Source organism: Balaenoptera ricei, chromosome 15 (assembly GCF_028023285.1).
Source record: "Balaenoptera ricei isolate mBalRic1 chromosome 15, mBalRic1.hap2, whole genome shotgun sequence".
Taxonomy (NCBI): Eukaryota; Metazoa; Chordata; class Mammalia; order Artiodactyla; family Balaenopteridae; genus Balaenoptera; species Balaenoptera ricei.
In genome coordinates this window covers 57521782-57810139 of record NC_082653.1, presented here as the reverse complement: position 1 = coordinate 57810139, position 288358 = coordinate 57521782, and the positions used below count along the sequence as shown (strand labels likewise).

The window sequence follows — 288358 nt, the reverse complement described above, 5'->3', positions numbered from 1 at the left end:
ATTAAAAGGATCATACACCATGATCAAGTGGGGTTTATCCCAGGAATGCAAGGATTCTTCAATATACGCAAATCAATCAATGTGATACACCATATTAACAAACTGAAGGAGAAAAACCATATGATCATCTCAATAGATGCAGAGAAAGCTTTCGACAAAATTCAACACCCATTTATGATAAAAGCCCTGCAGAAAGTAGGCATAGAGGGAACTTTCCTCAACATAATAAAGGCCATATATGACAAACCCACAGCCAACATTGTCCTCAATGGTGAAAAACTGAAACCATTTCCACTAAGATCAGGAACAAGACAAGGTTGCCCACTCTCACCACTATTATTCAACATAGTTTTGGAAGTGTTAGCCACAGCAATCAGAGAAGACAAAGAAATAAAAGGAATCCAAATCGGAAAAGAAGAAGTAAAGCTGTCACTGTTTGCAGATGACATGATACTATACATAAAGAATCCTAAAGATGCTACCAGAAAACTCCTAGAGCTAATCAATGAATTTGGTAAAGTAGCAGGATACAAAATTAATGCACAGAAATCTCTTGCATTTCTATACACTAATGACGAAAAATCTGAAAGTGAAATTAAGAAAACACTCCCGTTTACCATTGTGACAAAAAGAATAAAATATCTAGGAATAAACCTACCTAAGGAAACAAAAGACCTGTATGCAGAAAATTATAAGACACTGATGAAAGAAATTAAAGATGATACAAATAGATGGAGAGATATACCATGTTCCTGGATTGGAAGAATCAACATTGTGAAAATGACTCTACTACCCAAAGCAATCTACAGATTCAATGCAATCCCTATCAAACTACCACTGGCATTTTTCACAGAACTAGAACAAAAAATTTCACAATTTGTATGGAAACACAAAAGACCCCGAATAGCCAAAGCAATCTTGAGAACGAAAAATGGAGCTGGGGGAATCAGGCTCCCTGACTTCAGACTATATTACAAAGCTTCAGTAATCAAGACAGTTTGGTACTGGCACAAAAACAGAAATATAGATCAATGGAACAGGATAGAAAGCCCAGAGATAAACCCACACACATATGGTCACCTTATCTTTGATAAAGGAGGCAAGCATATACAGTGGAGAAAAGACAGCCTCTTCAATAAGTGGTGCTGGGAAAATTGGACAGGTACATGTAAAAGTATGAAATTAGAACACTCCCTGACACCATGCACAAAAATAAACTCAAAATGGATTAAAGACCTAAGTGTAAGGGCAGACACTATCAAACTCTTAGAGGAAAACATAGGCAGAACACTCTATGACATACATCACAGCAAGATTCTTTTTGACCCAGCTCCCAGAGAAATGGAAATAAGAACACAAATAAACAAATGGGACCTAATGAAACTTAAAAGCTTTTGCACAGCAAAGGAAACCATAAACAAGACCAAAAGACAACCATCAGAATGGGAGAAAATATTTGCAAATGAAGCAACTGACAAAGGATTAATCTCCAAGATTTACAAGTAGCTCATGCAGCTCAATAACAAAAAAACGAACAACCCAATCCAAAAATGGGCAGAAGACCTAAATAGACATTTCTCCAAAGAAGATATACAGATGGCCTACAGACACATGAAAGAATGCTCAACATCATTAATCATTAGAGAAATGCAAATCAAAAGTACAATGAGATATCATCTCACACCAGTCAGAATGGCCATCATCAAAAAATCTAGAAACAATAAATGCTGGAGAGGGTGTGGAGGAAAGGGAACACTCTTGCACTGTTGGTGGGAATGTAAATTGATACAGCCACTATGGAGAACAGTATGGAGGTTCCTTAAAAAACTACAAATAGAACTACCATACGACCCAGCAATCCCACTACTGGGCATATACCCTGAGAAAACCATAGGTCAAAAAGTGTCATGTACCACAATGTTCATTGCAGCTCTATTTACAATAGCCAGGACATGGAAGCAACCTAAATGTCCATCGACAGATGAATGGATAAAGAAGATGTGGCACATATATACAATGGAATATTACTCAGCCATAAAAAGAAATGAAATGGAGGTATTTGTAATGAGGTGGATGGAGTTAGAGTCTGTCATACAGAGTGAAGTAAGTCAGAAAGAGAAAAACAAATACAGTATGCTAACACATATATACGGAATCTAAGGGGAAAAAAAAAGGCCATGAAGAACCTAGTGGCAAGACGGGAATAAAGACACAGACCTACTAGAGAATGGACTTGAGGATATGGGGAGGGGGTGGGGTGAGATGTGACAGGGTAAGAGAGTGTCATGGACATATATACACTACCAAATGTAAAATAGATAGCTAGTGGGAAGCAGCCGCATAGCACAGGGAGATCAGCTCGGTGCTTTGTGACCACCTAGAGGGGTGGGATGGGGAGGGTGGGAGGGAGGGAGATGCAAGAGGGAAGAGAAATGGGAACATATTGTATATGTATAACTGATTCACTTTGTTATAAAGCAGAAGCTAACACACCATTGTAAGGCAATTATACTTCAATAAACATGTTTAAAAAAAAAAAAAAGAAGAGGATGGTGATGATAAAGAAAAGAATGGTGCTGGTGATGATGGTGGTGTTGGTGTTGGTGGTGGTGGTGGTGCTGGTGCTGGTGGTGGCAGTGATGGTGAAGAAGACTTTGGTGGTAGAGATGATGGACTCAGAAGATATGGCCCATTGCTTTAAAGAACTTAAAATTTTTTAAAAAATTTATATTGGACAATAGTTGATTTACAATGTTGTGTTAGTTTCAGGTGCACAGCAAAGTGATTCAATTATACATACACATGTGTCTATTCTTTTTCAAATTCTTTCCCCATTTAGGTTATTACAGAATACTGAGCAGAGTTCCCTGTGCTATACAATAGGACCTTGTTGGTAATCTGTTAAAGAGCTTTTATTAAAAAAACCCCTGATCTGTCTTTTTCCTCTGTAGCCAGCCTAGAAAAATCAACTGAAGGTGGATTTTGGAGGAAGGGTGGTTGAAGCTGGAGGGAGAGGCTATTGAAGATTACCTGCAAACCTGACAGCCGTTGCCCGTCCTTCTTACTCCCCCAGTTTGCGGGAAGGCCGCCCTCCCTCCTCCACCCCACTCAGCCCTTCTCACTGTGCTGGGCACCTGGGCGCTGTGAGCAGAGGAGGCAGCGGTGGGAAGGGCGGCGGAGGGAAGACTCCTGGCGCACCGGGCGGGAAGTGGGAAGTTGAGTCGGTGGTGCGAGGAGAGGAGCTGGGCTTGGGGAGGAAAGGCAGAGGCAGGGCGTAGTGGGAACGGCTGGGGGTTCGTGGAGAGCGCGGGAGCGGGTAGGAGGGAGAAGGGTCTGGGGAAAAGTGAGGAGTGGGAGTGAGGGGCTGCGCTAGGGCTGGGAGTGTTGACTGAGGTGGCGTTTGGCTGGGATGGGGTCTGAGGGAGGAGCCGGGGCAGGTCCCAGGGCGCAGGTGAGGGGCTGAGGGGCGGAGCCAGGGTCGGAGGGAGGGATCGAGGTCCGGAGGCCGGCTTTCTGGCTCCGAACTCAGGGACGCGGGAGGCGGCGCGGGGGACTGCGGGCGGTGCGTGGGGTCCCGGGTCGGCGATGCGGGTGCACCTGGGCGCGCTGGCCGGCGCGGCGGCGCTGACCGGGGCGCTCAGCTTTGTGCTCCTGGCGGCCGCCATCGGCACGGACTTCTGGTACATCATTGACACGGAGCGGCCGGAGCGGAGCGGCCCGGGGGCACGGGACCCGGCAGAGGCCGCCAACCGCAGCCAGCTCGAACCTCTGAGCTCGCACTCCGGCCTCTGGCGGACCTGCCGGGGTAAGGATGTACCCGGCGACCCGGGGCGGTGGCCGCCACCGCCGCCCCTGAGCGGCGCCGGGCTCGCCCGGGACTTGTTGCTTGGAGCGCATCCGCCCCCCAAGCCCCGGGGCGCGAAACGCGGTATCTGAGGTCGGAGGGAAGGTGGGCAGGGCTTCTGGGGCTGCCATCGCCGTTCCGAGAGGCGCTCCGCCCAGCCTGCGGCTGCTCTGGCTCCGCGCCCGCCCTCCGGGGTGGGGCACCCAGAGCGGGCGTCGGGGCGAAGCCTCGGTCCGGGGTCCGAAGCCCGGGGCCCCCGCCCACCGAGTCCTCTGCCCCATGCAGTCCAGAGCCCGTGCGCGCCGCTGATGAACCCCTTCTGGCAGGAGAACGTGACCTTCAGCGACTCGAGCCGACAACTTCTCAGTGAGTCCGGGGAGGGTGGGATGGGGGAGGACCCGGGGCTGGACACCAGTTTGGGAGCTTTTGTCCAAACAGCAGGCGGGGTGGGGTGGGGGGCGGTGGCGCTGCGTTGGAGAGGGCGGTCGGGGCGGCCTCTGGCACCGGCGGGAGAGGGGAACGCGGTTAGGAGCAGGAGGCGGGGTCCACTCGCTCCACCTGTAACGTGTGGTTGAGGATTCATTCAACAAACGTTGGCTGAAGGCTTTCTGTGCGCCAGGCACCGTGCTGCTGCTGCCGAAGCCCCAGGCCAAGCGCTCAGGGGGCGCACAGACTAGCTGGTGAGACCGAGGTGGAAGTGCGCAGTTACATTTCAGAGTGACATGCAGCACGAGGCAGGGTGGCTGGGAGCCCGAAGAGACACCTAAGCCAGCCCGGGGAGCTGACTGGCACACCCCCTTGTCAGCCTTCTCTGCATCCTCGGTGTTGAGAACAAGCGCTTGGCAGTAGCAGGGATGCAGTAAATATTTGTTGTATGATTCAAGAGAGGCAACCAGGAGGCAGAGGACCGCTCCCTCTCGCCAGGGACCATGTGTCTGTTGTTCCTGGCTGATTTCCCAGTGCCTGGCACGGTGATTGGAACTCTGGAAAGGTGGGAGGATAGAATTTGAGAAAGCAAATGGGCTGAATAAACAGTGGAGGAAGGAGGGAAATCAGTCATAGTTCCATTCACTGAGGCTCGCAGCTGGCCAGACATGGAGCCGAACGCTTTCCAGCTGTGCCCTCATTTAATCTCCACAGCCTCCCTATGAAGTTGTTTGTCATCTCTGTCTTAATCTTTATTTTTCCAAAGAGGAAACTGAGGCCCAGAGAGGTACCACAGAAAGGACATGATGAGGAAATGAGGACTGAGTTCCATAGACCTTGAAAAGTATGTGCAGCTTTTGATAGACTTACTGAGTGAGGCTTGGGGATGTGACTCTTAGAATGAAGACAAGTCCCTAGCATGGCCCACAAGGGCTGCCAGGGTCCCTCTCCAACTCCACTCTCCCCTTTGCTCTTTCCTCTCTGGCTATGCTGGCCTTGGGCCAGTTCCTGGAGGGGTGCTAAGTTTCCTCCTGCCACAGGAACTTTGCACATGCCATTGCCTCCAATTGGAGTCTCCCTGCTCCCATCCTTCCAGCCTGACTTGGTCAGCTCCTACTCGTGCTACAGGTTGTGTGACATTTTTTAAGACCCTGAGCTCCATGAGGGCAGGGACCACGTCTTTCTTGCCACTGCTGGATTCCCTGTGTTTAGCACAGAGCCTGGTATAGAGTAGCCCATGAGCCAAGGTTTGCTGAGCAGGCATGAGAGTGAATGCAAACTCTATTATTTAGAGGTGGAACTCAATCCAAATTTGTTGAATGACTGAATGAGTATATGAATGAACCAGACTGTTTCTCTAAAGTCCAGTGGTGGGCTGGAAAATATTTAACAATTGGCTGTCTGTGGGAGGGGAGAGTCTTGATTTGTGGCATTTGCCCATCTCTGTGGTGTAAATATTCCCACTGTGGTCAGTTTCAGGCTGTCAACATGATGTCAACTGGCTCCTCATACTCCTGAAAACTTAACAGCTGACTCTGATATAATCCAGCTCCAGCACACCACTGCATGAAGTTCCATTGAAGGAGATATCCCCTAGATGCTTGGAATATGAGGGGGGTGGAGGAAAGGAAGTGGTCTCACGAACTCTGTCCTCAGCCCCAAGCTGCAGTAGGAGGAACTTTGGGTGTTCTTAGAGCATTTCAAGAATAACCAAGAATTCCTGTTCAAAAACTCCTGTGTTGGCTTAACAGGCTTCTGAATGTAGTGCTGTGGTCCACAGAGAAGGCTGGAGAAGGTAGCAAGGAGATGATGTATCAAGCTACTACAGCCTTAAAACAAAGTTGGTGTCTCTTTGGACTTTAAAATTGTTCCTGTGCAGCTTATTTTATTTATTTTTTATTTTTTATTATTTTTATTTTATTTATTTATTTTTGGCAGTGTCGGGTCTTCGTTGCTAAGCGTGGGCTTTCTCTAGTCGCAGCGAGTGGGGGCTACTCTTCGTTGTGGTGCGTGGACTTCTCATTGCGGTGGCTTCTCTTGTTGTGGAGCATGGGCTCTAGGCATGAGGGCTTCAGTAGGTGCGGCGTGCAGGCTCAGTAGTTGTGGCACACAGACTTAGTTGCTCCGCGGCATGTGGGATCTTCCTGGACCAGGGCTCAAACCCGTGTCCCCTGCATTGGCAGGCGGATTCTTAACCACTGCGCCACCAGGGAAGTCCCCCCAGCCTCTTTTAGATGCAATCACATCTATGGCCCTTTGCTGGGCTGAGTGCTGGCATTCAGCCTGCTTATCACATCAGTGAGTAAATTGGATGGCTAACCACAGTCACCACTGGTCTGGCCTCTTCATGAAACTTGATAATGAACCAACCCTGTGTTGTCCAGGGTTTTGAGAAACAGGCAAAACTCACATCCACAGTCTGTTCATCTGTTCCCTTGGCCCTAGGTCTAACCCCCTGCTTCACCACCAACTAGGCACGTGGCCTTGGGCAAATTCCTATACCTCTCTGAGCCTCAGTTCCCTCATGGGCAAAATGAAGATAACTGTCATGGCTCCTCATAAGGCTATTTCAAGGATGAAGTGGGAGAGTGTATTTAAAGAGCCTCATGCAGTGTCTGGCTCCTTTAAGTCTGCCGTAAGTGTTAGCTGCTCTTACTACCATTGTATCAACACAGAGAGGAGGCTGCCACTTCAGACCTCGTGCTCACTGCAAATCACCCCCAGAGAGAGCTTTTTCACAGAATCTCTTCATCCCCAGAAAGAGTTTTGAATGTTGCCCAAGTTCTTTTATTATATGAAGACGTTTCATTCCCTTTATGCAGAGCCCATAGAGGAGAGAGGCCAGGTGACAAACAGCGTGTTCTGTGAGTCAGCCTCCTGGACAAGTCCCCGTGGGGGTGTATGGGAAGAACCATTGGTTTTTCCTCCAAGAAAATCCAAGCAGGTAGCCTACTTCAGTACCCAATAAAAATCCACCTTGCTTGGATGTTTTATCTTCCTGATTAGCTCTGGGGATGTCATGGGTTTGGTTCCGTGGCTAGGGACTGGAATTGGTTTTGGTGGCGGGGGGGGTCTTCAAATTCAGCACAGTTTACATAAAACAGCCACAGTCTAGAACCAACCAGGCTAGCTGTATCAGCCAGGAGTCTTTTGATGGTAAGTGACGGAAACTCAAATCATACTAGTTGAAACAGAAAAGGAATTCCTGGTCCACGAAACTAAAAATCTCAAGCCCCCTGGGATCCAGAGCTAAACTTAATGTCTTCTTCTCCTCCCTGGGCTTTGCTTCTGTTTGGGTTCTGCTTTCAACTAAATCCTCTCCAGAATCATCAACCTAAGCAGAAGGAGACTGTTGCCCAGTCATTCTGCAAAACCACCAGGTAGGTCTCTCATTGGACTAAATTGCATTATGTGCCCAGGTCTGAGCCAGTCAGTGTGGCCGAAGGGAAGGAATGTGCTGATTGGCTGAGCTGAGTCATGTGCCTCTCCCAGCAGGATGTGGGGGGGCGGGGTCAGCCACATCATAGATAAGGGCCCTCCTTCTTCCCAGCTGTGTGACTGCTGGCCAGTCACCTGCTTCCATAAATGGGCTGTTTTATAAACAGCAAGGTCCTACTGTATAGCACAGGGAACTATATTCAATATCCTGTAGATGGAAAAGAATATGAAATATATATATATGTATGTATAACTGAGTCACTCTGCTGTATAGCAGTAATTAACACAACATTGTAATTCAACTATACTTCAATAAAATAATAAATTAAAAAAAAATGGGCTGTTTTGAGATCACGGATGGAAAGCATCCAGCGTAGGGTATCACCCAAAGCAGGAGGTCAGTTATTGTCTCCTCCTTCTGCTCTAAGTCATATTGTCTCCCTGAACCTCAGGCTTCTCATCTGTAAAATGGAGCTAATCATTGCAAATGTCCTTGCTTGCTTAGTGCTGGGGATAAAACATGATGAGACAGGTGGGGTCCTTGCCATATAGGTGTAGTGTCTAGTGCAGGAGACAGATAATAAACACGTGGACCAGTGAATAAATTAACATAAAATGGCTTCAAATAGTAGTAGGTGTAACAAAGGAAATAAAACAGGGGTGTGTAATAAAAGGAGGTGGGGACCACTTTCAGTGGAGTGGTTGAAGGGCTATAAAAATAACAGTCAATGCTTACAGAACAGGTGCTGTGTGCTAGACCCTGTCCTGAGGTCTTTACATGTTTCAACCCATTTAATCTTTACAACAGACCCATGAGGCAGGTACTGTTATTATACTCCTCACTTTTCAAATGAGGAAACCGAGGCACAGAGAGGTTAGGTAAGTTACCAAAGTTTGCACGGTAACTGGTTGATCTGGGATTTGAACCCAGGCAGTTTCTATTCTTTTAGAATGATGCTACACCGAGGGTAATTCCAGTATAACGTGAGTGTGCCAAGACCGGAGGCCACGGCAGACCAGGGGAAAAGTTCCTAGCCTGTTTCTTGGGTTCAGAGTTCTGCTATCCTCCACTGCCTACAGTAGGAACTCAACACGTGAGAACTAAGATTACCATGTAGAATTAATAAAACTAATAATGTTGACAGGTCATTTTTTCCATCAAGAGCAAATATGTACCCAGGTGCAAGAGATCTTTTCGACTCAGAAGTGCTTTGTTGCAAAGGAAAAGCAAACCCAGAAAAATGCCAAGACGTTCACGCCAAGGCTAACTGTGTGAATGATCCATTATTGCACTGTTCAAAGAATAGCTCGATGGGAAAAGCAGCCTTCCAGAGTGCTTGCGAGGTCAGGAAGCCCCGGGGTGGTTAGCGAAGTAACAGTCCTTCTCTTAAAGAGAGCAGAGAAGTATTATTCTCCAGAAACATCAGAAGCTCTGGAGAAAGAAGGAAGTCTCAGGAACCATTTCCCAAAGGGGAAAGTGTCACTATCTCTATTTTCAAACCTTGTCAATATGACTTGGAGACTCCAAGAAATGCTCAGAGATATTCAGTCCTATTATGCCTGGTAAGGAAGTGGATTTTTAAAATTTTTGTAAATTTTCGAGTCTATTGTCACTAGAACATAGCTTCCTTGAGGACGGGGCTGCATGTTAGTTATCTTCCTGATCTCCAACATTATTAGTATTATTAACTCTAGACGGTAATCTTAGCTCTCACATCTTGAGCTCCTACTGTAAACAGTGTAGTGGACTGAAAGGTATCACCCCCCAAAAGATGTGTCCACGTCCTAACCCTCAGTACCTGTGAATGGGACCTCATTTGGGAAAAGTATCTTCGCAGGTGTAATTGAGTTAAGGCTCTCGAGATGAGATCATTGTGGATTAACCTAAATCCTGTGACAAGTGTCCTCGTAAAAAAAGGAGAATCACAGAGGAGAGAAAAGAAGGTCATAAGAAGATGGAGGTGGACAGAGGGATGCTGTCCTGAGCCAAGGAACGCCAAGGATTGCCGGCAACTGCCAGAAGCTGGAAGAGGCAAGGAAGGATTCTCCCCTGGAGTCTCTGAAGGGAGCGCGGTCCTGCTGATACCTTGATTTGGGACTTAGGGCCTCCAGAACCGTGAGAGAATAAATGCCTCCTGCTATTAAGACACCTAGTTTGTAGTAATTTGTTATGTCAGCTCTAGGAAATTAAAACAACTATCTCATCTATAGAGGTGCACCCCCCTCACCGCCCACCCCGTTTTTCTGCATCATCACACTCATGTCCTTTGTGACACTCGGTCTGTAATTATCCCCTTTATTTCCTGCTAGGCTGTCTCCTGTACTGCACTGTGATCCCCATGAGGGCAGAGACCTTGTTCCCTGCAGCATCCCCAGGCTCTGTGGGGCCCATAGACACTTGTTTCTGAGTGAGATGTGACTGGAGGTGGGGACATTTCCAAGTAGAACAGAACTCAGAATCAATATTTATGTCCCCAGACAGCAGTCCTGAAAATCAGAAAATAAAAAAGACCAAGGCACATACCAAAAAAAACCAATATATACTAAACCAAATTTCAGCAGGAGATCTTACAAGTTTCCCAGGGGGTGTCCTGTTCTTGCCCAGACATTTAATTGAACATGTATGAGAACTCAGCAGCAGCGTTGTCTGGGGACCTCACACGTGGGACTGCTGGGCCAAACCAGCTCCGGGAAACACAGACATAGAGAATGGACTTGAGGACAGGGGGGAGGGGGAAGGGTAAGCTGGGATGAAGTGAGAGAGTGGCATGGGCATATATATACTACCAGATGTAAAATGGATGGCTAGTGGGAAGCAGCCGCATAGCACAGGGAGATCAGCTCGGTGCTTTTTGTCCACCTAGAGGAGTGGGATAGGGAGGGTGGGAGGGAGACGCAAGAGGGATGAGATATGGGGATATATGTATACGTATAGCCGATACACTTTGTTATAAAGTAGAAACTAACACACCATTGTAAAGCAATTATACTCCAATAAAGATGTTAAAAATAAATAAATAAATAAATAAATAAATAAAGTCATTGGGTCTCACCCGGGATGAGCTCATCTGGAGACCCTGGACTTCGTTACATCGGCAACGACTCTTGTCCCTAATGAGGTCACATTCACAGGTTCCTGCTGGATGTGAACTTGGGAGCCGCCTTTCAACCCACTACGCCCTCTGCTGTTCACTCTCAATATAGTGGCCAGAGCGACCTTTAGGAACTGAAGTTAAATTCTATGTTTCTTCCGCCCCAAACTGTCTGGTGGCCTCCATCTCATTCAGAGAGAAGTTCAAAATCTTCCCGATGGCTCAGGAGCCCCACGTGAGCTGCTGTTAACTCTGCCTTCCTCCTCCACTCCCTTCTCCTCCCTAACTCCCCGCTGCCCTCCCCGGCTTTCCCCAGCCTCAGCCCCAGCAGGCACACGCCCTCCCATCTAAGACTCCGCCCCCGCTCCTCTCTGCGGTCCCTCCCTTCTGGCCCTTCCTTTTGCACAGCTGCCTCCCTCGCCTCCTTCAGGTCTTTGCTCCAATGTCACTTCTTCAGTGGAGCCACTGCTCCGGACCCTCCTCTGCTTTATTCACGCCCCTCCCCAGGAGTTTGTCACCACCTCTCAACTTTGTCACTTATTTGTTCACTTGCTTGACTCCATACAGCCCGACGAGGGCAGGAGTCCTGGTGGATTTGCCGTTGAATCCGCTGTGCTGGGGACAGAGCCTGGCACAAAGCATGCACTCAGTACACATGTGCTGAGCGAATAAGCGAATGAACAAGAACGATACTTGCCTCGCAGAGTGTGTGAGAATTACTTGAGCTGATACTCATACAGCACAAAGTCTGGCATAGCTGAGCCTCGATAACTGTTGCTATTAATAATATTATTATCATCATTATTATTAGCAGCAGTGGTGTCGATTTTTTCCCCCAGCGTTTGGGTGCTGGCCCACAGGAGGTGCTCAGTGAATGTTTGTTGATTAACAGAAGGATGTTAGTAACCTGCTGTCCTCCTGTCTCCCCTAAGCCATGCATGGGACGTTTGCGATTCTGCTGCCTCTCAGCCTGATCCTGATGGTTTTTGGGGGGATGACAGGGTTTCTGAGCTTCCTCCTGCAAGCCTCCCTCCTCCTCCTGCTCACGGGGACCCTCTTCCTCTTTGGAGGTAGGTGCCCACCCTGCACGGGGCCCAGGTTCCAGAAGGGGCTGTGCACGATCCCCCAGAAGGGAAGGGTTGGGGGGGTCCCATCGCTTCTGGGGCTTGGTTCCCCCTCCTGTGATCTCCTAGCTGGAAGGGATCAGTAGTTTCCCACCCAGGGTCCCTGGGTCTGTGTTCCCAAGAGAGAACCATAGGGGTGAGAGCAGATTCTGAGAATTGCTTTCATTACTTCACAAAAGAAGCGTGTTGTGAGAGCGTCAGCGTTAGGGCCATGGGCTGGAGGGAGACCCTCACTCTGGCCACCCTCAGTCTTTCATGTGCACTTGCCATCCTGACAGGCGTTGCTTTGATTGATTAAAACCAAAATCACAGCTGGTTGTTTTATGGCCTCCCTGCTTCTGGTGCATTTGAAATGGACCTTAAAAAAGAACAAGAACAGGGTCTTCCCTCGTGGCACAGTGGTTAAGAATCCGCCTGCCAATGCAGGGGACACGGGTTCAAGCGCTGGTCCTGGAAGATCCCGCATGCCGTGGAGCAACTAAGCCCATGAGCCACAAATACTGAGCCTGCGCTCTAGAGCCCGTGCTCCGCAAGAGAAGCCACCGCAATGAGAAGCCTGCACACAGCAACTAAGAGTAGCCCCCGCTCGCCCCAACTAGAGAAAGCCTGCACACAGCAACAAACACCCGACACAGCCAAAAAATAAAATAAAATAAATTAAAAAAAAAAAAAAGAACAAGAACAGTAATGACACACACACTTAGAATCCATGGAGGGAAATAAAGAAAAGTAATGCCTGGAGGTGAGAATACGGTGAGGCTCCGATCCCCCCCACCCACCTGCTATTATTATTAATATTGGCATGAATAGTTTGTCCAGTGACTAATCCTCCAAACAGCACCTTCTAGGAGAACTCTCTTGATGGAGAAATTCTCTAATTTGCCACGAAACAGGCAACGAGCACTTGGCATGTGGCAGGTGCCAATGTGGAGCTGAGATGTTCATTTAAATTAATATAAGTTTAAAGAGCCATGTGGGGCCAGTGGCTATGGGACTGGACAGTGCATTCTCATAACGTATGGATGGAGCACTGCCGTGTGCAGGGTGCTGTTCTGGGTGCTGGGCATTCAGGATGGACCCTCTGGAGCTCACATTGGGGCAGACAGGCATTAGTTAAGTCGTTTCACAAACAAATTCTGACCTGGGCAGTGATGGAGGGCCATGTGATGTTGTGCAACCCCACGGTGGGTTTGACTGGCTCGGGGGGAGGTCCAAGAATTGCCAGGAGCTGAGATGCGGGGATAGGCAGGAGTTACCAGTGGCAGGAAGGGAGGGGAAGGGAGGAGGGAGCACGGGGCAGAGGGACCAGCAGTGGGAAGGAGGGGCAGTGCCCCGGGATGGGGGTCTGATCTGCTCTCCTTTGCAACCCCTTCAGCCTTGGTGACCCTCGCGGGCATCAGCGTCTACATCGCGTATTCAGCCGCCGCCTTCCGGGAGGCACTGTGTCTCCTGGAGGAGAAGGCCCTGCTGGACCAGGTGGACATCCGCTTCGGCTGGTCCCTGGCCCTGGGCTGGATCAGCTTCATCGCCGAGCTGCTCACCGGGGCGGCCTTGCTGGCAGCAGCCCGCGTGCTCAGCCTGAGACGGAGGCAGGACCAGGCCATCTGAGCCCCGATGCCTGGTCGTGGTGGGAGGGAGGGGCTTGGCCTGGGGGCCTCATGGACCCATCTCGGTGGGCTGCGGCTTCCTCTTCCTCAAAGGCCACCACCTGGGAGCCGCTGTGGACTGGGATCCAGCCCTGGCTGTCATCTCAGTGCTGCCTGGCACGGTGTGTGCTCTGTCCAGGCACATGTGTCTCGTGTGGGCTGGAGGAGGCTGAGTGCCAAGCCCATGAAAAAACAAAAGCACCCCCTTCATCATGTACAGAACTTACTGATTGCAACCTCCGTGAGTCTCCTCTGGCTTCACATCACCCTCACTCCTGCCCTTTGGATGGGTTTCTCTTCTTTGTTAAGGAAATGGAGGACCAGAGAGGTTAGGTAAGTGTTGCAAAAACACACAGCAAGCTAGAGGCATGTTCTCCTTTATCACAGCTTTTCTGAGCAGGTTCATGCCGGCTGGCTGTGACGTGGGTCCTGTGTGTGGGGGATGCTGCGTCTCAGACACCGGGCTTCACGCTCCCCGTGACCTGGAACCAGGCAGGAGGCACCGTGGGAAATCGGAAGGAAGACAGCAGAGATCTGGGCTTCGCAGCAACCAGGAGGTGGGCGTGTCCTCCCTGACCCCAGCCGGGCTCGTGCTCACCTGGTCTAGAGTCCTGAGCCTCAAGCAGAAAAGGCTCCGTTAATGCAATGATTCTCCGTGGTCAGCGAGTCGCTTTTGAAACGTAACAGAGTCATCCCAGAGATGAAAGCCCCTCTTGGACGTTCCGGTGGTCAGTGGTCCCATTCATGTGCCACTGCACAGATGCCAGGAGGTCCTCACGGGAGGAGAGGAAGGATCAGCAAGCCCACAGTCAGCAGGAAGGGCAAGAAGCAAACCTGTGATGCCCAAGAAGCACTCATCGGCAAGCTCACCGTGGAGCAGAGAATTACCCGCACTCACAGTTAGTGGGAAACAGTGATCCTCCAAACACAACGAGCACCTCCTGGACCATCGGCTTTGCATTTTGCCTTCACTCCAAACGCTAAATGTGAGCTCAGGACACCCCAAGCCTCTGATAGAAATAGTTTCCACATCAAAGTGTTGATGGAGCCCAGTTCTCAGGTGCAACATCCAAGGCCAGTGAGATTTAAACACGCTGGGAAACACATAACCAGTGGCATCTGCTAAGTCCTCCGACATCCCCTGAATAAGGCCTATGCATGGGGACCAGCAGATCTCAACCCTAACACCCCATTGCAGTCACCCGGGGAATTTAAAAAATGCCCAGGTGTCACCTCAGGCCATGAAATCACAGTCTCTGGGGTTGGGGGCCCAAGCACCATTAGCTTCCAAAACTGCTCCGGTTTTTCCCAAAGTACAGCCTGGGTTGAGGTAAGCACCAGGCTGGCTTAGAACTCGGACAGATGCCTGTGTGTAACTTTATAAAACACAGGTGGGATTTCCTGTGGTGATGGTCTCAGCTCCATAAGAGGCTGCATTTGGGGGAACAACAACAACAACAAAAACCTTAAGAAGGAGAGTGGCCTGGCGTTTGGTTCATACTAGCGCATCTCAAATTCCTGGAGATCTTATGAAAACGCAGCCTCTGATTCAGTAGGTTGGGTGCGGGGCTGGCGATCCTGCATCTCTAACCAGCTTTCATTGGGAGGATTTACACAGCGTAAACACACACGGTCTCCTTGAAAGCAGCAGGGATTGTGACTCACTTCTGCACTAGCATGGGAGGTCTGTACTGTCACAGGCTGGGTCCTGGTGACATATTGCAGCCCTTCTTCTGTGAAATAATGACACCCCATAGCAGTTGTGTGGCCAGAGGAAGATGTTTTCTTGGCGTGGCTACAGCGGGTCTGGGTGAGGGGTGCGTCTATCTCCTCAGCCCTGTTGGTATTGAGCCCTCTTCAGAGAAGGCTTGGCTCCTTTGGGGTGAAAATCACTCCAGTTTTGACACAGGGATTTTATCGTGTGGGGTGGAGGTTTGGTCTAGAATATGGAGTTGAAAGTTTCCCACGGAGTTGGTCAATTCATAGGGTGATCTTTGGGGACTAATCGTAACACTTCGTCCCTCCCGCAGAAAATTCCATCCCTCTTTTATCCTGATATTTCGGCCCATGGGGATGGGGGCCCCAAACTGGCTGCATGTCCAAACCCATCTGGCCAGAGTCTCTGAGTCAGTGGGTCTGGGTGGGGTCCCACAATTCACAGTTCTAACCAGTTCCCAGGTGACGGAGACGCTCCTGGTCTGGGATCACCCTTTGTATCACACTGACCTGGGAGTTTGTTAAGTGGCAGGGCTGGTTGTCACCTTCCTGCATATTAGAATCACGAGGGCATCTTAAAACCCCTGATGCCGGGGCCGAATCCCTGCTCTGATCATCTCTAGGGAGGGAGTCCAGGCACCGATAATTTTTAAGCCCTCTTCAGATGATTCCAACATCAGCTAAGGTTTAGAACCTGTTCCCGTAAGATGCTGAGTCATGAGATGTGGGGAGGGACTGGGGAGCCTCAGGTTTAAGAAACTGCCCGAGGGGCTTCCCTGGTGGTCCAGTGGTAAAGAATCTGCCTTCCAATGCAGGGACGCGGGTTCGATCCCTGGTCGGGGAACTAAGTTTCCACATGCCGTGGGGCAACTAATCCCACACGCCACAACTACTGAGCTCACGCGCCTCAACTAGAGAGCCTGCGTGCCGCAAATGATAGAGCCCATGTGCTCTGGAACCCACACACCAAAACTAGAGAGAGAAAACCAGCACGTCACAACTAGAGAGAAGCCTGCGAGCTGCAACGAAAGATCCCGTGTACCACAGCTAAGACTTGACGCAGCCAAAAAATAAATAAATAAATAAATAAAATAAATTCAAAAAAAAAAAGAAAAGAAAAGAAACTGCCCGGGCAGGGCTGATGGTTCAAGAGGTTTGGGGACCACTGGTGTGGACCATGAGAACACCATTATCAACCGCATGATGTCATCATCCTCACCGTGACCTCACCCCACCATGACACCCTTACTCTCACCATGACATCAGCCTCCTGACCATGACATCATTACCTTAACTATGACATCCTCCTCCTCATCATAACATGACCATCGCCATGATGTCATCATCCTCAGCATGGCATGACATCATCACAGCTGAAACCCACTGAGTCATCCCTTAGCTGCATTGCTCAACGAGCTCATCAATCAATCAGTCGTTCAACAAACCCCCGAGGACAGGCCATTTCATGCCAGGAACTAGGGGCAGTGACCCACCAGAGCAAGCCCTTGCTCTCTGAGCGGCCACACGGTTGAGGAGAGACAGGCAGGTGAAACGTATGGTTGTTGGTGATGACTGGAGATAAGCGAGGCAGGGTAAAGGTCAGGGAACTGAGGCACAGGCAGACTAAAGGAGAGAAAGGGTACAGCTAGGACTGAAATTCAGATCTGCCTGATTCCAAGATGACTTCCTTTCCACTTCTGCCGACCCTGTCTGCTCTTGGGTTCAGGATGTTGCTGCTGCTTCTCTTTCTCTCTAGTCCGGAGAAGCGCAGACTGAGTGGATGGCTCACAAAGCCCCATGGCACCGCGTGAACGTGGTTGCAAAACCAGTTTCTAGGCTGAGGAAAGAAAAAAATTTTCACAAAGTGAGAGCAACCGTGCTAGTGAGAGAGCGGTCTTTGCTGCCACCTGCTGGTCACATGGTGGAACTGAGGCTGGACTTGATAGTCCAATCAGTCCAGGGACATTTGTTTTCAGCCTCCTGAGTGCCCAGCAGTGGGTTAAATACTGCAGGGCGGGGTTTCTCAACTGGGGAGATTCGCCGCTCCCTCTCCACCTAGGGCTTTTGGGAATGTCTGGAGACATTTTTGGTTGTCATAACTGGGGACGAGTGCTACTGGCATCTAGTTGGAGGAGGCCAGGGGCGCTGCTCAACTTCCACAGTGCACAGGATGCTCCCACCACAAAGAATCGTCTAGTCCCACGTGTCAAAGTGCCGAAGGTGAAAAACCCTGCCAGGGGAACGAAGGGAATAATAACAAGAGAAAGCACGGGTGTTCTAAAGGAACTGACAACGCGGCTGAAAAGAATCTCATTCATTAAATAAATATTTACCAAACACCTGTTATGTGTCAAGAACCGTTCTGGGGGTCTGAGGACACGTCAATGGGGATGACTGACAAAATCCCTGCCGTTACATGGAAACAGATGGTACACGCATGAACCAATAGTACCCATGAGAAATTCACATAGTGAAGAAAACAGGGCCATGAGATGGAGGGTGGCTGGGAGGCGCTACTCTAGGAAGGAGAGTCAGGGAGGGCTTCTTGGGAGAGGTGGCATTGTGCTGAGACTCAAGTGAGGAACCTGCCAGGTGAGGAAACAGCGGACCAGGCAGGTGGCAGCAAGTGCAAAGTACCTGAGGTGGGAAACAAGCTTATGTGTTTGAGGGAAAGAAGGAAGGAGCATTGAGGGAGAGTGATAGGAGAAGTTAGAGGGGTGATGAGGAAGCAGAGGAGGTGGGCTGGAGAGTGCCCATGGTCCGTGGTAAGGAGGTGCTGATGATTAAGCTGGGTTTAGGATTGTATTCTATACTATTCTATTCTATTCTTCTATTCTATTCCATTCCTTTCCATCCCATCCCATCCCATCCCATCCCATCCCATCCTATCCCATCCCATCCAATTCCCATCCCATCCCATTCCATTCCTGCTTTGGGAGCAATGGGACACCTCCAGAGGTGGTGCAGAGATGCATCGGCTTTAAAACAGCGGTTCTCAACCCAGGCATCATTCAGGGGCTTTAAAATAAAATCAAACCTCTAACAACTGAACCTAAAGGAATCAAAACCTCAAAAGTGGGCCCAGGCACTGGTATTTTTAAAAAGTTCCCCAGGTGACTGTGCTGTGCAGGGGTGGGGTGAGAACAACTGCTGAAGCTCCTTTGGTCTGGTGAGTGGAGAGCAGATGGCAGGGAGGGGCTTCTCCCATCACCCAGGTGAGATGAAAGAGCTTGGACTGGGGGAGGCGTGGCTTGGATTCAGGGTGGGCTTTGGGGGTTCAGGGGAGGCAACTTTTGCTCATAAAAAGGTAAATAGATCAAGAAGAAGGGTAAGTATGTGCCTCCCCTTTGCAGTGGAAGCTCAGCCCAGACCTATGTCCTCAAGTCCAGACCTAGCTGGACGGCCCATGGAACTGTCCCACTCCCCCCTCGGAGAGGACCCTGCCTGGCAATGAAGGTTCATTCATTCACTCGTCTATTCATTCCCCTCATTTACTCACACACTCGTCCACCCTCCATCCATCCATCCGCGGATTTGTTCATCATTTATATATTCATGTACCCATTCACTCATCTCTTCATTTCTTCACTCACTTATACACTAATTCATTCATTTGTCATTCATTCATTCACTACTTCATACATTTGTCCATTAATGGATTCATTCGCTCATCCATCCATCCATCACCCATCCATCACTCATTCATTCATTCATGCCTTCACTCATTTATGCATTTATCACTCCATTCACTCATTCATTTAACAACTATTACTTACTGGATGTCTGATGTGCCAGGTGCTGTTTGGAGCACTGGGAATTTAGCCATGAACAAAAGCGACAAAAACCCCTGTCATCATGGAGCTGACATTCGTGTGTGTGTGTGTGTGTGACATACAGACAATAAACATTATGGGTAAAACATAAGGTAAGTCACCTGGGAAGAGGTTCTATAAAGAAGTGGAGGAGGGGCAGGGATGGGTGTGTGGGGAGTGTGACCTTGGCAGTGACCACAATGTCCCATGGAGCTGGTCCTCTGCTGAGCAGGATTGAAGAACCAGTAATTGATTAATCAATTCATGAGTGTTTTCTGAGCCCCTCTTGTAGGGTCTGGAAGGGGAGTCTCCCTGGAGGCTGGACACATGGGTTGAGTGAAGACCTGGCCTCGGTCTCCCCAAGCTGACCTCGGTGCCTTTTCCTGGAGATGAGCCTCAGAGCTGATAGGATCCTGCCTGCGGTGAGGGGAGGAGACTGGGGGAGACAGGAGCTCACAGAGCAGGCACTGTTGCCCCATTTTGCAGATGAGGAGCCTGAGGCCCCCAGGCGCCTCATCTGCAAAATGGGGGCTTGATGCTGCAGGTGAGACAACCAGGACCCAGACCCTGGCTTCAGGGCTTCAGGGCTTCAGGGCTTCAGTGTGGTCACTTGTTTCCCATCCTCTGACATCCTGGGCTGCTCCCTTGAGAGTCAGCGGCCTGGATTTCCTTTATAGCCAAAAAGGGAGCAACCCATGGCCTTTGCTTATCCCGTCAGTGAATTTCCGTTTGTCATTTCCCAGCACATGATACCCAAGGGCAGGGACACTGATAAGAGGCCTCTGTGAACACTGAGGAAGACGCACAACCTCTGCCAGTTCCAACAGCTGCCTGAGCTTTCCCAAATATTTACAGTTGGGTCCCCGCTGGAGCATCTGGAGGATGGGGGAAGGGAGAGAGACAGAGCAAGAGAGAAGGACAGAATAACAGATGGACCCACACCCACACACACACACACACACACACACACACACACACACACACGAGAGGCCCAGAGAAACATATCAACAACAGTAAACGAGATAAAGACAGAGGTGCAGACAGAGAGGAGTGGACTGAAGTCAGAGGAAGGCAGAGAGGAAGGAGCTGCGTCCAGAGAAAGAAGAGAAACAGGAAGAGACCCAGGGAGGTTCAGAAAAAGGCGGAAAGAAGGGCAGAGAATCTGAGAGAGGAACAGAGAGTGAAACGGACAACGAAAAACCAGAGACGCATATACCTGGAGAAAACCATAGTTCAGAAAGACACATGCACCCCAATGCTCCTAGCAGCACTATTCACAATAGCCAGGTCATGGAAGCAACTGAAATGTCCATCAACAGAGGAATGGGTAAAGAAGATGTGGTACATTTATTCCATGGAATACTACTCAGCCATAAAAAGGAACAATTGTGCCATTTGCAGAGACGTGGATGGACCAGAGTGAAGTAAGTCAGAAAGAGAAAAACAAATATCGTATAATATCACTTATATGTGGAATTGAGAAAAACGGTACAGACAAACTTATTTGCAAAGCAGAAATAGAGACACAGATGTAGAGAACAAACGTATGGATACCAAGGAGGGAGGGGGGTGGGATGAATTGGGAGAATGGATTGACATATATACACTACTATGCATAAAATAGATAACCAGTGAGAACCTACTGTATAGCACAGGGAACTCTACTCAGTGCTCTGTGGTGACCTAAATGGGAAGGAAATCCAAAAAAGTGGGGATATATGTATATGAATGACTAACTCACTTTGCTGTACAGCAGAAAGTAACACAACGTTGTAAAGCAACTATACGCCAATAAAAAAAAAACACAAGAAAAAAAAAAGAAAAACCAGAATGCAAAGGAATCAGGGTGCAGGAGAGACCCTCAGATCCAGGGGGTGGGTGACACAAAGGGGACTGTGGGCTTGTTCCGGGCTGGCAGGCAACGGGGGTCCGGGGGGGGGGCGTGTTGGGCAGCCCCCAGGGCACTGCAGACTCCCAGCCCTCCTTCCACCTACGACCCTGGAGCCCCTGCTTCCTCCCTGACCCCGGGGGGAGGGGGACGGTCACCTGGCTCTCGGGAGGTTCCCCATCTGGGATTTGAGGGCCTCTTGGGATACAGGGACTACAGTATGGGGGAGGGGGAAGAGGAAGAAAAAGTGACGGAAGAAGGAGAAAGACCGAGATGAGACGGCGCAGAGAAGCAAACAGCATTTATGATGCACCTACTACACACCAGGCGCTCCTCACCCGTGCCATGGGGTTGGATTCTTACAGCATCCCTAGGAGGCCAGCGCCACGGGCCCTGGGCCGAGGCTGGGAACACCCGCGGCTGCGCAGTCCTCCGCACAGAGTCAGGGTTCAAAGCCAGTGTCAGCCATGCCGAAATTCTGATCTTTGCACTGTGCGTTGCCACCTGATCTGATCTCTTCTATGATTCTCTTGGGTGGGGGCGTACATTTTATTCTGCATCTTGTTACAATCAGCCGTGGGTGCCGTGGGTCTTTTCAGAGGCTGCAGACAGAACCCGGCTTTGCAAGCACTTTGCCCTCTCCTTCCGCTCGGCCCGCCTGCAGGAGGAGCCGGGCAGGGTCAGGCCCCAGGAGGAAGGTGTTTCTCCAAGGTGTCTGGGAAGGGAAGATGCTCGTCCCAGTCTCTCACCATCACAGCTGCCCAAACCTCTGCCCTGGAGGATAGGAGACCCTTCTCCAGCAGGGGCTCCGAGACCCCCAGGATCACACCTTGGCCCAGCTGAGACTGGGGAGTGGTGCAAAATCGAGGCGGAGAGTCTGAGGAAGGCGGGGAACAGACGGATGCACCTCTTCCTGCTCAGTGTTGTGGCTTTGGGGACGTTCCTGTCTCCCTCTGGGCCTCAGTCTTCTTGTCTGTAAAATGGGCCCACGGATGGTCCTCCCCAAGCCCGTTTCATCCAATTAAATCCCACACATGTCTCCTGAGAGCCTTTCTGTGCCAAGTCCTCTGCCAGGTACCGGGGACGCACCAGTGAGCAAAAGTGATTGTCACCAGGTCCCATGAAATATCAGATGTGGATGTGATTTTTGGGTCTAGGAAGTCCCTCTTAGGGGAATGGTATCCCCTGTCCTGCAGGCTCTCTGGTGGCACAGCTATCCCACCACCCTCTCTCAAATGCAGGGGCCCAGCCCAGGGGACAAGAGACTCTGTAAGTGGGGCTGAGGCTGGCAGCGCAGGAAGTGTGGTTCAGGGAGAGGTAGGCGGGTGGGCTCAGGCAGCCGTGCTCCAGGGCACTCGCTCTTCTGCTTCCCAGACGTGTGCCTTGGGAAAGTTCCTTCTCCTGCTTGAGCCCCAGTTTCTCACCTACCTGCAGGTGTGAGCTTGTCACGGTAGGACTGACAGATGGAGAGGGAGGACATCACCTCACGGCTGCTCAGATGTCCCCGATTGTCCCCAGGAGGCGTCTCCCCTGTGCTCAGCCACGAGTGATCTGCTTTGGCCTCTTCTGGAAGCCTCCTGGGAACACCATTTAGGGTGGGCCACCCGGCACACATGCCTTTCTTACACCTGGGAGCACTTTAGAGTTTCCCAAGCTCCTGGCTCCTATCTGACCCTTGCTGCTGTCCTGCAGGGAGGGGGCGTCCACCATGGTTCCCACCGACGGACGCTCCTGCAGAGGCTCAGTGAGGCCAAGGATGCGTCCAAGGTCATGGGCCAGGACCAAGACCCAAACCCGGGGTTCTGATCACTGAGCCGAGCTGTGTGCTTCTGCCTCCTCATCCACCGTCCTTGGGGTCTGAGGACCTCCTGGTGGCACCTCTCGTGGTCATGGTGCTGGCGCTGCTGCACCTGAGGATTCCTGCCCTTTCATCAGCAACCGCAGGGCGGGGGGACCTCTCCCTGTTGGGAGGACATGGGGGTGCTCTCAGAACATCGGCATTTGTTCCATGTTCATTTCTATTTCCGCAGTTAGAAATGCTTAATTTAATGGAATACTCGGAGCCCCAGAGGAGGAACAAGGCTGTGATGACTAATAAAATATTTATGCGCTGGGAGGGCTGACTCCCCCATCTCCCCTGCCTCCTTGCTTCCTTGTGGGGTTTGCTCCCTCCTGCACCTCTCTGGGTTGTTGAGTCCTTGCCTGGAAGCAGCAGCCTCGGAGAGCCCGAGAGGTGAGCTGAGGCCTCACCTGTAATTCCCGGAACCAGCTGTTTGTTTTTCTCTTTGCCTGGGACTTGGTCCTGAATCTGCACCACGGAACCAGCTGGTGTCAGACCTGGATGGTCTGATATCCGCATCTGATCTTCACCTTTTACCCATGAGGCCGTTTGAGGTGAGGCGTGTGCTAAGGGCGCTGTACTTGCCTACCTAAAAATGGGCCTGCTGTGGGTTCAAGGGTATACTCCAAAAGATATATTGGAGTCGTGATTCCAGTACCTGTGACCTTAATTGGAAAGAGGATCTTTGGACCTCCCTGGTGGTCCAGTGGCTGAGACTCTGTGCTCCCAATGCGGGGGGCCTGGGTTCGATCCCTGGTCGGGGAACTTGATCCCACATGCCTGCCGCAACTAAGACCCGGTGCAGCTAAATAAATAAATATTAAAAAAAAAAAAGAAAGAGGGTCTTTGCAGATGTAATTAGTTAAATTAAGATGCGATCACACTGGGTTAGGGGGGACTCTAAACCCAGTGACAGGTGTCTTTATACGGAGGCCACTGGGAGACACAGACACACAGCGAGGAGGCCAGGGGAAGGCAGGCATAGAATGGAGTGACGCTGCCCTAAGCCAAGGAACATCCGGAGCCCCCAGAAATGAGAAGAGGCTGGAAGGATCCTACCCTGGAGTCTTCAGAGGGAGCATGGCCCTCCCGACATCTTGACCTTGGACTTCTGGCCTCCAGAACTTTGAGAGAATAAATTTCTGTTGTTTTTAGCTGCCCAGTTTGGGGTACTTTGTCATGGTGGTCCTGGGAGATTAATACAGGCACTGTAACAGGATTGTTTTAAACATCAGAATAATAACCACAGCTACACTATCAAGTGCTTACCACCTGCTGAGTACACTTTATCGTCTTCAGTCTTAAGATACCTGTGAGGCAGGTGCTGTTATTATCTCTTCCACAACGAGGAGACTGAGGCTTAGGGAGGGGAGATAATTGCCCAAGCTGCACCCCTGGTAAGAGGTGGGGGGGAATGGGTGGAGGCTGGTTGATCGGCATCTGTGCTCTTGAGCACCATCCCTGCCTGTCTCCTTTGTTGCTTCATAACAAGTCACCAGAAAAGCAGTGGCTAAAACCAGCAACGATCATTTTTTATCCTTTGTGGTCTTTGAGGGTCAAGAATTCAGAAAGCGCTCAGCCGCTGGTTCTGGTTTGGTCTCTCTCATGCAGGGGCTGGAATTGGAGCAACAGGGGGTACAGCCGAGCAGGCTGAGCACTCCTCTGTGTCTCCTCAAAGCCTTTCCATACATCCTGAGACAGGCTGGGACCCGGGACCTGGGACCCTTTGCTGCAGTGCTTGCACCTGCACAAAGGTCTCCTTGAGCAAGAAAATACAAAGAAACTGTAAGGGACTAAAAATAACTGCGTGCATGCGCAGTTGGGGCAAATTATGGACAACAAGATACAAAAAGACCAAAAAGCCTAACTGCCACTTCTGAAAAGCCAGGAGCAAAAACAGGGTGTTGGGAGCAAAAGCAGGCTACTGTGCATGCCCTCTGCACTCAACACCACCAAAGGGGTGGGCAAACTACCTAAGCCGCCCCTCTGACCTCACCCCTGGACCCACCCCTACCCTCACCCCATATGAAGAACTAGCTTGCCCCCCACGCCGGGGAGCGAGTGAGCAAGGGAACCTCTTACTTGTTCTCACTCCCCACTCTTGCTGCAGCAGGGGCCCCAGTAAAGCCTTGCCTGAATTTCTTGTCTGGCCTCTGATCAATGTCTGTTGATTAAGGAGGCCAAGAACCTGGGTTGGTAACAATCTCTCCACGTGGGCTAGATTGGGCTTCCTGACAACATGGCGGCAGCAGGGCAGTCAGAGGTTCGGGATCCAGTGCAGGTGCTCCAAGGAGCAAGGTGCCAGCTGCACTGCCTTTTGTAACTTAGCCTCAGAAGCCATATCCCCTCTGCCACCATCACCAGCCTGTCCTGATTCACGGGGAGGGAACACAGACCGCAGCCTCCCTGGGAAGAGTATCAGAGTCACGTGCTAAGAAGAGCCTGGGGTGTTGGAGGTAGCATTGGCGACATCTTCAGAAAACACCACCTGCCACCCTCTACAAGAGTAACCTGCTTTCTTAATCTCACTGCCTCACTGTTCCCACCTGCAAGGTCTCAGCCACCTGCCCCCACCCCCCTGCCCCCTGCTCCGGTCCCCAGCAAAGTCCAATGATCGAGTCCTTAGCAAGAAAGAAGCCTGGGGGGATAGGCAGGGGCCAGATGGTGGAAGCCGCAGAGAGGAGCCCAGAGGCCAATGGGGAGGTTTTTAAGAAATTGTGGTAAAATATATACAGAGTGAAATTTAAACATTTTTAAATGCACAATCCAGTGGCATTTAGCACCTTCACAATGTTATGCAAGCACCACCACCAAATTCAGTACTAAATGGGGATTTTTTCTGGAGGAGGTGACACTTTCTTGCTCTAGAAGGATCTCTCTGCCCATTGCTTGGGTGATGGGTTGGAGGGGGTGGCTGGTGCATCTTCAGGGATAAAGGCCAGCAAAGAGGCTGTTACTAGTGTAGAGGAGAGAACGTGGTGGCCCAAGCAGGGCGGAGGTGATGGGAGGGCAAGAAGAATTCTCAGCTGGCATTTAGGCGGTGGGGTTGCTGAATTTGGTGGGTGTGTGATGTGCACAGATGATGCCGGTTGCAGCTGGAATAGTAATGTGAGTGGAACCAGATTTCCAGAGGTGGAAAATGCTGGAAGGCAAGCCGAATGGAAGTATTGGGGGAGGGGTGCAGACAATGAGTTCCTTCTGGAGGATATTGAGTTTGAGACCCTGGGGGACAGCCAAGTGGACACGCCCAGGAGGCAGCTGGGAATACTTCTTGGCACAGAGAGTGGGATCAACTGGGACTTCCCAACCTCAGCCCTAGTGACGTCTGAGGCCAGGTCACTCTGCGTTGTAGGGGTCACCCTGTGCAGTGGATGGGTGCCCAATCTCTGACCGCGACCCAGTAGATGCCAAGTCCACCCCCTTCCCAGGCATGACTATCACAAATGTCTCCAGACATTGCCAGATGTCCCCTGGCGGGGGGGGGTGTGGCTGGGGAAGCTGGCCCCAGTTGAGAACCACTCGGGCTAATGCTTTGGAGAGTCTGTATCTAGATGGCAGTGTAAGCCTTTGGGATCCTTGAGATGCTCAGAGGGTCAGTGTGGTGTGAGAGAGGAGAGGCCTCTATGTGTCTGTGATGAACACAGGCCCCAGTGGGGCAAAACCAGTGGAGACCACAAGGCTTACTAAGAAGGAGGGACCAGCGGGGAGGAAGGACGGAGAGTCCCAGAAACGGGCAGATGGTGGTGACACCTGCTGCCTGCACCTCCCTCCGTGCACCCACCACGAGCATCAAGTTTCTGCTTGGACTTTGTGTCGAGGGAGGGCCTGCAGAGCGTGATGGGCAAATGGCTGAAGCTTCCCGTGCCTTCACTTCCTCAGCCATTAAGACAGGGCTCCTAGCGGTACCTGCCTGCGGGATAGTCTCGGAGATTACACGCGTCCACGCTGCACAGAGCTTAGAATGGGGCTTCTCATTTGTTAAGTGTAAACCAGGGTTGCTCTTCTCAGTATTCTGCTCATTTCCAGACCTCGGACCTTGCCTCACTCCATGGATTTAATTAACTCCATGGTTCATACTTTCAACAAATCTGTATGGGATACGTACTCTGCGCTACCCCTGGGGGTGGAGCAGTGAGCAGGGTGGAGGCAGACCCCGCCCCACACAAAGCCTGGTTTGGGGAGGGGCGAGGGAGGCAGATATTAATCAGGTGTCACACACGTAATTACCAACAGAGACATGTGAGGAAGGGCATGAAACTACGAAAAGCCAAGATGCAGGCACCCTCTCTGCCCAGCTCTGGAGCAGCTCTGCAGAAAACACCACCTCATCTGTTTGCGTGGCCCCAACGCTCCACCAAGGGAAAGATTCAGGAGTGGAAACCCTCTCCAGTGCATCTCTTATCATCCTGGAGGAAGGATTCCTGGGAAGCAGTCTTAGGACCTGCTATTTCTACTGAAAGGGGGTTCAGTCCCTTCAAGTTCAGCTTTGGATGGAAACACCAAGGACTCAAAATGTGGATAACAACGTAGAAAATCAGGGGCAGTGTTAAAGATGTTTCTTATGCTTCCTGGCTTTTCTGGAGAAAACCACCTGCTCGTACGGGTTGACTTTAATATTGATGGTGGGGGCAGGGGACACACATGCACACACCCTCCCTGAAGCATCTTCCTGGCAGGGCAGATGCCACCCAGTGGGATAGAAAGAACTCCTGGTTAGAGGCTAGGAGATTCGGACCCTGGTCCAGGCTCGACCTCCAAACCCATAGGATGACCTTGCGCTCAGGGAATTCCCCTCCTGGACGTTAACCTTTCAATCACTCCCGCACTGGAGTCCAGGTCTCGGGGTCAAGACCAGGGTGAGGAGAGCGAGGCTTGGCAGAGCTGCAGGGTCAGATACCGTCTTCATTTAAAGATGTTGATATTCTGTTCATCATGGGTATTTGGAGGATTACTTTTGATTTTAAAAAATGCAGTGCACTGCAGTGTTATCTATCCGGATGAGTGAGTCATTTGGGGCCGCCCTACATTTTGCACCCAGGGCCTTACCCTGGTTCTGATACACGTGGGCCTCCTGCTGGACCCACCCTTTATCTTGGGGGTATTTGGGTTGAAAATGTCCTTCCTATGTGCAGAACATCTTAGAGCTTCCAAAGCTTGTTCACTTCTGGGATCTCTTTCGAGCCTTTGAATGCCCCAGAAAACACCCAGGCTGCAGGTGTTGGTCACCCATTCACAGATAAAGAAACTGAGGTCCAGAGAAAGGAAATAGCTTGTTTAGGTTCACAAACCAAACTACCAAGTATGGGAACTAGGGTCAGATCCAAGTTCAGGGGGATTTTTCTGCTCCATTCCCTGGACAGCTGGACAGGTACAGTCTACTTTTTATTTATTTAATAAATTTATTTATTTTATTTATTTATTTTTGGCTGACTTGGGTCTTTGTTGCTGCGCGTGGGTTTTCTCTAGTTGCGAGGAGCGGGGGTTCTCTTCGTTGCGGTGCGCGGGCCTCTCATTGCAGTGGCTTCTCCCGTTGTGGAGCACGGGCTCCAGGTGCACAGGCTTCAGCAGTTGTGGCTCATGGGCTCTAGAGCGCAGGCTCAGTAGTTGTGGCGCACGGGCTCAGTTGCTTAGTAGCTTAGTTGCTAGGAGGCCTGGGAGCATCTCTTAACCTACAGTGGGTGGAGCCTGTAGATACTCCAGCTCCCTTGCCTTCAGGTGGGACAATCTTCAGTTTGTCTAACGACAGATGACATCACTGGAATGGCCAATGAGGCAACAGCAAAAAAGTGTTCTTGGGAGAGGAAGAAGATGAAACTAAGGTAGTAACTTTTAAATTTTATTTGCAAAGTGCTGTCCTGTTTGCTGATCCCTTTCCTGCCTTTATCTCATCAGATGCTTGGAGCACAACTGTAGCTACAGTACAGTCATTTCTGTCTCCAGGAGAGGTAAATCCTTGTTGGCAAATGGTGATGCAGCTACTTGAATCCCCACCTCCTGATTCTTTAAACTCCGTGGACTTTTTCATTCTCCTGAATGAGTTCTCTGGCCGCAGGTACCTGCAGTAGGGACTACCTCTTGCCAGATTTTTCTAGGACTCCAATTTCAAAGTATGAAATGATACGGATTAAATCACAGGTCATGGTTTGGAAAGCAGGATCGCTGAGCCAAAGCCCTGGGGTCAGCTTAGTGTTTCTTAGACCAGAGGGATGCAACAGCGGTGGTCGGAGGTCCTGCACTCCCCTGGCATTTTCATCGTGGCCTCTCAGCCCAGCAAAGGGCCTGCAACAAAGGAAATGATGAGAAGGCGGAAGAAAACCTGGTGGGAAGCAGGAAGCTCGGCCGGATTAGTGACTGACCAGAACTGAGTCATCAAAGGGCCTGGATGAAAGGATGGAGATCACTCAGGGAGCATGAAACACAGGCAGCTTAAGTGGTAAGAGGCCAAAAGTGAGGGATCAAAGACGCATTGGAATCACAGCACAGCCGCCTGAGAGCTGAGAGTTGCGTCAGCCTTGACTTGGGGGGCTGCAGGAATGGCAGGGGGGTTGTGCTGACCCAATGAGGATTCACCTTTAAGTTGGAGGCAGAAGTCTCGGGGTTGGAGAACTCGGGAGAACGCCTAGATAACGGCCATCGTCTTTAGTTGTTGTTGTTTTTACTTGGTATTTTGACATAATTATAGACTCACAGGAAATTGCAAAACTAGTACACAGAGTCCCGTGAACCCCAGTGGTGACACCCTATGTAACTGTAGTACAATGTTAATATCAGGAAATTGGTGCAATGCTAAGGTGAGGACAGACCTCATGTCTGTGTGTGTGTGTGTGTGTGTGTGTGTGCGTGCGTGTAGTTCTATGCAGTTTCCTCCTACATATAGATTCCTGTTTCCACCACTATAATTAAGATGCAGAACTTTACCATCACCCTAAACAGGACCCTCGTGCTACCTGCTTAGAATTGCACTCCCCACCCCTTCCACCCCGTGTCGGATCCCGTTTTCCATCGCCAGAGTTTTGTCATTTAGGGACTATGACGTGAGTGGAATCATAAAGTACATAACTTCTTCTTCTTTTTTTTTCTCTTGTATTCTGGATTCTAGCATTGCTGTTGAGTAGTTCAGAGTTGTTATTCTTTTTCTTTTTTAAATAAATTTATTTATTTATTCTGGGCTGTGTTGGGTCTTTGCTGCTGTGCGTGGGCTTTCCCTAGTTGTGGCGAGCAGGGGCTACCCTTTGTTGCGGTGCGTGGGCTTCTCATTGCAGTGGCTTCTATTGTTGCGGAGCATGGGCTTTAGGCACGTGGGCTCCAGTAGTTGTGGCACACGAGCTCAGTAGTTGTGGCTCACGGGCTCTAGAGCACAGGCTCAGTAGTTGTGGCGCATGGGCTTAGTTGCTCCGCGGCATGTGGGATCTTCCTGGACCAGGGCTTGAACCCGTGTCCCCTGCACTGGCAGGCAGATTCTTAACCATTGTGCCACCAGGGAATTCTCCAGTATGTAACTTCTTGAGATTGGCCCATCTTCTCTCAGCATAGTGCCTATGAGATGCACCCAGGGTGTGGCCTGCGTCCATAGCTCCGTCCTTTCTGTCCCTGAGTAGTTTTCCACAGCATTGATGTGGTACAGTTCACTGATCCAGTCAATCACTGAAGGACATGAGAGGGCTTTCCAGCTTTTGGCAATTGGGACCATTGTTTTCACTGAATGGCACATGGGCTTGAATGGGGAGGCTCCTCTCCAAAGCATCCCTAAAGATGCTTTTTTAAAAAAAATTTATTGAAGTAGAGTTGATTTACAATGTTGTGTTAATTTCTGCTGTACAGCAAAGTGACTCAGTTATACATATATATATATATATTCTTTTTCATATTCTTTTCCATTATGGTTTATCACAGGATATAGCCTAAGGATGTTAAATATGACTTAAGGGTGTTGATTTAAATGCCCCCGTAATGTCAGCTGGGCTATCCTTTACAACTTCTGCAAGAAGAATTTCTCTCATGCCTCAGAGACAAAAAGGCAAGGTTTTTCTTCAACCGTTAGTAGGTTTTTATCCAAGGAAACTGGGAATCTTGTCACTTATGGAGTTTCTCTCTTTGCTTTGGCCACCGGGAAGATGAGCTTGGGGGCCAACAAAAGAGTGAGGGAGCAGGAAGGTGGGAGAGATCAGTACCTTTGCTCAACTGTGGCCACCTTGAGTGTCAGAGCCGTGAACTGTCCATCTTTGTACCTCCCTATGCCAAGCACAAGGTAGGATGGAGAACAGCTGAGCCCAGGGATGCTGAGTCCAGCTTCTTCTCCTGTGGTTCCCTCCCCGGGGTGCAGGGAGCGCTCTCTCCCGTGGATCCAGCCAGGACTACAGGGCGATGAACAGGCCCTGAGCACGTGTGACTGTGGAGGATAGGAGGAAGGTGAGCCTTCAGAGCCCTGACAGGTAGAGTGACAAGAGGGGCCCAGACTTCAGATCTCACTGAATAGGAAAAAAATTTGGAGGACTAAGGTTTTTTCCTACCCATTTTTTATCTTGCCAAGTCAGCCCATCAATTAAACAACCCCCCAAACACACAGACACACACAAAACCACATACAAAAAGACAATCACTACCATTTCCCGTCACGACCATGTCTCCCTCACTAACACACACACACACACACACACACACACACACACACACATGCGTGCATGTATGCAATGCATGCACTGGAAGGGAAATATTTTGGAATCAGAGGTTGTACTTTAAACTGAATAGGTTTGGAGTGTCTTACTTTTCTCAGTTCACTCTCTTTGAGATCATGCATTTTGTTTGTTTGTTTCATAAATTTACTTACTTATTTATTTATTTTTGGCTGTGTTGGGTCTTCGTGGCTGCATTGTGGGCTTTCTCTAGCTGCGGTGAGCGGGGGCTACTCTTCGTTGCGGTGCACGGGCTCTAGGCGCGAGGGCTTCAGTAGTTGTGGCACACGGGCTCAGTAGTTGTGGCACATGGGCTTAGTTGCTCTGTGGCATGTGGGATCTTCCCGGACCAGGGCTCGAACCCGTGTTCCCTGCATTGGCAGGTGGATTCTTAACCACTGTGCCACCAGGGAAGCCCTGAGATCATGCGTTCTTAACGTGAGTGAAAATTGGCTCTTTTTTTAAAAAAATTAGGAGGTGCTTTATTTCTTTTAACACTAGTTCCTCCTGTATGTAAAATGTAAATATCACATTGTCATACCAATCAATTAATGTAAAGCTACCATCATCAATATATGTGTGTATATGCTTTGTACACGTATATACACGGTGAATCTTAGGTCACTTCCCTCTGGGCAGGGAAGAGAATAAAAGATGCGTATAAGATTTCACCCCTGTTGAGAAAATTGGCTCTTGGAGATGAAAATAATTCAAGTTTTTTTGGCTCTCCAAAGGACCATAGTCCATAAACGGATATACAGTGTATCTGTGCTATTAAAATTTCGTGGGTGGGGTGGCAATTAAGAAAAAAAAGTCTAAAAGACTCTTTGGGGAGGTGGTGATGAATAAAAGGTCATGAGGTGCTGCTGTAGATCTGCATGGGCCCAAGGGGCTTGCATGTGGAAATTGCTGACCTCCACTGCGGGACACTGTAAAGTGCCACCTGGAGCTCGAGATGCATGTGTCATAATTGTTGGTGTTTGTTGTGGGTCAGGCCACCAAGCCCTTCACTTGCACCGTTTTGCTCTGAGAGGCAGATGTTCACATTGCACCCGTTTTACAAACAGGGAAGTGGAGGGATGGAGAGGGTAAGGCACTTGTGCCGTCAGTTGCCCACCGTTGCTAAGCACCGAGGCTTGGATCAAACTCGGGGCGTCCGACTTAATTTATTGGAAGATCAGGGTTTTCTGGGGTTCTTGCTTGCAGCAGCTCCGAGGGTGTGGAATGTGCATTTCCCATCCTCATGAAATTTAAGAAGTCTGGCCAAATATTCTGTCCAGAGTCTCATTCCTGGGATGCCTATCACCTAGCCTGGAATCATTTCCATAGCCCCAGCAAGGCCAGATGTTGGAGGGCAAAAGAGCAAGCCACGGGCCCATCAAAGGAATGATGGGCCTCCCACACCCAGCAATTAAGAGGGGATTCTCAGCTGTGAATGTGCCTCCTGGCTTCCTGATGAAAATCTACTGTGCTAATTAAATAACCATGACCTTGGGAATTCCCCTGCAGTCCAATGGTTAGGACTCAGTGCCGTCACTTCCAGGGCCTGGGTTCAATCCCTGGTGTGGGAACTAAGATCCTGCACATCACGCATTGCGGCCAGGAGAAAAAATAAACAAACCATGACTGTGGCCTGGGACTGCACGCATCTTCACATGGAGGCCACACAAGACCCTGCCTGGGAAGACAATGACCCCATCCTCTGTGATCAGGAACGAAACCTTGGCTCTCCAAGGGCAATGGGAATTCACTTCAGGACCAGGAAAGGTGCATGGAGACAGGATCTGGTCTAGAGTTCTTGTTCAATCTCCTTAAAGAAACCCTGATTGACTCTTCCTGCCCTTCCTTATTCCTCATCCTATGCACTGCTGCTGGGATGATGATTTTAACGCACAGATCATACATGTCTCAGCTCAGAAATTCCTAGAAGGCTCCCACTTGCCTACAGCCATGGCTGCCATCACCAGGGCCGCATAGTCCTTCAACATAATTACGGAGAAGGGCCCGAGAGCACATACGCACAGCAACCATTGTATATAATATCCTAATGGGTCTTACATGTGTAAATCTTTTTATGAAATGCTTAGAGACCCCTCCCCAAGGTTCAGTTGGCTGGGGCTTTCCTCTGGTTCCTCCAGCTAACTGATGAAATAAACAAAGACCGACCAAACGAGCACAAGCAAAGGCTATTTATTCAGAGCTGGCCGAGACGCGAGTGATGGTGGCTGACTCCCTTGTGTTTCTGCAGAGGCTCAAAGGCAGGCAGAGGAGAGGAAAATCTTTGCAGGAGAAAAAGGGGGAGTCTTCAGATGTGCCCGGATTGGAGGCTGCTGGCGTGGGGAGTTGGGGATGAGCTACTTAGAAGTGGGGCATCTCATGTGGTTGGTTAGGGGTATATATGAGACATTCTCTGGTTAGTCCCATGCTGGCAGAATGGACAACAATTAGGGAAGCTGTCAGTTATTAATCAAGTCCTGACCATTTGGGGCCAATTTTGGCTTCCTGGACTGGTTGTTAAGAGATAATGGTCTAACTTCCTACAGTCTGACCTATGGAATATATGTAGCTATAGAGAGCAGGCTGGCTTCCTGGCCTGGTTAGTGTAGATAACCTTCCTGGGCTGGTTGCTGCAGATTGTGGGTTAGAAATCTATTTTAATATGCTCTGGCCATTGTCTGTTTGTGTATTCAGTTTCTCATAATGAATATATAAACATAGAGTGATCACACAAAAGGTTTGGCTCTTAATTGATGTGTTTACATATACTGACAGGTGACAGAAGTAATGCAAATTAGAGGCATTTATTTACTTAGTTTGAAATGAGTTAAGAATTCCTATAATTTTTAGGAATGTGTACCATCCATCGTAGACATCAAGCAGATGTAAAACTGTTATAGGGATTGTACGCATTGCCTGACATTTATTTCTTAACCTAATTATTTCATATTTGTTGAGCATTTGTTTATGACAGGGGTCCCCACCCCTGGGCCGTGGACCTACCGGTCTGTGGCCTGTTAGGACCGGGGCTGAGCAACAGGAGGTGAGGGGCAGGCGAGTGAGTGAAGCTTCACCTGCCCCTCCCCATCACTCGCATTACTGCCTGAACCATTCCCCCCACCCCCCGTCGGTGGAAAAATTGTCTTCCACGAAACCGGTCCCTGGTGCCAAAAAGGTTGGGGACCACTGGTTTATGAAATCAAAGGTTTGGAAATTTTAAGAGGGTAAAAATATGTAAGAAATCCATGAAACCATAGACAGACTGCTAATAAAGTAGAAGAGAGATAATGTAAATCAACGGTCCCTGGACCAGCCGCGTCAGTATCACCTGGGAATTTGTTAGAATGCCATCCTCAGGCCCCAGTCCACTGAATTAGGAACTCTGGGGTGGGGCCCAGCAATCTGTGTTTTAACCTCTGGGTGATGCTGATGAGCATGAAAGTTTGAGGACCACCAATTTAGACGAACGCATCAGAGTGTAACTTGACAACAACAGATTATCACTAAAGAATATTGAAGAAAGTGAAAAACAATTATAGAGAAGAGAAAAGGTGCAGAACGGGCCTAATTAAATAAAAGAGAGAAGCATCTGATAAAAACAGCCCATGAGTTGGTACCACAGTGGAAAGACATAATGCAGAGACTATAGTACTTCAGTGCTGAGCATCACAACGTAAGGTGCTGGGGAGAAGGGTAACCACGTGCAATAGACACAGTCACAGTTTATTTATAGCTACGAGGAGAACAGCTTATGTTTTGCTGGGTGCAGCTATTTTTCAAACGTCTATAGATTTGATTGGGCTGAACAAAGTACAAATTAATTTAAATGCATCACTGAACTTACCATAACTTTTGCTGTGATGTGTTTTCTCAGACAATAATTTGCACTGAAACTACTGCCATGAAATTTCTGAACACTGAAATGGGGTCCCCATATGCAAAACAGTTATTATAAACCAGTGGCCTGTAGGATAAAATCTAAACTTGGCAGCAAGGTCTGCCTCTGTGTGTTTCATGATCTAGCCTTCCTTGTCTTAACAGGCTGCTTATCTACCGACCTCCCACCCCCATTCCATATGTGGTCCTCCAACCATATCACTTCACTTTCTTGAAGCAAACTGATGTACTCCTATGTATCTGTTAAGACCCTACTCAACATTACTTTCTCTAGAAAACCTCTCCCCAACTTCCCCAGGAAGCCTCATGCTTTGCTTTCCCTACTCCTATGGCACCCAGGACAAACTTCCATCATGGCAGGTACCCGTACTGGGCTGTAATCACATCTGCTTCCCAGTAGACAATGAACTCCTTCAGTGAAGGGACCATGTGTTTTTCTTCTTTGGATGCATAGGGCTTAGCTTACTGCCTGTCTCACAGTTAATGCTTAACAGACATTTGCTATTTGGTTACTGCTTAGACAAATTATGCTTGTTATTTATCTAAAAGGTGTGCTTATCTGTTAAGTCAGACATAAAGCATGCATCAGAGGGTATTTCCTTTACTTATTCTTTGCAGCCCAACTATATGAAGATGTTTGCAATACCAATGACGAATAAAATGAGAAAATAGGGCCAGGATATTGGAAGTAGAAAAGAGTAACAATAATAAAATCACAGAGAGGAAAAGAGAAAATTAATCAGCAAAATCTAGACTAGCACCATTGTGATGATTAAGTATGGCATTTAACTTTGAGCTTCCTGGCAGTCTAGGCAAAAAGGGAAATAATGGGGGGGAGGGATAAATTAGGAGTATGGGATTAACAGATACACACCACTGTATATAAAATAGATAAACAACAAGGATTTACTGTGTAACACAGGGAACTCTGTTCAATATCTTGTAATGACCTATGGTGGAAAAGAATCTGAAAAAAAATTTATTTATAACTGAATCACTTTGCTGTACACCTGAAACTAACGCAATATTGTAAATCAACTATACTTCAATAAAAAAGGGAAATAATGGGTTATATAAGTTGGTTTTTTTTTCCACTGTTAAGACTTTGGCTTTTATTTGTGTTGGCTTTTTTTTTTTAACATCTTTATTGGAGTATGATTGCTTTACAATGGTGTGTTAGTTTCTGCTTTATAGCAAAGTGAATTAGCTATACATATACATATATCCCCATATCTCTTCCCTCTTGCGTCTCCCTTCCACCCTCCCTATCCCACCCCTCTAGGTGGTCACAAAGCACCGAGCTGATCTCTGGGTGCTATGCGGCTGCTTCCCACTAGCTATCTATTTTACATTTGGTAGTGTATATATGTCCATGCCACTCTCTCACTTCGTCCCAGCTTACCCTTCCCCCTCCCCGTGTCCTCAAGTTCATTCTCTATGTCTGTGTCTTTATTCCTGTCCTGCCCCTAGGTTCTTCAGAACCAATTTTTCTTTTTTTTTTTTTAGATTTCATATATATGTGTTAGCATATGGTATTTGTTTTTCTCTTTCTGACTTACTTCACTCTGTATGACAGACTCTAGGTCCATCCACCTCACTACAAATAACTCAATTTCATTTCCCATGCTAATCTTCTCTGTATCGTTCCAATTTTAGTATATGTGCTGCTGAAGTGAGCGCTATAAGTTGGTTTGAGCAATGCTTCAAAGTAGTTCATCATGAGACATGAGTGGTTTCTTGCCAGGAATTTACTGTATAGTTTCCTATACAATGGGCATCAACAGTGTGTGAGATTAGTAGTCATAAATAATTTATTCATTCATTCTTCCAATATTCTCTGAGGCATCTTCTATCCTAGGCACTGTAGATGCTGGGTTACAGAGTTGAATAAGATACATTCACTTTCCAGTCGAGGAGAGAGAGAAAGTGATTCATAGAACAGTGCGAGTGTGATAAGCTCTGGGTTAGAGGAGACAACTGGAGGCTTTGGGAACCCAAGGCGGAAATCTCAGCTGCCGGTGAGGAGGGAAGGCTTTCGGAAGGAGATGCTATCTGAGCTTTGAAGGATGAGTTGGGTTGGCCAGATGAAGAAGTGGGTGGGGAGGGTGTGGGGATGGATGTCCAGTGCAAATGTTTGGAGGAATGAAGGTGCAGTGTCCCCCCCTCCCCTCAAATTCATATGTTGAAATCCTGACCCCAATGTGGCGGTATGAGGAGGTGGGGCTTTGGGGGTAATTAGATCATGGAGGTGGAGCCTTTATGAATGGGATTAGTGCCTTTATAAGGACACCCCAGGAAGCTCTCTTACACTCCTTCTGCCATGTGAGCACACAACGAGAAGACAGCCATCTGCAGCCCAGAAGGGAACTCTCACGAGAACCCAACCGGGTTGGTGCCCTGGTCTTGTACATCCAGCCTCCAGAACGGTGAGAAATAAATTTCTGTTGTTTATAAGCCACCTATTCTATTGTACTTTGTTATAGCGGCTCAAATGGACTAAGAACGGTACATTGGAGAAATAAATTGCAAGTGATTTGGGAAGACTGGGGCATGTGGGGGAGGGGCAAGAGGTGAAATTGGCAAGGTAGCAAGCAAGTGCCTGACCATGAAGGCTCCTGAAGGACTCCAAAGAACCTGGGTCTTTGTGTTCTGTCGGGCAGGAAATGGGAGCTGTGAAAGCATTTTAAACAGGGAAGTGATGCAGTCTGTTACATGTTCAAAAGATGCAGACCCCTATGTTCACAGTAACATTATTTACAGTAGCCAAGATGTGGAAACAACCTAAATGTCCATTGACAGATGAATGGATAGAGAAGATGTGGTACATATATATACAACGGCGTATCGCTCAGCCATAAAAAAGAATGAAATAATGCTATTTGCAGCAACATGGATGGACCTAGAGATTATCATACTAAGTGAAGTAAGTCAGACAGAGAAAGACAAATACCATATGGTATCACTTATATGTGGAATCTAAAATAGGACACAAATGAACTTATCTACGAAACAGAAACAGTCTCACATAGAGAGAACAGACTTGTGGTTGCCAAGGGGGAGGGAGTAGGGGAGGGATGGATTGGGAGTTTGGGATTAGCAGATGCAAACTATTATATAAAGGATGGATAAAAAACAAGGTCCTACTGTACAGCACAGGGCAGTATATTCAATATCCTGTGTTAAACCAGAATGGAAAAGAACATGAAAAAGAATATGTATGTATATATATATATATATATATATATATATATATATATATATATATATATATATATATAACTGAATTACTTTGCTGTACAGCAGAAATTAACACAACATTGTAAATCAACTGTACTTCAAAAACATTAAAAAAAAAAGATGCAGAAATGCAGGAGGGCCCAGCTTTGCTCTGCAGTCAACCCGCACCAGCCCTAAATTCCTTTGCTCTGAGGCCAGGCGCTTTGAAAACACTGAAGCCCGAATTGACATCAATTATGCTGAAAGGGGGAAAAATTAATTAAAAGTTTTCGAAGGGCTCTATTCTGTCTTCTCTATTTTCATGTTATCAGCAACACTGCTTTTTCTTCTGGCTGGGAGTTATTACAGTATAACATTTTCATGTTGCTTGTAGGGTAATTATGTCAAATATATGGGAGATGATAAGCTGCAGTTTGTATTATTCTGTGATTAATCTCCATACATTCTGGCATTTCAATCTGGCCTCAGAAGACGAGGTTTGCTAAACTCCAGTGTAGAAGGAGGATGTGGGCAAGAGCCAGGAGGACCGGAGGGCTGACACCGAGGTGGTTCTGGCTGGAAATATCCCCGTTTCCCCGAAGCACCCACCCACCCCAGGCTTCGTGCTTCACGCTCCCACCAAGGCTTGTTCAGCCTGGTGCTTCTGAAAGCGTGGTCTTCAAACTGCCTTTGTTAGATTCACCTGGGATGCTTGTGTCCAAAGCACACTCCTGGTCCCCGCTCCCCCAACCCGTGGGATCAGCATTTATAAGATCCTGGCCCAGGAATCTGCATTTTCAACCACCCCACTACCTCCAAATTATTCTTGTATACTTAAAGTTTTCCAAGAACGAATCCAGATTACAGTGAATTGACTCAATTCTTTGTAAACCGCAAACCAGATTTGAAGGTTTCCTAAGATGGTGTTGAAGGAAGGAACCGACCTTGGGATTAAAAGCTAGCTTGGATGACCAGGGGAGACCCTAGCAGCTCCTTCTCCGGGTTTCTTAAAAAATATAGAATAGATGGAATTGGTTTGTGGCCAATCAAGGATAGGATAAAGCCTGTCTTGCAAGACTTCACAAGAGAGAAAACAAAATATCAGTAGAGATTCTGGATGAAAAGTTTGGGAATGGGCCCTAAAGTTGGAACAGAGTCTGGAGCAGGGGCACCCCGGTGGAGGGGGTGAGAGGGGGCCGACTTCCCATCCTCCTCGGACAAGGGATTCTCAGTTCCCAAGTGGAATCCTTCTGCTAAGTTAACGTTGGCAAACTCCAGTAACCCCTACACAGACAGGCAAGAAATACTGTGACCCATGTCGGATTCTCTTTGGTCTACGATTTATTGCTGGAGAGTATGAACTTTTCATTGAAACAGACTGCTGCTTCTCACTCACCTGTCACGTTTAAAATTTATATGTTAAAACATTAATAAAAGTGACAATTGTTTTTTGAAATGTCAAATATATTTCAGATGTGGGACTGGGGTAGAACGGGGTTTCCTGTTGTAGCAGAGGGAAGAATTGGTTCAAGAAAGCCATCTTCTGGTTACACTGAGAACTTTTCCCTCCCTGAAGCCCACGCTCAGCTTAATGGTCTCTGGTCTTTTAATGGACGTCATTGTTTACGTAAAAGTCCTTTCACGTTCTTTATCTTGAGTTGTTATCTAGTACGGCCTGGGACAGTCCTGGTTTATGCCTGCATTCTTGGCATTATTGATAATGATCGCTGTTCTTGTTTGGGTGACAAATTGTATGGCCTTCTGAGTCCAAGGCTGCAAGGGCTTTGGCACTAGACATAACTGGTTCAAGTTCTTGGTAACCACAGCACCTTTTTTTTTTAAAGCCTTTTTTTGAAAAAAATAAATAAATTTATTTATTTATTGGCTGCCCTGCGTCTTCATTGCTGCGCTCCGGCTTTCTCTAGTTGCTGTGAGCGGGGGCTTCTCTTCGTTGCAGTGCGCACGCTTATTGTGGTGGCTTCTCTTGTTGCGGAGCACAGTCTCTAGGCGCACAGGCTCAGTAGTTGTGGCTCGTGGGCTCTAGAGCGCAGGCTCAGTAGCTGTGGCACACGGGCTTAGTTGCTCCGCAGCATGTGGGAACTTCCCGGCCCAGAACCCATGTCCCCTGCACTGGCAGGCAGATTCTTAACCACTGTGCCACCAGGGAAGTCCCCCACAGCACCTTTCTTTAGCCTGTTTCCTCGTTGGTAGAGAGGAGATAATAGCAACATCACTTTTATGTTATTATTATGAGTTTAGATGAGATAATGTGACATGACTGGCATGGTGCTCGGCATACAGCAAGTGATTAATATATGATTGCTGCCATCATATTTGAGGTCATTAGACTCTGCAATGGCCTGGCCCATACTTAGCTCCTGGCCTCACCTCCCCCAACAATCCTCTTTGTATCTTCTCTCCAGCAACTTTGGACTTCTTTCAGTTCCTCGTGCATCCTCCAGCCACAGGGACCTTGCACCTGCTGCTCCCCTTTTCCACTTAAATAATCCTTAGTCATCCTTCAGATCTTGGTTTATACATCACTCGCAGGGAAGCCTTCCCTGACTCCTCCTGCAAGATCAAATCTCCCAATATCAGCTCCTGTGGCATCGTACACCTCTCTCCTGTAGCACTTGTCACTGTAGCACTTTTCCATTGATTTTGCTTATCCTTTGGTTCATGCCCATCTCTCTCGCCAGACTGTAAGCACCAAGGGGGCGGGAACTCTGTCCACCTTCGCTTGTCACTTGTTCCCAGTACCTAGTGCAATGCTGAGGCATTGTGAATGGTCAGTAAGAACTGGGTGAATATTATACAATGGAATATTACTCAGCCATAAAAAGGAATGAAACAACGCCATTTGCAGCAACATGGATGGACCTAGAGATTATCATACCAAGTGAAGTAATCCAGAAAGAAAGACAAATACCATATGATATCACTTATATGTGGAATCTAAAAAAAGGACACAAATGAATTTATATACAAAACAGAAATAGACCCACAGACATAGAAAACAAACTTACGGTTACCAAAGGGGAAAGGTGGGGGGAGGGATAAATGAAGAGTTTGGGATTAACAGATACACACTATTATATATAAAACAGATAACCGACAAGGTCCTACTGTATAGCACAGGGAACTATACTCAATATTTTGTAATAAACTATATGGGAAAAGAATCTTAAAAAACATATATATATATATAACCTAATCACTTTGCTGTACACCTGAAAGTAACACAACATTGTAAATCAACTATACTTCAATTAAAAACAAAATTGAGTGAATGAATGAATTGAATCTCACTGCTCTTGGCTCTTCCACTCCTGCTACTCCTAAGGGTCCCCTAACGTTGCATGAAATGGATGTCACTATAACAGGAACGATAGCTGAGATTTTTTAAAAGCCCCATTTGACTTGCACGATCTCCTTCAAGATTTATAGCAATCTGGTGAGTTCGATGCATTCATTATCACCCCCATTTTACCGACCAGGAGACTGAGGCTAAGGTAACAATACCCAGCAGGCGTGTGATGAGACTGGGATCTCTGCAGAGGTGATTGGACCCCAGGGCTCCCGCTTCCCACTGAGTATGTTCTCTTCCTCCTAGCGAGACGGAGAATCTGGAAGCAGAGTTCCAACATGAGATGTATTTACCCAGAACATCTGCCCAGGGCCCCCTGTGGATGCTTCGTCCCTGTAAGGGCTTCTTCGCTCTCCATCTCACAGACTTGGGGAAGCTCGGGCACTGGGCAGAGCTGCCCCACACCAAACTCACCCCATCCTCTTCTCCCAGCCGCCCACTCCTTGATTCCCTTCCCAGAGGAAACCGATTCCTGATTCTCGTGTGTTCCAGATCCTATCTCGGAATTCTGGATCATATCAGCCAGAAGGATCCTGAGCAAAATTGGCTCAGGGAGTCTCAAACTTTTGTTCACTCCCATATATTTGTTCACATAGTGACACCCAGATCGTGACAAAAACCTCCAAATTGAAAGAGAATGGAAGTAACTACAAAAAAAAACTCAACTCACAAATATGGTGTTTTAATAATCAACATATTTATCTATTCAGGCACTAAATTATTCGATAAATATTTATTGAGCCCTTCATTATATTCTAGGTACTTGGCTGGGAACTGGGGATACAGTGATGAAATATTTTTTAAAGTCAAATATATACAGTATAAATGATATAATTTAAATATAACACAAATTTCTCTATTATGTTAAAATGATATATATATTTTGCTACTTTTAAAATATTTATTTTGAATAATTATAGTCAACAACACGATCATCTTCTTTTGAAGATGGTAGAAGTTGATGAGGATTAACATGGAGAATAGGTAGAAATAGAAAAAAAGTTTAAAAATTAATTTATTTTTCTTTTCCATTATGGTTTATTACAGGATATTGAATGTAGTTCCCTGTGCTATACAGTAGGACCTTGTTGTTTACCCATCCTATATGTAATAGTTTGTATCTGCTAATCCCAAACTCCCAATCCATTAACCACCCCCCTACCCTCTGCCTTGGCATCCACAAGTCTGTTTACTATGTCTGTGAGTCTGTTTCTGTCTTGTAGATATGTTCATTTGTGTCATATAAAATGATATATTTTTATACATTGAGAGGTCAGTAAGAATTGGGTGGATTTTTAGCGGGCTACAAACGTTTAGTCTGTAGCATTCTGCCCCTGGCCCTCCCAAATTCATGTCTTTCTCATATGCAAAATACATTCATTACATCCCAACAGACCCCAAATCTTTTTTTTTTTTTTTTTTTAAATTTTATTTATTTATTTATTTATTTTTGGCTCTGTTGGGTCTTTGTTTCTGTGCGAGGGCTTTCTCTGGTTGCGGCAAGTGGGGGCCACTCTTCATCGCGGTGCGCGGGCCTCTCACTATCGTGGCCTCTCTTGTTGCGGAGCACACGCTCCAGATGCGCAGGCTCAGTAGTTGTGGCTCACGGGCCCAGTTGCTCCGCGGCACGTGGGATCTTCCCAGACCAGGGCTTGAACCGATGTCCCCTGCATTGGCAGGCAGATTCTCAACCACTGCGCCACCAGGGAAGCCCCAGACCCCAAATCTTAACTCATCCACAGTGAAGTATATAAAGCATAAAAACACAACACACACGTGTTTTGTCTGGGTTAATACAATCATACGGCCCAAAATTCCAAAGATAGAGTTGGGTCTGCAATGAGATGTCTCTCTCCAGCCTCACGCCCCTGCCCACTGGGGCTTCTCCTAGAAGCAACCAGCACCACCAGCTCTTTGGGTTCTCCAGAGCAAGTATGTTTATATATTCTTGCTACTCCACCTTACTTTTTCTTTCTTTCTTTTTTTTTTACACAAATGGGAGCAAAGTAAACACTGTTATAACCTTGCTTTTTACACTTAACAACCGATCTTGAAGATTGTTCCCTATCAGTACACAAAAAAGCTTGTTCTTTTTACAGCTACTTTTTGATAGCTGTGTGGATGTCAGTGGTGAATTATTAATAGTAAATCAGTACAATGGAAAACTTCTGCAGGGCTTTGCTGTAATGAATAGAAGTTCCTGGCATAGAATAGAACAGGGGGAAAAAAACCAGAATGTAGCTGAGCGCGTATATTATCGTGTTTATATAAAACAGAATACATATATATATATATATATATATATATATATATATATATATATGGATATCTATATAAATTGGGAAGAATGTTCATTAAAATATTAGAATCAGTGTTTTAGTCTATTTGGGTTGCTATATCAAAAATACCATAGACTGAGTGGCATATAAACAACAGAAATTTATTTCTCACAGTTCTGGAGGCTGGGAAGTCCAAGATCAAGGTGCCAGCAGATTTGGGGTCTGATGAGGGTCTGTTTCCCGGTTTATAGATGGCTGTTTTCTCTCTGTGTCTTCACATGGCAAAAGGGGTGAGGGAGTTCTCTGGGGTCTCTTTTATAAGAGAACTAATTGCATTCATGAAGGCCCCACCCTCATGACCTAATCACTTCCCAAGGCCCCGCCTCCTAATACCATCACCTTGGGGGTTAGGAGTTCACATATGAAGTTGGGGGGGCTACAAACATGAAGTTTATAGCATTCCACCCCTGGTCCCCCCAGTTCATGTTTTCTCACATGCAAAATGTATTCATTACATCCCAACAGCTCCCAAATCTTAACTCATTCCAGCATCAACTCTCAAGTCTAAAATCCAAAGTCTCATCTAAGTATCATCTAAATGAGAAATGAGTGAGACACCAGGTATGAGTCATCCTGAGGCAAATTACTCTGCAGCTGTGAACCATGTGAAACCCAACAAATGATGTGCTTCTAAAATACAATGCTGGGACAGGTGTAGGACCGACATTCCACTCCCAAAGGGAGAAATAGAAAACAAGAAAAAAAACAACAGGCCCCAAGGAAGTCCAAACTATGAGGCAAACTCCATGAGATCTTAAGGCTGGAGAATAACTCTCTTTGGCTCAATGCTCTGCTCTCCAGGCTTACTGTGGCCGAGATCCCACCCTCCAGATCCACTGCACTGCCTTTTACTATAGGCTGAGGATGGAAGACACAGACCAGGAATGGTGGTGGGCCCCAGAACCTCAGCTGTGAGCCCACTTCTTTCCTGGGGCTCATTTCCTTAGCTGGGTGCCCACCTGTCATAAGGTGAATGCCTTAGACATGCAGCAGATAAAAGGAAATGTGTCTGTACATAAAGAAGCAAGAATGGCTTTGTCAGAGGGACCTTCGAATCCACTCCCATTTGTTTTAGAGACTCAGTTGCAGACTTCATTACTTTAGCTGATTTTAGTAACAAATTAGTTGTGACTGTCCCCATCGCTAGCCGAGGTTCACCAGTGCTGAGATACCTCTGCCCAAATCAACCTGCCTATTTTACAGATGAGGATGTAGATTCCCTACACTGCTCCTGGGGTAGAAGACAAGCCTTGCTGAATTGAGTTAGGTTCAAATTAGTATATGAAGAGCTTTCAAAACAGGCAGTCCCTGGGGGAGAAAAATAATAAAATGGGTTCTTAGAGATGACAGAGTTGGGATCCAGGACCTATTCCCACCCCTTTATCCTTTTTTTTCCTGTTTTTGCTTTTCACTTTATATTGAGGACCAGGAGGACTTGAGCAGGGAAGGGACTTGTCCAAGATCAAACCAAAGAGGTGGGGCTAAAACCAGGGTATTATTATTCCTAGCTCGGGAACTTTCTACTGCACCATGCTCCATACACACCTAAGAAGCACATAAGAGATGGCAGGGCTGTCTACACTAGGAGCCTTCTGTAGCTTCACCTTGATTTGACTTGATGAGAATTCTGCAGGAACCACAATTTGCAGCTGATGTCTCCACGATGAAGGATTTGGTACCCTGCATTCATCACAGAACTCATAAGAGCAGTGCCGACAGTTTGGAAATCCTTTTTCCTTGACAAATGATATATTTCATTTATTTTCCATGATCATCTTGCATTATTTCAATATTATTAATACTCGGCAAATATGTTAAAAAAACTAATAAACTGGCAATTATGATTGTGCTACGGACCCCAAACTGCAGTTATTCATTACGTTTCAATTATTAACTTCACTTCAAATGTCTTTCAGCAAAGATTGCAAAAAGAAAAAAACAAAAAAGTACCGATGAAACTCGGTACCCTGGATCCTGGAAACCCATGTTTCACTCTGCCTTGACGTTGCTCTGATTTATCTTTTTTTTTTTTAATTTTAGAATTTTATTAATTTTTTTATACAGCAGGTTCTTATTAGTTATCCATTTTATACGTATTAGTGTGTATATGTCTGCTATCTCAGGGCTGGAAGACTCAAAACAATAACAAAGAATTTTCCTCTCTACTTAATAAACAATAACCATGCACACCTTATATTTATAGAGAGCTGTTTTTAAACCTTCCTAATGCCTTAGTATCTATAATTGTATTTTATTTGAAAACAGTGCTAATGAAGAGTGTGGGTCCAATGTGATCCCCAATATACTGATTGGGGACACTGAGGCATGGAGAGGCTCAGGGATTAGGCAGAGCAGACACCTGGATGGTGAGACTTCCTACTGCCTAGTTTCCCTCCAACAACATCTTAGCACCAGCCTCAATTCCAAGATGATTCCTGACCGGATGATGAAGTCAATCACTGAACATGATGAAGATAGTGATAATGATGGAAACAGCTCTTCATTGGACTTGCGCTCGGTCCTAAGTGTTGGGCATGCATTACCTTGTCTAATCTTCCCAAAAACTCCACAGGGAAGAGATAATCATCATCTCATTTTATGGGAAGGTTAGGAGATTTGCCCAAAGCCCCACAGCTGGTATGTGAGTAGTTCAGCCATAACAATGGTGGCCCAACCTACAATGGCGATGACGATGGTTACATGGATCCAATGAGATCATGTGCCAAGCACAGTACTCAACGTGTTGCATGCGCCATCTTGTTCAGTCCTCACCACCACCCCACGGAATAAATTTTCCTCTCACCCACATTTTATAAATAAGAGTCCCGAGACTTAGAGGAAACTAGAGTTTGTTCAAGGTCAATAACAACCACCACCTCGCTCACCTTGCCACCAGCTTCTCTTCCTCCAACATGCCCACCAAGGACTTATGCATATTATCCAAACTCCCCCAAAGGAAAATAGTGATGGTTGAACGTCTACCAACGTGGATGCCTTTGGAGAGACCCCCTTTCTAGAATTTGGTTCAAGATTCACCCTCAAAGCAGTCCTACCGTCTCTCACATTTTCCCAGTAGGGTAAGTGATAGCCATAAGGGATATGAGGAATTTCATTTTTTCAAAATAAGCAAATTGTATTAAATTTTAACGGTGATCATTATGGGCTGGTTTGTCTCTGGTGCTTAAGTGAGTCCTTCAGTCCCCTTTGAAGAGTTCCATTTGCACAGATTAATTGTCTGCAATTTTGTCCGGCACGTCCTCATCCCAGTCATCGGCACTGTGAAGCCTTGTCCCCATCTGGGCACAGCTCAGTGATATAGCACTTTGGCATTTAAAATATGCACAATAAATATTTTAGATTTGCTGACAAATGACTTGCTCTTATGACAAGGCTGCAGAGTTTGCAGAGATGGGAGGAGGAGGAGGAGGTTGAGTGGATTTTGGAATGAGAGCCACTTCAGGCTTCACAGAGAGGTACTGGGTACCAGGTGGTTTCAGTGGCTTTCCCAGCCAGATGCCAGTGCAGCAGGCATCACGCTGGCTTTCTGAAATGCTGGACCACGTCCTTCTCATGGATGGACACCACCCTCCCAGGCTGACTCTCTTCCAAGGTGCACAGAGTAGGTACTTCGTACCCCATTCATTCAACAATTCAGTTTTCCATGAAGCATCCAGTGGGATCTTTAGAGCTAAGGACCAGATAATGCCACTCACCTACCTAATACATTCCAGAGTTTCCTTTCACATTTAGAATAAATTCCTAACTCTTGACCAGGGGCCTGGAAGGCTCTGCATATTCCACTCCCACTGCTCTTCTGACCACCTTACCTACTCACCGTCCCTCACTCACAATACTCCCTCCCCTTGGGCCTTTGTTCATCTTCTCTGAACACACAGAGCATGTTTCTGCCTCAGGACCTTTGCTCTTGCTACTCCCTCTTCCCAGAATGCTCTGCTTCAACATCTTCCCATGGCTGCCTCCTTTTGGTCTAGATCTCAACTCATATGTTCCCTCCACTGTCAGAGAGGATGTGCCTGAGCACCTAATCTAATAGCCCATCTCCATCACTCTCCATCCCATAACCTTATTTTATCGGCTCTTATCACTATTTGAACTTGTTTGTTTTGTTTATTTATGTGTGCTTTACTTGTGTATTGTCTGTCTCTTCCACTCTAATGTAAGCCCCACAGAGGTAGAGACTTGATTTATGTTGTTCATCACTGTATCCTTACTGCCTAGGATGTGGACCATCACATCATCAGTGTTCAGAGCACATCTGTTGAATGAATGAGTGGTTATTTCTCAAGCACTGATGACGGCTGGGTGCTGGGAATACAGCATTGAATGACAGGCATGTGGTTCCTTTTAAGGGACCACCTTACATTCTAGTAAGGTCTTTTGTCTTTGACCTTCTAAGGCTTGGATAACCAGCTCTCAGGCAGACATATCAAGAAAGGAGTGACAAATGTCCAATTTTGGGCATGGTACTAGGGTCACATCTTGAAGTCCTAGAAGTTTCAGGGTTGGAAGAGTTTTTAGGAACCAAACCTCCCTATTTACAAGGTTCAGAGAGAGGGCATGAATTGCACAAATCCACACGGCAAGTTGGAGGTTTTGTTTTGAGAACTAAAACATAGAACTTCTGACTCTGGGAATTATATGTGTTCAATTTCATTGTCCTGACACTCAGGTCTTAGTTCTGAAAGGTTCTGGTTCAAACCAAGAGCCTACATATTGCTTCAAAAGATTTACCCTAGCACATTGCAATATAACCTATCAAACCAAGATAGGTGTGTTGGAGATCAACCCCAGATATATCCCTGGAGACCTGTTCTTAAGGGGACACTGGGCCAGGTAAGCATTCTCATTGGCTCTTCCATAAACAATCGATCCCTCCTTTCTTTCAACAATTCTCAGTGCCTATCTTGTACCAGGAAACAAAAATAGCTGGGCAGGCTATGAATCCAACTTCATCCTTCAGATAGATGAGGCAGGGTCCCTAAGTCACAGCAAAGATATTTGCCAAGAGATTGTTCCTAGTTTTAGTTTGCAGAGTATTCTATGGCCTTTTCCATTAAACATCTGATTGGACAATATTTCTTTTTTTAAAAAAATATTTATTTATTTATTTGGTTGTGTCGGATCTTAGTTGCGGCAGGTGGGCTCCTTAGTTGTGGTTCAAGGGCTCCTTAGTTGTGGCATGCAAACTCTTATTTGAGGCATGCATGTGGGATTTAGTTCCCAAACCAGGGATCGATCCCGGGCCCCCTGCATTGGGAGTGCAAAATCTTATCCACTGCACCACCAGGGAAGTCCCTGGACAATATTTCCGTGGGTAGCACAGACCATTCAACTAAATGTTACATCGATTATTTCCCTGGATTTTCCACCGGCCCTTTCCCTGGAAACTGTACGTCTTTTTCAGCAGGAATTGAAGTTTCAGGTGGGGTTCCTGCGACTGGGAAGTTGAAATAAACATGTGCTTGAGAGGCTCTTCTAGTTCTTTTTTCTTACTGTGCAGACTCCTTCAGTGCCCACTCCTTAAGGAAAACCCGCATGGCTGCCCCTGGTGATCGCTGTCAGAGCAGTTCCAAACTTGGCCCCAACAAGCAGTACTTGAGATCCCAGCTGAAACACTTATTTTCTCAGTGTCCTAAGGAGGGAGTTGGAATGGGATAAGTTATGTGTTGTGGTTTTAGGCATTAATGAATATGAGAAACTAAATTATTGAATTTTGCAATGCAAATTATATTTTGAACACAAATTCCTCATTTCTGAATGCTAAGGACTCATAAAGAACGTCAGTGGTTTATGAATTAGGCCATTAGCATGCAATTTGTGATTCAAACAGCACACCAGCACCGTGTAATAAGTAACTATATAAAGAGTAGTGTTGTCTACATTTTCAAAATATTTTGTTTGATGCCTTAGAAAGTTCTCAAAAGACTCCTGTGGCCCACCCTTCCATTCTTCCTTCCCTCTTTCCCTCTCTCCCTCCCTCCTTCCTCCATTCCTTCCTTCCTTCCTTCCCCCATTTTCTGCTTCTCTCTCTCCCTCCCATCCTCCCTCTCTTGTTTGACTCTATTCCCCTTCCTTCCTAACCTCTTACCTTTCTTCCCTCACTTCCTGTCTCCTTCCATCTCTTCCCCAACCCCCATCATTCTCCTTCCATTGGCTGACTACATCAACCATTATTCCTACCTTTCCCTTTCCTTTCCCAGATTGGATTGTGGGAGCTAAAAATGAATCTAGACGAATTCCCCTCGTTTTAGGGGTGAAAACTCTGAAACCCAGAGAGTGAATGGGTCTTATCCAAGGTGCTACATGGGCAGAGCCAGCTGGAGCCAGGTCTCTGACATCTAACACTCCCTCCTCCATAGACTCCTTCATTCTAAGGTGCAACTGACTCATCTCAGACACCTTCTTGAGAGTGTTTTCATGGAGGGAGAGAGATTAGGGCACTGGCTTCCAGGTGGAATTAGAGGGAGGGAAAGAGCTGAGGGCCCTGGAGAAGAAATAAGGATGTAACAGGGCAAAGGGAATGCAATTTCACCAAGTTCAGTGAATGCAAATTTCATCAACTCTAGAGTTTGTCTGTTGGGATGACCTGATCTCAAGGCAGGTAGGACCAGCAAGTGGAATTGGTGTGGAGTGAAGTTTCAGTTCAGTTGGAGGAATAAAGTGTTACAATTAGACAATCAGTCAAGGAATGAACTACCAGGTGAAGTGGTGAGCATGCCATCGCTTAGAGAAGTTCAAGTTGAATGCAGACACGAATTCATGGAAATCCAAGAGCCTAAAGTTCCTCTGGTTCTGTGGTGGTCAACCTTGGCTGCACCTCAGAATCACCTGGGAGAGCTTTTTTTAAAATTTTATTTATTTATTTATTTATTTATTTATTTATTTTTGGCAGTGTTGGGTCTTCGTTTCTGTGCGAGGGCTTCCTCTAGTTGTGGCAAGCGGGGGCCACTCTTCATCGCAGTGAGCAGGCCTCTCACTATCGCGGCCTCTCTTGTTGCCGAGCACAGGCTCCAGACATGCAGGCTCAGTAGTTGTGGCTCACGGGCCTAGTTGCTCCGCGGCATGTGGGATTTTCCCAGACCAGGGCTCGAACCTGTGTCCCCTGCATTGGCAGGCAGATTCTCAACCACTGCGCCACCAGGGAAGCCCCCGAGAGCTTTTAAACTTCTTCATGTCCAAGCCACAGGGTACATCGATTAAATCAGGATTTCCAAGGGTAGGATCTGGAGCATCAGTACTTCTCAAAACTCCCCCTTTACAAATTCTAATGTTCAGATAGGGTTCAGAACCTCTAGGATAGCCCAGAAGTTCTAAAATTTTAGTGTGCATGAGAATGACGGCAGAAGTTGATTATAAATGCTGGTTCCTGGGCTCCTCTTCCCAGACATTCTGATTCGGTTACTCCCCTGCCCATTGTCCAGCCACCACTTCTCTTCCAGTGACAGGGAGGAGCCACGTCCAGTGATGGGTTGATGTCCATGTGATAGGGTGTTACCCGAAAGCTGGGTTCACCTCTCGGTGGCTGTCGAGCAAAAAGACACAACCAAGCCAAAGATCGGAAGAAGAAAGGATTTATTACTGGCAGCAAGTAAGGAGAACACCAGGGATCTTTCCCAAAGCAGTGTCTCCCCATCAGCAAAATTGGGGAAGTTTTAAGCTAAGGTACATGCATATTCATGAAGGGGCTTGGGTGGATGTATATTCATGAAGGGGCTTGAGCAGAGGGGAATTTAGCATAGAACTGGGGCAAAGGTTGACAAGAGTCCAAGCTTTAGTTGACTGAAGTCACTAAAGGGTCAGAAAAGGTCAACATCATCAACCCTTAGTTTCTGACCAACCTGTAGTTACCATCCTCCACCCAGGTCGGGGCCTTAGTTCCGGCAGAAACGAAAGATATGTATCAGATTGTAATATATTTCCCTTGAGGACGAATTAGGACTCTGACTTTTGGGGGAACTATTGTTTCTTAATTGCTTTTCCTTTGTTCTTGAATCCTTCTGTTCCCTTAAGATCATTAATTACTGAGACCTGTTCAAGGGCAAGCAATGTAACCAGGCTCAGATCATAAAATGGCTTAGGCCAAAAATGGCTTCTCTTATGTCAAGAAAGCCACACCTGGTTCTCTTTCTCCCGGGGACCCCCCCTTACCCTGTTTGCTTACGAGAGCTCTCACTCGAGTCCCACCGTGGCTTTTGGGAGTCCTGCTCAGAATCAGTTTGGGACAGCAATACTCAACATTTAGCTCCAGGGATGTGGACATGATCGTCCCCTTGAATAAGAAGTTAGTGATATGAAAAAACAAAACAAAACAAAACAACCCTTCTGGGACTTCCCTGGTGGTCCAGTGGCTAAGACTCTGCACTCCCAATGCAGGGGGCCCGGGGTTCTTTCCCTGGTCAGGGAACTAGATCCCACATGCATGCCGCAACTAAAGATACCGTGTGCCGCAACTAAGACCCGATGCAGCCAAATAAATATTTAAAAAACCCAACGACAACCCTTCTTTCAAGTATAGCATTTCTTCTCTTCCCAGATTGAACGAGTCTTTGTCCTTGCTTCTCACCCTGGCCAGCTGCAGTCTCTTCCAGGTAGTGAAGATGCTGGAGAGGCTGCTCTTTCCCCCTATGTGTTCTCCAAAGTGCTCATCTGAGTGTCACTCCCAGCCCACCCTGCAGGTTCCCCTTAGCCTTCCAGAGATCCTTGCCGGGGAGACCGTCAAAGTCAATGATCTCTTGCTCAGTCCTAAGGAGCGAAGGGCATTTGAGTCTGCTGGGGATACTTGCAAGCAGCCATTTTCCAGGAAGTTGGCTAAAAAAGCACTTATTCAAAGGACCAGAGGCAACATAAACCACCCACACCCTCACGGATCCTCATTTGATGGCCGTGAACTTGATGTGGGAGGGTCTTCAGAGGCTCACACACCTCTCGCCCCCCTCGCTGGCTGCATATGTGATGGCCACAAGGCAAACAGCTCACCTTGGGTGATAAAATATTTAGAAGCTAACTTAGCACCCCCATGCTTTATCAAGAAGAAGGTTCATGCATTTTTAAATTATTTTGTAAATCACGTTGAAGGCTGACAATGCAGATTTACCACTTGGGCTGTGATTTAAATACCAGATTATCCCCTCATTATGTTAACAGAGAGAGGAGCAGCGAAGTCATTCCCCTCTGATCCGCGGAAAGCCTGTCCTGCTCCCTTTGACGGAAGCATCTTCCTCCGGCTCCGGCTTCCACGAGGCGCTCCCTGCGGTGCAAGAGGCAGGGAGGGGGGGAGGCGATGATTGGATGCTTTGGGAGAACTTGCTGGGTTTGGGGGAGCAGGTCAGAAGGGGCGGCAGGGCCTATTAACTAGAACAGCATGGGGTCGTCTGCAGAGGAGGGGAGACTCGGGAGTCAAGGCAGTTGCATCTTCTTTCATTACCTGAAATTCTGGATTCCTTCATGAGAGAAAGTGTGTGTGTGTACATGTGGGTGCATTTTGGGTGAGCAAATTCGTATCAGAAACTATCAGGAAACAAGTGGCTTGGCAGATATCATGGAGGTGATAGGGAGGGGAAGATAATAAGTTGCTAAAAAATAGCTCACAGACACTCCCCCCACCACCACCACCACCCCTTATAGGGCAGAGACAGGGTAATGTAGTGGATTCGGAGTCAGATCCTGCTTATTAGCTGTTTACAGCTGTGTGACTTTAGGCAAGTTCCTTAACCTCTCTGGGCGTAGTTTCCTTTTCCGTAAAGTGGGGCAAAAACAGTACCTCCCTTAATGGTCTCATGTGAGGATTAAAAGACAACACAAGAGAGGGAATTAATGCAGGCTTAGAGTAAACAGCTCAGTGTGGATTGGCTAAAACCAGAAAAATCTCATGATTGAAAAAAAAAAAATCTTACCACAGACCAGGCATCTTGTTTGGGATTAACAATACATTATCTCATTTTGTGCTCACAAGGAACCCACAGGGAAGTGTCTATTTCATGCCTATTTCACAGACGAGGGGACTGAGTCTTGGATAAAAATTGAGCCCCAAATCACACAGGCACTAACAGGCAGAGTTGAGATTTGAATTTGGGTCTCCCTGACATCCAAGCCAGGCGTTTCTGATTTCCTGTGCATCCTCACTTAGCAAGTACAGAATAGCCAATGACACAGTCTCCTCAGTAAGTCATTTGGTAAAAGGCCTCCACTCTATGCCTGGCACTGAGGATACACACAGAGAGAAGACATTTGCTGCTTTGGAGGACCACTTGGTTTCATGAGTTTGGAAGCTGCAAGGGCCTTTGAGATGAACAGCGAGTGATGACATTTATTAAGCACCATTTGTGTACCTGCTAGAGTTAAACACAGTACTGGCTTTTGTACTGTGCAAGTTGTTATCATGCAAGGTGAGCTAGTTCTGCCCCAGGGCCTTTGCACTTGCAAGAATGCTCTTTCCCATGATCTGGACACCCTGGCTCTATTTCATCTTTCAGATCCCACCCTCTCATGTCACCTCCTCCGAGAGGCCACCCTAGTGGAAGCGGTGCTCCTGTCTCGCCGCTCACTTGTGCGTCCCTCTTTCCTTCCCCACAGTTGGCACAATCTGTAATCATTGTGTTCAGTGATTTATCTCCTGCTTATTGTCTCTTGTCCTCCAGGAGAATGTAAATTACTCTTGTCTTTGCTCTGCTGTATCCACAGCCCTGGAGACGTCATCTGGCGCGAGGCAGGTGCTCAATAGATATTGTTGAATGGATTGAATGGATGAGTAAAGGACTCGATGAAGTTCTTTCATCTTCCTGAGCCCCGGTTTTCTCCTCTGTAGAATGAGGGCGGCCATCCCTGCATCACAAGGTTGATCTGGGGACCCTGATTGCTAAGATGTCATGCACGCTAAGGCACCCAAGATGGTGGGAGCATCACAGAGTCGATCTGGGGGTAGCTGCACCCCAAGGCCATGCATGCTAAGGCATCCGGGATGGTGAGAGCTCAGTAAACATTGCCACCTTCTCCTGTTCCCACCTCCACCCCGGCTTTGCCTTAGAAGAGGGAGAGGACAGACATTCTGTGTTCCTGCTTTGCTGGGGTAACCGGCAGACTGGGAAACATAAGCTGACATTGGAGGGCTGTGGTCCTTGGTGGTGGGGCGGATTCTGAGCACTTCACTCAAGCAGGGGTGGGAAGGGAAGAGCTCTGACTACAGTTTCTGGGCTGGGACCACCCTGATCTCTCTCAAGGGCACCAGCCTGTTTCTCCGAGCAAGCTTCTTCCCCAGACTTTTCCTACCCCTCAGAGACAGCCCCAACCTCCTCCCCTCCTGCCCTCCCAACTCCCCAACTTCCCTCTCCTTTTCCTCTATCCCAATTCTCCTCTCCCTTCAACTCAATGATTTCCTCCCTTCCTAAGGAAACTAACACATATTTACTGAGCCCTGAGGATGTGCCACATACTACGCTAAGCACCTTGCATGGATTATCTAGTTTTATCCTCCTAACAATCCCCAAATCATTCCTATATTACCTCCGGGGGAGTGAGGCCAAAAGAGGTGAGATGACCTGCCCTAAAGGCACAGCTGGTAAGCGGAAGAGCTGGGAACTGAACCCAGGCAGCTGGACTTCAGAATTCACGCTCTTAACCACCACACTTAGCATCTCTGACTCTTCCTAAGAGTTAAATCCAACTCCTAAGAGCCTAAGTCCAACCCTTTCTTTCCTCCATCTTTTCTTCCCTCTTCTTTTCCATTTTCCACTATTTTCCTTTATTTTTTTTGGATTGGGATATAATTCATATATCATCAAATTCACCCTTTTAAAGTGTACACTTCCGTGGTTTTTAGTACATTCACAAAGTTATGCAAGTATCATCACTATCTAATTCCAGAACATTTTCATCACCCCAGAGAGGAACCCATTTCCTCCTCCCACCAGCTCTGGCAACCACAATTCTACTTTCTGTGTCTACAGATTTGCCTATTCTGGACATTTCATACAAACAGAATTGTACAATATTTATCTTTTTGTGTCTGGCTTCTTTCACATAATGTCTTCATGTCCCAAGTTTGAAGTGTCGATGGGAGAATGTCTGTGGGTTAGTGGGAAACTAACTCAACTCACAACCATTAGCTTTTCTTGTATACCAGGGAATAGGGAGTGTCTCTTTGATGTGGCTGAACTGGAGGGTATGATGGAAGTCGGAGTGATGGGGAGGCTAGAAATGGAGGTTTCAGGGGATCCTGTGGTGGCTTCAAATGTATGTAGTGATCTGTCATTCATCATCCCAGTTCCCCCTTCTGCTTTTGGCTCCTGCTTGAAGGTGCCCAAATGTCCTTCTATAGGGAAGCCTTGATGGTTGGGGGAACACACCAGCTTTCTCAATGTTGCTCATGCCATTCTCTGGAGGACTAGCCTTTCTAAGAGGGGGTTCTGTTAGGTACCATTTTCCTGCACCTTTAAGTAGGTTTAAGTAGATCCAGGTTACACCGACCTCTTCTCTGCAGCCCTGTGACCATTCCTGGCTCCAGCATGACCTGGGAGGGCAACGCTGACTCTGTCTCAGGATTCCCATTTGAAGAGTAACGGTTGATTACCTACTACATGCCCATGCTGTGCTTTACACATGGTGTCTTGTGTACTCTTCAAAATGGCCCCGAGGGGACTTCCCTGGCAGTCCAGTGGTTAAAACTCCACGCTTCCACTGCAGGGGGCATGGGTTCAATCCCTGGTTAGTGAACTAAGATCCTGCATACTGTGCGGCACGGCCAAAAAAAAAAGTGGCCCCAAGATGTAAGCAACTTAAAGGTCCATTGACAAATGAATGGAAAAAGAAGATGTGGTATATACACACAAAGGAATATTACTCAGCCATAAAAAAGAATGAAACAGTGTCATTTGCAGCAACATGGATGGACCTAGAGATTATCATACTAAGTGAAATAAGTCAGACAGGAAAGACAAATATCACAATATCACTTATATGTGAGATCTAAAAAAATGATACAAACGAACTTATTTACAATACAGAAATAGACTCACAGACATAGAAAACAAACTTATGGTTGTCAAAGGGGAAAGGAGGGGAAGGGATAAATTTGGAATTTGGGATTAACAGATACACACTACCATATATAAAAGAGATAAACAACAGGGCCTACTGTATAGCACAGGGAACTACATTCAATAGCTTGCAATAACCCATAATGGAAAAGAATCTGAAGAAAAATATATGCATAACTGAACCACTTTGCTATACACCTGAAACATTATAATTCAACTATACTTCAATTAAAAAATAAACATAAAAAACAGCCCTGAGAGTTTAGCAGTTTTAAATCCTCATTTTACAGAGGAGGAAATCAAGGCACAGAGACACGAGGGAACCGACTCTAAGCTATTCAGCCAACAGGCAGCCGAGCTAGAATTCAAACCTGGGTCTGACTTCAAAGCCCAGACTCTTTTCCACTCACCACATAAGCAGCGTGGAAATCACTGGCCATATTGCTCAGCCCAGTTTGATTGCTTTTACCTTCTCCGAATTTTACTGTATTAAAGTTATTTGGTTTGCAAGCAATAGAAATGGACTCTGGCAAACTTAAGTTTAAAAAAGTGGGGCTTTATTGAGAAGGAACGAGGGTAGCAAAAGGAACCCCAGAAAGCAGTGGATAACCAAGAATCAATAAAGGCAAGAACCGGGAGTTTCCTGGTTGCCCAGTGGTTAGGACTTGGTGCTTTCACTGCCAGGGGCCCGGGTTCAATCCCTGGTTGGGGAATTAAGAAACTGCAAGCTGCATGGCATAACCAAAAAAAAAAAAAAAAAATGGCAACAGCCAGGTGTGCCCCATGTGACATAAGCTCAAGAGTCCATGATGCTTCTCTTTGGACTGACATGACTCAGGTTCAATGACATACAGCCCTTAAATCTTAGCCTTCCAAATGTCAAAGTCCCAGTAGGGAATCCAGTTTGCCCAGCTTTTCTCAGGTGCTCATGCCTGGGGTCATTCAGTTACGGCTGGGTTGGCAGAAGGGGAGGTCACAGACCTGCACCCCTTTCCAGAAGTTACATTATTGTGAGCCAGGAAAACATCCCTAGAGGTCTCAGTATGTTAATCTTGGAAGGTTTTGCCCTACTGCTGTTTTTCCTTCTCCATTCCCAGCGAAGTCCATCTTGCTTTGAGACAAATCAAAATATAAAACAAGAAAACAGGAGCTAGAAGAAAGGATTACATTGGGATGGCTTATCTTTTAGGGTACCTTGATCCTGCCTGCTCACAAACTTGGCTCGGAAGTGGATCCATAAGATAATAAAGGGGAAGAGAAGCAAGGAATAGAGTGTGAGAAGGGAGCGATGAAAAGGACAAAAATGTCAAAATTATAGTCTGCTCTGGAAGTATGACCCATGGTGTCGAGGGAGGAGAAACCACGGTGAGCTCATTTGGAGTGACCACATTCTCATCCTGATTGTCACAAAAAATGGATATCGGACCTATCAGAACAATTGCATTGTCTTGTTTTCATCAGTCACAACACAGTAAGCTAAACCCCCTTGTCAGTTTGTTAGATGGCAAAATCTGCGATCACCAAGGCAGAGCATCATTAGTGGAGAAGACAATTTCATCAAACAAAACTTTACAAATAATATATTGCTGTTCGTCATCAAGACACTTAATACAACAGAGGCTGCTCCCAAAGCTCCCATAATTAATTTCTGCTAATTTGCCCATTCTCTGGCTCTGTGAGGGTGCTGGTAATTTCATATTTTACACACCCACGGAGGTTACGGTAATGGATTCAGTTCTGGAAGGTGTTGTAATGACTTTGAATGAACTTGAAAGGTTTTGCATTTGTTTTCAGAGAGAGTGATTCAAACTCCACCACACGGGCACGATTTGTAAAGGTTGGACATGAAAACGACGGATTAGCTTTTCTTGGAGACAGCTACCTTCTCGTTATAACCTCCCTGCTCACGAGGCAGGCCGGGCTCGGCACTGAAACACTCAACTTCCTTTTTATCTGTATCTTGATGGTGGCAGAAATCATCTCTGAACATTTGAAGGAAAAAACGGCAATTATTGAAAAATCCTCCTAGACTGACTTGGCTTTCTGAATTCTATTTTTTTTAAACAAACACCCAAAAAGTAAGTTGGCAGAGATGAGAAGTAGACATTTTCTTCTTGACTTCGGCACTTCTGAAACCATCTATATATGTTCAGCTTTCTTTGGCTTCTGAGCTGCCTGTCTCCTTTAAGTTGGTCAGGCATGACCGTGGAAGGGATTGCAGGAAAAGAAGTCTTTAACCTTCTTGCAGTGGCACCAGGAGCATGGCTATTGAGATATAATTATTAGAGAGGGATTCCTGTGTGCCTGACATTGAGGTGAGTGTTTTGTACAAGGAGGGCATTTAATCTGATGAATCCCTTTAAGGCGACCCAACACTTTTTACAGATTACAAAATCGAGGCTCAGCAAGGTTAAGTAACATACTCAGATTTCCCCGTCTGTCTGGTTACAAGTCCTGTGAGCTTAACCCCTACCACCCTGCCATGCTACCATTGGTGTGCCGGTAACCTTTAACAACCAGCTTTCTGCAAAACCCAAACCCCAAAACCAAACCAAGCCACAGTGAAACTAAACTCTAATTTGTAGAGTTTGTCAATTACTGGGGTGTAAATACTCCCACCACGGCTGATCTCAGGCTACCAATGTGATGTCACGGAGTAACACAGAGTGACATGGTGGGTGATGGGTGTTGCCCCCCACCTAAGCATCTCCCGAAGCTGTTCACATGACCCACCATGGACTCTTTTCTGACGTGTCCCTAATCCTCCAGCTCAGACTGCTTTTGTTTGGAGCCCACTTTGCTCTCAGATGAACAGTTGGATACCACCACTTTGGTTCTGTCTTCTGATTTTCACGGTGATTCGTGATTCAGACTCACTTCCAGGGGAAACACCTTATTCATCTCTTGTCTGGCACCCCTGCTGGGATTACCTTCCTGCTGAAACTTGGATTTGCACGGAACCCATTTTTTCAGAAATATGTTAATGTCTAGGCCAGCCTCAGTGCATGAGGATGCAGGTGTTCTCTTGTGAGCGTGTGTGGGGACATTTTAGACCATTGGGTGTCTGGTTGGTTGAGAGGTGAGCTGCAAACCCACTCAAACATGTCCACGTCGGAGCCACCATGAATGGGTTGAGAAAGCACACTGGGCTCTTCAAGTGGGAGACAAACAGTTTGGAGGATCCGCCTGACTTCCAGGGTGGAGAAGCAGCCTTTCTCCAGACTCTACAGGAGCAGGGACTCCGGGAGAAATCTACGAGTTACTTGCTACACGTCAGTGAGGAGCGAGCCAGGGATGAGACTCCGTGCCAGGCTTCCCAGAGGGCAATTAGGCCACTTTGACAGCGTTCTCATCTTTGACTTGGAGGGGCCTCTAAGACTGCTCTCGGGAGAGGGTGGCACAGTTGGACTTAATAAGGAGGAAATGAGCCAACGGGAAAGAGGGAGCCCTGAATCTCAAAGGAGCCCCGTGAGCTTGGTGGGAGATGGATGGCGGCTGGGACTTGGGTGTGGGTGGTGCCTCGGGACACCCGGGGAGGATGGATAGGGCTGCGGAGAGGAGAGAGAACGCCAAGGAACAAACGGCTCTGGCTTTCTGGAGGGTGATGGCAAATCTCTTGTACCCATTGCTGGACGGAAGGCCATTGATGCAGCCGAAAGGAAAGATGCCCAAGGCTTATTGAACACCCTGCTGTAGGCTGTATACTTTACAGGTGGGGCTTTATTTTATCCTCATAAGAGCCCTTTCATGAGAGTGCAGCTGAGATCACTTGTCATTTTGAGCTGATGTCGTCCAGGGTCAATGCCAGGACTTGCTTCATCCCCCCTCATGGCCATCTCACTGGGAAGAAGGCAACATGTTTCTCCAAGCCCTCCCCTTCTTTGTTGGGCACTTCCTCTCTGTACTGGAGCTCTTGGCTTCTGAAGCCCCTGCTTCTTGAGTTCCTACTAAGCTTTAGAAGCTGGCTAAAGACTTTTCACCCACTGTTTCATTAACTCCTCACCACACAGAGGTAAAGCCACTTGTTCAAGGTTACATTGTGAGGGAGTGACAGAGCTGGGCTCCATCCCAGCCCCGACTGAGAGCCAAGATGTGCTCTTAACAGCTATGGTATCTTGCCTCCTGCCCTTCTGATGTCTGTAGGACCAACTTGGCATCCCAAGATCTGGGGTAGGAAACAGCATTCGTGCAAGAGAACAGCATGATGCTTTGAATGACAGCCTAGAAAGCTCTTCTTTTTCTTCTGGGGTCTTCACTGCCGACCCCAGAGAAGGTGTCTTCCCTTGCCATCTCAACACCTTTGCCCTTCAGCGAACATGTGACAAGTATCGGGAAAATAACCGACAGTTGTTAATTCTTCCATCCCAAACCCAGTTGGGAGTGAGTTAATTCCAGAGTTAGAAATGAGGCTTCAACTTCAAGTTTACATCCAGCAATGAGGTTTCAGGACAACTAGATTTTTGTCCTTTAAGGGAGAGGTTGTGTTGATGGAAAAAGGCTGTGTTGTGATGCTGTGGCCTTACTTCATCTCCATGCCCACTAGGTTAAAACCCATCAATCAGCTCTAAAATTTACTAAAAAGCATGAGATTGTCTACTTATAATGGGTTATTTTTATGGTATAGAAATTACACTTCGATTTTAAAACAAAAAAGAACTACAAAGGACAGCTTGGGATCATTTAAGGAAATTTTGATATGAACTTTCTATTAGTTAATATTATCATATCAGTGGTAAATTCCTTGTATTTTTGTGGGCAGATGTTCTTATTCCTGTTCATAGTATTTACAGGCGAAATGTGATGATTGCAACTTATTTTCAAATGGTTCAGTCAAAATAAAAAGAAATATAAATAGAAAAAAAACCCCATCAATTGAGGTAAGTTTATCTTTTACCTATTACTTAGTGGCTCTTGGTATTGAGTCGGTTACTCTATCCTGCTGGGCCTTGATTTTTTTCATCTGTGAAATGGGTCTGATAGAGAAGAGAGAGAACAATTCCTCTTTACCTGGGTTATTATAAACCTTGAATGAGAAAATGGAGGTGAGCAAGTCCAGGTTCAGCGTGGGGGCCATGATGTGGGAGGTGCGGTCAGATAAGCCAGGGGTTTGCAGCCCAGCTCTCTCATTTACTAACAAGGCAAACTTGGGAGAGCGTTTCAGCCTTTCTGAGCATCTGTTTGCTTATCTCTGAAACGGGGGGTGGTAATAGCTCTTGCCTCCTGGGGTAACACATGGGAAATGCCCAGTGCAGCGCCTGGTGCCCTGTAAACACAGAATGCCGTTAGCTATTGTTCTAACAGGGACCTTGTTAATCACCCATCAGGGGGCTTCAGTAGGAGCTGGGAGGCAATATGGAAGGTGCGGACAAGGACTTGGTAGGGGGCATGGCGCAGAGGAGAGAAACCTCACTGAGGACTCCAGGAAGAGTCTGGGGGTTCGTGTGGTTTGAGCTGGGCGTCGGGGCAAAGAAGGCATTTTAAGAGTGGCTCCATTGAAAGTAGAGGATGGAAGGAACATTGCAAGGAGAGGATGGAAGGGACAATACTTATGGGACATTCCGGAGACTTTTTTCTACACTTTCACATACATCATTTCCCTTAATCCTTGAACGATAGCAGTCAGGTAGCATCCTTATCTCTGTTTTACAGATTAGAAAACGGAGGTTCCGGTGAGTGAATTGGATCCAGCAGCAGGGTGGGGGGTCCCAGGTCTTTTAGGGCTTCTGGGAACACAGTGCTCTGTCTACTACACCCCTTAAGAGCCAACAGAGAAGCAAGCTGAAGGGGAAGACGGCTCTTGGGAGAAGAAACCAGGGAGGATGACGGAGCTCCCGGCAATGCTGGTGGCTCAGTCCTCCCCCCACCTCCACCTCCAGGGGACCCGAGGCAGCCCCAGGCCCCAGCGGAGTTTCTGATGACCAGGACACCCCCCTGCTTGGTTCATTCTGCCTCTCTGCATGCCCCAGCCCAGCAAGATACCAGTGGCCTCAGCCAATGTTCCCAAACAGCCCATTCCCAGAGACCCAGACAACAGCCCAATTATCTTGGGCCAATCGCAGGCCTGCTCGCTGCTTGGGGCCCACATCTAGAGGCGATTTCTCTCTTTCAGGAGAGTCGTCCAGGGACCGGAGAGCCGCTGTGAAGGTAATTCGGAAAGTTTGGCCACGGAAACCCGTCTCCTCCTCCTCCCCGTGGAAGGGAAGGGAGGGGCTGCGTCAGGATCAGAAGGGAGAGGGCAGAAAAGCAGGGGCCTGTGTGTACGGAGAACTCTGGACCACAGAGGTAGTTTTCATGTATTTTCGAAGCAGGCTGGAGGCGTATCTCTCTCCCCCTCCTCCAGCCATACTTCTCTCCTCACTCCCGCCTCTTTCCAGCAACTGGTGATTAATAGCAATTAAGGTATTAATTACGGCTCCTTCTCCATTCACTGCACCCAGGAACCATCCTCTCTTGTCCCTCCCTTTCCCCAAGTCCCGCTCATCAGCAGGGTCTGCTGGCTCTGCCTCCAATATACACTGGGTCAGATCATTTCCCTCCCTCTCTGCTGCTGCTTTGGTCCAAGCCACCCATCTCTTGCCCAAACCACCAGGGCAGTTTCTTAACTCTGGATGATCCATTAGAAATGCAAATCCGGTTACGTGGCATCATCCTGTTTCAACCCTCTGGTGACTTTTTTTTTTTAATTTATTTATTTTATTTATTCATTTTTGGCTGCGTTGGGTCTTGCATTGCTGTGCGTGGGCTTTCTCTAGTTGCGGTGAGCAGGGGCTACTCTTCGTTGCGGTGCACGGGCTTCACATTGCGGTGGCTTCTCTTGTTGCAGAGCATGGGCTCTAGGCATGCGGGCTTCAGTAGTTGTGGCTTGCGGGCTCTAGAGCGCAGGCTCAGTAGTTGTGGCTCACGGGCTTAGTTGCTCCGCGGCATGTGGGATCCTCCCGGACCAGGGCTCGAACCCGTGTCTGCTGCATTGGCAGGCAGATTCCCAACCACTGCGCCACCAGGGAAGCCCTGGTGACTTTTCTTTGCTTTTAAAATAAAAGCCAAAGTCCTCTCTGTGAGCTGACTCGTGCCTGCTTCTCTGAGGCAATATCTGCATCTCTCCCCTGGGCTCAACCCCTTCCAACCACCGTGGACTTCATCACCTTCCTCGCAAATGCTCTCTGTTCCCCTGTCTGGATGCCTTTCCTCCAGGTCATTGAGTGGCTGGCTCCTTCAGGTCTGAATATCATCTTTATTAAGAGGTCTTTCCTGACCACCCTTTTAAAGTATCAGCCCACCCCACTTCCCAGTGACCCACTCTCCCAGGCCCTCTTTGCTTTTCTTCATGGCATTTATCACCATCTTAAAGTATTTTGTTTATTTATTGCTTGCTGCCTTGTAAGCTGCATATTGCCACCAAAATGTGAGTCCCATGGGATTAGAGACCTTTCCTGTTTGTCCATTGCAATATATATCCCCATCACCAAGAAAATGTGCTTGAAAAACATTGGTGGAATGCATGAATGAATGCCAGGCATGAAGTCAAGTGATTTTTTTTTAATTGAAGTATAGTTGATTCACAATGTTCTAGGTATAAGCAAAGTGATTCAGTTTTACATATATATGTGTGTGTGTGTGTATATATATATATATTCTTTTCAGATTCTTTTCCATTATAGGTTATTACAAGATGTTGGATATAGTTCCCTGTGCTATATAGTAGGTCCCTGTTTATCTATTTTACATATAGTAGTGTGTATCTGTTAATCCCAACTCCTAATTTATCTCTCCCTCCCTTTCCCCTTGAGTAACCCTAAGTTTGTTTTCTACATCTGTGGATCTATTTCTGTTTTGTAAATAAGTTCATTTGTATCATTTTTTTAGATTCCACATATATGTGATATCATATGATATTTGTCTTTCTCTGTCTGACTTACTTCACTTAGTATAATAATCTCTAGGTCTATCCATGTTGCTGCAAATGGCATTATTTCATTCTTTTTTATGGCTGAGTAATATTCCATTGTATATATAGACCACATCTTCCATTCCTCTGTCGATGGGCATTTAGGTTGCTTCCATGTCTTGGCTACTGTAAACAGTGTTGCTCTTGGGGTGCATGTTAGAGTTTTCATCTTTTCCGGATATATGCCCAGGAGTGGGATTGCTGGATCATATGGTAACTCTATTTTTAGTTTTTTAAGGAACCACCATACTGTTCTCTGTAGTGGCCATACCAAATTACATTCCCACTGACAGTGCAGGAGGGTTTCCTTCAAGGGATTTTTAGATCATGTCTTACTACTATTTCCCCTACCATCTTTGAGTTAGGGTTTATTTTCTTGTCCATTTTACCAGCGAGGAAACTGGGAGATTGAATAGACAAATGGACAATGGCCAGACCATATATGGCAACAGAATGTCTTCTTATTTGGGTGGTCTTTCTTATTTCCACAAAACTGAGGCAGCTTTGAGGGACAGGTGACTTCTCATGGTCACACAGCTAAGGAACAACAGCAGTAGGATTTGGGTCTTGTGTGTTTGACTCCATAGACCCCCTTTCGTCCACTGCGCCACGCTTTATTTCAAAGAGATCTCTCCCTTTCTCTGCCCCTAAACTGGGGAACCAGTGGTATGGCCACGGAAGGGAGAGGATGGGGAAAGAGGGACAGGCAGAAGGGTGGGACCTCTGAGGGCAGCGGGAAGGAGAGTTCAGAGCAGAGGGTCCCGGGATGGTGGCAGGCAGATTGGCACAGGGAGCTCAGTTGTAGAAGTTCAGCCTCATTGCCCTCTTGCTTATCCATTTTACAAAAAGAGTGCTAAATGTCGAGAGTCCATCATTCGTCCTTAGATTGTTATTTGTCTAAAGATAAGTATGACTATGGAGAGAATGGTGGGAGAGGAGCAATTAGTATTCCCATCCATCTCAGTGAAAGATAATAATAATATTAATTAATAGTCATACCAGGGTGCAGCGGAAATTTTTAAAGTCTACAAGCGAGAGATCTTCAGGGGCATGTCTTTTCCTAAGTTCCTCTCTGACAGGTGCCCATTTGTTATGGGAACAAGCAGAGACTGTCTGCCTCTTCCATCACCAGTAGCCGGTTCCCAATTCCTCATCCTGTCATGCCAGGTGTGGGCAGGTTTCAGGGACAGGTTGTGGAGCCCCAGAAAGCTAGTGGGCAAAGACTGGGGGTGGGGATGGGGGTCACAGATGGAGTCATAGTCCCTGGGAGCAATGGGGTTACCCAGCTGGATTTGGGAATGGAGAGAGAGCCCTGAAAAGAGCATCTGGTAGGATTAGCATTAACCTTCACCTTCTTCTGATTATAGCAAGGTATCTTCCTTTGGGGAACTCCCCCTGCCTAGCTCCCAGCCTTTATGGTTGCATTAGGACTGTCCCAATATCCCCTTTCTAGCCCTAGGAATGAAATACGATCCAGGCAAGTGCAAGGTGATAGCTCATTGTGATCCTTACTTGACTCTCCCTATTGATTAGTGATGCTGAACGTCTTTTCATGTAACTGTTGGCCATTTGTATGTCTTCTTTGGAAAAATGTCTGTTCAGGTCCTTTACCCATTTTAAAATCAGGTTATTTGGTTTTTCTTTTGCTACTAAGTTGTATGAGTTTCTTATATATTTTGGATATTAACCCCTTATCAGATACATGGTCTGCAAGTATTTTCTCCCATTCTGTTAGGAGGCTGTCAGCAACAAGTTAAAAGGTTGACAAGGATTGGCAAGGATGTGGAGAAAAGGGAATCTTTGTCGCGGCTGGTGTGAATGTAAAGTGGTGCAGCCACTATGGAGAACAGTATGGAGGTCTTCAAAAAATTAAATATAGAACTACCGTATGATCCAGCAATCCCACTCTGGGTATATAGCCAAAGGAAACGAAATCAGTGTCTTGAAGAGGTATCTGCACTCCCATGTTCTTTGCAGCATATTCATAGCCAAGGTATGGAAACAACCTAAATGTCTGTTGATGGATGAATGGATAAAGAAAATGTGGTATTATGTATACAGTGAAACATTATTCAGTCATAATAAAGAGTCCTACCATTTGCAACAATATGGATGAACCTGGAGGACATTAGGTTAGGTGAACTAAGCCAGACACAGAAAGACAAATACTGCATGATCCCACTTACATGTGGAATCTAAAAAACTAGAACTCGTAGAGAACTCAGAGAGTATAATGGTGCTTACTAGAGGCTGGGGAATGGGAGAAAAGGGGAAATATTGACCAAAGGGTACAAACTCTCAGTTATACGATGAATACATTCTGGAAACCTAATGTACAATAATAATGTATTGTATACTTCAAATTTTTTAAAAAAGAAACGTGATCAAGACCTGGCATATTTCACTCCTTTGGTTGCCATGATTGGTTCAAAGACAAAAGCTTGAGTTTGTTGAATTAAGGGTTTTGGAGAGGCAGGCAATGAGCAATAAGAAAGGCCATGGTTAATTAGTGGCTTAGAGGCATTCTTCCTCTTTTCTGTCTCTTTGGACAGCCGCTTTATCAACTGCTATTAGTTAGCCTCTCAGATTACCAGTTTGGCTTTTCTAATTGATAGATTATTTAGTCTTCTATTTGTCTGGATTCCCAGGACACATTTGCATGGCACAGGGCTGGGATGGCTAAAACTCGGCAGATAGCAGTTGGATGAGTGATTGGAGGCTGGGTGTTGCCTCCTCTGCACTGTGCCTACAAATTAGGTACCTCTCATCATATGGAGGGTGGTACCTACTTGTGGTTTATCACGCACTGGTTAAAATAGCCCAGGTGTGACTAATGGAGTGGAAAGAGACAACACCTGGGAAAGTTTCTTAATTATGCTACTTGTTGAAAGGTAAGCTACCAAATGACAGTATCTATTAGCGATTGCAGAAAACTAAGAAATTGACTGGACAAGAAATAAAGATGGAGTGAAATGTAAAGAAATATTACACCCAGGTACATATCGCAGCCTACTCCTGTGTTTCTCAAAGTGTGGCCCGTGGACCACCTGCCTTAGAGAAACTGAACCAGAATCTCTGGAGTGGGGCCAGAATCTGCATTTGCTACAAACTCCCAGGTGAGCTGATGCACAAGAATGTTTGAGAACAGATGTCCTGGCTTTGCGGGGATGACAGGGACATGTTTCTCAAGGGTCATGCACATCTGGACTCGGTGTGACTCCACGTTAAGTTGAAAAGGTGGAGGAGAAAGACTGGGGCACAGTGAACCTGAGATCAAGGAAAACAGATGGTGGGCAGGCATGAAAAGAGATGACATTTGCCTCAAAGAAATCAAGTGAGTTTGAAAGAAGAAGGGTGGGTTTAGAGTAGGATTTGCAGGATATTGAAGTCACATAGAATGAAAGAGGGGCCCTGAAAGGAAGGAAAAGGTGGGGATGGATGAATGTCCTGGGCAAAAAGAAATACAACTACCATAGTCCCTTCCACAGGCCGGGGAACTGAGTTAGGGATGGTGATAAAAAAAAACCGCGGAGGACATCTTGGGAAAGTAACCTGTGGTAGGAGCATTGAAAATATGAAAAATAGGGGAACTAAAGCTGGAATTATGGATGGAAACAGTGAAGAACCTAAATATCATGCTGGTAATGCAAAGCCATTTACTTTTTAAAATATGAAACATAAAATTTATTTTTTAAGCCATTTGAAAGCATGCAGTTCGGTGGCATTTAAGTACATTCACATTACTGCACAACCATCACCACCATCCATTGCCAGAACTTTACATCTTCCCAAACTAAAACTCTGTACCCCCTAAACATTAACTCCCCATTCCCTCTCCCCCAGGCCCTGCAAACTACTTTCTGTCTCACTGAATTTGACTCTTCCATGTAATTCATGTAAGTGGGATCATACAGTATCTGTCCTTTCATGTCTGGCTTACTTTACCCAGCATAAAATTTTTAAGGTTCATCCATGTTGTAGCATGTGTCAGAATTTCCTTCCTTTTTAAGGCTGAATAATATTCCATTGTATGTGTAAACCACATTGTGTTTATCCATATCTGTTGATGGACATTTGGTTCATCATTTAGTGTTTCTGAACAAAAGACTGTTATGTCTGGGTGTTGATGGAGAAACATGGTTTGGGGGTTGAGGGGATGGGCAGGAGTTTAGAAGGGGGAGGCACTCTTTGTGGCCAGACAAGGAATGTGAGGTGTGGCTAACCAGGAAAGATAAATAAATTTAATGCTACTACCAAATGGTGGTGAGTGCATGCCTGCTGTGTTGATCAGGGGGTGAAGAACTCTGTGATGGATTAGCTATGTCTTCCATGCTCATGGCAGGAGGGGGAAGTGGCGGTCATGTATTTACATTCCTGGTCTAAATTGTTTGGCTAGTTTCATAGCCCCACTGGGTAAAATGCTAGCTTCTCTAGCCCTTTAACCAGAGCTGAGGGGCTGCTGGCAGTGTCTGAAGGGTCATTTCTGCTTCAGATTATAGCTCTGGTTTAAGAGGCTTGAGCAATTCAGCCTCTGCCCTTGGCAATATCTTGAACCAAAGGATCAATAGTGTTTTATTTTGTTTTCTCTTTCCTCTGCTGAGTCACCAGTGGCGAGAACGGGACAGACCTAGAATGTCTTGATCACAGGAATTTGTGATAGTCCTTCTTCCAGAAAAGAAACATCTGCTCGTTGACTCAAACTCCTATCAAAGTGAATTGTTAGGGATGTGATTTTGAAAGGCAGGGAATCTTCCATCTGTGCCTGTTACCTTGGGCTCGACACCTATTATGATTTACTCAACACTCTGTAACGGGCTCCCTGGGTTTTGCCTGCCCAGCATGACTTCCCTCTTCTTCAGGTAACTTCCCTGCCTCTTCCCCAGGAGAAGAGACCCACAGCCCATTTCCTGTGGCCTCAGTGGGGCTTTCAATCAAGGTGCCCTGTCCCACTTCCACCCCCGGCCACCAGGCAGGCCCATGACGAAGTCTGGCCAGCCAGAGCTTTCTCCATCCCTGGCTGCAGCGAGTGAGGCAGGGAGAGGACCAGGACCCAGGTGTGACCCTTGGGAGTTTATACCTGCACAGGGCAAAGGTAGGAATCTTCCTTCCAGATCAGAGGGTGACAAGTGTTTTCTGTAAAGATGCAGGTGGTCAGTATTTAGATTTATACCATCCCTGTTGCAAGTACTCAGTGCTGCTATTATAGTGAAAAAGTAGCCACAGACGATACAAAAATGGATGGGCATGGCTGTGTTCCAATAAAACTTTATTTACAAAAATAGGCCGGCTACTGGATTTGGCCCATTGCCAATTTCTGTTTTAATTTAAAACCATTGGAATTCAGGAATACAAGACCCACCTTGTGAAAAAGCCATCTTAAAGCCAATTCAGGGGAAAACAGAACTACAAGTCACAGAGAACAAACTCCAACAAGAGCCATTACTGACCCCTGGATCTAGCTATGCCTGAAGGTGGCTGTCCCTTGAATAGCCAGTAATGTAATCCAGTATTACCTTTTATTGCTTAAGGCAATTTGATATGGGTTTTTGTCATCAAGAGAGTCCTGACTCATATAAGACCCTGTCCAGCAGTCTGCTCTTTGAGCCCTAAAAGTGTAAAATTCCTGAGCTGGAAAGACTTTGGAATCAGGAAGAGGGAAGGGGTTCTTAAAATCTTAGTTTGGAGGCCTCCATGGAGGCTTACCCACTGCCAGAAGCAGGGAGGCTGATCCCATCCATCCACAGCCCACCCAAACCTCCACGTACTCTTTCAACCATCGATTGAACAACTTAATTTGACAGACCCTGTGCCCTGATCTAGAAGGAAGAGAAGAATGGACATTGATTGCCTTGTAAAATATATGCACAGTGTATGTACAACATATGTACCAGGGACATGTATATAGAACATTTCATGCCATCCTTGCAACAGCCTGAGAAATAGGATCATTATCCTTATTTTGCACTTAAAGAATCATCGGTACAACTCAGCAAGGTTAAGTGATTTGCCCAAAGTAACCAAGACAGTAAGTGAAGAAGTAAGGATGTAATCCCAACTCTGGGGGGTTCCAAATTCCAATATTTCCCCCCAATATCATTGCTGTCTTCCCTAACAAGAGACCAAGAATGGGGCTTTGTCCCTGTCACAGAAGCAGCATGTTTATAATAAGCCTGCATGTTACACAGATGAGGAATGGAATAAAGGAAAACCAATGGCATCTGTCACCCTGTTCACCAGGAGTGTTATAAGCAAACCCGGGCCCATGAGCTGTAAATACCAACGCCAGCTCTTCTTTCAAGTAAATTGGTGGTGTTGTATCAGAAAATTTCTCTTTGCAAAATGCTAACAATGCAGTGGTGCTTAAATTTATGTGTGTAAGATTATGACTAGATACATAAAACAGGAGGAAAGAATCTACAGCTGACAAGAGTTGGGTACACAATGATTATTTTCTTCTTTTCTCCCAACCTCTTTCCCAAACAGTCCTCTTCCTCTTTCCCAAACAGTGGAAGAGTGTCTTTATGGAGAAAGTTAACAATAAAACTGCTGACTGTAAGCTGGTCCATGGCACTCACATGGGGAGGTAGAGAAGCTGGTGATCTCTGCTATTCTGGGGAAGAATCAAAGACCATCACTGGGAACACTGCAGCATCCTTAAAAATAGTGACGGTCCTACGGAATCCATCAGCAGTTTGGATGTGTTTCCCTGTGCTTGGGGCTGACTCGGCCCTGGAGTTCTGGCTGCAGGGTATTGTGTGGGCAGAGCTGCGATGTGAGCCCAGGGTCTGGGGCTGATGGAGAGAGAAGAAAGGGAAGCCAGAGACAGTCAGGGTGCTCTCTTTTCTCTCTTGCTCTCCTTTGGCAGAAAATGGAAGAATGAGATGAAGATCAAAGACACATGCAAGGCAGAGGGAGACAGATGTGGAGTGACAAAGATGGGAGAAGAATTAAGGGGAGGAATAAAAAAAAAAAAAGAGAGAAAGATGAGAGAATTCAGGCCAGAGCCCCAAGGACAACTGAAAGAGGCACAGAAATGCCAAAGGAGAGAAACAGACACTCACATACAGAGATGCAGGTGCGCGGGCAAACACGTACACACATACATACAGCAGATGTACAGGGAGAAATGTGTATGAGCTTTTCTTGGTGACTTTAATTGTGACATTCAACTTGAGAAAAGAAGGCAAGCCAACTCCATTTTCGAGCCTTTTAAAACTTATCATGCATCCAGAACTTAAGCTGAATGGGAAGATGTTTGAACATTCATGGAAAGCCTGCCCACAGCCTGAAGATGTTCTTCAGGGAGCAGTGGGGTCTCATGGGCATTCTGTCCGCGGTCCAGAATCTTGATCCACTGTCCTGGCTGGCCAATCCTGCTCCCTTCCAACCGTGGCCCGAGAGCTCTAGATTCCCTTAAAGACAGACACCTGGTGACATAACACAAGTTTGTACCAACCCACTCATGGCCCCCTGACAGCTTGGTGTGTCCAGCAGCTCCTTCATGTCAGGACGCGCTGACACCCCACAGCTGCACCCTGGCATCCTGGCACTTCATGGCAGCCTCTGATGTGACCCTCACGCTTTCTTTGAACCAACATCCTGGTGGACAAACCATGGCCTGAGTTGACACTGTGACCACACAGTAGCCTGAGAGGATTCCCACAACGGGAGTGAGGATTGTTTCTTTGAGAGAAGAGGGTGTGGTCTTTGTGTGTGCATGAAATTTGCGTCACTCTTTTCCCATAAAGGGGATGCCATCTTGGAGATTTTTCCATATTTGTTCATAGGAATCGACATCATCGAGGGACAAGGTTTGACGGGAGGATAAGGAATTCTTCTTAAACCAAGCCCACTGCCATGCCCACTCAGGAAGAGTCCTGGATTCCTCGGTGAATGAAGCATCTTTGTGTGCAAGGTCACCTTGGTCAAATTCTCATCTTCAAGAGCATCCCTGGGTCCGTCAGGAGCCCAGCGGGGGAATGAACACTCATGGTATTGGTTTTCTCTCCACTGCTGCTTTGTGGAAGCACTATTTCATCTCACCTTGCCTTTCTCTTTCCTTGTCTTGCTTCCCCTCTGTTTCACACATCCAGACTCCCTCGCTTGCTCTCAAAATTAAAAGGGACTAGCAAATGGCTAGGCAACCCTGACATGCTCTGGTGGCATCAAACACTCTGATCGGTCTGGGGCTCCTTCTGCCAGGGGCAATCAGCCCTGGAAGTTTGGAACAGTTGTATAACAGGAAGTTTCAGCTCTCATCCTCTGTGGGCTGGGGTGCCAGTGAGGAGAATAACATCGAGTAGCATGTATCATCTTTAGATTCAGCAGAAAAAGAAAACACAGTAAAGATATTTCCATTTGTAGAAATAAAAAGAGATCAGTGAAGGGCCATGAACTGTTGAAGCATCTGAGCAGATCTGACAGGAAGATTTTATGTTGAGTTAATTGAGGGTAGAGATTAAGCGTGTTAGCTTTGGAGTCGGGTCCGAATCCTGGCTCCACAACATTGAGACTCCTACTTAAACTCTGAGACTTGTTTTCCCCATCTGTGAAATGGGATTCTCAGTCCCTACCCCAAAGTTTGCATGTAACCATTGATAGAAGAAAACCCTCCATGTTCCACATCGTCATTTTTGAAGCTCTAGCTTTGTGACCTTGGACAAGTTGCTCTAATATCTCTGTGCCTCAGTTTCCTTAAATGTAAAACGGGAGAACCACTGGTACCTACCTCATTAAGTTGTTTGAATTTACCATTGAAGCACTTAGATTAGTGCCCGCGTATACATAGTACAGGTCCAATAAATGTTAGATATGCCATTGAGGTTGTCATCAGGACTCTTGTTTGCAAACGACAGAAACCCTTTTTTTTTTTTTTACTTTTTGGCCACGCTGCGCGGCATGAGCGATCTTAGTTTCCTGACCAGGGATCGAAGCTGCGCCCCCTGCAGTGGAAGTGTGGAGTCTTCCCTGGACCACCAGGGAAGTCCTGAAACCCATCTTGACTGAACTGGAGGAGGGCAGAAGGTGGTGGTGGGTTATGGGCTTGAGTAATCAAACTATGGACAGGATGGGAATACAGCCATGGAGAGAGGGTTTCTTTCTCCTTCCAATTCTCAGCTTTCCCCTCTATGCCTGCCAACCATTTTCTTTCTTTTTTTTTCTTTCTGAGAATGGTTTTCACCTGCCATGTTACATTTTTGTAGCTTCTCCATCAGGGAGGGCAGAACTCTACCTCCAGCCCCAGGTAGAAATATCCTGGGGGAGAAGTGTGATTGGTTTGCCTATCATCTTGTTCCTGCCCCTTGCTTGGATCAATCACTGTGGCCAGGGTGGTAAGGTCCTGCCATTGGCTCAGCTTTAATCACATGACTGTTTGAGATCCTGTGATTGGCTCAGCTTTAATCACATGATGGTTCTTGGGGAGTGTATGTGTGGTTGGAATAAAAGGAGAAGTTATTTCCCTAAAGAAGGGAGGTGCCTCATAGAGAAGTATAGACTTCTGCCACGGTTTTTTTTTTTTCTTTTTTAAGATCCCTGCATATTTTCTGGCATAGAAGTAGGTCCTCAGCCATTGGCCTTAACCTCAAGGATCTTTATCTATAAGACGGGACTCTCATTATACCAGTAGTGAGGATTGAGTAATACATTTTAGAACTTAATAGTGCAGGCACATAGTAGGTGCTTCATAAATTCCTTTGCTCTTCTGATTTCCGTAGCCAGAGATGCAGGAAGACCACCACATAAATAATACAAAGCTTCCTGAGCAAAGCTACTGGAGAGGTGCCTCCCTCCAGGACCCCAGAAACTCTAAAGCAAATGTAACTCAAGAAACACCACTCTTACCACTTAGTAATTAGGCTGTGATTGTTGTTTATCTGTGTGCTGTACCGTAACTCCCTCTGCCTGAGGCTGGTGCTAGAGCTGGGAAAATACAATTTCCTCCAAACTAATTTAGTTCTAAGAGGAAAATGAAAGTTTAAAGCAGTTTAATGTTTCGGCAAAACCATAATGGCTGGGAAAGATTGGACGATGTGAACCAATAAGGCACCCTAATTCTGATGATAACTCAAGACTTAACTCTTCCCCACATCAAAATCCACCCCCATGCTGACACTACACACAGGCCAACACAGCACCGGCGGACAGTGGAACAACCATTCTTCTTTATTTGGATTTATTTAAAAAATAGACAGCTTCACTTTTGATTTTAGTGGAGGCCTAAGGACACAGCTGTTAATATCATTTATACAGCCCTGTGGTTAGACCCTATGAGATGCCCCTAGGATTTACTCATTTCCATTCCATTCACATGTTTTCCTTAGACCTGCGATTCGATTCTTAGGGTAAGAGTCCATCCTTGGGTTGAAGGCGTAAGGTAATTGTTGAAAAGGCCTGAGTTACAACATGAACTCTAAAATGTGAATGCTCTGAGAGCCTCAGTTTCTCATTTATAAAATAGAGAGAATGAGAAAGACTTGTAGGGTTGTTGTGAGAGTTAAATAGGATACTTTATATGTACCTGGCCAATGAGAGAGAGAGAGACAGAGAGAGAGAGAACCAAGAAAACGAGCATCCATTCATTTGCTACATTTGCTGAGTACCTACTCTGTGGCTGCCATCATTATGAGGGTCTAAGGATTCATAAAGCTGTAAGACATGGAGGGTAGGTCTTAGCACCCAGATGACCTTTTGTATTGTTTTTTGATAAGAGAGTTTTCAGGCTTTTTTTTTTTCCCCTGTGTTTTCCAAGTTTGTTTTTCATTAGTTAATTCCTCTGGTCTTTCCATCTGTCTCTCCCACACATGTGTGTGTGCTCTCTCTTACTCTTTTTTTTTTTTTTTTTTGGTTGTGGGTGTGTTTCAGTTTTTAAAACTTTTTTTGTGTGTTACTTTCTGCTGTACAGCAAAATGAATCAGGTATACGTATACATATGTCCCCTCTTTTTTGGATTTCCTTCCCATTTAGGTCACCACAGAGTATTGAGTAGAGTTCCCCGTGCTATACAGTAGGTTCTCATTAGTTATCTGTTTTATGCATAGTATCAATAGTGTATATATGTCAATCTCAATCTCCCAATTTATCCCATCCCCACTTTTCCCCTTGGTATCTGTACATTCGTTCTCTACATTTGTGTCTCTATTTCTGCTTTGTAAATAAGATTGTCTATACTAATTTTTTCAGATTCCACATACATGTGTTAATATATGATATTTGTTTTATTCTTTCTGATTTACTTCACTCTGTATGACAGTCTCTAGGTCCATCCATGTCTCTACAAATGACCCAATTTTGTTCCTTTTTATGGTTGAGTAATATTCCATTGAATATATGCATCACATCTTCTTTATCCATTCCTCTGTTTATGGACATTTAGGTTGCTTCCATGTCCTGGTTATTGTAAATAGTGCTGCAATGAACGTTGGGGTGCATGTGTCTTTTTGAATTATGGTTTTCTCTGGGTACATGCCCAGGAGTGGGATTGTTGGGTAATATGGTAGTTCTATTTTTAGTTTTTAAGGAATCTCCATACTGTTCTCCATAGTGGCTGTATCAATTTTTAAAAAGAATTGGATTCGCCATTGCCAGATGAACTTTGTAGCTTTGCCCCCTCCCATCTGACCTGATATACTATGTATTTCAGCCAATTAACATTTTAATTTTTAATCAAATTCCAGAAGAAACTTTTTCTCCTTTATGCATGTTATCCTGTCTGGCTTAGCTATATTTTCCCCCTTCTTTCACCTGGAAAACTACTATTCTCTCTAAGATCAAGTTCAAGTTCCATTTATTCTACAGTCGTCTACTATTGCCCAGACATAGTTCCTTGCTTCCTTCACTGTCCTGCTGTAGCACTGTGTTTATATCTCTGTGATAAACCATATTTTAGTTTTACAACCTCTCCTTACATGCAGCATGAGCCGGATATGTCTTCCTGGTGTCCAGGTGTTTGGTCCATGTCTGCTCAAGGAATGATTAGAGTATAGATGGGGAACACATGACATGCATGCCACAGCTTTCCATTCCCTGCTGATGACAGACATCACTAATCAATAGGCTCAGGTTCAGGGTTTGTCTCAATCTAGCGCTTCAGCAGACACTGTTAATCAGTTATGTTAACATGTGTAACATTGAACTAGGAGAAGAAGGATGAATTTTGGGAAGAGGGTTATAAGAGTATTGGAGGATGGGGCTTCCCTGGTGGCGCAGTGGTTGAGAGTCTGCCTGCCAATGCAGGGCACACGGGTTCGAGCCCCGGTCCGGGAAGATCCCACATGCTGCGGAGCGACTAGGCCCGTGAGCCACAATTACTGAGCCTGCGCGTCTGGAGCCTGTGCTCCGCAACAAGAGAGGCCGCGATAGTGAGAGGCCCGCGCGCTGTGATGAAGAGTGGCCCCCACTTGCCGCAACTGGAGAAGGCGCTCGCGCAGAAACAAAGACCCAACACAGCCATAAATAAATTAAATAAATAAATAAATAAATAATTAAAAAAAAAAAAAAAAGAGTATTGGAGGATGGTCAACTGGGTAGATTCCATTCCTTATCTGGCTCTATAAATACCTTTCATTAGAGGAGAGATGATCAAAAGCTAGGGAACATTTCCCCTTTTTATTCGGGTGCAGCTTGTGGGATCTTAGTTCCCCAACCAGGGATCAAACCTGGACCCATGGCAGTGAAAGTGCTGAGTCCTAACCACTGGACTGCCAGGGAATTCCTGGGAACATTTCTTTAGAGCATTTTCAGACTCTGTGCAGAGCTGGGTTTGGCCCGAGAATTGGAGAAATGTGATTTTCTGCCTCCTAGTGGAACAGAGCGACACTCTGTCCCCCTCCTCCTGAGCCCAGCAGGATTGCAAGCCACAGAGGCTGCTGGAGAGGGAATTCTCAGCATGGACATTGGGTAGAGGCTGCAGTGAAGTCTTCCTATGTGGGTTTGTGGGCAGTGGGTGCAGGCCAGTGCCATCTGCAAACGGAGAGAAGGAACAGCCATGCTCAACTTGGTCACTGCAGCTGATAGGCTGCTTTGTGGGCTGAGGTGGCACTACAGGAAATTCATAACTAGAGACCACTTTAAGTGGGGGTAGTTTCCAACAATCAGGCTGGAGGGACACATGTACCGTAACTTGTTCATTAAAAGGAAATGTGTTTGTCCTCAGGGAAAGGCAAATCGAAACCACAATGAGACACCACTTCACACCCACTAGGATGGCTGCAATAAGAATGACAGACAATAACAAGTGTTGGCAAGGATGTGGAGAAATTGGAAACTTCCTACGTTGCTGGTGGAAATGTGAACAGGTACAGTTGCTTTGGAAAACAGTCTGGCCGTTCCTCAAAAGGTTAAACAGAGAACTGCCACAGGATCCAGACATTCCACGTCTACAAATACACCCAAGGGAAATGAAAACACATGTTCACAAAAAAACTTGTACGGGAAAGTTCATGGCAGCATTATTCACAATAGCCCAAAGGTGGGAACAACCCAAATGTCCATTGATGAATGGATAAACAAAACGTGGTCTATAAATAGGATGGAGTATTATTCAGCCATAAAAAGGAATGAAGTACTGATATATGTCACAATATGGAGGAAGCTTGAATACATTATGCTAAATGCAAGTAGTCACAAGAGGCCACATATTTTATGATTCCATTTATAAGAGTCAAATTCATAGATCTAGAAAGTATGTTAGTGGTTGCCAGGGGTTGGGAGAAGGAGGGAATGGAGAATGACTACGGAAGGGTACAGGGTTTCTTTATGGGGTGATGCAAAATGTTCTGGAATTACATAACAATGATGGCAGCACAACTTTGTGAATGTACTAAAAACCATTGAATTGTAGACTTTGAAAGGGTCACTTTTATGGTATGTGAATTATACCTTAATTTTAAAAATTACAAAAGCAATAAATGTGAGATAATTTTGTGGTCCAAGAAGCTGTGGTGGCTCAATGACATATGGAAAGTCACAATTTCTAAGAGGATTCTTTTTTTTTTTTTTTAACATTTTTATTGGAGTATAATTGCTTTACAATGGTGTGTTAGTTTCTGCTTTATAACAAAGTGAATCAGCTATACCTATACATATATCCCCATATCTCCTCCCTCTTGCGTCTCCCTCCCACCCTCCCTATCTCATCCCTCTAGGTGGTCACAAAGCACTAAGCTGATCTCCCTGTGCTATGTGGCTGCTTCTAGGAGGATTCTTGACCCTTCCCATGACAACCTGGTGGAAGTGTGGACATACTCCAGTAAGTGTTCCTGGATCCCAATGTTCTTTCTTGTGAGTGTCTTTCCTCCTGATTCATGGCTTCCTGCCCAAATATCCTTCTATTCTATCAAGGCAGAGTGCAAACTGCTTCTACTGGGGATGCGAATATTGTCTGTATCGTCTTACTTGTTAAGAACTTATTATATATATTATATGTTTTATATATATATATATATATATACAGTGTGTGTGTGTCTGTGTATTTTACTAGGGCACTTGTACAATATTTTGCGTTATTAACAAATTACTTTGTTGGACTGTGAGATCCTCAAGGGCGGGCTATCTATTAAGATTCTTTTTGTTGCAAGGGATACAAAGCCAGTTTCACTCTCATTAGAGAAAAATCAAAACAAACAAAAAACCCTCTAAAGACTGAGCAAGTTTCAGATGTGGTTCCACCTAGGGCTCAGTTCTCTCTTTCCATATTTTGGCTCCCTTTTCTCAGTCCTTACTACGATTTATCCTCCATCCTTTCAGGTCAACTTCAGTGGTGAGTGAAAGTGTGGTCCTCTTTCCTGTGAGACCCAGCTCAGCTCCAAGGTTTAGTTCTGAAACCATCTTCATGGGCAAGAGGATGGGGTGCACTGAACAGCTGGGATTAGACCACACATCCATCCTTGTGCTAAGGGGGATTTAGATGGACCCCCACGGTTTAGGAACAGGAAAGTGGCTGGTTTTCAGAAGGAAACTGGGATGGTGTGGCCAAAAGAATGGGGGATCTATATAGAATGGCAAAAATTAACCAGTGTCCACCGTGGTTCATTTCTGGATCGCCAGTACTTAGAACAGGACAGGCACTGAGCAAACATCTATTGAATTAAAAAGAACCCCGAAATACTAGCTTCCAAATCACAATCTGTAGGAAATAATGAGCTGAACAGGGAAGACATGTGATGTTAAACCCTCAGCGTCTTTGTGGTTTATGTCTAAAAAGCGCATGCTCTGATTGCTATTTTGGATATTTCTTTTAAACTAGCGAAGGTGTTTCAGATACTCTGAAAGTCCAAATCAGTGGGTCCCAATCTTTTTGTTTAGTGACATAGCTATGGTTACTCTTTTAATATTCAATGGGAGCTATAGACTCTTTTTTTTAGAAAATTTTACAGTATACAATAATTCACCTGGGATTTTGGGAGTTCTTGGACCCCTAGGAGTCCAGGAATAATTACTGACATTGGATTTTGTATATTTCATGATTCCCTATTGTTTTCAAAATCTTTCCTCTTGTAACTACCCTGACTCAGGGCTAGAGGGCACTGTGTACCTAGAAACCACATCAGACACAGTGTGAAACCTCCTTAGATTTTCACACAAAAAGGCTTGTTCACTGCTCAGTTAACAAGTAAGTCCTTCCCTGCTCCCAGGAGGGAATGAAGTCAGCCCCCTGTGAAGAAAGGGAATGGGGAGAAAGGGAGAAGCACTGCCTAAATGTTTCCCTCATTTGTATGTTGATGAAATGTCGGCAGTCTCCCCAGAGTTCAAGTGCCTGGTTTGGACTGATTTCCCAGCAAGGATCCTGGTGTGTTGGGATGTGCAGCACATTGGGAGCATATGAGGTTCCAAGTCCCAGCCTTGCCTCTGGCTTCCTGTGGGATCTCTGGAAGGCCCTTCCCTTGTCTGTCCCTCCATGCTCTTATTTGCAAAATGAGGGGATTGGATTAGCTGCTCCCAGATAAGTACAGTATGTGATGCTTCTCAGGTTCAAATGTTTCAGGGGTGGTGGAGAGATGTGAGGAGAAAAAAAGTGCAGCCAAGGAAGGCTGTGGCTAGACTTGGAAATGAACATATCAGGAGATCCCGTGAGGATGGGGCAAAACAACAAATCCTGCAAGTGAATTTGGAGAGTTGAAGGAGAAGACCCCGCTACCATACTAAATGGTTGGTACATGAAAGCGGTCTGCTTATCCAAAAGGACAGTAGTGCAGAAGGCAGCCTCTGAGACAGCCCCAGTGTAATCCACTCACCCTAGTGATTTACTTCTAACCAACAGAATAAGGAACACATATAGGATGCCACTTTGGAGATTAGGTCACAAGACCATGATAAATTCCATCTTGGACACTCTCTTTCCCTCTAGCTTTCTGCTCTGATGAAGCCAGCTGCCATGTTGAGAGCTTCCCCAGAGAGAGGACCCATGGCAAGGAACTAAGGAAGGCTTCCGGCCAACCATCAGTGAGAAACTGAGGCCCCTAGTCCAGCAGCTCACATGGAACTGAGTCCTGCCAAGAATCACATGGATGAGCTTGAACTTGGAAGCGGGTCTTCCTCCATTTGACCCTGCAGATCAGACTACAGTCCTGGCTCACAGCTTGATTACAGACTCTGACAGACCTAAAGGCAGAGGCACCCAGCTGAGCCATGCCTGGATTCCTGACCTACAGAAACTGTGAGATAATAAATGTCTGTTGTCTTAAGATGCTAAGATTTGGGGGTAATTTGCTATCTAGCGATAGATAACTAATGCAAGTATTAAAGAAGTGATTTTCAAACTGTTCTCCTTCCTAGCAGTGCGACTTGGGGTAAGTCTTTTCACTTCTCTAAGCCTTGGTTTGTTCATCTGTAAATGGTACCTACATCAGAGGATTGCTATGAGGTCTAAATGAGATCACACATGAAAAGTGCTTGCACGGAGTTTGGCACATGGGCAATAAATGGTAGCTATAATCATCATCACCATCATCATCATCATCATCATCATCATCAAAGGAATCCAATAGTAGAGGGGTGGTAGTAGAAGCTAGTAGCTATTTCCTATTCTTTTTCTAGTAACAGACTACCATTATGAGCAAGGAACTGACCAATCAGAGAGCCCCATCCTCTGGCAACAATGATTGGCCCAAAGAGTAGGCGTTGAACTAAAAGGACCAATGAGGGTCATTTCCCGAGATTCACACAAAGTTTCTGGGAGAGAGAGCATGGGAGAAAGTTTCTGACATGGGGCAGAATTTCTAGAGGCTCAATCCTTAGAAATCCTCTAACCTTTCTCCAAAACAAAGGCTATCAGTAATTTCCGGGGAAGCTCTGTGATATTTATTTTATTTCCATTAGAGTTAAATTCCGGTGAGTAATGAAGCCTTAAAAAAAAGAAATCCCCAAAGAAATAAACACAACAACAGGAACGGAACCTGACAAAAACCCTCCTCCAAAGTCTATCTGCAAATAATCTCTCAAGGTTTAATTGGCCCTTTTAGGTAAAACCTCTCACTGTCGCAACAGAAATTGGTTCTTTTTACTTCAGAGAGTGCTCAGGGCTGATTACCTCTGAGGAATGAGACCTGAGGGCAGATCATACAGTGGGTCCTTTTATCTATCCCGGTCCGGGCTTCACCAGGGACGGGTGGGTAGGAAAATACTCATCTCCCGGATACCCTGGGAGTCTCCTAGAAACACTCCCGAATGTCAGGCACTGATTTTTTCCTCCTGGGTGGCCAGGATGGGTAATGGCAGGTTGCCAGGAAACACACTGATTTATAGAATAATCCAGCTATAAATTACCTCCTTGGAAATGAGAAAAAAACCTTATTTGTGAGCAATTTTTTTTGGAAGGGGTAAATCAGGAGTTTGATTTTTTTTTTTTTTTTTTTTTACTTTTTATGTTATATTGGAGTATAGCCGATTAACAATGTTGTGACATAAAAAAAATTAAAAAAATAAAAAAAATTAAAAAACCAAAAAAAAAAAACACAAAAAAACAATGTTGTGACAGTTTCAGGCGCACAGCAAGGCGATTCAGCCATACATACACATGTATCCATTCTCCCCCAGACTCCACTCCCATCCAGGCTGCCACATAACATTGAGCAGAGTTCCCTGTGCTACACAGTAGGTCCTTGTTGGTTATCCATTTTAAATACAGCAGTGTGTACATGTCGATTCCAAACTCCCTAACTATCCTTTCCCCCCACCTTCCCCCCCGGTAACCATAAGTTCGTTCTCTAAGTCTGTGAGTCTGTTTCTGTTTTGTAAATATATTTGTATCATTTTTTTTTAATAGATTCTGCATATAAGGGATATCATACGATATTTCTCTTTCTCTGTCTGACTTACTTCACTCAGTATGACAGAAGTTCAAGTTTTTACTAAAAAAAAAAAAAAAAAAACAAGCTCAGCTGCCATAAAGGAAAAAAGACACCAGAAACAAGGTTAAGGAGTTTGATTTTGGACGTGTTGAACTTGAGATACCTAAAAGACCTCTAAGTAGTGCTGTCAAGAGGCAGTTGGCTGGTTGAGTCTGTAGGTCAAGGGAGAGTCTAACCGGGATGTACACACTTAGATGTACACACCAGAGTGTGCAGGGCCTATGGAACCATGGCCCTGGGTGAGATCATGGAGGGAAGTAAAATTCTGCTCCTCCTGTCCTTGACATAGGCGCCTCTTTCCTTTGGCAGGTAAGCTGAGCAGGATCCTAGGATGCCCCATGGGGACTGATCAGTTTCTTTTTTTGGGGGGGGGGGGTTACCTAGGAAACAGTTCCAGTCTTCCAGCCATCATTGTGCTTCTGACTCTTGGAAGGGACTATGTCTCAATGTCAGGAGCTGTAGAGGAAAGGGATGAGGAAGGACTCATGGCTAGCTGTGATGGTCAATTTTATGTGTCATCTTGACTAGGGGACACCCAGAGAGATGGTAAAACAGTGTTCCTGGGTGTGTCTGTCTGGGGGGTGTCTCTGGAAGGGATGAGCATTTGATTCGGTAGACTGAGTAAAGAAGATATACTCTCACCAATTCAGGTAGGCATTGTCCAATCCACTGAGGGCCTGAATAGAGCAAACAGGTGGAGAAAGGCTGAATTATCTTCTCTCTTCTTGAGCTGGACACTCATCTTTTCCTGCCCTTGGACACTGGGGGTCCTGGCTGTTGGGCCTCCAGACTCCAGGACTTAGGCTAGTGGCCTCCCCCCTCCCCTAGTATCAGGCTTCTGGCTTTGGACTGGGTGTGATACCCATTGGCTCTCCCGGTTCTCAGGCCTTGAGACTTGGACTGAATTATACCATTGACTTTTCTGGATCTTCAGCTTCCACATAGCAGTGTGAGCCAATTCCCCGAACAAATTTCCTCTTCCATATCTCTCTCTATATCCTTTTGGTTCTGTTTCTCTGGAGAACCCTGACTGATACAGATTCTGGTACTGAAAGTGGTCCTAGAGGAACAGGATTTTAAGGATGAGTTTTTCTGAATTGGTTCTGGGTTTTCTGGAATGGGTTCTTTAATCTGATTAGATTTAAAGATGCTAATGGCTCTTTTTTTTTCCAGTAGTGAAGAAAGCGTGGATAGTCCATGGTGTGAAGTGCTGATAGAGACACACAATATCTGCACTGGCTGTGCCTAACCAACCACTTATAAGAAGTAAGGAACTAAGTAACTCTGTATGTGACTCTTTTGAATGTTTCTGGAAAACTAAGGAATATAATGACATTGGTTGGTTTCTCCTAATGTTGCTGGACGAAGTGGTGAGAGAAAAGGATGAGCTCAGGGATTCCAATTCCCAGCTCAAGCCCACATAAATGACGGGAGAACTTCTAGGTATGTCCTGAGGGAGAGCCTTATCTCCTGTAGCGGCAGGGCTGAAATTGCTGAAAATCAAATATAGGACCTAATCCTGTAATTGGCTGAATTATAAAGCCAGTTGAATTCCCAGCCTCCCAGGGTGTCTACTGTTAAAGTGAGGGAATTGATTGGAAAAGAATGGGATCTTATAAGTTGGGATGGGGACATGTGCGAAGACCCGGATGAGGTTGGGGACATTGAGCCTTAAATTCTGATGAAGTCCTTTTTGCCAGTGAAAGAGGTCTCCTCACCCCCTGTGGCAGCAGCCTCCCCACCTATAGGGGGAAGAACCTTTCCACGCACCACTGAAGGTGTTAACACTGCATTGCCTGGGAAAATGCTACTGACCTCCCCTGAGGCAGTTGCCATGCGGGACCATGCTGATTCTCCTCAGGACCTCCCCTTCCCCCCTCCTCTCTGGGCTTCTAGACCTATAACTAGTTGCAAATCCCAACAGGTCCCTAAAGGTAAGGTTTGCATTGTGACCCATGAAGAGGTATGTTACACTCCAAAAGAACAACTTGAGTTTTCTCACTTATACAAGCAGAAATCTGGGGAGGATGTGTAGGGACGGGGATTAAGGGTGTGGGAGAATGGTGGAGGGAAGATAAAGTTGGATCAGGTCAAACTGATTGATGGCCCAGGAAGCACAGATTCAGCATTGAGTGTTGTAGCTCAGAGAGTATGAAAAGACTCTTAACAGTTTGTTTGTTTGGTTGGAATGTGGATCAGATGATGAGTGAATTGGAAATGCCCCATCTCTTTTGGATCTAGAGGCTTAGGGAGATTGGAATGTTATAGGAGATTTGTCATTTAAGACCTACTCACCCACACTGAGAGGGCCCAGAGGACAGACTTTTTTTTTTTTTTAATTAATTCTTATTGGAGTATAGTTGCTTTACAATGTTGTGTTAATTTCTGCTGCACAGCAAAGTGAATCAGTTATACATATACATATACCCACTCTTTTTTAGATTCTATTCCTATACAGGTCATTACAGAGTAGTGAGTTGAGTTCCCTGTGCTATACAGTAGGTTCTCATTAGTTATCTCTTTTATACATAGTAGTTTATATATGTCAATCCCAATCTCCCAATTCATCCCACCCCCCCTTTCCCCCTTGGTATCCATACTTTTGTTCTCTACATCTGTGTCTCTATTTCTGCTTTGCAAATAAGTTCATCTGTACCATTTTTCTAGATTCCACATATAAGCGATACTATATGATATGTGTTGAGGACAGACCTTTTACCAATATTTAAAAAAATAAATTTGTGAGGGGAGCCCCAGTATCCTTGAAGAGCTTTGTGATGGCTCATCTCTGTGGTCCGGAGCTTAAGGAGGGAAACACAGCCACCCAGTTGGAAAACTTCAGTGCAGTGGGAGTAGTTGGATCTTGGTGTGTCAGGGGCCAAATGACAGCACTCAGCCACCAAAGACAAGGTGGGCAGGGTTAACCTCATGTACAGCAGGGTCAAATCAGAAATTAGGATGGTCCAACTCACATAGACTCATGGTGTTGGCCAGTTAATTGTGGTGTTCCTGGAAGTGAAATAGGCAGGAAGCCTACTAAATTCTTACTTGATCTGTATAAGCAGAAAAGTTCTAGGTCAAGTAAACACAAGTTGAACTCGAATCATAAAAACAGAGAATCACATTCCTTCCATCAATTCCTAGCCTTGAACAAGTTTACAGACCCAGAGCCCCTCAGATGAAGGGAAGGCCAAGTTCTCTCGGGGGAGGACCCAGTACACTGCTGAAAATTTATACTGTGAATCTTTCTCCCAGCCTGACCGCAAAAGACCTAAGGCCTTTTACCAGGGCTGCTGTGCACTGGGGAAAAAGAAACAAATCTTTTGGGGACCACTGGACCCTGGCTCTGAAATGACTTTGATTCCAGGAGAACCAGAATGTCACTGGGCCCTCCAGTCAGAGTAGGGGGCTATGAAGGTCACATGGTCAAGGAGTCTGTCCCACAGTGGGTCCAGTGGGTCCCCAGGCCCATCCTGTGGTTATCCCCAGTTCCAGAATGTGTAATTAGGATAGATGTATTTAGCAGCTGGCAGAACCCCACATTGTGCAGTGCGGGCTATAATGGTAGAAAGGCCCCCTGGGGTAAGTCACTTTGTCCTTGAACTTCAGTTTTCCATCTATACAATAATACACCAGACCAAGTGATTCCCATGGACCCATTTCACTGTGCAATTTGTTCTCTATCAATTCCGGCAGGTTAAAACCTGCATGTGCTTGAGCTACAGCCAAGTCCTAAAAAATTCTGGCAGGTACCATCTGGCTCCAATCTTCCGTAACTCTACAGAGGCTTCTAGAGCAACCCCCTACCCCGATTTCTCTCTATGCCCAGGAGGCAAGGGAGGTGCTGAATTCTGTCATCTCCACTCACCAACCTTTTATGGTGGATCACTAAGATGAATTTGTCATGAATTAGAGAGAGAAGGTGCTGTGTTCAGGCATTAATGGAATCCTGCATTAGCAATCTTGTAAATTCCACCGGAATATTTTATGTCAGGCAATAGAGTATAATTTGAGGGCTTCTGTGAGTGGGGGTTTGTTAAGAAAAGACTGATCCCTTTGGGAACAGATCTAGCTTTCTACATAGGTGTCCTGGGTCATGGAAGAAAGGCTGGCTTAGTCAACAAATAGTTAATGAACACCTACTATGTCCCACCCACTATCTTCATGACACCAAATGTCTCAGGCAAGGAAATCACTCTGGAGAAGGAGACTAAGTCCCCAGACACAATTTTGCCACTTGATAGCAGGGTGAATGTGGAGCAAAGTTCTTAAACTCAACAACCCTGTTTGCAAATCTGCAAAGTGGGCATAATGGTATCATCCCCCTCTTGGGGTTATGATGAGGTCTAGAGAAGACAGTGCTTGCCAAGAGGTTAACCCAGCTCTCAGTGCATAGAAAGCTCTTCAGAACTGGCTGTTATTATTACTTATTACCACGTGCCAGGCAGAATGTTCCATGCTTTGTTTATGCTGCTGCATCAAGTTTTTTTACGTCATCTCATGGCCATCTGATCCAGCTCCGATATCTGATATATGAGAAAACAGTCTTGCTCAAGGTCACACAATGTGTGATAGTTGGTCACAAAAATTAATGGATGCCAAACTCAGGTAGGCCCCTGGGGCTGCCTAGAAATTCTTTTTTATTTGCTTTGATATAGATGATCGCATTTACTCTGCATAGCAAAGTTAAGTGGTAGTGTTGCTATGATCTCCATGGTACCGATAAGGAAACGGAGGCATTACAAGACCACGTGGTCTTGCCTTCATCTCCATCATTCCGGGTCCTCTCAACAGCCCCATGGCAGGTGATATTTTCATTTTGCAGACTGAGAAGCGGAGGCTTGGAGAGATTAAGCCAATCTCTCAAGGAGAGTACAGGGTAGAGATGGGATTCAAAGTATAGCTCTGACTCTCAAACCCATGGTCTTCCCCCTAACAATGTAGCAAAGTGATTAAGAGCTACAGTTTTGGAATCAGATGCCCTGTGTTCTAATCTATTAAAAATGACAAACGCTAAAACTGTAGCATCCCTGCCCACCCTGCCCCCCACCCCTGCCCCGCCCTGCTTCCCATTCTGGGCTTTGTTTTTCTCCTGAAGGCTTATCACCTTCTTACAGGTTGCATATGGCATTGTTTATTTTGTTTATTGCCTTCATCCCCTCTACTAGAATATAAGCTCTGTGAATACAGGAATTCTTTTTTCCTGTTTTATCCATCGCTGTATCTCCACTCCTGGAATATGCTTGGACCAAGGTAGGCATATCCAAAATAATTCAGCCCATGAATAATCTCGGCTCCTCCTCTCTACCATTTAGTAGCTGCCAACTTGCTTCGGTAAGTTACTTATACCCTCCACACTTCAGTTTCCTCAACAGTAAAATTGAGAAAATGCAATACCCACCTCACACAAAGGATGTGAGGATCAATGGGATTAATGCATATAAAGGGCTTAAGACAGGGTCAGGAACACAGTAGGTGCTTGATAATTGCTTACTATTACATAATCCGTTGCACGCCAGCACTCTAATGACACCAGGTCTCCCTTAATGACATCTACTAGTCCATGTTTGTTTTACGTATATTATCAAATTGACTTCTTTAAATAACTACTATCCTCGCTTTACAGATGAGGAAATGGAGGGATTAAAGAGTGATGCCTTTTGCCATCATGTCCTTAATCAGCATCCAGGGAAGGCATCTTTATAGTATCGCCCAAAGTCAACCATTCCAGGTTTCCTTCTGTGGAAGCCGGCTAGCCGCACTGCCATGCTGGCATTTCAAGTTTCCATTCATTAAACTTAAACGCTTTACAGAATCAGTGTTGGTTTGCAGAATGCCTCAGTGACATCCTCCCTTAGTTAATGCCAGTCTTAATGTAAAGCCACAGTAACAAGACCACTGTATCTTGAGGTCCTGGGTGATACAATGCCCAGGACGATCTATTTATATCCAAAGTATTTAAAATAGTTTCCCTACTCCCACCCTACCAAAAAAAAAAAATCAATTTATACTAAATGTTGTTGCAAAATCAGATTTATCACCCAGGGGATTAAGAAAAACGAAGGGTCAATTTAATGACAGGATTTAGTTCATTATTTATCTTCTAGCATGTAAATTATAGATTGTCATAAATTTTTCATTCTTTGGGTACCCACTACCTAATTCCAGAAAAAGAATGCAGAAGCCTGTATTACAAAGAGCAAGTGTCCCCTCTCTGGGCACAGGGGCCATCTCCTCTGCCTTCTGACAGACGATAATCTGTCAGAATGAAAAATTAATGGCCGCTCCCTTAATTCATCATTGCCTGCCTCTGTTCTATTAATGCCTCCCCGCTTCCTCCCTCCCTCCTTCCTCCCTCTGCCTCCATCCACCCCCATGGCAGGAGTCCATTCACCAGCAGTGAATTGGAAGCAGAGAACTGGACTAGCCGTGGGAACAGAAAAAAAAAAAAAAAAAAAAATCAAGTCCATTGACCTCTGGACCCACAGTACATCTGTTCAAGTGGGAAAGGACTGGTTCTACTCTACCCATTAAATACAGCAGGACCCTGTGATGCAAATGCTGATGCAGCATGTGGGTACCACCAAGGGCATCTTGAACACTCTACCCCTTAACAAGACCTGTTGTGGGAATTGGGTGGGGCGGTTATGCTGTGTGGAATTTCAGTATCTTCAGATTCACTGTGCAAATGATGAATCTTGGAATTTGGTAGGGAAACTGAAAAGCCATTTGCTCCAACTCTCCTGTTTTACAGATCAAAAGACAGGGCTTCAGAAAGGAGATGGGTTTTGCTAAAGGTCATGCAACTAGTGAGATTGGCACCAGTGCAAATTATGGATGTCAAACTCAGCTGGGCTCTCAAGGCAAGGTATCGATCTGTTCATTTGTTGTAAATCATCTCTCTTCTAATTCCCTTAAAGACTCTTCCAAATCTCATTCAACTTCCCTAACTCTTCATAGAGATCACACCTCATCAGGATAACCATTTATGCCCTTTACCAAATATTTCTAGCTCTTCTCTTTGTGGATAGATGCTAGGGTTGCACGGCTCTACTCACCCTTGAGGTTAGGTTTGCTCATGTGGCTTGCTTCGGCCAATGAAATGTGAGTAGCAGCTTTAAGACCAGGTGTCGAATTAGCACATTCCCTTCTCACTGCTGTGGCAATGGTTTAGGTGTGGTAGAGTTCAGACCCCATCAGTCTGCGTCCTCAAGTGACCACGATGAGAGCACCCCCACTGACCCAGTCTCCACTGACCCAGCTCTCACCCAGTATGAGTGAGAGCTAAATTTTGTTGTCTCAAGCCTTTGAGGTTCTGGCTCATTTATTTTTCTTACAGCAATATTTAACTTATTCTGACTTTGAAATGCATGGAAAAAATTGAGGTCACCAGGTTCTCCCTTCCCCAGCTTCCTGCAGGTGTATTTACCCATCATCCTCTCCTTTCCTCCAGGCTGAGTAAATGAGGGATCTCTTCCATAAGATACATCATCTTCTCCTAGCTTCTCAGTTTCTCCCTGCCTTTTGTTTCTGCCTTGTCAATGTCTCCTTTCATTGGCTTCTCCTTGCCTGACCTTTTATCCACTCTCCTTTCTATTTTTCATCCAATATCTTTGAAAGTTGTCTACACTTTTTCTCTCCCATCTCACCTCTATTCCCTCTCAACCCATTGTAACTAGGCTTCTCCTCTCGGGGCTCCAGGGATGCTCTAGATGATGCTCAATGACATCTTGTTAGGTCCAGTTTGTTTACCGTGCTTGACCTTGTCCATGGGTCTGCTACTGTTGATTCTGTCTCCTCCTTGAAATACCAGGACCCTTGGCTTCTGTGACATCTAAGTCTCTCGGATCTTTGCATATCTCTTGGCCAGTTCCTTATTGAAGTATAGTTGATTTACAATGTTGTTAGTTTCAGGTGTACAGTAAAGTGATTCAGTTCTGTCTCTCTATCTATCTATCTATCTATCTATCTATCTATCCTTTTTCAGATTCTTTTCCATTATAGGTTATTACAAGATACTGAATATAGTTCCCTGTGCTATAAGTAGGTCCTTGTTGTTTATCTATTTTGTATATAATAGTGTGTATCTGTTACTCTCAAACTCCTAATTTATCCCTCCCCCCATTCTTTGGTAACCATAAGTTTGTCTTCTATGTCTATGAGTCTGTTTCTGTTTTGTAATTAAGTTCATTTATCTCATATTTTAGATTCCACATATAAGCGATATCTTATGGTATTTACCTTACTCTGTCTGACTTACTTCACTTAGTATGATCATCTCTAGGTTCATCCATATTGTTGCAAATGGCATTATTTCATTGTTTTTTAATGGCTGAGTTAGTATTCCATTGTATGTATATATACCACATCTTCTTTATCCATTTATCTGTCGATGGGCACTTAGGTTGCTTCCATGTCTTGGCTATTGTAAATAGCACTGCTATGAACATTGGGGTCCATGTATCTTTTCAAATTAGAGTTTTTGTCTTTTCCAGATATATGCCCAGGAGTGGGATTGCTGGATCATATGGTACTCTATTTTTAGTTTTTTAAGGAAGCTCTGTACTATTCTCTAAAGTGGCTGCACCAATTTACATTCCCACCAACAGTGTAGGAGGGTTCCATTTGGAGGAGACAGGGAACTGATGGGGAGGATGGTGGGGTTTGATATTGTGTATAGTGACAGTCACTCCCACCACTAGACTCTGACCCTCCCTTCCCTATAATATCCTTATCTCCTTCCTGCCTTCCATCTTAGTTCAAAGAACCTCAGGCAGCCAGCTGAGAGACAGTGTACCATAACACTCAAGAACATGGGCTTTGGAGATATGTGTGGTCTGGATTTATATTGAGTTCCCATCACGTACTAGCTGTGTGACTTTGGGAAAGTTACTTTACCTCTCTGTGTCACAATGGCCTCATCACAACAATAAGTTCTAGTCTCCATCATCTACAACATCAGTTGTCTTCCAGAACAAGTTTTCATCTCTTCATTTAAGGTTGTTCAACCCCTCAGGCAGCCTGGGTACCAATGTCCCCCTCCCCAGTTGTATCCGTCATCTGTGACCCTCCTTTCTGAATGCTGCCCCAATAGCATTGCCCTTCTTTTATACTTTAAAAAATAGCACAGACATATGGAAGCAGAGAAAGGGCATAGAATGTGGAATGTGAGTCTTGCCTCCGTGCCTAGCTGAATGACACTGGGCAGATCATGGAACCCAGCTGAAACTGTACCTGAGCCTCCCTTATTTTAAATCAAAATTCCAAATTAAAAATTAAATTTAAATTAGAAATCAATAATACCTTTCTTCTCAGGTTTTTCTAAGTATTAAGTGTAATAAGATGCATGTTTTGGGCTTCATCCATTTGTAGGTACCAAGTGAAATGACATTAAAATTAAAATTTGAGTTCGTGACTATGCAGACCTACCCTCCCCCAAGAAATTCATGAATCCTTATGGTATCCACGTGGGTCCAAATATCAGACTTGTTTTTTTCTCTCTGCCAGCCCACGTCAAGCGTGACAGGATGCTGCTCCTTCAAATGGCCCATGTTCTCAGTGATAGCTTTCCAGTGTCTGGGTTTCAGAAGGGCTGGCCCTCTGTCACTCCTCAAGACTGCTGAAACCAGAAATGCCCCTTCTGAATCCCGATGCGAAGGATCCGAGTTGTAAGTCTTGAAAGAAAAGTGAGAGGGAGGATACTCCTTTGTGCCGTGCCAAGATAGGTGGCCGCACAGTTTGTTGCTTGAGCTCCAAGTGTCACAAGGTTTGGTAATAAAACTTTTCCACACTCTTCCATGCCTCACTGGACCAGGAATTCATACATTGCTTCTGGCCCAAGAGTTCACTGAGAGGCCACACGGAGGATGGGGCTCTGCTCCCATCCCATCACTGGAGCTCAGGTGCTGTGGCACTAGAGCCCAGACACATCCAATGTTGGTGGATTGGGAATACCAGCACTATGCCGGAGACTTAGATGGTATCTCAGGAAACGTGACAACTGCTCGGTTGGGGTATCACACAACTAAGTTGCTTGAGACTCAAAAGTATTACCGCATTGAGCGATGCCCACGTTTCCAGTCGTTTTCTTTTTATTTATTTATTTTTTATTGGAGTATAGTTGCTTTACAGTATTGTGTTAGTTTCTACTGTACAGCAAAGTGAATCAGCTATACGTATACATATATCCCCTCTCTTTTGGATTTCCTTCCCATTTAGGTCACCACAGAACATTGAGAAGAGATCCCTGTGCTATACTGTAGCTTCTCATTAGTGATCTATATTATACATAGTATCAATAGTGTATATATGTCAGTCCCAATCTCTCAATTCATCCCACCCTCCCCTTTCCCCCTTGGTATTCATATGTTTGTTCTCTACGTCTGTGTCTCTATTTCTGCTTTGTATATAAGATCGTCTATACTAATCTTTTCAGATTCCACATATATGCATTAATATACAATATTTATTTTTCTTCTTGAAGCCACAGGAAGTGCCCATCTTCTCCCCCTCAGTAGCTAGAATTCTCCTTCCTTTTTTAAAAAAATTAATTAATTAATTTTATTTTTGGCTGCGCTGGATCTTCGTTGCTGTGCGCGGGCTTTCTCTAGTTGTGGCGAGTGGGGGCTACTCTTCGTTGTGGTGCACGGGCTTCTCACTGTGGTGGCTTCTCTTATGGAGCACGGGCTCTAGGGCGCACGGGCTTCAGTAGCTGTGGCACACAGGCTCAGTAGTTGTGGCACACAGGCTTAGTTGCTCTGCGGCATGTGGGATCTTCCCAGACCAGGGCTCAAACCCGTGTCCCCTGCATTGACAGGTGGATTCTCAACCACTGCGCCAGCAGCAAAGCCCAAGAATTCTCCTTCCTTTTGATGCTCATGCCTTGCAGTTGAATCTGACTTGCAATGCTAGCCTCTGCCTTCTCTTTAGAGTGTCTTCCCAGGAACCTCTGTTCCTTCCTCTAACATGACCCCTGGTGCACCCTCACTCATCAGATATGTCTGAAATATTCCCGAATCCCTCTGTTGTCTGGGACCCTCTTCCAACTGGCTCCTTATCTCTGGAGTTGCAAATGGGTGGGACTACCTTCCTCCTCCACCCACCAGAAGCACTCTGAAGCCCAGCTTTGCCCAGCTAAGACCAATTCTACAAAATTCAGTGCACCATGCGGGCACTCAGAGGTTAATTTCCTTTCCTCCTACCCTGTTCTAGCATGACCTTGAAGACAGAACATCAGGACTTGTGAACATTACGTTCTTTCTCTTTCCCATCCGTCTCACCAGTAATTTTTCCCCTCTCACTTGAATAAAACAACATCAAAAAATAGATTGGCTTGATTTCCCAGTAAATTGCCATTGCATAAGTGTCTGTTACTTTGCATGGCTGGAATATTCAGGGGGAATTAATGATATTGTTCAGTGGCTACTATGAAGATTTATGTGTGGATCCAGGGAGATTTGCATTCTTTCTTTCTATCTTACCCCCCTCCTCAAGTAATACTAAAGATTACAAAAGAGAAATAAACAGGGCAAGTTAATCTGAAATGAATCTTTAATCAGGTTTCACGTGTTTGAAACAAACGTCTCCTTTGTTTGAGCACTGCTGCAGAGGCAGGGCCCGGGGACACCATTTTGTAGATGGATCCACAAAGTCAAAGCCATTCTGACAGAAATCAAACAAGAAATAATTTCTCCCTGAAGGAATTCTGTTTTCACTTAATGACGGCTGGAGTGTTTCTGTCGTAATGGCATAACGGTGGTTTTTAATTACGAGTCTTCCTGTCCGGTTTAATGGCAAGACTTTTACTTATTTGGTATTTTCCCTGAGCTCAGAAGCTCATTTGTTGAGTGTGGGCTTGCCAAATGCAGAGTTTACCTCAAGGTGAAGAAGTGAATTAGCTGCTAAACGCTGACCCGTGCCCAAACTTCCGCTTTATGGAGGAGGAGGAGACGGACCTGGCCAGTGGGACTCCACAGGGTCACGTTGGAGCTGGAAATTTATTTCCCAAGACCATGGGAGAGGAACTAATCAAAGCAACAAGCCTAGCCAATGGGGTAAGAGCCCCAAGACCAAGAATCCAAAAATCAATATAAAACATCCACAAGGACCAGGGTTCAGGCCAGGCACCTAACCGTTTAAACAATTAAGGATGGGCTGGTGTCGTGCAGTGGAAAAAGCACTTGCCATCCTATCACTGGCACTGTTTTCCAGCTCTATGGAACACTGGGGTCATTTAACCTCCCTGAACTTCAGCCTCCAACGCCTAAGATGGAGACTTAAGGGAGAAACCTATTGCAGGAAAAAGTGAGTTGAAATCCACTCCTTGCCTCTTGCCCATCTGCAGAGTTACTTAAGCTCTCTGAGCGTCCTTCGCAACACGGAGAAAACACGGATGCAGAAGATATTAGGAATCATGTAATGTTCTCATATGAAATTTGAAGGAGCTCAAACTATTCAAACCCAGCTCTGTTCCGCATTTGCTGCTGGAGAGAAAGCTGACATTATCTTCGGGTGTCTTGGCTTTGCTATTTATTTATTTATTTATTTATTTATTTATTTATTTATTTAGTTGTACCGGGTCTTAGTAGCGGCAGGTGGGCTCCTTAGTTGTGGCATGCGAACTTTTAGTTGCAGCATGCATGTGGGATCTAGTTCCCTGACCAGGGATCGAACCTGAGCTCCCTGTATTGGGAGCAGGGGGTCCTATCCACTGCACCACCAGGGAAGTCCCTCTCTTGGCTTTGAATGGCTGAACATGTACAAAATGCCTTTCCTTTGTTTCTTGGCTGCCTAATGAATTGAGTTAGAGTATCTTAGTAACTAATAGGTCGCTAGACCTTGGGCCTGGCTGGTTACAGGTTTTACAGTAAGACTATAGGTGGGCAGGGTGAAGCATCTCTACGTTTTCCAGTTTGGTATACAAGATGTAGAACTCAGAACGATTCTGGCTTTACACATATATGTGGAATCTAGAAAAATGGTACTGATGAACCTATTTGCAGGGGAGGAATAGAGACGCAGATGTAGAGAAAGGATGTGTCGACTCAGGGTGGTGGGGGATGGGATGAATTGGGAGATTGGGATTGACATATATACACTACCATGTGTAAAACAGATAGCTAGTGGGAACCTGCTGTATAGTGCAGGGGGTTCAGCTCAGTGCTCTGTGATGACCTAGATGGGTGGGATGGGGGGTGGGGTGGGAGGGAGGTCCAAGAGGGAGGGGATATATGTATACATAAAGCTGATTCACTTTGTTGTACAGCAGAAACTATACTCCAATTTAAAAAAAATAAAGAATGAGGTAGGGCTTCCCAGGAAAGTAGGGGGAGGGATTAGCTGCCTTTTTTTCTTCTATACTGTTAAAGTTTCCTTTCTTCTCCCCACCGTGTAATTCTATGTGGATGTGGGTAGTTCCAGGGGAGGGTGGGAAAGGTTGTTGAATTAATTACAGTAGGAAATTACTGTAATTTTGGAGGTGGCAGAATCTTTGTGAAAACCACACTCTGCATCAAGCTTGGCTGAGAACGTTGCCTATCTTCAGTGCATTGGTCAGCTGGACAAAAACGGCACCTGAATTTCACTGCCAAGGCATCTCCGCCCTAATTTGCAGGCCCCTAGGACCACAGCAAAGGAGGGTGAGGAACTTGAAACAGTAACAGGTATTACCTTGATTTTGATCCATATAATAGATGCTCAATTAAGTATACATTGGATGAAAACAGAATCTATCAACCAGTGATGCTGTGGCTCTAGTAGGCATTCAATAAATAGTTATTGAACAACAAAGTTCTATAGCTTTGGATGACTTGATTAGCCTCTCCTGCATTTTATTTGCAATGTCTCCTCCATCTCACATTTTATGAATTTATAATCATTAACTAGAATTAATAACTTCCTATTTTATGAGTTTAGGTGCATTCACCTTAAATCTTTTCTGGAATGACGCACAGCAAAGGAAGAAAAAAAAAGAAAGGAGGAGGGACTTCCCTGGAGGTGCAGTGGTTAAGAATCCGCCTGCCAAGGCAGGGGACACGGGTTCAAGCCCTGGTCCAGGAAGATCCCACGTGCCGTGGAGCAACTAAGCCTGTGAGCCACAACTACTGAGCCTGCATGCCACAACTACTGAAGCCCGCGTGCCTAGAGCCTATGCTCCACAACAAGAGAAGCCACCATAATGAGAAGCCCATGCACCGCAACGAAGAATAGCCCCTGCTCGCTGCAATTAGAGAAAGCCCGCGTGCAGCAACGAAGATCCAACACAGCCAAAATAAAAAATAAGTAAAATAAATAAATTTAAAAAAAAAGAAAGGAGGAAAGAGTAAGTTTAAGTATTCTGCATACCACGGAGTGGTATTTAAGAAGAGAAGATTGGACTTGACCGTATGAATCATTCATTGGCTAAGATGCCAAAGAAATAATTGTAGCAGTGGAGACCTCATGCTCCGTGGCGTTGAATAGTCATATACTTGGGATTCAGGCTTTTTGATGTTCACCTTTCATCCTAGAGGCAGCGGTTCATACCTCTTTTGCAAGAGCCTCACTTTGGGAGATAGTTCAGGTACCAGGAGTATCAGGAATTTATATTTATTTCTGAATCAGACGAGAGCAACTCCCCCAAAATTCTTGAAGATTAAGAATTTAGTTCTGAACTTAGTGCTAAGAGTGTAATGATAGAATAACAAGTTTTAAGAGTCTAAAGGGTCCAAGGAAACATCGAATCAAACAGTCTCAATAAGTGGCTATCTAGTCTCCACTTAAATATCACCAGTGATGAGGAGCTCACTACCTTATGAAGAAGTCTCTTGTTATATAACTCTGAGGCTATGCTGTTGAAATTGATCTCCCTGTAACTTTCACCCTCCCTCCCCCCATAAGAAGTCTGACTCTCTTCTCCTTGGCATTCACATGTTTGAAATCATTGATGGTGCATCACTGAGTTTCCTCTTTTCCAGGAGAAGCACTCCCAGTTCCTCTAGCCGCTTCTCACATGGTCTGGGTATCAGTCACTCACACTTTAGTGTGAAAGTCACTACTTGAAGAGGATTTGCATTGAGAACTGGCCTGTTGCAGCATGCACATCTGATCCAGGCACAGCTGATTATGGTTAGGAATATGACCAAGTGTCAACAAACTTCCTTAGGGAAGACTTCCCTGCCTCTGACATTAGGTCAATTTTTCTTTTCATAATTTCTCTCTGTGCTGTATACTTTCCCTTGGAAGTACTTTGCAAAATCACAATCTTCTAATTAATCATTTGATTCTTTGCTTTCCTCTCCCATTACCCAAGGGCTCCATGAGGTTGACGCTGTCTCTGGTTTTGCTCTCCAATAAATCTCCTCTGCTCTGCACAGTGGCTGGCACACAGGTGCTCAAAAATACCTATTAAATGAATGAATCATCTGGACCTCAAGTGTCACTTTCTAGCAATTTTTGAGCTTGGATCTTAGATACACAGGAGGTAACTACCACCACCCCGCCCTCCACCACACTCCCCCCCAAATAACGAGGGTTAATTCTCTCCTTTAAATTAGGGGAGATGTTTCTCACCAGCCCAACTCTTACTTGTCTTGTAGGGACATTGTCCATCGTAGGGTATTTGTCAAAGCCCTTAAGATAAAAGAATTGGCTACATCTGATTTTGACTGCTTCTGTTCCCAGACGGCTGACCTTCCTGTGTGACCCTGAACAAGCGTCCTCATCTCTGGACCTCAGTTTCTCCATTTGTATTACCAAGCGACTGGAAGAGATGTTCTCGTAGGGACCTTCCTGTGTGCGTCCGTGGGCAGTGATTCTACCCATTCCGCACACTATAATTTTTCCTGCACTAGGCTGAACTCACAAAGCACCTTGTAAGGAGGTCCTTCAAAAGTTATGTGAACTCCACTTGGCTTCCGGAAAGCAGTGATAGAGTGAAATCAACAGAGTTCTGAGCCTTGGGGGACAGCCGTGCCGGAACAAAAAGATCCATCGTCTGGCGGCTGCTGTGGCCAGGCCAAGACTAGGCGACAGCAGAGACGCAGAGTCCTGTGTGAGATGGCAGGCCTGGTCTCCATGTAATCAGTAGGAGGAAGCAGCCAGGGGGCAGGTCTTGGGGTGGGAGGTGGGGAAGGGGTTAATCGGAGACTGGAGGCCTGCGTGCAGGTTGCTTGGGCCAGGGTGGTGGACAGGGGGATGCCCCTCGATTAGTGCTGGGCCTCTTGTTGATATCAACTCCCTTAGGTCTCGTAAGAGCCTTGGGAGTGTCAACTGGGAAAAAAAATGCACAACCTAAAAGTTGAGAATTACATTTTATTTGGCAGACAAAACTGAGGACTTAAACCCGAAAGCCAGCCTCTCAGATAGGTCTGAGGGCCCACTCGGAAGAGATAAGGGAGGCGCAGGGATATAGAGGGGTTTTGCAACAAAGGCCAGGTGGTCGGGACATCAAAAGATCACTGTTAATTAAAGAAAACCAGACATCTCAAGTTAATGAATCTAGCGCTTTTCTATGTATGGGAAGATGCAAGAGTCTGGGCTTACTGAAATCATTCCTTTGATATAAACCTTAAGTATCTAGGGCCACTATCCTGAATCCCCACGGGGTGCATATTTGGGGGCAGCTGGCCTGATGGCCGCAACATCCTTTGTTTACTGATATGGCAGGTGACATTTTTCATCCGCAGGAGGAAGGAATTCTTCATGGTAGATGAAGAAACTGAAATACATGGAGGTTAAAATATTTGCTGAACAGTGTTATTTAGAGTAGGTTGAGCTGGTATTACAAAGAGCGCCCCCCGACTTCAGAGGCTTAAAGAACAAGAGGGTTGAATTCTTGCTGCTGATTGAGTCCAAAGGGACTGTTCCAGGCAGATAGGTGGCTTGGATCGCACGGTTATTCGTGGTCTCAAATTCTTTGCACTTATTAGTGTCTGTGCCACCTCCTGGGGCCGTATTGTCATTCCCGGTAAGTAATAAATCATAAATACAGGAAGGTCACACATGCAAGGGTTTATGCAAGGTTGAAAGTTGCACGCACACACACACACACGCACACAGAGCATGCACATTTCCACTTTCACTCTTTCGGCGAGATCTTCCACCTCTTTTCCGAAGGGCTATCAAATGTAGTGTGTGAGTCCTGGGCGGTCACATCTCTGATACGACTCTATTGCTATTGCACAAGATGATGGGTTTTGGTGGACACCCAGGGCCCTCCTCCTTTTACATGACTCTTTTCCCAGTCTTTGAATGACCAGTCCCTTCCCATCCTTCAGTCACAGGTCACATGTCACCTCACAGAGCTGGCCCCTCTCTCTAGGCATGGCTTTCATCCGGAGTTTTCTGTCTTCAATCTCAGCCATGTAGGATTCATCAATGTGAACCAGGGGACTTTCTGAGATGGTTTCCTGGTTTGATTTCTTCCCTGGATTGCAGAGGCCATGGAAAGGAGAGAAAGTGTGCAGCCAACACTCTTGCTAATGTTGCTAAAGAAGAGAAAGCAAAGCAAGAGGCCGCTGGCGGGGAGCGGCACTGCAGCCATCGATTGGGTAATTGGAAGCCCTCCGGTGTGAGCCCTCATTAAGGCTGAGGGATATGGATCATTTTCTAATGACACCTCTTTGATCCCAGCGGCTCAGCGTGCAACCTGCCTCCACGGTTGGGCTGCACGTCAGGAGAGCCGGTGGGGTCTGCAGCCAGTCTGCCTGCCATATGCTGTTTCTTATAATTAGCAGGTGCTGGGGGTGTGGGCTGGGCACCCAGAGGGCAAGGTGGCTGCGTGTGCCAGGGAAGTTCTTGTGAGCCAGACCCAGAACTCAGGAAGAGAAAGAAGGTGGCTGGGCGGGGGCTGGGGGTGGGTGATGTACAGCCCCTGAGGCAGTGCAACGTGATGGCCAGGAGGGAGATCTCTGTCTCCAGATAGTTTTATTCCTGAATTTATGACTTACTGATGCAAATGGATGAATTTTCAATCCTGGAATTGTAGTCATTCCTGTAGGTCTGTGGTGGGAGATATTTTGGGGTAGTTCTTTTGATGTCTATATCACACCATGGAAAGAACCATAAAAATATTAGCTCTCCTCTGAGTAGTCAGTCTTTAATGGTATTGGTTATATTATATTTTTCCCAATTTTTTGGTTTACAGATTTTTCTTTTGGTGCAAGGTTTTCAAACAGTGAAATGCTTAAATTTGCCTAATGGCAAACCTTGATAAATGCATACACCTACATGTAACTCAAACCCTTATCACAATATAGCGTATTATCATCACCCCAGAGGGTTCCCTCAAGCCTCTTCCTGGTAGTTTCCCCCCTGGAGGCAAATACTGTTCTGATTTTTCTGTCCTCAATAGTTCTTTCTGTTCTAAGATTTCACAGGAATGGAATCATACACTGTATACTGTTTTGTCTATGATTACTTCACTCAGTGTAATGCTTTTAAGAGCCATCTGTGTTGCTGCATGTATAAGCAGGTTATTCCTTTTTCTTGCTGAGTAGTATTCCATTTGCATAGATCTACCACAGTTTGCTGATTAACATTCTCCTATTGAGAGACATCTGGTATGTTTCTAGTTATCAGCTATTACAAATAAAGCTGCTATGAAAAATTTTTTGCACAAGTCCTTTTGTGAATGTATGTTTTCTTGATCCTGCATAAGTATTTGGGGATGGAGTTGTTGGATCGTGGGGTCAATATATGTTTAGTTTTCTAAGAAACCACTAGACTTTTTTTCTCCCCACAGGAGTTGTAGAAGCAATGTATTTTTAAAGCCACATATAAGAGTTCCAGTTGCTCCACAATACCATTAAGATGTGGTGTTGTGAGTTTTTTGTTTGTTTTAAATTTAGCCATTCTGTGGGTGTGAAGTGGTATTTCATTTAGTTTAAATGTGTCTTCCCTGATGACATTTGATGTTGAGCACTTTTCCCATGCTTATTGGCCATTTGAATATATAGAGTGTTTTGAGAATTCCCTGGTGGTCCAGTGGTTAGGACTCCATGCTTTCACTGCCGAGGGCATGGGTTCAATCCCTGGTCGAGGAACTAAGATCCTGAAAGTCACACAGAGCGGCCAAAAAAAAAAAAAAGAAAAAGAAAGAATATATGGAGTGTTTTAAAAATTCATTGGCTCATTAAAAAAAATGTTTTGTTTTTTTTAAATTTTATTTTATTCTGGATAAGAGCATGGACTTGATTCAGTGAGATCAGGAGTCAATTCTGGCTCCTCCACTTATCTGTGTGGGCTTGGGAAAGTCACTTTAACTCTCTAGGGTATAATTTTCTCATCTGTAAATGGGGATAAGTAACTGAACACAATTAATAGGGCTGTTTGAGGAGAAGGGGACAATGCATTGAAAGCACAAGGCACAGTGTCTGGAACATTTCAGGAGATCAACACATGGGAGCTTGACTATTGCTCTTGTTTGTGGTCAAGGTGGCAAAGCCAGAGCTTGGAACTTTGCAAGGGTCTACTATATGTCTGTTGAACCAGAGCAAAGTTGAAACTACCTCCAGGACTCCTTCTAAAAGTCTTTCTGCTGATGCAATATCACAAATATGAAAAAAGATGTTGGAGGAGGTCATTGAGAAGATGTGGCCATGGGTTGACCCACAAACTGGACCCGGGCAATCAGAGGGTCCTCACCCCCTCCCCTGTCCTTGGAATTTACACTCCGCCCACTGTTCCCACAGTGGGAGCTCTTCCAATGATGCATCCTTGAGAGAGTGAGGTGTTGAGACCACCTGGACAGGATAGTGACTGAATCCCATTGAGGTCCCTCTATAAGCTGTTAAAATTCTGGTGGTCAGATGCTGAGATCTACTCGCTCTGCAGCCACCCAAGATAAGCCTCGGATGCAAGTTCCCTTGCTTATTGCCATCTACCAATCTGGAGTGCTCTGCCTCTCTTTGGTCTTTCCTTGCCCTCTTTTTACGGGGGCCAGCTTGCGTTGCAAATGAACAGATTTTAGAGGTTTCAAATATTTCCAGAGACCTGTTTCCATTTCATTTTCACCACCACCCTTTCAGGTAGGTGTTGTCACCCCCATTTTATAGCTTAGGAACCTGAGGCTCAGAGAAGTGAAATGTTTGACCAAGATCACACAGTGCCTCAGCGCTATAGCCAAGGTCTGTCCCCACGTGCTCAGATGTCTAATCCAGGCTCCTTCTACCATCTTGTCTTGTGTGGCTCTGGGCCAAGCCTCAGTCGCCCCATCTGCAATGTGAAGGAGCTCATGAAGGTAAATTCTGAGGTTCTGTCTGCCCTCTGGGTTGGTATATCTGGAAGACAATGGGTTTTATGATGTAGGGTATTCCTTAGGGCAGGCAAATCTTCATCCAAGGCAGGGGAGAAAGAGAAGTTCCCCAAATTCCTAAGGACCACATCTAGGCTAGGGCACAGTTTATAAAAAGACTTGTTTGGTTGAAAGTGGTGGGATTTGCCATTTACCCAGTGATTAATGTCTCCTAATCCATCCATCCATCCATCTATCCAACCATCCCTCCAGTATATTTTTTGCACACTACTAAGTACCAGGTCTGGTGCTGGGCACTGGGGGTTAAGACAATAAAAAAGAGAAATAAAGGGCCTGATGTCACGAAGCCTCCCTCCTAGTGAGGGAAGGAGTGGGTAGAACAGTGAGAGAAAGCTCCTTCCATAGGACTCTGGGGTTGCTGGCACCTTCCCCAAAGAAAGGTCAATTGATGAGAAAGTAGAAGTTAGAGCTGCCTCTAACTTGTGTGCTCAGGTGTGTTACATCATTTTGCACCTTTTTATTTATGTTTTTGACTCCTCTCAGTGGGCTCTATCACCTTACCTTCTGTCAGTGGGCCAGGCATTGGGGATTTAACAATGAAGAGAACATACGAGGTCCTGCCTTCCTGGAGCTTGTGGTCTTTGGGAAGGAAGAGCCATCCCTTGCTCAATCCATCTATTTGTAAATTACAACTGTGACAAGAGCTCTAAGAACGCATGGCAGGCACTGCCCCAGGAGGGTCTGGGAAGTCTTCCTGGAAGAGGCAGGCACATGTGAACTGAGCTTAGAGGGAATGATGCCTTCCCATGGGTTAACAGGGTGAGGAGAGGGAAGACCACTTGGGTGGAGGGAGCAGAATGAGCTTCCTTGGCCAGAGGGCTCATGGCATCTTCAAAGATCTTGGCATGTTCAGAGGTCATATTTGAGATCCCAGGTTACTCTCATGTCCAGAGTGGATGGCACACCTGGTTCTTAGTAGGCACCTAATGATTGCTTGCTGAACTGAATTGAACCCAGCCCTTCTCTTTCCTCCTGATGGGAAACATGAGAGCGCTAGGCAGTATTTTGAAGGAAGAGGTGGCCAAGTCCATGGAATCTTCTCTCATTCCATTTATACTACTTAAAAATACTGATCAGTGTCATTTATTGGCACCAACTCTGTGACAAAGATCATGTCAAATATTTGCCATACATTTCCAACCCTAGAGCAATGCTCCAAAGAGGACTGTGCTACCCCATTTTGCAAATTAGGAAGCTGAGATTCAAAGAGGTGAAATGATACATTCAGTGCAATAGGATGGGGTAGGGGCTATACCAGGATTCACGTGTACATGTCTTCAAAGCCCACGTTCTCCCCACCTGTCCCTTGCTGCCTGCACCTTGGCTGGAGGTGGGGGGTGGTCCCAGTTAATCTGCTCAAGTTAAATTTGGTTCAAATTGCTTCCTAATGAAAGCCATCCAGCTAGGATCTCAGCAAGATCCATTATGGAGTAACTGACTGCCAGAGATTGCCAATACAAGGTAATTAATATGGAGTAATGATGAGTGATAAGAGATGAAGATCTAAAGTGAACTATTAAACGACAATATCATTTTCTTGTCTTCTTCCTTTATGCACACTGACAGGAAGAGAGTTGACACGGTAATTTTATAAAACTCTCTGACACTTCCTGTTAACTCCCCTCCATTAGCTTAGTATGATAATTGGCAAGAACAGACACACAGGAATAGGAAACACACACTTGAAAGATGGAGAGGTGCCTCACAATGGGACGTAGTACCCTTGTGTCTCTTAGGGCTCTGGATTCCAAAGCAGAGCCTGAATGGTGCACTCAAAACGATGAGTATTTCCTTGGGCACATCTAGGAGTAGAGAATGTGCATGCTAGAATTGCAGAAGCAGAGGGAAAAGTGGACTTTCTACTCCAATCCTTTGTTTATATTCCGGTCCCATTTGGTACACATTTCTGCCTCTGCTCTGCTTGCCTAAATTTTACCCGTCCTTCAAAGCCCAGCTGACTCTCCCGTAGCCAGAATCCTCCATCACATTCTCTTGACTTTGAACATACACTTGGGGGCAGGACCCCAGACTTTACAGTTTGTCCATGACTACGGGTAATGTGTGCACAGTGGTCTGGAGTCTCTACTTCCCAGAGAACTCCTATAACCCAAACCCCTCACTTTTATCTACTTATTTATTTTTTTAAATTTTATTTTATTGAAGTATAGTTGACTTACAATGTTGTGTTAATTTCTGCTGTACAGCAAAGTGATTCAGTTATATATATATAACATATATACACACATTCTTTTTCATATTCTTTTCCATTATAGTTGATCACAGGATTCTTTTTCTTAATAAAAAAAAATTTTTTTTTGGCCCTGCCACCCACCGTGTGGCTTGTGGGATCTCAGTTCCCCGATGAGGGATTGAACCCAGGCCACGGCAGTGAAAGCCCAGAATCCTAACGACTGGACCACCAGAGAATTCCCCACAGGATACTGAATATAGTTCCCTGTGCTATACAGTAGGACCTTGTTGTTTATTCATTCAAAAATAATGGTTTGACTCCCATTTACCACTGCAATAAAAAGAATAAAATACCTAGGAATAAACCTACTTAAGGAGACAAAAGACCTGTATGCAGAAAACTATAAGACACTGATGAAAGAAATTAAAGATGATACAAACAGATGGAGAGATATACCATGTTCTTGGATTGGAAGAATCAACATTGTGAAAATGACTATACTACCCAAAGCAATATACAGATTCAATGCAATCCCTATCAAACTACCAATGGCATTTTTCACAGAACTAGAACAAAAAATTTCACAATTTGTCTGGAGACACAAAAGACCCCGAATAGCCAAAGCAATCTTGAGAAAGAAAAGCGGAGCTGGAGGAATCAGGCTTCTGGACTTCAGACTATACTACAAAGCTACAGTAATCAAGACAGTATGGTACTGGCACAAAAACAGAAATATACATCAATGGAATAGGATAGAAAGCCCAGAGATAAACCCACGCACATATGGTCACCTTATTTTTGATAAAGGAGGCAAGAATATACAATGGAGAAAAGACAGCCTCTTCAATAAGTGGTGCTGGGAAAACTGGACAGCTACATGTAAAAGAATGAAATTAGAACACTCCTCAACACCATACACAAAAATAAACTCAAAATGGATTAAAGTCCTAAATGTAAGGCCAGACACTATAAAACTCTCAGAGGAAAACATAGACAGAACACTCTATGACATAAATCACAGATCCTTTTTGACCCATCTCCTAGAGAAATGGAAATAAAAACAAAAATAAACAAATGGGACCTAATGAAACTTAAAAGCTTTTGCACAGCAAAGGAAACCATAAACAATATGAAAAGACAACCCTCAGAATGGGAGAAAATATTTGCAAATGAAGCAACTGACAAAGGATTAATCTCCAAAATTTACAAACAGCTCATGCAGCTCAATATCAAAAAAACAAACAACCCAATCCAAAAATGGGCAGAAGACCTAAATAGACATTTATCCAAAGAATATATACAGATTGCCCACAAACACATGAAAGGATGTTCAACATCACTAATCATTAGAGAAATGCAAATCAAAACTACAATGAGGTATCACCTTACACCAGTCAGAATGGCCATCATCAAAAATCTACAAACAATAAATGCTAGAGAGGGTGTAGAGAAAAGGGAACACTCTTGCACTGTTGGTGGGAATGTAAATTGATACAGCCACTATGGAGGTTCCTTAAAGAACTAAAAAGAGAACTACCATACAACCCAGCAATCCCACCACTGGGCATATGGTGGGATTATACCCTGAGAAAACCATAATTTAAAAAGAGTCATGTACCACAATGTTCATTGCAGCTCTATTTACAACAGCCAGGACATGGAAGAAATCTAAGTGTCCACTGACAGATGAATGGATAAAGAAGATGTGGCACATATATACAATGGAATATTACTCAGCCATAAAAAGAAACGAAATTGAGTTATTTGTAGTGAGGTGAATGGACCTACAGTCTGTCACACAGAGTGAAGTAAGTCAGAAAGAGAAAAACAAATACCGTATGCTAACACATATATATGGAATCTAAAAAAAAAAAAAAAAAAAAGAAAAAAAAGCGTTCTGAAGAACCTAGGGTCAGGACAGGAATAAAGACACAGACGTAGAGAATGGACTTGAGGACACAGGGAGGGGGAAGGGTAAGCTGGGACAAAGTGAGAGAATGGCATGGACATATATACACTACCAAATGTAAAATAGATAGCTAGTGGGAAGCAGCCGCATAGCACAGGGAGATCAGCTCGGTGCTCTGTGACCACCTAGAGGGGTGGGATAGGGAGGGTGGGAGGGAGATGCAAGAGGGAGGAGATATGGGGATATGTGTATATGTATGGCTGATTCACTTTGTTATAAAGCAGAAACTAACACACCATTGTAGAGCAATTATACTCCAATAAAGATATTAAAAAAAAAAAAATAACGGTTTGCATCTGCTAATCCCAAACTCCCAATCCATCCCCAAATTCCTTACTTTTCTATAGGGGAATTTGAGCCCAGAGAGGCCCCAGGGATTCCAACGAATGAAGCTGAAGTTTGTTGAGTCATTGGAATTTTTTCTTAGAACTTGATTTTAAAACCTTTGCCTGAGGTCCCCATATTGCCAATAGAAACAACTGCAGTATATGGGATGAATTGAATACTGTTGCCCCCCACCCTATTCATATGTTTAAGTCCTAACACCCCCAGTAACTCAGATGTGACTGTATTTGGAGATGGTGGTCTTTACAGATGGTGATTAAATTAAAATGAGGGCATTCAGATGGGCCCTCATCTAATCTGACTGGTGTCCTTACTTATAAGGAAATAAGAGGAAATTTGGACACAGACACAAACAGAGGGAAGACACAGGGAGAAGACAGCCACCTACAAGCCAAGGAGAGAGGCCCGGAACAAATCCTTCTTTCATGGCCTTCAGAAAGAACCAACCCTGCTGACACCTTGATCTCAGACATCCAGCATCCAGAACTGTGAGAAAATACATTTTTGTGGTTTAAGCCATGTAGTCTGTGGTACTTTGTTATAGCAGCCCTAGCAAACAAATACAATTAGCCAAATAAATAGTAATACTATTTCAATAAATATAAAGACTTCTGCTATTATTAATAGCATTATCTTTTGACAGCCGGCTCTATTATCACATGGGCTGCTGTATTATACATCTTAGCCCATTTATTCATAGTCTTTTCCTTTGATGGCAGCACAAGTTTCTCTGGTCCTAAATGTAGAATACTACTGTGACCAGCCAAAGTGGATGAATGACAAGAGGCAGATTAGATAAGTCACAGGGCGAGGCTGAGCCCCGGCATCTGTTTGGGGCAGAAGGAGAAGATAGGACAGAAGGACTATTTTTAATCAGGTGACTTGACATTTGATGAGATTGGATCCTAGCTTGGAGCACTGTGATTGTATTTCTGCCAAGCCCTGGAATGTATGGGTGAGTGAGACAGTCTTTCTGTGTTTTTCCAGGCGCCAGAACATCTCCAGGAAGCCCTGGAGGCTACTATATGCGTGACTGGATAGTTCCTTCCTTCACTCACTCATTCATTCATTCACCCATTTATTCATTGAAATAAACATTTAGAACAGCATTGTAGCGTCACTGAAAGAGCATGTCTTTGGATTAAAATCTTGGCTCTGCCATATGCTAGCCATGTGACCTTGGTGAAACCACTTAACCTCTCTGAGCCCTGATTGGGGTGAATTAAGGCAGCCTGCTCCCATCACTGCCAGTGACTCTGACCTGGGATTTTAGGGTAGGGCTGAGAAGGCAGAAACCCACAGGGCTTGCCAACTGCGAATCCCTGAATGATTTACTTGGTGGAAATAGATGTACTGTCAAAGTAGTAAAAATGTCCACAAAAATCTTATATAAATTAAACTCCCATCCATGTTGCAATATCTTTTTCTCCCTTCCTTCCTTCGTTCCTTCCTTTTTTCCTTCCTTCCTCCCTCCCTCCCTTCCTTCCTCCCTCCCTCCCCCCCCATCCCTCCCTTCCTCTCTTGACTTCTCTCTTTTTCTGCAACCAGGCTTTTTCCTTCACCATAACAATCTACTTCCTGTTGTGTGCTGAATTATGTCTTCTCCAAAAGCTATGTTGACGTCTAATCCCTCGTACCTGTGAACATGACCTCCTTTAGAAATGGGGTCTTTTTGGATGTAATTAAGATATAAATTAGGATGAAGTCAAGTTGGAGTAGGGTGGACCCTTAATCTGACATGACTGGTGTCCTTATAAGGAGAGGAGAAGAGACACAGAGACAGACACAGACAGGGAGGAGGATGCCATGTGACAACGGCGGCAGAGATGGGAGTTTTGCAGCTTCAAGCCAAGGAAGGCCAAGGACTGCCGGCAACCACTCGAAGCTAGAAAGAGAGCATGACCCTGCTGACACCTGGAGAGCAGACTTCTGGCTTCCAGAACTGTGAAAGGATACATTTCTGTTGTTTAAAGCCACATAGTTTGTGTTACTTTGTAACGGTAGCCTTAGGAAACTAACACATTCCCCTAAGGCAGCTTTTTACCCACACAATACTGATCCTGGCATCTGGGCTTGCGTGCCATCTTGGTACTGGGGTTGGTCCCTTACCTGCTTCACCACCAAAACCTAGAGAAGAAACTTCCAGTGGGCCACTGTGTTCCTGCCTTGCTCCGGGGCTGGAGGATATTAACAAATTGTAACAGGGAAGCGCCAAATCTGACTACATGCTGGATCTGTTTCATTTCCTTTAACCTTTGCTTTCTGCGGCTTTTGTTCACTAAAAGGATACTGTCTATACATAATGGCCTGCCTCGGGGAACCCCGCCCCTCTGCCTGAATGTTAAACCAAAGTGCCTTTGTTCAGGGAAGCATCCTGACTTTGTCCACCTGTGGATGGCTGCAAGAAAGAAGAAATTAACACATTCCTTCCCTGAGGCTGGCCATTCCAGGGGATATTTGCAGAACTTATGGCCTTTTTACTTTACTTCCTCATCTCCTCCCCCTCTCTGTGCTATAAAAGAAACTGGCATCCAAACCCTGGTAAGATGGTTATTTTGAGACTTTAGTCTGCAGGCCTATTGCTTGCCTAAACACCTCGTCTCTGATTCATTGTCCTGTCCTGCGTAGCCTAGAGCGAGCTTGGACTCGGTAACAAAACAAGGGAAAAGATGTTCAGAGCGACACTTTCCAATGAAGTGCTTGGGATTCATGAGTGACCTTCTTCAACCAAAGAGCTACCATAAGGAAAAGCCAGCCCAATGTTTCCTTATTTTTGTGTGGAACTGCTTGACCTAGGAGTGGAGGAAATTTACTCCTAAGCCTTCTGCCTCAAAAGCTCACAAAAATCCTCTTTCAGCGCCTCTCCTGGCTGTGGTTCCTCCTATCCAGAGCGCAGGTCTGATTCCAAACCGTTTGTGGGACGAGGCAAGGTCGTACCTTGTCTCGAGTCTTATTTATTAGCACATTACGACCACTAATCACAATTAGAAATAACGATGCCATCAAGATTATTCAAATCAGGGACAACCAATTTCAACTACCATTACTTGTAGATGGAATTATGGGTCTTGCTCTGTCTTCAGCACTTTTAAAGGACTCCTTTCATTCCATTATTCCTCCATCCCCCATCAGACTCTTGAATTATACCGGGAATTAACCTAATATGTAAAGTCACTTCTAAATGAACCCAGTTCTGCTCCTTTGGCTTTGCCTGTCCCTGTATCTCCCTTGGTAGCCTTCAAATGTCAAGGCAGGGCATTCTGGGTCCAACATCTGGTATTGTTCGTGTAAGCAACATTTTTTTCCCCAGGTAGATGTTTCTCGGGGTGAGTCAGTGCTTTGCTCATCTGGGTCATTAACATGGAAATCGCATTCTGCACTTGGTACTTCTAATATGTAGGATGTTTGGTCTTAAAGCATCCAGGGTTTTCCCATAGTATCAGATACAGAATGGTCCCCTGCCTCCCCCTTCTCTTTCTCTCTCTCCAGGTCTCTGGGGGTGTGTGTAGGGGTACCTCAAGGGAAACTTCTCTACAGAGGTGAAATTTTAGCTGAGACGGGCATCATGGAAAGAAAGCAGTTTGTAAGGAATTTGAAAACTGCATTGAAGACAGAAGGAGAAGCAGGGGTAAAATCCATGAGGTGAGAATGCACTTGCAATGTTTAGGAGCAGAAAGGAGGCTGGTGAGGCTCGGGCATGGCGAGAACGGGGAGGTGGGATGGGGGTGGTAGAAGACCCAGTCAGAGAGGCAGGAAGGGCAGATGGTGCAGGACTTTGCAGGCACAAGAAAAACTCTTGATATTGGTTCCTGGAATACAGAGCGCTGGAGGATTCCTTGTCTGAGACGGACACGCATGCGCGGGTCACCCTTCCTGCTGACGAGCACAGGTGAGGAGAAGTGTCCCCTGGGGAAGTGGAGGCGTATTCGGAGAAGGTCACTTTGACTTAACCATCAGTCACTTACCACGTCCGTTGGTGGACATCAGCAGTGACTTCATCTACTGTTCCCTTCTCGCCATACTCACCTCCACTGCCCTAGATCCGGTCCCTCGAACTGGGGCTGTCACACTGGCCTCTTACTGTCCCCCCATCTCCTTCAGCCTGTAACTAGAATCTATTCTTCATGCTTCCTGGAGAAATAGAAGTTCAGGCAGTAAGTGCCTCCCTACAGCTCTTCCGCCATTGACAACACAATGGAATCCACTCCGAGTTGGTATTTCAGATCCCCTGGGATCAGAACCTATCCACCTTCATAAATTCCTCCCTCCCTCTATACACATGCACTCTCCCCTCCCTTAGAAGGCATCGTGTGTAGCAGGAGCCCAACAAACATTTGTTGAATGAATGAATGAATGATGTCATCCGCAGGAGTAATGGATGTGGCTACGGGACAATCCCTCTGAGAATCTGTCCTTGTGGCTATTTTTAAGATGGAATCTCAGTAAGGAGAGGCCACCTCCCTCTGACTTTGCCCTCAATGATTCATTCTTCCATTTAAAAAAAATCAAATGGATTTTGAACACCTGCTATGCAGCAAGAGCTATGCTGGGCTGCAGGGACACAGCAAACAAGACAGATTTGGTGCCTGGCTTCACGCAACTTCAAACCCAGGGGCTTATTTTTGGGGATGGTTTCTATTCACAGTTGTATCACCAGTGTCTATCACAGTTTTTGGCATTCAGTAAACATGCTAAATAAAATAAAAAAGGAAACGGTTTCAGGACACACACACATCCAAGTGTGCTTATACAGAAAATGCAAATGGTCTTTCACCTAGAGAAGGAGTTAGGGTTTTCAAAGGAGAACAAGGCAGGTCCAGGGACACAGGTGTGGAAGCAGCAGGGCCACTGTGTTTAGACAGCTGGCTCTGCCCCCGTTCAAGTCCCATTTCTAGCATGATGTCATCTTTGACAGTCACTTTAATTTCTTTACACCTCCTTTTCTGCATCAGGAAAATGGGGATGGTAACAGAATTAGCCTCATTGGATTTGTGTGAGAATTCAAAGAGTTAATCAATCCAAAGCTTCCAGCATAGAGGGAGTCATTTGTTAAATGTTAGCTTAGGAGTAGAGGCTTAGAATGATATGTTGTGCTTGGGAATGGCAGAGTGGAGTGTGTGTGTGTGTGTGTGTGTGTGTGTGTGTGTGTGTGTTTATAATGGTAGTATTAGAGGGTGAGACTGGACAGTTGGCAGGGGTCAAGCTATCATGTTTTCCATGCCAGGGGGCTTGGTTGACCTTAATGGGGAACCACTGAGGATTACATATGGTGGAGTGACATGGTTATGTGTGTCCACATGAGAGAGGAGGACTGTCTTACCCTACACAGTGGCAATAGGGATTCTTTGAGAAGAAGGAAAGGGAGAAGAGAAGGAAGGAGGAAAAAAAGTCAGAAAGAAAAGACAAAGGAAACCAGTGGATGGGGAAGAGGAAGAGTAGAGGAAAGGCAAGAAAAATGGTGGAAGCAGCAGTTCGGTGCCAGGATCTAGGGCTGGCATCTAGATTATCCAGGCATCTCAGGGTGGGTACCAGGGCTAGAGGAGGGGGAAGGGGAGTTGTCATGGTGATTTACAGGTCTCCATCTCACTGCCTGGTTGAATGGGAAGAGTGAAGCCTCAGAGGTGCCCTCCCCCAGACCGCGCAGTCAGGATCTGTGGATGGGCTCCTGTCTTAAGGCGCACCTGAGGCTGCAGGCTGCCTGTGTTAACTACGAGGGGCCAAAGCTCAAGAGCAGCTCACCCTGGGGTGTGCTTTGTAGCCTCTGGACATCCAGCTGATCTTGCAGGAGGACGTCCCTGCATTGTCACGGCCAGGCTGATCAGCACAGCCCACATCACGTTTTCCTTCCGGCAGTAGATCCAAGGATATTTTTCTAGCTTTAATTTATTTTAAAGTAGCTTTATGAGCCTGTTAATAAAAAGAAAACTTGCTCCTTGCCTGACTGTCACTCAGCCTCGGCTTGTCTCCCCCTACCTGGGAAACTCATTAGAAACAATGCTGGCTTCTTTCTCCCCGCACATAAAAAGGTTTATAGATCTCCAGTTCTCTACAACTCAGCCCAAAGTAGCTCTCGCTTGACAGTCTTCAGAAATCAACGTTGTTCCCCCTTCAACCAAGCTGCCGGCCCTTGCAAGGTCAGCCTTCTCTCCAGGAAGGAGCCAAGTGTTTGAATCTCACTGACTGGGGCTGCCTGACCCCCAACCCCGCCAAGCTGGGATGTTTCTCCTTCAGACGACACCTCCAATTTGGAGAGGCTTTGAAACCATTCACAGCACTGACAAGAAGCTTACACTTGTCAAACAGACTGTTCCCCGCTGAGCTACAGCTAGGGGCTTGGATGTGAGAAAGGGGTCTGGGCTGTTGGTCTCCCCCCACCAACTCCCCATTTTCTTTCAGTGAAGGATTATGGGGAGGACGACTATTTTGTGTCCATGCTGCCTGTCTGGTGATGACCCCAGTGGCCATGACAAGTAGCCACGGGATAGGTCCCTCATCTGTGCAGTACGAATTGGCCTAAAGCTGAGGTTTTGCAGCCTTCATACTATTTGCATTTGGGACCAGAGCATTCTTTGCTGTGGGCGCCTGTCCTGTGCACTGTAGAATGTCTAGCTGCATCTCTGGCCTCCACCCACTAGATGGCAGTGGCACCCTCACCTCCAGTCATGACAACCAAAAGTGTCTCCAGAATTGCCGAAAGGCCTCAGCTGAGAACCACTGGTTTAAATTACACATTCTTGACGGGGGTGATATGGTGCACATCAGGGGACGAACTGGTCTTCGTGTGGTGAAATATCTTGTTCTTTTTATGCATAAAGTGCAGATATGCCTACGGTACATGCACAGATATACAGTATATCTGTGGTGTTAAAATTTCAGGGAGGGTGTTGGTTAGGGAAAAAAAAAAGTCTAAATAAGACTTTTTAGGGAGGTGATAATGAAAGAAAAAGATTGAGAGACACCAGTCTAAAGAAGATAAAAATTGAGGCAAGTGTAGGTTTATTTTCCCACCTCTCTAGGGAACTGAATTCTCCCTGTTGAGTATCTGCAATGTGCCAGGCTCTGTGCAGGGAATTTTGCATCTGTCCCCATATTAATGCTCTGAGGAAGGAGTTATCACCATCTCCACCCTAAGAGAGGCTAAGGAAGGTCTGCATCTAGCAAGTGGTGGAGGTAAGATTTGGATTTGGAGATGAGATCAACTGCAGAGTACATAGTCCTTGACTCTGAGTAGATGCTCCATAAACACTAATGCATTCATCTTCTTGGGTTTTCTCTTTTTTAGTATACCAACTGAATTGGCTATAATTTAAAAAAGAAGAGCAAGCAAAGTTATGATATGTTGGTTTAAATCTGTCTCTTTCTTCCATTCCCCCAGTATTTATTGAGCACCTACTATATTTTATGCTCCCTGCTGGGTGAATAAGACAAGAGGGTCCCTGCCTGTGTGATGCTTATAGTCTAGATCTGCTCTGTCCAATATGGTAGCCACTAGCCACATGTGGCTCTTGAGCATTTAAAATGTGGCTAATGTGACTGAGGCATGGAAGTTTTAACTTTACTTAATTTAAATTTTAATTTAAAAACCGATACACAATTCAGTTATTAAAAAACTTTCAAGGACTTCCCTGGTGGTGCAGTGGTTAATAATCCGCCTGCCAATGCAGGGTACACGGGTTCGAGCCCTGGTCTGGGAAGATTCCACATGCCATGGAGCAACTAAGCCCATGCACCACAACTACTGAGCCTGTGCTCTAGAGCCCATGAGCCACAACTACTGAAGCCCGCAAGCCACAACTACTGAAGTCCGTGCGCCTAGAGCCTGTGTTCTGCAACAAGAGAAGCCACTGCAATGAGAAGCCCGCGCACCACAACAAAGAGTAGCCCCTGCTCGCCGCAACTAGAGAAAGCCCGTGTGCAGCAACGAAGACCCAATGCAGCCAAATATAAAAAAAATAAAAAGCAAAACAAAACAAAACAAAAGTTGTAAGTGTGCTTGCAACATCCTGTGAATCTATCATTTCAATGGTAAAATTTATTAAATCTAAGTACAGACTGGTCATTTCCAGTGAAAATTTTGTGTCTACATTGAGAGGTTCTGTTAGTGTAAAATACACACTACATTTCCAAGACTTAGTAAAAAAGGTTGTACACTATTTCATTATTAATTTTTAAAATACTGACTACATGTTGAAATGATAATATTTTGCATATAGTGGGTAAAATAAAATATATTGATTTGAATTTCACCTATTTCTTTTCCACTTTTAAAATGTGGCTACGAGAAAGTTTGAAATTATACCTTTGACTCACTTTCTATTTCTATGTCATGACACTAGTCTAGGAAGTTATGGGTTCATTTCCCTCTTTACCACAATCTTCTTGCATTGACTTGGGCAAGCTACTTCTTCTCTATGCGCTCATTTCCACATCTGTGAAATATAGGCAATAATAAGAGCACAGGAACATTCTGTAAATTAAATAATGCATGTGAATGTCTCAGCATACTGATTGGCACAAAGCTGGAACTCAGCAAATGCTTGTTAAATGACCAAATTAGGCCACTGGTCTGATTGAAGGGGGCTGAATATTTTATCTCTTTTCAACGGAATAAACAGTTCATGTTTATCATAAAATATTTGAATAATACATAAGAGTACATGAACAAAGTAAAAATTACCTGGAGTCCCACTATCCCCTTTTATACAGACATGGTGCTTGTGAGCCCAGACTCTGGGGGCAAATTTCAGCTCTACCACTCAGTTGGCTTGCCCTAGTGATTACTTAGTTCTTTGTTCCTCAGTTTTCCCATCTGTAGAGTGGGGATAATAACAGAACACATATCAGGTAGTTGTCAGGGATTCGATGAGTTAATATATATAAAACACTTAAAATCATGCCTGGCACATAATAAGCATTATGTAAATAAGTATCAAATCTTAAAAAAATACATGTGTGCTCTCCCTGCCACCGCATGCCCACCCCAATGTTAGCTAATATTAGGATCGGTTGTGGATCCTTCATACTTTTTTTTCCTGGCCCATAAATCATGTATGGTTGTTGGTAATTGCTTATTTTATAAAAATGTGTTCATGTTATCTACTCCTTTCTAGAACATGACTTTTTTTACTTACAATACTTAGATTGTGGAATCTGCTCTGCCCAGTAACTGGGTGTCAACAAATGACTTCATAATAATTCCATGGCAGAGATGTAAATGCTTTTATATAACCCTTCCCCTATTCATGGCCATTTTCTTTGTTTCCTGGAAATTTCTGAGCATTAAAATGGTATGTCGGAAAAGCAGGGGAGAGGCCAACCTGATTAATTATACTTCCAAACGTGAGTAAGCTTTGGGGCTGAGCTATGGATCCGATGCACATGGCAAGGCATTCATTTTGAGTTCAGTAGCAATCTGAAATCACCCAACAGTTAGATAATTGACCCAATTTAATTTTCCTATAGAAGGACCACTGCTGGTCTGTCTCTTGATCTATAGGGATGTCACCATGCATATTACAAACCAGTCAGCTAAGTATGAAGCTATTATTACTAATTAAAATCACTTCCCAGCAGAGCCCTCACCTCCTCTGCCTCGCTAGCCCACCTGCCCACATTACCCAGGATTCACCCCTTCAGGAACAGTTAATGTGAGCCAAAATCAATAGCTCAATTAACAATCAGGATTGGGGCTTCCAGGCAACAGAGATGAGGATCAATAACTTATGTTCAGTGAAATTAAAGGAAGTTGTTAAGTCAAGTGTTTAAAAGCAGCAGACACGGACGATGGGGATATCCATCAAAACCCGTTGGGTTCTTTCTCTGGAGAGATTGGGAAGTACATCTTTCTTCGGCCCATCTTCCACATGGATGAGCGCCTAATGAAGCAGGTACGTCCTCACAGATTCTTTTCTGAAATAAATTCCCAGGCCCTGGGGTGGCCATGAGCATCTGAGCTGACTCGAGGGAGACTCTTATCAAAGACAATACAGCAAAAGCAGAGATTCAGAAGCATCATTCAAGATCCTCTTCAGCATATTTTGGGAGCATGGAGGGAATGAAGTTTGCCTTCATCTTTGATTTTGTTCGACCTGCTCAGCATCATAAGCATTTAGTCATTCAACCAACATTTAATGAGCACTTACTCTGTTCCCCTAGGCTTGACTTTTTAACCTTTCATGAGTTGAGCCCTATGTACAGTTCACATATTACTACTTGGATGAGTTAGGGTAGGCTAGACTGAAGTAACAAATAGCCCCAGACATGTGATGGAACCACACAACGGAAGTCTGGGCCTGTTCTGTAATAGTCCTTGGTGGGTATTCAAGCTGAAGGGCAGCTCTTCTAGAAGTGGAGGCTGGAGCTGCTTCTACCTTGTAGCTCCTCTGTCCTTTAGGACCTAATGATCATCTTCATCCAGCTGATGGAAGGGGCAAGACAGCAGGGAGAAGTTACACATCACTTCTTAAAAGCCTGGGCTCAGAAGGGCATTCATTATTCCTGCTTCCATTACATGGCCTAGCCATCAATCACCATCCTATCTGCAAGAGAGGTTGGAAAATATGGTCTAGCTATTTCACCCAGGAAATGAAAAAGGGGAGAACAGATTTAGGGGATCAGCTAGCTGCGCCTGCCTCATTATCTTTACCTCCCATTGTGGGTATCTGTAATTTTACCTGCCTGTCATGTCTTCCCCTTTTTTTGGCACTAGAACGTTTCTGTCTTTGAGAGAACTCATTCCATCAGATGGAGTAGTCTACACCCGCTGGCATAAGGAGGTGAAAATGACCCAAATCAGGCCAATCACAGCCCCTCTTGGGAGATTTCTGTTGGATCTATCAACAAATGGCCACCTCTTTCCAGTGAAGTTACTATGAGTCTTGGGCTGTCTGATACATCATACCTGCAATTTGAGACTTGATTATATCATTGAGTCCGCCCCTCCTACCCGTCTCATTGTGGTTCCTCTTTTATGTCTTTAGTTGTAGAAGATCTTTTCTGGTAGGTTCCAGTCTTTTTCATCAATGATTGTTCTGCAGATTGTGATTTTGTTGTGCTCGTGAGAGGAGGTGAGCTTGGGGTCTTTCTATTCTGCCATCTTGGCCTCACTCCCTATACCTGCAAGTTTTTAAAAACTATTTATTTATTTATTTATTTGGTTGCACCGGGTCTTGGTTGCAGCAGGTGGGCTCTTTAGTTGTGGCTCGTGGGGTCCTTAGTTGCAGCACGTGGGGTCCTTAGTTGCAGCAGGTGGGCTTCTTAGTTGCAGCTCCAGGGGTCCTTAGTTGTGGCATGAGAACTCTTGTTGTGGCATGCATGTGGGATCTAGCTCCCTGACCAGGGATTGAACCCGGGCCCCCTGCACTGGGAGCATGGAGTCTTATCCACTGTGCCACCAGGGAAGTCCCCCATACCTGCAATTTGAATAACACCTGCCTAAGTCATAGAGAGACAGCATCCCATCATATCTTCTGGAAAGGGAGAGGGATCCCTGCGAAAACTGCTTGAGTCCTTGGATCCAATAGTTCCTGAAGCCAGTTATTTCTGGACTTTTCCAGAGAAAAATAATACAAATGTTCACAAAGTCCTTGGCCCGTATGGGCAGCCCACCTAACTGGAGACAGACTTGTTGGAGATGAGTTAAATAACAAATGGTAGGGCTGGAATCTGAACCCAGGCAATCTGTCTACAAGGCTCTTGCTCTTAACCATTGTGGATGAGTGCCCCTAAGAAAGCTGACCGGGGCACGTATACAGCAGAGTGATGAGGGTGGCGGGGAAGGAGGTGATGCTGGCTGTGATGTCCCCTACTTTATCATGAGCTCCTTGGATTTTATTATCTCAGCTTCCTTCACATTCTTCCCCAGTGCACCTAGTACATAATAGTCCCCTTTACCTAGGGTTATTGAGCAGATGTGCCAAAACCTCTGATAGAAAAAAGGGATGCACAGTGGTAGATGGAAAGATTAGAAAATGTGGGTGGTCTTCCTTGACTGCTGTTAGGTCAACTGCCTTGAAATCTTCAGATTCAAGAGGAATGGGAATGGTGGTCATTAAAATATGGTATATCTTGCTTCTGAAGGTAGCAATGATTATGATGGACATGCATGCCAAGGTTTCTACTGCAGCAGTCAGGATCCAGCCAAATGACACATCTTCTTCACACATCAGCCATTTGGGAAATGATGCATTTGATCTGTAGCCATGTGACTAAACACAATAGCAGCCTGCATTTATTAATGGATAAGCACTTCACATGTATTCTATTATTTAATCATAAAAAACCTTTCATGATAGGCCTTTCATGTATTATCCTTTTATAACTTTGTGATCAGTGCCTGGAGAAGTAGCTAGCATGTAATGGTACCTGCATTGACACAAAAATCCTGCACAAAAAAACTCCCCAAACTCAGCTTATACCAAAAAAAGGATTTAGTTCTCAGACATCTGGGGGTCAACTAGGAGTTGGCTAGGTGGCTCTGCTGATTTTTGCTGGGGATCAGCGCTGGGCATAGGCTGATCTAGGCTGGCTTTATTAATGTGACTCTGCTCCACGTGTCTCTCTTCCTCCAATAGGCTACCCTGGGTGTGTTCTCATGGTGATGCCAGAGGCATACGCCCATTTCAAGCCTCTGCATTGCATCTTGTTTGCTGACATCCAATTGACCAAAGCAAGTTGCATGGCTGAGCCCAGGGTCAAAGGCAAAGTGGGAAGACATTGCAAAATTACATAAAATGTCATTTTACCTCCGAGTGGGCCTATAGGAAGGGGCCATCGTTGCAACTGACCACAGTACCCAATAAATTTGTATTGTATAAATGAGCCAGTGGGTGACCAAGTCTCTGAAAAGTTAAGGGAAGAGCTGAGGGTTACACAGAGCTATGCTTTGAATGCAGGCGAGATGAATTCTCTGAGGGCATAATTTTGGTAGAGGTCTCCTAATCTATTACCTAAAGCTTTTCCCCTACCTATTAGCCAAGGCCTGGAGTTTCTTATCCAGGGACCAAAGCCATTTAGGTCCCAAACTAAAATCAGAGTGTCAAAACGAGAAGACACAGTAATGCCAACTAAGGTAACAGTAATTGGTTTGAAAGACTCAAATGAGTCCAGCTTTTTTTTCTTCCATTAAAAAAAAGTTAAAAAAAACATAAGCTACATATGTTCATTATATATAAGATGACAAGAGGGAAATGCACAGCAAGTAAAATGAAAATCATTTATAACCAATAGATAACAACTGGTAATACTTAAGTGTATTTGTCTTATTATTATTATTATTATTATTATTAGTAGTAGTAGTAGTAGTAACAAAATTGGGAGATGTCTTTGATGCAAAATTTTGGCTTAAACACATGCCATAAACATTTCTGTCCACCATTAAAATCCCATTGCAAACATTATTTCCAGTGGCTGCATAATACTCTCTTACACAGGTAACATCTGTGCAGGTAATTTATTTGACCAATCTTCAACTGAATATTTATGTTGTTTTCAGCTTTTCACTGTTATAAATAATGCTGGTATTAACCAGGTTTTACTCTCATATATCTTTTCCTTACAAAAGTGACAAATTGCTGTAAATAAAGTTTGAAAAAGGAACAAAAAATACCAACCACCCACCACCATCATAACGACTGCTAATATTTTTCTATATTTTCTTCTAGTTTTTTCTTCCACACATAATTTTAGGCTCACCTTTTCCTGACTATAAAAATAACATATGATGACTTTCTAAGAATTCGAAAGCATAGAAACAAAAAGGCAGGAACAGAAGGCATTCATAAGTCACTAGCTAGAAGCAATCACTACTAACTCCTTGCCTATTTTCTCACATTATTTTTACTGTTATAATTAGTGTTAATTATTATTTTACATGACTGAGACTGTGCTAGACCTGCCAATTCTTTTTTTTTTCTTATTTTGCTTAATACCATATCACGAGCATTTCTCCTTGTGATTAAAAGCTTTAAAAGATACTTTAAAAAGCATTAAATATTACAACATAATCTTTCAGTGATGGCACACTATCCTTTCAAATACATGTGTCACAATTAATTCAACATCCCCATGGTGGCAGACAACTTTAGCTATCACGTTTTGCTGCAAGAAGCATCTTTACATATACATTTTAAAATATATATACATTTTTTATATTCTTTTTTAAAAAATTAATTAATTTTTGGCTGCATTGGGTCTTTGTTGCTGGGCACGGGCTTTCTCTAGTTGAGGCAAGTGGGCTTCTCATTGCAGCGGCTTCTCTTGTTGCAGAGCACGGGCTATAGGCGCACGGGCTTCAGTAGTTGTGGCTCATGGGCTTAGTTGCTCCGTGGCATGTGGGGATCTTCCCGGACCAGGGCTCAAACCCGTGTCCCCTGCATTGGCAGGCGTATTCTTAACCACTGCGCTACCAGGGAAGTCCTATATTCTTTTCCATTATGGTTTATCACAGGATATTGAATATAGTTCCCTGTGCTATACAGTAGGACCTTCTTGTTGATCCATTCTCTATATAATAGTTTGCATCTGCTAATCTCAAACTCCCAATCCTTCCCTTCCCCACCCACCTCCCCCTTGGCAAACAGAAGTCTGTCCTCTATGTCCGTGAGTCTATTTCTGTTTCGCAGATAGGTTCACCTGTGTCATATTTTAAATTCCACATATAAATGATATTATATGATATTTGCCTTTCTCTGTCTGACTTACTTCACTTAGTATGATCATCTCTAGTTGCATCCATGTTGCTGCAGATAGCATTATTTTATTCTTTTTTTTAATGACTGAGTAGTGTTCCTTTGTGTACATATACCACATCTTCTTTACCCATTCATCTGTCGATAGACATTTAGGTTGTTTCCATGTCTTGGTTACTGTAAATAGTGCTGCTTTTACACATGCGTTTTGATCACATTTCTGGTGATTTCTTCAGGAAATCATGTGCTAGAAGTGGAGTTACTGCCCATGGACAGAAGTATATGAACACTTTATAGACTTCTCTTGCACATGTTTTTACACAGCAGACACAGCTAACACACAGGGCATGCCATGACTTATTCTGATTTTGTCTTATCCTGTTAGCATAAGATTTCCTCTAAATGTTGATTTCCTTGAAGGAAGGGACAAGCTTACATCCCAGTTTATATCCCCAGTCCAGTGACTTGTGCAAAAAGAGGCACACCTCTAAGTTTAGAGGTGGTGTAGATTAGTAGTGAGAGCACCAATTGTGAATCCAGGCAACCTGGGTTTGCATCCTGGATGCATCTCTTATGGGCAAGTTAATTAACCTCTCTTGCCCTTTAGTTTCCTTGTCTGTTAAAGGGGAACCAAGTTAGTACCAACCTCACAGAGTTGTTGGAAGGATTCAATACATCACTCCTAGCATGTGCTAAGCACACTGTGAGTCTAAGTCTCATTCACTCTTTTGAATTGGAGGGTGCTGTGCGTTGGTTAAGAACACGAGCCTTCAGAATTATGCAGCCCTCAAGTTTGTGCTGCTCTCTGCTATGAGATCTTCAAATGTCATTTTACCTCCGAGCCTTACTTTCTTCATTGGTAAAATATCTACCTTATGGTATGATTGGTATGTGAAGATGAACTAAGGTGATGTGAGTTAAGCATTCAGCATGCTGCCTGGCAGCTAGGAATACTTTAATAATTGGGAGCTGTAATAATTACTATAGAGGGAATACAGGCTTACAGTAACATGTTCTGACTCCGTTCTCAGTGATAGCCAGCATTAGGAATTTGATGTGTCCTTGTAGACATTTTTGTTTCATTTACAGTCATAAACACCTGTGTGTGTGGGTACAGTCACCACTGCTACTTTGATCTTTATTTTTCTTTTCTTTTCTTTTCTTTCTTTCCTTTTTTTTTTTTTTTTAACCCACTGATAGCTTAGAGCTTCTCCCTTTAATTTCTGTTCTGGAAGCAGGTCCTGGTAGTAAGATGAGAGGAGATGTCTTCATAGGCTCTTTTCACCTGCACTTTGGCAACACTGCCCCAGGCAAGAAAGGGTGTTTAGAAGCAGAAGGATGGAGAGATCACCCCGAGAGCACATGGCCTCTTTCGCCATCTGGTTAATTTGTGTGTGTTCTGCACTTCTGGCCAGAGAATTTGGGGGAGATTTGTTCTAACAGTTATTGAAAAGGAGGTATTTAAGTCTCTGAATGTAATTGTGGATTTGTCTATTTATCCTTGAAGTACTATCATGTTTTTTTCAAAAATTTTTATTTTATGTTGGCGCATAGTTGGTTAAAAATATTGTGTTAGTTTCAGGTGTATAGCAAAGTGATTCAGTTATACATATATTCATTCTTTTTCAAATTCTTTTCCCATTTAGGTTATTACACAATATTGAGCAGAGTTCCCTGTGCTATACAGTAGGTCCTTGTTGGTTACCTATTTTAAATATAGTACTCCGTACATGTCAATCTCAAACTGCCAATCTATCATGTTTTGCTTAACGTATTTTGAAACTCTGCTGTTAGGTGCATACACATTTAGGACTGTTGTGTCTTCTAGATGATTCGATGACTTTATCATTATGAAATGACTTTCTTTTTCTCTGGTCATGTTTTTTCTTCTACTATCTACTTTGTCTGATATTAATATAGCCACTCCAGCTTTCTCTGGACTAGTATTATCATGGTATATCTTCTTTTCCATCCATTTACTTTAAACCTATTGTGTTCTTTATACTAAAGTGCCTTTTTTTTTTTCTTTTTTTGTCAGCAGAATATAATTGGGTCTTGCTTTTTATCCAATCTGATAAACTCTGCCTTTTAATTGGTGATGTTCAGCCCATCTGAGTTTATGTGACTTTGGATACAATTAAGTTTGAGTATTTCACTTTGCTACTGTTTTCTATTTGTTGTATATGTTCTTCGTTCCCCTTTTCTCTTTTTCTTACTTCTTTTAGATAATTGAATTTTTATGATTTAATTTTATCTCCCTTGCTGATTGATTTGCTATGACTGTTTTGTTATTTTAGTGGCTATTTTAGGGTTTGTAGTGTATATGTTTAATTTATCACAGTCGCTCGTCAAGGGATATTATACTACTTCACATAGAGTATAGGGTTCTCTGGCATTTATGCTATATTTATCATATAATTTACTTATACATATATTCTAAACTTCAAAATACATGTTTGAGTTTGTTAAAAGTCAATTATCTTTCAAAAATATTTAAATAACAAGAGGAAATCTTATAGATTTACTTCTAGTAGTCTACATTTCTTCGAGTAGATCCATGTCTCTATCTGATGCCATTTTCCTTCTTTCTGAAGGGACTTCCTTTAACATTTCTTGGAGTGCAGCAATGCTGGAGATAAATTCTTTCAACTTAAAAAAAAAATGTCTGAAAACATTTGCCTTCATTTTGAAAAGTATTTTTGCTGGGTACAGAATTCTAACTTGACTTTTTTTTTTTTTTTTTTTCTTGCACTACCTTAAAAATGTTGCTCCACTGTCTTTTTGCTTGCATTGTGTCTGAAGATAAATCTTGCTGTCATTCTTATCTTTGTTTCTCTTTATGTAACATGTCATTTTGCTCTGGCTGCTTTGAAGATTTTTCTCTTTATCACTGGTTTTGAGCAATTTGGTTATGATGTATCTTGTGGTAGTTTATGTTCTTTTTCTTTCACTGTTTTGTACTTCAGTTTTGTTGAACTTTTCATTAATTTTTTTTACCTTGTGTACATTTCATTTTAGACGTTGTAGTTCTCATCTTTCAAAGTTCTGTTTGGGTCTTTTTTTTTAAGATTTTTGGTGTGGACCATTTTTAAAGTCTTTATTGAATTTGTTACAATATTGCTTCTGTTTTATGTTTTTGTTTTTTGGCCCTGAGGCATGTGGGATCTTAGCTCCCCAACCAGGGATTGAACCCACATCCCCTGCATTGGAAGGCAAAGTCTTAACCACTGGACAGCCAGGGAAGTCCCTGTTTGGGTATTTTACTGTATGTTTTTACTTAACCTTTGAACGTATAAAATACATTTATATGAACTATTTTAATGTATTTTGACTTCTAATTCTAACATCTGTGCCTGTTTTGGGTCAGTTTTGATTAATTTTTCTTCTCATGGGCTGTATTATTTTTCTTCTTTACATGCCTGGTAACCTTTGATAGGATGTCACACGTTGTTGGCTGTTGGATATATTTGTAGTCCTATAAATAATCCTTGAGCTTTTATCTGGAATATAGTTGTTATTTGGAAACAATTAGATTCTTTTGGGTCTTGCTTTTAAGATTTGTTAGGTGAGATGAGAGAAGTGCTTAGTCTAGGGCTAATTGTTCCCCACCTTTGAGGCAAGATCCTTCTGAGTACTCTGAATTATAAGGCTTTCAGTCTGGCTTATAGGAAGGGGCATTATTCCTAGCCTTTGTGAACACCTACTACTCTTCCTTTTAATCCATCAAATGGCTCTTTCTTTGTCCTAGGTAAGTTTCCTCATACATATGTACCAACCAGTACCCTGCTGAATACTACAGGAGGACCTTTTGCAGATCTTTAGGGCTCTCTCTCTGTGCAGGTCTTTACTCTCCAGTACTCTGTCGTGCAAATCCTAGCCGCTTTGGTCTCCCTGGAACTTAGCTCCTCAACTCAGGAAGTCCACTGGGCTACTCCTGGATTCCCCTTTCCTGCGCTGTGGCCTGGAGCATCCCTTAGGCTTCCTGGGAAGTCCTATGGTTCACTCATTTGTTTCCAGTCTTCCAGGGATCACTGTCCTTTGTTGCCTGATGTCCAGTGTCCTGAAAATCGTTTTATGTATTTGTTGTTGTCGTTGTGTTGTTGTTTGGGGGGAAATGTAAATCAGGTCCCTTTTACTTCATCTTGGCTGGAAGCAGATGTCCTCTACAGGCTAAATAATTTCCCAAGGCCACGCAGTTAATTTGTTTAACCACTTGGAATCAAATCTCTGTATACTATGTCATATTTCAGTTCTCATCCCACTGTTTTTGAAAATTTCTGCCAATGTGAGTTCTCTATGGTCTTTTTTGGCTCATATTTTTAGAGAACATGATCTATTTTTCCTACAAGAATTTTATTTTGAGATGAGGATATGTTCCATCCTGTTTTATAAGTATGCGACCATGCAAATAGCAAGGACAAAGTAAGATATCAATGTGGTAATTTTACCAGTCCCCATGATTTGAGAGGTCTCTAAAACACTTCAGAAAATTATGCTGCATTTTTAGCTGCCATATCATGTTACATGTTGCAGCATTCTTTTCATAATTGCATCTTTAAAATATATGCTTGATGAATAAACAGCTCCACCTCCCGCTTTCAATTATATTTACTGTATAGCATTTCCCAAGGGAACTATTAAAAACACACACACTCATTAAATCCAAGTATTTTCACAGAATAAAATTGGTATCTCCTTTCCCTGAGATTTTTTTACTTAGGGACAAGAGTCCTGCCAACAGCATGACAGAGGCAATAAAAGATTTTGCTGAACTATCTCACAGAGATAAAAATTTTCCTCTTTTAATTAATTTTCTCCTTAAACAGAGACTGACTTTGCCGAGTTTGAATTTAAATTTTTAAACATTTTCTGCTGAAGGGTTAATTGCCCACTTTCAAAGGCATCATCTTGGGATATTTCTGCAGGAAAATTTATAGCTTTAATGATTACTTAAATTGTTCTTTTCTTAATAAGAGCCTTAGACTGCTAACTTGTAAAGTGATCTTCATCTCTTGCAGTGGTTCTCAACTCTGTTTTCACATTAGAATCACCTGGGAGCATTTAAAAGCTGTCAGTGCCAAGAGCCCCTACTCAGACCAATTAAATCAGTATCTCTGGGCATAGAGCCTGGGCATCTGTATATTTTAAAACTCCCCTGGTGGTTTTAGTTTGCAGCCAGGATTGAAAACCACTGATGGAGTGAAAAAGCCTCACTTTAGAGATGAGAAAATGGAAGCTTAGAAGGGCTAGCTGGTTGACTAATGTTATACTGAGAAATTACACACTCAGTGTCCTGCATGCAAGGCACTGTGATAGTACTGCAAAGACATTTTCTTATTTAGTCCTTACAATGACCTAATGATTTCCCCCCACCCCCATTTTATAGTCAAGGGAATCAAGGTTCACAAGCTTATCCAAGATCATATTTTTGGAAACTTGGACACACATCTGTTTCCTGATCCTCAGTATAACGCTTTTCTCATTAAACCTCTCTGTGTATACTGTCACTCGAAGTTCTCTGTAATCCTGTTCAGAGAGCGGCATCTTGGGATTTCCTGCATTGGGTTCAGTTAGTGACACATCAATGGCTGGCGCTCTCACAGTGCCTGTTTATATCAGTTGTTTGATATGTTTGTTAAATAAACAAATAAATACATAAGCGCTGTTTATGCTCATCAGCCTTGTTGGTTTTAAATAAAAGAGAACTTAGATTCAACGGCCTTAAGCTAAAAAAGGGTATATTGGCTAACATCATTTTTAAGTCTAAGTATCCTGAATCTAGGCGCTCAAATCCTACAGTAAGGAGTCTTATTTATCCCCATTTCTTGTTTCGGTTTTCTTGTGTTTTTAGTTATGGGCTCAGGACTGATATTCATGGGCTCAGATTGGCTTGGTTTGAGTCACGTGCCTGCCCTTGAATCAGTCATTGTGTGGAAGGGAATGCAGTTGTCTCATTGGCTGGGTTTGAATCACCTGACTGAGTTGGCACCCAAGAGATGGCGGTGTTAGAGCTACCGAACCACGCAGACGCCAGATGAGGAGGAGAGGCTCCTTTCCAAGAAAGCAGGGGTTGGGATGCTGTCATCAAATTGATTCTAGAGAGGCCGGACAATAGTGCCTGAGACTTTGGACTAGGAGGGGCTGATTAAGCTTTGAAAACTATCTCTTGACAGGACTGGATGTCAGGGAAGGGACCAGCCATTAGTAAGCTCCCATCTTTTCCCGAACTGCCTGCCCAAGGCTTTGGAAATCCACCTCCCCAGGGGCTCACAGAAGCACTCCATCAGGTCTAGGATGCCATCACCTCAGTCCAGGCACCGCACCTTTCTGTGCCAAGACAGAGCTAAGGAGCCACAGGTAGGCATTCTTTTTTTAATAAAAAAAAATTTATTTTTGGCTGTGTTGGGTCTTCGCTGCTGCGCGCGGGCTTTCCCTAGTTGCGGCGAGCGGGGGCTACTGTTGGTTGCAGTGCTCGGGCTTCTCATTGCAGCGGCTTCTCTTCTTGGGGAGCACGGGCTCTAAGCGCGCGGGCTTCAGTAACTGTGGCTCACGGGCTCAGTAGTTGTGGCTCTTGGGCTCTAGAGCGCAGGCTCAGTAGTTGTGGTGCACGGGCTTAGTTGCTCCGCGGCATGTGAGATCTTCCCAGCAGGGCTCGAATCGTGTCCCCTGCATTGGCAGGAGGATTCCTAACCACTGCGCCACCAGGGGAGTCCTGGGAGACATTTTCTGATGGGGTTTCAAACATTATCAGAGCACGGTTTACTTACTCTGTGTGTGTGTGCGTGTGTGTGTAGGTCCCCATAAAACCAGAATTAGTTAAGGCGTTAAGGCCCCATCAAGTAAATGGAAATCAGTGAATCTTGTCCATCTCCCATGTGACCTACTGGGAATGCTGCTGATTCATGTGGATCTTTTGTTTTAATTATATATTTTTAAAATTATTATTATTATTATTATTATTTGGCTGCATCGGGTCTTAGTTGTGGCATGCCGAATCTTCATTGAGGCATGCGGGATCTTTAGCTGTGGCGCATGGGCTCCTCTCTAGTTGTGGCATGTGGGCTTTCTAGTTGTGGTAATGAGCGCAGGCTCTGTGGGCGTGTGGGCTCTGTAGTTTGCCCCACGCGGGCTCTCTAGTTGGGGTGCATGGGCTTAGTTGCCCCGTGGCATGTGGGAATCTTAGTTCCCCAACCAGGGATCAAACCCGCGTCCCCGGGCTTCCCTGGTGGCGCAGTGGTTGAGAGTCTGCCTGCCGATGCAGGGGACACGGGTTTGAGCCCTGGTCCGGGAAGATCCCACATGCCGCGGAGCAACTAAGCCCGTGCGCCACAACTACTGAGCCTGCGCGTCTGGAGCCTGTGCTCCGCAACGAGAGGCCGCGACAGTGAGAGGCCCGCACACTGCGATGAAGAGTGGCCCCTGCTCACCGCAACTGGAGAAAGCCCTCACACAGAAACGAAGAACCAGCACAGCCAAAAGTAAATAAATAAATAAATTAATTAATTAATTTAAAACAAAAAACAAACAAAAAAAAACCCGTGTCCCCTGCATTAGAAGGCGGATTCTTTACCACTGGACCACCAGGAAAGTCCCTGATTCATGTGGATCTTAAAACAAAGTAAGAGAGAGAGAAAAAGACAGAGAGACAGAGAGAGACACAGACAGAGACAGAGGGAGGTATTGGGGCTGACTTCTGAAGAATCATTAAGAACTTGGGAGTACCCAAGTGACACGATTACTCTGTACATTTGATGAATCACAGCAGCAGTAGCATTTATTGCTCCAGTGATGAAAGTTCACAGCTGCTAGAAATGTTTTTATGAGGCCCTGTTTAAAGAGAAATGAACAGTGTGGTGGCAATGCTGTTTCAAGTTGAAGCACCAGAAGTCTGGGCCTTCTAGATGCTGGGCTGGAACTGGAAGGGGCTCCAGCTCAGGAATCAGAACACGGTATTATGTGGAGACAGTGATGGAAAGCAGGTGAGGAAGCAAAAGGCACTGAGGATATTTAGCTACTGGTTATGGAGTGTTCCAGAAAGTGAGAAGAGTAAACGGCAAGACATTTAGGTAATCAGAAGACCAGGCATGTGAAAATGCTGATGGGGATGGATGAGGTTTACATACAAAAATGTTTAGCACAGTTACCACTAATAGCATGAAAAATGGAAATAACTCAATTATTTCTCAATTATATAATGGTAGAGGATTAAATCAGTTACGATTCATTCATTTATAGGCTATTATATAGCCATCACTAACAACACTGTGGAGAATTTGCAATAAAATGGGGGAATACTCTTGATCCATGAAAAATGAGCAGGGTACACAACAGAACATTGTCTCAATCACACTCTTGTTTCCATTTTATGGTCCCACCATTTTCTTCATTCTCATATACTTAATAGAAACATATTTTGTTTTTATGCTTCTGACGTCAATACATCTACATCATGGAAACTTGGAAAGTATCGAAAAGTATGAAAAAAAAAGGACCCACTATCAAGAGATAGTGATATCTCTTGCCAATGTTTTGGAGCATTTCCTTTAAGCTTTTTATTTTTTTTTCTTGTTTTCTCCCTGTATGTGTTACCCTAGATTTTTCATGTCTTCAGAATTTTTGGAAACACTCTTGCCTTTGCAATGAACATAGCTTGAATCTCTACTTCTTAATCTGGTGGCGGTCCAGGGCCTTATAAAGATATCTGGGGATTTAGTGAATTCACTCTATTTTCTCCCATTCTGTCTCCAGGGATCTATCACCCCAAAGGATACACTGGCCCCTTTCCGTGTATCTTCTCAAAAAGGCTGTGATGTGATAAAGGGCTGGGATAAGCTGGGGTTAATTACAAAATATGCTAAACATCACTCTTCTTGGAATTCATTGACAATTCTGTACCACTGGGAATTTCTTACTGTCATGCTCTTCTGTAAGTTCCTGGCTCCCACCATCCCAACTACTATCTTGATCAACTAGCATTCAATTAAATAATCCTATTAGTATATTCAGCGGTTTAATTCTCCTGTCATTTCATTTCATCTAGACATATATAAAGAGTCTTGAATTTCAAATTCAAAAATTACTATCCACCTGTACTCCCACCCTAAAGACAAATTAGTTCTTTAATATATATTTTTATGTACTCTAGAACAACCAAAATTTAGTTTTTGAAGTGACATATATGAATATATATATACACACATACTTGTATACACACAGGCACACATAAAATATATATCTATAAAATGCACACATATGTAAGATATATATAAAGAATATATGTGTATAAATGAATGTTAATGGTCAAGCACTATATATATTAATTTACAACTGATTTTTCACCTATTAGTTTTCACAAAATCTAGGATGCTATCAAATATAATAAATACCATTCCTTTATACACCACTAAGAAATTAAAAAAAAAAACCTTTGCCAAAAAAATTATGGCATGCCATTGATTATAAGACATATCCTGACTTCAACGATGTTGCCATGTGAAAACGTGTATCTAAGAATAAGTGAGACAGGCTATATATCAATCAAATGTTGCCACAATAAAATGACATAAAAAACTACCCCAAACTCAACTCAATAGCATACAATAATAAGGAATTTTTTATTGCTCGAGCATCTGCTGGTTTGCTTGGGTGTGGGAAAGAGTCTGCTCCATGTTTGCCCTTTTGAGGCCCTAGCTGAAGGGGCAATGGCAGATCACTGGAGTACAGAAGGGCGAGTCAACAAAATAAGCAGATTTTTCGCCTCTGTTTATATCATGTATTGCTAACATCCCATTAGCCAAAGCAAGTTACACGGCCAATTCCAAAGCCAAGGAGTGTGTGTGGGGATATATATTCCACCCACAATGTTAAGGATGTGTATATATGATCCACTACTGAGGAGTGAAGCATTGAGACCAATAATTTGATCAATAGGATATTTCAAAATCATTATGTCCTGTATCATGCCCCTTTGTATCATATACTTATTGGAACAAAGTAGGTCATACATACATACAAACATAAAGTGCAAGAAGAAATAAAAAGGAAGTAAACATACCCAGATGTTAACCATGGTTGTTACAGAGAGGGGGAATGAAAGATGGTTTTTGTTTTCTTCTTTGTCCTTTTGATTTCTCTAAGTTTCTATGATGAGTGGGTGTTACTTTTAAAAGTCAGACAATAGGGAATTCCTTGGTGGTAAAGCGGTTAGGACTCAGAGCTCTCACTGCGGGGGCCCTGGGTTTGATGCCTGGTCAGCGAAATAACATCCCGCAAGTTGCATAGTGCGGCCGAAAAAAAAAGTCAAAGTAAAAGTTAGACAATAAATCTACACCTACATAATTCTTTATTTCCTTTAAGGAAGTCCATGTAGGAAGGTAGTTGCAGAGAGACATAGGCAGTTATTTCAGAGGAAATTCAGAGGAACACATAGGTCTCTGGGGACGATGGCATCAGTATATACAATTAGGGTCCCCAATTTTAGAGAAATTGGGGGTATGAGGCAGATGATTAAGAATAAGAAGTTCTGATCCTGAAGAATGACAACAACATGGTTGTCAGAACTGGTTATCAGAACTGGGTCTGTGAAGCCAGGTCCACCCCTTAGAGACGGGCACCAAGAGATCAGAACAAGTGTGCCAGGAAGATGAACCCTATGTTAAGAGCATTGAGCCTGGATGTCTGACACCCTTCCTACCTCAGGTGAGAACTAGATCTGAAGATGAAGGTGAGGCTGAATTTAGAGGTGAAGCAAAGGAACTTTAGCTGTGAGCAGAGTTGGTAAGAGGATGCAGAACAGGACCTGACCGATGTCTGTTAACAAGGAGAGTGTGGTCCGACACTGAGGACCACCAGAACAGTGGTTCTTAAACTTTATTGTGTATCGGCATATACTCCAGTGATCTGGAGAGTGTGTGAAAACAGATTGCTGGGTCCCACTTCCAGAGATTCTGAGTTACTAGGTCTCAGATGTACAGAGAATGTACATTTCAAATAAGCACCAAGGGAGGGTTGCTGCTGCTGGTCCTGGGACCACATGTTGAGAACCACATGTTGAGAACCATGTTGAGTTGCTAAGGCAACTATTCTCAGCTTGCTTGCAATTTCTACCACCTGGAGAGCTTTTAAATATCCTGGTGCCTAGGCTGCACCCCAGACCAATTACGCCAGAATCTAGGGGTGGGACTCAGTCGTCAGTATTTTTTTTAAAAGCTCCCAAGGTGAATACATTGTGCAGCCAGGGTGGAAAACTGCTGCTCTGAGGAGAATTAATTTAGTCTGTTTAACTACTGAGTACGTTGGCAGCAGGTACTAAATTAGCTCTTCACCAACCACCACCCCTTTCTCTGTGGACCCAGGAGTTTGAAATTTTGCCTGTGGAAGTTTCTTGGAAGAGTGAAGCTTAAACTTGGACCTCAACCACCTTCCTGGATCCCAAGGAAAATAGACAAAACTCTTGACACTCGGTTAAGGAGAAACATGGTGAATCTTGACCTGGGTATGTCCTCCTTGGAGAGGGACAAAGGTCACAGTCAGATGCAGGTTGCTTTTGTTGTAAAGGAGTGTTGTGAAGATGCTGAGGTCTTAAACACCAGTGGCATGTACCTAGCAGGTGAAAGGACTCTGTCATCCTTCTGAGTCATCTCCTTAAGTCTTCAAAGTTGCTGTGGAAGGAGTCAAAACTGTGTCACACAAGATGCTTCTAGAGCTACAGCTGGAAGGAGGTGGAATTTGCCTGAAGTCCGTCTTCTTTATTTCTGATTTTGTTTCCATGACACTTTCTTTCTTCCAACCCAGGCAGCCACCAAGTTGCGTTCTCTGGAGTGGTGTTTTTGTTTTTTGTTTTTTAATCTAAGATAGCAGCCAGCTCTTTTCCAATGAGGCATTAGCTTAAAGCATACCTCCACCCATGCGAGAAGACTTACACCCTTTTACCCTATGTCTTAATAAAGTACACCCTGGAAATCAAAGAGTCTTAGTGTAAGGAATGACTCTCTAATGGTGAGATTACAGGCTTGGGGGCAGAAGAGGAGCTATCTTCAGAGACTTTGTGATGGGCTGAATTGTACCCCTTCAAATTCATATGTTGTAGTTTTAACCCCCCAGTACCTCGGAATGTGACTGTATTTGGAAATAGGTTCCTTATAAAATGAGGTCATATAGATGGGCCCTCATCCAATATGACTGGTGTCCTTATCAGAAGAGGAGATTTGGACACAGACACGTACAGAGGGAAGGTGATGTGAGGACACAGGGAGAAGCTGTCCATCTATAAGCCAAGGAAGACAGAAGAAACCAACCCTGCTGACACTTGGCTCTCAGGCTGCTATTCTAAAGAACTATGAGAAAGTAAATTTCCGTTGTTTAGCCACCCAATTTGTGGTACTTTGTTATGGCAGCCCTAGGAAACAAATACAGATCTGAATGGATGATTTGTTCAGGGGGGATTCAAATTGTTTTCCATAGGACTGAGCTAAACGAGTGGAAGTTAGAGGCAGATGGATTAGGCTCAAAATAAACATAATTGAACATTCTTGACTGGTCGCTGCTGACATGAATAATATCCCCCTTAGGCATTGTTTGTCTCCATTTATGAGTACGGGAGTTTTGTAAGTGGGAGAGTAAATATTTTTTTTGGTGGGAGGGAGCCATAGTGTGGGAAAGGAGAACTGAGAGGTTTGGAATGATGTTTGTTCTTCATGGAGTCCCTTGGGCTTGTTTTGAACCCCTATGGAAAGAAGCATTTAGATGCATAAGTTGAAAAAATAAGAAAGAGTTGATGTAACCTATTTTAAGTCCTACCTTGGCACAATTCCTGATACACAGAAACACTCAAAAATGTTATGTAACAGCTTGTTCACCGTTCCCTTCTCCTCCTAAATTTTTGTAGCAGACACATTTTGGTGGGTCTCACCTGTTGACAAAAGTCGCTCTTCCTCTGAAAACTTCCCATCTCCATCCAGAGAATCACAAGGGCAAATCCCAATAGCCTGGTGGTGGTGCTGTGTGATCTGAGCCCTCTGGCTATGGCTGATTGGACCAGGAGGGCTCACCTGATCCCGGCTGGGCCAATCATGGACTCTTCACATGGAATTTGGAGTTGGACTTAAAAAGGCTACAGTCTCTATCAAGCTGGTCTATAGAAACTCAGGGGCTGAGGTGTACCTATTATTATTGTCGTTGTTATCATCATTGTTGTTATTATTATTGTTTGTAATGTGTACTGTAGGTGTGCAGGGAAAGAATGTCTCTGAGGACTGTCTTTTCGACTTGTTTATGTTTTCCTTTGCTGTGCAAAAGCTTTTAAGTTTCACTAGGTCCCATTTGTTTATTTTTGTTTTCATTTCCATTTCTCTAGGAGGTGGGTCAAAAAAGATCTTGCTGTGATTTATGTCATGGAGTGTTCTGCCTATGTTTTCCTCTAAGAGTTTTATAGTGTCTGGCCTTACACTTAGGTCTTTAATCCATTTTGAGTTTATTTTTGTGTATGGTATTAGGGAGTGTTTTAATTTTATTCTTTCACATGTAGCTGTCCAGTTTTCTCAGCACCACTTATTGAAGTAAGTATTTACTTACTTCACTTATTGTATTTCTCCATTGTATATTCTTGCCTCCTTTATCAAAGATAAGGTCACCATATGTGTATGCGTTTATCTCTGGGGTTTCTATCCTGGTCCATTGATCTCTATTTCTGTCTTTGTGCCAGTACCGTACTGTCTTGATTACTGTAGATTTATAGTATAGTCTGAAGTCAGGGAGCCTGATTTCTCCAGCTCCATTTTTCTTTCTCCAGATTGCTTTGGCTATTTGAGGTCTTTTGTGTTTCCATACAAATTGTGAATTTTTTTGTTCTAGTTCTGTGAAAAATGCCATTGGTAGCTTGATAGCGATTGCACTGAATCTGTAGATTGCTTTGGTTAGTATAGTTATCTTCACAATGTTGATTCTTCCAATCCAAGAACATGGTATATCTCTCCATCTGTTTGTATCATCTTTAATTTCTTTCATCAGTGTCTTATAGTTTTCTTCATACAGGTCTGTCGTCTCCTTAGGTAGGTTTATTCCTAGGTATTTTATTCTTTATGTTGCAATAGTACATGGGAGTGTTTCCTTAATTTCTCTTTCAGATTTTTCATCATTAGTGTATAGGAATGCAAGAGATTTCTGTGCATTAATTTTGTATCCTGCTACTTTACCAAATTCATTGATTAGCTCTAGGAGTTTTCTGGTAGCATCTTTAGGATTCTCTATGTATAGTATCATGTCATCTGCAAACAGTGACAGCTTTACTTCTTCTTTTCCAATTTGTATTCCTTTTTCTTCTCTGATTGCTGTGGCTAAAACTTCCAAAATTATGTTGAATAATAATGGTGAGAGTGGGCAACCTTGTCTTGTTCCTGATCTTAGTGGAAAAGGTTTCAGTTTTTCACCATTGAGAACGATGTTGGCTGTGGGTTTGTCATATATGGCCTTTATTACGTTGAGATAAGTTCCCTCTATGCCTACTTTCTGGAGGGTTTTTATCATAAATGGGTGTTGAATTTTGTCAAAAGCTTTTTCTGCATCTATTGAGCTGATCATATGGTTTTTCTCCTTCAATTTGTTAATATGGTGTGTCACATTAATTGATTTGCGTATATTGAAGAATCCTTGCATTCCTGGGATAAACCCCACTTGATCATGGTGTATGATCCTTTTAATGTGCTGTTGGATTCTGTTTGCTAGTATTTTGTTGAGGATTTTTGCATCTATGTTCATCAGTGATATTGGCCTGTAGTTTTCTTTCTTTGTGACATCTTTGGTTTTGGTATCAGGGTGATGGTGGCCTCGTAGAATGAGTTTGGGAGTGTTTCTCCCTCTGCTATATTTTGCAAGAGTTTGAGAAGGATAGATGTTAGCGCTTCTCTAAATGTTTGATAGAATTCACCTGTGAAGCCATCTGGTCCTGGGCTTTTGTTTGTTGGAAGGTTTGTAATAACAGTTTCAATTTCAGTGCTTGTGATTGGTCTGTTTATATTTTCTATTTCTTCCTGGTTCAGTCTTGGAAGGTTGTGCTTTTCTAAGAATTTGTCCATTTCTTCCAGGTTGTCCATTTTATTGGCATAGAGTTGCTTGTAGTAATCTCTCATGATCCTTTGTGTTTCTGCAGTGTCAGTTGTTACTTCTCCTTTTTCATTTCTAATTCTGTTGATTTGAGTCTTCTCCCTTTTTTTCTTGATGAGTCTGGCTAATGGTTTATCAATTTTGTTTATCTTCTTAAAGAACCAGCTTTTAGTTTTATTGATCTTTGCTATCGTTTCCTTCATTTCTTTTTTCATTTATTTCTGATCTGATCTTTATGATTTCTTTCCTTCTGCTAACTTTGGGGTTTTTTTTGTTCTTCTTTCTCTAATTGCTTTAGGTGTAAGGTTAGGTTGTTTATTTGAGATTTTTCTTGTTTCTTGTGGTAGAATTTTAATGCTATAAACTTCCCTTTCGAACTGCTTTTGCTACATCCCATAGGTTTTGGGTCATCGTGTTTTCACTGTTATTTGTTTCTAGGTATTTTTGATTTCCTCTTTGATTTCTTCAGTAATCTCTTGGTTATTTAGTAGTGTATTGTTTAGCCTCCATGTGTTTGTATTTTTTACAGATTTTTTTCCTGTAACTGATATCTAGTCTCATAACGTTGTGGTCGGAAAAGATACTTGATATGATTTCAATTTTCTTAAATTTACCAAGGCTTGATTTGTAACCCAAGATATGATCTATCCTGGAGAATGTTCCAAGAGCACTTGAGAAGAAAGTGTAATCTGCTGTTTTTGGATGGAATGTCCTACAAATATCAATTAAGTCCATCTTGTTTAATGTATCAATTAAAGTTTGTGTTTCCTTATTTATTTTCACTTTGGATGATCTGTCCACTGTGAAAGTGGGGTGTTAAAGTTCCCTACTATTATTGTGTTACTGTCTATTTCCCCTTTTATGGCTGTTAGCATTTGCCTTATATATTGAGGTGCTCCTATGTTGGGTGCATAAATATTTACAATGGTTATATCTTCTTCTTGGATTGATCCCTTGATCATTATGTAGTGTCCTTCTTTGTCTCTTGTAATAGTCTTTATTTTAAAGTCTATTTTGTCTGATATGAGAATTGCTACTCCAGCTTTCTTTTGATTTCCATTTGCATGGAATATCTTTTTCCATCCCCTCACTTTCATTCTGTATGTGTCCCTAGGTCTGAAGTGGGTCTCTTGTAGACAGCATATATGTGGGTCTTGTTTTTGTATCCATTCAGCCAGCCTATGTCTTTTGGTTGGAGCATTTAATCCATTTACACTTAAGGTAATTATCAATATATATGTTCCTATTACCATTTTCTTAATTGTTTTGGGTTTGTTATTGTAGGTCTTTTCCTTCTGTTGTGTTTCCTGCCTAGAGAAGTTCCTTTAGCATTTGTTGTGAAGCTGGTTTGGTGGTGCTGAATTCTCTTAGCTTTTGCTTGTCTGTAAAGGTTTTAATTTCTCTGTCGAATCTGAATGAGATCCTTGCTGGGTAGAGTAATCTTGGTTGTAGGTTTTTCCCTTTCATCACTTTAAATATGTCCTGCCACTCCCTTCTGGCTTGCAGAGTTCCTGCTGAAAAGATCAGCTATTAACCTTATGAGGATTCCCTTGTATGTTAATTGTTGCTTTTCCCTTGCTGCTTTTAATATATTTTCTTTGAATTTAATTTTTGATAGTTTGATTAATATGTGTCTAGTGTGTTTCTCCTTGGTTTATCCTGCATGGGACTCTCTGCACTTCCTGGACTTGATTGACTATTTCCGTACCCGTATTAGGGAAGTTTTCAGCTATAATCTCTTCAAATATTTTCTCAGTCCCTTTTGTTTCTCTTCTTCTTCTGGGACCCCTATAATTCAAATGTTGGTGCGTTTAATGTTGTCCCAGAGTCTCTGAGATTGTCCTCAATTCTTTTCATTCTTTTTTCTTTATTCTGCTCTGTGGTAGTTATTTCTACTATTTTATCTTCCAAGTCACTTATCTGTTCTTCTGCCTCAGTTATTCTGCTATTGATTCCTTGTAGAGAATTTTTAATTTCATTTATTGTGTTGTTCATCATTGTTTGTTTGCTCTTTAGTTCTTCTAGGTCCTTGTCAAACGTTTCTTGTATTTTCTCCATTCTTTTTCCAAGGTTTTGGATCATCTTTACTATCATTACTCTGAATTCTTTTTCAGGTAGACTGCCTATTTCCTCTTCATTTGTTTGGTCTGGTGGGTTTTTACCTTGCTCCTTCATCTGCTGTGCATTTCTCTGTCTTCTCATTTTGCTTAACTTACTGTGTTTGGGGTCTCCTTTTCGCAGGCTGAAGGTTCATTGTTCCCGTTGTTTTTGGTGTCTGCTCCCAGTGGGTAAGGTTCGTTCAGTGGGTTGTGTATGCTTTCTGGTGGAGGGGACTGGTGCCTGTGTTCTGGTGGATGAGTCTGGATCTTGTCTTTCTGGTGGGCAGGACCATGTCTGGTGGTGTGTTTTGGGGTGTCTGTGACCTTATTATGATTTTAGGCAGCATCTCTGCTAATGGGTGGGGTTGTGTTCCTGTCTTGCCAGTTGTTTGGCATGAGGTGTCCAGCACTGTAGCTTGCTGGTCATTGAGTGGACCTGGATCTTAGCATTGAGATGGAGATCTCTGGGAGAGCTTTCGCTGTTTGATATTACATGGGGCTGGGAGGTCTCTGGTGGACCAATGTCCTGAACTCGGCTCTCCCACCTCAGGGGCTCAGGTCTGACACCCGGCCAGAGCATCAAGACCCTGTCAGCCACACAACTCAGAAGAAAAGGGAGAAAAAGAAAGAAAGAAAGAAAGAAAAAATAAAATAAAATAAAGTTATTAAAATAAAAAAATTATTAAAAATAAAAAAGTAATTAAAAAAAGAAAGAGAAAGAAAGAAGAGAGCAACCAAACCAAAAAACAAATCCACCAATGATAACAAGCGCTAAAAACTTTCCAAAAACAAAAAACAAAAATAGGACAGTCAGAACCCGAGGACAAATGGCAAAAGCATAGCTATACAGACAAAATCACAGAAAGAAGCACACACATACACTCACAAAAAGAGAAAAAAAAAAAATATATATATTAAAAAAAAAAGGAAGAGAGCAACCAAATCAATAAACAAATCTACCAGTGATAATAAGCTCTAAATACTAAACTAAGATAAACATAAAACCAGAAACAAATTAGATGCAGAAAGCAAACCCCAAGTCTACAGTTGCTCCCAAAGTCCACCTCCTCACTTTTGGGATGATTCATTGTCTATTCAGGTATTTCACAGATGCAGGGTACATCAAGTTGATTGTGGAGATTTAATCCGCTGCTCCTGAGGCTGCTGGGAGAGATTTCCCTTTCTCTTCTTTGTTCGCAAAGCTCCTGGGGTTCAGCTTTGGATTTGGCCCCGCCTCTGTGTGTAAGTCACCTGAGGGGGTCTGTTCTTCGCTCAGACAGGACGGGGTTAAAGGAGCAGCTGATTAGGGGTCTCTGGCTCACTCAGGCCAGGGCAGGGAGGGGTACATAATGGGGGGTGAGCCTGCGGCGGCAGAGGCTGGCGTGACTTTGCAACAGCCTGAGGTGCGCTGTGTGTTCTGCCAGGGAAGTTGTCCCTGGATCACAGGACCCTGGCAGTGGCGGGCTGCACAGGCTCCCGGGAGGGGCGGTGTGGAGAGTGACCTGTGCTTGCACACAGGCTTCTTGGTGGCTTCAGCATCAGCCTTAGCATTTCATGCCTGTCTCTGGGGTCCATGCTGATAGCCGCAGCTCCGCCCGTCTCTGGAGCTCGTTTAGGCAGTGCTCTGAATCCCCTCTCCTCGTACACCCCGAAACAATGGTCTCTTGCCTTTTAGGCAGTTCCAGGTTTTTTCCCGGACTCTCTCCTGGCTATCTGTGGTGCACTAACCCCCTTCAGGCTGTGTTCACACAGCCAACCCCAGTCCTTTCCCTGGGATCTGTCCTCCGAAACCCAAGCCTCAGCTCCCAGCCTCCACCCGTCCCGGCGGGTGAGCAGACAAGCCTCTCGGCCTGGTGAGTGCTGGTCGGCACTGATCCTCTGTGCGGGAATCTCTCCGCTTTGCCCTCTGCACCCCTGTTGCTGCTCTCTCCTCCGTGACTCCGAAGCTTCCCCCCGTCCACACCCCCGTCTTTGCCAGTGAAGGGTCTTCCTAGTGTGTGGAAACTTTTCCTTCTTCACAGCTCCATCCCAGAGGTGCAGGTCCCATCCCTATGCTTTTGTCTCTGTTTTTCCTTTTTTCTTTTGCCCTACCCAGGTATGTGGGGAGTTTCTTGCCTTTTGGGAAGTCTGAGGTCTTCTGCCAGCGTTCAGTAGGTGTTCTGTAGGAGTTGTTCCACATGTAGATGTAGTTTTGATGTATTTGTGGGGAGGAAGGTGATCTCCACGTCTTATTCCTCCGCCATCTTGAAGGCGCCTCCTCACTGGTGGATTTTCATTTCACAGCTTCTTCCTATGGCCTCACTAGATTCCTGCCCTTTGATCCTATAGCAGAACCCTGAGTACTTACAATACAATACATTCCCATTTGCCTGAAGTCCCTCCATCATGACTCTTTACTGAACTTTTGTAAAACTTTGCTTGATGGGTATGAAGACTATCATTTATTCATCTTCTTATCTGCACGATGAGGTAGACCAGATTACTGTTCTCTGCAACTTAAGAGCACTGACTTAGAATTCCTCTGTACCCTCCTGACCAGGCTGAGATGACCTCCACTCATTCCCAGAAGCGCTACCTTTGCTGCTTCCTCTACTGAAGACTGACCATAGTTTTGCAGAGTAGCTCAATAATCGCATGTATTCTTAGTAAAGAAACTGGGGAAACTGGGGGTCCCTTTTTAAATCTGGGGATTTGGGGTGCCCTTGCAGTCATGGACTCCGTTGCAATCCAGATTTAAACCAGAAGTCACTTGATTTGGCCTAAGAGGCTAATTAGGTTTGATTCATAATTTATTCCAATCTGTAAAGTTTAAATACCCAACTTGACCCCACAGCTGGATTCTCCTAAACTTTAATCCCTCCTGGTGGCCAATTAGCAATTTCTTTGTAGAAATACCTTGTGGGTGGCTGACTCACACATCATGAATCACACGATGTTAACTCGTCTGACTCTCGCTGTGTTTCCAAATCTCTAAAATAAGGCTATGATGTTATGGAACTAGAACTCCATGTATGAGTTAAGTTAGTTGAGGCCACAAAGAAGACACCCCAGGTTTGCCACCACAGATCATTCTTCCCCACTGTCTTGGTGCCAGGAGGGAGCATAGAGGATTGATGGATAGACCAGGTTGGTAGATTTTGTCTGTCCCATTTCAAAAGCTGAGGATTAACTGGACCCACAAGTTGGAACCTGACATGAGGCTTTATATCTCCTTGCCTGGGGAGGTGGTCATATATTTAAGCCTTCTGGCCAAGGAATCTTTCAAGGTCAATTATTCAGCTGCTCCCTGTTGCGCTGAATCAGCTATTCTTTCCCAAGAAGAGCAGATGGGCCAGGTGGATGGGTTTGTAAGAAAAGTGTGCTTGTAGCTGTGTATGTCTCTCTCAATTTGTTTATCTCTGTATCTCTTCTCATGTCTCTGTGTGTGTCTGTTTTCTTTTTTCTCTTTGTCTCTCTTTGTCTCTCCTGTGCCCATTTGGTGGGCTCATGAATATTCCTTGAGTGTGTCTGTGTCCATGTGTATGTCTCAGTGTGTGAGATTCTTTGTTTACCTGTGGTGATCACATCAAACTTGTGAAAATAAAACCCTTATCCAAAATGAGAACCTAGTACCCTCTCTACTCCTTTTTCAAGAAACACGGGACTTCCCTGGCGGTCCAGTGATTAAGACTCTGTGCTTCCACTGCAGTGGGGGTGGGTTCGGTCCCTGGTTGGGGAACTAAGATTCGATCCCTGGTTGGGGAACTAAGATGCTACGTGGTGCAGCCAAAAAAAAAAAAGAAACTCACATGGTTAGGGGATAGATAAATTAGGAGCTTGGGATCAACATATACACACTACTATATATATAAAATAGATAACCAACAAGGATCTACTGCATAGCACAGGGAATTTTACTCAATATTCTGTAATAACCTATAAGGGAAAAGAATCTGAAAAAAATGTGTAAGAATATACGTATGTATATACATACATACGTATATTCTTATACATATATACCTATACGTATAACTGAATCACTGTGCTGTACACCTGAAATTAACACGGCATTGTAAATAAATCAACTATACTTTGATAAAAAATAAAAATAAATAAATAAATAAATAATAAATAATAATAAAAAAAGAAAGAAACTCATTTGTTTTGCCACCTTCTTCATCTTTTTAAAGACTAAATAAAGTAGTTATTTCTTTGCTGGTGTAGGGATTTTGATAAAGATTTTAGATAATCACTTTCCCGGAAGTTCTTTTAGAAGAATGCTTTGAATCTTCCCATTCTAGGGTTTCCCTTACAGCCAGAGATAAAACACCTTGATCAAGCTTCCATAAAAACACACATCACATCAATTAACAGATATTGCCAGGGGCAGGCTCCTTGTTCAACATCTGCTATTTTATTACCAACAGCACCAGCAGAATATATTATAGAGAGCGTGTCCACGGGTTTCTGCTGGCCTCCAAGAGCGCACAGAGACTTCCACTCGGCCTGCTCACTTTTGTAATGAGCCACATTGACACTCCATGTTGAACCCATGGGTGGCACATTTTCCTCTCCCATTCTGGCAAAACCATAAAGACTAATGTTACTATGGTGGTGGTGGAGGCTTGATCTATATCTTCTAGGAGCTTGTTTTCACAAAAGGCATCAAGACCAAGAAATACTGATAATGAGTGGTATTGAAATGGAGCAGGACCTTATGGTCCTTGCCCCCCATGTCCTCCACCTGCCTGTGGAGAGGTTTAGCCTTAGGTTTTAGGTTTCTGTGGAAAAACTTTAGCCAAAGAATAAGTTTAATCAGAGAAGTGAGAAAATGCAGAAACAAAGGAAAACAGTCCAACAAGACTAAATAATAATAGTTTAGTCAGGAAGCAAAGTCAAGGACCTTTCAGTTGCTTCTCAAGGGCTATAGGTAATATTCTGAGCCGTATCCTGTGAGCTGTCTTACAGATACTGAAAACTCCACCAGGTGGAAGAAGTTAACTACATGATGACCAGGCTGTAGCCATGACATAAGCTGCCACAATTCCGAGAACTGGCCTCAAAGAAATGGAAACAAAACGACCCTGGAACTGAAGATTAATTGTACTTAAAACAATCAAGATGACGCTGATCAGACCACTGCATTACCAATTTCAAGATGACTGTCAGAGCTGACTGTGCTGTTTCTGCCTGGAGCCCCCTCCCTCCGCTTGTGCACCCCTGAAACTCCCCTTTAAAAGCTCTTGTTCACTGGTTGTCAGTGGAGGGCGGGGGAGTCAGCCTTTGGACGGAGTCCGCCCTGCCTCACAGGTTGCCAGCCTCTGAAATAAAGCTAACCTTCTTTTCCACCAACCTTGCCTTTTTTTTTTTTTTTTAATATTGGGACTGTAATGATTTTTTTTTTAAAATTTTATTTATTTATTTATTTTTGGCTGTGTTGGGTCTTCGTTTCTGTGCGAGGGCTTTCTCTTGTTGCGGCAAGTGGGGGCCACTCTTCATCGCGGTGCGCGGGCCTCTCGCTATCGCGGCCTCTCTTGTTGCGGAGCACAGGCTCCAGAAGCGCAGGCTCAGTAGTTGTGGCTCACGGGCCCAGTTGCTCCGCGGCATGTGGGATCTTCCCAGACCAGGGCTCGAACCCGTGTCCCCTGCATTGGCAGGTAGATTCTTAACCACTGCGCCACCAGGGAAGCCCCCAACCTTGCCTCTTTATTGGCTTTCGAGGGGCGAGCAGCCAGACCCCTGCTTTTGGTAACAGTAAGAGCTATATTTCTTGAGCATTTACTGAATGTCAGTCACTGAGTTAGGCTCTTTACATGCATCACCTCACTGAACATTAAACCAATCTTACAGGGAGGCATTATTATTCATTTTGAAGATGAGGAAGCTGGGCAAAGAAAGTTCATGTATGTTGCTCAAGGTCACATAGGTAGTGAGTGGCCACAGTGAACAGTGATAGTTCTTTGTTTCCATGCCCTCTTCTTTTGGAAATGAGCCTCGCCTTTGGACCTGAGGATTGGGCATGTGATGTAGGCCACACTCATCATCTTCTGGGCAATCTTGGCTGATTGCTGTGTACACTGGCCCAGTATGTCCAATGACAATCCATTTCTGGGATTAAGGTTCAGTTGCTGGGAGGAAGAAGGAGTCTTTTCCCTCTAGGACTGCTAAGCTGAATGCCAGTGGTTATTTTGCTCAGCATGTGGAGATGTTCTTTCTGCCTTAGGGAAAAAAGAGACCAACAGGCAAAGATGATCAGAGCAAACAAAGATGAGAAACAGATGGAGAGAGAATCAGAGTAGTATAGTGTTCAGTCCCCACTTCCTTTCCCAGGACTTCGTTTATGGAGTACTTCAGTCCACACTGAAGCCAACAAATCCCCTTTGTGGTTCAAGCATGCTTGAGGTGGGTTTGGTGGTTTAAAAATATCCACAAAGTGATACTCCTCCATTCAAGAGGTAGAGTTTAATTCTTTTTTTCCTTGCCTATGGAATGGATTTAGTGACTCACTTCTAACAGATACAGTAAAGTGGAAGTAATGGTGTACTTTGGAGACTGGGTCATAAAAGCACTGCAGCTTTCTCCTTGCTCTTCTCTTTCTTAGACCACTCACTTTAGGTCAAGGTTGCCATGTTGTGAGGACACTCAAGCAGCTCTGTGGAGAGGGCCACACACTAAGTAACTGAGGCCTCCAGCCAACAGCCATGGGCATGAGCCATCTTGGAAGTGTATCTTCCAGCCTTGAGATGAATGCAGCCCCCCATTGACACCCACACTGCAACCTCATGAGAGACCCTGATTTCTGACCCATAGAAACTGTGAAGTAATAAATGCTTGTTGTCCTGAACTGCTAAATTTCAGGGTAATTTGTTATGCAGCAGTAGATAACTAACGCAATGGGTTTCTGTTACTTAAAATAGACAAGTTGGAAGGGATTAAATGGATGCTTATTGTTTGTTTCATCCATATCCATTTCCCTTCCTGCCCACAGAGTTGTGACTTTCCCTTGGGTAAATTAGTATCTTGCCTGTTCTCAGTTGTGCACTTTGGGTGGGACTGACTCTAATGTTAGGGGTTGTCTGTGATTGGTTTAAGCAAGTGCATTCCATTTCCTGGCTACAGTGATTGGTTTCGGGATGGGAACCTCATCCCCAAAAAGCCAATGAGATGCAAGGAGATACTTTTTGAACTTTCAGGGGAAATTTTTATTCTCTTCTGGAGAAGCCTTCATAAAATTCTTGCTTTCCTTCCCTGGAAGATGTGGTATGAGGGTGTAAGCGTAGATGCTGCTATGGCCATTTTGCTGCCATGAGGCAGTGTCCAGTACAGGGTACTACAGCATCTGAGAGAGAAGAAAGACTGAGAGATACCAGGTCTTTAATGATATTGCTGGTCTCACTAGCACAAGCCTTACCTGAAGCCCTCCTGTAGATGTTTTAGTCACTTGAATCTATGAATTCTCTTTATTGCTTAATACACTTTAGCTTGGATTTTCTGTTCCATGAAACAAAAAAATTCATAACTGACACACAAACCCAGGTCTTTCTGAATTCAATGCTCATACCTAAACTGCCAAGAAGTATATAGTAACAGACTGAACGTGATCAATGAACTTCTGTTTAAACATTGTATTGACACAATCCTTTCTAATTTCATATTAGAAAATTGCTAGAAGACATAGAAAAATGGAAATTCACACAGCCCTGAAAACCAAAGCTGGGGCTTCCCTGGTAGTGCAGTGGTTAAGAATCCGCCTGCCAATGCAGGGGACATGGGTTTGAGCCCCGGTCTGGGAAGATCCCACATGCTGCAGAGCAACTAAGCCCGTGCACCACAACTACTGAGCCCACACACCACAACTACTTAAGCCTGTGCGCCTATAACCCATGCTCTGCAACAAGAGACGACACCGCAGTGAGAAGCCCACACACTGCAACAAAGAGTAGCCCCCGCTCGCCGCAACTAGAGAAAGCCCACGCACAGCAATGAAGACCCAACGCAGCCAAAAATAAATAAATAAATAATTTATATTAAAAAAAAAAAACCAACCAAGGCTGATACTGAAACTGTTGTCAAAACCTGCAAGAATATTCCACTAATGCTAAGACTTATGGAGCCAAATTGAGAACTATATAATTATGGGTGACACATATTTTGATATCTAGAACAGGACAAACTTGATATCTATATACAGTGAAGGAGAAATGATCTTTTCCTCCTACTTCACAGCCTAATGACTACATGACAATGGCTGATCTCTGCTTTGTGAATGCTGATTGTCATGACAGAACATTGTTGAAAAAGTTTTCTTTTTTTTAATCTTTTTATATTTTATGTTAAAGTAATTGGTTATTTTTGGTTATGCAATGGCTTAGAAAAAATAAATCTGTCTATTTCTTTTTTTTGATAAATTTATTTTATTTATTTATTTTTGGCTGCATTGGGTCTTCATTGCTGCATGCGGGCTTTCTCTAGCTGTGGTGAGCAGGGGCTACCCTTTGTTGTTGTGGTGTGCAGGCTTCTCATTGCAGTGGTTTCCCTTGTTGCAGAGCACGGGTTCTGGGCCGTGCAGGCTTCAGAAATTGTGGCATGTGGGCTCAGTAGCTGTGGCTCGCGGGCTCTAGAGCGCAGGCTCAGTAGTTGTGGTGCCCGGGCTTAGTTGCTCCGCGGCATGTGGGATCTTCCCGGACCAGGGTTCAAACCTGTGTCCCCTGCATTGGCAGGCGGATTCTTAACCACTGTGCCACCAGGAAGCCCTGTCTGTTTCTTTGAAACAATACTTCAAGATACACTCTAGCCAACTGGGAGAGTAATTAAAGCAGAAAATGCAAGACTGAGAATATTTCGGTATAAAAGAACTGGCAATAAAATTGATTATAAATGTTGATACACTTTTTGAAAGACAAGCGATGTATTGGAGAAAACAAAAAGAAGCATGATGGGAAAGAAAAGCATGCTAATAGTTTTCCTACACAGAGGAGGTCAACAAATACCATTTCATTCTAGTCTTTGATAAATAATATTAATGATAATAGTAATTTACAAATAAAAATTATTAAATCCTTATTGTGTTCTAGGTACTATGCTAAATATTTCACAAGAAAAATCTTATTTAAGAAATATATGTTGGGAATTCCCTGGTGGTCCAGTGGTTAGGACTCGGCACTTTCACTGCCAGGGCCCGGGTTTGATCCCTGGTCAGGGAACTAAGATCCCACAAGTCATGCAGTGCAGCCAAAAAAAAAACTGTTAAAGTATGTTTTAAACTAACTTAAATGTAATGCATCACATAATGAAGTCAAATAAATACTATGATAGACCCAACTTGACTGAGGGGCATATTTGAAAGAATGTATCTTTTTTTTAAATGAGAAGGTTAAATTTTATTAAGGTGTCAGTTATTTGAAAATTTATATTTAGGTTCTCAATATCCCAATCAAAATCCTATAGGGACTTTCAAAGATCTTTCAAAATCATTCTAAAGTCCATCTGGAAGAATTAATGGGTGAGATTATCTAAAGACATTTTGAAAGAAGAAAAATGATAATCCAATGACATTTTGAAAACAAAGGTACTTGCCTGACCAGGTCTTAAAATGTTTTATAAAACTGTAATAATTGAAACACGGTGGTATTGGTACAAGGAACAATCAATGGAATAAAAGAAATACTACCGACTAAAACCTGAGCATACGTATCATATAAAAATACAACAAAGAAAGCGTCATAAGCCAATGGGAAACAAGTATTTTCTCCTGTTAGGAGAAACAGTTGTTTAGGGAAAAAGAAGCAAGTTAGATCTTCACAATTATATTATGCTCCCAAATATATTCCAAATGAATTAAAGAGGTAAATGTGAAAAAAAAACCTTGTAAAAACTGAAAAAAATTAGAATCAAATGCAGATAAATATTAATCTCATTTTGAGATATGATTTTTCCAAGCATGAAACTCATAGAAGAAATTACAAGAAAAATACCAATAGATTCAATTTTAAAAATGGAGAACTTTGTATAAGTTCTGGGGATCTAATGTATAGCATGGTTAAAAAAAAATCTGAGAACTTTGTGCAACAAAGCACTTTGAGTCAAATTAAAGGGAAGGTGGCACACCCAACTTCGCTGATGTCACAGATTGTAAAAGTGGAATTTGGCTTGTGTACAGTTAAACAGGTCACCAGTTAGCTAGTTCAAGAGCCTTCTTACTGGTCCTCTGCCTCACTCTTATGGATCTCTTTTCTGAATCCGTTCTCCAAAACAGCTAAAACGATCTTTAAAAATGTTCGGAAGATCACAATACCCCCTCACTGAAATTCTCTCAAGCTTTCATCACATTTAGAATGAAATCCAAACTCCTTATCACAACCTACAAAGCTCTTGGTAATCTGACCTCCTGTCCCGATTTACAAAGTCAAGTTATACTTAGCTCTCCCTTTAACCACTTCCCATTGGGGAGGAGCAAGTTTAGAGAAAAGGTGAGGGAACTTTTAAATTTTATTCTACGTACTTGTATTTGTTAATATATTTTGTGATTGGAGATCTATTCAAATAACATGCACATTTAAAATAAAAGGAGAAAGACGAGGTGTTATTGAATTTTGTAGTTTCGCACCGATGAGACCAGTGGGGTGTATATGGATTCCATTAGTTTCACCCGCACCACCTGCATCAGAATTCCTGGGGGGAGGGGTGGGGGAGGGGAGTTCTGGATCTATGGAGGTTCTGGATCACATAAATCAGTCACTGGAGTAGGACCCTGGGAATCTGCAGGTCTGTCTATTAAATTTCTAGGATCACTGAAGATGCAGGGAAAGTGAGTTTTGCTTGCTTTGGCTTCCAGGAGCAAAACCAATTTCCACGCCATAGCACAGGTGGGATAAAAGCCCAGACTGGGGGAAATGAGAGCCTCGTCCAAGAGGAAGGGGAGCGGGATGACAGCAGTTCCCTTAGACGTGGATGCTTAAAACTGAAGGAGACTTGATGGGAGAAGGAAAGGCCTATTTTGCACCACCCTCTGGGCTCTGAGTGTAATTGTAATGGTCTGAGGGTCAGAGCTGGTTCTTTCGGTCTGCCTGGGTCTATACCCACTTCTGGACATCCTGGTGCAGCATGGTGGCCTTGGGTACCTGCTGCCTCGCACAAAGAAACAAATAAAATTGTTGTACAAATAACGATCCCTGCTCTACCCGTCTGACAGGGTTGTGGATTAACCCAAATGAGATAACACACCTGCTGGTGCTGTGTCAAATGCAAATAGGAGTAACTGCGATTCATGCATTCCTGGCTGGGTCTATGCAGCATGTCAGTCAAGTGGCTTAACCCAGGGTGGCAGAATGTCCCTTGTTTTAGCAGAGCCAGGTCCCTCGTTAGTGTTTTCTGGGGCTGACAGGGCTGCACTCATTCTTGGCTGTTGACCTGGGGGTCAGTCCTTTGTCACTCTGAGAGCTGCCGCCCTGGGGAGATGGAAACTCACTTCTTGGTGAAGCTTTGCAGAATTCCCTGAGTCAAACAGACCCTGCGTGCCACAGAACTGAGCAGCTAGTTGGGGGTGCGGCCCTCTGATGGCCATCCGTGGCTGCAGGCAGGAAGGGTGAACAAATGTCTGATTAAGGGGACGCCGGGTCGGAATCACTCCTGCTCTGTCTACATACGCTCTTGGAAACAGAACTTTATTCCAACACTGGCGTTTCTTCTGTAGCCTTGACAGAAGATGCCAATTCATCTGAATTTAGTCCATTTCGAGGGTTTTTTCAACAGCAACCATGTGAAGGAACGGGCTGACCTTTAATTTATAATCCCCATGTCATAGAGTTTAGCAGAGCTTAACCTACGTCGGTTGTAGTTCGAAATCATCTGCCTTGCTTTGGAAAAGGCAGGCTATGCTTTCAGTGTCAGTTTTAAAAAAAATAAAAAATAAAAAAAAGGAACCAAGTGGCATAATAGGCCTTTATTACAAAAGGCGGAGGTAGGCTAGCCAGAGAAGGGAAAACTGTCCAGAAAGAAGGAAACCTGGGATGTGGAAGAAGTTCTGGAAAACGAGCCAGAAGCTGATAAAGAAAAACGTTTGTGGCACTTGGTAACTTGAGACAGCACCAAGGTGATGTCAGGGGCCAGAAGCTGAAATGGAAAAGCTGATGAGAGGGGCCGAGAGGGCTCATCAAGAAGAGATTTGGTACAACGTTTTGCATTCAGTGTTAATTAAGATGCGTCCTGTCTTTTTGAGGGCTGCTCAGATGCTTGGCTCAGACGCCCCCTCTGGCATGAAGCCTCGTTCTCCTGGCGGCTGGGGGTGCTGCCTGGGGTGACCCTCAGCTGTCAGCCCTCTTTGAGGATCATCTCAGCTGAAAAAACCTGCCTCACCCAAGGTGACACCCTGTCCCTGGGACTCCCTCGTCCAGGCACAGATATTAAGGCCCGCTGCCCTCCCCTAGCTTGGGACACACCTGACGGGCATCCCAGTTCCAGAGTGGAGTTGCCTGAGGCCTTTGCTGGGCCCACATCACAGCTTCGAGTTTCCCTCTGTCCAGGTCCTGCTTCCTTCCCCACCTTTCAGAGGGTGTTGCTCCCCAGAGCACCCCCTGATACATGTACTTCCCACTGACCCCCGTCCTAGACTCTGCTGCTCAGGACCCCACCTGTGACAAGGGTCTACCTGGTACCTAGTTTCTACAAGTGGTGCTAAGAAAGATGCTGAGCTCTTGGTGAATGCATCCCACTGTAGATGGAAATCATAAGTGGTGTGGCAGGCATACTCATGATCCTGTCCATATGTTACCTTCCATGGCAAAGGGGAATTAAGGTTGGAGGAGAAATTAAGGTTTGCAAACCAACTGAACATAAAAGGGAGAGATGATACCGGGTTATCTGGGTGGGCCCAATGTCATCACAAATGTCCTTAAAGTCGGAAGAGAGAGGTAGAAGAGGAGTGTCAGAGGGTAGAAGAGGAGGATAGAAACAGGGTCAGAGAGATGCTACCCTGCTGGCTTTGGCCAGGAGGTGGCCACGAGCCAAGGGATGTGGGTAGCTTTGAGAAGCTGGGAAAAAAAGCAAGACAACAGATTTCTCTCTTAGAGCCTCCAGAGGGAATGTGGCCCTGCCAACACCTTGATTTTGGTGCATCGAGACCCATGCTGGACTTCTAACCTATAGGGATGTAAGATAATAAATTTATGTTGTTGTAAACCACTAAGTTTGTGGTAATTTGTCCCAACAGCGATAGAAAATTACTACAAGTGGTATGACACTTTTTGGAAAGGTAAAGGAGAGTATGCATCAAAAGTCATAAAAATAGTTCTAACTTTTTACCCCTCAGTTATGTACCCAAGTACAGCCTACACCTGACATTCATCATTAAGGAAATAATGGAAGAAAAAGCTACATGCTTGAGATGGATTATAGCATGATTTTGATATTCTAAATAAAATATTCTCTAGCCAAGTTTTGTTAATTATGAAAGCCAAGTTGAATCTGATGTTGTCAAGCATTTCAGAGCCAACAGGGTGGGGAGTCTTGTGGATGGGAACATGCTCTAGGACTCAAATTATACCATGAATACATCTGCACAGGTCTGGAGGTGATCCTGAAGGATAGCAAAGTGATGGAAAAAGACGAACTTTTTCCTCTTAAAACTTTCAGGACTCTCTGCCTCATCCTGAGGAGTTTTCATCAACTTTCTATCTTGTGGTTTCCTTCACTAGATCTGACTACTCCTGAAATAGGTCCTTATCTTTGAAAATGCAGGGTACGTTTTGGCCTTAGATCCACATGAATAATAACTGAAATGATGCATAGTTAACTACTTTGCACATCAATATCAATCTGCAATATTGATTGCTTAAATATTTCAGAACCAATGTTTTTATTTACGTATAGGTGTGTGTATGTACATATATATACTATAAATATGTATTAAAAATACAAATTATTAAGTCCTTCTTCTGAGTCTGGTGTCCAGCTCTTGAGAAGGCCAGCCAAGCTTCCACAAAGTGGAAAAGTTCTTTCCAAATTCACCCTCAAGGCATAGGAGCTGGAGTGTAATGAAGACTGGGAAGCAATAAGGGTAAATTAAATGAACAGGTTCTCCATGTGGGAGGAAAGAAATGTCTTCATGCCTGCTTCTAGTGCTGTAACCCAACTGTCTGATGGGATACCAAATATTTCCTCTTCTTTGATTTCATCCAGAAATATCTACTTTGGGGTCTCCTCCTTCCTCACCCCCCAGCATCTTAACTGATCAATGGATGCGAAAACTTGAGAACAGCTGCCTTACTGTTAAAATTATAGACTCTCAGTTTCCATCTCACAGAGATTTGGGCTCTGTAGGCCTGAGGCTGGGTGTAGGAATCTGAATATTTATCAGGCACCCCGGGAAATTCTGATTCAGCTAGTTTGTGGACCACACTTTATGAAACTCTGCCCTGCTGGAATCCCAAAACAATTTCATGTGCAGGATTCCTTTGTGAAAGCAGCTGATGAATTGACCTTCACCGTTAAGTAGGGAGTTGGAGACCCCCTCTTCGCTTCCTCTCTAGGGAGTCAGGTGAGTTAATCCATCCCATAAATAAAGCCTTGGTTGCAAGTCAAATATTTATTTCCTCTGTGGACTAGTAGAGAGCCTCTTTTCTATTAAGCCTCATCATGACATGCCTTGGAAAGGTGCCGATGGAAAGTGATTGCACTCGGGGAGATTTTTATTATGTGATTTCGACTAACAAAGGGAAGAGAAAAATCCAATTAAATTCCAGGAAGGAATGACAGAGAGTGATCGTAATGGAGCCATATTGTTCCAAGCAGGTTCCCCTGCCAGAGCGGAGACCCTGGGCAGAGCTAACTCATCTGCTGACCGTGGGGGATGGAGGGAAAGTGGCCAGGAAGGAGACCAGCCAGCGGGGATCGTGGCCACTCAGAGGAGGGAGTGACTGAGGTCGGAACGACACTGGCAAAGGGTCACCATGTTTCAAAAAAGACATGAGATTCAGAAACTTAAGTGTAAAAAATGATTTTAATATAATTTAGACTGTGGAGGTGCTGCATGTTCAGCCTGGAAAGACAAGGGCTAGGAATGGAGGAGTCTGAACTATTTAAACTTGAAAGAAGAAAATAAGTGATTTCTGAGCAAGGACGCAGGGATCTATGGGTGGGGGTGGATTTCTGACTTTTTTTTTTTTTTTTTTTTTGGCCGCACCATATAGCTTGTGGGATCTTTGTTCCCCAGCCAGGGATTAAACCTGGGCCCTCGGCAGTGAGAGCACAGAGTCCTAACCACTGGACTGCCAGAGAATTCCTGGGATTTCTGACTTATTAAGGAGAGTAACTGATAGTGAAGGTGATGATGGAGATGATGAAGCAAATGATGACAATAATTTACACCTGCGATAGTGCACTTGGCAATGGATGGGGATTTAGCTGGGGGCTCTGGATGCTGTAGGACACAAGGTGCTCCGTGTTCATGCCGTGGGAAGAAAGAGGCTCTCAGGACAACAGGCTGTAGGTAGGAGACCATTACTGGGGAGCGTATCTTGGCCCCTGGAAGGCTTCACGGGGTTGGAACGTCAGCACTGATGGAGTCTGGGCAGAGACTTGTGGTGCCAAGTAAGGATGAGTAAGGATGGGTCTTGGAGTTTCCAATAAGAAGAGTAGAAGTCAGGAGGCAACAGAGCCTATGGTGAGTGGTGCCTTTGGGGCTTTGGAGAGGATAGGAGTTGAACATATTTGCTTCCTAGAAACTGGGTCTGGGGAACTTCTGTGTGGTCATCAATGGTAGCCCTGGAAGATGAGGAGAACCTCAGGCCTGGTGATAGATGCCCTTGAATGTCCAGGCCTGGGGTCAACCCAAGTAACAGGTAGCGTCCCTCTAGTGCCTTCAAGTGCACACCCTTTATCTCATTGGTTTTGCATTTATAATAAAAAGCACATCTCTAATCAAAGCAGTAGATGCACATTGCAAAACAATCCAAATTATACACAAGGCTTATAATGAATGACAATGATCCTTCCCCCAACCCTTTCCATTGCTGAGTCTTTATCTTTGGAGCCAACCATTCCTTTGGCTGTTTGTCCTGGGTCCGGAGCATCGCTTGATGTTCAGAGATGCCAGTTGCTATGGCACTTATTTTATGGAGACACTGGACCCAACACAGGATCCATTGGACACGGGCTGTTCTCTCTGATGGGGGCAGAAAGAACAGGCCTTGGCAAAGGAAGGACCCTAAAATTACTATGAACTTCTGATTTCTGGGCTTAAAGTTTTTCTTGACTTTTTGAGACTCTAAGAACTGCCAGCAATTAGTATCATATTTTTCACAGGAGGGAGTTCAGGCCCAGAGGGATTGGATATAGTCCCCCGATCACTCTGGTAGATTATGGAGCCAGGATTTGAGCCCCAGAATCCTGACTTCTAAGCCCATTTTCATCCTTCTTTCACCACTCCTCCATTGACAAATGGAAAAAAAAGTCTGAGGAGTCAGGTGATGAACCCATGTTCATACAACTTGGGGGGGATGGAGCTCATTCTAGAACAGAGGTCTTCGGACTCCAAATTTGGGGTCCTTTCCAACAGGCTACTTCCCTCATCAGAGTCTGATTTCTGAACCACTTCCTTTGATCCAGAAGAACTTTAGAAGAATCCAAGGAAATTAAAGAATGGAGTCCAGGTCACTGGCCCCTCCCTGGTGTACTTAAGTAAGCTGTGGAGGAGGCCAGGCCATTTATTTTCAGGAATAGCCTAATGATCACCCAGCAAGTCTAGTTACAGATGTGGTCCATCAGGCCACCTGGATATACTAGTGCAAAAAGCTCAGAGTCCGTCTCAGGCTGATGGATTGCCCGAGTTATTAATACGGAAAAGGAGGGAGATTTACTTTCGGTAGTGGAATTAAGGTGCTTCAGTGCACCCTGGACTAGTTGTTTTAAAATAACAGGGGACTGAGTTTCTCTTGGAAAAAGACTTAATTTTTATTGAAAACCTACCACCTTCAAATGGCCGGGAAGTTGAAGAACTATAAAACTGTCAAACAGTCCCATTATTAAAAGCTTTATTTGACAAATCTTCCACTGCTGTGGTAACTCGTGCGTTTTCCCTCCTCTCGCAGAAGAAATAAAACCACTCACTTATGCAAACTGCTGACAAGGAATGGAAACAAATGGACTTCTAAACACAAGCAGAGACACCCCGGCCCCTTCCCGCAGCCTAATGGAAGTGCAAGCCATTCATAAATCCATGGCCGCTCGGACAGAATGGTGGTTCTGTAACTTCTCATCTGACTGCACTCAGGGCTGAGGAAAATGTCCTTGTTTCTGGAAGGCTCTGCATTAGTGGGAGGAATTAGAGGGCAGGAAGAAGTGCTTTACTAAGGCAGCCCTCCTAAAGCAACTCACATTTGTTATCCCATGGCTTCTGTGGATCAGGGGTCCAGGCACAACTGGGATGGGGCCTTTGCTTATGAACTCATGAGGCTGCAACCCAACCAGGGTTGAGTTCCCATCTGGAGGCTCAGCTGGGGAAGGGGTCATTTCCCCATCGGTGGTGTAGTTGGCAGCATTCAGTTCGTTGATATTGCAGCTTAAGTTTTTTTTTGTTTTGTTCTGTTTTGCTCTTTGCTGGCTGTTGTTCAGAGGCCACCCACCCTCAGCTCTTATCCCAAAGTTCCTTGCCACAGGAACTTCTCCAACATGGTCACTTAACGTCATCAAGCCAGAAAGAAGAGTCCCTAGTGAGCTGCTTTGCAAGATGCAGTCTTGCATGATGTAACATCATTACGGAAGGGATGGCCCATCACCGCTGCCATGTTCTATTGGTTAGAAGCAAGTCACAGTCTTGCCCATACTCAGGGAGAGGGGATTATGCAAGAGTGTGGATGCAAGAAGGTAGGAATCATGGGGGTCTCCTTGGAGTCTGTCCACCTTGCCTCCCTGACCCACCCCCATGGGCTGATCAAGTTGAGTATATTTCACCTGAGCTGCTGGGAGAGAAAGAAAGAAGGAAGAGACGGAGGGAGAGAGGCATATTTATGGGGTGCTTTGAACACATATGTAAGCAGTGGTCCTGTTTAGAATACTGTCCAAGAAGAAATGAAATTTTTTTCTTGGCCAGGTCTACTTCTGAGTTTATATACTAATGAATGAGATGAATGAGATGTCAGTTCTAGGTGTCCAAGCCAATCTGATAAGATTCCCTGAGTTTAGGGAAGCTACTCTTCACCTTTAAAACAGAGCAATTACCAATACGATTTCTACATAGTTTATGTGGTCTGGAAAATTGTGTCTACCAATCCATGTTTTTGGAATAGTCTTCTCGTTGGCAATCATTCTCTGCCTGCCCACTCTGCACGTGTTTGATCAGAAACTCTCATGAGCACTTAGAACATTGCAACTCCTAAATAAACGATCAGGGAATTAGCAGGGGTAGGTGTTTTTCTTTTTGGGTAAGTGACTGAGCAGATGAATTAGGAAGCAGATGAGGAGCAAAGGTGAAGACAGAGATGGAGGCAGAGGCACGACCAACCTTCTCACACACATTTGATAAAATTCAGGTTTCTCAGCCTCAGCTCCATTGACATTTGGGGCCAGATAATTATTTGTTGGGGGCGGGGATTAGAATGTTTAGCAGCATCTCTGGCCTCTACCCACTAGGTGCCATTAGCACACACCCCACAACCCTCTCCAGACGCTGCCAAACGTTCCTTGGGGAGGAGAGCAAAATCTCCCCCACTGGAGACACCCTGATATAATTCTAGCACAAAGTAAATGACACTGATTTTTTTTTAGGGGGCTTGAGTTGTTTTACCCGGACCAATATAGAGATGTTTAGGTTTTTACAAATGCTACATGTGTCTCATGGAATGCCCCCTCTTGTTGGGATTCAGTAGCTGGATAACGACATGGGTTTTGGAGTTTTGGACGTGAACTTTCTAGTTTTGAATCCTGGTTCTACCGCTTACAGGCTGTGTGACTGGGGGCAAATTTAAAAAATGGCCTCTGTTTCGGTCTCCTTATCTGCACAATGGAGATGATAAGTCCTCTAGCTGCTGTTGTGAGTATACATAATATACACAAAACCCCCAGTACAGGGGTCATGTGCAAAAAAAAAAAAAAGATGCACAATGTGTTAGTTATTCCTTAGAATGCCTTTAGAATATTTAGACATTTGGGCTATCTTTGGTTGGCTGTTTTCTTCCTTTGTTCCCTCTAGATTTAGGATCTCATTGGGATAAAACAATGGGAACAGAAGAGTCTTAATTGTGGGCTCAGCTACCTTGCTCAGGTGACAATGATTGGCAGGTACTGGGACACAGGGCAGGCCAGCTTTGATGAGGAGAGGAGGCGTGTTTGGGGGAAGTCACTGTGATATCCAGATACCCTCTATCGCTGGGGGTATTTTTCTGGGATTCCATTTCTAAGAATTCCCTCCTTTCTTTCTAGGAGATCTTGCTTTCTGTTGGATGCAAACTAATCTTTATGATCCCATTGATAGGAAGTATTTTCATGCATTGGCTCATAATGCGGTAGAGATGTATTATTGTAGTAAAATACACACAACATAAAATTTACTATATTAACCATTTTAAAATGTACAGTTTTGTGGCTTTAAGTGTGTTCATGTTGTCATGCAAACATCACCGCCATCCATCTGCAGAACTCTTTTCATCGTCTCAAACTGAAACTCTGTACCCATTAAACAGTAACTCCCATCCCCCATTCCCAGCTCCTGGCAACCACACTTCTACTTTCTGTCTCTGTGACTTAGACCGCTCTAAGGTGCCTCATATAAGTGGAATCATACAATAGTTGTCCTTTTGTGGTTGTCTTCTTTCACTTAGATTAACGTCCTCAAGGTTCATCCATGTTGTAGCATGTGTCAAAATTTCCTTCCTTTTTAACCTGAATGATACTCCATTGCATGTATAGACCACGTTTTATTTATCCATTCACCTGTCGATGGACACTTGGGTTAGCTCCACCTTTTGGCTACTGTGCATAATGCTGCTATGTTCATGGGCATACAAATGTTTGAGTCACTGCTTTCACTTCTTTTGGGTATATTGCCAGGAGTAGAATTGCTGGATTATATGGTAATTCTATGTTTAATTTTTTTGAGGAACCACCATGCCATTTTCAGCTGCATCATTTTACATTCCCACCAGCCAAGCACAAGGGTTCAAATTTCTCCATATCCTTGTGGTTTTGGTTTGCATTTCCCTAATGACTAGTGATACTGAACCTATTTTCATGTTTGCATTTATATTTTAACAAAGAATTTGGAAAACTTCCTACTGGAATTTCAGGCAGCTATAAGGAAGAGACAATTTGAGGCAGTGAGACCTCCCCACTTCCAAATACCCCTACGTCCAGATGTGCACATGATGCCTGTTTACTGCCTGCATGAGGTCGTTCCGATGCTCTGAAAACTCCCCAGTATATGCTCTGCTCATTTATCTTGGTTTTCAACTGATATCCCGCCTACAAAGTCTGCTGAGGAAAGCATGGCCAGCTGCCTTCTCTTTAATATTTAGAAATCTGCCTTAATAAATCCTGGCTCTTCCCGCATGTTGCTATCTGTATTCGTGGTCTCCAGTTTTCTGGGAATTCAGTGGGATGGTTTCTTATCTGTTAGCTTGTCACAAACAGGCGTGAGGACGATCAAATGTTCATCTATTCACATCTGGTGTTCTGTGGGGAACAGAGTTTAGACCCCTACCGTGTTTAACTGTATAAATAGTTTCTATCTATCATCTAAATCAGAACTGCTTACGTGCAGAGCAAACTGTAGCAGATAGAGATCCACACAGGATCCGTGTTAGGGAGAGGGCAGAGTATCCGCCCTCTTTGAACATGGGAACTCGTAGAATTCTCTCCATCGTTCTCTCTTACTCTTTCCATCCTGATTTCTAGTTGAAGTTTAGTTTTTCATCATTGCACTGTGCGATGCATATTTGTGTGTGTGCGCGTGCATCCCTGCAAACGTACACACGTGGGTCTGTGCATGTCTGCATCTTGTATTTCTCACTGTGTCTGTCTGTATTTGTGCTTTTGTATATTTGTGTCCTCCATCATCTCCTGCACATGTGTATGGATTTCTCTGTGGATGTGTTTTGCGTGGTGTTTTGGTGTCTGTATGTCTCACTGCATGTCTTTGTGTCTCTCTGTGCCTGCATATCTGTTTGTAACTGTGATAAGCTGTCTCTGGGGGTCTCTCTTGGTGTATGGGTTTTGCGTGTGTGTATCCATGTCACTTGAATCCTTTCTCTTTTTGCATCATCCCTGTTTGTCCGTGGATGGAAGCAGACCATTCGTTTTCAAGCTTGAGGAGGATGATGGGCTTGGACCATCATGGCATCAGGCAGCCATCCTTGTGATCCGTCTGAGGCTTGGCCTGCAGGGTCGCTCAGGACAGCTCCAACCCTCTGCTCTGTTCAGCCGTGTGCCAAAAACACACTAATGGGGCAGAATTAACCTGTTTTGAAATCAATGCCTCTTTTCTTTCTGCTGCTAACAAGGCCCACACACAGGTGCCTTCGCAAACACCTACACTAGTCCCCATAAAGGAAGGGGTTTGGAGGCGGTTGAAACAATCCATTCTTTTGCCAGCTCTGGGTGGCTCCCTGCCCTGAAATCTCCTTGTTTCCAGGAAAAACAGCACTATTCCTTCAGCTGCCCAAGTTCCTGTCTCTTTGTTAACCAGCTTGCCCTCTGCAGTTACCCTGGTTTTCCCCTTTGAGCCCCCTTGGAGGGTTTAATCTTCCCATTCTATTATGTTATCAAGGGTCAAGAGGATGGTGACATCATCATCATCATCACCATCATCACCACCATCACCACCACCATCATCATCACCAACATCATCACCACCACCGTCACCACCACCTTCACCACCATCATCATCACCAACATCATCACCACCACAGTCACCACCACCATCATCACCACCATCATCATCACCAACATCATCGCCATCATCATCAATCTCCACTTAGGTATAAGTGACACTGTATAGAGTACAAAGGTCTAGCATTTACCACCCATTACCTCCTTTAATCCCCAAGGTAAACCCATGACCCAAGTAAAAGAATTTCCATTTTCCCAGAAGCAAAACTGGTATTGATGGGGTGAGTCAGATATGATGCTCAGCCCTTTACATGAGTTAAACTACTTCACGTGGACCACAACCCCAGGAAGCAGTTATTGTTATTTTCTGCATTTGACAGACAGGAAAAAGGATACCAAGAGAGGTTAAGTAATTTGTCTGAGGTCACACAGCTAGCAAATGGTAGATCTAGGAAAAGAACCCAGACATGTTAGCTACAGAGCCCATGTTCTTAACCTCTTGGGAGTAGAGAGATTGCGATCTGGCTGAGCTCCTGGGTTGTAGCTGGTCTTCTCCCTTGACTTTCTTGGGACCCGTATCCCCGAGTATTGTCTCATAGCTTTGGGTAGTGCTTGGGCTGTTGGTCCAGCAAAGCACTTTCTTCCCGGATGCCTCCGTGTTCTTGCAGATTGGCTGTCGGTTTACCCATTCATTCTCCCTCTTCCTCTCTCTCTTCCTCTTCCTCTCTCCCCCACCCCCTCCCGAGGTCCAGGTCCAGAATTTCAGTGTCACCTTTGACGCCTCTTTTTCTAATATCTCCCATCTGGTACAGTATCGAATCCAGCCAGCTCTACCTTCAAGATACATCCAGAATCCAACAACTCCTCTCCACCCCACGGCCACCACCTTGCTGGACACTAACATCATCTCTCTTCTGGTTATAGCCTCCGAACTTGTCATCTTGGTTCTGGCGTTCCCCCTATTTTCCATTCTCCACACAGAAGCCAGAGTGACCACTGATGCTAAAGCATTAAGTCTGGTCACATCACTTCGCTCCTCCAAGCCCTCCGTGGCTCCCATTTCACCCAAAGTAAAAGCCCAACTCCCTCCTGCAGGACCCAAATGATCTGACCCACGGCACCTTTCTGACCTCGTTAGCCATGCCCACCCCGCCCCGCTCCGGAGCCACATGGATCTCACTCATCCGCAGACATGCCTGGAACACGATCCATCACACCGTGGTCCCAGCTCTTCCTGGATGGACTGCCTCCCCCTACACCCATCCGACTCTGTCTCCTCGCTTTCTTTACTCAACAGTAACTGGCCATCAAGTTTCAACCCCTCTTCACCAATGCATGGCCCACAACTTTGTTTTATTTTTTTCTCCTTACATGTATGACTGGCATATGTGATGACATATTTAATTTATTTATCTTGTTTATTTTCTATCTCCGTGCCAGCAGGGTTTAGGGATTGTTGTCTGTTGATTACTTCCATGTACTTGCACATAATAGGTACTTAGTTTAGATTGGCTGAATGACATATATATGGCAACACATGCATGTAACACAAAATTAAAAGGGTAGGGGAAGGTAATTTTTCTTTCCTACTACTGTCCTTTAGACATGCCTTTTCACTCCCTGAAAGCAACTGCTATGACTGATTATCCTGTATCCTGAATCTTTCCAGAGATATTCTATACAGAGAAACATGTATGTCTGTGTGTCTTTATCTCTGTCTCTCTCTCCACCCTTACCCTTATCCCTATCCCTGGCTCTATCGTCTCTACTTTGACCTCTACCTATGTATCTGTACCTGTCACAGCATCATATATAGACTGTTTTCATCCTTCTTTCTTAATATCTTGGCAATCCTTTCACATCAGGCCGTGAAGAATCGCTTTGATCTTTTTAATATCTGCCTATTATGTAACTGAGCACACATATATTCTTTTTTTTTTTTTAATTTCTTTATTTTAGGCTGCGTTGGGTCTTCATTGCTGCGTGTGGGCTTTCTCTAGTTGCGGCAAGTGGGGGCTACTCTTTGTTGCGGTGTGCGGGCTTCTCATTGCGGTGGCTTCTCTTGTTGTGGAGCACGGGCTCTAGGTGCGCGGGCTTCAGTAGTTGTGGCACGTGGGCTCAGTAGTTGTGGCACGTGGGCTCAGTAGTTGTGGCTCGCAGGCTTAGTTGCTCGGCGGCATGTGGGATCTTCCCGGACCCAGGACTCGAACCTGTGTCCCCTGCATTGGCAGGCAGATCCTTAACCTCTGCGCCACCAGGGAAGCCCACGCATATATTCTTTTACAGTCCCCTACTGACGGACTTTTGGGCAGTTCCCAGTATTTTGCTCTTGCAGACATGACTACAATGAATAACACAGTGCTTACATAATTTCTCACAAATGCGACTGTATCTTTGGGATGGATTCCTAGAAGTGAAATTGTGTTGGCTTATTTAAAAAAAAAAAATCAATGCTTGGCAAGCTCAGTTTTCTCGAGAGGGGCGTTCACGGTAATGCTGATCCAGAGGGTAGTGGTGCTACTGGGTTTCACAACGTCAGAAGTTAAAATGGACTCATTATAGAAATAATGCCATTTGCAGCGACATGGATGGACCTAGAGATGATCATACTAAGTGAAGTAAGTCAGAGACAGACAAATACCATATGATATCACTTATATGTGGAATCTAAAATATGACACAAATGAACGTATCTATGAAACAGAAACAGACTCGCAGACATAGAGAACAGACTTGTGGTTGCCAAGGGGGATGGGGAGTAAGGGCAGAATGGATTGGGAGTTTGGGATTAGCAGATGCAAACTATTATTTATAGGATGAATAAACAACAAGGTCCTACTGTATAGCACAGGGAACTATATTAAATATCCTGTAATAAACCATAATGGAAAAGAATATGAAAAGAATATGTATATACATGTATAACTGAATCACTTTGCTGTACAGCAGAAATGAACACAACATTGTAAATCAACTATAGTGCAATAAAATAAATTTTAAAAATCAACTCATTATATAGTTAATGGAGAATTCATGATGACTGCTAAGCTGGAAGCCCATCCCTAACCCCTTACCCCACTCTCCACCTTGAGAAGGTGCCAGGAGTCTCAGAGGCCACACATGGCAGACAGTTTCATAGGATGACTTTCCATTAACAGGAGCATTAGACCTAACTTTCTTTAAAAGCAGCCCTGAAGTCGGGGTTATCTTCTATACTATAAACATCTCTAATTTTGACTTTGTCTATGGTGTCAGAACTTATTTTTACTCCCCTTGTGCTGTTAGATTAGGGGGATAGGGTGTGGTGTGGTTAGTAGGGCTACTTCTCGCAGCAAGTCAGCCATGTTTAAGCTTTGAGTGAAGTTCTGGATGTTACAGTTTCCCTTTCTGTAAAATGGGGATCATAATATCTACCCTTCCTGGACTGTTCTGAGGATTTAATTAGCTCATGTAGTCATTTGCTAAAATATATTCATTAAATACCAACCATGCGTGAGGCTCAGGGAATGTAGACCTAAAAAGCAATTCACACAATTCCTTGACTCCCTGGACATTATCAGCACGTGTAGTGCTCTGCATTATGCCTGGTGTATATTAGAGGCTCTAGTGCGTGGGTGTTTCTGGCATTTATCCTCATCAGAGTGTAGAGAGAGACTCATTCTATTTGGGGGGATTGGAGCAGAGGGGGAGGTATGTGAATTTGCCTTAAAGGATGAGAACATGAGTTTTCAGTGAAGGGAAGGGAGTCGGGTGCTTGGACTTTCAAGGCAGAAGGGACAGTATGGGAAAAGGGATGGAGGAGGCAGAACACTGGGGCATTTGCAAACCTGAAGAATCTGGTCCAAATGAAGCATAGGGGGTAACCCTCCCATCCTGATGTCATGCTGTTCCCAGATCTCTAGGTTGCCCCCAACCATGATTAATGATGGATTCCATGCTCTCAGTCTGGTGTCTTACCTCCCAATGTGCAGTTTTTTCTTTGCTCCAACCTCAGCCTGAGCAGTTCTGATCCATTGCTCCCCATATGCCACTGAGCTTCGTTCTACATAACACCCCATGTATTTCCTCTTTCCCTTCATACTCTATGACCTGGTATTTCAGCGAAGTAACCCATGAAAGGCCAACTTTTGCTCATGTGTGTTCTTTGTCTGTTTCCTTATGGTTTTTAATCCTTCTCTTTTGATTTGATAAATGAGCCTTGGTTTCTCCCAACTTTCCTAAAGACCCAGGGTAAAAAAAACATCCTTGCCGGTAGCTATTGCAGTTGTGAGGGGAAAATGAGCCTCCTCTGTAGTCAATAAATCACTTTGTCACCTTAATCTTTTATTGATCTCAATAAAAGTTGTATTTTGTTTCTTAACAAAAATCCACCAGGGAAGACATCCCGTACAGGTGGGGGCACGATGAAAGTAGTGGTCAAGCCATCACCTCACATTGTTATTTATGGGAGAGCAATTGATTTGAGGGGGCCAAAGGTTGGTGGGGGGAAGAGACCGAGAAACCATTCTTGCAAGTGATGCATCATATTTTAAAAGACACACTTGACTCCAGGTAGCATATTCACAGACAAGACTCTGAAGCTGTATTTTATGCAGACTTTTTAAACAGGTCATAAACATCCCCCCATTTCTCCAGGTCAGGAAGGGAGCCGTTCTTTCTTGCTTGCAAGTGATGCATCTATGCGGTCAGTTAAATTTAGAATATGGCAATCACTGTACTCAGACATGGCTTGATCTCTAGGGGAGGATTATCAACACAGGTTACTCATGAAGGAATGAGTAACATTTCATCAAGGCTTGGAATCAAGCTTTCGTTAAAGCTTGGAATAAATATATTTCCCCCTCAGGGCAGAGGTAAAGACATACTAATAAAAAATGGTCTCCAATGTTAATGTTTGTGTCTTGCACATATATCACCCCAGGGTATGGGTAGAGGGAGGGTTTGGTGATTCAGGCGTGGGAAAAAAAAGAAGAAAAAAGGGCAGCACATACACACAATCCTTTTCTCTCTTGCCTACTTTTTCTTTAAGACTCGACTCAGTTGCCATCTCTATGAGGGCTTCATCCCTGGGACCTCGATATTTATTCTCCCCCAATATCCTGTGATTTCCTCTGTCATTGTGTTGTCACATTCTAGTGTATGGATCAAGCAAGGTCCCTGACTTCACGGAGTTTACATTCTCTGGTGGAAAATATACAACTAGAAAGCTTGGCACATATTAGGTGCTCAAAACATGGAAGTTCAAGTTTATCTTCATTCCCTTCATCTGTTAGATAGTTGTCACAGCATCTCTGACCACTCAAAAAAATTTTTTTTCTTGGTGTAGGAATTAAGGGCCCTTATCTCTTAAAGGAAAGATGTGAACCAAATGATCTCCAGAGAACAATTTTAACTCCTGGTATAATAATAGCTAACATTAACTGACTGCTTTCATGGTGCCAGGCTCCGTGGGATCTTATGAATAGTAGATGGCATTTATTGTGTGTTTACCATGCACTTTGCTAAGTGCTTTTTATGTGTTCATATTTTAATCTTCATAACAATCCTAGGATGTTAGTACTACTCTTATCCCTTTTTGCCAAAGAGGAAACCATCTACAGAGAGGTTAAGAAACACGTCTAATAGAGAACAGACTTGCGGTTGCCTAGGGGGAGCGGGGGAAGGGGATGGATGGATTGGGAGTTTGGGATTAGCAGGTGCAAACTATTATATACAGGATGGATAAACAACAAAGTGCTACTGTATAGCACAGGGAACTACATTCAATATCCTGTGATAAACTATAATGGAAAAGAATATGAAAAAGAATATATATTATATATGTATAACTGAATCACTTTGCTGTACAGCAGAAATGAACACAACATTGTAAATCAACTATAGTGCAATAAAATAAATTAAAAACAAACAAACAAACAAAAAGAAGCACGTCCAAAGTCCCCCAACTGGCAAGGGCAGGGTCAGGGTAGCAGCCCAGGTGACCTGGCTCAACAGTCCACGCTGCTCACCTTTGCTCTGTCCCTCTAAGATGTTATTATCCTAATTCTCCTAAAGGGAAAACTTGCATTATTAGTTCAACTACTCACCTCTCATCTTTAATATCCAAGCCAGGAAAATGGGATCTGTTCTGGCATCAATTTGACCAATCTAGGACATTGGATAGGAACATATATACATCTTCAAGCTTGATCTCCTTCGATCAAATGGGCCTTAGAGCCCATGAGCACTGGATGCATCTTTACAACTGGGTTTAATGTGGATGTTACTTGAGCACGTTTGACTGTGAAAAGGAAAGCTACTCCAGCGGGACCCATCCAAACATCAATTAAAGGGAAGATTCCACAAGCCCCCAAATACAATGCTCTCACTGAAGAGCATTATTTCCTCTTATCTTTTCTCTGATCTACAGGAAGTGGGATGGGATGTGTAAACAAATTAGCACATTTAGCCTGGGATATGCCAGTGAATAGGGAAATGGCTCTAGAAGATTTTTGGTTGTCTTTCCCCCCCACCCCCATCCACATGCAGTGATTTTTTTCCCACTTGCAGATTGTGGAAAGCCCAGGCCTGTGCACATTCAGAAAAATATAAAGCACTACATAAAACAAAGGGAACTGTTAGTAAAACAGATGCAGTGTTAATTGCACTTGTGAGAGCAGCATAAATAAAACAACACATGTACTAAAAAATCCTTTTATGATGCTCAGATTTTACAAAACTGGCTTTCCTGCAAAGGTAAAGAAAAAAATAACAGCAGAATGACTAGAATTACATCTTTTAAAAGATTATTCAGATTGATGCTAATGGGGTCAATGATTTTCAATGTCTTATTCATTTTTCTATGCATCAAATATTTACCAAAGGTCTGCTATATGCCAGCCTGGATGCTTGGTGCTTATGAGAATAAAGAAGAATATTGAGCCTTGTCCTCAAAGGGCTATGAGTTTAAATGCCCAAGTAAATATTTAGGGCAGCAGTTCTCATTGGGTGGGGGTGGGCAAAGGGAATTTGTCAATATCTGGAGACATTTTTGGCTGATACAACTGGGGAGAATGTGTTATCTAGTGGGTAGCGGCCTAGGTTGCTGCTAAACATCCTACAGTATACAGGACAGTTCACAGAACAAAAAGTTATTTGGCCCCAAATGCCAGTAGTGCTAAGGTTGAGAAGTCCTACTTCAGAATCTTAGTTAATGAGTTCTACCATAAAGGCACATGCAAAGGCACATATAGGAACACAGAATGAGAGCAACTAAATTGGCCTCTGGCATGGGGAAAGTTTTTATGAAGAATGTGGTATTACAGACATAGAAAACAAACTTATGGTTACCAAAGGGGAAAGGGGGAGGAGGGATAAATTGGGAGTTTGGGATTAACAGGTACACACTACTATATATAAAAGAGGGCTTCCCTGGTGGCACAGTGGTTAAGAATCTGCCTACCAATGCAGGGGACACGGGTTCGAGCCCTGGTCCGGGAAGATCCCACATGCCGTGGAGCAAATAAGCCCATGCACCACAACTACTGAGCCTGCACTCTAGAGCCCGAGAGCCACAACTGCTGAGCCCATGAGCCACAACTACTGAAGCCCATGTGCCTAGAGCCTGTGCTCTGCAACAAGAGAAGCCACTGCAAGGAGAAGCCCGTGCACTGCAACGAAGGGTAGCCCCTGCTTGCCACAACTAGAGAAAGCCCATGTACAGCAATGAAGACCCAACGCAGCCAAAAATAAATAAATAAATAAATTTTTAAAAATTTTAAAAAGATAAAAAAATATTAAAAAAAAGCTAATTGGCTGGGTTACAGGTATGTTTGTATTAAATTTTTTCTATATAATCTGAAATATTTATTGTCTGTGGCTGCTTTCACTACAGCAGCAGAGTCGAATTGTTGTGGCAGAGACCATATGGCTGGCAAAACCTAAAATATTTACTATATGGCCCTTGACGGAAAAAGTTTGTGGATGCCTGAGTTAGAAAATAGAGAATGATGTGATCACACTACAGAAATCACTATCACATCTCCCAGGTTTGGAAGATGACCTGGAAGTTTAGAAGTTGAGGTGGAAACTATTGGTATCCAAGTAAGATATTTATGAAGGAAATGTATCAGTCAGGATAAGCTAGGTTGTGCTGTGGTAACAAGCAAGCCCTCAAGTCTCCCTGGCTTTCAAGACTGGTTTCTCATTAAAAATGCACCCCCATCATAGGCTATCTGGGTTTCTTCTCCATCCCACCCTCATGCCAGGATCCAGGCTGAGAGAGAGGCTTCCTGGAACATCCCAGCTATTGCGGCAGACGGAAAAATGGACATTGTGAGTCACTTACTGGCTCTTAAAGGTTTTGCCTGAGGGACACACAATGCTTCCACTGATAATCCATTTGCCAAAGCAGGTCCTGTTACTCTTGGGTGCAACAGGACAAGAATATACAATCCTCCAGTAGGGATGGGCCCCAAAGGTAGTAGAATTAACAGAGATGTGGAGACTTAGCCTCTAGCCATTCCAGAGAGACTGTGTATTAGAAAGAGGAGGAGAGGGCAGGGTCTAGGGGACATCCAGTTTTCTCCCTTTAACGCTTTGGTGCCTGGTGATGACATTCACTGAGGATGGACAACCCAAGAGGAGAGGCTGGGAAGTAAGATGGTGAGTTCATTCAGGGCAAAGTGAATCTGGGGTGCCTGTGGGATATGAGGTGAGGGTGCCTCGTTAGGCAGCTGGGCAAGTAGCTGCCCAGCAAGAAACTGGAGATTGCCATCCATCCTACTCCCCCCTCGTGGTTGTAGAAAGGGATTCTCTTCCCCAATTAGATGACAAGGAAGGAATGTGCTTAGCACAGTGTCTGGCATAGAAAAAGGTGTCATTAATGACTTTAGCAATAATTCTTTTTCTTATGAAAAAAGTGGAACCATGGAAACAATGGGAACAGCCATTAATGATTTACAGGCACACCTTGTTTTATCGTACTTCTCAGATACTGCGTTTTTTTACATATTGAAGGTATGTGGCAACCCTGCCATGAACAAGTCTATTGACACCATTTTTTTCCAATGGCATTTGCTCATTTCATGTCTCTGTGTCATAGCTGGTATTTCTTGCAATATTTCCAGCTTTTAAAAATTTGTATTTGTGATCTGTGATCAGTGATCTTTGGTGTTACTACTGAAAATGACTACGACTTGCTGACGGCTCATATGGTGGTATTTTTTAGTGATAAGCTATTTTAAAATTGAGGTGTGTACATATGCTATTGCACACTTAATAGACTACACTATAGTGTAAATATATCTTTTATATGCACTGGGAAACCGACATATTCATGTGACTCAGTTTCTTGCAATAGTCGCTTTATTTCAGTGGTCTAGAACGGAACCCACAATATCTTTGACGTCTGCCGGTACCTTGACTAACTTTGGTTATTCTAGTAAAACCACTTGACTCTACACACATTTTTGTCGGTTTCCTCCTGACCTGGAGCTGATGTTACTAAGCACACGGTTTGCTCACATACATATTCATACTCAACTTACAGTCACTCCCGTGTTTGCATGGGACCACAGTGCTATTAACCTAGAGCAGATTTCTGAATCATGTGAATTCTGTTAGGATTTATATCTTTCCAATAAAGAAAACAGTGGGTCCACCATTACCACCACTGTGCTGGAGAACTCCAGAGCTTGGGGGATACTTCAGTGTTCAGGAACCATCTATACCTTGTGTTCCCCAACAGCTTAGGGAGAGAAACACAAAGCAGCCCAAATCCTAACACTGCTTGGTTACCCTGGGAAGGGCGGGGTTTCACCTCTGCTGGAAATAGCAGGCTTAGTGGAATGTTAGTTAAACTGAGCAAAATTAGTAAAAATTAGAGATGTAGATATACACACACACTCACACCTCAGTATTGGTTTTAGCTTTCTAAAGCTAGTCTAAAGCTAATTTCATTCATTCATTCATTCAACAAATACTTGAGTTCCCACTATATCCCAGGTCATTGATCCAAGATTTGGAGAAAAAGTGGTAATTGAGACAAATTCCCTGCTCTTACTTTCTGGAGAAGGAGACAGCTCTTAACAGGTAAACAAATAAAAACACCATATAATGTTAGGTTATGATAACTTTGAAGAAGAATAAAAAAGGGAGGGCAAAGTGTTCACATGATGTGGGAAGCAGTGTGCAGCTGTGTGTGGTGTCCAAGGGTCTCTGTGTAACTTTAAACAGGACGAGCAGGAAAGGTCTCGCTGACGAGGTACCACTTAGGCAGAAATCTGAATGCAGAAGGATTGAACCATGCTGCTATTTGGGGGAGAATTGCTCTAATCAGAGAAAAGAAAACGTGCAAAGGTCCTGGGGTAGGAAGTTACTTGGCATGTTCTGGGAAAAGCAGAGAGACCCGTGTCCCTGGGGCAGGCTGAGCTGAAGGGGAGTTGTGGGAGGTGAGCTCATGAAGGGTGCCAGGGAGCAGGTCAGGGGAAGGAGCCCCATTTGATGAAGGTCAGTGGGAAGTGATTGGAAGATGGAGAGCAGGGAAGGGCCATGATCTGATTCTCATTTCAGAAGGACCACCTGACTTGGCTGCTCTGTGGGGAGGAGATTTTAGGAGGCAAAAGTGGAAACAGAAAGGTCAGTGTTGTTTCTGTAATTGCCCAATGATGAGGATCATTGTGGAGGAAGTGAGAAGTACATTTGGAGACATATTCTGAAGTTAGAATAAAAATAATTTGCTGAGGGATGGTATGTGGAGTTTGGGACAATGAGAGGCATCGAAAATGACTCCACGATTTTTAGCCTGAGCAGCTAGGTGCTGTCATCTACAGAAATAAGGACCATTGAGGGAAGAGCAGACTTTGCTGGGTCAGGAGCTCTGCAGCCCTCCACGTAAGGAGGGCCATGTATCCAGGAATGACTCATATCCTTACAACACTTGACATTTTGCAAAAACAACTTCACGTCCACCTTACAAGCTGGGCAGGAGTGATGCTATTTGTTTCCATTTTGTGAATGAAAATAACCAAGGCTCAGAAAGAGTAAGCCAGCGAGTGTAGTAGACCAGACCATTTTGAAACGGGGGACAGAAAACCACTCCAGCTAACACAACCACAAAAGAAAAGGTATTGGCTCTTGCAAGAAAGGGATCTAAGGATGTAGTTGGCACTAGTATTGGCTAGGATTGATGGTGAGTTCTGTCCATTCCTCTGTTCATCTGTCTGTCCAAGATGGTACCTCCCAAGCCCAGATGCACGTTCTGAGCCCTCAGAACTCAGAAGACTCTGTGCATATATTCTTCCAGGCTGACCTCCCTTTCACTTGCTGAAAGACTCCTGCAATAATGTCACGGCAAGACCCATAAAGATGGAAGATTGAGTGTTCAGCAGGTTGGCTGACAGCCTTTAGTTTCAGTCTGATCTGGGAAAGGGGAATCCATCACAACCCTGTCACCTCACTGCCAGAAGAGATTGTCTTCTTTCTGCTCTGGAAAGATAAAGAACTGTCCCCCTCCCAGAGAAGCATTTTCCCTGAAGCTGATCACTGCCAGACCTTCTGGGACAGAAATCCCTTGGACTCAGCTCCAGCCTGAGCCAGGCTTACAGGGAGGGCACTGCTGTGCCGTGTTGTGACTGGAAGTGTTCTCAGCCAGATGCCTCGGTACTTGGAATTCTACCAGTCAAAAATGACTCCTGAGGTCTTCAACTGTTATAGTTTCCTCTGCCTACTCCTCTTGAAAGACAGAAATGCCCAAAACCTCATGCCTTGTTGTGATTTACATTCTTGTATCCATTCTTCTAAACACTGCCTCTTCTTTGGATCTCCATGATGCCACAACCAGTTCATTTTTTTTCCCTACCTCATTGGCTATTCGTTCTCAGGCTTCTTTGCTGATGTTCCCCCTCCCTAACTTCAAAATATTGGTGATCCTCAGGCAGCAGTCCTGGGTCTTCTTCTCAACTCTATCTGGGCTCCCCCTAGATGAGATGTCTTCTATTCCCTGTGGTAGAGACTACTGGCCGCCTACCTGACAGTCATCCCCCCTTCCTCTCGGTTAACAAAATTCCATTTGGTTTAAGTCTGGGCAGGCATAGGTTCAGAGAAAGTGGGCTTCCATCCCTAGCGGATGGTCCATGATGGAATCTAAGCCAACCACGGTAACCTCATTACCCTTCGCCAATGATTGGTTTAGGGATGAACATGTGACTCAATTCTGGCCAATGGGATCTTAAAGGAATCTGGGGATTCTGGGAGAGATGTTCCACTCCAATAAACAGAGAGCAGTACCCACACTCACACTCAATAATTTCAGGTATCCTGAACCTTTTCATGTCTCTGTACAGTTAAATACTTTCTTCCCCAGACCTTGAATGTTGCCCCTGATGTTCTCCAGCTGATGGAGAGCCCATACTTCAAGATCCTATGAAAATGTCACTTCTCTCTAGCCCCTCTTTTTTTTTTTTTTTTTTTTTTTAACATGCCCAGGCTTTCTCCTCTCTGTTCTTGCAATATCCCACACTTATCTGTATCATGAGACCTCTCAGGTTGCACTGTGATTGTGTCTTTCCTACTCAAGTTTGAGCTTTTCCAGGACAGAGGTGCCAGCTTACTTATTTTTGAAGCCTTCCCAGTGAATGGCACTCTCCCTGACATGCAGAAAATGTTCAATTAAAGTGTGATGAATGAAAGTGTGACCTGGTGCAGCAAGGAAGAATTGGCAAACGTGACAAGTCAAGGAACAGAACTAAGTGGAGGAATCTGGAGGTGACATGTAGCCTTATTTTCCTGTGGTTTGCAGGATGTCCAAACTCCTTATCATGACCTTCAGGGTCTTTCGTGTTCTCGCCCCTGATTACCGCTCTGCCTACAATTTCTTGCCACGATTCCACACTCATGCTGGAAGCTTGAAGTTTCGCAGATGCACGAGTTATATTCTTTCAGACAGCCATTTTTTTTTTTTTTTTTCTGCCTGCACCGCGGGACATGTGGGATCTTAGTTCCCTGACCAAGGATCCAACCCAGGCCCCCTGCGGTGAAAGCACGGAGTCCTAACCACTGGACCGCCTGGGAAGTCCCCAGACATGCCTTTTCACTTGCTATCACCTTGACTGCCATTTCTCCCCATCTTGTTCACCTTGTCAAACTCCTATTCATCTTTCAAAACCCTTTTCCAGTATCACCCTTCTAGGATGTCTTTGCAGACCACTCCTGAGCAGGCTTAATTACTCCCTGGGCTACCTCTGTGCTTTGAACATAATTTCAAGTGGGGCAGTTGGGTCTGTGTACTGCTCTTTTTGTGTCTGTCTCCTCTTTGGGACTATAGATTTTTCCAGTACTGGAGTCATGTTTTCTTCATATGTGGATGCCCAGGGCCTAGCTCAGATCCCAGTACGTCATGGGCTCCATAACAATTTACCCAGTTGAACCAAGTCCCTTGCTTCCTAATTCCACTGAGGCTACTTCCGATACATCAGTTCAGAGCCCGCCAGGCTCAAGTAAGTTTTAGTGGGCTTTCCAATGGGTAAATATAGTAGTAGTACTGCTATAGCATTTTGAGTACTTATTCTATGCCAGCATGGTTTCTAAGTTTGGCATATATTGTCTTATTTACCTACACGTTTACTCTGTGGGGTAGGTACTATAGGTGTCTATATTTTATAGACAAGGAACCAGAGGCCCAGAGAGGTTAAGTAACTTGCTCAAGGTCACAGAGCCAGTATTCAAACTCAGATACTCTGACCCTGAGCTGCGTACACTTTGGAAATTGATAGCCACCTGTTGTCAGTACTTTCTGCCATACTTCCTGCGGCCCCATTCCACATCTTTGCAGCAGAGCTTTTAAATTCAGAAGCCTGCTGGAATTACTCCTCCCTCCTCTGGCTGCAGAGAGCATGCCTTGTACATCTCTGAAAGCCTGTGGCATGGTGTTCAATCTTTTCCACACTCAGCCACTTCCAACCTTGACCTTAAAGCTATGAAGACGATCCTTCTGGGGCTGTTACTCAGAGGAAAATTGAAATGGTCCCTGTGGGGAGACTGCAGGATTTTAGTTCCAGCCTTCTAATTTCAGATCGGCCTAGAGAAAGGAACGATGCTAGAAGTCCGTTTCGCAAAATTAGGTGAGCTCCGTTCTTCGCCTCTCTTAAGAAATATGGGCGCTGCTCTAAAAATCTTTTTTTAAACTCCTCTCTGGTCCACATAACAGGAAATTTGTCTCTGCCATCGGCCAATACACCTCCAGCTTTTTACAGAATATTAAAGAAAGACTTCAAGTCAAGTTCAAACCTCTTTGCTTGGAGTTTCTTACATAACGCTGCAGCTCTGATACCTCAGGTCACAAAAGCTTTAAAAAGAAGGAGAAAAATAGAAAATCTCTCCAGGTCAGTGGCCCCCCAGGGATGATCTTTTCTTCTTAGAAATAATAGCCTGTTACTCTAAAAATCTTGAACAAGGCATTCCCTCTAAGGCCTGCACATTATAACTGGGACAGGGGATTAACACCTGCTCTCTGGATGCATCTAAAAGGAGCACGCAGCAACTTCTCTTGGAAGGTAAGGAACAGACCAAATGGGGGGAACTGGATGTAGCACAGAGCAGATCAGTCCTGGAGCCTGAAAAGACCAGGACCTGTGATGGCCAGTGGGCGGCGCTGCCCAGATACCTTTTCAGAACCGATGCTCTCATTCCTCCTGGGGCCGAGAGCGTTGGTGGCTGACATGGCCCAGCCAAGATGCTCTCCTGGAAATGCTTTTGGCCCCAGAAAGCTGTTATCACCCAAGGTCACTACCTCGTCCCAGGAGCAGCCCAAATGTATGAACTGGACAGAATAGGGATTAAAAGTCTGGCCTTTTTTTTTTTAATATATAGATATATATATATATATTTTTTTTAACTTTTGGATTTATTTATTTATTTATTTAGTTAGTTAGTTATTTTTGGCTGTGTTGGGTCTTCGTTTCTGTGCGAGGGCTTTCTCTAGTTGTGGCAAGTGGGGGCCACTCTTCATTGCGGTGCGCGGGCCTCTCACTATTGCGGCCTCTCTTGTTGCGGAGCACAAGCTCCAGATGCGCAGGCTCAGTAGTTGTGGCTCACGGGCCCAGTTGCTCCGCGGCATGTGGGATCTTCCCAGACCAGGGCTCGAACCCGTGTCCCCTGCATTGGCAGGCAGATTCTCAACCACTGTGCCACCAGGGAAGCCCAAGTCTGGCCTTTTTGCCTCAATTTGGGATGTCTCTGAAGGCCACCCCAGCTCCAGAGCTCCCCAGGGACCAGCTGAGGCCTTTGCATGAATGCATTGCCCCTCTCTCTCCACACCTCACTCTCCCGAAGGTGTTGATTGGCACCCCCAATAAAACTCCCGCCTGAGAATCTGAGAGTGTTTTCCGGGGAACGCATCCTAAGATAGACCTTCACGTACCAGTGTCTTTGAGAAAGATGCTTGAGAAGCATTTAGAAGGTCAGAAAGAACTTTAGAAGAAAGCATAGATTGACACCATTTTTGTAATATTTTAAAACACACGGAAGCATCCTTAACGCTTTTTGAAACGCTTTTTGAAAATGTATGAATAAATGTATGAGGACGGTAAATGCCAAATTTGGAAAAATATTTACCTTTGAGGCGGGGAGGTAGTTGAGAGAAAGAAAAATGGGGTCTAGAAGGGGCACATAGGGTTTTCAGCTTTACTGGTGAAATTTTATTTCATAGTCTGAGTCATAAGTGCGTGGATATTTATTTTGCTGTTCATTATGTTTTTTGGAGGTAAAAATATTTCATAATAAATATAAAACATGAGGCATTTTCAGAGAGGTACACCTGAAATCTGACTCTCTCACTTAAGAGCTGTGTGGCTATAGGCAAGTGATTTAACCTCTCTGAGTCCTCAGCTTCATTTGTAAGGAAAAGAAACCCACTTAAATTGGCTCTAATGACTCTATAAGAACTTGAAGATGAAACTTAAAGACCTACTGAAAGGAAGTCTTCCCTCTCTCCCAGGGCTTCAGGGTGTCCCCCTTTTCTGTTTCTTTCCATGTGTCTGTCTTATGCTCCTTGTCCTGAAGATGACTGTTCTCTGTTTCCTCATCAGCTGGCATACTTGTTTGCTTATATTCTCCATACTCTACATCATCTGGACCTTCCTGCTTCAAGTTCCAGCTTTGGGTGTCCTTCCAGTTTCTGAGGAGATGAATCTCCTTGGCCTCAGCCAAGGATGAGCTCTCTTTGCATTGAATACTTATCTGTAGTCTAATCAGCTGTGGCAGCTCTCACGGGTGGGGCTGGGGGGTAGTAGCGTTATTATAAAATACTCACTCTCCATCTCCTACAGTTCCTTCTTACTGAGTGTCTGTGGGGGGTTCTTATTTTCACTGCATTGATAGCAGCTTGGCCATGTCACTGGCTTCAGCTAATGATATGTGAATGAAGTAACATGAGGGACATCTCAGAGGAAGTTCTAAGTGCCTTCTGGAATCACTCTTTTCCCTCTGTCATGAGAGTAGTAATCTCCTAGACAGGGCTGCTCTTTCAGATGAGGAAGCGGAGCCACAGCTGGCCTTCCACCAACTTGTAACACGAGTGAGACATAAACCTTTGCTGTCAAAAGTCAGTGAGATTAGGGGTGTTTTGTTACTGCAGCATAACCTAGAGAAAGCTGACTAATACAAGGGTATCATGTACATATTAGAGTCTGTGATGGGGGCAGATTCTCAGGTGAGAGGACAAGGTAAAACAGGTAACCCCAAACATTTTCAATAAAGATGCTTACTGTTTCCTGGTAGAGTCTCTACATGGTTGAATTAAAATAATAAATAGAGTTTAAAGTGAGACTTGGCATTAGGAGACACTCTACAAATGTTGGTACCCTTTCTCCCTATGTCAGTGTCATATCAGTTATTCTTTACATCCAAGGTTGTATAGATTAAAGAGGTTGAGGTTCAAACTGCTAGGACTCAAATTCTGGCTTCATCCCTTACTCTCTGGCCAAGTAATTTAATTTCTTTGTGCTCCAGGTTTCTCATTTGTAAAACAAAGATAATAATGGTATCTCTCTGATAGGGTTATTGGGGGGAATACATGAGACGATTTATGTAATGTGCTTTGTTGATGCCTGGCACAAATAAAGCACTCTAAGGTGGAACCATTATTTTTATTTATTTATTTATTTATTTTATTTTTATTTTTATAAATTTATTTGTTTTATTTATTTATTTTTTGGCTGTGTTGGGTCTTAATTGCTGCATGTGGGCTTTCTCTAATTGAGGTGAACAGGGGCTACTCTTCGTTGCAGTGCACGGGCTTCTCATTGCAGTGGCTTCTCTTGTTGCAGAGCATGGGCTCTAGGCACGCAGGCTTCAGTAGTTGTGTTATGTGGGCTCAATAGTTGTGGCTTGCGGGCTCTAGAGCGCAGGCTCAGTAGTTGTGGTACATGAGCTTAGCTGCTCTGCGGCATGTGGGATCTTCCTGGACCAGGGCTTGAACCCGTGTGCCCTGCATTGGCAGGCGGATTCTTAACCACTGAGCCACCAGGGAAGCCCCATTATTTTTATTCTTATCAATAAACTTATGGATCAGAAACAAAATTCTTCGATAAAGAATTCACATGTTGATGAAATTTGGCCACTGCAGCCATGGTCCACCAGATCGACCAGGGACACATATTCTGGAAATGTCTCAGGCAAGCTACACACCCTCTAACTCAACCCAACACTCATTTAATTACTGCCCTCCACGTGCCAGATAGTAGGTGAGGCTCATTTCCCACTGTCCAATTTAAATGCCTACCAAGCAATGAGCCCTGTCTTTAATCCAGGTTGAGTTACCTATCATTCCTATTAGTTTGTAAAGAAAAGCCTCAAAGACTGGTTGGTAAAGATAGGGTATATCGTATATAAATCCCTTAGAACAGCTCCTTGCATGTAATAATCGCTATGTAAGTATGGCTATTGTTACTATAATTGTTATTATTACAATTGCTCTTATTATTACTACTCTCGTTATTACTATTACTGCTACTATTATTATTTTTGCTATTTTTACATTACTATTGTTATTACTCTATTGTTATTATTATGATTACTATTACATTATTATTAATATTATTATCTACTGAGGTCTTATGATCTGCTTTTTCCCTCTTTTTCCCCTGCTATTTGACACATTTCGTCTCCCAGGTGCGTGTTCTTGATTGCTTCTTTAGATCCTCTGGATTTAGGGCTCACTCTGTCTCATGAGCATTTGAGCTCCTATCTCCTGGTTGCCTCTGTGGTCTCCTTGTCACCTGATTTCTCCCTGTTCCCATGTCGACTGGCAGAACCATCCCTCCCTCACCAGAGTTTCTTGAACCGAGCTCTGGACTCTTCTAGAGGGGATGGAGGAAGGGAGGACACACTCAGACAAGATCAAATACCAATGAGCTCTCTTTCTTTGGAGGAGAGAGATGCTTCTCCTCAACACTGTCTTCCCCAAGGCAGGAGCACAAAAAGAAGGTTAATTTCCAGGCAGCTTTCTGAAGATGCTACCTCACCATCTTCCCTCCAAAATGTAATCTGGAGAAGGCATCACTGCAGTATTACAGTAACCTATATTGGTGGTAAACTTTCCCACCCTCCCAGGAGAGGACTGGTGAGCTATGAGACTCCCCCATACACATGGCTTTTTAGGACACCCTCCCCTTCCAAAAAAAAAAAAAAGGCAGCGACTTGTTTGGTACCACTCGGACTCCAAAGTAATACTCAGTTTACAATCCTCTCCCCTCCTCCAAAAGCGGGTTATTTGCCAGATCCCAAATGGTCCACGGTTGATGGATGGCGGGTGATTTCTACATCAGCACACCTTGGAGCCCCAGAGCTAACCCTCTGACAGCGTTAGCATAAAAGATTTACATTTATGTTACGAGGGCCACATAAGAATAATAATTTTAAGACACATTGCCTTGGCTGCTGGTGCACCCTGGGAAATCTAGCAGCGGCAGGCGCCGAGCCACACTGTAATTACAAAATGGCGGTGCAGCAGAGGGTTCCTGGAGACAAGCAGCTAGAGACCAAAGCCATCTGCATGCTTTGGTGGATTGAAATTACAGTCATGCATGAAGACATTACCTGAAAAACCCGGCACCATTTAAATGATTTACTCTTCACCCCTAGCAAGCTTTAATTTAAGGATAAAGTCGTTCAGAAAGCTAATCTGAAAGGGGAGGCATTATTTCATACAGTTAAGTTAATTTACAGTAGCTGATGGTTGTGGTTGCTTTTGGTATTATTATCTTCCTCCAAACAGCTGATCTGCCAGACAGAAGCAATATACTGTTTAACGCACTGTCTTAATTCAGCAGGCGAGCTATCTGTGATAAAGGTTTTGTTTATAAGTGATAATAGGAAAGTCCTTTTGAGGGCATGCTGATAACACTGATGAGAACTATTTTTTAAGGGGAAAATGCACAATTAAATAAATAAATGAATCAGCAAGCCCTGTACTCGCGGGTCTGTTTGTCTAGAACGGCTGTTCTGAGCGGTCATTTTCCATTAGCATGACCCTCTTCCCCTCCTTCATGAGTTTCCTGCCCTGTGGTCCTCTGCACATTTACCCCAAATTGTCCTCATGCCTGGCAACCACTTCTTCCCTATTGCCAAATGGATTTCTCTGCCGAACCTTCAAGAAAACCATATCTTGGGAGCCCAGTGAATTCAGCTGCCCAGCCAGCTACCTGGCTTCCAAGGAAAAAGTGAGCTTTGATATTTGTCTTTAATGGGGCTTTTTTTTTTTTTTTATCTTCAAAAGACCCAGAGCATGTTCACTTATGGATGTTGAGGTAGAAAAACATCAGGAAGTGGGTATTTGAAAGGGAGCTAACAGATTGCAGCATGAAATTGGAGATTTTGAAAGGGTTCGATAAAAACCAACTTGCCAAGGGGGAGGTGGGTGGGGAAGGGATGGAGTGGGAGTTTGGGATTAGCGGATGCAAACTATTATATATAGGATGGATCAACAAAACGGTCCTACTGTATAGCACAGGCAACTATACTCAATATCCTGTGATAAACCAGAATGGAAAAGAATATGAAAAAGAATATATATGTAACAATCACTGCTGTACAGCAGATATTAACACAGCATTGTAAATCAACTATACTTCAATAAAATAAATTTAAAAAAAAAAACAACTTGCCATTTGCTTGGTGAAACTAGGAAAGGGCAATCATCTTATATGTTGACTCAGGATGTTGAGGTGATTCAAGAGATCTATTAGCAGGAACATTGGTCTAATGGATTTGCCTTCATCTGCTTAGGAAGGTTTTATTTAAAGATAAACATTCTCTTATCACCTCATGAGTTTATCTCAGTAGGAAAGGCATAACTTTTGGCAAGGGACAGAGGAAATGCTACCCAAGCGATCTGGAATAATCATTTGCCAGTGGTCTAAGAAAGGAGTTTGTAAGGTAAGTATCTGTCAGAAAGGAAAAGCCACAGGGTCATAAAGGTGAAACGGGATGAGTTCAATCCACTTGCAGGTAGCTATTACGTCTTGAGTTCTTATTATGGACCAGGCATTGGGCTAGATGAATATTATTCCATTTCATCTCCAGTTTATAGAGGAATAATCCAGATTCAAGACTGTACATAACTTCAGTCAAAACAGAGAGCAGGTACATGCACCCCAATGTTCATTGCAGCACTATTTACAATAGCCAAGACATGGAAGCAACCTGAACGTCCACGAACAGATGAATGGATAAAGAAGATGTGGCACATATGCACAAAGGAATATTACTCAGCCACAAAAAAGAATGAAATAATGTCATTTACGGCAACATGAATGGATTTAGGGATTAGGGATTATTATACTAAGTGAAGTAAGTCAGACAGAGAAAGACAAACATCATATGCCACACATGTGGAATCTAAAAAAATGATACAAATGAACTTATTTACAAAACATAAATAGACCCACAGACATAGAAAACAAACTTATGGTTACCAAAGGAGAAAGCAGGGGGTGGGGAGGGATAAATTAAGAGTTTGGGATTAACAGATACACACTACTATATATAAAATAGATAAACAACAAGGACCTACTGGGTAGCACAGGGAACTATATTCAATATCTTGTAAAAAACTATAATGGAAAACAATCTGAAAAAGAATATATATATATATATATATACACACATATATTTATGTATAACGGAATCACTTTGCTTTACACCTGAAGCTAACACTTGTCAACCAACTATACTTCAATAGTAAAACAAAACAACACAGAGAACAGGATGAGTCACTTTATGTGTATATGACAGGTAGCTTTCAAATGTGGCCTCAATAATTCCCACCACCTGGTATTCATACTGTGTAGTCCTCTCCCCTTGTGTGTGGGCTGGACCTGATTACTTTCTTCTAATGAGTAGAACACAGAAAAAGTAATGGGTTGTCATTTCTATGATTAGGTTACAAAAGACTGAAGCTTCCTTCTTGCTCCTATTCCCTCCTATTGCCTTCTCAGTGTGCACGCTGATGAAGTGAGCTGCCATGTAGGAGAGACCCACTTGGCAGAGAACTAAGGGTGGCCTTCAGCCTGCAGCCAGTGAGGAGCTGAACTATGCCAACAACCACAGGAGTGGGCTTGGAAGTGGACCTTTCTCCAGTCGAGCCTTCAGATGACTGCAGCCCCAGCTGACACATCATGATTACAGCCTGTGAGGGACCCTGAAGCAGAGGCCCCAGCAAATCCACACCTGGATTCCTGACCCACAGAAGCTGTGCGATAATAAATGTTGTTGTTTAGAACCACTATATTGGGGGTCATTTATTATTCAGCAATAGACAACTTAAAAAAAAAAAACAAACGTGCATTTTCAAGAAGATGGCATCGTGCGATACAAGGAATTCGACAGACCTGGGTGAAAAAATCAGCATCTTGAGCAAATTGCTTCCCCTCACCTAGTCTTATCTGTAAAATGGGGCTGGCAAAACCTGGATGAACTCCTCAACTTCCCATTGTACTTCTCCCAATGAATCTACTTTATGATGTGTTAGAGAGTGATGCTGCCTTTTCTGAATGTTTTATACGGGAGCCAGAGGGGGTGTTGACATTGCACACATCACAAAACACAATTTATTCCCTATTTGATATTTCCCTTCATCCCAAAGTCCCTCTTCAGTGAGGTCATCAGGAGAGATGTTCTTCTTCAGTCCTTCCCTACAGAGTGATTACTTCTGCGCTCTGCTTTCCACCTGCTCCTGAAGCGTTAAATCCATCCCCCCCCCGCCACCAGCCAATCAAACATGGCATCTTCTCTGTCTCTTATTAGACCTGGTGCCAGGCCGTAGACACTTGTATCTAACCTATAGCAGGCTTATCAAATTACGTCAATAACGGTGACTCTCTCTCCATCCCTTCTGCTAAAAAAAAAAGACAATGTCTTCATAATTACCCAAATCACTGAGCAAGGGTCTGGCTCATATTAAGTATGCATAAATATCAATTCCCTTAACCCATATGTGAAGGCATGCAGTAGAAGGGAAAAAAAATTAAAAATAGAGATTAGAGAAGGCATCAGAAAGCAGTGGGGACCCCCTTCTCCAGGGATGGAGAAGGAAATTACTTGCTTTGCACATGAACGGTTGTCACTCAGTCCTGCATGATTTCTATCAGTGTGGGCTACAGGCTTTAAAATAAGATTTGGTTCCATTCCAAGCACCTCTCTTCAGCCTTCAGGGGAGGAAATGGATCCAGGGAAGAAAGGCTGATGGAAATTGCCCACACTGGACCCTGCTACATAAATTTTGAGACTGGTTAGTCCTCTAGTTACACACTCTTGGTCCAAGTACATGCTGGTTGATTTTGATTTCTGGCCTGATTACCTAAGCAGGGGAAGAAAGTATCTCCCAGGGCTTGGAGAAGTTAGCATGACCAAGCTTTTCCTGGGAAAAGTCTGTTCTCCTCTTGAACAGGGACACAGGTGCCTGACCCAATGCAATATCTTTTCCCAACCTGTTCTTCCAGCCAGGTGTCAACCAGCATATAGTCTGTACCAGGAAATGTGCTTTTAAAATCAACTGTCTCTGTGCCAGACTATAATCTCTGCGAGGACAGGCTCTCTGTTATATACACCATTGTTACCCCAGGGTCCAGTACTACTCCTGGCATATGGTGACCAGCCAGTTCTCCCAACCCCCAAGCACTTCTCTATAGTGACAGCTCAGAAATTCTTCAAAGGATGCATTTGGCTATCCCTGACTCCCCATCTCCCCTCCCCCGGCACTTCCCTATCATCTTCCTCCAAAAGTTTTGCAAGCTACATTCACCAGCACCCTGGCAGTCTCCCTGGTCTGAAAGGCTGTGATTGTCCCATCAGTTGAGTCCTATTAAATATGAGACCCCAATACATTCAGAAGCACCAGCCTCTGTTCCACACACCATGCCCATTTGACAAGAGTGAAGTGGATTAATTAACGTGGTGGGTCTATCTTCTACCCAGCTGTCTTGTGTTGCAATGGAGACCAAGAAAAATCCATTAGATTATACTGAGAGATAGCTGAAAGGAAGTTTAGATTAAATTTATCTCTCGAGGCAATTGTATTAGATAGATTAAGTTTCTGTTCATCTCTCCAAAGATCGTAGTAATAACCAGTGTCATGACTTTCAAATCCTTTGGATTGCAGAGGGTAATCAAACATGGTTGTCTTTTTATCCCCCTCTTTCACTTCTTAGTATTCTACAATCCTGCCTCGTTCATCTGTCAAAGGGATAGTATTAAGGGGATCAATGTTGACAAGTGATAGTACAAATTATGTAATGCTGATGACATTTCGCTGTCTCCTTTTGATCTGCAATTCCCACTCTCAATCACTCCTTATTCTAGAAAAGCATTGAAAGAGAAAGACAGCTATGGAAGCCATGGGCTCGAGTCCCTGAGCTCCAGGGGCAAAACGGGGTGAATTTGAAGTGCACAGAATTAGACACAGGGCCTGCGAAGATGGCCTGACTGACAGAAGGGGAAATTGAGGTCATCGTCTTACAGCATGCCTTTGGCAGCTGCCCCTTGGGACCATGCCACAGCCTTTGGTCGTGCTGTAGTCCCATGAAGTACTTGATGTGTCTGGCCCACGATGGCAATGGCTTTTCTATTCCGAGAATATACCCTTTGACTTCTCCTCCATGGGGATTCCACACTTCCTTTTGGGGAACTGATGGAGGATAATTTAAAAGGAATAACTGAGCTTGTTTTGTAAAAGGAGAAGTCTAGGATGACAGGTACAGACACAAGAAAGGCTGTCTTTCCTGGGGTGTAGGATGGGGTATTAAGTTTTGGGCCTGGTAACAAAAGATCAAATAAGAAGAAATAGGTTCAAAGTACAGCAGAAGAGACTTTTGTGGGGAAGGGGGGCATCCTCCATCCTCATAATGTTTACAGCCACGTGGAAGAATCTCTGTTAGTATAACATGCCTGGACTTTCTCCTCTCTCTCTCTCCATCCCCCTAAACACACCTAAAGAAATACAGCTCTTCACAAACATGAGCTCTGGTTTGACAGATGTGCCACTTCCTAGTTGTGATCTTAGATGGTTGCTCAAGCCTATGAATCATGGTTTTCTCATTTGCAAAATAAAACAATAGCACCCATCTTACAGAGATGCTATAGTAGTTAGGAGAATTCAGAAATCTTGAAGAAAACCTCTCTTGTGGAGTCAGATTTGGTATGGGTTTTACCTGATTCCCATGTTCTGACATATGTCATGTGACTATAAAATATTTTATGATTCTTTCAGCCAAATGGACTTTGCCTTCCTTCCTAAAATCCCAGAGTAATGGGTGAATGGGATGAGGTTTGATAGCTTTAGCCTGGTTTATTGCCTAACTTTTCCAGTAGATCTATTCATTCCACAAACATTTATTGGTCACGTAACTAGGTATTGGGTATTTTCCTAGGCACCAGGGACCTAATGGTAAACAATACCTATAGAGTCTTGATTGTCAGCAGTTTGTCAGTTCATTGATGGAATAGCCCTGGTTCACTCACGTTGGCATTTCATGACCTGTCATGGTATCTGCAACACGGTGGATACTCAAATAATGTTTCCTGAATAGATGAATAGGTGAATGCGTACAAACCACTCATCTCTCTAACCACTAAAACGAAGTTGCTGAGAGGCTGAGCCCTTACTGGCAAAGTTTTTCAAGACAAGAGAAAACCCGATCACTCAAGACCAGCAGTCAAGGCTAGGAGGAAGAAATAAGATTCAAGACCACATTTCACCATGAAGTATTCTTTAGAATGTAAAATAAAAACAAATAGAATTGTATTAATCTATTTTCCCCTACAGCCTGGAAAAGCCCTTATGTCAAAAATACCTGCCTCTAAATTATGCTTTGTCTTCCCATTATAAATTTTATTAACCACTCTTATTAGCAATCTTATTACAGTTGATCTGCACGTGAATAGAAACAATTTACAAATGATCAGGGTTGGATTAGAGAAACCGTAAACTCAATGCAAATTGTTACAAATTATTTACTGGCTTAGCACAAATCTGCATATAGATTGAGGAAGTCAATCAGAAAGGTACCTTCAGGTATTCTTCACAAGATATGATTGTGAAGATAGTTGCAGACTGGTACGCATCGCGCAGAATAGAAATGAAAATAAATAGACACATTTGTCAAATACACTTAGGTGTGGGTCTCCGCATTTAATCAGAACTTTGGAGCACTGGATATCGGGGAAAATTGAGAAAAGGTAATGGTGGGGGGGCGTTGAATGTGGGCTTACTCTAAGTATAAGGTCAAGAATCAGATCTAAAGGGATTTTGGAAAAACAAAAAGGAGAGACATTGATCCAACGCATCAGAGGCTGACAGAATATTTCTCACGTTGCATCTCATGAATCTTCCAGCAATTCTGTGCAGTAAGGAGGACCATGACTGCTGTTTCTCAGTTGAGGGAACTGAGGTTTCATAACGAGGCTAAGGTCACATATCCATCAGGACTTGAGTCTGCAACCTCCACCTCCACGTGGCAGGAGCCATCAATGGAAGCACTGCCTTTGTCCTTGGAACTGCCTTTTCAGGGTTGGGGTTTCTTGGGAATAGCTCTGAAGTCCTAACTCTCTGCAGCACCAGAAGATTTGAATTAATCTAGCTTGTCCCTTTGCTTCTCCTTTATGAGAAGGATGGTGTGAGGAGGTGGCATGATTTAATGCAAAGAACCAAGGGTTGGGCATTTGGAGGGGTAAGCTCTTCTACCCAACTTGCTATGTGACCTCGGACAGTCCTTTTATCCTTTCAATGACTTGGTTTTCTTGGGGGTAGGATTAGGTTTCTCTAAATTCTTGGAAATTTTACTAAATTTCAACCCAAGACCCAAAGACGTGAACGTTAGTATGTATTCTCTACAGCCTCATACCAGCCCTTGGTAAGGGGGAAATTGGGTAAAGTTGGAGTTCCTAGCTCTTATTCTCACCTTTTGGTGATGGATTACTTATTTCCTGTCTCTAATATTTCAGTTTTCCTCCTTCAGTCAAAAACCTGCCCTTTGGTTGTTTTCATTCCTAGTAACTCAACTCTCTCCCATGGGTATTTGGCTTGTAATGGAGATCAGAGTCTTTACCTACATGGTGAAACTCTTCATGGTGACATTTCAGATCTTTCCTTTCAATGGGAAACGTTTTTGAGGACTCGGGGACTTCTCAGAGCCCTGAAAATTCAGCTATATATTCTGAATTGATTCTTTTAGATTCCATGGTCAGCACTGTGGAGCTGCAGGGGTGAGGATGGAGATGAAGGCAGTACCATTTCACCTCTTCCATTGACGAAATTTTATCTCCCCCTTTGTTGCCGTTGCCCTGTGACAATGATGAGCGTTAAGAAACACTAAAGTGGGAGACGTTCTCCCCTTTCTACTTCCTTATCAGCTGGGGGACCCACATCACTTCATATGAAAAATGAGCATAATCATAACATTGATGGTCACAAGAGCCACAGTTAAAAACTGCTAACCATGGGCCAGCCATGAACTCCTAGCTTTACGTGCTTTATTTTATGGAATAAATAGCTCTATGATCTGTGATTCTATTATCACCCAATTTTGCAGACAAGGAAATAGGTGGGGATGATTCATTTAATTACCTACATCTAGGAAGTGGAAGAAATGGGACTCTATCTCAGTTCTGTCTCACACCAAAGTCTACATCCTTAACCAATAAACTACATTCATCTTAAGAGTTTGAAATACATGGTGGTGGACCAGATAACCTTTAGAGGTCATTCCCATCTCAAAGATATAACTGATAATTCTTGGAGTTAGACAATTCCTTTGAGAGATTCTGGTCCAACACCTTATGTTACAGATAAAGACGTGGGGCCATGAGACAGGGATTTTTTTACAAACACAATTTTTTTTTTTTTACAGGAATAACATTGGGAGCAATAGGGAAATGGGCATGCAGAATATCTTGACTCTTCTCTCATCCAGACCCTCCACACATAGTGAACTGTTTTGCCCTGCACAACTCCACTGGGTGCCATTTGCATTGATGGTTGGTGACATACTGTCTTTTCTTCAGTTCTCCTATGCTGTCATATGTGACTACGACGTTTTCTTATCTTCCTATAATTTTATTTCATAACCATTTCAAAGACAGAGGAGAGCTAGCACTCCTCTGTCTTTTCTTTTTTTCTTTTTCCTGAAAGAGAAGCTGAGAGCTTGCAGAAACTAGGGTTGCTGGCATCACTGACTTTGGAGGTTGCTAGCTAATCAATCAGAGCTGCACTGTGAATGCTTGGCATGGATTTTCTTTTTTCTTTGTGGGGTGTGTGCGTGTGTGTTTGTGTGTGTATGTGCGGGTGCCTTTGCACCAGCAAAGGACTCAGGAGCTGGATATAATTAAACAGCAGCAGTATACTGCGTTCAGCCTTGCTTTGTACCCAGATCTTCTCCCTCGCTCCATTTACAAATGCCCCTCTAGCTCTGTGCTCTGTATTCATTAAACATCCTTGCGCCTGGAATGTTGCAGAGCCTGCCGACTGGTCTCCCCAAGACGGCGATCCAGAGTCTGGGCCCCATAAGGAATTCCAGGCAGCGGTTAGCAATCTTCTAGGCCGCTCTGAGCTTATTCAGAATGAACTGAGCAAAGTCAATAGGACGTCTGCAGGGACTTCTGGTGGTGACACCGGTGGGCGAGACTTTGTTCCTCTCGGAACGCTCAAAGTCCTCAGGAGTTGAATTTGGATAAAACTGAAAGGTAAACTAATTATAGTGGGGCTGTTTGTGCTTTTGTGGTTCAGCTTATGTCAGCATTTCCAGGCTAAACTGAGTTCTTTGGGGATTTCAGACTCTGCTTTAAATATCTTTTTTTCCACCCTTATTACTATTCTTCTTGGTTCTGAATCTAGTTCCATTATAGGTTCTGATATTTAGAAAAATGGACTTTATCACTATTCTTTTGTGTGGCTCAGGTGCAAATTTGTTTCACACACACACACACTCATTAAAAAACAAACAAACACGGATGCCGTATTCACTGAAGATGGTTTCAGTTGTAAGTGACAGAAGCCCAAATCAAACTGGCTAAAAGGAAATGTATGGATTTGTGCAAGTGAGAAGTCCAAGGGTGAATCAGACTGTCTGATCCTGAAACTCAAATACGTTGTTGGCACTTTCTCTCTCTGACACTGTATTTCACAAATCTGCCTGTGTCAGCCTGACATCATTCTTCACAGGGGAAATCACTCCATGGTAGGCAAGATGGCTGCCAGCAGCCATGGAGTAGAAAGTGCCCTTCCTTCATAATCCCTGACAAAGATAATGATTGGCCTTGCCTAGGATCATGTGCCCAACCCTGAGCCAATCACAGTAGCTGTGGGAGGGATTAAGGATTGGCTGGCCTGTGTTATACACCGAGGGAGTGTGATTGGCAGTTCTGCCAGGACCACAGGAAGTGGAGAAATTAGGGCTCTGTTGCTTCCTGGTGGTATGACTGGGCAATGATCTTAACTTTTCTGGTTTTTAGTTTCTCCAAATGTAGAAGGGGTGGCATGCCATTCATCTTACAGGGACCATTAAGGATGAAATGAAATAATGATACATATAATAGCCACTTATAGGGGTGTCACTAACGGTAGACACTAGACACTTAATAAGCATTTTCTTGTTGAGCTAGTCATCCCTAGAGCATGTAACATGGGATGTAAATAAGAACGGTCCAGTGCTCATATATGTGTGTGCAAGATAAGCAGGTTTCTTTACTAGAGGACTACTCAGAGTCTTTAGCATGAATATCCAAAATCAATTGCCAAACCAATTTTAACCTGGATGGATCCACTTGGGATAATAGTGTTTTACATGACCCAGTTTTAGAAGCTTGTTTTCAGTATTGTAAAGTCTAAATTCTAACGAAAAGGAGCCCAGGGAGCTTTGTACTTGGCATCTTTCTTTGGTCCCTCCTCACTATTTGTACTGAATTTCTCTTTGACAGATATTTCACTGTAAGATATGAAACCTAGACTTAAAACCAGTTAATGTATTTATTGTGGGATGTGGTTGAGGTCATAAAACAGTGTTCCCGTCAGGACAAACTTCTCTCAGGCTTCAGTATCAGGGAAATGTGCACCTTACCCAAGCAGCTACATTTTAATTTTCTGAAAACTGTTTTCCTCTTTGCTTTGGCTGCCAGGAGGCTCAAAGTCAAATGAAAGCCCCACTTCGAGCAAGTGCACAGAACTTCGGCCATGCATTTTGTGTATAACTCTGTCCCTGACTGTATCTTTCTTTCCTACTCCTTCTATTATGTTTACTCTGATTTTTAAAAATTGTATTTATTTTGTTTTATTTCTCTAAGTGACTCAGATCTTTGTGGGGTTGGGTTGGGGCTAAATAAATAAATAAATGCAATAAATGCGGGTGGGATCTCAGGGGCCTTTTTCTGCAAAGATAATGTTGCCCGTGCTAATGCCCTTTCTCCTTCACTGCTAATGTCTTGGCTCTGCTTGGAGCCACTTGTTCAATTACAGCGCCAAGCTCCTGTTTTACAAGGCTTCCTTTGAGCACATCTAATCAGGAAGAGCTCCTCACTGCAGTCTTTTTGTTCACTGACTGGAACCTTGAATGCCTCCCTTTGCCTAATAAATAACCCAGGGGCTCAAACTTGGCCTTAGCCTTTATTTAGAAAATGGAACTGGCGAAGCTCTAAAGCATATTCAAAGCCAAGGCCTTTGGAAGGTCAGGCATCTCTCAGGCACTTTGGGAAGGTTGAATACTGCTCTGTCCCCACCCCCCACCCCCAGTTATTGGACAATTTATTTTTTCACTGAGCGCTCTGCTTGCTCCTATGTTGGCGCAGACAGCAGTGGATAAATATCCCCCCCCCCCCACCCGCCCCGGTGTAGGGATTACTCAGCGGCTCGTTATTTCCACTCCTGGGTGTGAACTCAAAAGGTAATGCCGGCAATGTGCAGGGTTGGGTTAAGTCTAAGGGACCATCTGTGAAGTCTTGATTACTTTCATTTTTCTGTTTTTTCTGCTTTGCATGTCAGATGACAACTGTCAAAGGGACCCGAAAGAGTGAGCGATATCCCTCAGAAAGAGGCCACAAACTGAAACAGGCCCCCTTGCTGGCTCCAGCCCTGAGTTCAGATCTTAGCTTCATTGTTATGCTCTGTGCGATCTTGGACAAATTAATCTTAAGTCTCTAAGTTTCAATTTCTGCATCTCTAAAGGGCCTCTCTTACAGTGTTGTGAAGTTAACTGAGATGTGCACCTTCTCCTCTCGCCCTCAGTGACCTGGTAACCTCTATCTGCTCTCTTGAACTCTTGGTTTAGGAGATGCTATTTCATGGGAAGTCTTCCTTGATCTTTCTGGCTGGGGCATATCAGCTTCTTACCAGTTCCCACCGTACTGAGTACCCTTCTTCCTGATACCTGTCACAATGGCAGTTGGACATTTGCTCATACAATTATTTAATGCCTGTCTCTCCCAGCAGCCTGGAGCCTCCATGAGGGCAGGCACTGGAGTGGCTTCTGTTCCCCACTGTATCCCTAGTGCTTGCCTCTGGGATGGGCACAAAAGAAGGGCTCAGTAAAGACTGTGCAGGGACTTCCCTGGCAGTCCAGTGGTTAAGACTCTGCACTTCCACTGCAGTGGGCATGGGTTCAATCCCTGGTTGGGGAACTAAGATCCCGCATGCTGCACGGTGCGGCCAAAAAGCAAGCAAACAAACAAACAAACACTGTGCAGTGAATGAATGAATGAAAGAAGATGGTGGGTTGAACCATCAATCAGGGTCTGCAGGAGGGAGAGAAAAGGATGCTAATTAGGGCATCTACCGACTACAAACCAGGCACAGTACTACATGCCTTACCCAGGCCAACACATGTAAAATCCAACACAACCCTATGAGGCAGGGATTGTGTTGTGTTCATGTCAGATCCCCAGAACCACACTGAACACAAACATAAGGACCAACGAATGTGTTCTGAATCCAAACATTAAATAAATAAGCAAACACATCTCTATGACACGTATGGAGCTGAAAAGTCTCCTACGAAAGAATTTCAGCATTGCTAGAATGGAGATTTGAGTGCTCCTGGCACCCCATTTCTTGGAGGTCCCAGGCTAAAAATCAACAGGTCCTAACTCAAAACGCTGCCACCCCACCGCTCGCCTAACCCCAGCTCATGTGAGATGCTGGAGGTGGTGTGCTCTTTACTTATTATACATGTCTGTGTATTGAGATAATTGGGTTGTATAATATGGCACACAGACTAATCTGAGAATGATTTCTGCTGAATAGAAATTACTTATTTTGATTCCTCGGGGGTTTGTTTTGTCAAAACTCATGTAGTATTTAGCAAAGTAATCATTGTTCAATTGCCGAGCACAGGAAGTGTAAAATTATCCTAATAAGAATGAAAAGAATGAAGGGAAGGAGTGTGGCTGACCTCGTCAACTTGATTAGTGATGGTGTTTCATCACATTCTCAAAGCCTAACCTCAGACGCTGCCTGCAAAGATCACCATGTACCTCTTTATCTCACCGGCCCTAATTAGATATGCAATTTGTCATATGGTTGTTCAACCAGAATAGAAACCAAAAAAAAAAAAAAAAAAGGAGAGAGAGAGAAGAAGAACGAGGCTATTACTGAAAAGTCTTAAGAAAACTGCTCAACAGCAACCAATACCCCAACTGGAAGGGGAATTTTGAAAGCAAGAAGACTGTGTTTTCCAAATATAGATACATGCTGTTTGACCTTGAATTAGTCACTTAACCTCCCTGAACACAGATTCCTTATCTGTCAGACAGGGTCAGTAATAATATGTACCGTATGGTAGCTTCTTTAAAAATTTTTTTTTAAATTTTAAAATGCTGTATTTTTTTAAAAGAGAAGTTTTATGTTGACAACAAAATTGAGGGAAACATTCAGCGATTTCCCATCTACCCCCTGCTCCCACACATGCAGAACATCCCTCATAATCAACACCCCCCCACCCCTGTCAGATGGTACATTTGTCACAACTGAAGAACCTACATTGACACACTGTTATCACCCAGCGTCCGTATTTTACATGAGGAGTCACTCTTGGTGTTGTACGTATGGACAAGTGTATAATGACATTCCATCATTATAGCATCATACAGAGCGTTTTCACTGCCCTGGAAATCCTCTGTGCTCCACCTATTTATCCCCCCTCCCTCCCAGCCCAACCCCTGGCAACTACTGATCTATGTTAGCTTCTTATAGCCAGGATCCTGTCTTGGTCGTCTGCCTCATTTCACAGGATTCTTGATCATTTGGCCCCTTCTTGCTTTGTGGGCAGCTTTGAAGTAAAATACATCCTTGTGGAGATCTTGAGGCTCCATTTTAAAAAAAGTCCATGGGGGGAAAATAATGAAGTTTTCCTTTGATATCTTCATGGGTAAATCAAAGTAGAATCACAGTTAACAAGAGTGCTTCATATAAACTCTCTCATTTCACACACGTGAAGTGATTCTGAGATGGGCTGAAGGGTCTTGCTCAAGGTCACACAAGGAGAAAGTGGGATTCAAACCTAAGATCTTCTATTTCTGTCTGTTGCCCTGACTGGCACTGATAATATGGAGCCCTTCTGATGCTTCAGATAAAGTGATTCTTCTGTGTGTTTAAGGAATTGTTGTCAAGAGCTCCGAAATGTGAGGCATCATGACAGAATAACCTACCTACATGGCAGGTGTAGGAATAGTTAAGAGGACAAACTCTGGAGTTTCAAAGCCTGCATTTGAATCTTGGCTCTCTTTAAGTGTCTGTTTGTGACGGGTGAAAGTAAAGTCTGCAAATTTTTTGCCACCCTTTCATTGAGACATGGGCTCTGTGTTCTCTTCCCCTGAATCTTGTAGGTTCAAATAATAAAGTACAGAGGAATGACTCATGTGACTTCCAAGGTGAGGTCATAAGAAGCCAAGTAGCTGCTGCCGGCTCACTCAGAGGCCACCATATTGTGCTTGGACCACTTGGAGAGGCCACGTATGGTTGCTGCAGTTGACAGCTCCCCGGAGTCGAGCCTTCAACTCATCCAGTCCAAGTGTCAGATGTGAGTGAAGATACCTCCAGTTATTTCCACACATGAGTCACCTCCCAGCCCCTCAAGTCTTCCCGGCTGAACCCCCCAACATGACGGAGCAGAGACAAACCATCTCTGTTGTGCTCCATCTAAATTCCTGTCTCATCGAATCTATGAGGATTACAAAATGGTGGTTGTATCACATCCTAAGATTTAGGGTTGTTTATTAGGCAGGAATAGTAACAAGAACCCCGTATGACTCTCCATATCCTCACGAGCATAATAAAGGTAATAATAATGTCTTTTTTATATGATAGTTGAGAACTGGATGTTAAAGAGCTTAACATCATAACTTACACATAGTAAGTGCTCAATAGGTGTTAAAAACAGTGGTACTTAATTAATTACTTAATTATTTTTGTGATGAAGGAAAGTGCAGTGTTTATTGCAGGGCACCAAGCAAGGAGTTCAGGACAGCTAGTGCTCAAAAAGCCCAAACTCTCCAATAGGTTTCAGGAGAGCATTTTAAAAAAAATATTTATTTATTTATTTAAATGAAGTATAGTTGCTTTACAATATTGTGTACAGGTGTACAGCAAACTGATTTAGTTATACATATTTCTCTCTTCTTTTTCAGATTCTTTTCCCTTATGTGTTATTACAAAATATTGACTATAGTTCCCTGTGCTATGCAGTAGGTCCTTGTTGGTTATCTATTTTATATATACTAGTGTGTATATGTTAATCCCAAACTCCTAATTTATCCCTCCCCCCACCTTTGGTAACCATAAGTTTGTTTTCTATGTCCGTGGGCCTATTTCTGTTTTGTATATAAATTCATTTGTATCATTTTTTTAAAAGATTCCACATATAAGTGATATCATATGATATTTGTCTTTCTCTGTCTGGCTTATTTCACTTAGTCTAATCATCTCTAGGTCCATCCTTGTTGCTGCAAATGGCATGATTTCATTCTTTTTTATGGCTGAGTAATATTCCATAACAACAATGTTATTATTAATGCTATTGTTATCATCATCTGTGCTGTGGGGAGATAATTTTTCAGGCCATTGAGGATGGGAGTTAGGAAGCCTGGGATGCGCTTGGCTGGGGTATCGTAACTGGGACGAGGAGGCAGATCGTGGGCAAAGAAGCAACACCAGCTGTCAGAGGCCTTTGTTGTCTTGCCTCTGCCTCCTAGGAAATCATGTGGCCTCCACAAATGCCCAGGGCAAGCAGAACCAGAGTATTCGCTATGACTTCAAAAGTTTCCCAAGGAGGCAACCTGGTCCATTCACAAACCATACCATCTTGAATGATCACTAACGTGGTACCAAGTGAGGGAATTTCATTTCTCTTAGTTTCACCCCAAACACCATGCTAACAAACTCCAGCAGGTTGGTCTGTGTATTCCCGGCAGCAGGAAGCTCAGCTGGGGATACTCACCAGCTATTCTCTCTCCCTCCGCAGACTTAGCCTCCTGACAGACTCTCCTTTTGCTTCTCAGCCTCAGCAGTGGGATTTAGGATTTTTTTTTTCCCATTCAGGCCAGCTGTCCCCTGGGGTGTCCAGCAATGCTGTGAGGTCTCATTATAAAGACCAGAACCTTCCATGTTTGTTTCAGGGTGTGTTTCTTGGCATCTCTTTGCAGTGGAGATTTTGGCCATCTTTGCAACTCACGGTATTTCACTAGGTTACATTACCTGCTTTTTCCTTGGTACACAGATGCTTTGATTATGGCCAGGCTGTGGCTGGACCAATGTTTCTCCTCCCAAACCAAATGCAGGCATGAGAATGAGATTCAACATGAAATCCTTCGAACTAAGCCTTGGCCACCTTCCCGTTACCAGCTTTCAATCCTGGGATCCATAACACTGTTTCCCATGCAGTTGTGCTTGGTCAACTTGCAGTCATTCTCACTTTTCTTCCTGTGGTGACAGAGTCTAAGATGTGATAAATGTTGGTCAGAAAAAAGTCAATCATCCTATTTATCTGTTACAAGGGTACCAAGGCACCTTTCTTTCAAGAGATAGAAGCAAAGAGCTTAAAGGTATTATTGCTCCCCAAGCCAACATTTCCTAAATGTGTCAGACACTGTTCTGAGCATGTTCCTTGGGTTCTCTTGTTGAATCCTCTCAATAATCTGTACTTTCAATGCCTATTTTAAAGATGGGGAAGCTGAGGCTTAGAGAGGAAAAGTAACTTGCCGAAGCTCGGATGTTGTGGCGTTAGGAATTGCACAAAGATAACCTAGCTGCAGAGATGAGAATTGTTTTCTACTTTACAATGCAGCCTCATGATCTCAGATACTTAAACCTGCTCTCACACCACGTCCCCCATGAAGGTGACTTCTGGTCTTGTAATGGTTGTCATTCATCTCTGCATTCCTTGAGCCTAATTCAAGGCCAGGCTGACAGAAAGCACTGGACAAGTGTTTGTTGAATGAATGGGTGACTATGGAGGGACCGCAAAATGATGTGACTGGCAGAAGGATTTCTGGCTGAAAACATGAGTTATTCACAGGGTCCAGGGCTTTCGAGGAGTCATCTTAGTTGCTGGTACAACCCCATTGGAACTGGAATAAGAAAATAAAAGATGAGAGGGTAGGGGATTACTGAAAGATATCAAAGCCTCTCAGCAAGAATCAGGAACCAGGACTGGAAAGGCAACAAAACTCCCTGGTCTCTTTTTTATGATTCTCTCTGTAGATATGATCAATTTTTCTCTCTCCACAGGGGAATTTTTTTTTTTTTTTTTTTTTTTTTTGCTTCTTTGCCCATCTCTGGGCAAAGGACAACCTCCAGAGTTCTCCTGTCTTAGTTCAAGTCCCGATTCCAAATTCAAATTCCTGGGAGAGAAAATCCAATTTCTCCAGATTTGTTGAGATATTCACCACTGGTCTGATTAACATTATCTGGGGGGTGAGGAGTGTGATGTCCAGTACGAGTTGGGTTGCCAGAAACCTTGTTCCTGAGGCTGAGGGGATAATTTAGGAGGGGGAAGATGTGCCCAACTCTGAAGACCCAAGGCTGTGCACCAGTTTCAAAGTGTATGTGACTTAGGATGGCTGAGTCGGAGAGTAAGGAAGTATTTTGCTCAAGTTAGCCTTTCTTTGCAATAGAAATGTACCAACACACCTTGGGAAATGTGGTACCCAAGAGAGGAGGTCCTTCAGAACGTGCCAAGATCAGCTGAGAAACTGGGAGATTTGGAGACCGTCTTTAAAATTAGTTTCTCACCCCAGGGATACATGGTGATGTGTGAACAGTTTTCAACAGTTACTCTTAGGGAACCCTCCGGGAGATAAAGTCTTTGATGGCAGGGACCATATTCATGACTGTAATCTCAGCCAACCCGCATGCGTGGAGTACAGTAGGTATGTATGCATATTAGACAAATAGGAATTTATTTGTGAGGCCCGACGGCATTTCAGGCTCCGATACCAGGCATATTTTAACTTAACCTTCATCAGACGGCCTTATGCTTCCTAGTTAGTATTTTCTTCCCACTTTATTGCTGAGGGATTGGAAGCTCAGAGAAGTCAAGCAACTTGACCAAGATCAGATGCTGTATGTTACAGGGTTTAAATCTCAGTTTATCTAAACATGTATCCCAGCCTCTTTTTGAAATGGAGCAGGACCCTATGGTCCTTCCCCCTCACCCCCATGTCCTCCGCCTGTCTTTTGTCTGTGGAAAAACTTTAGCCAAAGAATAAAGTTTAATCAGAGAGTGAGAAAATGCAGAAGCAAAGGAAAGCAGTCAAATAGGACAAAATAATAATGGTTTAGGCATTAAACAAAGTCAAGGACATTTAGTTCCTCCTCAAGGGCTATAGATAATATTCCGAGCCATATCCTTTGAGCTGTTTTACAGTTAACTGAAACCTCCACCAGGTGAAGAAGTTAATTACATGATGACCAGAATGTAGCCATGACATAAGCGGCCACAATTCCGAGAACTGGCCTCAAAGAAATGGGAACAAATTGACCCCGGAACCAAAGATTAACTGTACTTAAAACAATCAAGATGACGCTGATCAGACCACTGCAGGACCAGTTTCAAGATGACTGTCAGAGCTGACTGTGTTCTTTCTGCCTGTAGCCCCTCCCTCCGCCTGTGCACCCCTGAAACTCCCCTTTAAAAGCTCTTGCCCACCAATTGTCAAGGGGGAGTTGGTCTTTGGACATGAGTCCACACTCTCCCCCAGTTTCCTGCCTCCAAAGTAAAGCAAACTTTCCTTTCCACCAACTTTGCCTCTCGAATATTGGTTTTAGAGCGGCGAGTAGCCAGACTCCAGTTTCAGTAACATTTTCACTACTTCACAAAGTCTCTTTCATCCAAAACGAGTGTCTTGCAGGGAAAAAAAAAAAAAAAAAAGAAAGTAATTTATCTTCCATGAGAGCTGCTGGAGGAGGTGAGGGACCTCTAGGTACCTGAGCACCAAGCATATGGGAGGAGACGCTGATAGAGATCTGGTCTAATTAAGCTCAGCTCTAATCACTGGTGCTTTGGCTTTGGGAGTGAAAAGCCATGCATATATAAAAACTCAGGGTAAACAGGGTGGATGCCAGGGCTGGCTCGGTTGTCAGCAGAAAGTCTAAAAATGCAAGTTTAATTCTGATGAAGGTAAAACACCCAGAGGACAGAGAGAGCTGATCTGCAAACGATCAGTACTGTACCCGAGGAAGGAAGGATGGTAAGAAAGGATGCCAGAAACTGGATGGGAAGACAATGTGCTCATATTCAATGCCTAGATCCCAAGGAAAGCTGAACTGCAGTAGATGTGATGAGAATTAAAACCATGAGCCTGTGTCTTTGAAAGCATTTCCAAGGTGCTGGCGCTGCTATTCAGCTCTGATATTCCTTTTCTTGGAACTTTCCCCATCTCGTTAGAGCGTCTTAAGAGACACAAGAGTGGATTTGCCCTGGACCAGTTCCTGGAGAAGGACCCAATTCCTCAATGGGATTCAAAACGACTCTTTTAGAAGTTATTATCAAACCAATTCATCATCCAGGGAATCATCTTTATACAATTATTCTGATTGGCTGAGTAATTATTGCTAAAGTTACATGGTACAGGAATGATTATGGAAGTATTAGTATTATTTGATCGGTTTCTTATAAAACTGGTTGTTTGCATAAGTGCTATGTGTGGTATGCTGGGGACCCAGTTGCTTGAATGAGGTAGAGTATGTGGCTTTTGAGAGTCAGTCTCCATGTATAAAAAATCATAACAGTCATCTTTAGCTCAAAGGATTCTCGCAAGGATTCTATGGAGTAATGGATGTCATCAGCCAGCCCAATAAATGGCTCATGATGGTTCTCAAACTTACTGGGCTTCCCTCCAGATGCATTTATTTTATTTAGCCCTTACATAATGTTTACTAGGTGTCAGACACATTACAGATATTAACCCACTTACACCAAGCGGTTGGTATTAACCAAGATATTAACCACAGCTCATACCAACCCTTGGAAGTGTAACTGAGCAGGACCCTATGGGGCCTTCCCAGAACAGGACCCTCTGCTTCCCCCATGTCCTCTGCCTTTCTGGAAAGCCATTCTGCTCATGTGTAAGGCAGGCTGGATGTGCCAGGGAATTAACAGCCCCAGGAGCAGTCCTCACCCAATGTCTGATGGGAGTGGATATGTATATGTAACCCAGCTCCCCAACACTAAGGCATGCATTTTACACCTTTCTGCAAAGTTTTCCTGTGGGATTAAGCTTCAGTCGCCCACTGTGGAAATTGGGTTGTTAATGTACCTTTTATTGGTTGCTTTCCTTCCCCTGTATTATTTCTCCACTTTCAGTCCAGTGTTCCATGAACTTTCAGTAAAACAGCTTGCACTCAGATTACTGTCTCAGGGGTCTGCTTCTGGGGGAACTCAAACAAAGGCATGCTCCAATTCTGCCCCAACATTCAGTCTTGCTCTCCCAAGGATTCCTGAGTAAGGAAAGTACAGTACGTGCAAGAAGCAACAGCTAAATGGGAAAGAAAGTACTGCTTTTTAAATAGCTGGGTAAGCACCCCAAACCCCCTAGTGCATGACAATAAAATGTTAGGCGGGGAAGGTGGATTAAGCCTGGAGGAGGGTTCGTTGAAGTCCCCTGCTTGCTATATCCTGTCTAGATGTGCTGACAATGGGGGTGGAAAACCAGAGGGAGATCCACTCAAGTGTGCAGACCTCTAAGGCACAATAACTGCATCCAGCAGTGAACGTGGCGCAGCGGAAGTACAGGGCTCAGAGCAATCGAATGAGCAACTCATCGTCTCCTAGGGGAGCCAGCTGGGGGTGTCAGCAGAGGGTCTGAGATGTGGGGAGAAAGATGAATGTCTCCATTCCCTAGAGGGGCCAAGGACTTGAGGTGGGTCCTCACACCTGCTTGGGTTTGTCTTCTTCCTTTGTTCTTCTTCAGCGTCTTGTGGTCATTGATTTGCCCGGTGAGATGTTGAGCTCATTTCTCTAATGTCTTGCCCTTTTCTTCGGTGTAATTAGGAGGAGCTCAGTAGTAGTCTCAGGATTTATGCAGGTTGGTCTCTCTGCACACTCATCAGGTGTTGTGAGCATTTGTGGAGTTTTTTTTTTCATATTAATGTGTTGGTTCTGTATAAGTTATGAAAAAGCCACACAAACAGAAATGGTAAAGATTATGACAATAGCGACGATGACGACTGATAAACGGCAAGGACTTGCCTTTGTTGCCTGCTCGCTGTGTTCCAGGCACCAGGAGAAGGGCTTTGCGCGTAGCTCATGAACATTCACAGCAAGTCCATGAGGTCAGTCAGACTGTCTTCATTGTGTAGATGAGGAAGCTGATATCTTAAGAGGCTAAATAAGTTGCTTATTGTCACGAGGTTCATTGTACGAGCCTCCTGGAATGTTCAGGAATATGTCCAGGCCTTTTCTCGACCTGGACATAATCAAGATTATGGAGAATTCAGGTATAAGGTGCTTGATTATGGAGAATTCAGGTATAAGGGGCTGGCGGAAGAGCTGTATGCACGTGTGCGAAAAGTTGCCTTGTGATATTTTGCTTGAGATTTTTCATCACACCCTCCCCTAATGAGACAATTTATAAAGAAATGTCATTGCTCTGTTAGCTTCCCCACTATGATTTCCATGAAGACCAGGGTGGTCATCCACAGAATAGGGGGAATGTCACTTAATAGAATGGATGAATAAATGAAAGTGTCATTATTCTCTTATTTAATACAAATATGTCTTAAACTCGGAACTTCCTGAGGGTGCAAAGAACACCTCCATGAAAATGGTTCTGAAGAGCTAGTGCACAACGGGCCATTTTTCAGGATGAGTTGGGTAGGGCTGGGCAAAGGATGTGTTTAAGAGGACACTGCAGAGTCTTCGACCAATCTTTGCAAGGGCATCCCAGCTTTGTCTCTCTTCTTGCTCTGAAAAGAACTAACTCTAATACTTCCTTTCCCCTTTTATTGTTTATATAAACTTTAGGGGAAGAAGATCATGATACAAGCAGACCTCATTTTATTGCGCTCAGCTTTATTGCGATTTGCTGATATTGTGTTTCTTACAAGTTGAAGGTTTGTGGTAACCCTGCATCGAGCAAGTCTTTTGGCACCATTTTTCCAACAGCATTTGTCCACTTCATGTCTCTCTGCCACATTTTGGTAATTCATGCAATATTTCAAACTTTTTCATTATTAGTATATCTGTTATGGTGATCTGTGATCAGGGATCTTTGAAGTTACTATTGCAAAAAGATTATGACTCGAAGTCTCAGATGATGGTTAGCATTTTTAGCAATCAAGTATTTTAAATTAAGGTGTGTACAACGTTATTTTTAGACATAAGGCTATTGCACACATAATGGACTACAGTATAGTGTAAACATAACTTTTACATGCACTGTGAAACCAAAAATTCACGTGACTCACCTTCTTGCAATATCTACTTTATTGGGGTGGTCTGGAACTGAACCACCTCAATATCTCTAAGGTCTGTCTGTGTTTTCATTTCAAAAAAGTTACTGGAATTAGAGAAAGAAGAACAAAAAAACCCCAAAGTTAGCAGAAGGAAAGAAATCATAAAGATCAGATCAGAAATAAATGAAAAAGAAATGAAGGAAACAATAGCAAAGATCAATAAAACTAAAAGCTGGTTCTTTGAGAAGATAAACAAAATCGATAAAACATTAGCCAGACTCATCAAGAAAAAAAGGGAGAAGACTCAAATCAACAGAATTAGAAATGAAAAAGGAGAAGTAACCACTGACACTGCAGAAATACAAAGGATCATGAGAGATTACTACAAGGAACTCTATGCCAATAAAATGGACAACCTGGAAGAAATGGACAAATTCTTAGAAAAGCACAACCTTCCAAGACTGAACCAGGAAGAAATAGAAAATATAAACAGACCAATCACAAGCACTGAAATTGAAACTGTTATTACAAACCTTCCAACAAACAAAAGCCCAGGACCAGATGGCTTCACAGGTGAATTCTATCAAACATTAAGAGAAGCGCTAACACCTATCCTTCTCAAACTCTTGCAAAATATAGCAGAGGGAGGAACACTCCCAAACTTATTCTACGAGGCCACCATCACCCTGATACCAAAACCAGAAAAAGATGTCACAAAGAAAGAAAACTACAGGCCAGTATCACTGATGAATATAGATGCAAAAATCCTCAACAAAATACTAGCAAACAGAATCCAACAGCACATTAAAAGGATCATACACCATGATCAAGTGGGGTTTATCCCAGGAATGCAAGGATTCTTCAATATACGCAAGACAATCAATGTGACACACCATATTAACAAATTGAAGGAGAAAAACCATATGATCATCTCAATAGATGCAGGAAAAGCTTTTGACAAAATTCAACACCGATTTATGATAAAAACCCTCCAGAAAGTAGGCATAGAGGGAACTTACCTCAGCATAATAAAGGCCATATACGACAAACCCACAGGCAACATCGTTCTCAATGGTGAAAAACTGAAACCATTTCCTCTAAGATCAGGAATAAGACAAGGTTGTCCACTCTCACCACTATTACTCAAAACTATTATTCCAATAGTTTTGGAATTTTTTGCCACAGCAATCAGAGAAGAAAAAGAAATAAAAGGAATCCAAATTGGAAAAGAAGAAGTAAAGCTGTCACTGTTTGCAGATGACATGATACTATACATAGAGAATACTAAAGATGCTACCAGAAAACTACTAGAGCTAAACAATGAATTTGGTAAAGTAGCAGGATACAAAATTAATGCACAGAAATCTCTTCCATTCCTATAGACTAATGATGAAAAATATGAAAGAGAAATTAAGGAAACACTCCCATGTACTATTGCAACAAAAAGAATAAAGTACCTAGGAATAAACCTACTTAAGGAGACAAAAGACCTGTATGAAGAAAACTATGAGACACTGATGAAAGAAATTAAAGATGATACAAACAGATGGAGAGATATACCATGTTCTTGGATTGGAAGAATCAACATTGTGAAAATGACTATACTACCCAAAGCAATCTACAGATTCAATGCAATCCCTATCACACTACCAATGGCATTTTTCACAGAACCAGAGCAAAAAATTTCACAATTTGTATGGAAACACAAAAGCCCTGAATAGCCAAAGCAATCTTGAGAAAGAAAAACGGAGCTGGAGGAATCAGGCTTCCGGACTTCAGACTATACTACAAAGCTACAGTAATCAAGACAGTATGGTACTGGCACAAAAACAGAAATATACGTCAATGGAACAGGATAGAAAGCCCAGAGATAAGCCCACGCACATATGGTCACCTTATTTTTGATAAAGGAGGCAAGCATATACAGTGGAGAAAAGACAGCCTCTTCAATAAGTGGTGCTGGGAAAACTGGACAGCTACATGTAAAAGAATGAAATTAGAACACTCCCTAACACCATACACAAAAATAAACTCATTGTATATATGTGGCCCATATATACAATGGAATATTACTCAGCCATAAAAAGAAATGAAATTGAGTTATTTGTAGAGAGGTGGATGGACCTAGAGTCTGTCATACAGAGTGAAGTAAGTCAGAAAGAGAAAAACAAATACCGTATGCTAACACATATATATGGCATCTTAAAAAAAAAAAAAAAGGTTCTGAAGAACCTAGGGGCAGGACAGGAATAAAGACGCAGACGTAGAGAATGGACTTGCGTACACGGGGAGGGGGAAGGGTAAGCTGGGATGAAGTGAGAGAGTGGCATGGACATATATACACGACCAAATGTAAAATAGAGAGCTAGTGGGAAGCAGCCACATAGCACAGGGAGATCAGCTCGGTGTTTTGTGACCACCTAGAGGGGTGGGATAGGGAGGATGGGAGGGAGACGCAAGAGGGAGGAGATATGGGGATATATGTATATGTATAGCTGACTCACTTTGTTATAAAGCAGAAACTAACACACCATTGTAAAGCAACTATACTCCAATAAAGATGTAAAAAAAAAAGTTTCTGGGAAATACATATAAGAGGAAAGGACCTAAGTGATAGCTCTCCAAGCTTGGCATAACCAAATGCATTTTTGGTGCTTTTAAGGGCAAAGGATAGTTCTTTGCAGCCGTTGCTGCACTGGCACAGCTCGTTGCCCTGAGTTCTTTTTGGCCGTTTGCCTGCTGGAAATGTTGGAATTCGAGGAGGATTAGGGGCGGGTAGCAATTAAAATGAGCAAACCATCTGTGGAGGATCTGGGGCTGGAGTTGAGTTCTCCCATTTATCAACGTCTTCAGCAAGGAGCCCTAGTCTCCCCTCGTCACCCAGACAGCTCCCTGAGCCATTTCAGTCCCCACCACGGCGGCTGACTGAGCCCTGCATGCTGATTAAAAACCTGGTGAGTAATGTGGACAACACAGGTCTCTATTGCTTGGGTAGATCTAAGCCAGTTAATAACCTTCTTTAAAGTGAAAGCAAATCAAGTCCTATTTTAAACATTTTATTGACAAGCACAAAAAGGCTGCTGTCTGTGGTCCAGGTAAATTTATCACTCGGTTTTGTTACTTGTTTCTGACTCATGCAATGGACAAGAGCATTTAATTCATCCAAAGCCTCGCATTGTTACGAGACAAGGGAAAATGTCGGAGCAGGGAGAATGGAGTGAAAGGGAGACAACTTGGATTTCTCGAGTTCCTTTCATAGGACCAGGACTTGTCTGGGTACTTTCCTTACACTGACTCATCTGATGCTCAGATAGTCCTTCATGGTGGTATTATTTTTTTCCTGTTTTACAGTTGCGGACATTGAGGTATCAGGCATGAAATGCTTTGCTCCCAATCCTATGGCAGTGGGGGAGCCAGGATTCAAAGATTCATCTGGCATCTGCATTCACACTGCATCAGTCAGGGCCCTAAGACAAAACAGGTGACACGCAAAAGTTGGGGACGTCCTAGGAGACTTAGTTAAGGGACCACTTCCGTAAGTGAGAGTGAAGTTTAGGGAACCATAGGGATGGTGCTGTAGCCCAGAGCTAGGACTAGTAGAACGGTTACCACTCCTAAATCTGGAGGGCAAGGGAAGGGAGCAGTTACTGGAACCCTGGAAAACGTCATGCAGTGGAGGCTGTTTTGAGAGGAATAGTGATTTTCAGTCCAAGGACAGAGTTAGTGGAATGTGATTTTCCATGGAGAGCGCCAGGGAGGAAGGCCATTGGCTGACCCATCCAGAAGCCAGGGATCCCACTGATGTGGTCCATTTTGGGCAGCCTCCCAGTGCGGAAGGCAGGGTGCACAAGGGCCCAGCACATAGCCTCACTCTTCCGCTCCAGCAGATCCCCCAGAATATTTCTTTTTCCCAGAAGGTAATAGCCTTCAAGCCGTACCAGCAAAAATCCCCCTTCTAAAGAAAGCTGATAAATATCAAAGCATTTCTCTTTACATGCAATTGAAATAATCTCAGAGCACATTACTTAGATTTTGGCCATGACCTAGAACCTATAAGAGTCCATCTCAAGTAACATGTTATATTCATAAAGATATCCACCCAGCAGAGGGGAGGAAACACACAGGCTGACAGCTGCGTGGGTCGTTAAAACTCACCTCCTCTATTATTTAATATATCTCCAAATACCCTGGGGCAGGCAGGGGAGAGTTTCTATAAGCTGTCTACGTTACAAGTAGGCCTTCAGAAGAGGAAATAAATGCCATTCTTCCTCCTCAAAGGAGAGTCATCTTGCAGTATTAGGTCAGCTGTGTTGTGATCAGATGGCTTTGGGAGCTCTCTGCCACTAGTACAGGGGATTTGGGAAGAAAAAACCCGCAGAATTTCTCTGTCCTCCCCTACCACATTGCTGCTCCTCTTTCTACCACCGTTTCATATGACATATCCCAGGATAATGGCCTGACTCTTTGTTTCATGATTAGGAGCCTAGACTTCAAAGCACCAGTAACAGTGTTTTGCATCTAAAATCAGCATTTGGAGGATCTCCTGTGTGCCAGGCCCTCGGCTAAGTTTTGTAGATGCAGAAATGAACATGACATTGTCTGTGCATTGGCAGAGAGAATGGGCTAATGATGGAGAGAGACTTCCGTCAATTACAAATGAACAGGCTAGGGATGAGGTGTGATACAGTGCTCTGGAAATGTGGAGGAGGACGGAGCGATTGCCTTTGTCCTGGATGGTCAGGGAAGTTACATGGTTCAGGTGATACCGAGCTTTGGGGGAGGGATTCCTGAGGCAGAGATGGAGAAGGAATGTTGTAGACACAGGCAGAGGCAGAGATATGGCCTTAAAGATGTGTGAGGGAGCAACCAGTCAAGACACATCTGGAGCAAGGATGTGCGGAGTAGAATTCGAAATAGGAGCTGTGCCTCAAATGCTTATTAAGGTTGGATTTTGAATGGCATTGATGCTTTGCCAATGGTTATTGCCTTTGGGCAGCAGGGAATTATGCAAAGTTTTTAAGCAGGGAAGCGATAGAGTTAGATCTGTGTTTGAGAGCGATTGCTCTGGCATTATTGCTTAAGGTGGGTTGGAAGGGAAATATCTGAATGTGGGGAAATCAGTTAGGAGACGCTACATCAGGATGAAGTGGGCTGAGACTAGATTGTGAAAGGCCTTGAATGTCAGGGCAGGGATGTCAGACTCTATTTCTCTCTAGGAGGGACTTTTAAGCTGGAGCCCACTGACTGATTTCAAGGGGGTCCATGATATCATAGTTGACGTGTTGGAGACCCATTCAGATGTGCTTTACTGGGGCAGTGCATCCACCCAAAGCGAGTGTTGGGTGAAAGTATTAAAAGATACACGCAGTGCTGTGCCAGTAACTGGTAACAAGCAGGTTTCCAAGAGAAGAAATAAATCCCCTGATGTGTAGCTTTGGCCTATTTCTGTGGTGTAAATATTCCCACTGTAGCTGATTCCAAACTGCTAAGATGATGCCACCAAATGCAGCATTGGAATGAGATGCACCTAACTGAGTTCTGTGAGTGAGTGAGAGCTGGTTCCAGCACATCACTGGAGAGTTTATCCTTCTGTGGAGAATTGCCCTTGGCCAATGGATGCTGCCTTTTCTACAAATGCCATGAAAGAAAAAGACATATAGCCAATGACTGAATATAGGGGGATACAGAAGATCTCCCTCTTTGCTTCACAGTGGGACCATTCACTGGTCATAAACACACTCCAGAGCCCCTTGTGGGATCAGGCTGAACCTACACTTCAGTTGAACCCATTTCTTTGCTTAGATTCTTTCCCTGCCCCAGCCTGCTTCCTTCATTTCTTTTCAAGTTTGTCCCAAGAGCTCTCCATCCATATAAGTCACTTACACAAGGACTCCTCACCTCAGATTCTGCTTTTAGGGAGTCCAATCACAGACATCAACCCTAGGAGTTGCATGCAAAGTCTCTCATGCATTCTCACATGTGTGTCTATGTCTGGGAGAAAGTCAGTGGCTTTCATCAGATTCCCCAAGGAGTTCATGACCCAGAAAAGGTTTGAAATCTCTGCAGTAGGTGATAATGTACACTTTGCTTCTAGACCCCCAGTGAGCCCAACTTTCTGGAAGATTGAGGGAAGAGGGTTCTCATTAACAAGAACCACCCTGTAGAGGGTGGGCTTTGTCACTTGGAATCCCAGCCCAATCCCTAAGGTCTGAGTGTAGAGAGAGGGATGATGCTTGAATTCACGGAGACCCTTTTGAAGGGAGAGAGAAATCGCAGTTCCAGGCAAGGCAGAAGGTATTAAGCTGCCCTTTTAAATCTTAATCAAATGCAAGCAAAAGCATTTTCAAAAGCAGGAGTAATTGGTGGTCGAACAAAGCTTCTTTTTGAACCATGAATGTTTCCCCACACCTAGGGACTGTTGACAGCCTTGTTCCAGGCTTTTCTACCATAGCTACTTAAAGCTGCAGCATCCATTCTTCAGTGGTACCCAGCTGAGACATGAAACATAGTGTGAACCTGGGGCAGGTCCCTGGTGAATCTTTAGTTGTTCTCAGGATCAGTGGTGTCACAAGGTTGGCCAAGGAGGCTAGGAGGCGGGCTGCTTTGCACAAATACACACACACACACACACACACACACACCGTACAACTGTAGACACTCATGCTCTGCCTATGCCCACATCCTCACACCCAACTCCATCACAAACAACCCCTTCTCATCACACACCTACATCATCCACACACTCACCAGCCTCCTCTTCTACCCCCCTGACACACTCATCACAAGCTTAACACAGCTCTGTTCGTAGACTCACACAACCCACCACAAACACACATTCACCATTCACTCACATTACGCACTCACTTCTCTCAATGATTTCTCACCCCATCTTTGTCTCTCCTTCATGTTTCCCTCTCCCCCACTCTCCCACCCACTCTTCCCACACACCTACAGACCCCTCACACACTTTCTCCATACCCTCACCACGCCTAACACACACCATCACACCTCTTTCCAGAAGGACCCTTGCACAGAATCTTAACCCCAGTAAAAATTTCACTGTGAAAGAATTGCTCTCCTGGCTCCTCTAAATTCTTTTCTTCTCTCTTCTGGACACTCTTTGTAACTCAGAGGTATTCCTGACGGCCGTTTTGGGTATGCTGCACATCCTTTATTGGCTATCTTGACTGTTCAGTACGGCATATTGGGTAAAAGCACCAGGTTCAGCCAGCTGGGATCACCACCCTTTAAAGGCTGCCTCATGTTGCGTCACCTACCCCTTTCCAAACCTCAGTTTTCTGATCTGTGAAATGGAGACACCAAAAGTATCTGCCTCTTAGGATTGAAGATCAAGTGAGTAGGATAATGTAAAGCCCTTAAATCAGCTCTAGGTGTGTAATAAAAGGTGGATGAAAGTTAGCCCCTGATATTATTATTATTATTATTATTGAAGTATAGTTGATTTACAATGTTGTGTTAGTTTCAGGTGTACAGCAAAGTGATTTAATTATATTTATGTATACATATATACATATATATATATACACACATATATACATATATATATTCATTTTCAGATTCTTTTCCATTATAGATCATGACAAGATATTGAACATAGTTCCCTGTGCTATACAGTAGGTCCTTGTTGTTTATCTATTTTATATATAGTAGTATGTATCTGTTAATTCCAAACTCCTAATTTAACCCTCCCTCCCCCAGCTCCTGATATTATTAGGTGATGTCCAGCGCTTGAAAGCAGGTTTCCGTGAAAACTCCAAGCCCTGCAACAGGCCTGGGTTTGTGGATCTGACAAGGGAAGGCCTTATGTTTTCCATTTAGATCAGTCTCTGTGCAGTGGGTCCCTGGGAACCAAACATGGCGGTGTCCCAGCAGGGAGGTTGAAGTGAGTCTCTGCAGCAACAAATTAAGGCTTGGAGAAATTTGAGGAACTCTCATTTTTAAAGCTTGGGGTCAAACAAAGCACAAGTTGGTGCCAGATGATCTGGACATATAGGCCAGCCCTGCGATGAATTTTTGGCAAATGCACTTTGTACGTATTTGCACCCAAACGCCCTGGGTGAAGCTGAGTTTGGGATTGTGGGGGAAACGTTTTGGGTGTATGAGGGTGTGGGGAGTGGGGAGGAGTGACAAAGACTCTCTCCTTGACCAAACTAGTCAGGCTCCTCTGAATTCTCTTCTCAACGAGTCCTGACTTTCGGGCCTCTGTGTTCATCTCTGCATTGTCCAGTTTCAACAGGAATCCTGCTGAGTCAGTTGAGCCAGAATCCCCCATCCTCAATAACTGATCACTCTCGATACCCAATCAAATTCCTCACACCCCACCATCCCCCAGGTGATGTCTGATCACCCTGGCCTGCCTTCAGCAAGAATCCTGTTAGGTCGGTTTCGCCAGAATTCTCCCCACCCTGATATTTCCTCTTAGTAATTTTCCATTCAGTGATCCCCACCCTGCTCCTTGGCTATCAATTCCTATTTTTCCCTTGTTGTATTTGTAGTTGAGCCCAATCTCTGCAAAACCCCGTCTCGTGGTCCCTTCACCTATCACGATAGAGCCCATGAATGAAGTCTGCCCGCAGTTCTCTAACAAGTGTCGTGTATCAATCCTGTGGGAAGCTGGTCTCCTCCTTCTGGGGCAGGGAACACTCTGATCATCGCATTGTAAGGCAACCTGAGCCTCTGGGTGGAGGGGTGAGGTGGCTTTCATGATTCAACCTACTTGCTTTTCTTCACCAGTAATAGTAAGAGCTGCCTCCTTTTATTAAGTGCTGACTATGTTCTAGGGATTGTGCTAAACAAATGCTCAGTGAGGCCTCAGAGCCATGCTGGGAGGTGGACATGTCTCGTATTACTGTTGGGAGGACAGTGGTTCAGAGGTTAAGACGAGGTAAACTGCCTCTTCTTGGTAGGATGTTCGTATGTGACAAAGTGGGTTACCTGGGGCCATAAATGCTGAAGGAACTGGAGCTGAAGGGACTGATGGGCAAGAGGCAGAGGGTCAAAGGGGGCACACGTGGTGATGGCAAGTCACTTGCCATGTGCCTCTACAGGGATTAAATCATGAGCTGCTGCAGCTGCTGACCTTCAACACCCCCTGCAAGGAGTTCAGGGTGGAGATCAGGAATGAGGCACTCTGTGCTCTGGGAAAAACTGGCAGAGCAGGTCTTCAGATAGATATTTTCAGGAGAAGATTTTATGAGCCCAATTCTTGCATCTCCTCGTATCTAGGAAAGCACTAAAATCCTTTGTGGTGATGTCTGCTCCTCGTGACTAGCAGTAACCTTCCTGAGACCAGCAGCAACCTTCTGCAAAAACTACACGCTGATTGCATGTACTCCCCCTTCACCAAAATCGCATCTATACTGACCTTCCCCTGTATCTCTCTGGAGCAGTTTCTCAGAGCTATCGGAGATGCTACCTCCCGGGCTATAGTCCTCATTTTGCCCCAAATAAAACTTAACTCACAACTCTCACATTGTGCATTTTTTTCAAGTCATCAGTGACTTGGTTGCTAGACGTGTGGGGTCATCTCTCCTGACCCTTCACACCCCTCTCTTAGCACCGGGCTGACCTCCCCTTGCTCCCACGGATGGGTTTCTGGGAGGTGTGCTCTGTTACAGATCTTGTTCCTGCGCTGTCATTCTGCCTCTTTAAGAGCAATACAGAACAGCTTGGAGTGTCACCAGCTGTGTCAGTCCCAGCCCTCAGCCACCCCGTTTACACAGGGAGAGACGCTACAGTCAGTGCCTGGGGTCAGCGCTTAGAGCACATGCCTTCCACTCCCAGCCTTTCAGACACCTGCCTCTGCTCTCCTGCATCTCCAGACTCAGCTTCCAGCCCCTTTCTATCTTTCACCGGGAACATCGTTCAGCAGGCAGGACCAGAGCTTCAAACGTTTCAATCGCAGCTCTTATATTGCCCCCCTGTGACTCTGGACAAGTCCCCATCAACAATCTCGATCCTTAGTTTTTCGTCTGTAGAACGGAATAATCCTAATAAAAATAATAAATAATAACAACGTCTATGTGTCCTCGGGTTGTCTGAAGTGTGAAATGATCTTCATCTGCAAATGGCATTTTTATCATGATTTCACCCGACTTAGTGGCAGAAATATTAATGTAAAGGTCTTGACCCTGAAAGGATCGCTGCTCCATGGTCTCCCTTCTGACCGCCAGGCCGGGACTCTGAGGGCTGCCCAGCAAGGCTGCAGGAGAGAAGGAGCCAGTCCACTGGCCACGGAGGAGGCTGAGGCCCATGAGTTTAAGGGGGATTGTTCAAGACCTCCCAGAAAATTGGAGGGAAAGCTGGGGGTTCGGATCCAGGACCCCTCCTACCTAACGCAGGGGGTTTCCGGGAACATCGAACAACTGGGCTGTGATTATAATAAAAAAATAACAGTTGCAAACTGCAGCCTTCCCCCAACCCCATCGCCCCAACCTCATTTTTTGAACACACATTTTCTACATGTCAAGCACTATGTTAACGTTTGCATTGATCATCTCAATTAAGCATCATGGCTCTTGGGAGTAGCGACTGTGATTAACTCCATTCTGCTCAGAGAGGCTAAGAATTGGTCCAAGATTACAAGACTAGGAATTGATGGAGTAGGGAGGCAAACCAAGGTCATTTGCGTTCCAAGTCCATCTTATATGAAAAACTTGAGGTGACTTAGCTTCAGGGTATGGATGGACCTGACTTAATTGAAGGAGAAAGCTCCATGGGCCCCAGAGGCTTTCTTTAATCTTCTTCCCAGGACACTGGTTTCTCTCTCAGTGGCTTTGCTCGGGATAAATCTAGCCAGAGACCGGCAGGTCCCTGTGTGCTGACCTGGCCCACAGTCACTGCATTCTCTTTCCTGTCATGTACAGCTTGAGTGATAGACTCCCAAGCCTCCGGTATGATTCTCTCTGACACTCTTCTAAAACTGCCCCGAAAATAGTTCTCCTTCTTTGCCTCAGTTCTTCCTTTATTTAAACCCTTGAGCCGCCAAGTTTTAGTCTCTTTTCTTTTTTAGGTGGGTGGTGAGGATCTAATATTTCTTGTTTCCTTGTCTCCCCTGCCATCCTCCACTTCTTTTTATCACCTGATTCCTGTACTTCATGTGCACACAATGAACTTGATCCCTTTCAATCTATGACATACTATTAGAATCAGATTTTGCACTGATCTGATTTTATTTTATTATTCATCCCTTTATCATCCCCACCCTCCTCTTGTTCTCCCAACTCACAGGCACTCTCTATATTGTCTAATTGTATGACTTCCCACTATAGTGTTCCTATATTTATTTAGATATGTGTGCATCTTTGGATTTTGCTTTGGGTGGGTGTATTTGAAATTTTGCATAAATGGCATTGTGTTTTAATTCTCCTTTTCTGATTGGCTCAGTGTTATATTTGAGATCCATCCTTCTTCCCATGTGTAACTCTACATCATACTTCCGAATGCTTCATGGTATTTCACAATCCCTTACACCAGATTTATCTGTTTCCCTAGAGATGGACATCTAGGTTTCTTCCAGCCATGCTACCACAAGCAAAGCTGAATTGATTGTCCTCCTATGTGTTTCCTTATGGACCTCTGTGAGGACTTCTCCAGAATACGTATACAAGAGTTGGTTTGCTGGATCATAGGCAATAAAGACTAGTTACTCTAATACTGACAGTTTGGGGAACTGTAGGAATTTATACTGTCATTCGTGATACAGCGAGAGTTGCCATTTCCCCATATAGAATATCCTCCCCAGAGAGAATTTTTGCCCATCTGAAGGGTATAAAATGCCATCTCATTGTTGCTTTCACTTTTATTTCCCTACATACTGGAAGTTGTGGCCTCCTAGCATATGCATTCTTGTCAATTTCTTTTCTCCTTCTGTGATATTGACAATATCTTCTCCCAATCAGCCAGCTGTCATTGATGTCCTTCCTTGAAAACAGGTCTTAAATTTGTCATGGAGTAAAAAAATTCAGTAATAACCCCGCCCAAAATTTGTGCCTTTGAGGCTCCACCTAAGAAATCACTCTATCTCCTGAGGTCACAAAACTATTTACATTTTTCTTTTGTTTAAATAGGAAAGGCATAGCTTGAATGTATTTGGAGCTTGTTTTTGTGCATGGTATGCGGTCGTGATTCAACCTTCTCTATAAATAAATTTATTATATGCATAATAATTGCCAAATAGCCTAAATGCTTATAAAGTAATCCATTATCTTCCTCCACAGATTTGTGATTCTACTTTTATCATATGTCAAATTACTCTCTCTCTCTCTCTCTTCCTCTAGCTCTCTGTCATGTACTATATATTCTGTCCCACTGGCCTATTTGTTTTTGTGCCAGTACCATCTTGTTTATATTACTATGGTTTTTGTAAGATGTCATAATAACAGGTTGGGTGAGTCACCCTCTCTCCTCTCTCTTTTTTAACCTCCCAAATGTCCTTAGCTATTTTTGAAGTTTCATCCTTATATACACATTTTAAACCAGTTTGTCAAGTCTCTTACCAAGTCGTGTTGTGAGAAAGTCTGTCCCATGGGGTTGGTTGGGTGACTGAATGAGATAATGGATAAGAAGGGCTTTGCAAACTGCTAAAGAGTCTAGAAAAGTTGGTACCGTGTTGAGACAAGAACAGGGCTTTGGGGTCAGCCAGGTGTGAATTGAAGCCCCTTGGAACTTGGAAAAATCATCTAATTCCTCTGTTTCTCAGTGTCTCTATATGACTGAAGTTGATATTAACCAGCTCTCAGGCTTGTGTGTGGGGAGGGCAGTGATTATGAGAGGCACCATAGCCCAGTGCCTGGTCGGGCTGGGGGACTCAGCCGTGGGGATGGGACTATCATTAGGGATGCGGGAGGAAGAGGAGGATGCCGAGCCAGGCTTCGCGCAAAGGATCAGGGCTGCTGCTGACGTGGGACCGGCTGCCAGGTTAATGAGATCATTCATCAACATTATATTCAGGGCCATGATGGATTTACCCAGCTCCCCTGCCTGAATCTTCTGGGGGAAAGGACATTAATGGTGACATCTCTGAGCACAGGGATGTGTGTCAGGCTCCTGGAGTGGCGGTGGGGAGAGGACTTGCCTCTCTCCCCCAAACTCTTTCTGCTTCAACATCTTAAACTCAGCAATGCCTGATGGGACCTGCTGGGTTATTACTGATCTGCCCTACAATCAGCCAGCCATGGGAGGAGTTAAATGCTCAGACAATGCTAGCAGGCAAAAAGGTAGAGTGGAAAGGGCACCAGGTTTGGAAGCAGATGCAATTAGGTCTGAGCCTGAGCTCTCCCGCCTCGTGGCTGGCTGTGTGACCCTGGGCAAGTCATTTTGCCTAGTAATTGTACCTACCACGGAGGATGTTGAGAGGGTCATGTGATATGATGAATGCCAAAGGAATATGATAAATGATAATGTACCACAGAGATGTAAGGCACTGCAATCATTTCAAAAAAAAATAATCATGTGCTGCCTTTCGGGTGATCGTTTCCTTGCAGTTTTAACTGTAGCCCTGTCACTAACTGGCTGCTGTAATACTTGCCTGGAGAAAACTGTGGACTCCAACAACTGGCTTGGATAATATCATTTAATGACGCCCGCAAGTTGGCGTGTGTGTGTGTGTGTGTGTGTGTGTGTGTGTGTTTACTGGGGGGAAGGAGAATTGTAAGATGAGAGGTTATTAGGGATAAGAAAAATTCTAGCCAAAAGGGTTTAAGGGAAAATCAAATTAATTTGGACTTTTCATTTAAGTAGAAGTGCAGCTGATGATTGTGAATCTAGAATGGCCTTATGACTAACAACAATGATGACTAGCAAAAACAATAACAATAGCTCAATATGCTCCACATACTCAATTGATTAGTATCCATTGTTCCATTTACCTTTACATCACAAATCCCAATCTTACAGAAGAGGAAGCTGAGGCTTCCAAGGTTTAAGTGACACAGTGGGTAGGTTGTTGGAACTGGGAATCAAACCCGGGTCTGTCTGTCTCCAATACCCAGGCTCTTCATAACTTGGAATGGCCTGTCGGTTACACTGGGAGACTCATACGGGGTTCTTTTCTCTGTCAAGAACACAATGCGCCCACAATGTCACTTCTGAAAACAGCAATTTCTGGAACTGACACCTCAGTTTTTCAGATTGGGAGGCTGACACTTGAGATGAGGCATCAGGCTAGAGCATGTCACCCCCTCTCCCACCCCCGTCACCATCACAGTTGTAGAGGTGCTTGTTGCAGAAAAAGCAGCGAGTGAGGCAGCCAGCTAGAAAATCAGAAAAGAAAAACGTGGCTTCACTTGGCAGACAATTTGTATTTTCTTTGGTTCACCAGGGCCAGATTCCTTTCCTGGTAACTTTCCACTCAACTCTCATTGGAAGATAACCTCTTCTTAGGTCATTGGATCTTATGCAGAATCACCTCCCCGCCCCCAGTGGCTTCTCCTGCCATAGACTTTGACTACAGAATAGAGCAGGCTATTTTCACGTGACCAGGAATTTATTTTCCTATTATTAAAAATATTTCCATCATCACACCACCTTAAAAAATTGACTTGGGGCAAAAGAAAGAGATTGAAAATGATTCGCCAATCTTAACTGTCAGAAGGCATCTTGGCTTAGTATAAAGGTGAGGACTCCGGAACGAAGCAGACAGTCAAATCCACACCCTGCTACTCTCCAGCTGAGTAATCTCAGGGAAGCTTCTTTGTCCCTGTGAGAAGAGCTAATATATTGCCCACCTCTAGGGGGCACCATTCTCTCTGAATTCCTGGGAGTGCTTTCACTGAGAATATCCTGTTCATGGCTCCTCCTGGAGTTGGTGTAGCACAATTTCCCTGTCTCAGAACGTCACAGTCTTCATTTATAAAATGAGGATGATCCAATAATAGCTTCTTCATAAGGATTGTTTTCAGAATTAGGCGGGAAAATGACCACCAAGAGGCTAAGAGTGCTGGCACCATCGTAAGTGTTCAACAGGATTCATTCCCACCTGATTTTTCAGAACTGGGAGGACATGGAGATGAATAAGATACATAGAGCACCATCCAGTGCTTGGGAAATCAAGCATCAAGATAAATGATGATCTCAAAGTTTGTGAAACAACATGAAACAGGAAATTACAAAGTGATACTTGTCTAAATAATAGATAAATGACCTTGTGAAAAAGTATTATGACTTCCTAAGAGAGAGGTTGTCTTAGGTGAGGGTCCTCAGAAGCAGATTCTGAGATGAGGATTTATCTGCAGATGATACAGAAATGGTCCTGGCAGAAGGAGTGGGGGCAGCAGGGTAAGGTGGGGAGGACGACAACTAAGGGTGTGACTTCAGTGAAGCCGCAGCCTCGGCCTAATCCTGCAGAGAAGCTCTGGAATGTACATTGCATCTCTGAGTTTGCCTCTCATTGCAACAAGGAGCTTTCATACTGCTGCCCAGACCTCGGAGGGCTACATTCCTGGACGCTCCTGGATCTCTCTGCAGTTCTCCAAAAAGAGTCACAAGTGTCAGCCATTAAAAAGAAAGCACACAGAAGTTGGTGAGGGGATTATGTTCCAAAATCGCATCTCCCCAAAATGGCCACAGCAGTAGTTCCCATCCCTTAAACTCTTCAAGGATTCTACTGCTCCCCTTGAAGAGCTACAGGTAGTCTATTAACTCGAGGCAACAGTGACTGCCACGATGACTAGACAACAGCAGAAGCAATGCTATGTGACTTACGAGGCTGGGACACATGAAGTTAGAGAGCTCTCTCTTGGAACACTTGCCCTTAGAACCAGCCACAATGCTTTAAAGCAGCTCTGGCCACGTGGAGACATGTAGAGGGGACTCAAGTACTCCAGCCCTCAGCCCTGGTGAAGCTTCTGCTGACAGCCAGCCCTAGTTTGCCAACCATGTGAGTGAGACTTCTTGGAAGTGGATCTCCTGGTTGAGTCACCCGCCTGACGCTGCATGGAACCAGGGTGAGCCTCCCATGCCCAAGCTGCAGAATCAGGAGCAAAATAAATGATGGCTCTTGTCTTAAGCCACTAAGGTTTGGGGGTGACTTTTTTTTTGCAGCAGTAACTGGAACAGGGTGTAAGAAAATGGTAGAAGGAGTCCCAGAATCTGGGTGAAGCACTTACAGTGTCACAGATGCTTTTGGGGTCAGGTTAGGATTCTCTTTACCGTGCTGGTATGCCCATCTCCCAGATCCTGTGAGTGGCAGCTGTTGCCCTCTTTTGGAGAATTGCCTGGGGTCTGAGGGGAGTCACCTTTCCTTTCCCAGAGGTATCCTTTCCTCTGGGAAGACCACAGCCAGCAGCTGACTGACACTGATGGTGGTACTAAAAGGATGGTCCCTTGTCTCAAGGTGGAACCAACTTGGTGGTGCCATTGTGTTTCAAGGCTTCCCATGGGATCACACTGAATGTGGTCTCCTCACCCTTGTCTAGGTTTTTTCCCTGCCCTACCTCCCTTCCCCTTGTGAGTATTGCATTAATAAATCACTTGCATAAGAATCATCCTCCAACTCAGGCTGTGCTCCTAGGGAACCTGACTTAGTACAGACAGTTCCAGAGACATTTTCTACAGATACATTATTATAGGACTAACGTATAATAAAAAGTATAAGTTTTGTATACAATACAATGCAAGATGATGATGACGATCATTACTGTTGCTGTTGTAACCTGATAAGATGTTTTAGCAGAACTTTTATCAGTGTGTATTTCAAATACCCTGAAGGGGTATAGGATGAGGATGTCTTGATAGCTGAGAAAAGACAGGGATCTTTGTGTCCTAAGACTGGTCTGTGCAACACTGGATTTAGAGGCTTCTGGTTCAGCACGACGACTTGTGCATGACACCCACCCCAAGGCTCGTGGACAATGCACACACAATTAATGTGATTTCCGGTTCAGCACCACAACATGCAAAAAGCAGATGCCTCAATTAAAGGGCGACTGTTTCTAGTAAGTCTTGGTTGTAAGGTCTTATGCTATTTTTCACATCTCAAGCCCTTCTCCCTTGACACCATCAGGATATTAGAAAAATGCCAGGGCCTGCCAGGGGATTACTCTGTTTATTAAATTTAGCTTCCCAAACAGAGATGCACTGCACTTTGTATCACCCTGGAGAACTTGAGCATCAAGGCATTCTATTGGCTTGAAACCCAGCAATTTCACAAGACAATAAAACAATGTATGTTATTTTCATTTTTTTTTTCCTGTATACTTTATTTGCTAAGGGAAGTAAAACATAGTGCAATGACACACCATTATGTGATATGGAACCTCTCTGCTGAAATTAAATCTCACCATTACAGGGTGAATATCCAAATCCGTGGAGTTAGCACTTTCACTTTGTGCATGCTAGTGGCTGCAACTTGATGGGTTAGGTACTTCGTTCCACTAGTGTTTTGGTAGCCTTTGTTCTAGTCTGGAAGTTTGCAAACGAGGTGAGTGCAGAGCTTAATTCTCAGACAATCATAGGATGCAGAATTGGAGGAAACCTCGTGACAGTTCAGCTTAGTGATTTCCTTTTTAAAGGTTAGGAGACTGATGAGAAACAAAAATGTTTTGCCTACAGTTACGAGGTTAGTGAGTCAATAAGCCAAGTGTTCTGACTCCAAGTTCCATGGTTTTCCTGAAGGTCACACAGCCTTCTGCCACTCCTGTCCTTCATGTGCAAGTAGCTACACCACGAGGGCTGCTCTATTTTATTTATTGTCTGGTAACTATTGCAGCTGGACAAACGAGACCTTGTTCCATGTAGGCGCAAACTGGTTGGCTGTGTAAGTCCTAGGTGAGGTGAGGAGTTTGAACACCATAAACATATTTCCCTCAAATACTATAATATGTCCTGCCTTCATTGCCACTGCTATTCAATGCCAGACATGAAAGCTATGGAGAATTTGCTGAAGATGATATTCTAAGACATTGTAATAATACCATTCTAGCATGCTGACATAGGAATTCCTCATATTTGCAGAGAAAAATGTTCAAGAATTCAGGGTTTTCAAGAGTCTGCCCATCTTTAAAAAGCTGAGGCACGGACAATGGACTTTGTAGTTCAATAGTTAGTACTCAGGGTGGACTTGTATACCGGTCATAATGAGATCAAGCCTTTGCAGAGTCCCTTAATTTACATAAGGGCTGGGTCATAATAACAGTGGTTTATCCTATAGGCTTGGAAGTCTGACAGCTGGTGTTTGAATCTGTTCCCTATACTTGTTCTTGGGTAGGTTATTTAAACTCTTTAAGTTCCAGTTTCCTATATGAATATTGAGGATAATTTTAGCAATGCCTATAGCATGTGGTTATTTCGTGGATTAAATAAGATCGTTGATGCAAAGCCCTTTGGTACTGTACCTCACTTTTCAGCAGTACTCCATAGCATACTCACTTTGTAGATGAGAGAAGGTCACGAGGGCTTAGTAGGAGTCATGAGATGAGTCATGACTAGACCCCAAGGCCCCAGGTCTTCAGGCTAATCATCCATCCACTGTGGTACCCTGCCATCTTTCCCACCCCCAGGACCCTCTTAGCATTTATCAGCCAGACAGGTTGGGACATGTTGTATTTCATTGTTAAGACCTCCTCTTCATCAACTAGAGGTTTTCCCTTCCTCCTACACTCTTTTCTCCTTCCTTCTTACGTCAGCCCCATCTGTTGCTGAATCCATCACTGGGGTGACAGCGTTCTGATGATGTATTCACATAATACATTATCAAAGTGCCAGTCCTGATGGCCCCATGATGTATGAAGCTGGCGCTTGTCAATACCCTGCAGTTCCAACAGAACCATCCATCACAGCCGCGTCCTCTTCATGGGGGCACTACACGGAGACACCTTCCTAGGGAGATGAGGAACCAGGTGAATGTAACACCAGGGAGGCATCCAGAGATGGGCAGAATGCATACATTAATCCTGAACTGGAAAGGAGTGCGTTACGGGCTACCCTTGCTGAGCCTAGCGTTCATTCAAACGCATTCACCCAAATACGTCAAGCCAGGTGCTCTTCTGGACGTTGAGGATCAGATGATAATACTGACAACAATGCATGTTGCTTGAGCTCTTCTTATTCATCAGACACTGTGGTAAATGCTTTATAGATGTTATTGCGTTGCGTGCCCCCTGTAATCCCACTTACACGATGCCTCCATTTTCAGACAAGAAAATAAAGGCACAGAGACACTAAGCACCTAGACGTGGTGGTTCCAGCATTTGAACCTCAAATACTGACCTCAGAATCTATTCCCTTACCCATTAAGCCTAACAGGAGGGGCAGGCCCTCACATAAGGTAAGGGCTTGGTACTACGTGTGCAATATATGTACACTCTAATGCTCACAGCAACCTGCGAAAGTAGGTTTTATTAATGCCATTTTGCAGATGAGGACACTCAGAGGGGTCACACTGCTGGGAAATGGTAGAATTTGATCTTGCATTAGTCTGACTTCAAATCCACTCATTTAGATTGCAAGGCACAGTGGGTGGGCAGGAGTGAGGGGTCTAGACTCAGACCCGGCTTCAAACCCAACTCCACCACTATCCAGCTGTGTGACAGTGCAAAAAGTAATGAGCTCCTCTGGGATAATAAAATAGATTAAAATGTTAGAGGATTAGAATGCTGCCTGGCACATAGTAAGCACTCAAGTGAAGTTATTATGTTGCTACTACTACTACTACAATTCCTGCCACCATCACTGCTGTTAATACGACCGTTCCTGCTACTAGTATACAACACCACTTCCCTGCAGGCTGATTGGTTTGCTGATTGACTGATTGACTCAACATGAAAAATCAAGAGAAAGTGGTACAAGAGAAAAGAAAGGGTCTATGAACAGAAGAGAAAATGAAGGTTGGGTCATGGTTTCTCATCAGAAAATGAAGCTCTGTTGACCTCTCTCCATCTTGCTTAATGTGAACTGTGGATCTGATGGGACTTTGCAGGCAGACAGATTTACCATCACCAGGTTCTTTTAGCCCTAGTTGGCCAAAAAGAGCTTTCTCTTTGCCTGGGAGCCAGAATGATCAAATAACTTTCAAAATCAACAAATCAGAAATCATACTGTCTTTTCCATTGGTAACAAGTCCTGGCAGATAGAATGCTGAGATTTCAGTTGCTTTCTTTCCAGAGATACTAGATCACCTACAAGACAAAGTATGAATCTTTTCTCTTCAGTGATTAGGACTCTGCCAACCTTAGCACATGTCTGCCTATGTATTATGCGAGGTTACCCATGAGATGTAATTTAAGGTGCTTTCTTATGATCTACTTAAGGAACTGCCCTGGTTTCTAAACTTTCACCACTAAATATGCATCCTTTGTAGTCTTAAAGTTGCGTCATCTTTAAGAACCTTCTTGAAAATGTGTGTAACTCAACAAAGAAATTTTCTAGAAGACACAATTCTCAAGCTGCACTCATTTCTCTTAACTCAGTCTATCCTCACAACAATCCCATTTTGCAAATGAGAAAACTGATGAAGTGAAGTGAAGCGGGTTGCACCTATGTATTAGCCCAGACCATACTTGAACTTGGGTCTCTTCAGCTACAAAGACTTTTCCATTCTTCCACGTGGATTTGGAGAGAGGAACTCCTGGGAAGGGTGAGGCAGAAGATAAAGACTTATTGAGATTTTGAGATGGGAAAGAGCATAGGAATAAAAGTCTGATAGATTTGGATTTTAGACTCAGCCCTTACAAGCCCTATGACCTCAGTAAGGTCATTTAACTGTCAGGACTAAAATTCCTCCCTGTAGAGGGGCGTTTGGGGGAAAATGGATACAAGTATATGTATAGCTGAGTTGCTTTGCTGTGCACCTGAAACTATCACAACATTGTTAACCAGCTATACACGAATATAAAATAAAAAGTTAAAAAAAATAAAATTCCTCCCTGTAAAATAATGGTGACAATAATAATCAATTCATGGGATGGCTGGAGAGATTAAATGGTTTATTATGTGATGGTGTTGGTTCCACTCTTAACCCATAGGAGGCGATCACTAAATATTTCTTTTTCTTTTTCTTTTTTTTTAGAAAAAAACACATGACTTTATTATTCCCAGCACAAAGGGCAGGTCTTCGCAGAACGAGGGGGCAAGTTCTGACGGCCGGGAGGGGGCCCCTACTTGCATGCATGAGTGGGTTCCGCAAGACCACAATGACCGAGTCCCCCGCAGGCACATCTTAGAGATGTAGTGGTCCTTGTTGACTGGCTTGGACTTCTTCTTGCCCGTACCATTCTTGGGGACTTCGGTCCACAACTCTTTCACGTTCTCCAGCACCATGTTGCAGTGCCTGTCGAAGGCCTTCACGTGGCCCAGGAGCTTCTTGTGGCGGCAGTTGAGCACTTGGGTGTTGTTCTTGACCGACTGGGTGAGCACGGGGAGTGGCCGCGTGTGAAACTCCTCCCCCTCCCGCTTCGGCGGCTCCGCCGGGGTCATCGCACTCTTGGGCTTGTTGAGGAGGCACATGGTGGCAGTGGTGGTGGCCGCGCTCTCAAGTCACTACTGTCTCCTCTGCGTTGCTTCGTCCTCTTTTCACTTTTCACTGCCTGCTTCCCTGAATTCTAAAAGTACAAATTCTGAACTAGATCAATAATGTAGATCAGCCTCATGGCGTCCCAGAGAGTGACTCCCAGCACTGAGATACTTTGTCAAAGGATGCAATGCATGGCCTCTTTCTACCTGGAGCAAAGACAGAGTTGACACGCTGTTGTTGATTTCACCTTTCACTAAAGCCACGGAATCTGCCTGCCTTTGAACTGGTCATGGCTGAGAACCACACACCACCTTTAGAAGAGGTCTGGCCTCCAAGAAAATCTCAAATATCACAGGGCCACAGCTCGCGAGATGCCTCTTACCTGGGCAGGGTGGAATGATTTATACCTGATCTGTCAGAGGTCACCAAGCAGCTCAAAGCTAAACTGAAAGATTAAGAATTGATCCAGATGTAATAACAACCCTGACTAGACATCCAGGCTTCCACTGGCTGCCCTTAAGGCACTAGGCAGGCGGCCTCAGTTTGCAGAGGGTAGGGGATGTTCTGGAGCTGTCCTGGGGTGCACCCAGAATCTGAGGCTGAATCATGAATTCTTGTGTGATAAAGTTGTTTCTTTTGAGGCAAAGGAAGCTCTGAAGGGACTTGTAGTTGCTTCATTCATTTGTCTGAGCTTATACTGAGAATCACACGCCTCATCTTGTACTAGACTCACCGTCCCAGGCAGAATTCTGAATGTGAAGTCTATGGAATCTCGGTGGAGGGTGTTCAGTAACTCCCTTCCCACAAATCTAATGCAAAGTGCGGCATTCTTATTCACTGGCTCTGCTATCTGGTCACCTCGGTTCCCAAACCAGTTTGGCCTCAATTCCTTAACTTAGAAAATGAGGCTAATAGAAATATCTACCTCTGGACCTGAATAGGTACTTCTCCAAAGAAGATGTACAAATGGCCAAAAAGCATATGAAAAGATGTTCCATGTCACTGGTCATGTAAGGAAATGCAAATCGGGTGGGAAGGGATAAATAAAGAGTATAGGATTAACAGATACACACTACCATATATAAAATAGATAAGCAACAAGGATTTACTGGGTAGCACAGGGAACTACATTTAATATCTTGTAATACACAATAATGGAAAAGAATCAAAAGAAAGGTATGTGTATATATAAAATTGAATCACTTTGCTATACACCTGAAACTAACATAATATTGTAAGTCAACTGTACTTCAATTAAAACAGAAAGAAAATGCAAATCAAAACCACAATGAGCTACTACTTCACACTCACTAGGATGGCTATAACAACAATATAAAACTAGAAAGTAACAAGTGTTGGTAAGAATATGAAGAAATAAGAACTCTTGGACACTGTTGATGGGGATGTAAAAATGGTACAGCCACTGTGGAAAACTGTTTGGGGGTTCCTCAAAGAGTTAAACATAGAATTACCCTATGACGCAACAATTTCACTCCTAGGGAAATGAAAACATATGTCCGCATAGAAATCTCTAAATGTTTATTTCATTTTATGGTGTATACATAAAATGAAATATTATTCAGCCATAAAAAGAAATGAAATACTGTTACATGCTACAATGTGGATGAACCTTGAAAATGTTATGCTAAGTAAAAGAGGCCAGACATGAAAGGTCACATATTGTACGATTCCTTTTGTATAAAATGTCCAGAATTGTCAAATCCATAGAGACAGAAAGCGGATTCCTGGTTGTCCCTGGGGGGTGAAGGAAGGGGAACGGGAGTGACTATTTAAAGAAGATGGAGTGTTCATCTGGGGTGATGAGATGGAGTTGGTAGCTAGTAGTATCTTAGTAATCATTTTGCAATTTACAAATGTATCAAATCAGCACATTGTACACATTCAACTTACACAGTTTTATGTGTCAATTATATCTCAGTAAATCTGAAAAAATTAAATTAAATTTAAAAAGTTTTGAAACTAGAGAGAGGTGGTGGTTACACAACATTGTGAATGCATTCAATGCCACTGAATTGTACACTTTAAAATGGTTAATTGCATGTTATATGTTATCTCAATTAAAAAATAGTAATGCAAACCTCTAAAAGTTGTGGCAAAAATTTAATAAACTAATACACGTATCTGGATAAATAAATATTAATATTGTTATTTTAATACATAAATATTGTTTTAATGATTATTATGATAATATTTACTTTTTCTGGAGAAAAGTTTCCAAGTGTCTCATCAGATTCTCAGACAGATCCTCAGCCCCAAAATATTCAAATAGACAAATGAAACATTGGCCTGGGAGTGTGGACTGGTGCAGCCATTCTGAAGAACTGTTTGGTAACACTTGGTCAGTTAACATGGAAACATATATGCCCCACTTCCCGACAAATGCATTTCTGGGTATGTATCTTCAAGAGATTCTCAACTGAGCTCCTAAGGGTTATGCACAGAGATATTTACTCTGACATTGTGAGATGGGGGTTGGAGGCCAAGTGGACCTGGTCCCTGGGGGATGCACATTGTGCATCTGGTGAATCTTTTTTTTTGGCTGTGTTGGGTCTTTGTTGATGCACGTGGACTTTTCTCTAGTTGCAGCGAGCGGGGGCTACTCTTCATTATGGCGTGCGGGCTTCTCATTGTGGTGGCTTCTCTTATTGGGAGCAAGGGCTCTAGGCGTGCAGGCTTCCGTAGTTGTGGCTCGTGGACTCTAGAGCGCAGGCTCAGTAGTTGTGGTGCACAGGCTTAGTTACTCCCTGGCACATGGGATCTTCCCGGACCAGGGACTGAATCCGTGTCCCCTGCATTGGCAGGCGGATTCTTAACCACTGCACCACCAGGGAAGTCCTTCTGTGAATCTTTAGAATGGTGATCAGGAATTTTGGTACCAACATAGTGTTCTTAAAAACATAGCTCTGGGACATCTTTCGTAGCAGACTCTACTGATGTAGTTAGAGTACTCTAGGGCAGTGAGTTATTTAAGGAAAATCACTAAAACTTCCCCAATAACCTTTTCCAAAGAGGTCACTTAGATGTTGTTTTTGAAGTGTACGTGTACATGTGTGTGTGTGTGTATGCACATGTATGGGATTTTTCTGGGGGGGGGGAGGGTGGAATTCATTAAGAAGTAAAGTTAAAAGGAATTTCAATTTTTATATGTCAAACGAAATCAAGATCTTCCCAATTTTACTCAGCATAGTACTTGGTCTTAATAAAGTATAATTTGTAGAGTACTGAAAGAAACCAAAAACCAAAAACCAAAATCCCCCCCCCCCCAAAAAAAAAACATAGCGCTGGGTGCAAAGAAGAAAGGCACAGAATGAAATCCATAGCCCTTGACCACATATGCAATTGAAATGGTGAGCAAACCCTAAAAATGCAACTGACAGGGCCACAAAAAAAGGACAGGATACACAGTGAACACAGGAGCGTGATCACCGAAGGAGGGGGAGTGACATTGGGACTGGGAATAAAGGGAATAAATGAAGAAAGCAAAAGAGAGATCTGCCCGAGCACAGTGATGGCTTCTTGTCATGAACGGAGTCAGAATAACCCAAACTTCTGCACCCAAAGTCAAACAACACAGCAAGCAGAAAACAAAGACCCATTGGTCTAGGTCGCCAACATATTTAAGGGCAATCACAATCTGGTGGTGGGTCAGTCGTCAACCCTGGCTGTTAATTACCTTCACCTGGGATTCCCAGACCAATGCCATCAGGCTCTCCAGGAAGTGGGGTTGGGCTCTGCGACCTCTAGAAGCTTCCTAGGTGGTTCTAATGTGCAGATGCGGTGAGGAGCAGCGTGTTAAGGGGCCCGGGGTGAAGGGGAGCCCAGGGAGCTGCAAGGATGCTGCAGCAGGATAAGCTGTGGGAGAGGAGGACGCAGAGGGAGAGGTGGGTGAGAGATGGTCAGGGCCAGATGCTGGGGGGTTAGGCCTCTGGAGTCTTTTCCAGAATTTCATGGGGGAAACATTGGGAGAGTTTTAGCTGGGGAGCAACATAGCCAGATTTGCACGTTAGAACATTCTGGAGGACTGTCTAGGATGGAAGTGTGGGTAGGAAGGAGGAAGGGACCCCATAATTGTCAAAATGCTCCAGGTAAGATGGTCAGAGTCTGGACTTAAGGCAGGGAGGGTAGGCAGTAAATATAAGTATAAGGCAAGGAACAACCGTCCCATTTTGTCGATGGGCAAACAAGGGCAGAGGGGATTTAAACAGCTCTCACCCCATAGTCTGAATTGGACTTGATAAAGGTCTCTTCCCCTCGAGTCTGGTGCACTAGTTCCAGTCTGAGTGCGTGCTCAGTGGACAGTTTCACATTTCGGTGCACTTTTCACATCCAGGAAAGGACTGGAGTATTACTGCTTGGGCTGCCATATAGAACATAACCAGACCCCTGTTACATTCATCAGTAGCCCAGGATTGGGCTGGGGCTGCCATAGCACACAGATTAATGGAGTGAAGTAAATAAAGCCATGTGCCTCTCGGGTTACAGACAGCTTTCAGATTCACCCTGTACCTGCTCATGGCTGGGCCAGCATTTATCTCTATCTACATGCAAACCCACTGATCAAGTGGAAGGTTACTAGTACTGAATGATGGTTGGAAGGAGGATGGCCGTGTTGGACCTGACTGTCAAGGTGACGGGAAAATACTAGCTAACATTTATGGGTTGCTTATAAAGTGCCTGGTACCATTCTTTACATATATTGTCCCATCTAATCATTTCAACAACCCAGTGAGGTGAGCTGGTCCTGTCAAACCCGAGTCAGTGTGATGACCAAAGCAAGGCTCTGGAGCGTGTACTGTTTGCCCAGGGTTGGTGGCAGAACTGGCACAAGAACTGGGTTTTTCTGGCCCCCAGCCCATTTCCGTCATAGCTCCATAAGCCACGGATCAACATGATCAGATATCGCCAGCCGTTTAAAAGTGTTATTCCCTGCAATGCTTTGTCTCTATTCTAATCCAAGAGGAGAGACGAGCCTCATCTTCAGATTTGCCAGGGTCTGTAATGGATGCTCTGACTGCTTTTGAGACTTTCGAAGCTGAATCAGCAGGTTGGCAAAACCTGGGATTGTGCCATTTGGTCCTCTCCGAAATGGGGGACAATTTAAGAGCTTCCAGGAAAAACAAAAAGAACAGTTCCCAGAAGAATACGGGGGCTTTCGCTGTCACAACGGGGCTGCCCCAAAGACCCCGCATTGCTATGGAAACGGTGCATTTCTTTTTTTATGGAGCAGGCACATAAAACTCCCAGAATTTGTCATGAAATAAGTTACTACTGTCCCGAGGCTGCCAAAGATGTACACCCTCATTAGGGGAGCGATGTGACAGTTTGGGGATTATAATGAACAGTTTGCAAGCTCAGAGGCTGAGCTAAGTTTACCCTGTTGGGATCACACCCTCTTGGTTTTGGGGACTAAAGGGGGCCCCTTCCTCAAGGTGTCCACAGACCACAGACCCAGCTTCTGTGCTGGAGCAATGTCCACAGACCACAGACCCAGCTTCTGTGCTGGAGCAAGATGGCCAGGTGATGTAATTATGGTGCCTGCACATCTCATTTACATGCAACTGGTGAACAAATTCTGGCGTTTCCATAAAGACATTCCTGCTGAAATGAAGCGTTTTATCACCTTCTTTTCACCTGGAGCCCTTAATTGGGTAGCTCTGCTCTCCTCAGAGTTTTATTTACCTGGTAATATGCAGATGTTAGCTGGCCAGCTTAGAACTAGAAAGGAATTCCAAAGGAGATGAAGCAGAGAGACCGCACAGGTGTGTTTCCCCCTTCGACCTGGGATGATGCGGTCCTTGACTGTAAGCGTCATCGGAAGTCTTTTCTACCATCTTTCAGAATCTATTGTGTTTCTTGTTGATTGACAGCATCTCTGATAGTGCTCTTGAGAAAGATTAGCTTGTTTTAGGAAACAGTTAGATTGTGCAGTGTGGGAGGTGAGGAGGAAGGAGGCGAGACAATAAAACTCAGAGAGCGCCTGGACTGTATTGTCAATACGTCCTGGATAAACTTGAAGGATTTGTCATGGAGGAGGCGATGACCATCAGTGCCCAAAGGTGATGAAGACAGGGCCAGGGGCACCGCGAGGGAAGACTTCTGGAGCCGTAAGGAAGTAGTTGCTTTAATAAAAATAATACCTAGACACTCACAGGATGACAATAGAATGTCTCCCTTGGGGGACTTCTCACTAAGCAGGGGGCAGTATAGCAAAATGATTATGAGCTTGGATGCTGGAGTTGAAACACCTGGGTTCAAGTTTCTGTCCTGCTCCGTCAGTATTTCTGAGTGCCACGCATCATCCTTGCCTGGATGTTATGATCTCGAGTGAGCTCTTCAACCTCCCTAAGCCTCAGTTTCCTAATCTGTAAAATGGGAATAGCAATCATACCTCCCTCACTGGCTTATTGTGATGGTTGAATAAAAGCATGTACGCAAAGTGCTTATTACAATGTCAACAATAAATGTTCAGTTTTGTGCTTACTCCTGCTACTATCAGTGTTGGGTCTGGGAAAGCAGTAGTGACTCAATTATCCTCTTTTAATAGTGACTCTGCAGTGAAAAAAGGACATTTTTCTTTTATGACCCCTAGTATGCCTGGGGCCAGGTCAGAATGTCCAGTGAAGTCTTACTAAGACTCAGCAATGCCAAGACAGAAATTAATAATAATAATAATAATGACTCCTGCAAATCTGGCTTTCCAGCTATGGTTTAAACTATGGTTGCTTTTTAAAAATCTTAGCTCCTGGATGACCCAGCTCCTAGATGTGACAGAAATGATGGTGATGATGATGATGATGGTGATGATGGTGATGATGATGATGATGGGGATGATGGGGATGGCAGGATAATTACGGTGTTGATAATGATGATTTAGTTATTTATTGAGTGCTTACTACACACTTAGTTGATAAATTTGCACTCTATCTCATTTAACGTTCTTGACACTATCAGTTAAGTGCTATATATTGGTTTCACAGGTGAGGGGACTGAGGCTTAGCTTCAGTTACCCCCCACCACCAAGAGCTCAAATTCTGGTTATCTGGACATCTAGAAGGATAGCAATCCCAGGGGAAGGCTAGAGAATTACCTCCACCACTCAAACTAGGATTTGCCTTCTGAGAGTGGTTTAATTTCTGAAGTCTCACATCCATTTGTGCAGATCTCAACACAAGGAAGAACCACTTCTGTGTGGGGAGGTCACACTTATACACGAAATATTAGCACGGGATGCAGTAGACCCCAAAATTCATCCACACGGTAGGAGGAGGTGGCTCTGTCATAGCATCTAATGAAGGTTTGCACTGAGTAAGAGGGACTCTCCGACCATCCAAAACCAGGTAATGTCTCACTTTCCTGTGTTTGGGCCTCATGACAGCTTTTTGACCTTAAGTACCCATGATTATAAGCTCATTGAATATCGGAGAAACTCAAAAGTCTTAAAAAGTTAAATGAACTTGCTCATGTCATTGCGCAAGTTGGTGAATCCACATCAAGTCCCTGTATTTTCAGTCTCCTGCATCACATGGCCTCTCCTGGGGAGAGTTCTTGTGTAGGAAACCGGATGGATCTTTTGCTTGGCTGAGGTCACTGGTATACAAAGAGTTAAAAATGCACCGAATGCAGATTCTGCCACTGCCTCCCTGTAACACTGGGGAGCGTGTTTAACTGCTCTGACCTCAGTTTTGTCATCTGTAACATGGGGCATAATGTCTATTGTCTCCTGATATACTGTTTTAAGAATGAGAAAGTGATAGTGAGAGCACTTTGGAAGCTGCATCTTTCCGAACAAAGTGTTTCAAATAATTTTAATACAGGATGGGCCCCTGAGCTGGTGAATGGCTATATTCCATACCCCCTCTCCGTGTTTGCATTTCTTCTCTCCATTCTACTCTGGGACCTGGGAGGCTGACCTCTAGGGATTATATGAACTGGCTCTCTTGCTCTCTAGCTTCTAATTGGGTTTGCCTGATGGGAGGAAATGGCAGGAGAGCTGAGGTTTGGAGGAAAGTAAGCTTTGGGTATGTATTCCCCAATTCTCTTCCTGCCAGGACACGGTAGGTTGGACCCATTCCCCTACTGAAGGCACAGCTCCTATCAGGCAATCCTTTCATACCCTCCCTCGCTTGCAACTGTGGGCTTAAGGTTAGTAACATCTCCTTCTGTAACTATCCCCAGGCTACTGGACTGTGCTTTACTGGTTTCCATAAATCCTGCCCCTTCTTTTGTAACTATCATTTGTTAAACCTTACCCAGTTGGAGTATGCAATGTCTGCTAATATTGGCCCTTTGAGATAACTGAAGCAGACTACATACCCTGATTTACAGATGGGACCCCCAAATTACAACTGAAACCCATCCAGGTAAAGAAACTTGCCCAAAGTCCCCCCACAAATCAGTGGAAGATTTCCAAATACTAACCAGAGTCTTCTGATTCTCAGCCAGGGTTTTTGTCCAGAATATCAAACTTCCTTCCAATAGAAAGTAACCCCACAGGGCTTGGGAAATTTACAAGGAAAAGAACAGAACTAATTGCAAGGCCTGCAGACATCTCTTTGATGAGACATTGAATATAAAAAGAGACAATGGCTAGGCCATATGTAAAAATAGAACTCTCACCCAAAACCTGCAGCAACCAGCCTATGAAGCCAGTTATTGCAGCAATCAGCCCCAAATGGCCAGTACGTAATCAATAACTGACAGCTTCCCTAATTTTTGTCCCCACTTCCTAATTAGCACAAACTGGAGAGAGCCAGATATTTGCCCCTAAGCAATCACATAGGATGCCCTGCTTCTAGTTAGCCTGCTTCCAGCTTCCCCATGCCAACAGAGTCCATACCCAAAACCTTCTTTTTTTTTCTTTTTCCCACTGTAAAGCTTTCCCACTCCCTTGCCTGCCTTGGAGTCTCTGCCAAACATAAATGATGGTGGCTGACTCCTTTGCTAGAGCAAACTCTGGATAAATAGTCTTTGCTTGTTCTCATTTGGATGGTCTTTATTTATTTCTACATTGGGATTCATCCTTTTAAAACCAAATTGACTCCATAATGTACCATCAAACCGGCTAACAGACAAGCTTGAAACTCTTAGCAAATTGGTCAACCCACTGAGGGTTACCGGCTGCCATGCTGTGGCTGTCAGCAGTTAGGTTATCCCGTTTGGTAAGTGTTCATTGAGTATAAGTACGCTGCTACCAAGTGGCAGTTAAGAAACAATTGCACAGTCCAAGGAGGGTGGGAAAGATAACCCAGTTATTGAGCGCTCACTAAGTGAATCACTTTCCCCACATCATCTTTTTGAATCTGCACAACACCACAGTCTAGGACAGGCACCATTATTTCCATTTTAGATGAGGAAGCTCAGGCTTAGAGAGTTGATGTGACTTGTTCAAGGTCAAATCACACCAGAGTGTCTGGACTAGAGTTCAAACCTGCCTTTAATGCCTATGTTGTCTTGTCTTCATTTCTGTCTTGGGTGATTAGGAATAATCCTGAACACCAGATAATTTTGGTCAAAATTAGAATTCTCCTTGAATTAACTGAAGTAGACCAATTCTTAAGTATTGTTAAGAGCTTTATCTTAATATTCTATAGAACAATGAATGTAACTATATATAAACATTCTGATGTATTCAGTTATTTTTTTTTTTAAGTTCATGCCCAGTTTTACAGAAAGCATTTTTTAATTTTTTCTTCTTAAACCAGTGGTTATCAACTGGGGGTGATTTTGCATGTCAATTGTCAATGTCTGGAGACATTTTTGTTGTCACCACTTGGGATGGATATGTTACTGGCGTGTGGTGGGTGGAGGCCTGAGATGCTGTAAAACATCCTACAATGCACAGAACAGCCCCACACAACAAAGAGTTATCCAGCCCCCAAAAGTCAATAGTGCCAAGGGTGGGAAACCCTGGTTTAAACTCATAGAAGGTAAACTTAATATTGAACAAGGCATCTCAGGCCTAGCAGAGGGGTTTATTTCCATAAACTGGAATGATTTCTCTTACCACTAAAATACAAAATGGTGCCACCATGATGACTTCAGCCTTGGAGTCTGAATAAAAACTCTTGATCTGCCCGGATCGGCTGAGTATCCTTGGGCAGGGTGCTTAATCACTTTGAATTTCACCTTATCTGTAAGGTGGGGTATTTTAATACTTCTATCACTGGGACTCTGTGAGGACTAAGTGAAAAAAGTATATAAATACAACATACAAGGCACAATATATAAGAGGTGATTAATAATTTTGGTACCTTCCTCCCTTTCCTCTTTGAGACAGATTCTAACATCCTCATTTAATTTAAAAAAATTTAAAAAATACATGGTGCCCCCCCGCACTATGTATTTGAATCAGGTAACATTGTAAACGTTAGTTCTAACTTGGTTATGGAAAATGGAGTTTAAAACTCACAGGGTGAAGTTACAACAGGACTGAAATCGGGCAGGTTCCAATTTATCTCATCACACTGTGCCAAATTCTGAACTAGACTGCAGGGAGATAAGAGGAAGAAATAAGTCATGATTATGGTCATCAGACCCACAGCTATGAAAGGACAGTGGAAGCCGAAGGAGAGGACACAGGAGGACAAAGTTAAATTGATTCTTGGGATAAGCTAGAATCCAACAAGGGGAAAAAAAAATCCATCCATTCAGGAACCAAATAGAATGATCTCACCATGAAAGTGAGTCTATATAATTTATGAATATCCCTTTTTATTTTTCCTGGTTAAACAACAAAAACAGACAATGCTGAATGCGTTTTAAATCCCAGCTGGGCTGAGAATAGGATCAAAAGTGGAGGCATCAAATAAACTGCATGGTGAGGTATTGAATATTTCCAATCCAGGCAAGGGGCTTGAACCTCTTCTGGCTGAAACCCCACCAGTGTGAAGGTCCTTTCTAGCATTCTGATAAACGTTCCAAGAGATTTTTGGGGTTTTTTTGGTAATGTTTTGCCTGGATTGGAAACACCTCACCATTAATTAATTTATTTTTTTGTATGTTTAGATGCTTACATAATTTGGATTAGCCTGCACTTTCCACTTATTACCTACTTTTCACTTCAGTGAACAACATTCTCTTATAACGGAAGTTCCATAATTGACTTTCAACTATTCCGTTATTGAGAGGCACTTGGATAATTTCCAATCTGGGGCTATTATAAACAGAAAGCAGTGATTATTCATGTGCCTATATCTTTCTTACTTTATGAGAGGCAAACTCTACGATGACCCCCAATGATCCTCACCTCCTGGTAGTCTGGTAGTCATGACCTTGTATAATGCCCTCCCCTTGAGTAACTTGCTTTTAACCAATAGAATGTGGCAATGTGGAGGGGATGTCATTTCTGTTATTAGATCGCAGGAGATTTTGACTTCTCTCTCGCTGGAAGACCCTTTCTATTGCCTTCTCAGTTTGCATGCTTTGTTGAAGCATGATGCCACTGAGGATGGTCCCACAGCAAGGAATTGAGGCCCTCACACCAATAGCTCTTGAGGAACAATAACCACCGACTGAACTTGGAAGCAGATCTTTTCCCAGTAGAGCCTTCGGATGAGACCCCAGCCCTGGGCAACACGTTGATTGCAGCCTTATGAGAGACTGTCAGTCAAAGTACCCAGTTAAGCCACACTCAGATGCCTGACTCACACTGAGATAGTAAATGTCTATGGTTTAAAGCCCCTTGGTTTAGGACTAACTTGTTACACAGCAGCTGATGACTAATACAAGTAACTAACAATTCAATAAACTGAGAAATGCAAACAAATATAGCTACTACATGGGAGGATGTTAGGAGGGCCAACAGAATTTCAGGGAATGCAGTCCCTGTAGGGATGCAAAGTCACCTTTAGCTAAGAGTGCTGAGAAATCTGCAAAGGCACTCATTCTTTTATTCAGAAACTATTTATTAAATGTTTTCTGTGCTCCAAGCACTGTGTTAAGGTTCAGGGGCTAAAATGATGATGACAAAGTTCTTTTTATCTTGATGTTTATACCCTCTAGGGACAGAGACAGAAAATAAAGAGTAAATAAACAAATGAACAAGGTCACTTGTGTAGACACAGGTAGAGGAGGGAACGTGATAAAGAGTTTTCAGTAGAGCTAGGTGGGGTCTTTGTTTCTGATGGTCAGGGAGGACTTCTCACTGAGGAGGTGATAAATACTGAAAAACATCTTTGGGCTGTACCCCAAACAGGTGAGGTTTCCAATAACCCAGAGGGGCAGGGGCCCTGCCCTCCCACCCCAGTATTGGCTGTTGTGCTGTCCCCACTCCGGGCAGTTGGTGACAACGGGAGGTGTGCTTAGCCCAGCAAAGGCAGTGTATTGGTTCAGGCTTCTGTGGCTCCTAACGGCTGCATGATGAATGCCGTGGTGTAAAGGGGGACCCGCTTTGATGTACGTGGCCTGGTTTGATTAATGAGAGGCTCTGCCGGGAGGCTACGCTGGGGGTAAATTACTCTTTTCAAAAATGGCTAAATCGGCACTATTGTACTAATTATTTCACAAGCTTGGGGTCATTCCAAATTCCCTGACACACACAAGGGAACAAACACCCAGGCTAACTGAAGCTGACGGAGCTCTAATTAAAGCAGAAATAGTTTGTGACTCCCCTCTCCCCCTACCCTCCGCCCCACCGTCCCTCTTTTCCCAGAGGAGGAAGCTGTCAGACACATTTCCTTTCTGCCCCCAGCGTGGCCCAGCAAGAACTCCCAGAGTGCCAGGAAATAGCCCCAAGCACCCCATTACATATGTTGAGCGCTGGCAAAGATCTTGATGGTGGGTTCAGTGTCCTGATTTCTGATATCTTTCTCTTAATCATGTACACAGGTATTGCAATCCTTCATTCATTCCTGTATTCCTCTGTTCATTTGTCTGCTCATTTCATACACATTTATTGAATGCATTTTCTGGGCCAGGCACTGTGCTGAGAACTAGCAGTATCCCAGACTTCAAGAGCTTACTGCCTGGTGGGGGAGACACATTCATCAGATAATCATACAGATAAATATAAAATTGCAATGGTGAGAAGAACTCTAGTACAAGGACTGTGGCTTTCAGCATGAATAAGAGGGGGATTTGACTTGGCTGGGGGCTCAGATCCTTGAGGAGGTGGTGCCAGAATTGGAAGGGTTTAGCTAAGTGAAGGGTGTGGGGAGAGATAAGGGAGAGTCTCTAAGAGGTGGAGACAGCACACGCAAAGGCCCTGTGGTAGGAGTTAAGGACAGAAAGAAAGGCAATCCCGCTGCAGCTCCAGAACCAAAGCAAATTGGTTTGGATTCAGGCTCATGCTATGTGGGTGGCTATGGGGGGTCCTTAGCCTGTCTGTACCTCAGTCTCCTCACCTGAAAAATGAGGATAAAATTTGTTGTTTTTCATAAGCATTGTGGTGGCTTCCCCAGCAAGTTCTCATAAACACTACCCTTGACCTTCCTTGGCAGTCTTTTTTCTCCCACCCATCCTGGCTACGGCGCTCCAGCTAAACAGTATTATTTGCTTTTCCCAAAGGATTCCTCACACTTTCCAACCTGTGTGCCATCCCCGCCGCTCCCCACCAATCTCCGAAAGGCTGGCTTCCTCTTAATCCACCTACAGGGCAAAAGCAGGGATAAAAGCTTTCTCATGCATTTAGGCGTCTGCTCTGCTATCTGTGGATGTTCACCAAGTCCTGTCCCATGTGTACTCTGTCCTTGAATGTTTGTACCACTTATTTTGGGGGTTCTTTTGTAAAATGACTGCAATATCTGCCTTAAAGCAGTCTGTGAACTTCGCATAACATCACATGTTGCTACTAGGGAGAGCTCCCATTTCGTGCGTCTTAGCCAGTGCTTCTACCGTGCCGTTTTATTTAATTCTCCTGACAACCCTTCTCAGTAGGTATCACTCCTATCATCGAACGAATGATCAAATGAATAATATCAAATCAAATGAATGATCAATGTTACATAACTTGCTCAGAGACACATATCTGGCAAGTATGTGTCAGAGCTGAAGTTGGACATTCTTCAATGCCTTCTATTTTTATCCACTGGGTCACGTATTACTAATATATTTATTTGTTTTAGAAATAATAACTGCTGACATAGATTGAATGCTTAGTATAAGAAAGACATTGTGCTTGGCACTTACCACATATTAGCTTATACCCACCCTATAATGTAGAAACCACGATTATCTCCATTTTATAGATGAGAAACCCAAGGCACACAGGAATTCAGTAATTTTTCCAAGATTATACAGCTAGTAAATAGGGAATACTAGATTTATGGCCAGGCTTGAGATGACAGAACCATCATTAGTGAGGGACAGTCACCTCCTTGTCAGTTTTGATGCCCAGGTAAGAAAGCACCTTTCTTTTAGCGGACCACAAAGCCAGCTTGTAAAGGTGGTCAGCGTGACTAGTTAAGGCAGGCCCAGAAAGGGTATAAGAAGGCGGTGTTCACATAGATGCCTTTACTTTGGGAGTTGGGGATTTTTCAGCTCGAGGCTCTTGTGCACCGCCTAAAAAGAATGGACTAAATGGGAAAATCAATAATGCACACAGATGGTCCCCGAGATGTTTACACTATTTAAGAGAACAAATTATTCTGAAGCACCTGGGATTCATTCGTTCCCATACTAAAGGAGAAAAGCCAGGGAATTATGGGTCATTCTTATCTATTCATTGAAGCCAACTCCCTAAGAGGCAATTATTCTGTGTTTATATTAGTTTGCATTGGTCATTTTCTACTACCTCCACTAATGCCAATTAAGAAAGTTTCACTTTACTGCAATTTCCAGTACAGATAAAATGTACAAAGAACAGAATTCATCCAATGGACATTTATGGAATGACTACTATATCCCAGATACTGGGCCAGGAGCTGGGGCTAAGGAGAAAAAGTCATAGAGGCAGAAACAAGCACTTCCTTTGCACCAATTTTTTGCCTGATAATTCATTTAATCTTTACAAAGTCCCACGAGGTGGGTTCTATTATTATTGCCTTTTTTCCAGAAGAGGAAACTGGGGCCCAACGTCATGCAGTTAAGATATGAAAGAGACAGGATTTGAACCCAGGCAGCCTGAAGAAGGCAAATAAAATCCCTGCTATGGAATTACTTATCCACGTAGTGGGGGAGGCAGACAACAAACACACGTGGACCAAAAAGCAGGCAAACGAAAAAACACACACACCCACACGCCACAACAACAACAAACACTGCAAAATTGTAGTGTATTGTAAATAAACAAAGAGAGATGAACCCTAATGAAAGCAGGGAGTACTAGTAGGTGGGGATTTGTCAGAGAAAGTGCTCCTGAAAGTCCACTCAGAGAATTTATGCTGAAACCAAAGGGATGAGAAAGAGCAAGAGATGGGATACTGGGAAAGATTTCCGTGGTGGTGGGATGGAAAGTTCCAGAAAGAGGGAACTAGGTGGGTAAGGAGTCTGAGGTGGGAATAAGCTTGGAGGGTCCAGGGAATGGAAAGAAAAATATCCCACAGGGGTAGGATTCAGTGACTCGAGTTGAGGGGAGTAACAGTGGTGACGGGGGTGGGGAAGGTGGCAGAGACAAGATGGTGTCATGAGATAATCTATGTGATCTGCATGTTACAGTGCTTGGGACTTAATAGGCACCCAATCAATGTTCATTTTTATGATCATTATGGTTATTCCCTACCTTGTCCCATTGACTTGGTTTCTTTTAGATTATTTAAAGGAAACCAATTAAGATTTTTCTGAAAAATGTCCCCCTCTATCCACAGAGTTTATGCTTATAGGATCCTGGAAGAATTCTCACTGGGAATACCTTGGGTCCATCCTGGGAGTAGTGACCCCCCAGAGCCCGCCAGGTATGGTGCTGAGATGCGTGTCTGGAAAACACTTGAATGCCCATTGATGGATGGATGGGTAAGGGAAATGTGGTCTGTACACATAATGAAATACTATCCAGCCTTGGAAAAGGAAGGAAATCTTGACATTTGTGACAACATGGATGAACTTTGAGGATGTTATGTTAGGCGAAATAAGCCAGTCACAGAAGGACAAATACTGCATGATTCCACTTACATGAGGAACCTAAAATAGTCAAATTCAGAGAATTGAAGAGTGGAAGGGTGGTTGCCAGGGGTTGGGGGAGGAGGAAATGGGGGTTTACTAGTCAACGGGCATAAAGTTTCCATCAAGCAAGAGGGTAAGCTCTGGAGACCTGCTGTACAGCATTGTACGTACAGTCAACAGTCCTGTATTATGTACTTAAAAAATGTCTTAAGAGGGTAGATCTCATGTGAAGTGTTCTTTCCAAAATAAAGTAAAATAAAATAAAATAACAGAGGGAATGAGCATTTCAAGTCTGCAGTGCAAGGACTGGAGGGCAAGTGCCACGGATCCCGGCCGGGGGCTGCTTCTCGTTCAGAAGCCTGTCCTTACACCGTCTGCTAAGCCTCTCGGCAGAGATGACACGAAGCTTGTACCAAGAAAAACCTCAAGGCTTTATTTTAAGACCTTCTGTCAGGAAAGACCCTTGGAGCAAATGTAACCACTCGACCGCCTTCCTGAAGGTCAAACAGCAGCGACATGATCTGCTGGATTTGGGGAAACATTTAAAAAAGAAGAAGAAGGGAAAAACAGATCATACCCTTCCTGAGGGATCATTTTTGTTTTTACTGAGAGACGGGGAAAGACGGGAGAAAGTCCTGGTAGGAAGGAATTCAAGGAAGATGAAAACCTGCCTCTTCAGCTGCTGTTGAAATTGTTCTTAAATCAACCAGTGGTTTCAGACAGGGCCATGTAATTGATTATAAATGTTGGAATTTATTTCAATGAACCCTGTCGTTCTCTAGCAGCTGTTTTACTTTACAGCGAACCAACAAATGGAAGGAGGTGTTGGATGCAGCCTGTCTTCTGTCTTTGCCTTTGACGAGTTTGAATTGTGTTTTGGAGAGGTGCTGCCGGCTGAGGCTTGCAAGAGGAGAGGCTCCTGTTTTCCCCTTTGGCAGAGGAAGCAGGGAGGGGACGGGGCCGCCTTTGAGCGGCTTGTCCTTTCAGGGGACCCGAGACGTCATGATCGGGGTCACTCCTTGTGTATCTTTTTCTAGAGCCAGAAGGAAGTGATTATTTCCCCACATTTATCAGCCCAGGGAAACCATCCATGGGTTCTGAGAGAAAGCCCATCTTTTATTCTCATAAAAGCAGAGAGAGACAGTAGGAAGGACGTTAGATTTACGGGTTAAGTCTAGACTCCACTTCTCACATCCTAGGTGAGGATTTTCTCACTCTACGATGGGAAGACTGATGCCTGCATCCAGAAGTGTTGGGAGGATTAAATTCATTGACATAGAGCTGAAAGCCCTCGGTGGGGTACCTGGCAAACAGCAGGTGCTCAGTAAATGTCCAGCTGAATCTCAGGTTAAAAGCCACCTTCCACCTGCTCTGTTTCAGGTTGATTTCTTCGTCCACTAAACCTATGTGCCATTGGTCTCACTTGCTCAATGCTTAACATGGGGCAGTAAAGAGATCTCAGTTCACATCCTGACACCTGACTTTGGACCAATCAGATCACCTCCTCTCTTTCTCTAACTGCAAAAATGGTGAAACAGTCACTACCCACCTCCCAGGATGGTTGTTAGGTTTAAATGAGTTAGTGGATGGGCAGGCATTTTTGAGTCTTTAAAAACATGTTACACACTAGAGGGGGTTATAGTATATGCTATCTTCTGTTGCTACATTTCCTCCTCTTTCTTAAAAGCTGGCTTCCCATCTAGGTTGTAAGATTATGTAAGGCAGGCACCACTTTTTGACCTTCTCTGTGCTCCTGGTCCAGTGTACTGATTTAACCCTTTGGCGAGGATCATTAAGAGAAACTTCTAAAGGGATTGGGGAGTTATCAGCAGCAGGGAGCTCAGAAGCCAAGCATCTTCTAATGTCTCTTTCTCCACTGAATCCCAGACTTCTGTGTTTCCTTGTACATCTCCCTTTTTTTTAACCCCCTCCTCCCTGTCACACTTTCAGTGTTTTGAACATGCCTCGTTAACTTCCTGCCTCAGGACCTTTGAACATGCTGTTTTCTATTCTGGGATACACTTCCTCAAACTTTTGCATGGATGGTCCTTCTGGTCATTAAATGTCATGAAAAACATCCTTCCCAATCTAATGTCATTCCCCTCACCCTAACCTGCTGCTCTCAGTTGGTGCACCATCCTATTTTATGATCTTATCATCTCTATGTGAAATGATTTCTTATTCCATTTTTGTGTACATGTTTGTTTGTTTTTTTCTCTCTTCCACCAGAATGTAAGCTCCATGAGATCAGGGACTTTGGTGTCTTCATCACCACATCCTTTATGTCTAGAGCAGTTCCTCGTATACAGTACGTATAAGCAAATGATTGCTTAATTAATTAGTTGCCTTTTCTACATAATCCCAGGTTTTCTTCCTCTAGGAAGCCTTCCAGGATTGTTTCAGTACTTGTTGATTTCCCCACTCCAAGATATTCTGCATTTAGAGTTAACTGTGCTTTATTATTTGATTCATTTTTCTTTCTAATTCCTTTATATATGATGGTCTGAGATAATCTTTGTTTTGAGATGGACATGGAGAAGTTCCTTGGAAAATGTCTGCTTGACTAAGAGAAATCTCTGCTTGATTTGGGTGGAGAGTAGGAAACAGAGCTCTGGAGCCTCTGGAAGACAGAGGGAGAAGGGAGAAGGCAGGGCGAGTTTTCCTGCATTCATTCCTTGGGGCTTCCATTCCTGGGCAAATAGTGAGTTAACAGGCAAGGTTGTTCTTATATTTTTCAGACCAGTAAAATCTGGAATGATACTCAGAGGTAGTGCAGAGTCCAACTCCCTTGTTCTTTAGATGAGAAAATAGGAAAAGACTGAGGGAAATGAAACATATGAGAGACATACACAAATTATTACATATGTGTATTCCAGGTTATTTTCTTATCCATCATCCCATTTAACCCTCAAAACATGTCAACGAGGTTGGTGATGTTATTCCCATTTCACAGATGGGATAACTGAGGCTCAGAGAAGCTAAGCAACTGGCTAAAAACACAGAGCTAGCAAAAAGCATACTTAGAGTTTAAACCTGGGTCTTCTGTGCTTTATTTTTTTCCTATGTAGGGTTTTAGAATAAATCTCCCATCTTCCCCAATGGGACCTCCATCTCTCAATCCTCTGTCTTTAATAATCCACTAGAATTCACAGGTGGTGAATCTTTTTACCTTTTCCATATTGGGTGCCGAGATTCAGAAGAGACACCTCTAGGTCCCACAGAGCTCTGTTGTAAAATCTGCCATTATAAGCTTAATTAAATTAATATTCTTGTGTGAAGGGGCTGCTGTGGGCAGGGCTCTGTGAGGCTCATTGACTTTCACATAGAGGGGAAAGTTTTCTGTGCTCCCTCTCCTGAGGCTGCATGAAAAATGCATGACAGAAATTGGCTTTCGAGTGCTTGCAGCAATGGCATCTTCATGCAATTAAACCTTTTAAAAGTTTAAAAGTCTTCTCTTCCCCTCCTCTAGCTGCATGCAGGAAACAATGCAAATGAGGGAGTTTTAAAGTGAGATGAGTAGAGTTTTCACTCACCCCCACTTGGTCAACAAGATGTCCTGGAGCTGAAAAGAACTCCCGCCGTAGAAGCCTGGTGACTACTTTCAAGGAAGAACAATGCTTGAGTGAAAGAAGACACGGTCAAGGACACCTGGACGAAGGATGATGCAGCAGAACTGCTCGGAGAGTTGCTATTTATGGGATGGAGCTTACAGTACTCCTGTCCATGTGCGTACTGTGAGGACTCACAAGAGAAAGCATACACAATGCCCAGAGCTGGCTGGTGCATAGTAGATGCTCAATGCATGATTTTACTCATGATACCTAGTGCTATTAATTGCTTGCAATATGCCAGATACTGTGCTAAACCCAATTAACCAATTAAATCCTTACACTGACTTTTAAGGTACATATAAACATTGTAGTGCATCGAATGGTGATCCCCCCAAAGATATATCCACCCAGTACCTGTGAATATGACCTTATTCGGAAAAAGCGTCTTTGCAGACATAATTAAGTCAAGGATCTCAAGGTGAGATCATTCTAGATTCTCTGGGTGGGTCCTAAATCCAATACCATGTGTCCCTATAAGAAAAGGTGAAGATACAGACAGAAGAGAGGAGACACACAGAGGAGCTGGTGGAACAAAGATGACCGTCCAGTGGGAGAGACCAATGTGTCAGCAAATCTGCAACAATGTGCCAATGTCATTATTGACATGGGCACAGGATATCACGAGGGCAAGGAAGGACGGAGACCCCAGAGTGGGAGCTTCAAGGGAGGGGACTGCATTTTTGATATCATTATAGCCCTCATCCCAAGACAGCACAGGTCTCTGGACATGATCGAAGCTCTATAAACTTTTGTTGAATAAACAAAGAATGCATTTTACCTGCAGGACTCAGAGAAATCTTCCCCTAAGAGTTGAGTTCTGAACTGAATCTTAAAAGATGAAAAAAATAGAAGACAAGAGTGAGCCGGGGCTCCACCCAGGGAACATCCTTTTCAAAGGCTGGGCTGCAAGAGAGAGCACGAAGCATTTGAGGACTTTCCTGGAGCTTGCTTTGTCTCCACAGGATGTCAGCGGGAAGAGATGAAAGATGAAATGGCCCGAAGCCAGATCCCAAAGGGCCTTCTAAGCTGTGTCAAAGACCTTGAACGTTATCCTAGAGGCGATGGGCACCACCAGAGAATTTGGCCCTTGCCTACTCCTCAAGACTCTGTACTGCTCTCTGTCCCATCCCCCGCTCTTTCCACTCCAGCCTCAGATAGGCTTGTGTGAATGATCACGCTTCTTCCAGCCTTAGGTACTTTTCACATGCTTTTCTCTACCTGAAGTTTTCTCCTCCACATATATACATTTTTAATTGACCCATATCCTTTCTTAGTTTTTGACTCTAATGTTGCTTTTCCAGGGACTCCATCCCTGACCTCACTCCCAGACCAGAGCAGTTCTTCCTGAGATACTTATTTATATTGCTATCTATAGTCATATCCATATTACATCTATATTCATATCCATATCATATCTATATTCCTATCTCCAAATCTATATCACTATATCTGTATTCATATCCATATCCATAACTCACCATATACTGTCCTCCATAATACTTATCACTTGTACTTATACATTTAGGTTTATAATCATGTATAACTAATAGTGGGACTAATGAGGGACCCATTACAGTCATCGCTTGGTTTCCATGGAGGATTGGTTCCAGGAGCCCCCATGGATACCAAAATCCACGGATGCTCAAGTCCCTTATATAAAGTGGCACAGTATTTGCATATAACCTATGCACACCCTCCTGTATCCTTTAAATAATCTCTACATTACTTATAATACCTAATACAATGTAAATGCTATATGTTAATAGTTGCTGGTGTGCAGCAAATTCAAGTTTTGCTTTTTGGAACTTTCTGGAATTTTTTTCCCTAATATTTTTCAATCTGCAGTTGGTTGAACTGTGGATGTTGAATCCACAGATACAGGGGACTGACTGTACTGTCTCTCACACTAAATCATAAGCTCTGTAAGACTGTGTATTTGTTTTCCAGGGCTGCCACCACAAAGTACCACAGACTGGGAGGCTTAAAGAACAGAAACTTATTTTCTCACAGTTTGGGAGGCTGGAAGTCAGAGATCAAGGTGTCAGCAGGGTTGGTTTCTTTGGAGGCCCCTCTCCTTGGCTTGTAGACAGCCGTCTTCTCCCTGTGTCTTCACAATGTCTTCCCTCTGTGTGCGTCTGCATCTAAATTGCCTCTTCTTATAAAGGCACCACTCTTATTGAGTTAGGACTAACCCTAATGACCTATTTTAACTTAATTACATCTTTAAAGACACCATCTCCAAATACAGTCATGTTCTGAGGTACTGGCTTTAGGAGTTCAACGTATTAATTTTTTTTTGTGGGGGGGACACAATTCAGCCCATAACAGATGGTGTCTGTCCCTTTTTTGGGCAATTTCTTTTCCCAATGCCAAGTGTAATGCCTGGCAGAGAGTAGGGGCTCAATAAATATTTGAGGAAGGCAGAAGATGCAACCACAGCAGCTCTGAGGAAATGGACTTGAGGTATGTTGCAGGAGGTGGGGACAGGTACAGGGAAACGGTGGGAAATGGTTACAACTTTCGCAGTGAGAGGTGACAGTGGGGTATACTGGGACACTGGCAATGGGGGCAGAGGAAAGAGTGGACCTGAGAGAGACGATAAGGGCAGGTGAATTGAGCACAGCGATTGGGAGCAGAGCGTGGTTGAAATGAGGGTGCAGAACGGATCCCATTTAATTGTCATCACGTGTAATCAGCTTGGGGACGCTCCCTGCACCCACCCCGATGTTCATGGGGGATTGAGATACGTTATCTGCCTACTAGGTCTGAATTCGCCGGCAATGCTCTTTTCCTAGTTTTTATAATTCCAGCAAAGCCCATGGCCCTCTTCACTTATTCCTTTCTTTCCCTTCTCCCAGCTTCCCTTTCTTAAAATGAGAGACTATTACTTGCTGGTAGTTCATCTTAAGCCACTAAGGGTGAAGTTGCTGGGCTCCAGAGCATTTTATTCTAGGAGAACGGGAGGATAAAAGATGAAAGCCAGGGAACATGAGTTCATGGGATTAAATAAGAAGTAACTAGACCCTAAAATTTAGACCTCAGAGCAGAGGCAGGGAATCTGAACTTCGAGGCTGTCACAGCCGACCTAAGACTTTCAGTCATATCTTGTTAGGCCTAATCTTACTCTCCCTGATCACATTGGAGGCTGCACGAGCTGACTCAGAAATGTAGGTGCTGCAAGCTGAAGATTAGGAGGGGAGCTGAATGCCATGTTCACCTTTCACAAGCTTTGCTGCTCCAGACGCTTATAAAATAATTTTCACCTTTATCTAAAGGCAGAAGGGCTTTTCTCCCCCCAGCTAGTGTTCTGGCTTCTTCTTTTCTTTTTTTTTTTTCCTTCTCTTTCCACCTAATAAAATCCTCAGCGCAGTGCTGGCCTGTGTAATCAGAGCTGCGCAGGCTTCTCTCAGACCTCGCTTCCCAGGCTGAACAGCAGAAGCTCAGTGGAGGAAGGGATAAAACTTTGGGAAGTAATCATGTCTCAAACACCAGCTGGTTCCCAGAGGTCATACCCTGCCGGAGATTCCTTCTGCCTCCATGATTCCCCAGAAAAGAAGTCTGGCTTATTTACCATTTTAGAAAGTTAGACCTTTTCAAAGAGATGCCCCAGGCAAAACATCCTGCCTTTCCCGTCTCTCGGAAATTAATGACTCTTCTCGGAAAGTTTTGACAGTGAGAGTTGTTCTGACAGCTGGGGGAGGTTGCTGGGAGTCAGGCTGGCAAGTGGCCCGCAGAAAGAGCTGGTCTGTGTGCTGCTGGCTGAGGGATGCCTGCTTCTAAAAATGCATCTAGTTTGACTTTCTGGGAAGTGGGAATGTAGGAAAAATGCCAGGCACTGGGGAAGTCTCTGGACCAGTGCCATGCTCTGGAAGTCAGATTATGGATGGGGGCTTAATTTTTAGGTTCCTGAAATACTTGAATTATTGCAACCATATGAGCGGTCATGATGAAGTCTGAGATTTAAAAAAAGACAAAACGATATTACTTGCACACACGTCTCATCAAATCCCTAGAATGATGACAACGGATAAATGGTTTCATGCTTACTTTTATCTTTGCAGCACAAAGAGGCGCAGAGAGAATTATGTGAACAGGTTTCAGAGTTTATGTCCCATCTGGAAGTCTAAGTCAGGTCTTTCTAACTCTAGATGTGTCATGCTGGCTATCATCGACTCCTGAGGGCGCTGGATGGGTGGGTGGCGTTCACTGGATGGGCTGGAGATGGAGATGGAGAATGTGATGCCAACAAAAACCACGACCCTGTCCTATGGACAAAGTGATGACTACACAGACCCCCCAGGATAGAGAACAAGGAAGCTATACTCACAATCCTAGGCACCTATTCCACATCCATTATTACCCTAGTTTTCACAGAAATCTGGTGAGTGAGCAAGGGCAGAGATTTAGAGTAATTCTCAGTTTTGATGTTGAGAAGACTGAGTTTTTAGAGAGCTTATGAGACTCAAGTAAGATCATAATGCTGATAAACGGTGAAGCTACCAAATGTCCAAGCTCTGTTGCAATAGAAAACAGAGGGTGCTATTGAAAAGACAAACTCCTGGGCTCCACACCAGACCTATTAAATCAGGATATCTGGATTTTGAAATCACTCCTCCAGGGGATCCTAAGACAACTGGTCCATGGCTAGATGACTGAAACCAATTCGTCACACCATGCTTCTCGCATCAAGTTCCAAATAAGGATGGTGGAGAGGTAGGGAAGGAGGAGAAAGAAGAGTCAAGAGATGTGACGTCCTTCCTCACTAATTATGGTGTAAATCATCACTCTCTCAGCTCCACTGCAGATCCCCACGTCTCATGAAGTCTAGCCCTCATTTCTCTTGGTACCTACTATGGTACCTGATATCTGAGATGTCCTCAGTCAACCTTTGTAGACTTGAGTCAATGACAAATTTTTTTCCGTGAACACAGGCTGTGACTATTGACAAAATAAACTCAAGCCTTCTGATACTTCCAAGAGAGGAGTGACTCCAATGATAGCCAGGTGACAACTTGCAACTATGAACATGACTACATTATTGCATTAACAAATTCATGCCCTATAGATAAAGTTCCTCTTGACCATCCTTGTCTGCAGGTCCAGCCTGCTCCCAGAGATAGAGATCATGATCAGTTTCAAAAGTACCATTTAAGAATTTGTCTTTCCAGATATATTCAGATGCTATGATACAGATCAGGATGGCTGGATTCAGGTGTCATATGAACAGTATCTTTCCATGGTCTTCAGCATTGTGTAGCACTGGCTTTTTGCAAATACCAACGTGACTTATGGAAAAAAAGACTGAAAATGCCAAATCTCTTACTTTAAGCAAAATGAACACTGAAGTAATTAGATACTGTTCTTCCTTTAGATTTTGGGGACCCAACTGTACATATGTGGATAAGTTAGTTAAAGTTTTAATATTTGGGGACCCAACTGTACATATATGGATAAGCTGGTTGAAGTTTTGCAGTTGTAACAATAGTTATATCATTACTCAGATACAAACATCTGATTTGACACTGTTTAATTGTGCTGTGAGGTAAGATATAATAATGTTTCAGGTACTCTGCATGCAAAAAGCTCATCATGTGCTTTTCTAGATAGCTCCAGTTCTATAGTGGAACTATTTTATTAGCCAATAGGAATTTTAATATGGAACTTGCACAGAAGGCTGCTCACATGCCTTACTTTTTAAAAAGGGTTTAATTGTATTCATTTGAATATGTAGCATAAGCAATAAAGCACATGTGCCCTTGTCCCCCCTCTAAAAAAAAAGAATTTGTCTTTCCATTTAAATATGAAGATGCACATATAGAATTATATATTTTTGTGTGTATACAGCTTCGTCTACAGTAAGTCCCCTACATAAGAACCTTCAAGTTGCGAACTTTCAAAGATGCGAACATGCGTTCCATCAACGTCAGGTGTGAGTGGAACTGCAGCTTGCACTCTGTCTCCTATTGCTGACGATCCTTCAGCTCTACCATCTCCCACCTCCTCTCCCTCCTCCAGTCAGTAACACTTCTTGCCTGTTCACTCGATGATGCCAGCCCCTGTAATGCCAGCTGTTGTACTGTACTACTGTACTTTTCAAGGTGCTGTACTGTAAGATTAAAAATGTTTTCTTTATTTTTTGTATTTGTTTGCTTTTTATGTAGTATTTGGGTGAAAAGTATTGTAAACCTATTACAATGCAGTACTATATAGCCAATTGTGTTAGTTGGGTACCTAGGCTAACTTTGTTGGACTTACAAACAAACTGGACTTACGAATGTGCTCTTGGAACGGAACTCGTTCGTATGTAGGGGGCTAACTGTATATGTATAGTCAAAAGCACACGACATATATTAGTTTGGAACTTGCTTTCCCCCCCAGTGATATGTTGGAGGCATCTTTTCATGTCAATTCAACCAGACCTTTCCCATTCTGTTGCATTGCTGCCTAGTATTGGAAAGACTGACTTTATTTAAGCAACCTCTCTTGATGGACAACCAGGTTGTCTCCAAATGAATGTGCTCCTTTTTTGCATTTATGTGAGTTTCTCTCCAAGGTGGACTATAGAAGCTAACTGGGGCTTCCCTGGTGGTGCAGTGGTTAAGAATACGTCGGCCAATGCAGGGGACATGGGTTCGAGCCCTGGTCTGGGAAGATCCCACATGCCGCGGAGCAACTAAGCCTGTGGGCCACAACTCCTGAGCCTACGCTCTACAGCCTGTGGCCACAACTACTGAGCCCACGCACCACAACTATTGAAGCCTGCGTGCCTATAACCCGTGCTCTGCAACAAGAGAAGACACCATAGTGAGAAGCCCGTGCACCGCAATAAAGAGTAGCCCCTGCTCGCCGCAACTAGAGAAAGCCCATGCACAGCAACGAAGACCCAATGCAGCCAAAAATAAATAAATAAAATAAATTAATTTTAAAAAATTTAAAAAAGATAAAAAACTAATTAAAAAAAAGGAGCTAATTGGCTGGGTTACAGGTATGTTTGTATTAAATTTTTTCTATATAATCTGAAATCTCCTCCCGAATGGCATTACCAATCCTAACCCGTCTCCTCCCAGTAGTGTCTGAGAATATCCATTTCCTCCAACTCACTGACACTTGATATTGCCAAACCTTTAAGTTTTGAGATCTATGATTTTAAGGGATGACTGAGGGTTTTACAAAGGCTGCCCCAGGTAAGGTCTTTCCACTTGTTTCTAGAGAACTTTCTGGAAGAAGAGTGTGTCCAGAGCATCTCCCGACCATGGCCATGTCTGATTCCATCACACCTCCACGTGACTTACTGGCATCATCTGCGTCAGGGATGAACTCCCTGCCCAGTTTGACTTGCCGATCTTATTTGACATGAAGGTGGAGAGAAGCCATCCCTATATTCCACCTTTGTTGCAGCCTATGCCCGTGTTTCCTGCACCTGGCTGATCTTTGTAATCACCTGAGAAGCTTAAAACAAAAACAAAAACCAATAACCCCCTTCATCTTCCCAGGCGCTGATCCAGATAAACAAAGTCTCAGAGATGGGTTAAAAGAATCTGTACTTTTAAAAGCTTCTTATGTGATTCTGATGCAGCTGGTTTGTGAACTGACATATGAGAGCTACTGATATAAGTGAAAGTGCTATGTCAGTTACAGCCTATTATATAAAACGCATGAAGCAGGGAACCCTTGCAGCCAGGAATACCTGAGTTCGAATCCCTGGTCAGTCTCTACCCAGGTTGGTGGCCTTAGACAAGTCCCTCTAAATCTCCAGTGGTTGTTCCAAATAGTTGTGGTTGATGTCATACGTGAAGCACTGATTTATATCCAGTCATCCAAATTCAAATAATCAAAACAGAACAAATCACGCAGTTCTCGCCTGTTTCTATGGTTTCCCCACTCCAAGCTGAGGCACTGGTAAGTTATCTCCCCTGTCATCCCGCCATCTGTGAAATCTGAACCAGGATGAAAAAGCACTCAGGTCTCCAAGTAACAGATGTAGATTCAGATCTGCTGAGTTGAGAGGGTGATCAGCCATGGGAGACAGGGAGGAGCGAGGGGAGGTGGGGACACAGCATAGAGTATGCAGCCTAGGGGTTAATCGACAAGACTTGGAGTCGAAAGACCAAAGATCTATCAACTTATCAACTTCGGGACTTGATGCCACAATTTCCCCATCTGTGAGATGGGGTGATGATGACCACACTGGCATGTAGTTGTCAAGATTAAAGTACATAATTCATACACAACACAGTATCAGGCATAACATGTGCTGAGATTATTATTACAACACTGGGATTGAGCTTTGACAACTCTGGGGATAAATCAAAAGAGAGAAGGAAACCAACACATAAGATGGGCTGGCTGAGTTTTGGGGAAAGGTTTAGAATGACATTTAGACGGAGTTTGGAAACAGGGCTGTATTAGTTTCCTATCACTGCTGTAACAACTGACCACAAACTCAGTGGCTTGAACAACATAAATTTATTATCTTACAGTTGTGGAGGTCAGAAGTCCAAAATGGCCTTCCTGGGCTAAAATAAAGATGTTGGCAGGGCTGCCTTCCATTTTTCTGCTTTTTCCAGCTACTAGACGCTGCCTGCATCCTTTGGCTCATGGACCCTTTATCTTTAAAGCCAGGAGTGTAATAGACATCACCTCCACAAGTTTTCTTATGTCTCCCTCCTTTCCTTCTTAACATTGAGTGTGGTGATGCTTTCATGGTTTATGCCTATGTTCAAACTCAGCAAAGTGTATGCATTAAATATGTGCAATTTTTGTATATCAATTATACTACAATAAAGCAGCTAATAAAACAATTCCAGCAGGGTAGCATCTTCACATCTCTCTGATTCTCCTGTCTCCCTCTTTGATTTATAAGGACCCCTGTGATTACACTGGACCCTTCTGAATAATCCAGGATAATGTCCCCATCTCAAGACCCTTAACTTAATCACATCTGCAAAATCCCCTTTGCCATGTAAGGTAACATATCCACAGGTTCTGGGGATTAGGATTTGGAAATGTTTGGGGGACGTTATTCTGTTTATCACAAGGATCAAGAATAGGTACTTGAGTTACTCTTAGTTTTAATGAGGATTTCCCTGGATTTAGAATTTTCTAGGATTAAAAGCCATTTGCATTTCCTTTTCTGTGAATTATGTGGTCATAGCCTTTTCTTATTGATTTGTAAGTGCTGTTTATATATTGATGCTAACAGAAGTAGTCCTTTATCATTTGGGTTGTTTGTCTTTTATTTTGTTTTTACCATCTATTACAGGTAGAATTTATTTTCTTTCTTTCTTTTTTTTGTTTTTTGTTTTTTGTTTAAAGACTTGCAAATTTCACAACTTTAAAATAATGTCTGCCTTTTGGATTTTCTCTCATGATTAAAAATTAAAGTATTTATTCTGATTTTTTTCTCACAATGAATATTTGTTGATCCCTAGGCTTGGAGCTTCACCTCTAAAATGTCCTTTGCAATCTGCCTTTACAGATGGAAAAAAAATAACAGTGATGGTTGGCAAGCCTTCCTGATTCCTAGATGGAGAGCAACTCAGGGGCAGAAGCTAGGTCTTATTCCTCCTTAAGCCCCGTCAAGAGGCATTTTGGTATTTATAATGGTGGATCATTATGGGCTCCGGAAACAGACCATCTGTGTTTAAATCTTCACTCTGCCACTTACAAGTTGTGTCATTGTGGGCTCCTTGCTTTGTCACTCTGTGCTTCAGTTTCCTTGTCTGCATGATGAGGACAATGAAGGTATGATCACCATTGGGTTGTTGATGAGTGTTCATCACGTTCAGTTGTGTAAATCACTGAGAATCGTATTTCCCAAATGTGATAAAACTCAATACTTGTTGGCTGTCATTGCCATCCACCATTTCTGCCACGAAATAGATGTCCGGTAAATGTGAAATGAGTGAAGCTTACGTGCGGTGTTTGCTAATAGAGATAAGAAAATAATAAGATAAAAAGGTAGGAAGATCATATCTGCATGGTGTAATTCCTCCTTCATTTTACAGATGTTGGAATAGATTCAAAGAGGTCAAGTGACTCATCTAAGGTGACAGAAGGGATTAATACTGCTCAGCTCTACAGCTGCAATTTACGTCTGGACTTTTAGTCTAAAATGATCTGGCTCAGAAGAGAGTAAGGGGAGGACATTGGGAGTGTTGTCCAGGGCTTGGGGGATGGGATTCTGGGGTATATGCAGCTCTCTGCCCATATTCACACAAACACGAGAGCAGGCACCAGACACGATTCACTACACCTCGACTAATGAGGCCACAGGAATCTAGAATCCCAATAGCCCATAACCTTCAGAAGTCAGGCAAGTCTCTTTCCCAGGGTACTCATTCTTTGCCTTAAGGAAAAACACTTGAAACAAAGTGAGACTCCTTTTCAGAGCCCCAGATGGCCTGAAGGAAAAAAGAAAAAGGAAAATATATGAAAGTCACAAGCAGCCCTTGGAATTTGGCCATGTGGCAGGGTAGAGCATAAATGCCTTTTCTTCTCTTGACAAAGAGAGAGAAGAAAAGCTTGTGGTCTACTCAGGGTAGGACACAGGGAAAGGTGACCGACTAACTCTTCCTCAACTTTGATAGTCATTGGATTCGAGACTCAGTTTCCTAATTTCTGGGGTCTGGAGAAGGGTGTGTTCTCCCCCCAACACCCCCATATCAGCAGAAACCTCCAGAAAGCTGTACTTTTCAAGGTCAGAGAGCCAGCCCTGGATCCCCCAGGGAAAAGGTCTTCAGAAGAGAAAATGAAAGTTACATTCTGGGCATATTTTAGACTCTAGACTCTAGAAAGACCCTGAGCTGCCCAATTCTCCTTCCCTCTTAAGAGAATATTGTTCAATCATGATTTCTTGAGCTGCCAGAGATTTTAAATGTTTTTATTCACTCACCAAGTGCTTATCAAACACCTTACCATGGTTTGGCAGCTCCATGATTTATTCCAATTTTATCTGCATCGCACTGAGCTATGACTCAGAATTGGCCGATCAGAGCACCCCATCCCCAGGCCACAATAAGCGAGGGAATGAGAGGGCGTGTCACTCAAACAGAGCCAGCAGAATCCTGCCCCAGACAAGATATATGGACATTGAAAATTATTTTTTTTCTCCTGGAATTGATAAACTGGGAGAATAAAAATTTGGGGATCTGGAAGTAATCTCCCCTAGGATTTGGACACAGCTCTTCTGAAGAACAAAGTTAAGCAAAGATGAAAGATGGATGAGGGGAAAATGCGCTGGTGCTTTGAGCCATCCTTCCAGTCTTTGAGGCCCTGCTTCCCAAAGCTGTTTCTTCTAGTTTTGCAGCTATCCTAGTATTTTTTCAGGCTAGGTAAACAAATTTCTCCCCTTTTTTTTGATTAACCTAGTTTGAGTTTAAGTTTTTGTCATTTGCAACCAAAATACTCCTGGCCAATAATCATGGCTAATAAGGCTGGGCATGATTAGATTTCGGCTAGTCTCTGCATTCTCATATCCTCTACCATGTGCAATCCCCTGAACAGGCCTCAGTCTTTTTCTTGATCTGACAAAGCCAAGTTCAAGCTCCAGTTATCACTTTGCTGTTATCTCCTCTGAGAAGTTTTCTCGGAATGCCCAGCGTGATGGGGTCCCACCTCTGTCCTTCCACAGCATGCTATATTCATCTCTAAAGCCTCATTACAATTTACCCTCTTCCTTTGCTTTATCCTACTCTACACTGAAAAATCCTGGAGGATGGGGAGTGACCCTTCTTCATCCTTAACATCCCCAGCATCCAGTGTGAAGCGTGACATTTGATAAGAGCACGATGAATGGAGTTGAATGAATGGGGGACTGAGTCCCTCCCACATGCAGGGCAGAGCGAGTGTCGGAGCAAAGATGGGAAGGAATGAACTTTGATAGACCATCTGCTCTGTGTCAGGAATAATAGTAGATTAGTAGATACTCAGAAATTGATGGATATCTTTATTCACTTTATTCAACATGGCAACATTATGTAATAGAGATTATCATCTCTATTTTATAGACAAGAGAAGGAGACAAAGAAATCAAGTCTCTTCTCAGGGTTGCATAGCTGATGTGTAGAAGATCTAGAATTCAAACTCATATCTTTGAGGCTCTACAGTCTGTGTTGGTTTGTTTTGCTCTTTTTTTAAAAAAAAATATTCAATGGAACAATAGATTAAGAAGACATGGCCTCTGCCCTCAAGAAGCTCAAAGTTTGCTAGAAGAAATAAACATGACAACATAAACCAAGTAGTGTAATATGAGATGACTTGAAGGACCCAAATGAAAGAGGTATGTACCAAGTGATATAGAGACACTGAATCGAGAGGCAGTCCATCTCAGCCTTAGGTTTGTTTTGTTGCCCCAGTGAGAAATATATTTTAGGTGATTATGAAGACCTCTTGCCTAATGGAAAGAAGGCCCTAAAGCTGGGATGGATACATGGAATGTGAAGAGTTCCCCTGCAAGAATAAATGGGATTCACATTTGTTTGGGGAGATTGTAGAAAGAACTGAAGAGCTCTTTCAACCTGAAGATTGATGATTGATTAATTGTGGCTCGTCAGAGGCACTTCTTGGACCAAAAAATCAGGCACTAAACCTCAGGATGAGGGCAGAGAGGTGCACGGACCTTCTTGGTGGTCACCCCAGGGAGCCCAGATGACCATGGTTCTGTATCCTGGAGGATAAGATGGGGCCAGCTGGTGAGTGGAGCATGGCCTTGAGCTGGCTGCTGGGGATGGGTTTGTGGAAGAAGGCAGTGGTCCTCAGGGTAGAGGCCTTCTAGGAGAGACACGAAATCTTTGGGGGTTGTGGCAGCCTCTGAATATGCTCTTCAGCTCTGCGCAAGGAGCATTCGGCTGCTGCTAATGGCACAGTGCTTAAGCTCCTCTTAATTCTCCTGGAGCTAATCTAGCATGTCTGGCTGTCTATTAGGGGTGTGTGTGTGTGTGTGTGTTGAGTAGCCTGGTTGGCAGAGACAAAGACAAATGGGGTGGCAAGAGAGCCCCATTTGAGGAGAGCAGAGGGTACTTAGCTATAGAAAACCAAGCCCAACTGCTGGGTAAGGAGCTGCTTTTCAAAAATCCCATAGCCTACAGGAGAAATCTAGCCGGGTGCCATATGCCCTTTTTTTTTTTATCCTGTTTCATCTTCCGTCATCCTTACCCAATATCATCTTTATTTTACAGGTGAGGAAACTGTCACTTAGGCTAAGACATGCACTCAAAGCGAGTAGTGAGAGATAAGATGGGTGAGATGATACAAGAGCTTTAGGGCTGATGAAGGATTTTGGACTTCCTGTTAAATGCAATGGGAAAATGTTGACCAGTCTTGAGTAGTGGGTTGACAAAGTATGGCCCTGGCTGTTGCATGGTAATGAAACAGAGCAGGGAAAGAGTGGAACGCAGAGAGACCAAAGAGCTATTTAGTATTCCACGTGGGGCAGGAGAGGCTTGGATTAGAGTAGTTGCAGTGAAGGGGCTTTAGATAAATTTTGAAGATACACTGCTTACGTGAGATCCTTCCCACCTGAAGAGCACTCTGGAGTTATTCGCTGGTGAATAAAGTGGTGAACATGGGCACTGAAGAAGGGTCATCCATTGATGGATGGACAGAGTCATGGGATATATTGTGGGTCCACCTTGAGTCTTCCGTGCAGACAACACGTGGTGTCCCATATCCCAGGAGATGCTTCTCTACAAGGGATCCTCCCAGCCTACAAAGGACCTAAACTTTCAATGATGGAAACTGGCCACATGCAAATGTCCTATCTCTTCTTTAGTGCCTTGCAGACCCCAAACCCTTTCTAGAGTAAGAAGAACAAGCTCAGAAGAGGCCACGGTGGTTTGGGAGACCAGCAGGGGAAAATGCAATATTTATTGAACTCCTATTACATGCTACACACTGGTCTAGACACTCACATACAATTCCTGATTCAATCCTCACACTCTCAGGAGACGTTGGCATACTTGCCCTGATTTTGCAGACCAGGAAGCTGAAGCTTGGTAGTTCTAAGACCTTGCCTAAGGTCAGAGGGCAGGTAAGTGGCAGAGCTAAGATTTGAATCTGCATCTGTGTTCAGAGCGCAAGTAGTTATTACCACAATATGCCAGAGGCTAAGCGTTCTGAAGTGGTGATGTGAGTGGGTGCTGGTGGTTGGGAGGCCCTGGGGATCATTAGGAACATTACACAGCCTTTACCAGTCCCCTGTCTCCCTTGCATGTGGCCCAGGTTTAAGAGGCATTTACTGACTGAGACCCAGTGGTGGGTCAGAGCTGACACATTTCTCATCAACACCAATGTGCATTAATACGGACAGGACAATTCCGGGGGTCTCTATTGGGAGGGATACCTAAAGGAGGAAAGAAATGATGGTTTGACCAAGAGTTCTCCTTGATATCAGAATCTCTCAGCAATAGCATTTGCTGGTGCTTGAGATCTTCCCTAAGACAAGGGTGGCTTGGGGTTTCTCTTGGTGTTTCTCGGAAAAGGATGAGAGGGGTATGCCCAGAGCAGGGTGGTCACGGGAGGAGGGAAGTGGGCTGCCCTGGGAGCAGAGTTCTAGCCTATCTCTAATCAGACGTCTGCCCCGTACTGCTTGCAGCCCCTCTCTCTGGTATTACAGGTAATAAGGTAGAGCTGATGTTAATGGTTTATGACACGAATTCATTTTGAGAACTATATGCTTCACCCATCGCTTTTATTTTTCAATTTGGATCTGTTGGGTATTAATAGCTCTGGGGCTGTGTTTTCCATTTTAATCTTGCTTTTTCTCATTTCCTAGTAGATTCCTTCTTTCAATTTACACAAACATTAAACCTCCATTTCCTGTAGGCCCACTCTTCCCAGCCCCCCCCCCCACCCCCATTCTCTCTGCTGACCTTGTGATAAAACTTTTCTTTAACACGTAAACTTTCCTTATACCGGGCCTGCCTTCCCATTCCCACCAGCCACTATTGCATTATGCTTTAGCCACACTTAACTGCTTGTAGTTTCTTATAGACATGATGACACTTTGGGCTGCAAGGAAGAGATGATTCAAACGAACAGAGGCTTAAAATACACAGGTCTTTAATATCTCACATAGTAAAATGTCCAGAGGTGCACAGTTCTAGGGCTGGTTGATTTGGAGGCAGTATGACCTCAGTAAGGATACAGGTTTTTCCCATCTCTGTTCTGCCCTTCTTAGAGTCTAGGTCTTTTCCCTCCCAACATGTCTCCTTATCATTATAAGAAACTGGACAGCTTCAGGGATCCCGTCTTCCACAGCTCTATCCACAGGAAGGAAGGGGATCTTTTTCCATGTCTATTTCTTTTTATGGGCAGAATATTCCCCCCCACCAAAGCTCCTCCATTAGTTACCACTGGACCGCATGCCTAAACCCATCATTGCATGGCAGACCATGAGCTTGATTGGTCCAGACAAATCATAATTCATGTCCTAGGGCTGGGACTGTCTTCCCTGAGTACATTGTTGGCTGACACCTGAACAAGAGCTGAGGGGAGGATGGCGATCGGACCAGCCCAGGCTGCTGCACAAGGCAGCTTCTTCTCACTTACATGCCTTTGCTCCTGCTTGTGCTTTTCGTCTGCATCTTCTTCTGTTGCCCCTTGACCTCAAACACAGGTAACACCTGGCTCATTTCTGGTCAGAGTTTAAGATGCAGCCCAGGTACCACACTCTCTGGGTCGTCCTAGTTTTGTTGCTTTATACCTGCAATCCCATAGCGCCCCAGGCATATGCCAAGCACTGCCTTTGCAATGTCATCCTTATGATAGCCTGCTTCTCCAACTAGACTGGGAGCTCTTTGTGAGTAGAGGCTGGGTCCTCTTCACCTCTGGCACCTCAGAACCTGGCAAACAGTAAGTGCTCAGTAAAATTGCTGAAGGGGCCCTACACTGTTGGCAGAAACGTACATTGGTGCAGCCACTATGGTGAACAGTATGGAGGTTCCTTAAAAAACTAAAAATAGAGTTACTGTATGATCCAGCAATCCCAATCCTGGGCATATATCAGGAAAAGAAAAAAGCTCTAATTCGAGAAGATACATGCACCCCAAAGTTCACAGCAGCACTACTTACAATAGCCAAGACATGGAAGCAACCTAAATGTCCATCAACAGGTGAATGGGTAAAGAAGATGTGGTACATATATACAGTAGAATATTACTCAGTCATAAAAAAGAATGAAATAATGCCATTTGCAGCAACATGGATAGACCTAGAGATTATTATACTAAGGGAAGTAAGTTAGACAGAGAAAGACAAATATCATATGATACCACTTATATGTGGAATTTAAAAAATGATACAAATGAGCTTATTTACAAAACAGAAATAGACTCACAGACATAGAAAACAAACTTATGGTTACCAGAGGGGAAAGGGGGCGGGAGGGATAAATTAGGAGTTTGGGATTAACAGATACAAACTACTATATATAAAATAGATAAACAACAAGGACCTACTGTATAGCACAGGGAACTATATTCAATATCTTGTAATAACCTATAATGGAAAAGAATCTGAAAAGGGATATATATATATATATATATCTGAATCACTTTTCTGTACACCTGAAACTAATACAACATTGTAAATCAACCATATTTCAAAAAAAATTGCTGAAGGCGCAAACGGCCCTGAAGAAGGGGAGTCTGAGAGACGCCCTCAGCTTGTTCCTACCTTGACACCCTCTCCCTAGAGCATTAGCAACATAAAGATTCTTGTAGTCCCCCCAAGAGCCACATTCTTTTGTGTCTCAGTGTTTTACAGCTTTTTCGCATCTGCCACCTGCATACCTTCATCTAGGCCTCCACTCCCACCGCTCAACTATTTTCCTGGCAAACCATTTCCCTTTTAAAAAAGAATCATCTAATCATCTCCAACATGAGCCGGGTTTTTTTTTTTCTTTTTTTTTCTTTTTCCTGGAAATCCCTCCCAAATTTGGACACGCTTTGTTTTATGGTCCTATTGCACTTGGCACAGACTTCCATTAACTAAAGAACATTTTTAAAGCCTTTCTGTGCATTAGTTTTCTCCTCTGATGAAAGGAATGATAAACTGCTTGTCTCTGGTTTTGAGGAGTAAATGGGTTAATGCATTTGTAACACTTAGAAAAACACTTAGAAATGGAGCATTCGATGCATGATGTCAGAAGTGGTTGCAGCCTGCATCCCTCTGAATTGCACATATCTGGTTATTGTTCTTTCTTCCTTAATGCTCTATGGGAATCCTACAAATAACGAACATATTTTGTCCATCACCTGCTCCCCAGCTCCCAGCATAAGACAGGGCACAAATTTGATGTTCAGTTTGCTAAGGACTGAGTGAGTGAACAAGAAAGTTTTCTTTTTGTGGGAAGGTGCCAGCCAATCTCCATCTTTCTGGAAAAAGCAGTGAGGAAGTGGAAGCGGGGCTGCAGTGGAAGAAAGGCAAGCTGGAAAAGAGGAAGTTATTCAAGACCTCCCAATTCTCTCTCCCCAATCCACAAAAACCAGCATTGACAAATAAGTAAGCATCTTTGTAAAGATTACCTCTCTGCGTGTTTGGGGTGGGTTGAAAATCAGGGCATACGGGTTCTAATCTTGCTTTTGCCCTAGACTCTGTGAATGGCCTTGTGTGAGCCCCTGAGACAACGCGTTAGCTTCCCAGTCCATAAAACCCAGGAGGATGGGTTGACTGATACCTTGGGTTCTTAGCATCTCACTATTTTTAAAAATAAATAAATGATAGAATGAAAACAAGATATTCTGTGGATCTAAGGACTCGTTATCTTCCTTGGGACTCAGAGATGGGAGAGGACAATCATGAAAGGTTGTAATTAGTGCCAGAGGGGCAGGCCTGATCCTGGGACAGTGGCTGCCTGGATCTGAGAAAAGTGGGGAGCAGAGGCCTCTGGATCTAGGCAGGCTTGGCACCTAGTCCTCACCTCGTCACCTGAGAACCATGAGCCCTTCACCAAGCTGTTGGAACTCTCCAAGCCTCAACGTTCTCATCTGTAAAATGGGTGGGGGTGGGATGGAATCCACCCCATAGGGTAGTTATGAGAATGATGCATGGACCTGGTACATAGTAGCCTCTCTCCCCATTGTGATTATTCATGGAGAGAAGAGTCCCTGTTGACTACAGTCATCAGGAGGTGAGATTTCAGATGAAATATGAAAAAAGGATACTGATCAGCTAAGCACAGAGAGGTGAGGAATGAGACACGTCTAAGGCTAGGAAATGATGATGATGATGATGTGATGATGGTGGTGGTGGCTTTCTATGCATCACACAGTCTCATCGGATTCTCAAAACAACCCTATAAAGCAAGTGCTAGGGGTTGTCCTCTTCCATGTTAGAGACCAAGGCTCAGAGAAGTTAAGTAACTCGCCCAAGGTCACACAGTGAGTACATGGCTGTGTTGAGACTGCAATGCATGTGGACCAGTAGTTGAGCACATACGTTCTCCCACCTCTATGAGAGTCTGAGAAAAGCCTTGAACACAAGACTAACACCTCTGAACACTTAGCTGCAGGGATGTGGTGGCCTTTAAAGAGCAGCAGAGAATGCCCAGGACTAGAGTCAGGCTCCAGACCCCTTGTCCAAGTGGAGGAAGGGCAGCTCAGCTCGGAGAAGCTTCTACAATGCCGGGGTTGCCTGGTGCTGAGTCACAGCTTTCATGATCCTGGCTGGCAAATTGGAGACACCCTTAATTGGATGGTGAAAAAACTCCTCCTGCCGCACAATGGCTCCAACAGAAGAGTTATAGCTGTTTACTGTAACACACAGACAGTCCCATTAACAAGAATGATGGGAGGCTGCTCGCCGGCATTACTCTTAGCAAAAGACTTGACAAATATGCTTTGTAAATTAAGGCGCTCCAACAGAGAAAACATATATAACACTCCCTCTCCCCACCCCCACCCACCGTTCCCCTTTCGAGGGAGACTTCGCATGTTGAGTCCTTTATACATTATTCAAGGCTCCATATTCTGACTGCGTTCATCAATAGTGGTGCCGATGGCAGGGAGAAGCTTGTATCAACTGACAAATGTAGACAAAGAAGGCTGCTTAACCCAGGAACAGTGGGTCAGAGAACAAACAGGGAAATTGATGGAGCCCGCCATATTTCTGTGGAGACGCAGAAGTAAACGAACCCCATACGTCACAGCTTATCAAGTACAGTAGGAGGCGATCGTGAAGGGAGCCGCATGGTCTCCTTAAGGGATGCTGATGGATCGTTCGCACACAGCTTTTGTTCTAGGCTGGGGTTTGTCTTATCTACAGACGGTCAGAGGCATCTTCAGGGTGAGAGTCACAGGAAGCATGCCCACTTCAGGCACTGGAGCGGCCTCTACTGCTGGAGACTGATGGAGATGCTCAATCACCCTGGCCACTGGGTACAAGGACAAGTGTACCCCCTGGACCAAAAGAGGTAGGGGGGTGCAGTGGTTCTGAGTCTGGGCTTTGGCATCGGTTATATTGGGTTCTTCTCTGTCATTTATCAGCTTGTGGACACACTGGTGGACCAAGCCTCTGATAGCTCATCTGGGAAGTAGGATAATAATAGTACCTGCCTCACACTAGTGGAGTCAGGATTGATTTAACGTGCAGAGCCCTTGGAAGAGAGTGCGGCATCCCGTCGTACTCAGTAAATGCTAATTAATACGTGTCTCGGGAGGCGGTGAGCTTGCCTTTACTGGAGGTTTTAAGCAGAGGACGACCTGCCTTCCCGGGACAATCCTGGGAGGTAGGGGTGGAGTGTTTAGGATGCTGGCGTTGGAGTCCTGTTTCTGCCAGATCGCTGTTCACGGGAGCTTGTCAAGTCTCATGATCTCTGAGATTCAGTTCCCCTTCTGTCAAATGGAGAAGTACATAGATAATGTCTATAAAGTACAAGGTGGTGTGTTCTCCCTAGAGAAGGCCTTCGGAGACTGGTGGTCATTGATATTTTCCAAGTGAGGAGAGGAGCTTGGGGCAGAGCCCTCCGAGTTGTCTTCAGCCCCAAGAGCCCTGGATGCACGGAGAAGAATTCCATTGATTCTCTCGGGACAGTGGCAGAGCTGTCGGAGATGGGCATCCCCTTCCTCCCAAGCCAGAGCAAATGAAGAGGACGATGATAAAATAAAATAAAAATACAGTGCGTTAAGGGCCTATTGTTCATTAAACTCCTTCAATTTTCTCATTCAAAGCTCACATCGATCACATCAGTTGTTATTACTACCCCCATTTTGCCAACTATCGCCAACACCAAAAAGCTCTCAAGCAGGAAAAGTAGGGGAGAACTAGTAGAGTTGATTCTGAGTCCAAAAGGGACCACAGAAGGCTGATGGCCCCATCCCCGGCTCTGCCCCTGTGGAGAGAGATTAAAAGTCTCCGTCAAAATGTCCTTTTTTCCCTCCCATCAAGCAGGTTCAGAACGGCCCATTTCAAGCGAGGTTGGACAAACTCATTCTGTTCCCAGCCAGACGTCAATACAAAGTAAAATCTCCCAAGTTTCTGCGAGGAAAATTCGCTTTTGTCTTTTTCAGTGAGCTCACGCCTAGAAAGGAAAAAGGGTGCTGATGTCAGAGGCAAGGCCTGCGGTTAGCAGGTTAGCATAGTTCTGTTCCTGGCAGGAGCCTGGGCTGGGGTGTTGGGGAGGATGGAGGGGGTGCACACACTCCCGTGGGCTGAGGGGTGATGGGCTGACAGCCCAGAGAGACCACTAGATTATGGAAGACACGCTCTGACTCTCCAGAAGGGAGGAAGGTACCCATGACTGCAAAGACCACCAGGACACCCACTGTATTTCATTAGTACACGGCAGGTGAGACAGACTACTTAACGTCAATACGTGGTCTCATGCATTTCTTTCAATGCCTCCTCTGGGAAATTAACATCCTTTTCGCCGCAAAGGATGCTCCGGACCTCCCAAGTTCACACAGCCAACAAGCAGCGGACCCAGGACAAGGGCTGCTTCTGTTGCCCTCACCCTTTGTGCTTGTTTTTCTCTCTGTCTGGAGCTGCACCGTCCATTGGAAATAGAATGCGTCCCACGAATGTGTGCCATGGAGGCAATTTTTACATTTTGTAGTCGCCATGTTAAGAAAAAGAAACAGGAAATTCATTTTAGACCTATCTTTTATTTCACCCCAGTTATCCAAAATAGTATCGTCTCAATATCTGATCAGTATTAAAAACTATTAATGAGATATTTTACATTCTTTGCTTCATACTCGGTCTTCAAGATCCGGTGTCAATTCTACACTGATGGCCACCTCAATTGGGACTGGCCATAGGTCAAGTGCTCAGTGGCCGCACGTGGCTGGATAGTGCAGGTCTGGGCCTCTCGGCTCAGAAGTCACCCCCTCAGAGAGCCTGCCCTGAACCCCCTAACCAGAATTCTGCCTCACTCTCCTGTGTCCTCCATCACATCATCCTATTTAATTGCCTACTGGTGCAGGTCCCTTCCTGCTGGTGTTGCTATTGCTGTATGCTTGTTTTTCCTTTTATTATCTGTCTCCCTCAACAGAATATAAATCCCGAAAGGCATTTACTGCTGCATCCCAGGCGGAGAGAACAGTGCATGGGACCCGGGAGGTGCTCAGAAAATAAAAGTATGCGTTGAACAGGTGAGTGAATGGACAGCTGAATAAAAGGAGGTCTGAATCCGAGGCTAATCAGAAGGGCTATGTCAGGACTCACCACACCATTGAGTACGTCCGCCTTCCCTGCACCCACCCCCACCCTGGCCCCCGACCAGGTAGCATCTCCTCACTCCTGTAATTTATAAACTGAAGTTCCCCTCCCCCAGCCATCTTTCTTCATATTCCAAGAGTGGATGGCCTGTTGCCTATTCTAAGTTCTTTCTGAGCTGGTACTTAAACAAAAAGAAAGATCCAGGGTCTGTGTGTATCTATTCCTCATCTATGCTAATTTGCCCATTCTTAATGTAATTTGTAAGGTGGCAAAGTCCTGCCATACTATCTCAGTCTGGGGAGCCAGGGCTGTTTATCAACTGCTGTCTGCTGCAGCCATTGAATAATTCTTGGCTGTCTGTAAACAGCAATCTACCAGATTCATTAAATCTGATGCATACAGCCATTCACCGTACAGATGAACCTAGTACAACAGCCTGGGATGAGGGACCCTACACATTCTGTATTCCTGGAGTCACTCTTTGGCCCTCAGTCCACGATGAAAGGAAGGGTAAACTTCCTCAGGGGAATGACAACCTTTGCTAGTCAAAGCTTGAACTAGAGACCTGTCCTATTGTGAATGCAAGTTGTCCGGCGTGGTGATACATATATGATATGGATGTCTCTCTGGGATTCCTTCTAGCTTAGAAACCTGTATTGGATATGCAGGTCTCCTTCATTGGACCCTGAACTCTTTGTGGGATCATCTTTGTACCTACAGCTCCTATCCCAGGACCTGACACATAGGATACGTTTGCTGAAAGAATAAATGAACCTAGTGAGTCTACAAACCATTCATTCATTCATTCTTTATGGTCTTTATTGAGCATCTACTATGTGCTGAATCCTGTTCTAGGCATCTGAGACAAGTCCCCTCCCTGTCCTCTTGGAGCTCACCTGCTTGCAGGGAGTTGAATTTACTTTGTGAAATATTTTTTCTCTTTTCCAAAGGAGTACCAAAAGGTTATTTTGTTCCTGTTATTGTTACTAACACCCCTGTGACCATTTTGCACGGTAAGAGCATGGACTCGGCCATCTGACACCCCTGGAGTCAGATCCTGGCTCTGTCATTTACCCTCTGGTCCGCTTCCCCATCTATAAAGGGAGATAATGATAGTTCCCACATCAAGGTGTGGTTGGGGCATGGAATGAGACAGTGCTTCTGAACTGCAGAACGTGGTTCCTGGCCCGGGCATCACAAGCATGAGAGGCATGTTTTGACACTAGGTAGGATCGTGTTTGGTAGGAAATGAGGCTGAAGAGTGAGTTTGAGACTGGGCCAGAGGAACCACAGACTGACCCAGGTGGGTGATTTCCATAGACTGGGATTGCCGTGTGGGTCTTGGGAAGAGGCCAAGAAGGTGCCATGAAAACAGTTGCAGGATTTCTGGTGTTAAGTAATTAACACTTGGATGCCATGAAGATGCAGAATTGCCAAGAAACAGGACAGCAGGCCCCTGTGACCAGGAAGAACCACAGGAAGAACCCCTGTCTGGACATTCCCAGAGATAGTTGTCCACTGGCTTCTGATGGGGGAAGGAGGAAGGGTGGGACACCCCCTACCAGAGCTCAGTCCTCCCTCCAGAAAAATGTAGATTTCCAGAACCCCATGGGACTAGGAGGGCTGCCCCAGGATGGCAGGGAGAGCAAAAGTCTTGGAGTGAGAATGCAATATGGCACAGAATATTCCAGAGCATTCTGGAGTCTTCAGAGCCTGTGCTCTGAAGGCAGATTATCCAGGTTGGGTTCCTGGCCCTGTCACTTATAACTGGGTGCCTTTGGCAAGTCACTTACTCTCAATCAGCCTCAGATTTCCCATCTGTAAAAAAGGAGGTAATACCCACTTCGTGGTGCTTTTGTGAGGTTAAAATGGAATAATTTGTATAAAGCACTTACGACAGTGCATCGTACATAGGAATCCCCCAATAAACCCTCTACAGAAGTCCCTTTCCCCATAATCTCTCATCTTCTGTCTTTTGTATCTCCACCTCTCCACGGTCTTCCCTTTATCCCGATAACCCACCTTGGATTCAGGCCAATGAGTCTCATTGCTGGGATCCTCAGAGTTTCTTCAGAGAGGTGCAAATACAAGATGGATAAATCTTTATCTTGCTAATATTGGTAACTGCTCATAGCATAACCTGAGTATATTATTGGGCTATAAGTTTCCCCTGCCACTGCACCGGCCCCCCCGCTGGTGGAAGCTGTGGGGTGGTGAAGGAGGTAAAAGAAAAATCAGGGAAAAATGGATCCTCTATTTCAAGTAAAAAATAAATAATTGCAATTCTCTATTATATATACTGTTTATTATTTAGTGCCACACAGTTGCTAACAGCTTTAGCCAAATTGAAATCACAAGTGATGTGTGTTGTATTCTTTTTATCAAATTATTTTCGAAACATCCCAACAATCATATTTTAGGAAAGAAAAAAAATGTGTATTAGTGAAAGGTTCTCATGAAGGAAATTCAGCTGAAAGGATAAACTGCTGATTTTTATTTTAATTAAGAGAAAACAGTAAAGACATTTTTAAAAAGAGGAAGCCTGGGACCCTAAGATAAAATGGGATGATAAACTGGCAAAGTTTCAATTTCTCTGTTGGATTTTGGATCTGGCTTTTATTTTTAAGGCTGGTGCTGAAAGCTGGCATTTTGACAGGAACATGGAGTGTTTGTCACTATCTGGGAAAGAGATAGATGTTGAATGACATTTTGGATGAAATGTATACATTTTGGGTCTAAGTGCTTTCTCCTTACCAGGAAAATTCCACTAGCAATAAGTGATTGGTTATCTTTTCTTAAAAAAATATATATATATTTTATTTTATTTATTTATTTTTGGCTGCATTAGGTCTTCGTTGCAGTGTGCGGGTTTCTCATTGTGGTGGCTTCTCTTGTTGCGGAGCACGAGCTCTAGGTGCACAGGCTTCAGTAGTTGTGGCACACCGGCTCAGTAGTTGTGGCTCGCGGGCTCTAGAGCACAGTCTCAGTAGTTGTGGTGCACGGGCTTAGTTGCTCCACAGCATGTGGGATCTTCCCGGACCAGGGATCGAACCCATGTCCCCTGCATTGGCAGGCGGATTCTTAATCACTGCACCACCAGGGAAGCCCTGATTGGTTATCTTGAGTTTCCAATTCTCATGGCTATTTAAATGAAAACAGAATTAAAGTGTTTTTTCTTTCTCTTTTACCTTTGGGGAAAGTGGAAAGATTTCTCTATGGGCAGCATCCTTTGCAGATAAGGGCAAGGCTAGAAAAACTCAGTGGAGCCTTCTCTGTTCCCAGAGGTGAAGTAATTGGGCGGGGGGTGGGGGGGCATAGAATACACTCCTCGTGGGGCAGCTGAGGTCCACGATCAGGGAGGAGATGGTTTCTGTCTCCAAGCCCCACTTATTCATGCAAATAACTCAAGCGAGAAACATGGCAACAGTAAGAAAGGATGTCAAGAACGTCACCCAGGAGACCTGGGTTTCTCAAGCTGTGCTACTTTCCAGCTGTGAGACACTGGGCAGGTCGCTTCCCATACCTGGCTTCTTTGTTAAAGTCAAGTATAGTGGAATAGACACTCTTCCCCTTGCTGTGAGGACCAAGTGTGTTGAAATACTGGGGAAACTCTAGAACACAATGCAAATATATGCAGCTGTGATTATGGCGCTGTTTGTGGCGCTGAAGGGGCAAGAAAAAGCCTGCAATTAGATGGAGGGACAAACAAGAGGAAGATGAAGGCCAGCCTGGGGATGCAGGTTGACTGCTCCTACTTTCTGGTGAGTAGAGGGGTGGCTTATACCTGTTACACCGAGTTAGATTTAGGTGTAGTTTCTTTCCTCGGATTTTACTCTACCAAAAACTCAGACACTGCCTTCCTTGTCTAGATTGCTGAATAGTTATAAAAGGTTACTGACCTGCCGTAAATAAGAGGTCAAGGTCTCTGCTCGTGGCAGCCTAACTTCAGGGGTTGCTTTGCATAATGCCCACTCTTGGCCTTCCACACATGGTTTCTCTTTTGCTGCCCTGAGCTTCTTTCCCTTTAGCCATGACCTCCTCTAGCTCCCAGGCAGACCAATAAACAAATGCCAAACCCAAAGCCATTGAAACTTGGGGAGGTCATCCTTACAAAGACAAGAGTCTCCAGGGAAAAAAGTCAAGCGATGATTCCAGCTCCCAAGCAGAGAGGTCAGGCTCAGGAATCCCTTCATTTCGATGAACAGCAGTGCTTTGGATGTTTAGATATTAATATTTTCTTAACTGAGTATCCGTGGCAAAATTCCCTCAAGGATTTTTGGTAATCATTTTCAATGTTCTTGGGCTAATTCCTGTGTAATATTTATGAAGATCCTGACAATGTTGAACTTTCTGTGAGCCCTGTACTCCCTAGAAAACAGTGATGCTTAAGAAATACTCTCACCCTTTAGTTTCCCAGGGAAATGGATAACCACAAAGGACTACCTTGCTCTCGCGTGTCCCAAGATAAGCCGCACCCCGACTTCCCTCAGTGACTCAGATATGACCGTTCCCCATGCTCTCATAATTCTGTAAGACTTGTGAATGACTTCTTTGCATCCTTGCCTCTGTAGAACCTGAGACCCCCTTCCCTTCCAAGGAGACATTCTCATTAATGAACATTCTCCCTATTGCAACAGCCTGAATGAAATTGTCTCCTTAATTGCCTGGAACATTTTGTCTTTGACAACTCAAGTTGAGTAATTTTTTCCAAACCAGAGGGAAATTCAGGTCCCCATCAAGGCCATAAGAGACTAGAAGCAAGAAGGTTATGGGGAATCAGCAGGGAAGTCCTTAAAAAAATGAGCTACAGCTAGATAGAGGAAGGAACGAAAGGAAAATTTGCATGCAAATGGATCAGCACTCAAACCTTTCTGCTTTAAGGCAAGCATCACATCCTTGGCAATGAGAAGAGAAAGGATGTGGGGTAATAAAAGACGCCCTTGTTGGTACATACATTTTTCTCTATTTTATTACAATCATAAGTCCTACGATATATGTCAACCTTCTGGGGACTCTGGACACCAACGAGAGCATCAGACTGGGAATTGTGGAATACCTCCAAAGTTTTTGACTTTGGGAGCAAAGCCCTTGGATGCTAGAGTTTCCCAAGATTCCAATCTGAAAGCCGGAAACGTCTGGGAGTTTCACCCCTCACCCCAATGGCGGCTGCCAATGACTAGTGAGAAAATACGAAGTCTGGTGCCTTTGCCTCAAGGCTTGGGGATGATTTTTGGTCCAGAGAGGGGTATGGGTTAGGGCTGAATTTGGAACTTCACCCACAACTGCTCCTTGAAAGCTTTTCCCCCTTCCCTGTTGTAATGTCTCCACTCCCTTATCGGACCCTTTCCTTAATGAATCACGTGCACTTGAATCTTTGGTTTAGAGTCTGCTTCTGAGTGAACTGACCTAAGACACTCGATTGACCCATCATTTTGAAGGAAGGAAAAAAGGAGGGAGAGGAGGGGAGAAAAGAAGGCAGGACAGAAGGGGTAAATACTTTCTTCACAGGAAGACAACTGTGGGGCAATGGGAAGAATCCTTGATTTGCCATCAGCTGCCCTGCTTTCCAATTCCAGTTCTGCCACTTTGCAGCTCTTTAACCTTGGTCATGTTGCTTCCCTAACCTGAGTCTCAATTTTCTCTCAGTAAAGACTTCACTGACTCAAGTCTGGTGCCATAATTAAGTAAGGGAATGCTTTTGAGTGGACCCAGCACACAGACAGACCAGCTCATTCAAACACACCATGGTCTTTCAAGTGAAGACCACAGGAGAACCTTTCTTCTCTAGTGTGACATTGATCCCAACATTTCCTCCCTTGTTCCGAAAAGAAGTGTTTACCTACATCTTTCTCCTCCTCAACTATGACCTGTGGGTCTAGGTAGTAGAAACTAAAGCAGAGAAAAATAGTGTGGACGTGGTTCAGTAGATTTCAAAGTCTCAGGGGCACCAGAATCACCTGGGGTCTTTGTTAAAAATACAGATTCCCAGGTTCCCCCAAGAGATTCTGGTTCAGGGGATATGAGCTGGCCCCAGAAGTCTAAGATTTTTATAAGCTCTCTGAACCCAACGCTGGCGATCCATAGACCTTAGTTTTAGAGGCTTGGCCCTAAGTTCAGAGACCAACTGTTCACCAGCCCAGCTCTCTCTGTCTCTGATGTTCTGAGTTCTGTTTGCCTGTGTGCATTGCAGTGCCCGGCTAGCTCTTTCTAGCCCAGGCTGGGCACTCAGTGTCACTCGCAGACCCCAGCTTCTTTGCTGAGCTCTCCAATCTGGCTGCCTCTAGGTCTATTGGGCCCCGTTGGGTTGACACTTTGCTCTGCACGTTGATGAATTCATTCCTGGATGTCAATGAGCCCTTGTCCATTTAGGGCAAAACAAATGAGCTGATGTTTCTGAAGAACCCTGAGATGACACAGATGATCAATCACAGCACGCCGTGGGTCCACCTAGCCTTGGAAGGTGACAGATCCATTACAGCTGATTAAGACCAAGAATGACAAGAAGCCAAGGCCCGGCCTCATCTATGGCACCTGTGATGTGGCCAGAGTCCAGCCTCTGACTTTGACCTTGAATGCTGTCACTGCTAGTCATCACATGTTTGCATACCTAGGCACTTACGCCTCAACCAGTGTATTGGGTCATTATATTCAATGCTCACTGCAGCTTGGTCAATGGTGTCAATTTCCTGAAGTTTCCAAAACACAGCCTCCTTTCCCATCCACATAATCCTGCTGGTCATAGGATGGGAAGAAAATGCATTTATTGTTCATAAGACTTTCTTGTTTTCAGGTTATCCATTGAGAAGCACTGAAATCTAGTCCAGAGGTCAGCAGACTTCTTCTGCAAAGGGCTAAATATTTTAGGCTTTATCAGCCAGATGGTCTGTGTGGCAGTTTCTCAACTTTGCCATCGTAGCACGAAAGTAGCCACAGACAACGGGTCTAACAGAAGTGGGTATGGCTGTGTTGTAATCAAACTCCAGGTGGTAGACCGGGTTTGGTTCATGGGCCATAGTCTGTGACTATCCCATCTTTATCCATCTTTATTCATTCAATAAATATTTATTGAGCATCTCCATGTGCACCAGCATCTCCAGGCACCATCTTAGGCATTGGGGATACAGCAGTGGGGAAAGACTGATACAGTCCCTGCCCTCCTGGAGCCTATCATTAGATAGTGGGGAGCAGATAATCAATAATCATACAGTGAAATGTTTAATCGTTATTGGTGCAGGTGCTCTGAAGGAGAAGAGCAAGCTGGGTTGAAAGTGAGTAACAGGAGACATGGGGGTTTAGAGAAGTGATGGTGAAAAGGAGGGCAAGCAGGGGATGGGCCATGATGTAGGAGGAGGAATAAGGGAGGTCCTGAGGGGGAAGGAATTTGGCTCTTCAAGAGACTCAGTGCAACTGTTGCCCCGAGAAGGAGGAAGAGAAGTGTCAGATCCAGAGTTTGGATCTTCTAGCTAAATATTTTATACCTTCCCCTTAGAAGCAATGGGAAGTCTCCAAAGTGCTTTAAAGCGGGAGAATGGCACGAGTAGAATTAGGTTTCAGAACAATTTATCTGGCCACAGTTTGGAGAACAGACAGGGGACAGTAATAACTCCAAGATGAAGGTTCCTGCAGTACGTGTTCAATTTTGTTACAACACAAACTCTCACTCCTCCTTTTTGCCAATCTCACTCTTGAAATCCGGGATTAAAGTGTCTATGTCTGAGGGCACTGCAATGAGGCAAGGCTGCCCACTCACTGTGAATGCACATCCCTGGTGCTGCTTCTGGTCTTGGGAAACAGTGTTTCTGTTGTGCTGGGCACAGGGTTCCGATGGGGAAGGGTGGGTGCTGAGGCTGGAGAGCTGGGCTGGAGTCAGATAGGGCAGAGCCTGTTAATTATAAGGGACTAGACTTGTAGAAAACATAGCCCTTCCCTCTTGCCACCGTGAGGCTCTGCATTTCAAGGCCACCTAGACCTTCTAAAGCTTTGCTTATGGCCAATTCAAGTAATGATCATTTTGCTGATGTCTTTCGAAGATGCTATCGTGCTGCAGAGTGTCTGCATATTCTAAGGCGTTTAATATCTCTACTTGGAATGCACTGATATGTAGATCATTAAGCAGAACAGACCTTCTCGCTGAAAGGAGTACTAATTGCAGTTTTCGAATGCCATTTTCATTTGCCATTTGGCAGGGATACTACAGTCACGGTCTTCCTATTTCTATTAAGCACAAGGGCTGGGACAAAGTCATCCTAGCTTCTTGTAGGCGAGCCTGCATTTCAGACTGTCAGCACTGTGACTATTTAGGCAATCAGGAGAGATGCGAAGCCAGTCTTTGAGATGGCCCCCAAGGATCACCCCTCCTGCTACTTACACACTTGTGGTGCGTCCTATCACACTATACCAGGGTTGATCTCTGACCACTCGCGTTTGGCAGAGGCGATGATCTGTTACTTCTGGGATTAGGTTATAGAAGAAGATATCACAGCTTCTATTTTGGTCATGCTCTTTCTCTTGGATCACTCACTTGGGGAAGAACTGGTTTCTGGCTCGTGAGTGGCTCTATGGAGAGAGAAACAGGAGCCTGTAGCCCACAGCCGGGTGAGGGAGCTTGGACCTGGACCCCAGCCTCAGTCAAGTCTTCAGATGACAGTAGTTCCAGTCAGCGGCTTAAGAGTAACCACATGAGAGATTTCTAGCCAGAGGCAGCCAGATAAGCTTCATCCAGATTCTTAGCCCTCAGAAACTATGAGATAATCAATGTTTGTTGTCTTCAGTTCTAAGTTTTGGGAAAACTTGCTACACAGTAACAGATAAGGAATACAAGAGACAAACGCGTTGGCACCTTCAACAATTTATCCTTGTATGGATGTCCATAACAAGTCTGGCAAGAAGGACCCTCTTGTCTGGAGGGTGGAGACTGAGGCAGAATCTGGGGCAGGGAGTTGGATGTCCTTATTGGGGCTACTAACAAGTTGTGTGGCTTGGGGCAAGTCACTTTCCTTTCCGGACCTTGTTTTCCCTTGTTAGAAAAGAAAGAAGTTGGACAAGATGAGATGCAGAGTCCCTTCTTTGACGCTTGGGTGTTTGGTTGGTGGATGTAACAAATATCTGTTACCCCACATGGGCACACAGGCATGTGTGTGCACACACAACATGTGAAGAGTTAAATTAGCAATGAATAGGTGTTAAGCTACAGGTCAGGCATTTATCACACAGGCATTACCAATGAATCTTCACAACAACCCATAAAAGTAGGTGGTTCTATCACCATTTACTAGACCAGGAAATTCAGGCTCAGAAAGCTTAATTTTAATCAGGGACTTCATTTTCTATTGCTGCAAAACACATTACCATAAATTTAATGGCTTAAAACAACATCCACTTATGATCTCACAGTTTTTGTGGGTTAGGAGTCTAGGCATGGGTGCTCTGCTCAGGGTTTTAGAAGTCTGTGATCAAGGTGTCACTCAGGGCTGCATTTTTTTTAAAATTTATTTTATTTTATTTATTTATTTTTGGCTGCTTTGGGTCTTCGTTGCTGCGCACGGGCTTTCTCTAGTTTCTGCGAGTGGGGGCTACTCTTCGTTGTGGTGCGCGGGCTTCTCATTGCGGTGGTTTCTCTTGTTGCAGAGCACAGGCTATAGGCCCACGATCTTCAGTAGTTGCGGCGAGCAGGTTCAGTAGTTGTGGCACACAGGCTTAGTTGCTCCGCAGCATGTGCGATCTTCCCGGACCAGGGATCGAACCCGTGTCCCCTGCATTGGCAGGTGGATTCTTAACCACTGCGCCACCAGGGAAGTCCTCCAGGCTGCATTTTCATCTGTGATCAGGGTCCTCTTGCAAGCTCTCCCAAGAGATTGGGGGAACCTAGTTCATTGCAGTTGTAGGACTGAAGCCCTCAGCTCTCAGAGACAGCCCTTCCCTGTAAGCAGTTCGTAACATGGTTCTTTGATTTTTGCAGGCCAGCAAGAGAGCACCTCTCCCTCCAGAAAGGACTCAGTCCTTCTTTGAAAGACTTCCACCTGCTTAGTTCAGGCTCATCACAATAATACCCCTTTTGATGAACTCAAAACCAACCGAGTTTTGATCTTAATTATATCTTGAAAAACCCCTTCACCTTTGCCATATAATATAACCTAATGGTGGGAGTGTCACCCCGTTATACTTGCAGGTCCTGTCCACACTCAAGAGGAGGGAATAATCCAGATCATGGACCCCGTGAGTATGGGGTAAATCTTCAGGCCGTCTTAGAATTCTGCCTACCACAGACACACAAGTAGGAAATGGTGAACCTGGAATTCAGATTCAGGTCTTTTTAACTCCAATGTTCGTGTCTGAAACCACTAGCCATAGATTCTCGACTGAGAGTTTTTGGGGGCTTTGTCTTGGTATACCAAGTGCTTAGCACTTAATAAAGGCTCCCATATCTATCATAGTCCTGCTCAGGATGCTTTCGATTGCCAGTGACAGAAATCGAAGACAAGGTAGCTTAAGAAACCAAGAGAACTTGACCACTAACTGGGAAGTCTGGGGTCAGATACAGGGGTGTGAGCAATATTCCCGGGTCTCTGTTTTTCTCATTTCTGTGCTCTGCGGCTGTATCCTGAGGTAGCCTCTCTTCATGTGGTGATAAAAAGGGCCACTGGCGGCTTATAATCTTACATACTCATGGCTCAAGATCCAAAAGGAAAGGAGAACTTTTCCATCACAGTATCTATATATCAAAATTTATGGACCTAGAGATGATCATACTAAGTGAAGTAAGTCAGACAAAGACAAATATTATATGATATCACCTATATGTGGACTTGAAAAAATAGTACTAATGAACTTATTTACAAAACTGAAATATAGACTCGCAGACATACAAAACAAACTGATGGTTACCAAAGGGGAAGGGTTGGGGGGAGGGATAAATTGGGAGTATGTGATTAACAGATGCACACTACCATATATAAAATAGATAAACAACAAGTATTTACTGTATAGCACAGGAGACTATATTCAATATCTTGCAATAAACTATAATGGAAAAAATCAGAAAAAAGAATATATATATATATATATATATATATATATATATAATCTCCAAATCACTTTTTTGTACACCTGAAACTAACACAATATTGTAAATCAACTATAATTAAAAAAAAATTTTAAAGAAGACTCCAATTGGCCTGAGTTATGTCCTTTCTGGATCTAAACTATCTGCAGGAAGAAGTCCTCTGATTGGTCAGCCTCAGTCACATGATCACTGTCTAGCGGAAGGAAGGGCAGTGAAGGATACCACGATTAACGGTTCCCAGGGACAACGTGGAGTATCCAAAGTTTGGCCCCTGAAAGAAGAGGTAGGCGCTGCTACCAAAAGGAGGAAGCGATGTTGGGCTGATAAGAACACTGGCTACACACAAAGCTGAGAGATAAAGCTCTTCAACCCTGTTCATTAGGCAAAATGGTTATACAAACACCTCTGAGTGCCTATGGAGACTTAACCTTTCAATCACACAAAACTGAGAAAGTGAATACACATTTTTCATTCTGTCTTTCAATTCTTAAGCATCCAGATTACTGAGATGAGGGTGGGGATTGGACTCAATGTGTGGAATGAACAAATGGATGCCCTCCCCAGGGCTAATTATTTCGGAAACTTTGTAGGTGAGTTCATTGCCAAGATTTAGATTCGTTAAACTTATCTTAGCCCTGGGGAAATTTCTCCATGGCATCCTAGGTTTTTAAATGAGCATAACTCCAGGTGGACCACATTAGCACACATTCTCTGTGTTGTGGTGGTCTAACCCCAAGGAGCTAATACAACTTAATAGTATGGTTTGGAAAAGGTGGAACATATCCTTAGGATGGGACTAACCTTTATTTTATGAGCATTTCAATAAAGTGATGGAAGAATCCATCGAAGAGGGCTCATGGCAGGCTCAGGATACTAAATCCTCTCTTCACCAGGAGAGAGTTCCCTCTGCAAATTATCCCCCCACCCCAACCCTAATTTCTGGGAAGCACCTCATTTCTACCTGTTTGCTTGTGTCTCTTTGCCTGTGTCTTTATTTCTGCTTTATCTAAATCACATGGATATTTTATCACTCTGCTCTTAAAAGCTTTTCACTTCATTTGGGCTGCTTTTAAGGCTTCACATTTGGGAACCTCTCTAGAGAAAGAACTCAGGCTCCTCCAAAATCTTGTCTGAAAATGATTCAACAGTTGTGACAAGTCAGAGATCTTTCCATCTTTTGCTTCCATGGGGAGAGGGAAGTGGAACCATGACCAACTTTCTATGAAATTTAATTTTCCAAAGGGGTGACTCCATCTTGCAGCTAGGCATGCAGGAAATATGCAGTGGGAGATGCTGAGGTATTACAAGGACGGCTTATAATACCTCAGCATTATAAGGTAACCCAGGGCTTACCTTTGCCTTGTTAATCATCCAAAACTCACTGCCCTCCTTCATTTCCTGCTGTGCTCACTCTCTCAATCCCATCTCACCTACCCAACCCCAAAGTCATAGGAAACAAGCATGGGTGGGGAAAAAAAAATCAAATATGCAATTGAAATGGGAAAATATAAAAGAATGAGCGCCGCCTGTTAACATGTTAGTCCAATGAATTTGATAGAGTCATGAAAGTTTTTTCATAGTCCCTGGTATTGTGGTCAGCAGATTTTAAGTTGCCCCCAGTGATTTCCACCTCCCGGTATTCATGCCCCTGGGTAATCTCCTCTCCTCAAGTGTGGACTTGACCTAGGGACTCACTTCTAGCCAGTAGAACAGGGCAGAAATGATGGGATGTTACTTCTGACAATAGGCTACACATAGATGGTGGCCTCTGTCTCCAGCACACTTTATAGGCTCACGTGTCCACCTGCCAGGATGTGAGCTGCCCTGGGAGGCCATGTGGCTAGGAGCTGGGGCTGGGCTCTGGCTGACAACCAAGGAGGAGCTGAGGGCCTCAGCCCAACAGTCCAGGGACTGAGTCCTGGCAACGACCCTGTTAGAGAGTTTGGAAGTGAATCCTCCCTCAAGATGAGATTACAGCTTAGACCAAGACATTGATCGAAGCCTTGTGAGGGGTCTCAGGGCAGAGGTATCCAGCTGAGTTGCACTCAGATTCCTGACTGACAGAGATGAAGAAAACAAATGAGTATTGTTTAAAGCCACTAAGTTTTGGGATACTTTGTTATGCAGATACAGATAATCTATCTATCTATCTATCAATCATCTATCTATCTATCATCGTCTATCTATCTATCATCTATCTGTCATCTTCATCTATATATCTATCTATATATCATCTCTCATCCATGTATCATCTATCTCTCATCTACCTCTCTCCTATCTATCTATCTATCATCTATGTATCTATCATCTCTCATCTATGTAACATCTATCTATCGATCTGTCATCTATCTTCTATCTATCTATCTATCTATCTATCTATCTATCTATCTATCTGACATGTCTCTTTCTCTCTCAGTCTATATACTTGTCAGGTAGATATGCTTCTCTTTTACAGAAACTGAGGCTCAGGGAACTGAGTAACTTGCACCATATGACATAGAAGAGAGGGGTAGTATTAGCTGAGACTCTACTCTTTACGTGACACTTTATTCTGTGCCCCCATTCTGTGCCCTTGATGAATCCTCTTGTCATCCCTGTGAGGTATTTTTATTCTCCATTTAAAAGTGAAAAAACTGAAGATAAGAGAGGTTCAGTATCCTTCCTAAGGTCACATAATTCGAAAATAGAGTAGCTAGGATTCACAATCTTCATTTACTTATTTTGGAGGCGGTAGGGTGTTGTACTGATTTTAGTCCTTCTTCCATAAAGAGATGGCCTCATTAGCCATTTCTTTTTGGTGCTTTCCTTCCCTCTTCTTCATGCGCTAAGTCAGAATTGGGAAACGTGAAAATCTTTCATTTCAGAAAATGCTAAAAGAGGAGACGCAGTGTATTAAATCCCAGTGTGCATCCTCTCTTCTAGTGAAAAATGAAACTAGCATTTGGGCACTTCCTGTGTGCTCAGTACTATGGTTATCCTCCAATTACAGAAGAGAAAACCGAGGCTCAGAAGTTTATTTGTTTCCTAGCTTACAGCCAGCAAGTGGCAGATTTGGAATCAAGCCAGACTCAAGAACTGCCATGCTATGTAGCCTCCCTCCTCCTCCTCCTCCTCCCCTCTCCTGAGCATCCTGTTCCCAGTGTCCCAAAATGGGTGTGACTCTCAAGGAGGGTACCCTGTGAGGACCCTCATTATTCACTACCTGTCAGACAACTGCGTTCAGGGGAGGACTAGGAGGCACAGATCATTTAAGAGAGTTCCCGTGAAGAATAATCCGATACAGTGTGACCCCTTATGAAGACTATCATTCTGTGAAGAAGAACTTGCAAGAGGAATTCCAGGCTGATGCTTCTCAGACAGAAACAAAATAATAACTACAATAAATACGAGGTCCCTGCAGGCAAACCCAGACCCAATTCCAGTTGACTAGACATGGGTGAACATAGCATCCCTAATGAATATATTTCCAAATCTCAATACACATCAGGCCCTGGGTACCTACGGTGTATACATCACTGCGATGGATACCAGGGCAGAGAATGGATGGTGAGCTCCACCCTCTGGGAGGTCAGAGGGTATTGGGCATCCAGACGAGGCATATATCAGCAATTTAGCACAACATACTTAAAATAATATGTAAGCTAGAGCTACGAAGTTAAGTATAAGGAGACTAATTCCTCCTCTCAACACCCCCCCTTCTTGTTTTCCCCATCTAGGTAATTGGAACACTCTCTACTCTGTTGCTCTAAATGGGAGCCCAGAAGATTCTCATTTAAGTGTTGTTCTCACTCATGAACTTGAGTTGGTTTCTGTTTTCCTAGTTTTAGGCTCTCTGGTTTCCCTGGATGGGCCCAGAGCTTGCAGGTGATGACCTGCACCAAAGGTATAGTGAAGTCCTGAAGAAAGCAGTGGTGGTCATAAGCGCTATATCTTCTTACTGGTTCTGCCACATCAACTTCTGGAAAGAGTCTCATTGGTAGTAGAGTCTTCTAACAAAGAGAGAAACCTTGGGCCCGATAAAGAAGAAGTAGGTGGGTGTGGAAATTTCTAAGATATTCCCAGGTTTTATTTTAAGTGAAATAAAACTTAAAAGTTTTATGGCTCTTTACCAAAGATTCTGTGTAGATCTGCTTTCTTGGAAAGAGCCACTCATTGGGTTGGGTTTGGGGAATACATGTCAGTGTGATACATGTTATACTAGAGATAAGCCCAAGGTGCTGTGTTTAGAAAGGCAGAATCGGGACACATAAGCCAGCCTGAGGAGGTCGGAAAACCCCTGGAGGAACAAAGGATACTGAATCAGTCTCGAAGACTAGAAGTCCGTAAGTCATGGAGGTCAGCGGAGGGTGTTGGAGGAAGATGGAGCAGTGTGTACAAAAGTTTGGCAGCCTGGTCTTTAGAGAGGCAGTGGGAAGCCATTGGATGGTTTAGAACAGAAGTGTTCCATGATCAGACTTCACACGGCAGGAACATCATTGTGTTGGTTATTTAGGGACTGGCCTGGGCTGGGGTGGGGGTAGACTGGAGAGGAAGAGGAGAGGAGACCAGAGAGGCATCAATGACAGGTGAGAGATGATATTGGTAAAGGATAAAGATAGTGGGGGTGGGGAAGATGGGAGGAACAGAGAGATTTTGCTGGCGAAATTCACTGAAGTTGATTGACATCATGATGTCTTGTTGATTACCATATTCCTTTACGGCATCCCATAAGAGTTCAACACATCTGTAGTAAATGAATGAAAGAATGAATGTTGGGGCCATGAACTGGTAGATCTTTAGACTGGAGATGGTGATATCAAGCTGTCCTAGTTCAGTAACACAAGCAATTAAGATGACTTAAAAAAATTAGTCCCTCCCCCCCCCCAAAAAAATCAGTCCCTCCTGGATGCCATGTTTATTGAATAATTTTCTAATTTTTAATTTTACTTGTTAATTAGCATTCAGTGATGAGGTGTGGAAGGTCTTATTTCTTCCTTTTTTAAATTAATTTTTATTGGAGTATAGTTGATTTATAATGTTGTACTAGTTTCTGCTGTACAGCAAAGTGATCAGTTATACATAGACATATATCCACTCATTTTTAGATTCTTTTCCCATATAGGTCATTACAGAGTATTGAGTAGAGTCCCCTGTGCTATACAGTTCTTATTTCTTATACAAGAATCTACTGACATCTGGTTTTTACATGGAACCCTTAAGGATCTGGTCATGGGGGTACTGGGCATCTTTGGGTACCCCCACGGGTGAACTGTTGTACTTAAGAATATCAGGCCCTATTTAGGTGACTAGTCAGGCTGTTTCTCCATTGTAATCTAGCTCCATTATTTCTATGATATTCCAAGGAACTGACAGTAAGTTTTACTTTGCAACTCTGAAACAATGATTATATCACTCAAGGAAGGACCACTGTTGGGAACATCTTAGAAGAATGGACTTAAGAAATGGTAGTGGTCAGAGTGACGGGACATAACCTAGAGAGTTCTCTATCTAGATTCGTCACAATGGTTTTCAACTAGGAGCAATTTTGTTCCCCCTATTCCCACCAAAAGACATTTGAGAGTGTCTGGAGACCTTTTTTTGTTGTTACAACTGGTGGGGAGGAGTGCCACTGGCTTCTAGTTGATAGAGGCCAGGGATGCTACTAAACATCCGACAATGTAAAGGGCAGCCTCTCTCAAGATGAAATTATCTGGCCTCAAATGTCAATAATGTCAAGATTGAGAAACCCTGATCTAGACATACATCTGAGAAAGAGGAAATGTTGCATTAAAGAAAGAAGGTCCCGGGGCTTCCTTGGTGGCGCAGTGGTTGAGAATCTGCCTGCCAATGCAGAGGACACGGGTTCGAGCCCTGGTCTGGGAAGATCCCACATTCCGCGGAGCAACTAGGCCCGTGAGCCACAACTACTGAGCCTGCGCGTCTGGAGCCTGTGCTCCGCAACAATAGAGGCCGCGACAGTGAGAGGCCCACGCACCGCGATGAAGAGTGGCCCCCCCCGCTCGCCGCAACTAGAGAAAGCCCTTGCACAGAAATGAAGACCCAACACAGCCAAAAATAAATAAATAAATAAATACATTGATTGATTAAAAAAAAAGAAAGAAGGTCCCAATACTGGATTCTAGTCCAACTCTGACACTAACTCACTGTGTAACTTTTCTAAGTCATTGAACTTCTCTGGACCTCAGGGTTCTCACCTATTGCCTGGGGAGAGTGGAGTTCCTTCTAGATCCTCAATTCTCTCCCAGTTCTGAAATGTTATGAATCTGTGACTGCCTCCAGGGTCTTCTCATTATCTCTAAGAAATCTGCTTTCAGTCTGGCTTATAGATTGTTTTGAGGAGAGATCATGTCAGGCACTTCCCTTACTGATGGCTTGACCCTCAAAATTATTTTGAAAAGTTTTCCAAATATGTGCATCATGCAGAAGGACATTAAATGCAAGGGTGATAAGTTCTTTCTTTGGAGAAAGTATTGTTTCACATTTTTTCTTCTGAAATTCAATAGCCTGAACTCAACCTCACTACTCAGGAGAAAATGAGGAAAAAAGATTAGAAGCCAGAAGTAAAATCTGATAATCAAGGTTTGAAGAGCCAAGGATTCTTCAGTCCATGTTTCCATGCAAAACAGGGAATTTAACATTTGTTCTATTTACTGCCACTCAAGAGTTGCTGTTAAGATTAAACAAGATTTTACTCAAATAGTTTCAATAAACATTTATTGATTGAGAGCTAGGTCCCAGGTATGAGTTATATATTGAAAAGAATTTTGGATAGTGTAGAATATTGAATAAACATAAGAATCATTACTAACAGCTTATAAAATAATGTGCAAGGTGTGAGGAAATGCCAACTGATGGGCAAATTAGTTAGAGTGCAATTTATAAAGTCCTCTCTTGTCCTCCTGGGTCACTTCACACTGGGATGTATGATCATTAAATATGACCCTCAAAGGCACTATGTCTAGAGGAGGGGATATTACTTAATTTGAAGACAAGATTTTAAACAAGGGCCAAACTGTTTTATCTGCTTGGATTTGGGTCTCTAATTACACCCACTGATCTTCAAGTAATGAATCTAACAATGACCTCATAAATTGTTCAGTGGCAATGAGTTTCCTTTCTGTCCTTTTTCATCATAAAATGAGGCTGATGCCTTTTCCAATTAGTTATGGCAATTCTATGTCTATCACAGAGATGAGACAAAGGAGGAGAATCAGGCTGTGCTCTTAGGGGGACTTGGATTAGAGTCTCTGGTGTGCTGAGCTGTGTGTCCCTAAACCTGCTCTTCTCCCTCTCTGATCCTTGTTGCAGAAAGTATGATGCTGCATCAGATGATTTCTCAAGTCTTTTCTAACTCCCCAATTCCAGGATTCTAAGTAAAATTCATTTGTGACATTGAAAACAAGACATTATGAAAATGGTCAAACCCTGCATTTCTCCCAATGGAAGATTATTTTCTATATTGTTCCAAAATAAGGTGATATATTAAGCCACATCTAGTTTCTGGTCATAATAAATAGTAAAATAGGTTTAAATCATAGCTTGGGAAATTTGGGATAGAGAAGAAAGGCCGTCTTAATGGTAATTGTAAGGAGGATAAGCCATTGCATACCTTCCCAAAGATGTGGTGTAGGTTTTGCTAGTTGAAATTATTAAAGGGAAGCTAGAAGATTTTTTTATTATGTATCAATATTTGGCTAAGTGCATGTTATGGACTGCATGTCTGTATCCCCTTAAAATTCATATGAGGAAATCCTAACCCTCAGTGTGTGGTAGTAGGAGGTGGGGCCTTTGGGAGGTGATTAGGTCATGAGGGTGGAGCTCTCTTGAATGGGATTAGTGCCCTTATCAGAAGAGACCTGAGAGTTTGCTTGCTCTCTGCTTTCCATCATGTGAGGTCACAGCAAGAAGATAGCCATCTGCAAACCAGGAAGTGGGTTCTTACAGACATCGAATCTTCAGGCAGCTTGTGAAGAAATAAATCTCTGTTAAGTCACCCAGTCTGTGGTGGTATTTTTGTTATAACAGCCTGAACTGACTAACAAGGTGCATTTCTTTCTAAATGGAAGGAAGAAGATTGGCCACAGAATAGAATGTGGAAACTTGTCAGTGATGCAGCCCAGCCCAAGGACCACTAAACCAGCTCATAATATCAGATGAGCTGCATTTGAGAACCAGACCTTGCTGGATCCCTACTTGCATTTATTTTCTCTAAGAACTTGATGCTGTGACTTTAGTATCTATTCCCAGCTTCCATCTTCTCCAGAGTTGTCCCTCCTGGAATCCAGATCTTACATTTCCACTATTTATGAAACCCAGTTCTTTTCATGTCTCAAATCCCTGGAATAACTAGGCCAGCCCTGGTTTCCTGGAACCCAACCACCGCTCCTGACATTAGGTCACAGAGGAAAGCAAAGAGCCCATGTACAGCTCGGAACCATCCTGGAGTAAAGGAAGCTCTGTACCACAAGTTTGTCTCTTATTATAAACTCTTTCTTTATAAAAGTTTTCAACTTAGTCTTTTGAAGATTTCTCCACCCATCCCCGCATTTGAATTCCTGTTCAATTTCATAATGGAAGTCAATGGAAAAATGGATTCATCTGCAGATCACTTCCTGGAAACACCTCTATTCTGAAAAGCAGGATCAAAGCAATTCTAAAGTTGGACATCTGTAGTAAGTAAAAATATCTAAAATTGTTACACTAGGTTATACTCCTGATTTATTGAAAGGCAAGCAGGAAAGTGAACTGCCCAACACTATGGCATGTTTCTTCATGGAAAATATGCATTAGGTTAAATAGGGTAAATGGAGAGAAAGAACAAAAATGCAGGTAGAAGCTACCTTTTAATTCTTTTGCCAACCCTGTTGTTTTTTCTCTTCCCTTCCCTCTACCCCCTCCCCTCCCCTCTACCCCCTTCACTCTTCCTTCCCTTCTCTTCCCATCTATTCTCAAGTTTATACTGATTTTATTTTGAGAAACTAATTGGAGTTGGGAGCAGGGAAACAGGGAGATCAATTAAAAGCCCATCAAAGACATCCAGGTGAGGGATGATGGCAGCTTGGCTGGGGAGGTAGCCGTGAAGTTGAAGAGATGAGGGTGGATTTGAGCAATCTTAAGATTACATGGAGGGCACTTGATAATGGATTGGATATGGGAGGGCGAGGTAGGAGGGGAAAGATGTGTTGAAGTCCAGCTGCTGTTACCCACCCCGGAGGCTGCCCTCACTGCCATGCACACAGGACCTGGGAGGAGTCTAGGGCTCCCCCACCCACACGAGCAGCTCTAGGAAATACAATCTGAGGGACCCTCTGTAGCCCAGGGCTTCCGTGGGAGCCCTTCCTTGGCAGAGAAGCTTCTGGTTCTCCCCTCTTTTGAGAGTGGCTGCCTCATTTCAAGACATCAGACAACTAGTTCTCAAAGACACCTCTGGTGAGAGGAAGAGAACAAGGGAAAAGAGGAAGAAGGACAGGAGGTGATAATTCAATTGATTATGGATCACACACGCAAACACAAATTGTCCCAGAGAAAAACCTGATTAAAACCTTGTAGTGACTTCTCATAGGGTTTTCCTATAGCCCATAAGACCATGAATTGAAAACTTAAAATTTGTTAGCTCTTCCAATAATTCCCTATAAGAGCATTTTGATTCAATGCACATGGATATAACACCTCTTATGTGTCAGACATTGGAATTACCTAGATGAACACGACACAACACATCTGCCCTGTAGGATTATAATCCGATAGTGTGAACAGATGTGTAAATGACTATTTGACACTGTAGTCTAATACTTGCACAAAAAGACTTATAAGGTAATGAGGTAGCTGAGTGGTAACAGTGATGAAGTCTACCAATGGTGTAGCAGGGGGGAAATCAAGGCAGGCTTTATGGAGGAGGTGACATCTGAGTGGGTGTCAGAGGTTGAATGGAAATTTTTATGTCAATCAAGGCTTCTGAAAGGTATACTCTTTCTTTTTTTTTAGTATTCAATTTTTTTCCCTTTTGACCCTGAAATTTATTTAGGGGTTTTCCTTGATAAAATAAAAAATTCACAAGTGTGCAAATGGTTGTCCAAAGATGTTCTTTGCAGTATTGTTTATAATGAGAAACTAGAAACCACCACCTAAAATGCTCATGAATGGGGCACAGAATTGTATAAATCATAGTATGTATGTAAATCAAATACCTAAGCTAAAATGGTATAGATCTATATTTACTGCAATAGAAAAATCCCTGATAAATTTTTGACTGAAAAACAAGCAAAGAAATAACAACAAAAACCCAGCTAACAGAAGAGTATGAGTGATATGAGACCATTTATATAATGTTCTGGGCATTTCTTTGATGTTTTATGGTATTAAGAGGGAGGCCAACTCTTTCTGAGCAGGCTTTTGGACTTTCCAAGGGGTCCTGAATTCCTAAAGACAGAGGGTGGGTGTCCAGGGCATATTCAGAAAATTTAAGATAAAAGGATAAAAAGCTATTTTTGCAAATAGCTTGCAAAAATGGATATAATTGGAAAGCAATTAAATGGTTTTGGTTGTTCTCCGGGACTGGAGCTGCCCCCGATTTCAGCTTGAGAAAACACAGCCTTGGTTGACTCGGCACTTAATCCCAGATGAAGTCCGTCAAAGCGGAAAATTCCACTGTGATTTATTTTTTTCCAGATGTAAATATATAGCAATAATGCAGTTATAAAACTGGCATTGTATTAAACCATAAATTATATTTGACACATAATAATGTTGAATTACTATGGAAGTCCATCAACGTGCAGTGGCATTGCCAACACACGGGCCGTTGCTGCTTGCACCAGCACTGTTGCTTGCTCTGCAATGAATAAAGTTCTGGGGATTTTTGCTGTCAGGGTAAAAATGGAATAAACTCCAACCAAGATGAGATGTGTCAGAGTCAGGCTCGGGCTGAGGGCCCCAGAACATGGGGATTCATTCCTTTGCTTAT

General features: G+C 44.1%; 1 protein-coding gene and 2 pseudogenes across 2 annotated transcripts; 1 reads left to right on the top strand and 2 right to left on the bottom strand.

The window, feature by feature from the left end:
• The first annotated feature begins 3585 nt into the window (after positions 1-3585).
• Positions 3586-13532, top strand: TMEM114 (transmembrane protein 114). Of its 2 annotated transcripts, XM_059898171.1 has the most exons (4): positions 3586-3805; positions 4130-4210; positions 11733-11870; positions 13300-13532. In XM_059898171.1, the coding sequence occupies exons 1-4, from the start codon at positions 3586-3588 to the stop codon at positions 13530-13532; spliced, it is 672 nt and encodes a 223-aa protein (XP_059754154.1). The 2 variants fall into 2 exon arrangements, with proteins under 2 accessions (XP_059754154.1, XP_059754155.1); XM_059898172.1 differs by lacking the exon at positions 11733-11870.
• A 23481-nt stretch (positions 13533-37013) lies between these two features.
• LOC132350096 (U6 spliceosomal RNA) lies at positions 37014-37072 on the bottom strand (annotated as a pseudogene).
• A 26281-nt stretch (positions 37073-63353) lies between these two features.
• LOC132349874 (small nuclear ribonucleoprotein Sm D2-like) lies at positions 63354-225002 on the bottom strand (annotated as a pseudogene).
• Positions 225003-288358: the final 63356 nt, after the last annotated feature.

What these genes read in the sequence shown, in the direction of transcription:
- TMEM114 (XM_059898171.1), top strand. Translation starts at nt 3,586, where the DNA reads ATGCGGGTGCACCTGGGCGCGCTGGCCGGCGCGGCGGCGCTGACCGGG. An exon ending in CTCGAGCCGACAACTTCTCA is followed by an intron (nt 4,211 to 11,732) that starts GTGAGTCCGGGG and finishes GTCTCCCCTAAG; the next exon opens with CCATGCATGGGACGTTTGCG. An exon ending in GACCCTCTTCCTCTTTGGAG is followed by an intron (nt 11,871 to 13,299) that starts GTAGGTGCCCAC and finishes CAACCCCTTCAG; the next exon opens with CCTTGGTGACCCTCGCGGGC.